Source organism: Myotis myotis, unplaced genomic scaffold (genome assembly GCF_014108235.1).
Source record: "Myotis myotis isolate mMyoMyo1 unplaced genomic scaffold, mMyoMyo1.p scaffold_m19_p_32, whole genome shotgun sequence".
NCBI lineage: Eukaryota > Metazoa > Chordata > Mammalia > Chiroptera > Vespertilionidae > Myotis > Myotis myotis.
Genome location: NW_023416338.1, coordinates 253889 through 525279, shown reverse-complemented (window position 1 = coordinate 525279; position 271391 = coordinate 253889). Strand labels below are relative to the sequence as shown.

At 51.0% G+C, this 271391-nt stretch overlaps 22 protein-coding genes, 1 non-coding gene and 1 pseudogene across 54 annotated transcripts; 10 read left to right on the top strand and 14 right to left on the bottom strand.

The window, feature by feature from the left end:
* Positions 1–3864: 3864 nt before the first annotated feature.
* Positions 3865–12383, bottom strand: LOC118652546 (olfactory receptor-like protein OLF4). Its single transcript, XM_036302444.1, has 3 exons — positions 12302–12383; positions 6309–7301; positions 3865–3913 (listed from the first exon to the last, which is right to left on the bottom strand). The coding sequence occupies exons 2-3, from the start codon at positions 7283–7285 to the stop codon at positions 3865–3867; spliced, it is 1026 nt and encodes a 341-aa protein (XP_036158337.1). The 5' UTR covers positions 7286–7301; positions 12302–12383.
* A 25418-nt stretch (positions 12384–37801) lies between these two features.
* On the top strand, positions 37802–41667 carry LOC118652545 (zinc finger protein 14-like). Its single transcript, XM_036302443.1, has 5 exons — positions 37802–37834; positions 39365–39491; positions 39691–39751; positions 40263–40561; positions 40643–41667. The coding sequence occupies exons 1-5, from the start codon at positions 37802–37804 to the stop codon at positions 41665–41667; spliced, it is 1545 nt and encodes a 514-aa protein (XP_036158336.1).
* A 17555-nt stretch (positions 41668–59222) lies between these two features.
* LOC118652649 (zinc finger protein 791-like) lies at positions 59223–82118 on the top strand. Its single transcript, XM_036302685.1, has 4 exons — positions 59223–59364; positions 77344–77470; positions 77661–77721; positions 79725–82118. The coding sequence occupies exons 1-4, from the start codon at positions 59362–59364 to the stop codon at positions 81367–81369; spliced, it is 1836 nt and encodes a 611-aa protein (XP_036158578.1). The 5' UTR covers positions 59223–59361; the 3' UTR covers positions 81370–82118.
* A 10827-nt stretch (positions 82119–92945) lies between these two features.
* Positions 92946–108497, bottom strand: MAN2B1 (mannosidase alpha class 2B member 1). Of its 3 annotated transcripts, none has more exons than XM_036302613.1 (24): positions 108476–108497; positions 106905–107007; positions 106558–106731; positions 106003–106196; positions 105230–105362; positions 104863–105008; positions 104333–104449; positions 101784–101869; positions 101580–101700; positions 101422–101500; positions 101116–101225; positions 100646–100753; positions 100232–100348; positions 98930–99139; positions 98005–98102; positions 97805–97922; positions 96430–96548; positions 96238–96339; positions 95945–96032; positions 95684–95764; positions 94733–94963; positions 93893–94048; positions 93684–93786; positions 92946–93183 (listed from the first exon to the last, which is right to left on the bottom strand). In XM_036302613.1, the coding sequence occupies exons 2-24, from the start codon at positions 106981–106983 to the stop codon at positions 93074–93076; spliced, it is 2880 nt and encodes a 959-aa protein (XP_036158506.1). In that variant the 5' UTR covers positions 106984–107007; positions 108476–108497; the 3' UTR covers positions 92946–93073. The 3 variants fall into 3 exon arrangements, with proteins under 3 accessions (XP_036158506.1, XP_036158504.1, XP_036158505.1); XM_036302611.1 differs by lacking the exon at positions 108476–108497 and adding an exon at positions 107720–107937; XM_036302612.1 differs by lacking the exon at positions 108476–108497 and adding an exon at positions 107720–107937 and having other exon boundaries at positions 101784–101866.
* Positions 108498–112577: 4080 nt separating this feature from the next.
* WDR83OS (WD repeat domain 83 opposite strand) lies at positions 112578–113995 on the bottom strand. The gene is made up of 4 exons (XM_036302720.1): positions 113854–113995; positions 113634–113739; positions 113063–113160; positions 112578–112967 (listed from the first exon to the last, which is right to left on the bottom strand). Exons 1-4 carry the CDS (start codon positions 113901–113903, stop codon positions 112901–112903), a joined length of 321 nt encoding a protein of 106 aa, XP_036158613.1. The 5' UTR covers positions 113904–113995; the 3' UTR covers positions 112578–112900.
* A 199-nt stretch (positions 113996–114194) lies between these two features.
* Positions 114195–118449, top strand: WDR83 (WD repeat domain 83). Its single transcript, XM_036302719.1, has 9 exons — positions 114195–114331; positions 114414–114534; positions 114615–114720; positions 114976–115024; positions 115106–115232; positions 116587–116654; positions 116749–116857; positions 116946–117060; positions 118161–118449. The coding sequence occupies exons 1-9, from the start codon at positions 114229–114231 to the stop codon at positions 118308–118310; spliced, it is 948 nt and encodes a 315-aa protein (XP_036158612.1). The 5' UTR covers positions 114195–114228; the 3' UTR covers positions 118311–118449.
* On the top strand, positions 115161–127415 carry GNG14 (G protein subunit gamma 14). Of its 3 annotated transcripts, XM_036302722.1 has the most exons (4): positions 115161–115232; positions 125936–126005; positions 127075–127167; positions 127249–127415. In XM_036302722.1, the coding sequence occupies exons 3-4, from the start codon at positions 127075–127077 to the stop codon at positions 127372–127374; spliced, it is 219 nt and encodes a 72-aa protein (XP_036158615.1). In that variant the 5' UTR covers positions 115161–115232; positions 125936–126005; the 3' UTR covers positions 127375–127415. The 3 variants fall into 3 exon arrangements, with proteins under 3 accessions (XP_036158615.1, XP_036158617.1, XP_036158614.1); XM_036302724.1 differs by lacking the exons at positions 115161–115232; positions 125936–126005 and adding an exon at positions 126885–126927; XM_036302721.1 differs by lacking the exons at positions 115161–115232; positions 125936–126005 and having other exon boundaries at positions 126941–127167.
* On the bottom strand, positions 118356–122358 carry DHPS (deoxyhypusine synthase). Of its 2 annotated transcripts, XM_036302717.1 has the most exons (9): positions 122033–122358; positions 121282–121446; positions 120917–121038; positions 120739–120835; positions 120572–120658; positions 119983–120088; positions 119803–119906; positions 118630–118755; positions 118356–118546 (listed from the first exon to the last, which is right to left on the bottom strand). In XM_036302717.1, the coding sequence occupies exons 1-9, from the start codon at positions 122237–122239 to the stop codon at positions 118451–118453; spliced, it is 1110 nt and encodes a 369-aa protein (XP_036158610.1). In that variant the 5' UTR covers positions 122240–122358; the 3' UTR covers positions 118356–118450. The 2 variants fall into 2 exon arrangements, with proteins under 2 accessions (XP_036158610.1, XP_036158611.1); XM_036302718.1 differs by lacking the exon at positions 120572–120658 and having other exon boundaries at positions 122033–122274.
* Positions 122415–135088, bottom strand: FBXW9 (F-box and WD repeat domain containing 9). Of its 2 annotated transcripts, none has more exons than XM_036302716.1 (10): positions 132939–135088; positions 131613–131752; positions 131409–131534; positions 130133–130245; positions 129953–130044; positions 128968–129116; positions 128772–128885; positions 128553–128642; positions 128401–128466; positions 122415–122553 (listed from the first exon to the last, which is right to left on the bottom strand). In XM_036302716.1, the coding sequence occupies exons 1-10, from the start codon at positions 133345–133347 to the stop codon at positions 122503–122505; spliced, it is 1350 nt and encodes a 449-aa protein (XP_036158609.1). In that variant the 5' UTR covers positions 133348–135088; the 3' UTR covers positions 122415–122502. The 2 variants fall into 2 exon arrangements, with proteins under 2 accessions (XP_036158609.1, XP_036158608.1); XM_036302715.1 differs by lacking the exon at positions 122415–122553 and adding an exon at positions 127996–128318.
* A 151-nt stretch (positions 135089–135239) lies between these two features.
* Positions 135240–151733, bottom strand: TNPO2 (transportin 2). 7 transcript variants are annotated; one of them, XM_036302709.1, is made up of 25 exons: positions 151710–151733; positions 149846–149957; positions 148511–148586; positions 148276–148425; positions 145910–146016; positions 145682–145815; positions 145520–145601; positions 145323–145445; positions 145097–145215; positions 144032–144092; positions 143768–143933; positions 143429–143581; positions 141329–141554; positions 140964–141135; positions 140418–140504; positions 140233–140340; positions 139991–140149; positions 139410–139497; positions 139129–139227; positions 138483–138578; positions 138074–138179; positions 137708–137807; positions 137554–137628; positions 137306–137432; positions 135240–137226 (listed from the first exon to the last, which is right to left on the bottom strand). In XM_036302709.1, exons 2-24 carry the CDS (start codon positions 149942–149944, stop codon positions 137325–137327), a joined length of 2694 nt encoding a protein of 897 aa, XP_036158602.1. In that variant the 5' UTR covers positions 149945–149957; positions 151710–151733; the 3' UTR covers positions 135240–137226; positions 137306–137324. The 7 variants fall into 7 exon arrangements, with proteins under 7 accessions (XP_036158602.1, XP_036158600.1, XP_036158603.1 ...); XM_036302707.1 differs by lacking the exon at positions 151710–151733 and adding an exon at positions 151578–151688; XM_036302710.1 differs by lacking the exon at positions 151710–151733 and adding an exon at positions 151578–151688 and having other exon boundaries at positions 138074–138149.
* LOC118652671 lies at positions 141204–141272 on the bottom strand. Its single transcript, XR_004966678.1, has one exon. It is a non-coding gene; the product is annotated as a small nucleolar RNA SNORD41 (small nucleolar RNA).
* A 4599-nt stretch (positions 151734–156332) lies between the features above and the next one.
* TRIR (telomerase RNA component interacting RNase) lies at positions 156333–159639 on the bottom strand. The gene is made up of 3 exons (XM_036302562.1): positions 159233–159639; positions 157076–157153; positions 156333–156770 (listed from the first exon to the last, which is right to left on the bottom strand). Exons 1-3 carry the CDS (start codon positions 159569–159571, stop codon positions 156663–156665), a joined length of 525 nt encoding a protein of 174 aa, XP_036158455.1. The 5' UTR covers positions 159572–159639; the 3' UTR covers positions 156333–156662.
* A 2100-nt stretch (positions 159640–161739) lies between these two features.
* On the top strand, positions 161740–168509 carry GET3 (guided entry of tail-anchored proteins factor 3, ATPase). The gene is made up of 7 exons (XM_036302561.1): positions 161740–161900; positions 162721–162868; positions 166286–166434; positions 166515–166665; positions 167376–167483; positions 167561–167758; positions 168169–168509. The coding sequence occupies exons 1-7, from the start codon at positions 161740–161742 to the stop codon at positions 168298–168300; spliced, it is 1047 nt and encodes a 348-aa protein (XP_036158454.1). The 3' UTR covers positions 168301–168509.
* A 120-nt stretch (positions 168510–168629) lies between these two features.
* On the top strand, positions 168630–176296 carry BEST2 (bestrophin 2). 6 transcript variants are annotated; one of them, XM_036302559.1, is made up of 10 exons: positions 168630–171026; positions 171128–171208; positions 171969–172174; positions 172282–172376; positions 173107–173340; positions 173465–173619; positions 173906–173983; positions 174149–174466; positions 174649–174803; positions 175256–176296. In XM_036302559.1, the coding sequence occupies exons 3-10, from the start codon at positions 172023–172025 to the stop codon at positions 175677–175679; spliced, it is 1611 nt and encodes a 536-aa protein (XP_036158452.1). In that variant the 5' UTR covers positions 168630–171026; positions 171128–171208; positions 171969–172022; the 3' UTR covers positions 175680–176296. The 6 variants fall into 6 exon arrangements, with proteins under 6 accessions (XP_036158452.1, XP_036158450.1, XP_036158451.1 ...); XM_036302557.1 differs by having other exon boundaries at positions 168630–171208; XM_036302558.1 differs by having other exon boundaries at positions 171128–172174; positions 175256–176295.
* Positions 176297–178242: 1946 nt separating this feature from the next.
* HOOK2 (hook microtubule tethering protein 2) lies at positions 178243–189784 on the bottom strand. 11 transcript variants are annotated; one of them, XM_036302642.1, is made up of 23 exons: positions 189615–189784; positions 189006–189091; positions 188864–188936; positions 187745–187795; positions 187505–187637; positions 187355–187422; positions 186938–187000; positions 186564–186644; positions 186311–186471; positions 186086–186226; positions 184737–184938; positions 183824–183934; positions 183632–183719; positions 182936–183005; positions 182135–182272; positions 181972–182059; positions 181874–181879; positions 181741–181775; positions 179431–179513; positions 179249–179352; positions 178919–179029; positions 178779–178850; positions 178243–178693 (listed from the first exon to the last, which is right to left on the bottom strand). In XM_036302642.1, the coding sequence occupies exons 1-23, from the start codon at positions 189657–189659 to the stop codon at positions 178544–178546; spliced, it is 2160 nt and encodes a 719-aa protein (XP_036158535.1). In that variant the 5' UTR covers positions 189660–189784; the 3' UTR covers positions 178243–178543. The 11 variants fall into 11 exon arrangements, with proteins under 11 accessions (XP_036158535.1, XP_036158536.1, XP_036158532.1 ...); XM_036302643.1 differs by having other exon boundaries at positions 179249–179349; XM_036302639.1 differs by having other exon boundaries at positions 179249–179513.
* A 10865-nt stretch (positions 189785–200649) lies between these two features.
* Positions 200650–202494, top strand: JUNB (JunB proto-oncogene, AP-1 transcription factor subunit). Its single transcript, XM_036302577.1, has one exon. It carries the CDS (start codon positions 200952–200954, stop codon positions 201993–201995), a length of 1044 nt encoding a protein of 347 aa, XP_036158470.1. The 5' UTR covers positions 200650–200951; the 3' UTR covers positions 201996–202494.
* A 2690-nt stretch (positions 202495–205184) lies between these two features.
* On the bottom strand, positions 205185–207985 carry PRDX2 (peroxiredoxin 2). Of its 2 annotated transcripts, XM_036302677.1 has the most exons (6): positions 207858–207985; positions 207276–207387; positions 207033–207186; positions 206308–206430; positions 206030–206160; positions 205185–205496 (listed from the first exon to the last, which is right to left on the bottom strand). In XM_036302677.1, exons 2-6 carry the CDS (start codon positions 207376–207378, stop codon positions 205411–205413), a joined length of 597 nt encoding a protein of 198 aa, XP_036158570.1. In that variant the 5' UTR covers positions 207379–207387; positions 207858–207985; the 3' UTR covers positions 205185–205410. The 2 variants fall into 2 exon arrangements, with proteins under 2 accessions (XP_036158570.1, XP_036158571.1); XM_036302678.1 differs by lacking the exon at positions 207858–207985 and having other exon boundaries at positions 207276–207406.
* Positions 207986–208116: 131 nt separating this feature from the next.
* On the top strand, positions 208117–210841 carry LOC118652645 (thrombospondin type-1 domain-containing protein 8-like). The gene is made up of 2 exons (XM_036302679.1): positions 208117–208321; positions 210642–210841. Exons 1-2 carry the CDS (start codon positions 208171–208173, stop codon positions 210839–210841), a joined length of 351 nt encoding a protein of 116 aa, XP_036158572.1. The 5' UTR covers positions 208117–208170.
* An 832-nt stretch (positions 210842–211673) lies between these two features.
* RNASEH2A (ribonuclease H2 subunit A) lies at positions 211674–216411 on the top strand. The gene is made up of 8 exons (XM_036302493.1): positions 211674–212030; positions 212230–212301; positions 212429–212555; positions 212659–212746; positions 214641–214778; positions 214884–214971; positions 215977–216100; positions 216218–216411. Exons 1-8 carry the CDS (start codon positions 211904–211906, stop codon positions 216351–216353), a joined length of 900 nt encoding a protein of 299 aa, XP_036158386.1. The 5' UTR covers positions 211674–211903; the 3' UTR covers positions 216354–216411.
* A 1796-nt stretch (positions 216412–218207) lies between these two features.
* Positions 218208–222173, bottom strand: RTBDN (retbindin). Its single transcript, XM_036302494.1, has 5 exons — positions 222005–222173; positions 221216–221282; positions 220991–221101; positions 219129–219231; positions 218208–218635 (listed from the first exon to the last, which is right to left on the bottom strand). The coding sequence occupies exons 1-5, from the start codon at positions 222171–222173 to the stop codon at positions 218414–218416; spliced, it is 672 nt and encodes a 223-aa protein (XP_036158387.1). The 3' UTR covers positions 218208–218413.
* Positions 222174–227024: 4851 nt separating this feature from the next.
* MAST1 (microtubule associated serine/threonine kinase 1) lies at positions 227025–262744 on the top strand. Of its 3 annotated transcripts, XM_036302487.1 has the most exons (27): positions 227025–227113; positions 230650–230681; positions 232696–232784; positions 233206–233281; positions 235122–235200; positions 238387–238547; positions 238657–238732; positions 238894–239103; positions 242807–242908; positions 242988–243120; positions 243198–243265; positions 248971–249056; positions 249145–249353; positions 255372–255510; positions 255628–255760; positions 255897–256062; positions 256159–256260; positions 256413–256535; positions 256971–257080; positions 258210–258388; positions 258472–258722; positions 259032–259238; positions 259450–259679; positions 259993–260115; positions 260208–260344; positions 261141–261328; positions 261414–262744. In XM_036302487.1, exons 1-27 carry the CDS (start codon positions 227075–227077, stop codon positions 262673–262675), a joined length of 4710 nt encoding a protein of 1569 aa, XP_036158380.1. In that variant the 5' UTR covers positions 227025–227074; the 3' UTR covers positions 262676–262744. The 3 variants fall into 3 exon arrangements, with proteins under 3 accessions (XP_036158380.1, XP_036158379.1, XP_036158378.1); XM_036302486.1 differs by lacking the exons at positions 227025–227113; positions 230650–230681 and adding an exon at positions 230883–231027 and having other exon boundaries at positions 258475–258722; XM_036302485.1 differs by lacking the exons at positions 227025–227113; positions 230650–230681 and adding an exon at positions 230883–231027.
* Positions 245998–248929, bottom strand: LOC118652622 (annotated as a pseudogene).
* Positions 262745–262990: 246 nt separating the features above from the next.
* DNASE2 (deoxyribonuclease 2, lysosomal) lies at positions 262991–265368 on the bottom strand. Of its 2 annotated transcripts, none has more exons than XM_036302491.1 (6): positions 265113–265368; positions 264847–264994; positions 264670–264721; positions 264210–264365; positions 263922–264119; positions 262991–263522 (listed from the first exon to the last, which is right to left on the bottom strand). In XM_036302491.1, exons 1-6 carry the CDS (start codon positions 265205–265207, stop codon positions 263143–263145), a joined length of 1029 nt encoding a protein of 342 aa, XP_036158384.1. In that variant the 5' UTR covers positions 265208–265368; the 3' UTR covers positions 262991–263142. The 2 variants fall into 2 exon arrangements, with proteins under 2 accessions (XP_036158384.1, XP_036158383.1); XM_036302490.1 differs by having other exon boundaries at positions 264670–264748; positions 265113–265365.
* Positions 265369–266477: 1109 nt separating this feature from the next.
* Positions 266478–270834, bottom strand: KLF1 (Kruppel like factor 1). The gene is made up of 3 exons (XM_036302489.1): positions 270701–270834; positions 269262–270090; positions 266478–267151 (listed from the first exon to the last, which is right to left on the bottom strand). Exons 1-3 carry the CDS (start codon positions 270785–270787, stop codon positions 266976–266978), a joined length of 1092 nt encoding a protein of 363 aa, XP_036158382.1. The 5' UTR covers positions 270788–270834; the 3' UTR covers positions 266478–266975.
* Between the last annotated feature and the right edge of the window lie 557 nt (positions 270835–271391).

Sequence of the window (271391 nt, the reverse complement as noted above, 5' to 3'; positions counted from 1 at the left end):
GGGAATCACCAGGGTGGAGCAAACAGCAATGGCTGCCAGTCAGCCCTGAATTGGAGAGGTCCCCGCGTCTCTGTGATCTGCACTCCTGCACAGAAACAATGATCGCTACCAGCACCTCTGCGAGAAAGCTGCCCTTGTGTTCCGGGCCCGTTGCCAGACAGTCCAGTTTCTCCCCGTATGAGCCTGGGTCCCCAGAGTCTCACCCGGAACTGGAGTTCAGAGCAATCAGGAGCTTGTATGTCCCTCCTGATTGAAAACAACAACAACAGCACACCCAGTTGCCAGCCCGTTTCATGCACAACTCCACACCTCCGCACCTCTACAATTCTGCACCTCTGCACCTCCTACCAGTCTCAATGTGCTTTTTTCTTTTCTTCTAGTTGTGGAACTTCCACTCAGCCAGCTTTCCCGTGGGTTTGGATGATCGATGTTTTGTCTTTTAGTTATAGTTTTGATGTGGTTGTGAGAGGCAGCAAGTACATGTTTTTACCTATGCCTCCATCTTGGTTCCTCCTTTATACCACTTTTCATGGAAAATGTTCTCAAAATAATTTTCTAAACATAGTCTCTCAACCTCCCTCTATTCTCAACATGCTTCAGTCAAGCTTCTGGTGTCCTCCAACTGTTTGAGTTCAAGATGCTCTATCAAGGTTCAAACGCCTCTTATATCAGTTAGCCTTAACTGTGTAACGAACAACCGCCAAATTTAAATAATGAAACAATTATGAACTTAATCTTTCTGGAGTTCAGCTATGTGATCTGGGCTCAGCTGTGCAGTTCTTCTGTAGATCTTCTCTTGCCCAATCATGTGGCTGCCATCAGTCGGTGGATGACCTGAAACTGTAGGGTCTAGCATGGCCTCACTCACAGGTCTGGTTATCCATAAGTTGCTACCTAGGTGCTTTGGTTTTCCTCCACGTGGTCTCTGCAGCAGAACAGCTCAGACTTATTCACGTGGCAGTACAATCTCAAGAAGGCAAAAGTAGAAGTTGCAAGGTCTCTGAAGCTTAGGTTCAGAACTTGTGCAATGTGTCACATTTTGTTCGTAAAACCAAGTCCTAAGGTCAGTCAGAATCAAGAGATATGACACGATTCCGCCTCTTGTTGAAAGGTGGCCCTTTACAATCTATCCCCATACTGTGTGACCGAATTCTCTTCCTCCTTGATCAGTCAGCATGATTTAGCACTATCGACCATTGGGCCCTCTTCTTCTTCCTTTAAAACAGCTTTATTGATATATAAATAAGATATAATAAGTTGTATCTATTGAACATGCACAGTTTCATAAGCTTTGACGCTTGCATTTAACCACAAAACCATCACTACCAACATAATCAATATGTCTTCACATTCATCAAACTTTCCTCATGTCTTTGGAAGTCTCTCCTTCCTGCCTTCCCTGCCTCCTCATCCTGAGGCAGACATTTGTCTAATTTTGTCACTCCAGATGCATTTGTGTTTTTCTAGAATCCTATATAATAAAAGACTAATATGCACATCGACTGAACGGCAAAACGACCAGTTGCTATGACACACACTGACAACCAAGGGGCAGATGCTCAATGCAGGAGCTGCCCCCTGGTGGTAGTGTGCTCCCATAGGGGAGCGCAGCTCAGCCCGTTCATGGCTGGCGAGTGCAGCAGTGGTGGCAGGCGGTAAGGAGTGAGGGGTCCTGAAGTGTGTGAGCCCTGGACATCACCCGAGGGGTCCCGGACTGCAAGAGAGTGCAGGCTGGGCTGAGGGACTCCACCCCCACCCCCCACCCAGTGCACAAATGTCATGCACTGGGCCTCTAGTTTTATATAAATGGAATCATACAATATATAATCATACCCATGTGCATATCATTAACTAGAATTCAGGTTTGTTTACAGATTTTTGAAAATATGTTTTTATTAGAGGCTCAGCATGCATGAGTAGCTCGCTTGCCTCAGCTGGCTGCCCCACCCTCCGTCACTCGTAGCTCACTCCCCACCCCACCCACCATGAGAACCGCTGCTCATTTGGTCGTGATGGTGTTATGGTGTCACAGCCACAGGCCTTTTATTAGTATAGACTGATTTCAGAGAGAGGAAGGGAAAGGGAGAGAGAGATAGAAACATGAATGATGAGAGAGGATCATTGATTGGCTGCCTCCTGCATGCCCCCTACTGGGGACGGAGCCCACAATCCAGCATGTGCTCTGACCAGGAATCGAACCCATGACTTCCTGGTTTATGGGTTGATGCTCAACCATTGAGCCACACTGGCTGGGCTGTTTACAGATTTTTTTGAAATAAAATTTATATGCAGTAAAATGCACAGCCCTTTAAAAAAGAAAGTTATTTCATTGTTGAGAGTATTAAAGATGTCCTCTATTTCCCCCTCTTTGCCCCCTCCACCCATCTCCCACCACCAAATTTTAAGTAATTCAAAAACAATATTTGAGACTGTTTAAATGTTCATCAAAAAAAGAATGCCCAACACATTAATCAACAACTCATCATATAGTCATAAAATTAATATCTGGAGCATTTACATTTCATGTAATCATTTGTGCACTTTAGATTATTTTTTAAAATATTTTTTATTGATTTTTAGAGAGAGGAAGGGAGAGGGAGAGAGAGAAAAACATCGATGTGAGAGTGAAACATTGTCCCACTGCATGCCCTTGACAAGGGATCAAGCCTGCAAACAAGTCACATGCCCTGAATGGGAATCGAACCAGCAACCCTTTGTTGCACGGGGTGACGCCCAAACAACAGAGCCACACCAGCCAGGCTAGATTATTTATTTACAAACAGTTTTTGTTTAAATATAGCTGATATACAATATAATATTAGTCATATTAGTTTCAGGTGTACAATATAGTGATTTAACATATAAGTACATTAAGCCAGAATATATAAAGAATTCTGTCAAAAATATACTGAACACCCATTATACAATGGTGTAAAAAAAATTGAATAGGCACTACACAAAAGAGGGTGAACAAATGGTCTATCAAAATGTGAAAAAAAGTTTGACCTCTGTTAGCTGCAGGGAAATACTAACAATAATCACAAGGCGCTGTTATATACACATCACTTTCTCTAAAATAAAAAAGAGCAATGTCAGGTGGAGCCAAGGCTATGGAGCTATCAGGTTGTTCATGGAGAGCTAGTAGAAGTGTGAGTTAGTAGAACCAGTTTGGTTATTGGTTACTTATTGGTTTAATTTGAAAAAAAAACTCTTTGGCAGCATTTACTAAAGTCATATATGCACTTACCCTGTTCCCTACACAAACAATCCCAATGTAATTGTGTGCCTGTGTCCACCACAGACGTGTCAGCGTGGCCACAGCACTTGGAGATGTAATGGTTGAGCAAATGCCCTTCAGCAGGAGAGTGGACAAATCCTGTGCTCTCGGCACCAGTGAACTCCACACAGCAACCAGAATCCACATGAGCAACCGACACAATATGAAGGAGTCACCCCATAAACCTAGTACTAACCGCTCCCAAGACAGTGAATACTGTGTGTATCCCTTTCATGAATACAAAAACCAAAAACTTGCAAAACACATCTGTGGCCTTGTTACAATGCAGGGTAAGACTTCTCTGTCAGAGACTCCTCCGTTTGACCTGAGACACATGGAGGAAAGCAGGGGGTTGGGATTCCTTGGACAATATTTTGCTGGTTCTGATACTTTATAGAAGAAAATAAAATAATATTTTAATGATATCAGCATGGCTCACGAATCCAGTAGATTTTCAAAGACTTGGAAATAAAAGGATATAATATAGGAGGTTTTTAAACATGGGGTGGAATCAGTCTGTTATAATTTCTCATGTAAAGGTAGATGGATTTAAGTAGTATTCTTGCAGAAGGAAAGGCGATCTATAGTCAAATGTGAATATAATGGTTGGGGATGATGCCAAGTTTAGAAACAGATCTAATCGCAAAGGCCAAAAGGAACAATAAGGGATAACAGATGTAAAAACAAGTTAGACATATGTATAAAAGTTGATGTATTAGCACTAAGTATACAGAAAAACATTCTGACAATTGCTCTCATATTTAAAAACAGCATTCATGGTTACTCTGTCATTTCAGTTTATTTCAGGCAACTTTATCTTTCAATACTCTAGAGCAATTTATTTTTTAATGCTGAAAATAATATTAATTTTTTTATTTCTCTTCTACATTTTCTGGCATATGATTAGTGTACTTTCTTGTTTTAATTTAATTTTTTAATTACAGCCGACATTCAATATTATTTTATATTAGTTCAGGTACAGCATAATGGTTAGACAATCATAATTTATCTACAAAGTGATCGCCCCCAATATTTTAAGCACTCACCTGGCACCATACTTAGTAGTAACTAACTTATTACAATATTATTGGCTATATTCCTTATGCTGCATTTTATGCCTTGTAACAATTTTGTAACTACAAATTTGTACTTCTTAATCCCTTCACCTTTTTAGCCACAGCCCCCAGCTCCTCTCCCCTCTGGCAACCGCCAGTTTGTTTTCTGTATCTATGGCAGACCACTCGTACTTAAAAACTCTCCCTGGGGGTTCATTTTCCTGTAACCAGGACAGGTTTAGAGGACAGGCATATGCAGGAAAACTAGTGACTCTGATTCACATGACTGACAGGAATGCAAGCTCTCTCTTGAGTCATTCTTTGATCATAAAAGATGGGTAGAATCCTGAGTATAATGGAGATATACTCAGTGGTTATGGCAAAATTTAGAAGGGGGATATATTGCCTTTATAGAAATGAAAGGGGCCATATTACGGGCAGCTCTGGAAGTTTTCAAGCAGAAACACAAAGAAATTTCAATAAAATATAAAAAAAAATGCCCATCAGTTCTTCACCGTAAGTATAAACCCCCTTATACATGGGCACCAATCTTTCATACTCCAGTGGCTAGATGTACAGCATGAAGAAGAAATATTGTGCATCGTGATACAATATGTGATTTAAAATTTTGCTTCCTCATATCGATGGTCATCTGTGATTCTAAGGTCATATTAGGTCAACCTATGTATTAAAATTTGCCTTTCAGTGAAGAGTCCTCTTAGAGACATGGATGTCATAATCATTTTGCAAGTGGGTAAGGTAGGGATTGTGAACACTGAGCTGAGAGAGAACAGGACCCTAATGAGGAGAATAAAACCCAGGGACCAGCTATTAAACACACTGGTAGGTCAGAGTCTACAGTCTCAGGAACAGCAGTTGAGGCAGTGATATACAAAGGAATGTCAGCCATAAATGTGAACAGCAGACATCTAGATTTTCCTCTCTTACAAAACTGCATAAATTGCCTTGCCCAGGAAGTGTAGTTTTTCCCCTAGGGGAAGTAGAATTCTGGATGATTCTTTTAGTAAAAACAAAACAAGAACATTTGATACAATATATGTCACTCAGGAAAAAGTTATTCTAAAAAAATCCATGTTGTCTCATTATGTTAATGGGATTTTCCAACTATTTCTGATCCATGATGGAAATAAATTTGGGAAGCTAAAAAAACAACAAAGGGAAAAACTGTGGGATATAAGAGAGAGAAGAAAGTTTGATAAAGGGAGTTGCTGAAATCGAATACAGAAGTTAAGGTCAAAGAAATGGAAATTCTAGGAAATGAATAGAAAGAGAAGGCTCTGCTTCCACAGTCTGAAGATAATCACATAATCTGATTCTGAGCCTTTTTTTCCTGAATCTAAAGACACACTGTACTCCTATCTTTCATGCAATTTGTAACAAGAGTGAATAGCTCAAATTCTCTGATTTGCAAAGCTATATCTATAATCATAAATGGATTTGAGCATTGCTGATAAACTTAAATTATTTTCATGTGGAAAATATCAGTTTAAGAAGACATACTAGTATGCTGGTAATTAAGTCAAAATGCATTAAATCATGGCATTTCCATTAATACAGATCTCACCCTGTTTTTAAACTAATAACAACTTAATAATCTGTGCAATGACATCCACTATCTAGGTGTGCTCATTTTCAACCTGTTTATACATCATTTTTAATCATTGTAAATACAGATTACTGCTCCCTTCTGGACTGGGACTCAGAAACTGCATTTTATTTTTTTAAAAACCTTTTTTGTTGAATGTATTAGATATGTCCCCTCTTTTTCACCCATTGACCCCTTCTAGCCCACCCCCGACCACTGCCCCAGGCCTTTACTACCTTACTGTCTGTGTCCAGAGGTTATGCATAAAAGTTCTTTGGTTGATCTCTTCCCACCCACTCATCCACCCCGGCCTCCCTCTGAGATTCGACAGTCTGTTCCATGCTTCAATGTCTGACTCTGAGACTTTGACCTCTGCCATCGGGGGTAAGTATTCAGTCTTAGGACTGCTGGCCTGTTTGTAGTTTCCTTCACAAAGAATGTCTTCAGAGCCTGTTTGATGTCCTTGTTCCTGAGACTGTAGATGAAGGGGTTCAGCATGGGTGTGACCACAGTGTACATCACTGAGGCTGTTTCAGTTGAGTGTGAGCTCTGGATAGCAGCAGAGCTGAGGTACACGCCGAGAGTTGTACAATAAAATAAGGAGACAACCGAGAGGTGAGATGCACAGGTAGAAAATGCTTTGTACTTCCCCTGAGCTGATGACATCCCACGTATGCAGGACACTATCTTAGAATATGAGTAAAGGATCCCAACGAAAGGACCACCACCCAGCAGGACAGCTGCAAAATACATCACCATGTTATTAAGAAAGGTGTCAGAACAGGCAAGTTGGATCATCTGGTTGAGTTCACAGATAAAGTGGGGGATTTCCAAGTTTGCACAGAAGGACAGCCTCAATGCCATTAAGCATTGCAACAAGGAATTCAGGACACTCATGATCCAGCACACCAGAACCAGCAGTCCACAGAGCCGGGGGTTCATGATGACCATGTAGTGCAGGGGGTGGCAGATGGCCACAAACCGGTCATAGGCCATCACTGTCAGGAGAAAGACATCCAATACTGAAAAGAGTATAAGAAAATAAATCTGTGTGATGCATCCTGCGTAGGTGATGGTTTTTCTCTGTGTCTGGATGTTGACCAGCATCTTTGGGACGGTGGTGGAGGTGAAACAGATGTCTACCAAGGACAGGTTGGCGAGGAAGAAGTACATGGGTGTGTGGAGGTGGGAGTCTGAGCCGACGGCCAGAATGATGAGCAGGTTTCCCAACACAGTGATCAGGTACATGGAGAGGAAAAGCCCAAATATGAGGGGCTGCAGTTCTGGGTCCTCTGAAAATCCCAGGAGAATAAATTCTGAAATTTGTGTACCATTCTCTGGTTGCATATGGTGGAGGTGGCTACTAGGAAAGAGGGGAAAAATATGACTAATTCACAAAAACTTGTATTACATATTTGAAATGCTAACATTTATATTTGTAGAGAAAGAATTAATTTTAATATATTGTGTGTGAATCTGGTCCCCTTTTGTGAAGGCCCCTGTGCCACCTATGATATGAAGCTTTTGTATCAATCATTTTTGTATCAATCATCATTTTTCCTTAAGGTATTATGTATTCTACATAATACATAATACATGGACATTTTTCATGCATTTCAGGAATATAAATTGAATGCTGACCATGTTTTTGGCACTGTCCAGGCTGTAAGTATAGGGTGCTGAAGAACAAAGGTTTCTACAATTCAATGATAAAGATGATCTCTGGCTCTGGGTCAGGGTGGGTGTGGAAGGCAACCAGTTAGTGTGCCTCTCTCACGTGGATGTTTCTGTCTCCCTCCCCCATCTCAAAATCAGTGGAAAAAATATCCACATGTGAGGATTAACTATATATATAACATTTCAGATGGTGACAGGTGTTATGAAGAAAAGGAGAGCAGGTATGAAGGAATGAATAGGGTGTTTTATTTTCATGGGTGTTTAGGCAAGACCTACACACAAGATGTCATTTGTAAAGAGACCTCAAGTAAGAGAGGGAGATGCAAGGTTCTGTGGGAGAGTGTGTGCTGGGCAGAGGGAATGGCCAGGGCAAAGGTCCTGAGGAAGATGTTTGTTTTCATGATCAGCCAAAAAAGGAAACCAGTGTTGAGGTGAGTGAGCATGAGGAAGAGGATGGGAGACGGTGTCAGACAAGTTGGGGCCTCTCTGCTACTGTTGAAACCTCAGGCACAGGGACGTCCTCATTCGCACTGCCTCTTGCAGGTTGGTGCAAACATGCCCCATGGATGGGAACAGATCCCCTCCTCAGTACCTTCTCTTGATCGAGTTCTGGCTCCTGTATTGTTAGAGTTACCTCCAAACATATGATCCCCGAGCAGCCACTATGGAAGACAGTATAGAGTTTCCTCAAAACACTACAAATGGAACTCCCATTTGACCCTGTGATCCCACTTCTAGGAATATATCCCAGGAAACCAGAAACACCAATCAGAAAGGATATATGCACCCCTATGTTCATAGCAGCACAATTCACCATAGCTAAGATCTGGAAACAGCCTGAGTGCCCATCTGTAGATGAATGGATTAGAAAACTGTGGTACATCTACACAATGGAATACTATGCTGCTATAAAAAAGAAGGAACTCTTACCATTTGCAGCAGCATGGATGGAACTGGAGAGCATTATGCTAAGTGAAATAAGCCAGTCAATGAAGGAAAAATACCACATGATGTCACTCATTTCTGGATAATAAAGACCATTATAAACTTATGAACAAAAATAGATACAGAGGCAGAGCTGCCTCAAACAGACTGTCAAACTACAGCAGGAAGGCCGGGGAGGGTGGGAGGGCAGGAGTGGGGTGGGTAAGAGATCAACCAAAGGACTTGTATGCATGCATATAAGCATAACCAATGGACATAAGACACTGGGGGGTAGGGGAGGCCAGGGGATTGTCAAGGGCGGAGGGAAAAAAAAGGAGACACATGTAATACTTTTTGTAATACTTTAAGCAATAAAAAATAAATAAATAAATAAATATTTAAAAAAAAATATGATCCCTAGTTCTCCTGTGTTGAGGACTGAAAACACACACACACACACACACACACACACACACACACACACACACACTATAACATGGTTATATTATTTCCATGCCTTTCTCAGACTGATTTGACAAGGTGTGGCTATAAACCAAGTTGGCCAGATCGTTCACGTGTATACTGTAGAAATGGGTTCTAGCAATTCCAATTCGTATCCCTCCCACAGACAAATAAACATGGCCATTTTTCTGCTGTGCATTTAAACAAATATTTAAAAAATCTGTTTATATCCTGACTATTGTAAATAATGCTGCAATGAACATAGGGTGGCCATATCTTTTTGAATTAGTGTTTTTGGTTTTTTTTTCAGATAAATACCAGAAGTAGCATTGCTGGGAGTCCATTTATAAATGAATGCACACACACACACACACACACACACACACACACACACGGTGGGGTAAAGTAGATTTACAGTTGTTCACATGGAAAATAATACAATAATTAAAAAGTAATAATACAAAAATAAGCTCTGTGTTCTGTGTACTCACAACTGTAAACCCACTTTTGCTCTACCCTGTATGTACACTATAAAATATTACTCAGCAATAAAAAGAATGAAACCTTGCTATTAGCAACAACATGGAACAGGCCTAGGGAGCATTATGCTAAGTGAAATAAGTCAGACAGATAGACAAATACCATATAATTTCACTGACATGTAGAATCTTAAACAAAACAAAATAAACAAACAACCAAAACAGAACAAAAGCAAACTCATAGACACACAGAACAAACAGATGGGGGTAAGGGAATGCGTGAAAAAGGAGGTGAAGGAATGGGTGGGAAAGGTGAAGGGGAATATGAGGTACAAACTTGCAGTTATAAAATAAATAAATCATGTATATGTAGTGTAAAGCACAAGGAATATAGTCAATAGTATTTTAACAACTTTGCACAGTGATAGACGGGTACTAGACTTAGTTGTGGTGACCACATTATAAGTATATAAATGTTGAATCGCTATGTTGTACACCTGAAGTTAATATAATATTGTATGCTAAGCATACTTTAATAAAGAATAATCCATAAACTAATAGTTGTAATTGTATAAAATTCTGTTGAATAAACAGAGTGAGAGAAAAAGGAATGAAAGGAAATGAGGAGTTAAAAATGATCTAATAAGCTCAGGTGTGAGGGAGGAAAATCTTTCTTGATTCCAGCAGGATTTGGACCCTAAACACATTCCCCTGATGCCCAGCAAAATAATAAGAGAACAGAAGAAACTTGTCTAAAAGACAAAAGAGGTGATATCTTTATGGTGTCACTCTACATATTGGACACCCAAAGCAAAGAGATAAACCAACACTTGATATTTTAAATATCAAGCACTGAAGACTTGTTTTTTTCTGGAGCGATTTCATAATAATTTGACCAGTTCATTTTGATATGGTCTGAGGGAGGATGAGCTCCTTTCTTCCTTTTCTGAAGTGGCACCTTTTCTATTATTTCTTGGGCTTTGGGTTTTCATCTCTTTTGTAACAAACCCAGTGGGCACCCTCTGGTCCTGGTTCAGGTCTTCATCCAACATGCAAAACCTCCCCAGACCATGCTTTATACATCCTGCCCACACCATGATAATTTGTACACTGAATAGCTTTCTTCATATGATTCTTCCTGAGGACATTATTTTAAGCACACATTTATTTCATTATTCTCTGCCTTCACTGTTTCACTGCATGATCAAAAGAGAAGCATAACCAATGGACACAGACACTAGGTGGGGTGAGGGCATGTGCTGGGTCAGTGAGGGAGGCCGGGTAGAGGTCAACAGGGGAAAAAGGAGAAATATGTTCTACTAATTGTCATACTTTAAACAATTAAAAAAAAAAAAAAAAAGAGCAGCTGAAACCGGTTTGGCTCAGTGGATAGAGTGTCAGCCTGTGGACTGAAAGGTCCCGGGTTCGATTCCGGTTAAGGGCATGTACCTGGGTTGCGGGCACTTCCCCAGTGGGGAATGTGCAGGAGGCAGCTGATCGATGTTTCTAACTATCTCTCTCCCTTCCTCTCTGTGAAAAATCAATAAAATATATTTAAAAAAAAAAAAAAAAAGAGCAGGGACTTCACCTGCTTTGTTCACATTTTGAGTTTTTCACAAAGGTGTGTGCATGGATACACACTTACATAGAAACAAAACATGGAAAGAAAGAAGGGATAATAAATCAGGTTAAAATGAGTAGTTTCAAAACAAACATAATAAACATAATTGAATGAAGAATCAAATATTAACCGAAAAAAGACATAATTTAATGATAACAACATGGGTTAATAATTAAATTGTAAATTTAGAAGAATATAATACATAATGTTCCTAGAATGTTCTGGCACATAGCAGATGCTCAGTTACTATTCACTGAATGATTCCAGAATTAGGTCTCAATGTATATGAACATTTAACCTATGGCAAAGCTTGTCTTTCAACTTAATATTTAGTATTCCTCTTTGAGTTTTAAATATTTTTCCTCATGTGAATTCCCAGCATGAGAGAAGATGCTGCAATGCACGTCTCACCAACTGCTGTGTCAAGGTACCGTCTCCCTGCACTGATCAGGATCTTTTCAATAAATACAAAACATGCTCAAACACACCTCATCTTGGAAATTTAACACAAACAAACGCTCTCACTTCACAGCACTGTGCTCCACACCTAATCTCTATTTCTTTCTCCCAGAACAGTAGAGCTTCTCAGAGTTCTGTTTTCATTTTACTGCAATCATTTTATGCATCTCACTCATTCTACAATGTCATCGAACTGGACTCCCATTCCCACCACCCAATTGTCAACTATGGGCCATACATTGCAGATTCAAAGAGATACATACATATTAACATATTAAGTAAATTAACAGATCCAGAGACAGAGAAACAGTGATCAGACTATCAATTCCAGAGGGAAGGTAGAGGAGTGTGGGTGTAGGGGGAGAGATCAACAAAGGACTTGTATGCATACATATAAGCCAAACCAATGGACACGGACAACAGGGGGATGAGCAAGGGGTGGGCGGGGGGGAGAGGTTGGGGGTTAATGGGGGGATGAGGACACATTTATAATACCTTAACCAGTAAAGAAATTAAGGATAAAAAAGAACAAAAGCTTCCAGAAAAAAAAATAAATAAATAAATCTTATAATAATATAAAACAATAAAAAAAGAATAAATTAGTTACTTAACCAAGCGTACAAACAGAGATATCGGGTCTCTGGGCTAGGCTGATTAGGGTCACAGTGACTCAGGTAAAAGTTATGAGGTTCCATCCTCTCTGACCCTCTTCTGATGTACCTAGTGGGCTCTCAGACTCACCTGGATGGGGTCTCTGAGAGGAAGCGTCTGTGTGGAAGGCTGAATTGCTCCCTGGATGGTTGATGATGAGACTGAGGTTCTGTCCCCACACGAGTCAGTAGGAAGGATTGAAGCATCAGTTCCCTAACCAGCTTAGGAATTAAAAGCAACAGCCATGTGCTGTCCCCCAGCGTTGTACAAGCTGAGGACTGCACAGGGGAGATATCTACAGCTCTATCTATACCTACTCATCAGGCACATTTCCCTTGTGTTATTCCAACTTCTAAGCACATGATTTCCCTGTGGGCCTGTGGAATAAACAGAAAGGAAATTTTTCCTAATGATTCTCTAATCCTAAGGGACCAGGTTAGAAGTCAAGTACATTTAGTTTTTATTTTCCCTTGTCCTTGATTTTCTTGCTTTCCATGGATCTGACCTCTTACTCTGAGTTACCCCAAAGCTGAGTTAACATTTTCCCCAATGTCTGAGGCCAAGAAACCTGTCAGGACCAAGTCCCATTGATCCTCCAGCACTGATCTGTGGTGGGGACACAGCCCTGATATCTCCAGAGAATTGCTATCTTCCTCTCCAACAAGGGGAGAGCTGTGTTCTTTTGCTAGATAATTGCAATTCTGACTCCACAGTCTTTGGCTTCAGGACACATTTGTCAAAAATGATGAAAGATTTTGTACTTATTTCACAAGTTAAGAGCTGTCATTAAGTCCCTTATTATAAAATATACTAGAGGCCAAGTGCACAGATTCATGCACGCTGGAGGGGCTGGGGGGGGGAGGGGGCGGGGTGCCTATCAGCTTGGACTGGGCTCTCTCACAATCCAGAACCCTTCGGGGGACATCCTACTGCAGGTTTAGGCCTGATCCCCCTGCCCTGCGAGGATCGGGCCTAAACCAGCAGTCGGACATCCCCCAAGGGATGTAGCAGTGTGCCAAGTGGTAGGCAGCCAGGGAGGACCCCTAACCAGCACCATGCCACTCATGCTCATCCTGGTCCATTGTGCCTGCCACTGCCACTAGGAGTTGGGAGAGGCTAGCCAAGCAGCACTCCCCTGTGGGAGCACATTGATCACAATGGGGGAGCTTCTGTGTTGAGCATCTGCCCCTCATGGTCAGTGCGCATCATAGCAACTGGTGGACTGGTCGTAACGGTCACTTAGGCTTTTATTTATATATAGATGTTAATTATGAGATATACGTAGATATTCTGTGCCACATAACCTAGGCTTAGCATCTTATAAGCATCATTTTATTTAATTTTTGAAAAATCCACTCTATAAGATAGTTCTATTATGAACTCTATTCCCCTTTGCAGAAATGGGGCTTGAAGGGGTTTAGTGATCTACTCAAAGTTACAAGATGAGTAAGGGATGGGCCTCGACTGGAATCTGTCACGTTGTTTTCAGTTTTCAAACGCTGGGCCAGTGATTCTCAACCTGAGATGATTTTGCCCGAGGGGATATTTGTCAATGTCTGGAGGGAGGCCACTAAACACCTATAATAGCCAACACAAATGTTATATTGGAAATTCAGTGAGCTGACCAGAAGAGCCCATAATCAGAGAGCCGAATTTGGAGTCTTTATTTCAAAAGCCAGCAGACTGGGGTCTCTTAAATTCTCGTGGCTCCGAATGAACTTAGGGGTTAGCTTATAAAGGCAAAAACCCCATGTTCTGGGAAGGGGGCAATGTGCTTAGCAGATATCTTGCAGAAAGCTTGTAGCCTTGAGCACAGCTCCGATAACCAAAAGGCACCTGGTATGGGAGGAACCAAGGACCAACCAGATTCCCACGCTGGCAGAGCGGCTTGCAGGACCACATAATTAAAAGGCTAACAAGAATGTGCATTAGGTTACTGGCACAGATTCAGATTGCTAGCCCCTTCCCCCAAATGTCTTATTTTCCCCATTATTCGAGCATGCGTGCTTACAGAAGCTGGAAATAGCAGAGTTAATTCTATCAGAGAGGCTATCTGGTTTAGTTACTTCCTGGAGTTAATAGAACAAAGGACAATCTGTGTTTCATGGAAAATTTTAAATGGCAGTTCTTACAAAATGGAGGTTGCAGGAGCAAGATGGAGTGCCTATGGTTCAGATGGAGGACGAGGGACAGGATGGAGTCATTCCTTTCAAGGCCCATTGTTCACAAATACTAGTAGTTATCCTGCCTCAATTGTCAAGTGAAAGGTGAAAACCTAGTGAGTCCAGCACTTCCAAAACTTCAATGTGCATATGAATCACTCAGGATTCTAGTTCCTTTGCAGATCTGAGTGGGCCCAGAGATTCTCAAAATCCATGTCTCCCAGCAGGTGTTGATGCTGCTGGTCCTGGTCTGAGGACCACTCTGTGACCACCAAGGCTGTGGCTCTGTGTCAGAGTCAAGTTCTAGGTCTTCTGAACCAAAATTTTACCTCTGTGCAGTTAAAAAAATGCTTGTATTGATTTTTAAAAAGAGGTGAAGGGAGAAGGATAGAGAGATAGAAACATTGATGAGAGACAAACATCATTGATCGGCTGCCTCCTGCATGCACTCACTGGGGATGGAGCCAATAACCTGAGTATGTGCCCTGACCAGGAATCGAACCATGACCTCTTGGTTCCTGGGTCGATGCTCAACCACTGAGAAACACTGGCTGGGCTACTTCTATGTAATTTGAATGAATAGTATATTTACTTATTCCAGAAGCTGTTGAAAATTCTGTGTTTGGTTCTTTTATATAAAAGTCCTTGAACAACATCAAATAAGCTTCTGAGAAAGGCTTTGTCCATTTTAAAAATAAAGGCCCTAGAGTGACATCAAACAATGTATTTTTGAAAAAGACTGTGTAACAGATAAATAGGAGCCTCCAAAAGATACCTGCACCCAACCCCAGAAACTTTGAATATATTATTTTTATACTAAAGGGGGAAGGGGCATTAAGGTGTAGATGCAATATTTTGCTAATCAGCTGACTTTTACAAAATGTTTATATCTTTAATGTCCACGTTTAATCCCTGCAGAGAGAACAACAATAGTACAATGATCTCCCTTTTAGATTAGAAGTTGGAACATAATTATGCAGATGGGACTAATTTAATCACCACGGTCCTGGAATGCAGAAGAAAAAGGAAAACTGGTTGGAGTCAGAGGAATTTTTGGAGATGGTCTGCACTGCTGTCTGTGGAGATGGAGAAGGGGCCACGAGCCAAGGAATGCTTGTGGCCTTGAGAACCTGGGAAAGGAGAGGAAACACATTCTCTCCTGGAACCTGCAGAGGGAACTGGCCCTGCAGACAACTTGGTTTTAGTCCATTGAGACTAGTTTCAGACTTCTGACCTCCAAAACAATAAGAGCATAAATGTGTTTCTTTTATGCCACCGAGTTCAATATTTTATTACAACAATCATAGGAATGTAACAGACATTTATCCAAACTTTTTATTTTTAATAAATACATATTTTTATAGATTTCAGAAAGGAGAGGGAGAGAGAGATAGAAACATCAATGATGAGAGAGAATCATTGATTGTCTGCCTCATGCATCCCCCACACTGAGGATGGAGCCTGCAACCCGGGCATGTATCCTGATTGGAAATTGAACCTTGACCTCCTGGTTCATAGTGATACGGAATTTTTGGACTGGAACCTGGATTCTTTGTCCACCAGAATCGAAGAATGAATCCACAGACAGAAAGTGGTATAGCAAAGGTGGAAATTTATTGAAGAATAAGTACAGAATCCCACATGGGGAGAGGGAAAGAGTCTCACAGAATGGACTGCCATGTGGGTACAGGAAAAGGGTCCCACTGAGTTCCTTTCCCCAGGCTGCAGAGCCTGGTGCCTTGATATCCCCTCTGATTGGTCATCACTATTCCTTTAGACTGGTTACTATAGTAACTCCTGGTCTCAAAGGTGGAGTCTCACGTGGGACATGTGAGGTTCTCCCCACCTCCTTTCCTATTGTTTTCTTATTCCCTTTGGGCTTTCTTCTTCTGAACAAAATGAAGGGCTTCCTTCTCTTTGTTTTGTAAATATAGACCTTTTGCTGTTCCCAGCTCCTCATTCTGTGGAAATGTACTTGTTGCAGCTTTCCAGCTCCCCCATTCTATAAAAATATACCTTCTGCTTCTCTGCAGCCCTGTGGTGTCTCCATGGTCCTCCTAATTTCCGAAATTTCTAATATTTCCTAAACCTGTCCTATTTTACCCCCAAAATTCCTGTTTCAATAGGTCCACGCTCAACCACTGAGCCACGCCTGCCGGGCCAAACTTTTTTTTTCTGGAGGAAATGGAATATTAGCTTCTCAATTAATTCACTTAGCTTCCCTTGGTTAAGGATATTTTGTGTTAAAATCTAAACTTAAGTAGGAGTAAAATATCTAAAGTCAATTTGGAGATTATGCCCCATTAGCTGGTACAGTGAATTCCCTGTAGTGTCTTTGTGCCTGAATTTCTACATTCCTATATTTCACTTCAATTCAACCATTTATTCTTTTAATTTCTATCCTACCCAGATTTCTCATAAATTTTCTTTCAACATAAAATATGGGATTATTCAGATGTAATAAGACAGCAAGACACAGACTTAGAATACGGAACCAAGAGAGCCAGAACTTAGAACACAGAACTTAGAACACAGAACTTAGATTGAGAGAACATGGCAAAAGATCCTGGACTGAACCTGACTACAGAAATTGGCAAGAGAACCTGACTAGAACCTGGTAACTGAACCTGGCTGGAGAACCTGGACAGAACCTGGCTGGAGAACCTAGCGAGGGAGCATGGCTACAGAACCTGGCTGGAGAACCTGGAGAACCTAGCAAGAGAACATGGACACAGAACCTGGCTGGAGATCCTAACCAGAACTTCGCTGGAGAGCCTGACCAGAACTTGGCTAGAGATCCTGGCTAGGATGCTGATCAACTGAACGCTGTCTCCGTGTCATTCCTTCTTCGCGGACTCCGTCCACACCTTTGGGGACCCCTGGACCAGCTGGGGCAGGACCCCGGCAGATCATGCCCACAATTTGGGCATGTGCCCTGACCAGGAGCCCAACCATAACCTCCTGATTCATAGGTCAATACTCACCACTGAGCCACACCGACTGGGCCAGAGGACACAATTTAAGCAAGAAGTTCCATGCCGAAACCGGTTTGGCTCAGTGGATAGAGCGTCGGCCTGCGGACTGAAGGGTCCCAGGTTCGATTCCGGTCAAGGGCATGTACCTGGGTTGCGGGCACATCCCCAGTGGGAGATGTGCAGGAGGCAGCTGATCAATGTTTCTCGCTCATCGATGTTTCTAACTCTCTATCTTTCTCCCTTCCTCTCTGTAAAAAATCAATAAAATATATTTAAAAAAAAAAAAAAAAAAATATGGGATTATTAATGAGTCTTTGTATATATGTGTGTGAGTGTGCTTATTTTAATCATCTACAAATGCACCCATGTATACACATAGATATAGTTCTTACGTGTAAGAGAGTTCATGGACTTAACAGGTATTTCCAAACATTTCATTTATTTTTAACAACATTCATCTGAATTAGGTTTATTATCCCACTACCATCACAAATAAGGTAAAGAGGCTTCGGGTGATTCATTGTTTACAGTTATATAACAAAGCAATGAAAGCTTTTGTGTATTCTGTTGGAATTATACAGACACAGACCCATGCAGTATGCAAATGCATCCTTAATTTTTGTATGGCTCTTTTAATTCTGCAAATTTCGTACTTTATTTTTAATATTGGTTTGTAATATGCTTTTAAAAATCTTTATTGTTGAAAGTATTACAGATGGCCCCTTTTTTCCCCTTTGAACCCTGTCTAGCCTGCACCTGCCCTCTGCCCCAGGCATTCACCACACTATTGTGTAGGTCCATGTGTTGGAAATAAGGTGAGCCCCCCAAGTCAGGGGTCCTGGTAGAACACAAAACATACATGGGAGCCAGGCAGCAAGGCAAACATCTTTCCTTCTACATAGAAGGGTCGGCACACATGGTCTGGAAGCTCACACACACCAAGCAGGTGGGCTGCTTGGTTTTATAATGCCTGACGCACGTGACCTGTCCCTTGCTCTTGACTGGAGCTCAGGCGCACAGTCTTTCGCGATTGGCTAATTCAATCGCGAAAGGGAGGGGTTAGCCTTTGCTGTTTCAAGATGGCAGCCACAGGGGAGCTGCAAGCCACGTGGCCAACATGGCAGCTGCCAAGTCCCGCTGTCCAAAATGGCGGCTGTCTAAACTGTTCTTTGACAGGAAAGATGATTTGTTTATTCTTACACATGGGTTTTGAATATATGCATAAAACGTCTTTGGTTAATATCATTCCTTTTACCCATCCACCTCTGCCTTCTCTCTGAGATTTGATAGTCTGTTCCATGCTTCTGTGTCTCTGGAAGTTTTTTGATTACTGCTTCAATTTCCTCCATAGTTATCAGCCTATTCAGATTATTTGATTCCTTCTGGTTGAGTTTTGAAAGGTAATATTTTTCTAGGAATATATCCATTTCTTCTAGGTTGACAAGTTTGTTGGAGTAGAGTTGCTCATAGTATATTTTACGAGTCTTCATATATCTGTGGGATCTGTTGTTATTTCACCCCTTTGGTTTCTGATTTTGTTTATTTGATTCTCTCTCTTTGCTTCTTGGTGAGTCTGGCTAGAGGTTTATCAATCTTGTTTATGCTTTCAAATAACCAGCTCTTGGTTTCATTGATCTTTTGCATTGATTTTTTTGGTCTCTATGTCATTTATTTCTGATCTTTATTATTTCCTTCCTTCAGCTAACACTGGGATTTTCTTGTTGCTCTCTTTCTAGTTCTTCAAGTTGCAGAGTTAGGAGGTTTATTATCAGTTTTTCTTGTTTTTTGAGGTAGGCCTGTAATTCTATGAACTTCCCTCTCAGGACTGCTTTCTCTGTGTCCCAAAGATTTTGGATTGTTATGTTTTCATTGTCATTTATTTCCAAGATGTTTTTTATTTCTTCTTTGATCTCTTTAGTAACCCACTCATTGTTTAATAGTATGCTATTCTGTCTCCAAATGTTTGAATTTTTGTGATTGTTTTTACTGTAATTGATTTCTAATTTTATGCCATTGTGATCTAAGAAGATGCTTCATATGATTTCAATCCTCTTGAATTTGGAGAGATTTTGCTTGTGTCCCAATATGTTGTCTATCTTTGAAAATGTCCCATGTGCAGTTGAGAAAAATGAATGTATATTCTGTAGCTTTGGGGTGGAATGTTCTGAAGATGTTGATTAAGTCCATCTGATCTAGTGAGTCATTTAGGATTGAGGTTTCTTTGCTAATTTTTTTGTCTAAAGGATTTATCCAGTGATATTAATGGGGTATTAAAGTCTCCTACTATGATTGTGTTGCTGTCAATCTCTTCCCTGATATCTTCCAGAAGTTTTGTTGGGTTTTTTTTATGTATTTGGGTGGTCCTGCATAGGGTGAATAAATGTTTACCAGAGTTATATACTCTTGTTGTATTGATCCCTTTAGAATTATGAAATGGCCTTCCTTGTCTCTCTTTTTTTTTTAATATATTTTATTGATTTTTTACAGAGAGGAAGGGAGAGAGATAGAAAGTCAGAAACATCGATGAGAGAGAAACATCAATCAGCTGCCTCCTGCACATTCCCCACCGGGGATGTGCCGGCAACCCAGGTACATGCCCTTGACCGGAATCGAACCTGGGACCTTTCAGTCTGCAGGCCGACGCTCTATCCACTGAGCCAAACCGGTTTCGGCCTTCCTTGTCTCTTGTTATGGTCTTCACTTTGAGGTATATTTTGTCGGATATGAGTATTGCTACTCCAGCTTTTTTTTCATTACCATTTGCCAGATAGATGTTTTTCCATTTCTTCACTTTCAGTCTGTGTGAGTCCCTTGTTCTGAGGTGGGTCTCTTATAGATAGCATATATATGGGTCATGTTTTCTTATCCATTCAGTCACACAATGTCTTTTGATTGGAGCATTTAATCCATTTACATTTAATGTTATTATTGAAAGGTACTTGTTTGTAGCCATTTCTGTACTTTATGCCTGTGTTCCTTCCTCCCTTTCTATTTATTCTTTTTTTTGTTGCTATTTTTTTTTAATTCTTTATTAGTTAAGGTATTACAAATGTGTCCTTATCTCCCCCATTAACCCCCACTGCCCCCACTCATGTTCTCATCCCCTTGTTGTCCATGTTCATTGGTTTGGCTTATATGCATGCATACAAGTCCTTTGGTTGATCTCTTCCCCTTACCCCCTCCCTCCCCTACTTTCCCTCTGGGGAGTGATAGTCTGATCGCTGTTTCTCTGTCTTTGGATCTGTCCCTGTTCATCAGTCTATGTTGTTCTCTATAATCCACAAATGTATTATAGAATTGTAGCCCTGGCTGGGTAGCTCAGTTGGTTAATGCAGGTTCAATCCCTGGTCAGGGCACATACAAGAACCAACCAATGAATGCATAAATAAGTGGAATGACAAATCAATGTTTCTCTCTCTCTCTCTCTTTCTCTCTCTCTCTGTCTCTCTCTCTCATCAGTGGTTCTCAACCTTCCTACTGCCACAATCCTTAAATACAGTTCCTCATGTTGTGGTGACCCCCAACCATAAAATTATTTTCGTTGCTACTTCATAACTGTAATTTTGCTACTGTTATGAATCGTAATGTAAATATCTGATATGCAGGATGTATTTTCATTGTTACAAATTGAACATAAATAAAGCATAGTGATTAATCACAAAAACAATATGTAATTATACATGTGTTTTCCAATGGTCTTAGGCGACCCCTGTGAAAGGGTCATTTGACCCCCAAAGGGGTCGCGACCCACAGGTTGAGAACCACTGCTCTAAATCAATAAATTTAAAAAATATATAAAATTGAATACTTGAAACCTACATAATTTTATTAACCAATGTCACCCCCATAAATTCAATGAAAAATTTTTCTGAAGTTTGGCAATGCAGAGTTCTGCAATCCTGCTATCAGCAAGAAGTAGGTTCTGTAAAGGAAGCGGTCAGGTCAAAGAATGCGGCCAGAAGAGGGCCTTCTGCACAAACTGCTAAACCTATTCGTCCTGGGAAAAGTCCAGCAGCTTCTCCAACTCACCCAAGTGCGAACCGTGGAGGAAGTGCATTAACTCAGAAGGGCCAGCCTGTAGTAGCATGAGGCGGAGGCGGCAAACAAGTATAAGCATTACACGTTACCTACATACAGGTGTTGAGAGTAATTGAAGTATGAAGAAGACATAATATCAAGCAGAGTCATTCAGTAACTACAAAATTTACCCCTGGGAATTATAGAATTACAACTATTTTAAAAGTATAAATTGTACCTGGCCTATACATGTGTTTTCTGCTCACATTTCTTATAAACTCTGCTGCTTCCCAGCACAACTTAGAGTGTAATTTTGGCTTCTTTAGGAGGGAAAGATGACAGTTTACAACTGTGGCCCTAGTTATTACACAATTTGTCTTTTGTGCCTTGCATTTAGTCTTCACTGTGCCAATCTAACTGTACCATATAGGGCTATCCTTTTTGTACTTGTTTCTTTATGTGTGGTTTTTAATCTCAAAGTACCTAGTTGCTGTTGCTTTTTTATTTTTTTCTTATTAAAGCGTCCTCCTTACTTTAGGAATTTTAAGAAGAAAAGCCGAAGGAGAAGGAGGAGGAGGAGGAGGAGGAGGAGGAGGAGAGGAGGAGGAGGAGGAAGAGGAGGAGGAGGAGGAGGAGGAGGAGGAGGAGGAGGAGGAGGAGGCGGCCCCAACTGGTTTGGCTCAGTGGATAGAGTGTTGGCCTGCAGACTGAAAGGTCCCAGGTTCAATTCTGGCCAAGGGCATGTACCTTGGTTGCGGGCACATCCCCAGTAGGAGGTGTGCAGGAGGCAGCTGATCAATGTTTCTAACTCTCTATCCCTCTCCCTTCCTCTCTGTAAAAAATCAATAAAACATATTTTTTTAAAAGAGTTTTGCAATCCAATCTCTTAAATGTATTAGAGTTTCCAGGTTTATTAACTCATCCATCACCTCACATCATTACTCTCACCAGGTTGTGCCACCACATTATTAGTCTTTAAACTTCTTCTGACTTTCTTGTATTCTCTACATTATATCCCCGGACAAAAGCAGGCTGAATTTGTAACAAAACCAAACAGTGGCAATTCCAGGGCCAGCCAAGATAAGAAACTCAAGGACCACCACCAAGAGGCCAGTTTGCTCTGGAAAAATCCCAGATGACACCTGACATCCCCCTTCCAAGAGACCTTTTGATGAATTTTCTTCATTAGCATACTAAAGTTCACGCCCAGGGGCGGGGATTTAACATTAAAATGAGATGTGTGACGTGTGGCTAGCCATGTTCCAAGCTTCCGGAAGCCAATTCCAGGAAGCCAATTCCAGCATGTCAGCAGGACTGAGTCATCTGGAGATGGCTGAGGGCATTTCCCCAAACCTGAAAAGGATGCATTAAATGATTGCTTGCTGCCAGACAGCTCAGGGCATCTTAATCTACATGTTATTGCCTCCTACTGGCCAAACACCTGAACAGCTGAAGGCAGTTTCTCCAAAACCTGATAATCTGACAATGGATTGTGTATACAAAACCTGGCCCTTTGATGTGTATATCTACCTCGCCTTAGGACAATTTGTGTTAATAAATAGCAAGGGGTCCTGACACAAGGAAAACTTAGCTCCTTTAGCTAAGTTTTCTCTGACTCCCCATAATGCCTTTCAAAATTATGTTTCGTGTATAGACTCTATTAAATTACGCACTGCCCTTCTCCAGATTTCTGAACCCTTCTAGATGCTGGATCAAGACCACCAGCACAAGCTTGTTTGGAACTGTGCATGCTCCCTTGGAAATCCAAGAATTATCCACCCTCCCTAGGGAATCCCTACCCCTGAACCCCTTTTCTTCCCCCCGCCCTTTAATACTTTCCTAATTCCCCAGAATCCAGGAGAAGGAATCATTAGATCATTCACATGTCCTTCTCTGTTCCTTGGCCAAGGAATAAAGTCTCTGACTTGCTTTATCGAATACTGTCTCATCCTATTGATGTGAACAACTCCAGGCAGAAGGACCACGATTTCAGGTCTCTGACTTGCAGGAGTCCGTGAAGTGTTATGTGTGTGTGATGAGAGTGATTAATCCACTGTTTTAGCAAGTGCAGGATGCATTGTAATATTTAGATATTAGTTACACTCAAGAAAGTTGGGGGACAAAAGTTTCCAGGTTCATCCCATATTCACATTTTTTCTTATATTATTAAAAACAGAAATCAATTGTCTTCGGGATATTACAGCCATTTACACTTCAAAATTCTTTATGGGCTAATAAAAACTGATCTGAATTAGACGTTCTTCTAGTGTAAAATGTACCTCTGAGAATTTAATGAACACACTTCACACCCTGTGATTAGACTGAGAAGAGTCCTAGCATCCAGGCCAGGACGGCCAGGTTCCAACTTCCCTCCAGAGGCCAGCGCTCTAGGATTCTTTTTCTTTTCAAAATAAATTTTTTTAAATTGATGTGAGAGAGCTAAAGAGAGAGAAGAGAGATCAGCCTGTTACTGTTGCTCCCCCTTCCACCCCCTCCTGCATTCATTGTTTGATTTCTGTGACTCCTCTATGTGGCATGGCTGGGGATCAAACCCGGAACCTTGGTGCATCCGGAGGATGCTCTGAACTAACTGAGCTACTGAGCTACCCGGCCAGGCCTGGGATTCTTTTTTTTATGGACCAAATGAGAGAGGGTGGGGAAAGGATGGGGTTTAGGGCTCAAGGGTTGCAAGGATCAAAGACTGAAATGGGGCCAGACTCCTCATTTTACATGGTGCGGCCGCATTTAAGTGAGTTTCTAGGAAAGGGTCAGAGTTCCATGAGTGGTCTTCCACCCTAAGCCAAGCCCTTGACCCCTATTGGACATAAGACCCTCTTGTTCCAGCGTGGCCTGGCCGGACTGCCCTCCTGCTCTGTACTTACTTTGCACCATTTGGAAACTCAATCAGGAATTCCCTGTGCAGGCCTGTGCCCTTGCATCCACCAACAGCTTGGAGAAGACAATAGAGGCTGCCCCCGGCCATGAGAAACTTCTGTTTAAGTGCCACGAAACAGGCGAGGTCAGACCTACGCTGTCCAGTGGAGGCTTGTTTCGCTGAGCCTCGCGTCCTACCGTCGGCTGTCACTCAGGACCAAGGGGGCGCGGCCTTGCGAACTGTCCAGTCGGGGGCGCCGCTGGGGCAGGTGGGCGGGGCAACGCCGGGAGACGCCCTGGGCGCCCCAGCTCCCTCCCGCGGCGCCGGGGATCCGGTGTCGCCTGTCCTTCGGGGTCCCGGGTGGCTCTGCTGCACGGTCTGTCGCGCAGGGATCGGGCTGTAATCCTCTGTGAGAGGCCCGTAGGCAGGACTCGGGGAGACGCAGGAAACCCCGACATGGTACGTGCCGCTGGGGTGCAGAGATGGGGACGAGGGCTGGTTGGAACCGGCTGGAATCGGCTGTGGCGGGACGGCCTCTCCACGGTCCCTCTGGAGTCCTCGGACCCGCGTCCGCCCGGTCCCCTCCGGCTCGCAGTGTAGGGGCGGGGCGCGCAGCCCGACCCAGGCGTCCTGTCCGGTCGCTGCGCGGCGACTGCGGCCCCGCCCGGGAGCCCCCCTGGGCAGCCCCGCGCCTCCCGCAGAATGTGCGGTGACCGCCGGGAGGGTCATCAGGGGACAGTCGGGACTCTGTGTCCCGGGATCGCGCGTGGGAGGTTGTGGTCTGTGTGACCCCCAGGCCCTCCGTTCTCCGTTTTCTCCCGAGTTTTCCAAACATTTCTGTGCCCCAGCCTGTCTCTCCCTGGAACTGGCAACAGGTTCCTACATTTCCGGATCCCTCCTCGAATTCCCAAGCCAACTTCCCCTCTTCGACTCACAGCATCGTTACCAACGATGTGTCCTGCGTGGTGCATTTCAAACAGACTCAATAGTTTAATTGTTTCGTCTTTTTCCGCAGAGTCACGGGTGGCTCTTTTTTAGAGATTTATATTTCGTTGGGATATTTTACAGCAGAGAAAAGGCAGGAATAACCACTTGTGCGGGGCAGGTGTGGCTCAGTGGTCGATTGTGGATCTATGAACCAGGAGGTCATGGTTCGATTCTGGTCAGGGCACGTGCCAGAGTTTGGGACTCCATCCCCAGTAGGGGGGAGCGTGCAGGAGGGAGCCGATCAATGATTCTCATCATTGATGTTTCTATCTCTCTCTCTCTCTCCCTTCCTCTCTGAAATCAATAAAAAATTAATTGATTTCACCTGGACCTCTGTTGCTTGAAATCCTTGCACCTCTCCCCCAGAATGGATCCTGGGTAGGGAACCCTAGGCAGTGGTCGGCAAACTGCAGCTCTCCAGCCACATGCGGCTCTTTGGCCCCTTGAGTGTGGCTCTTCCACAAAATACCGACTTCTGCACATGGGCCATGAAGTTTCAATCGCACTATGCATGCGCGCCCGCACGTGGTATTTTGTGGAAGAGCCACACTCAAGGGGCCACAGAGCCGCATGTGGCTGGAGAGCTGCAGTTTGCTGACCACTGCAGGGGAAGTGCTTTGGGTGAAGGTTCCTGTTTGGAAACTTTCCTGGGTGTTGTGTCCTGTGTGTGTGGCTCCTCCCTAGGCTTGTCACCTTGAAAAGATTTACTTACTTATTTAAGTGTCTGGTTTTCAATAGGGGTAAAATGTACCTAATCAATAGATTCCAAACAGGCAAAAAAAGAAAAGAAAAAACTGTATTTTTTTAAAAAATAAAATGTTCCATGATTACATTTTATTTGTGGATATTCTTCTTTCACACTTTCTTCCTCGGAGCCTGTGTGGTAAATGAGTGAGGTCAGTTTTTTAGTTTGGGGTATTTTCAAATCAAATTGCAGGGTTTAGACTTGCAGAGCAGACATGTTCAAGTGTGATTGATTATTTATCAACCGGTGTCTTTTTCTAGAAGTATAATTAAATGACATCTTTCTCTGAATAGAATAGATATTTGCAGTTTTCTAGTTGAACTGGTAGAAGACCCTTACCGTTTTCTTCCTTTTTCTATAAATGTTGGGTTTTAGTGATTTTGCTTTGTTTAAACACTGAGTTTATATATTTTACAATAGCAGTGGCGTTCCAAAGCAACTCCAGTTTGGAGCAGGAGCCTGTCTGTGGTCAGTGACCCAAGCTAAGACCCCTTGAACCTGCAAGGGAAGTACTTGACAGCTCCCAAGTTGTTCCTGGGGAGCCTCCCCCACAGGTGTCCTACCTGCTCACACCCACCAGGGAAGGAGCATTTATCCAGTGGTTCTCAACCTGTGGGTCGCGACCCCTTTGGCGGTCGAACGACCCTTTCACAGGGGTCGCCTAAGACCATCCTGCATATGAGATATTTACATTACGATTCATAACAGTAGCAACATTACAGTTATGAAGTAGCAGCGAAAATAATTTTATGGTTGGGTCACAACATGAGGAACTGTATTTAAAGGGCCAGAAGGTTGAGAACCACTGCAAGTTGATACTGAGAGAAACTGCAGCCCTGGAGAGCTGGGGATGCGGCTGCACAGGAGGGGAAGGAGGGAAGTTGTGGGTGTAGGCCCAGACCTCTTCAGATCTTATGTTTGAGTTTTCCATCCACAGTGTAGGTGCCCTCAGTAATTTGTGCACATTGAGATCTATGAAATGAGGGGTTCTGTCTCCTGGACAAAGTGTTTATGAACTGGGGAGAGCATTTGGGTCAGAAGTTAAGCTCAATCAGACTTAGAGTTGCCTCACTTGTGAGAATGGAAGCTGGGGGAGGTAGCGCTTCCGTGCTTACAGGAAAGGGGAAGGTGTGCGGAGCTCCCAGAGTTCATTCCTAGGGCTGCTCAGGTGCCCCTCCCATCCTCCCCCAGGGACTGACCCACTCCAGGGGTTCTGTCTCAAGCAGGAGTACCTACACCTTAAGTTTGCCCTTATGTTCAACTTTCTGAATGTGGTGTTTTCCCTAACCATAGGGAAGCAGACTGCTTATTAGATTTGATTCCAGTGTTTGTATTTCATTCCTTTGTATTCCTTTAGCCATTGAGTATTGCAGCCCTTTGAGGCTAGTTTCCATTAGCATTTGGGCTTTCAAAATATAGCTTGATTGAGAGATACCATGTGAATAAGATAACTGTGGAAATAAATAGAATTTTGGTTTCATTTAGGCAAGAGAACCTGAAGATGTCAGATGAGCCCTTTTTCCATTTTTAGGTCATTTTTTTGTGTGCTCAGATCACTATGGAACTTTGACATTGAAAAGGGTAAACCATTCCTAAGGAAAATGAACTCCTATTTTAATGGGTGTGAGGGAAATTTTTTAATTTTTATTTTTATTCATAAGAGAAAAATACCTCTTAGGTACATATTTGGAATTTCTCATATATTTCAGGGCTGAATGGCAAACCCCTCATGCATTATATGTTACTCATGCCTGAAAATATCCACAGTGTGAAATATAGCAGAGAGAAAACTATCATAATAACTTCTTTGTCCTTTTAGTTAGAAAGGGATTTGTACGTTATTTTTTTATATATATATTTTTTATTGATTTTTTTACAGAAAGGAAGGGAGAGAGATAGTTAGAAACATCGATGAGAGAGAAACATCGATCAGCTGCCTCCTGCACATCCCCCACTAGGGATGTGCCCGCAACCAGGTACATGCCCTTGACCGGAATCGAACCTGGGACCTTTCAGTCCGCAGGCCAACGCTCTATCCACCGAGCCAAACCGGTTTCGGCTTGTACGTTATTTTTATGGTTCATACATTCATATCATTTAGTGTTTAAAAGGATTAAATCTTGGAATGGTTTCCTATGTAGAAAAGTTAAAATTTAATTAACTTTAAAAGCAAAGGTTAATCCAATATAAAAAAAAAGGCTAATATGCAAATTGTCCCCTCAACCAGGAGTTCGAGGGGGGGGGCGGGGGGGGCAGGGGGGGCTGGGCTGGCCAGCCAGCTGCTTGCGGCCCCTCCCCCCGGCCAGCCAGCCCCAATTGGGGCAGGTGGGCAGGCGGGCTGGACCCCACCCGTGCATGAATTCATGCACCGAGCCTCTAGTTTAAAATAATTATCAATCATAGGAAAATGTAGTATATATAAATTTCTCTCCTTCTCTGAAATAAATAATGCATTTGGGATGTTTTAAAAATGCCTAAGAAAGGAAACTAACTGAAAAAGGTCACTGCCCGCATAACCTGCTCCACTCCTGTGCTTGTCCTCCAGCCACACTCCAGCAACCAGTTTCGATCACGTCTTGCTTATCCTGTTAGAGTGTCTTTATATGAAAACAAGCCAGGATGACTGCATATTTTCCATACTTGTGTTTGTTCCGGACATAAGTGGTCAGGCCCCATGTGTTTGATATTTGACTCCTGAAAACGTAAGCCTCACCCCTCCCTCTTCCCCTTGTCCTTCTTATCTGTCAGGCTGATAAGAACCTGGAGGCTCCTGCTCTGGGAGCTGCTGCTGGATGGGAGGCCCCTCCTGTGAGCTGTGTTGTAAGGTTGACTCCATTGGGCCTGGGTTTTATATTCAGCAGACTTTGAGTAGCGAGCACAGTGTGACAATGGTCCTGGGTTGCTATCCCTACTGTGTGTTTAGAGTGAAGGTGTGACTGAGGCTGGGTTTGCCCACACATTAGGGGGAGACTTGGGGGGAGGGGGGTATGAGGATGTGTATACCCTGTGAATGAGGTGAGCCCATCAGATGGTCATTCCTTAAAGAGAAGAAACAGGGATGGCAGCCAGTAGGTGGCAAGATTCCAGAGGGCTCACCAGGACCCCTAAGTAACTCTGCTGCTATTGCTGCCCTTGCATCCACTGCAACAAATATCCTGACTGTCTGGGTTATAGCGGACAACATCATAGGTTCAGTTTGGCACAGCAAAGGGATTAGAGCAAAAAAAACCCTACTTAAGCTCAGAGTATTTAACTTTATACAACAGCCTGTTGCCATGGAGGAGGCCTCTAACCCTGTTGGTGGCCTGAGTTTCCCCTGCCTGAATTAGTGTGCAGGAAAATGCCAGCCATGCTTGACCAGGTCAGGAGAATGGCCTGTTCGAGTAGCCAGCATGCGGTGGACACACGGGAGAGGTACTGGTTTATGTCAGAAGGAAAACATCATTAAGATCAGACAGTCTCTGAAGGGCTTTGCGAGAAGCAGTCTCCATTCTGGTCCAGGTCTAGCCCAGCAGTCCAGCAGCAGCCACCTCATGGAACAGTCTCTCCTCCACATCACCCACAGGAGGAATGACCTTTGTGAAAGGGCAAGGACTACGCCCTCCATCTTACCCTGGGTCCTCCATTTTTGGGCAGAGCCATGTGCTCGGCAAGGCTTCTTCCCGGAAGCCCAAGCCTCTGCTAGCCACACCCAGGATTTCTCTGGACTAGCCAATGATAATCAAGGGAAATGCACACCATCAATATGACCACATCCTGTGTAATGAGACACCGACTTGCGCCTGGCCAATCGGCAGGACCCGCAGTCACCTCTCCACTCCTTACTCCACCCCCCTATAAAACTCCTCTTCCCATCGGGCTAGCTCTCTCTCTGCCACCTGCTGCTGTGTCAGTAAGGAGGGTGGGGGAGCCAGACTCGAGTTTGAAATAAAGGACTCTTTGCTTTTGCATCAGACTCTCTGGCTCCCTGGTCGGCTCTTGGGAATCTTGAAATCTGGGCATAATACTTTGTTACTTCAGTCCCTTGAAAGAAGCCATGGTGCCCTGGCCAAGTGACTCAGTTGGTTGGAGCATAGTCCCGTACACGAAAGAGCCTGGCCAGTGTGGCTCCATGGTTGAGCATCAACTTGTGAACCAGGAGGTCACCGTTGATTCCCAGTCAGGGCACATGCCTGGGTTGCAGGCTCAGTCCCCAGTGGGGGCTGTGCAGGAGGCAGCTGATCAATGATTCTCTCTCATCATTGATGTTTCCATCTCTCTCTCCCTCTCTCTTCCTCTCTAAAATCAATAAAAATATATTTTAGCCCTAGCCAGTTTGGCCCAGGGGTTGGAGCATTGTCCCTTGGATTGAAGGGTCCCAGGTTTGATTCCAGTTGAGAGCGCATACCTCAATTGCAGGCTCGATCCCTAGCCCTGGTCGGGCACATGCAGGAGGCAACCAATGGATGTGTCTCTCTCACATTGATGTTTCTCTCTGTCTCTCCCCCTCCCTTCCACTCTCTCTTTAAAAAAAAAAAATCAATGGTAAAATAAATAAATAAAAATATTTTTTAATGATCCAATCTATATATATAAAAGCATAATCAACCGAACAACCAGTCGCTATGACACACACTGACCAAAGTGGGCAGACGCTCAACACAGGAGCTGCCCCCTGGCAGTCAGTGCACTCCCACAGTGGGAATGCCGCTCAGCTGACCGACCCATCCCAGTGGCCCACCAGTCCAGCAGCAGCCACTCACTCCCTCAGTAGTCCTGCAGGTCCAATCTCCAGAGAATGGGCCAGGAACCAACAGGCTGGTACCACCAGCCTCCTGGAAGTTGGCCTCAGGCACCATGGTTGCTTCCCCTCTTAGACGCTCCACAGGGGCAAAACTATATAAAAGCAGCCACAGCCACCAGGTGGCTCCCGCCCAACAACTGATGCAAACGTCAGAAGGATGGATCCCGAGCCAGCAAGGGCTTCCCACTGCCCTCCAGGAGGGCTGATTGCGTCCTGGACCCATCCCCACCCACCTTGGGACAGGTGCCAGATGCAGGGCTCATGGCTGGCAAGCGCAATCCTCTCTCGATCAGGACTGACTGGGCATGAGCCCACAGCAGGCGCAGAAGGCCGGGATGAGCAGGAGCAGCAGGTGGCATTGGACTGCCGGTTTCAGCCCAATCCCTGCAGGCCATGCCAAGGGACCCCACCCCTGCACAAATTCGTGCACCAGGCTTCTAGTAAATAAATACATAAAGAGAAAGAAAGAAATCATGGTGCTGGAGGAGGTCACCCTTCTCCCAGATTCCTTGGTTCCCTGGGCTGTTCCTTGGGATTCACTGAATGCACAGCACTGGGGAGTGCACACACTTTCAGGAGGACAATACACATTCCTACTGATGGAACTCCTTGGAGAGTTGCTCCTCCTATTCATTAATTCTTCCTCCAACCCCTAAATCCTTCAAATGCAAAGATTTTTATTGGCTTATAATTTTGTCTGATCCAGGTTGTCATATACTCAGAACATATAATGTTGGCCTTGTCAGCTTGGCTTCTTTCACTTAGCAATGTACTTTTAAGTTTCCGCCTGTGTTTTCATGGCCTAATTAAGTCCCCATTTCTTTATTATCACTGAAAAATATTTCATTGCATGGATTTACCACTGGTTGTCTGTCTGCTTCTTGAAGGACATCTTGCTTAACTCTAACTCCTGCCAATTATGAATAAAGCACCTACAAATATTCATGTACAGGTTTTTGTATGAGCATAAGGTTTCAATTCATTTAGGTTTATACCAAGGAGTTTGATTGCTGGATCTTACTATACAAAGTAAGAGTACATTTTAGTATTGAAAGTTCCTGTCTCCAATTCCATTCCCACCAGCAATGAATGAGGATTACCTGCAGCTTCACATCCCCACCAATATTTGATGTTCTGAGTGTTTTGAATTCCAGCCATATAATAAATGCATAATGATACCTCATTGTTCTTTTATTTGCATCTAGAATTTCTTATATGTTATCTTGTAGGAGTTTATTACTTTTGCATTTTACATTTCGATCACAATGTGGGGTTTTTTGTTTTGCTTTTTGTTCTTTTTTTAATCCTCACCCTAGGACATGTTCATTGATTTTTAGGGAGGAAGGGAGAGAGAGAGAGAGAGAGAGAGAGAGAGAGAGAGAGAGAGAGAGAGAGAGAGAGAAGGAGAGAGAAACCTCTACTACTATGTGAGAAACGTCAATCAGTTACCTCCCATACCAGGGACCAAACCTGCAACCTAAGTATGTGCTCTGATCAAGATTCAAACACGACCTTTAGTTGTATAGGATGACACTCTAACCACACAAACCAGGGATGTGTTTTGAGTTAGGTTTTGTGTAAAGTGCAATATCTGTGTCTCTATTTGTTTTTGTGATTTCGTGTGTGTTTGTATGTGCATCTTCATGGTTTCCAGCACGATTTATTTAAAATACTTCATATTTCCATTGAATTGTCTTTCTTCCTTTGTTAAAGATCAGTTCAGTATATTTGTGTAGGTCTATAGCAGCGGTTCTCAACCTGTGGGTCATGACCCATTTGGGGGTCGAATGACCCTTTCATCAGATATTTACATTACGATTCATAACAGTAGCAACATTACAGTTATGAAGTAGCAACAAAAATAATTTTATGCTTGGGGGTCACCACAACATGAGGAACTGTATTAAAGGGTCGTGGCATTAGGAAGGTTGAGAACCACTGGTCTATAGGAAAACAGTTAACTTGTGTATCCTTAATCCTTACTATGCTCACATTAATTTCAGGAGTTATCTCTGTTGTTGTGGGCTCTTTCACATACACACTCATGTCATAAAGAGCAAATGTGATGAGTTTAGCTACATGTCTTGAACATGTTCTTCTCAAGAAGTGGAAGTTTCCCTCTATTGCTAGTTTGTTATCATAAGTGGGATGTTCAATTTTATCAAATCCTTTATTTATTATTTCCCCCTCCTTACTTTCTAATATTAGTAATTTCTGTCTTCCCTTTTTTCTTAACTATATTATCTAGATGTTTACCAATATTATTCACCTTGTCAATAAAGCAACTTTTAAATTTTTTTCTTCCATTGATTTTCCACAGTCATATTGACTTCTTTTATAATTTTTATCCTTTCTTTTATTCTGCTTACTTTGGGTTTAATTTACTCTTTTTATTTTTTCCTGAGGTAGATGCTTTCATTATTGATTATAGATCATTCTTTTTTCTAGTATAATTGTTTAATGGCCTAAATTTCCCTGTTGGCACCACTTTTGCTATATCTCACAAAGTTTGATTATGATGTATTTCTATTTTATTTGTTTCAAAATAATTTCTTGTTTCTCCAGAGATTTCTTCCTTGATCCTCCTATATGTTACTTATAAATGTGTGGTTGAATCTCCACATATTTGGAGCATTCCCGATTATCTTTCTGTTACTGATTTCTAGATTAATTCCTGTGTGGCCTAAGAGCATATTTTGTCTGATTTCTGTTCTTCCATATTAAGGTGTGCTTTATGTCCCAGGACCTCTTGTGTCTTGGTTAATGTTCCATGCGAACTTGAGAAGAATGTGTATTCTGCTGTTGTGGCATGAAGTATTCCACAGGTTATAGCTAAATTCAGTTGTTTCGTAGCGCTGCTCAGTTCCACTCTGTTCTTCTTGATTTCCTGCTACTGGAATTTATAATTCATGATAAGGGTATATTGAAGTCTTTAGCCACAGTAGTGGATTCATGTATTTCTCCTGCATTCTATCAACTCTTGCCTTATGAAGTTTGACCCAGGTTCATACACCTAAAGGATGGCTGCGCCTTCTTGGAGGTGGGCCCCTTAGTCGTTACGTAATGTCCCTCTTTATCTCTGAGTTTTCCTTGGTTTGAAATCTTTATTGTCTATAATTCGTATATCTGTCCTTTGATTTCTGTTGGTATGGCCTACTTTGCTTCATTCCTTTACCCTTTTTTAATCTATCTGTGTCTTCATATTTAAAGTGTGTTTCTTTTTTTTTTTTAATTAAATCTTTATTGTTCAGATTATTACATTTGTTCCTCTTTTTTTCCCCCCATAACTCCCCTCCTCCCAGTTCCCGCCCCACCCTCCGCCCTCACTCCCCACCCACTGTCCTCATCCATAGGTGCACGATTTTTGTCCAGTCTCTTCCCGCATCTCCCACACCCCTTTCCCCCCCAGGAATAGTCAGTCCATTCCCTTTCTATGTCCCTGATTCTATTATAATCAACAGTTCATTCTGTTCATCAGATTATTTATTCACTTGATTCTTAGATTCACTTGTTGATAGATGCATATTTGTTGTTCATAATTTGTATCTTTACCTTTTTCTTCCTCTTCCTCTTCTTAAAGGATACCTTTCAGCATTTCATATAATCCTGGTTTGGTGGTGATGAACTCCTTTAGCTTTTCCTTATCTGTGAAGCTCTTTATCTGACCTTCAATTCTGAATGATAGCTTTGCTGGATAAAGTAATCTTGGTTGTAGGTTCTTGGTATTCATCACTTTGAATATTTCTTGCCACTCCCTTCTGGCCTGCAAAGTTTCTGTTGAGAAATCAGCTGACAGTCGTATGGGTATTCCCTTGTAGGTAACTGAGTTTCTTTCTCTTGCTGTTTTTAAGATTCTCTCTTTGTCTTTTGCTCTTGGCATTTTAATTATGATGTGTCTTGGTGTGGTCCTCTTTGGATTCCTTTTGTTTGGGGTTCTCCGCGCTTCTTGGACCTGTAAGTCCATTTCTTTCACCAGGTGGGGGAAGTTTTCTGTCATTATTTCTTCAAATAGGTTTTCAATATCTTGCTCTCTCTCATCTTCTGGCACCCCTATAATTCTGATGTTGGTACGCTTGAAGCTGTCCCAGAGGCTCCTTACACTATCCTCGCATTTTTGGATTCTTTTTTCATTTTGCTTTTCCGGTTGGGTGTTTTTTGCTTCCTCGCATTTCAAATCATTGACTTGATTCTTGCGCTCCTCTGGTCTGCTGTCGGGAGTCTGTATAATATTCGTTATTTCAGTCCGTGTATGCTTAATTTCTAGTTGGTTCCCCAATATAACATCGAGGGTCTCATTAGTTTTCTTGTAGATCTCATTAAGTTTATCGGCGGCTTCTAAACAGTTCTTGAGAGACCTTAAAAGTGTGGTTCTGAACTCTATATCTTCCATTGACAATTTTGTCCTGTTTCTTTGTCTCCGCATTTTGTTATGCTTCCTTGGTGCACCCCCTAGTGGTCTTTGTTCGCAGTCTTATAGTTAAATCTTGATTGTTGTAGCTAATTCCAGGGAGGGTTTGACCTCCAGGCCAAGTGGCTATGAGAATCAGCTGTGTCAGCAGTGAGAGAACTTCTGTCCTCTAGGGAGGTGCTAATCTGGCATTTGCCTGAGGCTATCCGGCAAATGCCTGTGTGCAGGGCTTGGGCGGGGCGGGTCGCACAGGATCAACAGGGTGGGCCAGAGAGAGCAGTTATGGCGGCTCTCAGTCCTGTCCCCAGGGGCTCTGCCTCTCTGAGTCCCAGCACCCGCTGCAAAGCTCAGAGAGAAAGCTACACTCGCTCTGACCGAAGCCAGACAGTCCCGCTTCTCCCGTTTGAGTCTGGGTCCCTAAAGACTCGCCCGGATCTGGAGCTCAGAGTCTGCGACTCCCTCCCGATTGAAAACGCCAACCACGCCCTCCGCTGCCAGCCCGCTCCGTGCACTCCGCACCTCAGAATTTGACTTCAGCACTGCGCCTCCTCTGAGTGTCCGTATGCGTTTCTCTTTCCTCCTAGCTGTAGGACTTCCACTCAGCCAGCGTTCCTGTGGTTCTGGGTGATGTCCCTTCCGTTTTTTGGTTTCACTTTTGAAGTAGTTGTTCAAAGCAGCAAACTCCGGTGTTAACCTATGCCGCCATCTTGGTTCTCCCAAGCCACTGTCTCTTCTTCACTAACACTTTCTGAAAAATATACCCGTCCTTGATGTTCTTCAGATGTGGAAGGCCTCTAAAGTGTGTTTCTTATAGACAACAAATCTGATATTACTCTTTCAATTGTATTGAGAGCATTGATAATTTAAGTGGTTGTTGATGCAATTGGATTAATATTTGCCAAACTTTAACTGCTTTCTATTTGTTGCCCTTGTTTATTGTGACCGTCTTCAATCATTTTCTGCCACCTTTGGCTTTATTTTATTTTTAATGCCTTCTTTGGCTTTAATTGAGGATTTTGCTAATTGTTTTTTCTCCTCTTTCAGAAAAGCAGTCACATTTTTTTAAAAAAAAAAAAAAAGCTTTTTTATTGGTTTCCTTTGAGTTTTGAGTATACATTTACAACCAACCCACATCATCTGTGAAGTCACACAGTACCACTTCACTGTTTATGCAAGTACCTCCTACCACACTATTCCCAATTCCCCATCACTATCCCTTGTCACATTATTGTCATTTATTTCCATTACCCATGAGCTTATAAGACTTAACACATTATTGCTAATATTTTAAGAAGTACAAAAGATTTTTACCTCCATTTATTTCTTTTTATTTTATTTTTAATCCTCCACCTTTTATCATTTATATCTTTGTGATGAATTTTTTTTTTAAATATATTTTATTGATTTTTTACAGAGTGGAAGGGAGAGAGAGATAGAGAGTTAGAAACATCGATGAGAGAGAAACATCGATCAGCTGCCTCCTGCACATCTCCTACTGGGGATATGCCCGCAACCCAGGTACATGCCCTTGACCGGAATCGAACCTGGGACCTTTCAGTCCGCAGGCCGACGCTCTATCCACTGAGCCAAACCGGTTTCGGCTGTGATGAATTTTTGAATGTTTCATTTAAAGTAGGGGTACTAGCGACTAATCCCCTCAATTTTTGTCCTATTTTTGAAAGATTATTGTCCTTGATACCAAATTCTGCAGAGTGTTTTGTCAATTTCAAAATGTTCAATATTTTACTACAGTCTGTTCTTACTTGCATGGTTTCTAAAAATAAGTTGAATTTAATTCATATCTTTGCTTCTGCATACCTAAGATCTGTTTTCACTTCTGGCTTCTTTCAGTATATTCCCTTTGTCTTTGATTTTTGTCTAACTTGAATATGATATACTTGTGTGGATATTTTTAATGTTTTAGAGCTTTCTTGATCCACAGTGTATCATCTATTGTTCATTTTAGGAAATTTCAGTGGTTAATACTCCACTTACCTGCTGTTTCTTTCTGTCTTTCTTTTTTTCAGGTATTCCCATTGTGCGTATTTCAATACTCATGTTAAGGATGGTTGTTTTAGGCTTCATGGATATTGTGTTCCCTTTGTCTTGTTCTTCATTGTCTTTGCATAGACTCTGGTGAAATGGAATTTTTTTAAGTACAGACCTCATTGAAAACAGAATGTTTGGGGCATAGTTCAAAATACCATCTTTTCTCTTTCCTAATTTTGAAAATACCATTTCCCCAGTGAGCTCAAGGATCTGGTGGATCTAAGAAGAGTAGTTTATTTCAAGTTATTTTCTTTTTCTTTTTGTTTTGTTGTTGCTGTTGTTGTTGTTGTTGTTAATCTTCACCCAAGGATATTTTTTCCATTGTTTTTTTAGAGAGAGTGGAAGGAAGGAAGGAAGGAAGGAAGGAAGGAGAGGGAGGGAGGGAGAGGGAGAGAGAAACATCAATGTGAGAGAGAGACATCAATTGGCTGCCTCCCACACCCACCCTGACCAGGGCCCAGGATCGAATCTGCAACCCAGGTATGTGTCCTTGACTGGGAATCAAACGTGAGACCCTTAGGTGCTCTGGCTGGCGTTCTTACCACTGAGCCACACAGGCCAGGACACTTTTTTTTTAATGAGATCGAATATGACAGCTACTAAGTTCCTTAAGTGCCAGATGGTGAGCAGCCTCCAGACTGACTTGTCAGAAAATGTTTTTCTCCTAAAATTGGAGAATGGAAATTTTGTGTGCTTTTAGTAATCCTCACCTGAGGATATTTTTCCATTGATTTTTAGAGAGAGTGGAAGGAAGAGGGAGAGACAGATTGAGAAACATAGATGACACATCAATTGGTTGCCTCTTGCAACTAACCTGACTAGGGCAGGGATTGAGCCTGCAACTGAGGTACATGCCCTTGACCTGAATCGAACCCACAACCCTTCAGTCCATGGACTGGAACTCTATCCACTGAGCCAAACTGGCTAGGGCAATTTTGTGTTCTTTTAGAGGAAAGCACTGTTCCTTTAGGTATTCTAAAATCATAGGCAAATTCATCATCAAATGCTGTGGACTTAAATGAATTCCCATACAAGCTACAGCTTTTAACCTCTTCCTCAAAGGCAGAAAGTCCCAGGGAATACTGTTAGGAGTTGACCAGATAAAGCTCCTATGGCCCATTCTCTCACTATGTGTTCTAAACTTTGGCTGGAAGCAGTCCTGAGCACATGACTATAGGGGTTTTGTGGTCTAACTCTTCACGCCTTCTTCCTTGTATCTGAGCTCTAAATTCCAAATAACTCTCCAGCCCCATTAAACTAAACAGAGACAGAAGGAAGCACTGAGTCTGTGATAAATACTACACAAGTTACAATGCTTCTGCACAAGCATATTTACCCTGAGCCAGCTGCCCCTGACTAGGGTAAAGGCCTGGAGGACTTTAGGACACATGGTCAGCTGGCTTTGTTGGAAGTGATTTTCACAGGCCTCCTGGACTCCCATGTTTGGTGATGGGATGAGAAGGAAAAGCTTCTAGTTCTTCACTATGTTTTATTTACTAAGACCTCATGCAAATTTAAGCCTCTACATCATGGAGTGCTGAAAATGGTGGGTAATAAAGAAGATGAAAGAATTTTTCTCACAAGGAATTCATGGTCTTAAATGATAATATTTGCTGGGGGATGAGGGTGGCCAGGGAGAGGTCAATGGGGGGAAAGGAGAAATATGTAATAATATATGTAATATTTTAAACAATAAAGAATTTTTTTAAATATTTGTTTCATTTGAATAGCATTTTTGTCATTTCCAAACATTCTGTGAATCCTGTCATTAGGGGAAAAAATGTAATGTGATCACAGTAACAATGTGTAAGTCATTTCCATGTGTTCATGATCATGTTAAATTTATGAGAAAGTAAGTATGAACAGAGAGTACATTTCTTTTTTTTAATTTTGTTTTATTGCTTAAAGTATTACAAAGAGTATTACATATGTCTCCTTTTTTTTCCCCCTTGACCTTCCCCCGGCCTCCCCTACCACCCAGTGTCTTGTGTCCATTGGTTATGCTTATATCAGAGAGTACATTTCTGATGATCCAGTTATAAGAATAATATTTAGAGTCAAGAGAATCATATGTAATCTTCCTATAAATCAAGTCTGGATGTCCAGTGCTGTCAGTCTCACACATCAACTCTACACAGTTGGGAGGTTTTAGGACTCAGTAGCCTTTGAGGATGTGGCTGTGAACTTCACTCTGGAGGAGTGGGCCTTACTGCAGCCTTCACAGAAGAAGCTCTACAGAGATGTGATGAGGGAAACCTTCAGGAACCTGGCCTCCATAGGTAAGGATGACATTCTTTCATTTGTCAATTACAGAATAAGTGTTTCTTGCTCATCAGCATTGTTCTAAGATGTGTAATGTGAAAAGGGAAGACATTGGTAAATTAATTTGGCCTGGTCACAGCTTATCATAAATCTAGAAGCTAATTATTTTTCTATAATATGAATTCTTTGGACTCATTTTCTGGGTCTGAATTTTAGGAAAAATATGGGAAGAACATGACATTGAAAATCACTACAAAAACCAGGGGAGAAAACTAAGGTGAGTTGGACAATAGAAAGAAGAATTCTAGTATGTTATGAAATTTTTTAAAGAAGCAAACAAAACTAATAAACTGCTTTAAATGTCTTCTTAGAAAATTTTTACCAAAAATACTTTGTCAAATGTACCATATATGTTCAGTGTTTGCAAAATAATTCACTTGGAAACCGTATTAATAAGCTATATATATGCATATATATCACAGTTTGATAATAGCAAGGGTGAAGTCTTCTTAGAAAACTCTCAGTATTTTTTATTTCAGATAACACAGAATACCTATACTTTTCCTATAAATCATAATAAATATAATTAATATAAAATCATTAATGAAGAATCATTGCCCAGGCCAATGTTGCTTAGTGGTTAGAGTGTGGGCCCATGCACCAAAGAGCCATGGCTTTGATTCCTGATCAAGGCCACATACTTGGGTTTCAGGTTCGCTCCCTGCCCCTAGTGAGGATTAATCAAAAATAATAATAATTATTAATACTGTACTTTTCATTATTTACAGAAGTCAAATGGTAGAGAAAGTCTGTGGAAGTAAAGAGAGTAGTCAATGTGGAGAAAACTTCAGCCTTATTTCAAATCTCAGTCTGAACAACAAAACCACTGGAGTGAAACCATGTGAATGCAGTGTGTGTGGAAAAGTCTTCATGCATCATTTATCCCTTAACAGGCACATCAGATATCACACTAGACACAAAGCATATGAATTTCAAAAATATGGAGAGAAACCTTATAAGTTCAAAAAATGTGGTAAAGCCTTCAGTTATCTCCAGTATTTTGAAAAACATGAAATAAATCACAGTGTAGAGAAAACCTATAAACATAAGGAATGTGGGAAAGCCTTTAGTTGTCCATGTTCACTTCAATTACATGGAATAACGGTCCCTGGAGACAACCCCTATGTGTGTAAACACTGTGGTAAAGCCTACACATCTTACAGTTTCTTACTGAGACACAAAAGGATTCATACAGGAGAGAAGCCCTATGTATGTAAAATATGTGGGCAAACCTTCTATTGCTTTAGTCATGTTCAAGCACATGAAAGAACTCACACTGGAGAGCAACTCTATGAGTGTAAACAATGTGGTAAAGCCCACAGAGATCCCAGTTACTTAAAAATACATGAGAGAATTCATACTGGAGAGAAACCCTATGAGTGTAAACAATGTGGCAAAGCCTACAGAGATCCCAGTTCCTTAAAAACCCACAAAAGAATTCATACCAGAGAGAAACCCTATGAATGTAAAATCTGTAGCAAAGCATTCATGTATCCCAGTTCTCTTCAAACACATAAAACGACACATACTGGAGAGAAGCCCTATGAATGTAAAGTATGTGGTAAAGCCTTTAGTTCTTCCAATCAAGTTCAAGTGCATGGAAGAACTCACACTGGAGAAAAACCCTATGAATGTGAAACATGCGGTAAAGCCTTCAGCTCTTCCAGTTATGTTCAAATACATGAAAGAATTCACACTGGAGTGAAACCCTATAAGTGTAAAATCTGTAGCAAAGCATTCACGTATCCCACTTCTCTTCAAAAGCAAAAAAGGACACATACTGGAGAGAAACCCTATGAATGCAAACAATGTGATAAAGTCTTCAAATTGTATAGTTCCTTGCACATACACAAAAAAACTCACACAGGAGAGAAACTTTGTGAATGTAAGCAATGTGGTAAAGCTTTCAGAGATCACAGTTATCTCCAAAAACATGAGAGAACACATACTGGAGAGAAACCCTATGAGTGCAAACAATGTGATAAAGCCTTCGGAGAGCACAGTTCTCTGCAAAAACATGAGAGAACACATACTGGAGAGAAACCCTATGAATATAAACAGTGTGGGGAAGCCTTCCGTTTTCATGAGGATTTCCAGATGCATAAAGGAACTCACACTGCAGAGACACTATGAATGTAAGATGTGTGGTGACGTTCAGGTGTTCCATTGGTCTTGGAATACATGAGAAAACTCAAGGGCGAGAACCCTATGAATGTTAACAATGAAGTTAAAGCCTAAAGTCCCTTAAAAACACGTGAAAGAACTGGAGAGAAACCTTGTGAGTATGAGGAGCATGGGAAAGTCTGCAGACATAACAGTACCTTTCCGAGAGGTACAAAAGGACTCAGTCTAGAGAAAAAACCCTGTGAATGTAAGTAATTTGGAAAATCATTCAGATATTAACAAGTTTTAAAATCCATGATAGGAACCCTGGAGAGAAATCATATATATTTTTTAAATTTAGTAAAGCATTCAGTTGTCTTAGTTATCTTTGAAAACATGAAAGAAATCTCATTGGAGAGAAACCCTTTGAATGTAAACAATGTGCTAAAGCCTACCGAGATCACAGTTCCTTCAAAACATGCAAAAGAACTCACACTGGAGAGAAACCCCATGAAAGTAAGAGATACAGAAAAGCCTTCATTGATCATAACCTTTAGAAAACCATATGAAAGTGAAGAATATGTGGAAGGCTTCCATTATTCCAGTTCCTATCAAAAGCATAAAATGACTCACTGATTAAAACTCCTTGAATGTAAACACAGTGGGAAACATTTTAATTGATTCACAGTCTTAACATGTGAAAACTCCCATGGAAGACAAATAGAAATGTAAGTAACATAAGAAAGCTTGATAGAAATTAACCTCAGCCATAAAGAAGAATGAAATATTGCCATTTGTGGCAACATTGATGGACCTAGAGCAGGGGTCCTCAAACTACGGCCCGCGGGCCACATGCAAATACAAATATTGTATTTGTTCCCATTTTGTTTTTTTACTTCAAAATAAGATATGTGCAGTGTGCATAGGAATTTATTCATAGTTTTTTTAAACTATAGTCCAGCCCTCCAACGGTCTGAGGGACAGTGATCTGGCCCCCTGTTTAAAAAGTTTGAGGACCCCTGACCTAGAGGGTGCTATGTTAAGTGAAATAAGTTGGAGAAAGACAAATACCATATGATTTCGTTTATATGTGGAACCTAAAACACAAAATAAATGAACAAACAAACTCATAGTTACAGAGAACAAATTCATGGTTGCCAGATGGGAGGGGGTTTGGGAGAATCGGTGGAAAAGGTGAAGAGATTAAGAACAAATTGCCAGCCGAGACGGAAGATGGTGGCGGTATAGGCAGAAACGTCCCAGGTCGTGTCCCGGAGCAAATGGAGTGAGCAGCTGAAACTAGTAACATCCACCCCGAATTGGCGAAATTGCTCAGCTGGTGAACCGGTTTGCAGCCGGGAAGAGCAGAACTCCCCTGAAAAGGTAAAAAAAAACCAGGGATTTGGGCAGGAAAGTTTGCCAGACCTCTGAGCCCAGAGAGTCGGAGGGAGACCGCGTGGCAGACAGCCGCGTCCCTTGGGACAGGCACAGCCCCTGACAAAGGAAAGGAGAACCGCGGGATTCCTGGCGCCGCCAGGGGAATTGAGAGCTGGGTTCTGTGATCACGGAGGACTGAGCCTAAAGGGGGCAGCCTGAAGAGCTGACCAGACCATGCAGTCCCGGTAAGAGAAGAAGCTTACAGAAACCAAGCCTTCCCCATTTCCGCGGCCGGCGTTTGTTTGTTTGTTTTTACTGAATCCTGTTCATGGGACATTTCGGATACAGACACTCACCTGTGCTGAAGAGAGGGAGAGGGTGCGGAGGAGTGGAATCTGGGGAGAGACTGAGGAGAGAAGGAGGGCCGGGAGAGGTGGCAGCGAATTGAGTGCTGAGACACCCCTGAGCCCAGGACTGGGGCAGCCATTCTCTCCGGAGAGTGAGACTTCTCCCCCCAGCCCCCAGGCAAGGAGCACAGCCACACCCAGATTCCACCCTGTATGAGATCAAGGATTAAAATAACCTGATCAGTCCCTGGGAGTTAACAGGGTCTGGCCTATAGAGGGATTTTCAATCCCAGCAACAACACAGCGCCAGTAACTAACTATTACGCAGCCAGCTCTGGGCAGTGAACTTCCACTGGACAGAGAGGCCCTATAGCCTCAGAGGCCAACCCCAGAACACTGCCACCCAGAGGCGGACCCACAAACTGACTCTTTGCTAAACACAAAATAGGCAGTCTGGGAAACAAATTCGGCTTGCTTTAAAATAAGGACTGTGGTTTACACACAGAGGAACAGTGTATCGCAGGGAAACTCAACACTCTCCTGAATACCTGGCAGGTCTAAGGTGAGCCACACTGAAGAATAGAAGAACCGAAGGACCTTCACTACTGCAATTTTTTTTTTCTTTTTTCACCTTTTAACTAAGAAACCAATTTTTTTTCTTTTTTTTTCTTCTTTTGTTTTTCCTCTTTTTCCATCACCTGATTTTACCCTTTTAATTACTACCTTCTTATTTTTAACCAGTATTATTACTGCTACCATTTTACCATTTTTTTTAAAGTGCCATTTTATTTTCTCTTTATTTTATTTTGGGATTAGTGTTCTCCATTCTATTTTCATCGTTATATTATTGGTTGTTTCTAGTTTGCATTCATCTCCAGGGAGCTGTTGCTGGAATTTGTTGGGATTAATGGCTGTTCTATAGGAGTATTCTCCTCATATAAAAAAGTCTCTTCCCCTCTTCCACTTCATTCTCTCTTTTTGCTCTTTTTTTTTTCTTTTCTTTTCTTTTCTCGGTTTTATTTTCCCCCCTCCTTTTTCCCAATTTCATTTTTGCACTCCTTTTTTTGGTCCCTACTTTTCTTTTCTTTTCTCTCTTTTATCTTTTTCTCTTCCTTCTTCCTTATCCCCTAATTCTCTTAATTCAGGTGGTCACCTTTATTTGGGGTTATTAATATCGTGAATATATTTGTGTATAGTGCCTGGTATGTGGTGCCTTGTTGTGTTGTATTTTGTGCCTTTAAATCAACGCAGCAGATCCAAGCAACAGCAACCTCCTGAGCACCACACCCTCTGCTGAGGAACAGCAGCTGTACGTGAAACCTCGCCCCACCAGCCAGAAGAGCCACCACAGCTGTGAACAGCACCCACCAGAGGAGCTGCTGCCAACTGAAGAGCAGCTGCTACCGCAACCGCCCGAAGAGCAACCACAGACCAAGGAGTCACTGCCACCAAGGGAGCAACCACTGAACGACTCAACATCTAGATATGTCAGTGAGATCAAACGTGGGTAGACAAAGAAACCCCCAAAGGAAAGAGAAGGAGGACTCTCTAGAAAAGCAGCTAAGTAATACAGAGGCATGCAACATGACAGAAAAAGAATTCAGAATAAGGGTCCTAGAGTGCATAAACAGGATGGAGGAAAAAATCGACAACCTCTGCAAGAAGCAAGAAGAAACAGATGAAAAAATCGATAACATATGGAAGAAGCTAGAAGAAACAGATGAAAAAATCAACAACTTAAGTAAGACCCAAGAAGAAATGAAGAGTGATATAGCTGCAATGAAAAACTCCATTGAAAGTATCAACAGTAGACTAGGAGAAGCGGAGGACCGAATTAGTGAATTAGAAGACAAGGAAGCAAAACACACCCAAAATGTACTGCAATTGGAGAAAAAAATGAAAAGACAGGAGGAGAGCCTAAGGGAGCTTTGGGACAACATGAAACGAAACAACATACGAATAATAGGGGTACTAGAACAACAGAAGGATGAACAAGGATTAGAAAACCTATTAGAAGAAATAATATCAGAAAACTTCCCTGAGGTGGGGAAGAAAAAAGTCACACAAGCCCAGAGAGTCCCAAACAAGGTGAACCCGAAAAGACCCACACCAAGACACATCATAATTACCATGGCAAATGTTCAGAACAAAGAGAGAATCTCACAGGCTGCAAGAGAGAGACAGAAAGTTACATACAAGGGATCTCCCATTAGATTGTCAAATGATTTCTCAACAGAAACACATCAGGCCAGAAAAGAATGGACAGAAATTTATAAAGTGATGCAAAGCAAAGGACTGAATCCAAGAATACTCTATCCAGCAAGGCTATCATTCAAATTTGAAGGGGAAATAAGAAGCTTCACAGACAAAAAAAGGCTAAGGGAGTTTATCACCACCAAGCCAGCAATGCAAGGAATGCTAAAGGGACTGGTATAAAAATAAGAAATAAAAAGCTCAGAAAGAAAACAGCCACACAAAAACAGAAATGCCTACAAACAAGTACCTTTCAATAATAACTTTAAACGTAAACGGACTAAATGCTCCAAACAAAAGACATCGAGTGGCTGAATGGATAAAAAAACATGACCCATACATCTGCTGTCTACAAGAAACCCACCTCATTAGAAGGGACTCACACAGACTGAAAGTGAAAGGATGGAAAAATATCTTTCAGGCAAATGGAAAGGAAAAGAAAGCTGGGGTAGCAATACTTATATTGGACAAAATAGACCTCAAAGTGAAGGCCATAACAAGAGATAAGGAAGGCCACTTCATAATACTAAAGGGATCAATACAACAAGAAGATATAACCCTGGTAAACATATATGCACCCAATGCAGGAGCACCCAAATTCATAAAAAAACTCCTGGAAGATATCAAAGGAGAGATCAACAACAATACAATCATAGTAGGGGACTTTAATACACCACTGACAACACTGGATAAGCCCTCTAGACAAACAATCAGCAAAGATACAGCAATCCTAAATGACTCACTAGATCAGATGGACTTAATAGACATCTTCAGAACACTTCACCCCAAAGCCAGGGAATATACATTTTACTCAAATGCTCATAAGACATATTCAAAATAGACCATATATTGGGTCACAAGCAAAGTATCCCCAAATTCAAGAAGATTGAAATCATAAAAAGCGTCTTCGCAGACCACGATGGCATAATATTAGAAATAAACTACAATAAGAACAAATTGCCAGTTACAAATATAGTCACAGGATATAAAACACAGCATAAGGAAGTAGTCAATAATATAATAACTATGTATGGTGTCATATGGGTATTAGACCTATCGGGATGCACACTTTGCAAATTATATAAATGTCTTATCACTATGTTGTACACATGAATCTAATATAATATTCTATGTCAACTGTAACTGAAAAATTTATTTTGGTTATTCTTCACCTGAGCATATTTTTATCATTGATTTTTAGAGAGAGTAGAAGGGAGGGGGAGAGACAGAGAGAGAAACATCAATGTGAGAGAGACACATGGGATTGGTAGCCTACCTCATGTACCCCGACCAGGGCCAGGGATTGAGCCTGCAACCGAGGTACATGCCCTTGACCAGAACTGAACCCAGGACCCTTCAGTCCTCAGGCTGAAGCTCTATCCTCTGAGCCAAACTGGCCAGGGCTTGAAAATTTTTTCAAAGATGAATAAAGTTCTTACATCAGTTTCCTAATGTCAGTGTACTGCTCACTACTGCATTGTACACCTAACATGTAAATTTTAGCCCTGGCCAGTGTTTTTCAGTGGTTAGAGCATCGGCCCACACACCAAAGAGTTGAGGGTTCTATTCCCTATCAGGAGCACTTACCTGGGTTGCAGGTTCAATCCCTGGCCTCAGTCAGGACACATGTGGGAGACAAACAATCCATATGAGACACAGTGATATTTCTCTCTCTCTCCCCCTCCTCCTCCCTGCCTTTCTCCTTTCCACTCTCTGAAAAGCAATGGAAAAACATCCTCAGGTGAAAATTAACAAAACAATATTTTTAAGATGTAAATTTTATACTATGTGTATATTACCACAATTAAAAGTAAAATTTTTAAAGCAATAGGGTGAAAACAATTCACTGAGTGGGAGAAAAAAATGAAAATCATATATCTGATAGGGATTTGTATCAAAAATATGTAACAAACTCTTACAACTCAATAATAAAAAATAACCAAATTATAAAACATTAAAGGATGCAAATAGACATTTTCCCAAGGAAGATATATAAATGGCCAAGAGCACAAGAAAAGATGCTGGACACCATTTATTGATGTTCTTTTTGAATGGAGACACGGAGATGAGTCAGACGACAGGATACAGAGAAGCAGAGGGCTACCGCTCGCTCAGGCAAGTAGCAAAGACCCCCTGATGCCTTCTGGCTTTTATTGTAGTGAGTACAGCAAACAACAATGGAGTACAGCAAGTGACAATGATTAACAAACATGCATCAAAGCTAAGTTACACATTACACTATTAATTTCCTATGTTATACAAAGATTATTTCCACCTGCAGCAGTGCACCCTCCCTTGAACTTTCCATGCCCTCATGGACTATTTATCACGTCAAGGAAAGTCCTGCCTCTGAACAATAAGTCTTGCTTGCAAGACTTTGTTCTGACGTGGCCTGCTTGCAGGCTCCCGCCTTTTCCTGGCAGAATATCCTCTTCTAGTTAACTTCATTCCGCTTGACCTCTACACCATTAGTCCTCAAGGACATTTAAATCAAAACCCCAGTGGGATACCATGTCACAACCACTAGGATGGCTAGAATAAAAAAGTGAAATAAGTTTTGTCAAGAACGTGAAAAAGTCAGAACCCTCATCCACTGCTGATGGGAATATAAAATTGTGCAGCTACATTAGAAAACAGTGTGGCAGCTTTATTCCAGGGATGCAAGAGTTGAAGATCCTTATGGACCGCAACTTTGTCTTTTTCATCACTGTATCCCTAGCACCTAGCACATTAAAGATGCTCCAATATTTTTTTTTTTTTAAAGAAAGAGAAAACTAGCAGTTTCTCAAAAATTAAACCTAGAATTGCCATAGCACCCATCATTTCATTCCTAGGTATATGCCTCTGAGAAATGAAAATATACGTCCAAACAAATCTTGTACTTGACAGTTTATTGCAATCTCATAATAGCCAAAAGGTAGAAATAAACCAAATATCTATTAGGGATAAATAGATAAACAAAATATGTTTTATCCATATAAGTCCACATTATTTGGCCATAAAAACAAAGTATCCATACATATTACAACATGAATGTTCCTTGAAAAATTATGCTAAGTGATTGAAATTAGTTGCAAAGATATTCATATGTAAATCTAGAAAAGGAAGTCTATGGACAGTAAACTTAGAGGTTGCCTAGAACTGTGGCTCTGAGTTAGAAGATGGGAAGATAGAGAAATGATAGCTAAAGCACACAGGGGTTTGGTTTTGAGGTGACAAAAAAATTGTTTTCAAAGATTGTGGTGCTTATTGCACTTCTCTGTGAATATATTAAAACCCAACAAATTGTACCTATCAAAGGGATGCATTGTAAAATATGTGTATTCTATCTCAATAAAGCTTTCAAATAAATAAATGTATTCAAAGTTTTGAATCAATGTGTTAAATATATTGAGTTTCCAGGTACCTCCCACATTTCCAGAACCTTTATTGTTTTTTCTTATATTGGTGATAATAGGAATTCAATTGCCGTAGGGATGCCATAGCTGTTTACGTTTCGAAATCTCTGGGCACACACTCAAAAACCATTTAAATTTCCCGGCCTGCAATGCTCAGTAGTTGAGGTATAACTCTGAACCAGGAGGTCATGATTCCATTCCCTGTCAGGGCGATCAATGATTCTCTCTCATCGTTGATGTTTCTATCTCTCCCTCTCTCTTCCTCTCTGAAATCAATTTTAAAAAAGTATGTTTTTTAAAAAAAACATTAAATAAATTTCCCTGTATTGTAAAATGTACACCTGAGAGTTTTATTGAACACATCTTACAATTTATGGTTAGTTGGGGCCTGGGCTTCGAGATTCCAGCTTCCCAGCAGAATCAAGACCTTGGGCGGCGATGAGACTCATTGGCTCAAATATCACATGTGTGGAGGTGAAGAAGGGACTGGTAGAAGCCTCAGACAGCAAGGATCAAAATGGAGCCAGAATCTTTATTGCATACTAGAGGCCCAGTGCACGGATTCGTGCACTGTTGGGGTCCCTCAGCCTGGCCTCCGCCCTCTCGCAATCCAGGAGCCCTCAGGGGATGTAGTAGGGCACGAAGTAGCAGGTGGCCCGTGAGGAGCTTGAGCTCCAGCCAGGCACCACCGCCGCCCACTCACGCTGCCGCTATGGGAGCGCACTGACCACCAGGGGGCAGCTCCTGCATTGAGCGTCTTCCCCCTGGTGGTCAGTGCGCATCATAACAACCTGCCGGGTCATTTCAGTGGCTTAGGCTTTTATATATATATATAGACTAGAGGCCCATTGCACGAAGATTCGAGCAATAGGCCTTCCTTCCCCTGGCTGCTGGCACTGGTTTTCCTCCGGCACCCGGGACCCTGGTCTTTGGTCTGGCCACAGCGGAGAAGGCAAGCCTTGAGGCTAGGCTTCTCAGCTCCAGCCGCAGTAGCGAGGCTTGGCTTCTCTGCTCCAGCCGCAGCAAAGAAGCCAAGCCTCTTCAGTCTTCTTCAGTCTTTGCTCCATGCCTGTGTATGCAAATTAACCCGCCATCTTTGTTGGGTTAATTTGCATGTTCATCCTGATTGGCTGGTGGGTGTGGTGGAGTGATGACCAATTTACATATTTCTCTTTTATTAGTGTAGATGGTGAGGTCATTTTTACATGGGTTTGTAAACAAGGATCACCCTTGCATGGATGGCCTCCCAGCCTAGGTCAACTGACCTAGGGAGGCCTTCTGACACTCTGGTCCCAGGGGCTTGGTCTCGCCTGGATGCCCCTCTTGCTCGGGACATGGGCATCGCTCCCTCTGGAAACGGCAATCCCCTGCGCACACCTGTGTCCCACGTTCAGGAAGACAGCACAGCCCCTCTAGGGCCAGGAACAGGTTTTATTTAAAAGCAAACGTTTCTAAAAAATAAAATAAAAACGCAACCTCCTCTCGAGAGGACGGGTCCCGCCCACCCGCAAAAGCTACTCCCACTCATGACCTCCTCCCGGTCGGCACTCAGGAAAACGGGGGGCGGGTCCTTGCGAGCTGTCCAATCAGGGCGCAGCGGCAGGCACGCTCCTGAAACCGCGTGGACGCTCCCGACGGTGCGGTGCTCGGGGTCACGCTGGGGGCACGTCCCACCTGCGGGTAACGGTCCGGTGTCTCCGCCGCAGCATCAGCCCGCCCACCTGGACCTGCACGGAGCCTCAGGGATGGCCCCCGGGGCCCCCGACGCCGGGAGGTGGTGAGCGTGGGACCCGCGGCCCGGGACAGGGACAGGGGCTGCTTGGGACTGGCTGTTACCAGACCTGGCCTCCGCGGTCAAGTCCAGAGTCTGCGGACCCGAGTTCCCGGGTTCGGCTGGGACCGCGGTCCTCCCGGGCTCGCAGCGCGGGGCTGGGCGGGCAGCCGGGGCCCCGGTGTCCTGTCCGGTCCCGTCACAGGCGCGGCGAGTGCGGCCCGGAGACTCTCGGCAGCTCTGCGCCCGCAGCCCCGCGTCTCCCCAGATGGCGCGGGGACCACGGGGAGGGGGAGGGTCGCCGGGGGAAACCGTGACTCGGCTGCGGGGTTTGTGCAGAGGAGGCGCTGAGGTCTGTAGGGTCTCCAGTCCCTCCTTTCTCCTCAGGGGGACCCGCTTTCTCCTCCGTTTTCCCGATGCCTGCGAAGCAGGGTCTCCAATCCAGGACCCGGTCTCTCCCCGCCCCCTACCCCTCACCTCTCACCCCCTATCCGCTACCCCTTACCCGACCCATGCGTTTCTGAATTTCCGGTTCCTTCCTCGCGGTCCTGAAGGCCAACTTGGTCTGACCGGTTCACAGCATCATTACCAACTATTTATCGTTTTTCCACAGGGCCATGGATTGCTCTTTTTAAAGATGTATTTTTTTTTTTTTTTCTCTGTGGGTATTTTACTTGAGAGGAAGACCGAGAATGGCCACCTGGAGTCTTTGAATGAAATCCCCGCTCCCCTCCCCCAGGATGTCCCCTGGGCACAGACGCGCAGGGCAAGTCCTGTGGGTGGAGGTTTCTTTTCGGAAACTTTCCTGGGTGACTTGTCCCGTGAGCACAGCCACTCCCTGTGTCTGTCACCTGAAAAGACCGACTTAGGTATGTTTTTGCTTTCCAATGAGGGTAAAATACATTCCATCAGTAGAGCTTGAAAGACAACATTTAATAGTTCCAATCAGGCAAGAAAGAGGTGGATTTCGGGAAAATTTTTTCAGTATTGCTTTACATTTGTATAGAATTCTTCTTTGACTCTTTCTTCCCCTGTAGTAAGTTTCTGAAGTCTGTTTTTTATTTTGGGGTGTTTTCAAATACAATTCCAGGTTCAGACTTGCAGAGCAGAAGTGTTCAAGTGTGAGAAATTATTAAAAAACCAATTACTTTTCATCTAAATAGAAATAATTGACACCTTTTTTTTAATATATTTTATTGATTTTTTACAGAGAGGAAGGGAGAGAGATAGAGAGTTAGAAACATCGATGAGAGAGAAACATCGATCAGCCGCCTTCTGCACATCTCCCACTGGGGATGTGCCCGCAACCCAGGTACATGCCCTTGACCGGAATCGAACCTAGGACCTTTCAGTCCGCAGGCCGATGCTCTATCCACTGAGCCAAACCGGTTTCAGCAATTGACACCTTTTTTTGAACAGAATACATTTTAGGGGTTTTCTAATTGAACTAGTAAAAGACACTTAACTCTTCCTTCCTTTCCCCATAAATGCTGGGATTATGTGATTTTGGTGGATTGTTCAAAAAACGGGATTTATGTCATTCAAAATATCAAAGTGTGTTGCAGAGCAACTCCAGTGGTGTGTGGAGACCTGAGGGCAGTGTATCTAAGGCCTCCTGAGCCTGCAAGGGGAAGTACCTGAAGGCCCAGTTGGTTCTTCCTGGAGAGCCTCCCCTGCAGGTGTCCTACCTGCTCACACCCACCAGGGAAGGAGCCTTTACAGTGAGAAGCTACAGCCCTGAAAGCTGGGGGTGCAGGTGCACATGGGGGAGGAGGTGAAGACCCTTCTGAGGTTTCGTTGTGGTTCCCCTGGGCCTGTTTCTAGACGTAGATTGGAGTTTTGCATCCACAGTGTAGGTGCACTCGGAGTGTAATTCATGTGCGTTGAGAACGTCTGGAGTTCTGTGTCCTGAATTAGGGTTCATGAATTTGGAGTTAATTTGGGTCAGAACCTTAAACTGAATCTAGCTGAGCATTTCCTCACTGTGGGATGAGGGTGTTGGAGCTCCCAGACTTCATTCCTGGGGCTGCTCAAGTGTCCCTCCCCTCCTTCCCCAGGGACTGGCCCACTCCAGGGGTTATATCTTAACCGGGAGAGTCAAGACTGTGGAACCTTCTGAAAGTGGCTCTCCTGTCCTGTGGCAAGCAGGTTGCTCACCTCGAGCTGATCCCAGTGCTTGTGTTTCTTTACTTTGGATCCTTTATCCACTGAATACTGCAATCCTTTGGCCCTAGTTTCCCTGAGCACCTTATAAGAACTAAATAGAATTTTTGTTCCTTTTTAGGCAAGAGAATTTCAAGATTAGATGAATGTACTTAAGTGCTCAGGTTAATTTTTCGTTTTTACATCCGTGTTTGTATGTGCATTGAAATTTAAAAAGCTAAAGCAATTGAATTTCTGTTTTAAGTGATGTGAGGTAAAGTAATCAAAGTTTATATAAGTCTCTGAAAATCCTACATTTAAAAAAGCTACACCCAAATGCTACTTATTCCTGAAACTACCCCTGTGTGAGATATAGGGGAAGGATAAACTGGGATGCAACTTGTCCTTTTAGTTAGCAAGGTATTTGAAATTTTCATTTTGTATGGTTACACTTTTGTAAACCTTAGTGTGTGTGTGTGTGTGTGTGTGTGTGTGTGTGTGTGTGTGTGTGATTGTAACCCTTAGTGTTTAAAGGAACTAAATCTTAGAAGGGGTTCCTAGGTACAAAAGTTATAGTTAAAGAAAGACTAGTAAAATAGTAGCACATAGTTGTATAACTTTCTCTGTTTATTTTAAATAAATCAGTAAGATAGAAAAAGTCTAACTTAAGAAGACTCACTGAGCAACCCCTTCAAAGTTGGACACCTGGTTCTGCTCATTTTACAGTCAGCTGAAAGACTCACTGTCCACAAATCCTGGTCCCGCCAGTGCTGTTACTCTAGCCACCTCCAAATACACAGTATTGATCATTTCTTGAGCTCCTGTTAGTATTTCGTTATATAAAAACGAGTCACCGCAAATGCATATTGTTCTTACCCATGTTTGTCCTCATAATGAGCAGTCAGTCTGAACTGTCTGGTATTTGCTAACAGCTTAAGCCTCCTTCCTCCCTCTTTCCTTGTGTCCACACCTGGGCAGGCTGATGAGAAAGTCCAGGGCTCGCTCCTCTGGCACTGGCTTCAGGTTCCAACCACACAAGCCCCAGTCTGTGTGTAGAATTCTTACGTTGGTCCCACCCCTGATAAGGAATCTTTGCTTGAACAACTTCAGTGTGGCTCCTGAACTTTTTCCTAGGCCTATCTTTGCACTTCTTTGTAAAATCCAGTTTCAGCAGGAACCTTGCTAAGTTGGGTGAACCAGAATCCCCCACCCTCCTATCTGACCACCCTCCATATCTGATCACTTTCCTCCTCTTCCACCATCAGCTGATGCCTGATCACCCTGGCCTATCTGCAGTAGGAATCCTGTTTGGTCGGTTTAGCCAGAACACCCTCACCGCAATTCCTTTTTTAGTAATTTTCTATCCACTGAACCCCACCCTATTCTCTGGCAGTGGATTCCCACTTGTACTCAAAATCGAGCCCAATCTCATTTCTCACCTGTGAAATCCGTTACAGTGGTTCTGAACCTTTTGCAATGGTTCTGAATTAACCCTGCTTTACCATCTTTGACAGATGTCATTGAATATTTTTTCTTTAATACCCCCAGCTACAATAAAATCTCAGGCCAGGCTCCTTTCCTTGCTCTCTCAAGCCGTTTCCGAGCTCCTAAGAGGCCCACTCTATCCTACCCTGAGACCTCAATTATGAGAGTTATAGGCCTTTTCCTGTGCAGGTGACCCAGAACTATTGGCACTGTGAGCAGCATGTCCCAATATGACCACCCTCATGGGTCTGTCTTCTCTTGCTCTGACTTGCTCACCTGCTCTACTGCCTGAAGGTGACCTACACTGAGGGCTGCTGAGTGCTGGGGAGCTGGTGCTATGAACTGTGCTAACCCATGTGACAGTGTTGAACCTACCAAGCCTCAGTTCTAGATGCAGTAGACCAGAGCTGGCTGTTTTAAGAATTACTAGGCGTGTTAAGGATTTTTGCATCTTTGTTCATCGGGGATATTGGCCTGTAATTTTCTTTTCTTGTGTCTTTCCTAGCTTTGGTTATCAGGGTAATAGTGGCCTTGTAAAATGAGTTTGGAATTTGTTCGCTCCTATCCAAGTTGTTGGAAGAGTTTGAGAAGGATTGGTATTCATTCTTTTTTAAATATTTGGTAGAATTAACCAGGGAAGCCATCTGTTCCTGGACTTCTCTTTGTTGGGAGGTTTTTTATTACTGATTCAATCTCCTTATTATTTGGCTGTTCAGATTTTATATTTTTATAACTCAGTCTTAGTAGGTAGTGTGTTCATTTTAAAAATGTATCGAATACTTCTAGGTTATCACATTTGTTAACATATAATTTTCATAATATTGTCTTATTATTCTTTGTATTTCTGTGGTATCCATTATAAAGTCTCCTTTTTAGTTTTTATTTTATTAATTTGAATCTTTTCTTTCTTTTTCTTAGCCTAACTAAAGTTTTGTCTATTTTGGTTTATATTTTTAAGCAACCAATTCTTATTTAGTTTATTTGACCAGTTAGTTTTATACTTTCATATATGTTCATGTTATTAATTAGCAATCTTTCATTTTAGTTTGAAAATCCTTGTAGCATTTCTTATAAAGCAGGTGTAGTGGTGATGAACTCCCGCAGGTTTTATTTGCAAAAGTGTTTCTCTTCCTTCATTTCTGAAGGGCAGCTTTGTTGAGTAAAACATTCTTGATTAGTAATTTAATTCTCTCGATACTTTGGGTATATTATGTCCCTCTCGCATGTCCTCAAGATTTCTGCTGAGAAATTTGTTAATAGTCTAATTGGGGCTTTCTTGTAAGTGACCAGTCATTTCCTTCTGCTACTTTCAAAATTATTTTTTATTTTTGATATTTTGATTAAAAATTTTTCTTTATGAAGTATTTTTCTAATATCAACCTATTTCAGGATCTTTGAGTTTCGTGTAGCTGGATGTCCATATCTATCCCAAGAGTTGGGAAGTTTCCAGCCATTATTTCTTTAAATAAAATTTCTATCCTTCTCTATTCTCCTCTAGGATTTCCATAATATATTTATTCTCTCTTTTGCTGGTATCCTTGAAATCAAATAAGCTTTCTTTGTTGCTTTTCATTAATTTTTTCTTTTTCTCCTCTGAGTAATTTCATGCCCTAACCAGTTTGGCTCAGTGGATAGAGCGTTGGCCTGCGGACTGAAAGGTCCCAGGTTCAATTCCGGTCAAGGGCATGTACCTTGGTTGCAGGCACATCCCCAGTAGGAGGTGTGCAGGAGGCAGCTGATCGATGTTTGTCTCTCATCGATGTTTCTAGCTCTCTATCCCTCTCCCTTCCTCTCTGTAAAAAATCAATAAAATATATTTTTTAAAAAAAATTCATTCGAGCGACAAAAACACAGTATATGATGATGAAAAATACATTTATTTTTTTAATGTATACATGTACACTGATAGTCCTACAGAAAACTCTATGACTCCGTTTGATATTATCAGTGGGACTTTTGCTGCTGCATCACTGATGACAGAGATTTTACATCAGGTTTATATTTCGTGACCTTCAGAGATATGCACGAGCTACTACTTTCATCCGTCAGGCTACTCCTATTACGAGACTTACCAAATTCATCACTGAGAACAAAGATTCACAATTGTAAATGGAAGATTATAAAAGAGGGTTTCGCATGCCAGCAAAAGTTACTGGTGTGCCATGTTTGGCATGCGTACCAGGGGTTGCCCACCCCTGCCCTAGGCCATACCTAACCTCAATACATTAAAAAAAAAAAAAAAAAACACAGTCCAGCCCAGCCGACATGGTTCAGTGGTTGAGCATGGACCTATGAGCCTGGAGGTCACAGTTCAATTCCCAGTTAGAGCACTGCCCAGGTTGCAGACTCAATCCCCAGTAGGGGACATGCCAATCAATGATTCTCTCTCATCATTAATGTTCTCTCTCATTCTCTACCTCTATCTCTGAAATCCATAAAAAAAAATTTTTTTTTTTAAATCCAGTCCAGGCTTCATTCCTTGCTCTTTCAAGCCATCTCCCACTTGCTTGAGAGGGCCTGCCCAGCTCTCCCTAGAGACCTCAGTTACAAAAGTCATAAACCCTTTCATACATTCCTGTTAAGTGTAGAGAAAACCCACTTCTTTCCTCCACTGGGCTTGGCGGCAATCAGACCCGCTGGTGTTTTCTCCGGTCACCGGCTGTGTCTCCCCGATAATGTTCAGTGGTCACAGGGAGGACCATCAGGAGACAATCGGGACTCATCTCGGGGGTTCCTACATGGGAGGAACATGTAGTCTGTGTGGTCCCCAGGCCATCCTTTCTCCCCAGGAGGACCTGTTTTCTCTTGAGTTTTACAGATGTTTGGGGAGCAGGGCCTCAAATCCACGATTCTGTCACCCCGGAGTTTGGGGATGTATATTGGTCTCAACTATTCATCCAGACTTTGGGTGGGGATGGGGGTCCACCTTTCAATGCAGGTTATAGGAAACATAACATAGTGTATATACATATTACAACACACTTTCCTTTTTTTTCTATCAATAAATCCTCCAGATCTTTTCATAGCAATACCCTTTGTTTTTTAAAAGTACATATAGTGATAAATTTATGTAACTCATTCTTTCTAAATAGACACTTGGCTTGTTACCAATTTTTGCTGCCAAAACCATGAATGAAAACTCAGATTACAACTTTACAGGGCAAACAAACCTATACAAATTATATTCTTTTCCAATCTTAATTACTTCTTAATTTTATCATCAAATATATTCAGAAAAGATTGTACAAACTGAGTTATGGTAAGACTTATTAATAACAGAACAAACACCCTTGGAATCATCATCAAGATTCATAAATGGCCTGTGGGCAGTGGTGAGGGTCTCCTGATGTTCCCATCCCTGACTCATCGCGTCCTACCCCTAGATGACCACTGTCCTGATTTATTCTTCGTACCTTTGTCGTCTATTATTTTTCACTAAGCAGTGTTCTTTCAGTTTTGCCTCCTTTTTGACCTTCCAAAGAATGAGTATTAATGGAGTTCTTTGAAAAGTTTTCCCTTGGATACTTAGCCTTCTGTGGACAAAAAGGGGACACATGCTAACCTGACAAGCGCTCAGGAAATGCCTGCATGACAGCCTTGCAAACTCAGAGACCTAAAATAACCACGCACAAAATGGTCTGGAATTAAAACTTCTTAACTAGCCTTAGCTGGTTTGGCTCAGTGGATAGAGCATTGGCCTGCAGACTGAAGGGTCCCGGGTTTGATTCTGGTCCAGGGCACATGCCTGGATTGCAGGTTTGATCCCCAGTGGGGGGGGGGGGGGTGCAGGAGGCAACCGATCAATGATTCTCTCTCATCATTGATGTTTTTATCTCTCTGTCCCTCTCCCTTCCTCTCTGAAATCAACAAAAATATGTTTTTAAAAAACTTTTTAACTAAAAGCAGTTTATGGCAGGTAGTCATGTCCTAGGCTAGAATCTTCCCTAACAAAAGTCAATCTTTACCTTAATTCTTTTGCATCTAAGATAACGGGATGTCAGAGTAACTTCTCTTTTTCCGGACCCCTCAGGGCACCAGAGCAGAGACTACAAATCCTCTCATTGTTATTTTTGTCATATTAATTGTTTACTATTAACTGTCCTGTACCCACCTATGTAAAAGATGTATATGCCTGTCATTTTATCTTTTGTCCAATCCCAGAGGCCCTCCCACCATGTCTTTGCTTTCTCCCACTTCCCTAATCTATCACCAACGAATTTCTTTTCTTTTTTAATATATATTTTTATTGATTTCAGAAAGGAAAGGTGAGAGAGATAGAGACTTCAGTGATGAGAATTATTGATCAGCTGCCTACTGCACGCCCCCCACTGGGAATCCAGGGCAAACCCGGACCTGGACCCTGACTGGGAATCCTGTGGGACCTCCTGGTTCATAGGTTGATGCTGGCATCTGGGGCTTGGGGGTCTGGTCTAGCACTATGGGCTTTAAACTTCCCACCGGAGCCAAGTGCCCCCAAGACCACAGGGTTCTTTAAAGTACCAGGTAAGTGGGGGTGGGGGGCAGAAGGGCGGACATCTCCTTGCTGGAAATGGTCAACCTTCAAAATGGAACCAGAGTCATCATTACATATGAAGAGGTCTTTTTTAAGTGTGTCTGTTTTTGAAGAAGGGCCATGAGTGGCCTGACAGCCTTATAGTTAAAGGTCAGATTCAGACCCAGTACTAAGACAAGGTCGGCTCAAAGACGTAACCTCCAGCTTGCTGTCACTCAGGCATGAGGGGGCGGGATCTCGCAAACTGTCCAATCAGGGGAGTCGCCGAGAACTACGTGAGGGCGGCGCTCTGGCGCGGACTGTGGTTTCATCGCTTCTCTCGCCATCCGCCGGCCTTTCCAGGCGTCAGGTAGCTTCTCCACGCCCTCGCCCTCTGCTGCTGAGACCTGCGCCTCTGCGGGGGGCAGTGTGGACCACAGGGGGCCCTGAGGCCGAGAAATGGTGAGTGTGGCCGGGAAGTCAGGGAAGGAGGTTGGTGGAACCAAACCACCGTGGCCGGGCCTGCCTCCCAGAGGACACTCCGGAGTTTGGAGATGTGAGGCCGCCGGGAGTGGGGGGCGGGGGGGTTGGGGATGTGAGGCCGCGGGGGGGGGGGGGGGGGGGGGGCGGCACGCAGCTTAGGGCTCGGCAGCAATCAGACCCGCCGGCGTCTTCTCCGGTCACCGGTCACCGGCTGTGTCCCGAGAATGTTCAGAGGACACAGGGAGGACCTTCAGGAGACAATCGTGGCTCCTCTCGGGGGTTCCTACGTGGGGAGAACTGTGGTCTGTGTGGTCCCGGGCCGTTCTTTTTCCCCAGGGGGACCCGTTTTCTCTTGAGTTTTACAGATGTTTGGGGAGCGGGGCCTCAAATCCACGAGTCTGTCCCCCCAACCTAGGTCTTTCTGGGACTGGTCGTAAATCCCTAAATTTCCAAATCTTTCCCCGCATTCCCAAACGCCATCTTCCCCTCCCCAGTCCACAGCATCATTAACTGTTTGACCGCCCTGGTGCATTTCACACTACACAGTATTTCAGCCATGGATGTTTCTCTTTTTAAGGATTTTTTTTTGCCTATGGATGTTTTATGGAGGAGGAAGCGTGGAATGACCACCTGGAATTGTGTTGTGTAAAAAGCCTTGTGTGTCTCCCCCAGGATCTTTCGTGGGCGCAGACACGCTATGGGTGTCCCTTTTGGAAACTTCCCTGGGTGATCTGCCCTTTTCATCACAGTTCCAGGTCTCTTGAGTTTGTGGTTTTATTCACTTTAATTTTCCATTTTTTTCAATAAATATAAATGTATTTAATCACTAGATCTTGAAAGACTATAAAATATTTCCAAGGAAAAGGTGAATTTCAGGAAAAAATTCCACTATTACATCCATTTGTTAAAAATTTTTTTTCCTTTTCCATGGGCAGGTGTAGAAACATTGTGAGATCTGTTATTTTGGTTGATTTTAAATGCAATATCAGGGCTTAGACTCGCAACATCTAACAGTGTGTTTAATCGTTTTCCAAATAGTTACTTGTCATGGAAATAATAATTAACTAACATTTATTATCTAAAGGAATAGTTATTTGCAGAATTTCTTGTTGAATCAGAAAAATGCTTTACAATATTCTCCCATCCTTTACACATAAACTCTGGATTTGAGTCATTTTACTGGGTTGGTCAAACAACAAGTTTGTGTATTTAAAATATCGGTGTCCAAAATAAATAAATATCGGTGTCCAGAGCAACTGGGAGGGAAGCAGAAGCCTGAGGTCAGTGTCTCCAAGCTTAAGCCGGCTTGAGCCTGAAAGGGAAGTACTTGAAGGCCCCGTTGGTTCTTCCTGCGGAGCCCCCCCTTATAGGTGTCCCACCTGCTCACACCCACCAGGGAAGGGCCTTTATTCTGAGACAAGCTACAGCCCTGAAGGCTGGGGATAGGGAAAGAGGGGGAGAGGGCCGGAGGCTATCCTCTCTAAGGTGTAGCTGATTTCCTCGGTCCTGTGTCTAGATACAGGCTTGAGGATTGCATCCGCTGTGTAGGTGCACTCAGTAGTTTGTGTACATTGAGAAAGTCTGTGAAGGTCAGTTCTGTCTTGGTTTATGAATTTGGGAGTTACTTGAGGGGGTGAGACCTTAAATTGAATCTGGCTAAGAGTTTCCTCGCTTGTGAGAATTAAAGCCTGAGAGAGGAAGCCATTCCATTACCTCAGGAAAGGGGTGTGTAGAGCTCCCGGAGTCCCCCACCCTTCCATCATCAGGGACTGACCCACTTGAAGAGTTGTATCCCGCCCTGCGTCAACCTATGAACCAGGAGGTCACTGTTCCATCGATTCCCAGTCAGGGCACACCGTCCCGGGTTGCAGGCTCAATTCCCAGTAGAGGGCATGCAGGAGGTGGCAGATGGATGATTCTCTCTCATCATTGATGTTTCTATCTCTCTCCACCTCTGAATAAAAATATATATATATTTTTTAAAAGAGTTGTATCCCAACACGGGTATATGGACTGCAAGTTTCCAAATGTGGGTTTTCTTCTGAACTGTGGGGAAGAAGGCAGTTTATCTTACCTGATTTGAAGATTTACATTTCTTTCTTTGGATACTCATAATATTGCATATTGAAGCTCTGTACTCTAGTGTTCCTGAGCAGTCTGTAATATTATTTTCTGGGTGAGTGTGTAAGATTTTTAGTTCTTGGGCTTTCAAAATGTAAGTTGATTGAGGGAGACATGGGAGTAAGGTAAGAAAATCTGAAACCAAACAAAATACGTTTCTTTTGGGCAAGAGAACCTCAAGATAGGAGATGAGTGTCTTTGAGCTCTCAGGTCAATTTTACATTTTAAGTCAGTTTTCGTATTTGCATGTCCCTGGAGAGCTCTAAATTTTAAATGCTGTAATATTGCTTAGGCAAAAGGAAAATGAAATCCTATTTTAATTAATAGAAGAAAAACAACTCAAAACTTACATAAATCTTTGAAAATCCTGATACATCTAATGGATTAGGCCCAAATAAAATTATGATATGCTTTGCCCTGGCCAGGCAGCTCACTTGGTTAGAGCATTGTCCAATAGCCAAGGTGGCAGATTCCATCCTAGTCAGGGCACATACAAGAATCAGTCAACCAATGCATGCAAACTAAATGGAACAAATCGATGTTTCTCTCTCTCTTTCTCTCTCCTTTCCTCTCTGCTTTCCTCTCTCTATAATCAATAAATAAAAATTGTTTAAAAGTATAATGTTTGCCCAGCCTATGTGGCTCAGTGGTTGAGAGTCGACCTATGAACCAGGAGGTCACAGTTCGATTCCCAGTGTGGGGTGTGCAGGAGGCAGCCAATCAGTGATTCTCTCTCATCATTTACATTTCTTATCTCTCCTACTTCCTCTTTAAATCAATAAAAACATTGTTTAAGTATAACATGGCCCTAGCGGGTGTGGCTTAGTGGATAGAGCATCAGCCCGTGGACTGAAGGGTCCTGGGTTCGATTCCAGTCAAGGGCACGTATCTTGGTTGCAGGTTCCCCAGCCTTGGTCTGGGTGCATGCAGGAGCCAACCAATCAATGTGTCTGTCTCACATTGATGTTTCTGTCTCTCCCTCTCCCACTCTCTCTAAAAGTCAATAGAAAATATCCTTGGATGAGGATTAACAACAACAAAAAGTCTAATATGCTTTTATACCTGAAATAATACCCCAGTGTGATATGTAAGGAGAAGCTATAATGCCTCTTGTTATTTTGGTTAGAAGAAGAGTTGAGATTTCTTGTGTTTTTTTTTGTGGTTTAAACTTTTATAAACATTAGTGTTTAAAGGATTATATCTTAGAACTAGAGGCTCAGTGCATGAAATTCGTGCACTGGCAGGGAGGAGGCCTCAGCCCAACCTGAGCCCTCTGGCAGTCCAGGAGCCCTCGGGGGTTGTCCAACTGTGGGGAGTGGGCCTAAGCCAGCAGTTGGACATCCTTAGCACTGCCGCAGAGGCAGAAGAAACTCCCACCACTGCTACTGCGCTCACCAGCCATGAGCCCTGCTTCTGGCTGAGCAGTGCTCCCCCTGTGGGAGCTCGCTGACCAACAGGGGGCAACTCCTGCATTGACTGTCTGCCCCCCTGGTGGTCAGTGTGCATCATAGCAACCAGTCGTTCTGCCGTTCAGTCAATTTGCATATTATCCTTTTATTAGTACAGATAGTTTTCTATATTGAAAAGAAAAAATGGAATAAATTTTAAATTAAATTTTAAAAAGCAAAAGTAGTTTAAAATAAAGACTATTAACACATTGTATGCGAGAAACGTGTTTACACGTTTTATGTATTTATACGTTCTACCAGTGTAGTAGAGCGCGGGACACGTATAAATACATAAACTAAAGTTATCGTAATTTTACTGAACGTTGCCATTTGCACAAAAATGGCCCGCGCCACCTGTTAGCGCGCGATAAAAACTACCTGCAAACAATGTGTTAAATAGGAAAATATTGTGTGTGTGTATATATAACTCAGCTTATTTTAAAAAATAATGCATGCAATGGCTAGCAAAAGTCTATGTAAGATAAGGTTTAAAGTCAACTCACTGCTCGAACATCCTGGTCCCCTCAGGCTCTTGTTTCAGCCATCCGCAGTAACCAATGTTGAATTTCTTAAGCATCCTGTTAGTGTTTCTTTATAACGAGCAGTTGAACCCCATACTTTTTAATATTTGATTGCTCATGACTGATTCCCCCTCCCTCTGCCCTGCAGGCTCCCACCTGGACAAACTGATGAAAAGATCTGAGTGGTCTTTCCTCTAGAGATGGCAGGAAATTCAGATGACACAGGCTCCTGCCCTTGGACAAGGATTCTTGCCCTGGCCCCAACCCCAACCCCAATGAACACCCAGACCAGGCTCCTTTCCTTGCTTCCATCTCAGAGCTGCTTGAGAGGCCACCTTACCTGCCTAAGACCTCAATTATGTGATCATAGGGTTCTTCCTACCACGCAGGGAATGTATGTGTATATGAGCCCACACACCAATATCATCAGTCCCAAGGGAGCCATCCCTCTGCAGGTGACTATAGCAGTGGGTGCCACGAGCCACCCAGTGCATCTGTCTTCTCTTGCTCTGACCTGCTCTGCTGCCTGATGGCAGCCCTCACTGTGTGCAGCTGGAGAGAGTGCTGTGAGCTGTGCTAACCCCTGTAGCATTGCTGAACCTACCAAGCTTTAATTTGATGTTCAGCCTACCAGAATTGGCAGTTTCGAGAACTCCGAGCCTTGGTCAGTGTGCCCCAGTTGGTTGGGCGTCGTCCCAGGCACAGAAGGTGCCTGATCTATTCCCAGTCAGGGCACATGTGCAGATTTCGGGCTCAGTCCCAGGTAGGGGGCATCCAGGAAGCAGCGGATGGATGATATTTCTCTCTCATCGACGTTTCTATCTCTCCAGCCCTCCCTTCCTCTCTCTCTGAAAATCAATACTTAAAAAAAAAAAAATCCAAGGCATTTGGAAACAGGAATATGGGATCAGGGCACTCCTTAACTTAATCCTGGGTCTTTGTTGGGATTTATCTATTAGAGTGAATCTGTGACAGAGTCTGGGTTGGCCCCAATGTGTAGGGCACAGGTGGGAGAGGGGGTCTATACCCTGTGCAGAAGGTGGACCCATCGGGTAGTTGCTCCTAGAAGAGCAGTTATTTAAAGAGAGAAAAGGGCCGAAACCGGTTTGGTTCAGTGGATAGAGCGTCGGCCTGCAGACTGAAGGGTCCCAGGTTCGATTTGGTCAAGGGCATGTACCTGGGTTGCGGGCACATCCCCAGTGGGAGGTGTGCAGGAGGCAGCTGATCGGTGTTTCTCTCTCATCGATGTTTCTAACTATCTCTCTCCCTTCCTCTCTGTAAAAAATCAATAAAATATATTTTAAAAAAAATAAAGAGAGAAAAGGGAAAAATAAATAAATAAAGAGAGAAAAGCAGGGAAAGGGTAGGTTGTCATGTGTTTCCTTCCACGTTCTGCGTGGTTCAGGGTTCGGGTCTCGAAGAGGAGCCGCACACAAATGAGAGAGAAATGACACGAAATAATTTGAAATATTGGGGGACCAGGCGGGCAAGGCCAGAAGGACTTCTCCTGATGCTCAGGCCGCTCCAATCTTTTATTGATCTGGAGTAGCCCTTAGAGTAAGGATGTTTCAATGATACACAGATTAGCTCATCAGCAGACAATTTCCAGAAATAGGCAGAATATCTAATCAACAATAATCAACAAAGATTTACGTAAGTATCTAAGGAATTAAGTGAACTAAGGTGGGGATGATGCTTCAGCTACCATTATCTAGATTAACTGGGTGGTTCCTAGATTAACTGGGTGGTACACAGCCCTGACCTTTGCTAGGACTTCAAAGGTTACTAGCTTTTGGGGGTCTCTGTCTATACTCAGCTAGTGAAGACAATAAATGGTAGGTGGCAGACTGATCCACACTCATTCCAGAGGGATCCCACTAAATTTAATAAGCAAATACCCCAGTAAGGGAGTTACTGAATATAATATAGAATACAAATAGAGATTTCACCTTAACCATGAGAACTATGGTCTTACCTAATTTCTCCATGGTCATAGCACCCATTTTCTTAAAGTATACCACAACCAGCAGGGAAGGTTTAAACCAATGAGTTATAAGTTAAATTGTAATTTAGTCTTTGGCACTTTCAAATTATATTAACAAAGTGGGACTCCACTGTCCTTAATGCCAGTTGAAGTCATATGGCCTAATGTAAACTTAACAGGGCCTTGAAGGATTGAAAACCACTGTACACCTTTTTAGTGAAGGAGTGGTTATCCCCTCTGCTTTACCTTTGAACAGCTGAATTTGTCCCTTTTTTTTTAAGGTAGTTTGAATTTAACTTGATAGAATAAATTCCTAAATGAGCTTAACATGCTTGAAGATCCTTTGTTGACTGATGGAAGAGCAGTCTTTAATTGCATTGATTATAATAACTGGATAGCTTATAACTTTCTTTTAAAATCATAACTAGTTATATGATTTGACTATAGTTGGCAAAGGTGAGTTTTTACTTGGCTTGTTCTTCAAGAATGAATGACACCTCACAGTGGATTACTGCAACCTTGAGGCTGTGGTCGAACCAAAGAAGCCCTTATTCTCCATCCCCAACATTATAAAAATTACTGCCTCTATCCACTCAGCAACTGGTAAATATCCTGTCATCACAGATATGACTCTGTTTGTTCTGCTCAGTACCTATGTCAGCAACCTCTCAGCTGCAGTTGCCCTTCACCTCTGAAGGGACATGGGACACCTTTACCTGGTTACCCTCAGGGAACCTCAGCACCCTTGTCAGCACCCACAGTCTCCTCAGCAGGATCTGAACTGTTTTCACTGCTCCAGGAGCACAGGTATGACACTACACTAATGACCTCCTCTTCTGAGAGTATTCAGGACATAAAAATAGTGATAAAAAGGCGAGAGGCCATTGCCACATAAATGAGGTGAGTGCCTTGTTTAAATTCCCAAAAAGTATTTGGTAATCTGGACACAGTGAAAAAATCGCTATTATCTCTCTTAGCACCCACAACATTGTCTAGATTCTTTTGGTGCTCTGGAGGCAACATAGTCTTTGTTTATACATTTTACTTGAATCTATTTATGTTATTACTTGCAAGCCGGCCCACCTTGAGTAGGTACCCCTAAAAAAGGGGGGGGCCTTAGATTGAGTCCAATTGCCATACAACAGGCACTCCCTTAGCACCATCAGACACGGTTTCCCAGTAGAGGCTTCAGTGACTTCCTGTCGTGCCTCCTAGAGTTACCCATGATGGCTCCAAACTGTATGCCACTAGAACTGCAGTTGTCACTGCTTTTATAGAGCTATCCTAAAAATAGCCCTGAAAATGTCACCTCTTCGAAAGCTACCCATTATGCCCGGGGACCTGTAAACATCACCCCACGAACTCAGTTCCTCTATAGACTCCTTCAGACAAGATATGGCTAAACCTGTGCCCTCTGGCCCAGCTGGCATGCCTCAGTAGTTGAGCATCAACCTGTGAACCAGGAGGTCACTGTTTGATTCCCAGTCAGGGCATAGTCTCCAGGTTGCAGGCTCCATCCCAGTGTGGGGTATGCAGAAGGCAGCTGATCAATGATTCTGTCATTGGTGTTTATATCTCTCCCTCTCCCTTCCTCTCTGAAATCAATAAGAAAATATAAAAAATAATAATAATAAAACCGTGCCCTCTGGCATATCCTACCGTCAGGAGGGGGTGGCCTTCCCTCTTCTCAGTTCCTTGCCAGGTGCCATGGAGCTGAAGGAGGTCACCCCTTTCTAAGACCTCCAGACTTACTGGGGAGCTTCTCAGGATTCCCTGAGTTAAAAAACAATGGGAGTTGCCGAAACTGGTTTGGCTCGGTGGATAGAGCGTCGGCCTGCGGACTGAGGGGTCCCAGGTTCGATTCCGGTCAAGGGCATGTGCCTGGGTTGCGGGCACATCCCCAGTGGGAGATGTGCAGGAGGCAGTGATCGATGTTTCTCTCTCATTGATGTTTCTAACTATCTCTCTCCCTTCCTCTCTGTAAAAAATCAATAAAATATATTAAAAAACAACAATGGGAGTTTACAGACTTCTGGGATGACATCGCCTCATTCCTACATGATGGAGCTCAGGCAGACTTACTACTACTATCCCTTAATTCAGTGGTTCTCAACCTTCCTAATGCCGCGACCCTTTATTACAGTTCCTCATGTTGTGGTGACCCCCAACTATAAAATTATTTTCTTTTTTTTTTCTTTTTTTTTTTAATATATTTTATTGATTTTTTACAGAGAGGAAGGGAGAGAGATAGAGAGTTAGAAACATCGATGAGAGAGAAACATCGATCAGCTGCCTCCTGCAATTCTCCCACTGGGGATATGCCCGCAACCCAGGTACATGCCCTTGACCGGAATCGAACCTGGGACCTTTCAGTCCACAGGCCGACGCTCTATCCACTGAGCCAAACCGGCTTCGGCTATAAAATTATTTTCGTTGCTACTTCATAACTGTAATTTTGCTACTGTTATGAATCGTAATGTAAATATCTGATATGCAGGACCGTTACAAATTGAACATAATTAAAGCATAGTGATTAATCACAAAAACAATATGTAATTATATATGTGTTTTCTTTTTATATACATACTAGAGGCCCGGTGCACAAAAATTTGTGCACTCGTGGGGGGGGGGGGGTCCCTCAGCACGGCCTGTGCCCTCTCGCAGTCTGGGACCCCTCGGGAGATAACGACCTGCTGGCTTAGGCCTGCTCCCGGGTGACAGAGGGCAGGCCTAATCCCTAGGTGCAGTCCCTGGTCGGGCTCAGAGCAGGGCCAATTGGGGAGTTGGGGCGCCGCACCCTGTCATGCACAGAGCAGGGCGGATTGGGAGGTTGCGATGCCACCCTCAGTCACGCTCAGGGTAGGGCCGATTGGGGTGTAGGTGCACCGCCCCCTGTCACATTCAAGGCAGGGTCGATGGGGAGGTTGCGGCGCCACCCCCTGTCACGCACAGAGCAGGGCCAATCGAGGTTGGGGTGCTGCCCCCTGTCACACACAGAGCAGGGCCGATCAGGGGGTTGGGGAGCTCCCCCCTGTCACGCACAGAGCAGGGCCCATCACGGGGTTGAGGAGCTCCCCCCTGTCACTCACAGAGTAGGGTGGATAGGGGAGTTGGGGCACCGCCCCCTGTCACAGAGCAGGGCGGATCGGGGGTTGGGGCACCGCCACTCTCACACTCAGGGCAGGGCCGATGGGGAGGTTATGGCTCTACCCCATCAAACACAGAGCAGGGCCTGTGGGGTGGGGGAGTTGAGGCGCCTCACCCTGTCACACACAGAGCCGCAGGGTGATCAGGGGGTTGGGGAGCTCTCCCCTATCAGGCACAGAGCAGGACCTATCGGGGGGTTGGGGCGCCTTCCCCTGTCAGGAACAGAGCAGGGCCGATAGGGAGGTTGTGGCCACGCCCCCTGTCACACACAGAGCCGCAAGGCGATCAGGGGGTTTGGGCGCTGCCCCCTGTCACGCTGATCCTGGTGCTGAGAGGCCTTGCGGCTCCACTGATCCCGGTGCTGGGAGGCATATTACCCTTTTACTATAAAGAATAGAGGCCTGGTGCATGGGTGGGGGCTGGCTGGTTTGCCCTGAAGGGTGTCCTGGTTTGCCCTGCTCCCAGGTGACAGAGGGCAGGCCTAATCCCTAGGTGCAGCCGCTGGTTGGGCTCAGAGCTGCTCCCGGGTGACAGAGGGCAGGCCTAATCCCTAGGTGCAGCCCCGGTCAGGCTCAGAGCAGGGCCGATTGGGGAGTTGGGGCGCCGCACCCTGTCATGCACCGAGCAGGGCGGATTGGGAGGTTGTGATGCCACCCTCAGTCACGCTCAGGGTAGGGCCGATTGGGGTGTAGGTGCCGCACCCTGTCATGCACAGAGCAGGGCGGATTGGGAGGTTGCGATGCCACCCTCAGTCATGCTCAGGGTAGGGCCGATTGGGGTGTAGGTGCACCGAAATCAGGGTGGGGGTCCCCACTGGGGTGCCTGGCCAGCCTGGATGAGAGGCTGATGGCTGTTTGCAGCTGGTCACACACCCTTCAGGGTGGGGGTCCCCACTGGGGTGCCTGGCCAGTCTGGGTGAGGGGCTGAGGGCTGTTTTCAGGCTGGGACTGAAGCTCCCAACCGCTCCTTTTTTTCTTTTTTCTTTTTTTATTCTGGGCCAGCTTTAGCTCTGGCTCCAGCTCTGAGGCCTCAGCTGCTGAAAGCAGGTATCTGGTTTGTTTAGGTTCTATAATTGAAACTCTGTATCAACTCCAGCTCTGAGATCCCAGCCAGCTGAAAGCTGGTTTCTGGGGTTTTGTTTAGCTTCTATATTTGTTACAATGTTTCAAACTGCAGGCTCAGAGGCCGGCAAGGCAGGCGGGGAACGTTGCAGTCCTCCGTCACTGAAGCAAGCAAGCCTCATGTTCAGTTTAAGCTGCCTGGCTGCCGGCTGCCATCTTGGCTGGCAGTTAATTTGCATATCACCCTGATTAGCCAATGGGAAGGGTAGCGGTCGTATGCTAATTACCATGTTTCTCTTTTATTAGATAGGATATATTTTATTGATTTTTTTTTTCAGAGAGGAAGGGAGAGGTATAGAGAGAAACATTGATGAGAGAGAAACATAGATCAGCTGCCTCCTGCACACCTCCCACTGGGAATGTGCCCACAACCAAGGTACATGCCCTTGACCAGAATCAAACCTGGGACCCTTCAGTCCACAGGCCGACACTCTATCCACTGAGCCAAACCAGTCAGGGGTATATATGTTTTCCGATGGTCTTAGACGACCCCTGTGAAAGGGTTGTTCGACCCCCAAAGGGGTCACGACCCACAGGTTGAGTACCGCTGCCTTAATTGTAACATCCTTTTAAAGGATGGACTCAAGGGTCAACATGACTGACCAAACATCAGGCAATCATCTTAGCACTGACCAGCAACTGGCTTCACTGGCCATGTTTACAGACTCTTGGGTGATTGCCTACAAGTTCCCCTTTTGTGGTAAACAAATTCTATAACTTTTCTTGCTTCACTGTTACCCACAGTATAAATCAAGGTAACACCTGTCTCCACATTCACTAAGGCCATAATGTGAGATCTTGCCAAGACGCTCCTCCAGGTGGGAGTTCTAGACACTAGGACTAGTAACAAAGGAACTCATTTCACTTCTCAGAATATACGGTAGTAGGCTCTTGAAAATGGCTTCAGTGGAAGTTTCTCTTCTCTTCCAAATCTCAGGGTGCAGTCCTCATAGAACACTGTAATGGCTTATTGAAATAACTTCAAATCAGTTGAATGAAAGATGGCTTCTTTCAGCCATCAGTCATTAGCAATCATTATTAATGTACTAGAGGTTCAGTGCACAAAAATTTGTGCACTCGGAGGGGGTCCCTCAGCCCGGCCTGTGCCCATGTGCAGTCCAGGACCCCTTGGGGGATGTCCACCTGTCAACTTAGGCCCACTCCCCCGAGGATCAGGCCTAAGCTTGCAGTCAGACATCCTTCTGGCAGCCAGGCATCCTTCTGGCAGCCAGGGAGCCCTCAGGGGAAGTCCGACTAAAGGCTTAGGCCCCCAAGGGAGCTGTGATGAAGAAGCTGGGGTGACAGAGGAGCCACGCTGTCCCGCTCCACCGCCCCGGGTCGGGTCGCACACAGGATGCCCTGGTGGGCCAGCGGATCACTGCTGCCCCACCCAGCCACCCTGGGTCGGGTCGCACACAGGACCGTCCGGATGGTGGCCGGGTGGGCCAGCCGATCGCTGCTGCACCACCCGGCCACCCCGGGTCGGGTCGCACACGGGACACCCGCCACCCTGGGTCGCAGATAGCAGGCCCAGATGGAGGCAGGGCAGGCGGGATGGCGCTGTCCCGCCCCACCACCCCGGATGACAAATAGCAGGCCCGGATGGCAGTAGGGCAAGCGGGATGGCGCTGCCCCAACCTGCCTACAGTATGCAAATTAGCCGCCATCTTTGTTGGCAGTTAATTTGCATATTGCGCTGATTAGCCAATGGGAGGTGTAGCGAAGGTACGGTTAATTACCATGTTTGTCTATTATTAGATAGGATGCCTTACCTTTTTTTTTTTTCCTTAATGGACTTACCTTTTCTTTACAGCAATTTTTGGTTTGCAGAAAACTTGATCAGAAAGTAGAGTTCCCACATAACCCCTCTGCCTCCACATAGTTTGCCTTATTTTTTATATCTTACTAGAGGCCCGGTGCATAACATTTGTGCACTGTGGGAGCGGGGAGGTCTCTCAGCCCGGCCTGTACCCTCTCACAGTCCAGTCCAGGACCTCTTGGGGGATGTCCACCTGCTGGCGGGCAGCCGCCCTAAGCCAGCAGGCAGACATCCCCCAAGGGGTTCTTAGCGCTGCCGTGGAGGCGGGAAAGGCTCGCCAGCCTTGAGCCTGGCTTCTGGCTGAGCAGCATTCCCCCTGAGTGCACTGACCACCAGGGCACAGCTCCTGCATTGAACGTCTGCCCCCTGGTGGTCAGTGTGCATCATAGCAACTGGTCATTTCCCCGTTTGGTCGATTTGCATATTAGGGTTTTATTATATAGGATATTGCTGTGGTACATTTGCTATCAGTGCATTAAAGTCCACAGTTTATATTAGTGTTGAGTGTTGTACAGTCTCTGGGCTTTGGCTAATGTGAAATGATGTGTCCATCTTTTCTGCATCACCTAGAAAATTTTCACTGCCTCTAAAATCCCGTGCTCCACTTATTCATTCATTTCTCCCTCCCACCCCCAAATCCCTGGCAACCAAAGATCTTCCATTGTCTCATAGTTTTGTCCTTTCCAGAAGTATGTTTGGAATCATAAGTGTGTAGCCATGTCATATTGGCTGCTTTCACTTAGTAATATGGTTTTAAGGTTTCTCCATGTCTTAGCTGGTTTGGCTGAGTGGATAGAGTGTCAGTCAGCCTGCGGACTAAAGGGTCCCAGGTTCAACTCCAGTCAAGGTCACATGCCTGGATTGCAGGCTCAGTCCCTAGTAGGGGGCATGCAGGAGGTGGCCAATCAATGATTCTCGCTCATCATTGATGTTTCTCTCTCTCTCTCCCTTCCTCTCTGAAATCAATAAAAAGATATTTAAAAAAAGAATGAGGAAGGGGCTGTGGAAATGTAAAAAAGAGCATTTGACAAAATTCAAATCAATTTATGGTAACAAACTAGGAAATACCCTTTTAAGAAACACCCTCTATAAGAAACTTGCATTTAACCTACTTAATGGTGAGAAACTGGATGCTTTCCTGGTAAGATCAAAAAGGCAATGATGTCCCTTCACATCAGTACTAGTCGACACTGTAAAGTCTAAGCTAATACAGCAAAACAAGAAAAGGAAATAAAAGGTATACAGACTGATAAGTAAGAAATTAAAGTTGTCTTTGTCACATGACATGATTATTTATGGAGAAAATGTCAAAGAAAATAACAACAAAGAAAACCCCTTGAACTAATAAGAGAATAGAGTAAGACTGAAAAATAAATGGTTAATATACAGAAGTCATTTTTTTCCTGTAGATCTAAACAAATATAATCAACTGATCTTTAAAAAATATTTTTTATGTCTTTTTTTGTTTTGTTTTGTTTTATTGCTTAAAGTATTACAAAGGGTATTACATATGTCTCCCTTTTTCTCCCACCCTTGACAATCCCCTGGCCTCCCCTACCCTCCTAAAAAATATTCTTAACTGAGGATATGTTCTAAGGCTTTGAGCATTTTGCCTGATTTTATTTTTTCTTCTTTCTTGGCATATTTATACTTTTTAACTTTCTTATTAGTTGCCCTTAAATTTACAGTATATAGTTACAATTAACCCAAGTCCTCTTTCAAGCAATGTTAAACCATTTCACTGTTTGTATACATTTCTCATAACAGAGTATTCCCAATTCCTCTCTCTCTGCACCTTATAACACTGTTACTGTTCATTTCGCTTATCCATAAGATATTGTTGCTAGTATTATTTGAACAGTGTTATCTTACAAATTGAGAATTTTTAAGGTATTGTTATTTTACCTTCATTTATTCCTTCTCAGATGCTCTCCCTTTCTTCATCATTTTCCTTCCTTTTTTTTTTATATCAGAGAGGAAGGAGAGGGAGAGAGAGATGGAAACATCAATGATGACATTCATTGAGCAGCTGCCTCCTATACGCCCCACACTGGGGCTCGAGCCACAACCCGGGCATGTGCCCTAACTGGGAATCAGTGCTCAACCACTGAGCCACACAGGCTGGGCTCATTTTCTTTCCTTTTGAATAATTTCCTTTAACACTTTTTGCAAGGCGAAGCAGATGTACTGGTGAAAAATTCTCTCAATATTTGTCTTAGGAATTTCTCTCTCACTTTTGAAGGATAATTTCACTCAACACAGTTTTAGTTAGGTTGTTTGTTTTTCTATCAACACTTTAAATATTTCATTCCAGTCTCTTCTTGCTTGCATTATTTGAGACCAAAAAAAAAGTCTGATTTAATTCTTATTGTTGTTTATCCATAGCTAAGGTGTGTTTTCCCCCCGGCTTCTTTCAAGATTAAGTCTTTTAGTGTGCTGTGTGATTTTGGTGTTGTTGGAAGCCAAATATGATGTACTGTGAAGAAGGAATTTTGGTAAATAGGCCTTTAGTGTGAGGTTTTTAAGTGTATCTAACAAGGGTTTAACCTGTGTTTACTATTTTTATACCTGTAGGTATGAGGCTACATCTGTTGTCCTTCTTTTTCTCTCTCCTGTCATCTTTGGGATTCTCTAGAACAGGGGTGGGCAAACTTTTTGACTCGAGGGCCACAATGGGTTCTTAAACTGGACCGGAGGGCCGGAACAAAAGCATGGATGGAGTGTTTGTGTGAACTAATATAAATTCAAAGTAAACATCATTACATAAAAGGGTATGGTCTTTTTTTTTTTAGTTTTATTCATTTCAAACGGGCCGTAGTTTGCCCACGGCTGCTCTAGAAGCTTCTTAAATAAGGTCTGAAGTGTGGTTCTTTCTGTGAATTCCACTAGAACTGAACCTAAATACTGGTCTCTGTGTACCCACCAAGAAGTGGGGATTTCCTATTCTGTTCTTTAACCAAATAGGTAAATTATGCCATCGTAATTACTGTGGGAAGCATCTTCTCTAACCCCTACATGTAGATGTCAGTGGATTAATGATCTTTTTCAGAGACCAGTGTTTAGAGAAATTATGTGCCTGAAAGATTGAAGATGCTATTAAATTTACAAGGAAGTGGTTATGTATAGAGAATATGAATTTTGGTGACCAAGTCATAGAATATTTTTTTCTAGAAAAGTGATCTTAAGTATAATAATGTTACATGCAATAAACAATATCTCAAGAAAAACTATTTTTTTTAAATACATTTTATTGATTTTTTTTTTACAGACAGGAATGGAGAGGGATAGAGAGTTAGAAACATCAGTGAGAAACATCGATCAGTTGCCTCCTGCACACTCCCCACTGGGTATGTGCCCACAACCAAGGTACATGCTCTTGACCCGAATCAAACCTGGGACCCTTGAGCCCACAGACCAGCACTCTATCCACTGAGCCAAGCCAGTCAGGGCAAGAAAAACGATTTTAAATATGGTAATGTTACATGCAATAAACATTATTACAAGAATAAAAGAATTTTAAGTATAATAAATTACCAAAACTGTACTAACATAGTATGATATCACAAAAGTTGCAGGAAATATTAAAAATCTACAAGTAACAGGATTACTTCTATTATATTCTAGAATATCCCCCCTCCCCCGGCTCTATTTTTATCAGTTTATGTTATTCATTATATTCCACAAATGAGTGAGATCATGTGATATTTATCTTTCTCCAACTGGCTTCTTTTGCTTATCATGATGCTTTTAAAGTCTATTTTGTCGGATATGAGTATTACTACTTCAGCTTTTTTTTCTTTTCCATACCTTCATTTTCATCCTGTGTGTTTTGTTTTGAGGTGGGTCTCTTATAGACAGCATATAGTTGGGTCATGTTTTTTTTTTTTTTTTAATCCATTCAGCTACCCTATACCTTTTGATTGGAGCATTTAATCCATTTACATTTAGGGTTATTATTGAGAGGTACTTATTTATTGCCATTTTAATTCTGTATGGCTAGGTTTCTCTCTCTGTTTCTTCTTATTGCAGCAACCCCTTTAGCATTTCTTGTAATGCTGGCTTGGTGGTGATGAACTCCTTTAGCCTCTTTTTGTCTGGGAAGCTCTTTATTTGACCATCTATTTTGAATGATAGCCTTGCTGGATATAGTAATCTTGGTCTCAGATCCTTGCTTTCCATTACCTTGAGTACTTCATGACATTCCCTTCTGACCTGTAGAGTTTCTGATGAGAAATCAGGTGTCAGCCTTATGTGAACTCCTTTGTAGTTAACAGTTTGCTATTCTCTTGCTGCCTTTTAAGATTCTCTCTTTGTCTTTAATTTTTGGCATTTTAATTATGATGTGTCTGGGAGTGGGTCTGTTTGGGTTCTTTTTTTTTTTTTTTTTTTTTTTGTGAAGGGCAGCTGCCTGGGGTGTGGGCTCCATCCCCAGTGGGTGGGCGTGGAGGAGGCAGCCGCAGTTTTGGCTCCAGTGACTTCGCAGTGGCCATTTTTTTTTCAATATATTTTATTGATTTTTTTACAGAGAGGAAGGAAGAGGGATAGAGAGTTAGAAACATCGATGAGAGAAAAACATGGATCAGCTGCCTCCTGCACACCCCCTACTGGGGATGTACCCACAACCAAGGTACATGCCCTTGACCAGAATCGAACCTGGGACCCTTGAGTCCGCAGGCTGATGCTCTATCCACTGAGCCAAACCAGTTACGGCCTGTTGAGCATTTTTAACATCATTACTCTGAACCCTGTTTCAGATAAATTTCTTATCTCTGCTTCACTTATCTCTTCTCCTGGAGAATTTGCTAGTTCTTTCATTTGGAGGTTGTTTCTTTGTTTCCTCATTTTGGTTGTCTGTTTGTATTTATGACTATGTTTTACATAGATCCTCTATACCTCTCAATCTCTATTGCAGGAAAGTGTTAAAGACTGTTTCTGACTAATTGGATCAGGCAAAGACTCAAAGCCTCCAGAGACCGCCCTCAGGTGTGATAAATTTTTTTTTTCAACAGGGTGGGGCAGTTGCTATTGCCTGGAGGCTAATTGTTACTTTTAATTTCTTAAGTGGCCTCAGGGCCAGGTGTTTTCCAATAGGGTGTGTCGACTGTCTTCCCATCTGGCAAGGCAGATGTCTACTAGTATGTGGGAAAGATGTCCTCCGCTGTGTGAGGGAATGACTCAGCCCAGGAAACTTGGGCTGTCTTCCTTCTGAGCTCTATCCCCCAAGTCCCCAATCCTGGGTTCTGCTCTCACCGCTCCAGTCCATTTCTCCCTCCCTCTGCCAGAGCACAAGGTGGATGGCTCCACAAGGAATTTTTGTGCATTGGTCCTTTAAGAGGGTGCCCGAACTTTCAGCTGCCACTCCCTGGCAGACAGCACCCCACTGCTTTTCACAGCTAGATGTTATGTGGGTGCCCTCCTCAGTTTGGTGTTCTCTGCTGGGGAGCCCAGCTTCAGGATTACATCCCAGAGTTCTCAGTGGCACCCCTCCCCCCCACAGCTGAGATATCTCTCTGGAACTTCAGTTGCTGTCTGTGGGTGCCCAGCCAGCCCTTTCGCACCTCCACTCCTCCTACCAGTCTCTGTGCGGTCTCCACCTTTGATCCTTGGGTATCAACTTCTCTCCTGTGAGTTTTCCATTGATTATTCAGGAAGCCTTTCCATATTTCAGTTGTAATTCCAGCTTGTTCCTGGGAACATGTTCATGCAGCATCCTCCTACTCTGCCGCCATTTTTCTAGAATATTTTGATACCACAATATACGTGAACTTCTTATGAATACATATGTGGGATGCTTTAGGATTCAGTGGCCTTTGAGGATGTGGCTGTAAACTTTACCCTGGAAGAGTGGGCTCTGCTGGATCCTTCACAGAAGAAACTCTACAGAGATGTGATGCGGGAAACCTTGAAGAACCTGGCCTCAATAGGTAAGGGTGTCAACATTCCTTCATTTAGCAACTTAGAAAACAGATGTTTCTTGTCTATCAGCATTATTCTCTGATTTGGAATGGGGAAAGAGAACACTTTTGTAAACAAACCAGGCATAGTCAGAGCTCATCACAGACCTGCAATGTAATAATTCTTAAACTTTTTTATTTTTCTGGGCCTGCATTTCAGGAAGAAAATTGGAAGACCATAACATTGGCGATCAGTACAAAAATCAGGGAAGAAATCTAAGGTAAGTTATATTCACAACAGAAATCAGTGTCCCCACAAGGGGATCTTCATATGTGATGAAAATTTAAAAACAAGCAGACCCTCCTCAAAAAATTAAAAATGGAATTGCCTTATGACCCAGTGACTCCACTTCTGAGTATATATCTTAGGAAACCCAAAACATTAATTCAAAATACTATATGCACTCCCATGCTCATTGCAGCACTCTCTACAATAGCCAAGATATGGAAGCAACCCAAGTGCCCATCAGTGGACAAGTGGATAAAAATATTGTACATATATACAGTGCAATACTACTCAGACATAAAAAAAAAGAATGAAATCTTATCACTAGCAACAGCATGGATGGCCCTAGAGCAGGGGGGGGCAACCCCTGGCATGCGTGCCAAACATGGCACGCCAGTAACTTTTGCTGGCACGCGAAACCCTCTCTTATAATCTTCCATTTACAATATTTTTCTTAATATCGACTTTTTTATTTTTCAGATAAATTCAGTGTAGGTGCATCTTAGATAAATAATTTTACATAATAAGTTATCTTAAAGACCATAGACATGGATTGATGAGAGAGGGGAAGAGCAATTTCTATGCCTCTGCCTTAACTCTCCCTGCCTTCCTAGATCTGACCAGTGTTTTGGTTTCATCCACATACGCTTGTGAATCTTTGTTCTCAGTGATGAATTTTGTTAAGTCTCGTAATAGGAGTAGCCTGACAGGTGAAAGTAGTACCTCGTGCATATCTCTGAAGGTCATGAAATATAAACCTGATGTAAAATCTCTGTCATCAGTGATGCAGCAGCAAAAGTCCCACTGATAATATCAAACGGAGTCATAAAGTTTTTTGTCGGACTATCAGTGTACGTGTATACATTAAAAAGTAAATGTATTTTTCATCAACATATACTGTGTTTTTTGTCGCTCGAATGAATTTTATTATTTCTTCAAGGTTCTTCACATACATACACCTTAAGAGATATCAAGTAGGTGTAACATGTTCTCAAAAAATTAGGGTTGGTACGCAGAAGAATTTTGAGTCAGAGATTTTGCCGGTTTTGGCACGCACTCACAAAAAGGTTGCCCACCCCTGCCCTAGAGGGTATTATGCTAATGGAAATAAGTCACACAGAGAAAGACAAATACAATATGATTTCACTTATATTTGGAATCTAAAGAACAAAATAAACAAAATAGAAACACTCATAGATACAGAGAACAGACTGGTGGTTGTCAAATCAGAGTGGGGTTGGTGGCTGGGTGAAAAAGGTGAAGGGATTAAGAAGTACTAATTGGTGGTTACAAAATAGTCATAAGGATGTAAGATATAATATAGGAAATGTGGCCAATAATTTTGTAATAGCTATGTATGAAATATCAAGGGGACAACCACTATGCTGTACACATGAAACTAATACAAAATAATATTATATGTAAACTGTAATTGAAATAGTAAATAATAAAAACAGACACAGCTTCAAATTTATTTTTTTTTTTTAATATATTTTATTGATTTTTTACAGAGAGGAAGGGAGAGGGATAGGGAGTTAGAAACATCGATGAGAGAGAAACATCGATCAGCTGCCTCCTGCACACTCCCCACTGGGGATGTGCCCGCAACCCAGGTACATGCCCTTGACTGGAATCGAACCTGGGACCTTTCAGTCCGCAGGCCGACGCTCTATCCACTGAGCCAAACCGGTTTCGGCAATTTATTTAATTTTAGAAAAATTTTACCAAAAATGTTTTCTAAATTGTGACATAAGATGTTCAGTGTTTCCAAAATAGTTTACTTGGAAACAGTATTCAGAAACTCCATATATGAATAGCACTACTTTAATAAAGAAGGTCAAACCTTCCTTAAGAGCATTCATTATATTCAGTTTCAAACAATTCAGACAGGGCAGAAAACCTACTCTTTCCCTATAAATTGTAAAAAAATAATTCTAATGTTTGTGACTAAATGTAAATTAGTAAGTCACTAATCATGTACTCCTGGTTTTTTTATAGACATATGGTAGAGAGAGACTGTGAAAGTAAAGATAGTCAATGTGGAGAAAACTTCAACCTTATTTCAAATCTTAATCTGAACAAGAAAACTTCTAAAGTAAAACCATGGGAGTGCAGTGTGTGTGGAAAAGTCTTCATGAGTCGTTCATCCCTTAATAGGCACATGAGATCTCACACTGCACCCAAACCATGCAAGTATCAGGAATATGGAAAGAAACCTTACAAATGCAAGATATGTGGGAAAGCCTTCAGTTATCTTCAACCTTTTCAAAAACATGAAAGAAATCACAGTGTAGAGAAATCATATAAATGTAAGGAATGTGGGAAATCCTTTAGATATCGTCAATCTGTTCGAAAACATGAACGAACTCACACGGGAGAGAAACCCTATCAATGTAAACAATGTGGGAAAGCCTTTAGATATCATCAAACCTTCCAAACACATGAAAGAACTCACACAGGAGAGAAACCCTATGAATGTAAGCAATGTGGTAAAGCCCTCAGTTGTCCCAGTTCCTATCGAAGCCATGAAAGGACTCATACTGGAGAAAAACCCTATGAATGTAAAAAGTGTAATAAAGCCTTCAGTTGTCCAAGTTCTCTTCGAAAACATGAAAGAACTCATACTGGAGAGAAACCCTATGACTGTAAGGAATGTGGGAAAGCCTTTATTTCTCTCGGAAGCTTTCAAAGACACATGATAACACATACTGGAGATGGACGTTATAAATGTAAGGACTGTGGGAAAGCATTCAATTGTCCCAGTTCATATCGAATACATGAAAGATCTCACACTGGAGAAAAACCCTACGAATGTAAACAATGTGGTAGAGCCTTCAGTTGTTCCAGTTCCTTTCGAACACATGAAAGAACTCACACTGGAGAGAAACCCTATCAATGTAAGGAGTGTGGAAAAGCTTTCCATTGGCTCACGACTTTTCAAGTCCATGTGAGAACTCACACTGGAGAGAAACCCTATATATGTAAGCTATGTGGTAAAGCCCTTAGTTGTCCCACTTCCTTTCGAAGACATGAAAGAACTCACAGTGCCGAGAAACCCTATGAATGTAAACAGTGTAGGAAAACCTTCAGTTCTGCTCTAGGTTTGCAAATACATGAAAGAACTCACACTGGAGAGAAACCCTATAAATGTGAGGAATGTGGGAAAGCATTTGTATCTCTCACAAGCTTTCGAAGACACATGATGACTCACACTGGAGATGGCCCTTATAAATGTAAGGAATGTGGGAAAGCATTCAACTGTCCCAGTTCATTTCGAATACATGAAAGAACTCACACTGGAGAGAAACCTTATGAATGTAAAATATGTGGTAAAGCCTTCAGTTGCTCGAGTTATGTTCAAGTACATGAAAGAACTCACACTGGAGAGAAACCCTATGAATGTAAAGAATGTGGGAAAGCTTTCATTTATCGTACAACCTTTCGAGGTCACATGAGAGTGCACACTGGAGAAAAACCGTATAAATGTGAAGAATGTGGGAAAGCCTTTAGTCGACCCAGTTCATTTAGAAGCCATGAAAGAATTCACACTGGAGAGAAACTTCTTCACTGTAAGCATTGTGGGAAAGCCTTCAATTGGCCCACATCCTTACATAAACATGTTATAAGAATGCACACTGGATAAATTATAACTGATAAATACAGGAAGGTTTTCACTCTTTATAAATACACTCAAAGTTATGTGATAACTCCACTGGAGAGAAATAGCTATAAATGTAAGTTATATGGGAAAGCCAATGCAAATTAATTTAGATGTAATACTCCAGAAAATTAGTGACATAAAAGAAATGTTTCAAAGCTAAAAATATATTTTCTTTATCAGAGACTCATCCTGAAATTCAGTCTCTGGACTATGAAACTGTCTCTGGGCCTATTACTTTTGCCAATGAGCAATTAGTTCAGGCAATATTGTAAGTACTCTTTAAGCAACAGAATACACTTTTAGTAGGTAGTTTTTCTTAAATAAGCTTATAAAATTTTTGTTTTCCCATTTTAAAGTCTGTTGGATCCATGGGTGAGTTGGAATATAATTGTACTACATACTAGTAGGATTAATTTTTATACAAAAACCTAACCCTGTAAATTAAGGGAAATAGTGACACATTGGAATTTGTTAGGGTTTTCCTATTGGCTTATGTGGCAAGTACTGGATATTTCTTACCCATGATAAATATTCCTTCTCTTAGGAGAAAAGCTTTCTTTGTCTTTCATCAAAAGAGCCTTACTAATTTTTCTTACTAAAGGATATTTGGCATAAACTTGTAAATATGCAAAGTTTATTATCTACACTAATAAAAGAGAAACATGCATATTGGTGTCACTCTGCTACATCCACCAGCCAATCAGATGACTATGCAAATTAGCCCAACAAAGATGGCGGTTAATTTGCATATGCAGGCACGAAGACTGAAGACTTAAGTGGCTTGGCTTCTCCGCTGAAGCTGGACCAAAGGCCTGGGTCCCGGGTGCCGGATGAAAACCGGTGCCAGCAGCCAGGGGAAGGAAGGTCTATTGCGCAAATCTTCATGCAACAGGCTTCTAGTAGAGTATAATATCACTTGAATTGCTATTTACATCTTTCCCTTTACTCTGTCATTCCCTCTGGCTGTGACTTGGAAAACAGACTTCACATTAAGAAGAGCTACCCTGGCCGTAGTCAGTTTGGCTCAGTGAATAGAGCGTTGGCCTGTGGACCAAAGGGTCCCAGGTTCGATTCCAGTCAAGGGCATGTACCTTGGTTGCAGGCTCGGCCCAGGCCCTGGTTCGCTTGTACAAGAGGCAACCAATCAATGTGTTTCTCTCACATCAATGTTTTCCTCTGTCTTTCCCTCTCCCACTCTCCCTAAAAATCAATGGAAAAATATCCTCGGGTGAGGATTAACAAAAAAAAAAAGAGCTATCTGTATTAACATCAGCCTCAAACTTACAGAATAATCTTAAAATGTTTACAAGTATAATTATTTTATATTTAAATTCACAGCTACAATATATTTGCACCACAGCTACATTTTTCCCTCAATCCAATAAATCCTACGATACTCCGATGTCACTATTTAAGGTATTGTTTACCTATAATACAATTAGAATGATTATTTGCTATCATTCAAGTCAACCAGTGGCATCACCATCCCTCTATTCATATTGAGTACCTACTATGTGCCTGAGCTGGACACCAGAAATACAACAGTGAACATAACTAAAGTGGTTACTGCTCACAGTGTTTCAAGTTTGTGAGATTAAAAGCACGTTTCTAACTACTTTCTTATGTGTTTTTAACACTTAAACTCTGATTAATTTTTAATTATAACATTATCTTAGGTAGACCAATAAGCTTTTCTATTTCACACACACACACAAAAAAAAGATACCTGTGACAGGACAACAAAATGTAGAATTGGAGATGGCTTTCCTGAAATATGTTATGTCAACATTAGTAAGGTTGTGCCCTACATTTTCCAGAACATTTCCTGTTCTTTTATGCTTTCATGTTTAAAATTCACTAATAACCTCATTTGCATGAGATTCAGAAGGCCTCAGTTTTTGAACCATAGGGCACAGAGAGACAGATGCATAGACGTTTTATATATACCTGCTTCCAACCCATTGTCATTATTTGTCCTGCCAGTCAAGAGTGTCCTAAATGCCACTAGCAGCTACATGACTTCCAGTTTCTCAGAACTGTAGGTTTCCACAGATGCCTCCACAAGATCCACAGCAAAGATCTGTCCTTTTGGCGTTTTCTAAAAGCCCTCAAGTGTCCACCAAACAACAAATTCAGACTGTTGTGTTTAAGAATGTTCTCTGAAACGCTGACTTCTCTAGACTGTACTTGTATAAGGTCTAAGTCGCAAAGTAAACAACTCATTCTGTTACTATTGCTAGTGACTATGTGTTCCTAGACACACAGACAGCTACAGAGGTGCTGTCAAGAAGTACATGGAGTCTGGTGCAGTGACTGCTCTGACTCAGTCCTTCCTCACATCAGGCAGACTGGATATTTTCAGTTACAGCTGAACATAAGTCCTTAGGACATTGTCAGTTATGTTTGTATGTGATTTAAAACAGTGTTCACTGTCGGTTTTTTGGTGTGTTTTTTTTTTTGGTTTATTTTGGTCAAAAGCTTCTATAGATGTTTCTTAGAAATTTTTTCAACTGTTTCAAACAGCTTATGTTCTAACAAATATATGTTACACTTACTGACAGGATGTATTAATAAAACATCCCATTGCAATTGTGGATTTTAGGTCAATTTGTGATTGTCAAGTTAATCATACATTTTAAATCAGTGTTATGTATTTTTTCCTCAGGCAAGTTTTTATTTTTATTTTCCTATAGTTAAAAATGTTTGTGATTAAACTAACCTCTCATTCATTCTTTAATAAAACCTTATATCATGGCTTTGTTGGTGCCTTCTTGCCAAAAACTGTAGGATCACATCTGTACTAAAGAAAGCGGTGTAATGAATTGTGATAAGGATGACCACATACCATACATGATAATGGGTTGCATCAGTAAGAGATCTTATGCAGTTTGGGCTTGTGGTAAGTGATGGGATAGGTATTCCAGGAAGGGAAATGTTCCTGTGTATTGGATACTCTGAGGAGGAAAACTAAATTCTGTCTTTGGTAATCATATTAGTTCTTACCTAAACATGGGAATATTCCCTATAGTATATGGGACACTTTCATATAGAGTACCTCAGTTAAAATGTATAGTCGCTTGCTCTTTAGCAAACTTTATAATATCAACTGACCTTTTGGATTCAGATAAATCAGTGGTTCTCAACCTGTGGGTCCCGACCCCTTTGGGGGTCGAACGACCCTTTCACAGGGGTTGCCTAAGACCATCGGAAAACACATATATAATTACATATTGTTTTTCTGATTAATCACTATGCTTTAATTATGTTCAATTTGTAACAAATTGAAAACACATCCTGCATATCAGATATTTACATTACCATTCATAACAGTAGCAAAATTACAGTTAAGAAGTAGGAACAAGCCGAAACCGGTTTGGCTCAGTGGATAGAGCGTTGGCCTGCGGACTGAGAGGTCCCAGGTTCGATTCCGGTCAAGGGCATGTACCTGGGTTGCGGGCATATCCCCAGTAAGGAGATGTGCAGGAGGCAGCTGATCCATGATTCTCTCTCATCGATGTTTCTGGCTCTCTGTCTCTCTCCCTTCCTCTCTGTAAAAAATCAATAAAATATATTAAAAAAAAAAAAAAAGAAGTAGGAACAAAAATAATTTTGTGGCCGAAACCGGTTTGGCTCAGTGGATAGAGCGTCAGCCTGCGGACTGAAAGGTCCCAGGTTCGATTCCGGTCAAGGGCGTGTACCTTGATTGCGGGCACATCCCCAGTAGGAGATGTGCAGGAGGCGGCTGATCGATGTTTCTCTCCCATCGATGTTTCTAACTATCTCTCTCCCTTCTTCCCTGTAAAAAATCAATAAAATATATTTTTAAAAAAATTATTTTAAAAAAAAATAATTTTGTGGTTGGGGCTCACCACGACATGAGGAATGTATTAAAGGGTCACAGCAACACAAACCTAGCAAGAAAGAAAGATAAGGTCCCTATTCCATTTGAGCCTTTTTTGTTCAGAAACTATGGATGGTCTTGATGCAGTTTTTTAACATTCCTCTCCTGTCAGGCACTAGACTTAAAATACCCACCATTTTTTGTACAGCCACTATGGAAAACAGTATAAAGATTCCTCCAAAAACTAAAATGGAACTATCATATGATCCAGCAATCCCATTTCTGGATATATGAAGAAAATAAAAACAAAAAATATATACATGGACCCTATGTTCATTGCAGCATTATCCTATATAATAAAAGGGTAATATGCAAATAGACCAAATGGCAGGACCAATCAAAACATAATATGCTAGCCCTAACCAGTTTGGCTCAGTGGATAGAGCGTCGGCCTGTGGACTGAAGGGTCCCAGGTTCGATTCTGTTCAAGGGCATGTACCTTGGTTGCGGACACGTCCCCAGTCGGGAGCGTGCAGGAGGCAGCTGAATCGATGTTTCTCATCAATGTTTCTAACTATCCCTCTCCCTTCCTCTCTGTAAAAAAATCAATAAAATATATTTTAAAAAAAATATGCTAAGGCTGCTCAACCACTCGCTATGATGTGCCCTGACCACCAGGGGACAGTCAACCAGTCGCTATGATGTGCACTGACCACTGGGGGGTACATGCTCCGACCAGTAGGTTAGCTTGCTGCTGGGGTCCAGCTGATTGGGACTGAGCAAGATGGGCCAGACACACCCTGGAGCCCCCCCCACAGTCCCTCCCTGGCCTGATCGTGCACCGGTGGGGTCCCTCAGCCTGGCCTGCGCCTTCTCCCAATCTGGGACCCCTCAGGGGATGTCAGAGAGCCAGTTTCAGCCCAATCCCGCAGGCCACTCCCCTTGGGAGGGCGCCAGATGCAGGGCTCATGGCTGGTGAGAGATGCGAGCCTCTCTTGATCGGGACTAATTGGGCGTGAACCCATGGCAGTCACAGTGGGGCCAGGATGAGCAGGAGCAGCAGGTAGGAGCTGCAGGCAGCGTTGGACTGCAGGTTTCGGCCTGATCCCTGCAGGCCACCCAGAGGGACCCCACCCATGCACAAATTCATGCACCGGGCCTCTACTTTATAGTCAAGACATGGAAACAACCCAAGTGTCCATTTGATAGATGAGTGGATAAAGAAGTGGTGCATATATACAATGGAATATTACCAATGAAAATGAATGAAATCTTGCCATTTGCAACAACAATGGACCTAGAGAGTATTATGCTAAGTGATATAAGTCAGACAAAGAAAGATAAATATATGGTTTCACTTACATGTTGAATCTAAAAACAATGAGATTAAACTGATGTTTGATAGAAGAGGAGTGGGGGAATGGGTGAAAAGAAGGTGAAGGGAAATATAGTTAATATGATAAATTTGCATGGTGATAAATGATTACTAGGCTTAGTGTGGTGATCACATTGTAAGCTATATAAATATTGTACACCTAAAACTAATACAACATTGTATGCCAACACTTTGGGTATATAAGGAAATAATGCTTTGAAGAAAACAGTAACGTGAGGTAATAGACGGCTGGATATGTGTGTGTCTCTCTTCTCTATAAAGGGTCAGGGCCTCAGTGAGTGAGAATGTCCTTATTGATCATTTTTACTTCCACCATCTAATTCATTTTAAACACTGAGGAGAAATTACTCCAGTGCAGATGTCAACAGTGGGGAGCAATATAGGCAGTTGATGGCTGTGGTTAACAGTAATGGTTTCAATAAAGGTATAGATGTGGTTAAAAGTTTTATTGCATGCCCAGCCAGAGTGGCTCAGTGGTTCAGCGTCAACCTATGAACCAGATCATGGTTCGATTCCCAGTCAGGGCACATGCCCAGGTTGCAGGCTCAATCCCCAGTGTGGGGTGTGCAGGAGGCAGCCGATCAATGATTCTCTCTCATCATTGATGTTCCTATGCCTCTCCCTTGCCCTTCCTCTCTGAAATCAATTTTTTTAAAAATTAATAAAAGTTTCATTGCACGTAATAGTAATCACAAGTTTAGACATGGGTGATCTGAGACAAGACTTCCTATTGCTTTGGGCCACAAGTATTTGCCCTTTTTTCCCATTATCATTTTGCTGCTACACAGACTGCACGAGGGGAGGGTTCTGGTCATCCACACAGCTGTAGCCCATCATGGGTTTTCCTGTGTAGAGTGATACTCAAGTCCAATGTAATTTTCTGGTTAAAACGCCAAAAAGGTCAATAGGACTTTAAAGGGCAGTAATCAAAGGAATGGTTGAGGTAAGCTGCAGACAGTGAGTGCATAATCTTGAGTAACACCTTATTTAATGGAAAAGGGGTGTTTGACCACCTCAAAATGAGACTTTTCTCATGTCTTTCATAAGAGGAGACCTGGAAGCTTTTTGTTTCAATGGCCCACAAAGTTATAAAGTCCATTTTGCTGTTCACAGGACTCCTTTCCATATTCTTAGACTTCCAGCACCCCTTATGGAAGGGGGGTGGTGGATATTGCCAGCTTTGTGTTTTATTGAAGAGCAAAGGAAATCCAAACTTTCCCCATTTTTCCAGTGATGTTTTCTTTGCATGGTATAGCTTATGTGATTTCATAATTATTTGTCTCAGTTGTTTTGCCTCCTTCCAATCATTCGTCTCGTCTTACAAATGAAAGGTAAAAGCAGGGAGAACTAGGCCGTACCAAACTCATGTCGCTCAGAATAATGGCATCTCTTTTATTTTTTTTTAATATATTTTATTGATTTCCACAGAGAGGAAGGGAGATAGAGAGTCAGAAACATCGATGAGAGAGAAACATCGATCAGCCGCCTCCTGCACACTCCCCACTGGGGATGTGCCCGCAACCCAGGTACATGCCTTTGACCGGAATCGAACCTGGGACCTTTCAGTCTGCAGGCCGACGCTCTATCCACTGAGCCAAACCGGTTTCGGCGCATCTGTGTTTTAAAGGCCTGCACTACCTCTGCTGGGCACTGTCAAAAATTTTAGGGATTCCAAGATGGTGGTGGAACAGGTGGAAGCTACACTGGCCTTCTCCCAAAGCCCAACTGGAATCTCAACTAAAATACAGAAAAACCATCCTGAATAACCAATAGAAGAATCTGGAAAGAAGCCTTATAACCAAGTACTTAAAGAGAAGGCCACATTGAGACTGGCAGGATCGGCGGAAGTAAGAGAGGGCTGGCCAGGCCCCCACAGGCAGCCGCTGAAGTTCCAGAGGGACATCTCAGCTGTGGAGGGGTCCCCCTGAGAAGTCTGGGGTCTAGACTCTAAGCTGGGCACCCCCACTCAGAGCACCAGAACAGGGAGTTAGCCACATGACATCTGGCTGTAAACAGCAGAGGGGCTTCTGCCTGCCAGTGAGAGATGGCGAGAAACGCATGCACCCTCTTAAAGGGCCCACACACAAAATTTCGTTTGCAGTCACTCAGCTTGGGTTCTGGTAGAGTGAGGGCAGAGTGGACCACAGCTGCGTGAGGAGAGTCTGGGGTTGGTGGCTCTGGGGGGAGAGCTGAGGGACAGCCAAATCCCTGTGCTGTCATTCCCCCATTCTACCAAAGCCATCTTTCTCAGACAGCTTTCCCATCTGCAGTATTAGCCTGGGGGACGCAACAGTCCCACCCATTGGAAACTCTCTTGCCCCACCCTATCGGGCTTTTGCCCAGCTGAGGACTACAGCCAGACTCAATAAGTGACTGAGACTAACAGAAGGCGAGGATCAATAGTCACTTTAAATGTAAATGGCTAAGAAAACAAAACCCATGTATACACTGTCTTCAAGAGACCCACCTCAGAAGGAAAGATACCGACTAAAAGTAAAGGGATGGAAATGATATTTCATGCAAATAGAAAGAAAAAAAAGCTGGGGTAGCAATATTTATATCTGAAAAAAAATAGACTTTAAAACCAAGGCTATAGTGTATTTATAATAATAAAAGCGTAATATGCTAACTAGACCAGACAACCTTCCGGATAAAGCTGGGACTGCCCAGGTCCCAGGTGCCTGCCGGCAGAGAGAGGGAAGCCGAGGTCCCCGGTGCCAGAAGGAAGCCGGAGGAAGGCAGGCCTACTCTTGCACAAGTTTCGTGCATCAGGCCTCTAGTCAGTACATAATGATAAAGGGATCAATCCAACAAGAAGAGATGACCCTTGTAAACATTTATGCACCCAACATAGGAGCACCTAAATATGTAAAGCAAATCTTGATGAACATAAAGGGAGAGACTAACAGTAATACAGTTCTAGTAGGAGATTTTAACACCCATTGACATCAATGTATATATCTTCCAGACAGAAAAACCAACAAAGAGATGGTGGCCTTAAATGACACACTGGATCAAATGGATTTAATTGATAATCTTCAGAGCATTCCACCCCAAAGCAGATGACTATGCATTCTTTTCAAATGCACATGGAATGTTTTCTAGGATAGACCACATGTTAGGACACAAAACAAATCTCAGTAAATTTAAGATTGAAATCATATTGCCCTAACCGGTTTGGCTCAGTGGATAGAGCATCGGCCTACGGACTGAAAGGTCCCAGGTTCGATTCCGGTCAAGGGCACATACCTTGGTTGCGGGCACATTCCCAGTAGGGGGTGTGCAGGAGGCAGCTGGTCGATGTTTCTCTCTCATTGATGTTTCTAACTCTCTATCCATCTCCCTTCCTCTCTGTAAAAAATCAAAATATGTTTTAAAAAAAAAGATTGAAATCATATCAAGCATCTTCCTCTGACGATAATGCTACCAAACTTGAAATCAATCACAAGAAAACTGAAAAGCACAAAAACATGGACGCTGAACAATATGTTACTAAACAATGAATTGGGTTAACAATGAGATCGAGGAAGAGAAAAAAATACCTTGAAACCAATGAACACAACAACCCAAAATCTGCCGGACAGAGGGAAAGCAGTCGTAAGAGGAAACTCCATAGTCTGACAGGCCTACCTCAAGAAACAAGAAAAAGCTCAAAGAAACAATGTAGTTTTATACTTAAAGGAACTTGAAAAAACAATAAACAAAGCCCACAGTGAGTAGAAGGAAGGAAATAATAAAGATCAGAACAGAAATAAATGAAATACAGTCTCAAAAGCAATACTGTACAAAAGATCAATGAAACCAAGAGCTGGTTCTTTGAAAAGATAAACAAGATTGGCAAACCTTTAACCACAGTCATCAAGAAAAAAGAGAGGCCCCAAATAAATAAAATCAGATATTTAAAAAAAAAAAAAAAAAAAAAGCCGAAACCGGTTTGGCTCAGTGGATAGAGCGTCGGCCTGCGGACTGAAAGGTCCCAGGTTCGATTCCGGTCAAGGGCATGTACCTGGGTTGCGGGCATATCCCCAGTAGGAGATGTGCAGGAGGCAGCTGATTGATGTTTCTCTCTCATCGATGTTTCTAACTATCTCTCTCCCTTCCTCTCTGTAAAAAATCAATAAAATATATTTAAAAAAAAAAAATCAGATATGAAAGAGAAGTAACAACTGACACCAAAGAAATACAAAGGACTGTAAGAAAATATTGTGAACAACCAAATGCCAACAAATTGGGCAGTCTGGAAGAGATGGATAAATTCCGCCCTAGCCAGTTTGGCTCAGTGGATAGAGTGTCGACCTGCAGAACAAAGGGTCCCAGATTCAGTTCCAGTCAAGGGCATGTGCTTCAGTTGCAGGCTCCTCCTCAGCCCAGAGCCCTGGTCAGGACGAGTGCAGGAGGCAACCAATCGATGTGTTTCTCTCATATCAATGTTTCTGTCTTTCCTTCTCTCTTCCACTCTCTCTAAAACTCAATGGAAAAATATCCTCAGTGGTTGAACATAGGCCTATGAACCAGGAGTTCACCGTTCAATTCCTGGTCAGGGCACATGCCCAGTTGCAGGCTCCATCCCCAGTGTGGGGCGTGTAGGAGGTAGCGGATTAATGATTCTTTCTCATCATTGATGTTTCTGTCTCTCTCTCCCTTCATCTCTGAAATCAATAAAAATATATTTTTTAATAAAAGATCATATACCATGATCAAGTGGGATTTATTATGGGGGTGCAAGGTTAGCACAATATCCGCAAAACATAAATGTGATATACCACATATACAAATTAAAGGATAGAAACCACATGATCTTAATTGCTGTAATTTCATCATAAATTCTGATATATGAAAGGACATGTCTCCTCTCCTAGCTTCTTTAGATATATCCTGATTATTGTTGGCCCTTCACATATTATGTAAGAGATCAACCAAAGGACTTGTATGCATGCATATGAGCATAACCAATGGACACAGAAAGCAGTGGGGTGAGGGCATGTGCTGGAGGGTGGGGGCAGCCGGTAAGAGGTCAATGGGGGGAAAAGGAGACTTATGTAATACTTTAAACAATAAAGAATTTAAATTAAAAAAAAAATGATCATATCAACAGATGCAGAACAAGCATTTGATAAAGTCCAGCAGCTATTTATGATTAAAAACTCTCAGCAAAGTGGGAATAGACGCAGTGGCCCTTTAAATACAGTTCCTCATGTTGTGACCCAATCATAAAATTATTTTCATGGCTACTTCATAACTGTAATGTTGCTATTGTTATGAATCGTAAATAACTGATATGCAGGATGGTCTTAGGCGACCCCTGTGAAAGGGTCGTTCGACGGCCAAAGGGGTCGCGACCCACAGGTTGAGAACCGCTGGAATAGAAGGAACACACCCCAGAGGTTCCTAGCTGGCCTAGGCCCATGCCTATCCTCTGCAACCCCCCAATCCTGCCCCAAAGAGGCCTCAGAAATATTTTCTGGAGGCACATCCAACTTGGGGAGAGGGTGCAATGCTGGTCACCTGACACCGCCTTTTCCCGGGCTCCAGCCCCACCTCCTTATTGGTTCAGCACTCCCCTTCCCAGCTGAGCTTAGACCTTCCCGAATTAAACTCTGCCCTCTTGACCAGAGTGAAGCCACACCCCTCTGTGGCCTCAATGAGCCTTCAAGGGGCCTGCACACCAAAGTCACTTCGTTTTTACTCTCAACCTCCTACCTATTTCATCAAAAGGTCTCCTTCCAAAATTGACCCAGAGCTCACCAGAACGAGGGCAGGCCAGACTCTGCCTCTGCCTCCTGGGAGGTCTGCAACTCCAATATCCACCTGTTCCAGTCCCCACTGTGGGACCTACTTCTTGAATCCACTTCCTCCCCCAGGACCTCCCAGATTCCTCGCCTCAGGGCCAGGTCTAGGAGGCCCCAGGTGTGTATGGTTCACTGAGCGTGTGGTGGATGATGAGGCAGGTGTGAACAGTATAGACCAGTGGTTCTCAACCTTGGCTGCACATTAGAATCACCTGGGAATCTTTTTAAAATCCTGATTTCTGGGCCTCATCCTCCAGAAATTCTGTTTCTTTGTTACTAATGTTGTAGCCCCACCCCATAACAAAGAGACAGAATTTCCAGAGGATGAGGCCCAGAAATCAGGATTTTAAAAAGATTCCTAGGTGATTCTAATGTGCAGCCAAGGTTGAGAACCACTGGTATAGAGTCTGGTGTAAGGATCCAGGCAGTGACCTCTCTGCAAGGCCTCGGGTCAAGGGTCAGCTCAAGTTTGGAGACCTTTCTGGATCATAAATTCTATCACCCTCAAAAAAAAATTCAGTCACACCTTGACCCAAGGCTTGGTAGTGGCATTTTAATGGCTTTCACTGGTGTAACAGCAGCAAGAAGAGAAGGGGAAGTTGGCCTGACCCCTGCAGGAGGGGGCTCAGCTGGAAAGGGGGCAGCCTGCCTCCAGCAGGTCTAGCCTTCCTCTTCCCATTGGACGGAGGCCAGGAAGGTGCGGATTTCCATGGGCTGCAGTGTGATGCTGGCAGGGTCCAGCCGGGAGGGAGAGGGCTTGAGTGTGGGGCCTGGGGAGGTGCAGGGGAAGAATGAGGGACGCAGACTTACTCTGCCTCACTCCCCCCACCCCTGTGCTCTCTCCCCTGGGCCTGGACACAGCCACACACCCTCAAATCTGTCGCCAAGGCCTCACTACCAGACTCTTCAATTGCTTCCCAGGGCCTGGATCCCACCCCCAGATCCCCAAGTCCCTCCCAATGCCTGGCCACTGCCCTCACACCCTCAAGTCCCACCTCAAGGATTGTCAAGCAAACCCCAAGGCTGATGAACAGCCCCACCCCACTCCCAAACTAGACACTGACAGAGACTCAGATCTTGTACTTGGGACTGCACTCCAACCTCAAAAACCCAAGATCCACCACTAGTTTGCTGTACTTATTTAAGACCCTGATACCCCCAGCCTGGATCTGAACACCACCGCAGACCCTGGAGCTGCACTGGGTCCTGGCCAACACTCCCACACCTTCCACACAGCCCCCAGCTCCCAACCCCAGGGGCAAGCCCTCACCCGTGTTTGGTGTCCACTGGAGCCTGGAGGCCTTGGCCCGGAGCTGGTTGGCAGCCAGCGTGGTCTCCTTAAGGTCGGTGATGGTGAAGGCAGAGAACAGGTCCTGCAGGTAGCGGATGGCGGGGTTGAGCAAGGGAGGGTCAACGCGAGGTTTCCCCTCTCCCTCCGCTGGCTTCTCTCCTGTTTCCTTCCCACTCCGCCCTCCTCACCCTCAAGTCCAAGGTCACCGGAGAGCTCAGGTTGCCGACCATGTCCTCCCCTAGAGCGAACTGGTGCTCCAGGCGCAGCAGCAGCATTTCCGGGCCCCAGCGGGCTAGTGTGAGCAGGTGCACATTGGGCGGCAGCTCCCGCCGCAATCCCGAGAACTGAGGGGAGGAGGGGGAGGGGGCGGGGCTGAGCCGGAGGGGCGGGGCTGAGCGGAGAGGCGGGGCTGATCTGGGGGCGGAGCTGAGCGGAGGGGCGGGGCTGAGTCAGAGGGGCGGGGCTGATCTGGGGGCGGGGCTGAGTCGGAGGGGAGGGGCTGAGTCGGAGGGGAGGGGCTGAGTCGGAGGGGAGGGGCTGAGCGGAGGGGCGGGGCTGAGCCGAGCCAGAGGTGAGGACCCGAAGGGGAGGGGTTTGGTGAAGGGCGGGGTTTGGCCGTGGTCATCGGAGCAGGATTTAACATGGGAAGGACCGGGCCCAGCCAGGAACGGAAAGGCTGCGCTAATGAGCGGGTGGGGCAGGGCTGTGCTGGGGGCGTCCAAATGATCTGGCCTGAGACCCCAGAGAGGGCGGGGCTGAAGACGGAGAGGCGGGGCCGGCCGAGGGGCGGGGCGGGGCCTGGGGGAGGTAAGAAGGGCGAGCAGAGGTGCGGGAAGGGGCAGGAGCAGAGGGTGTGAACCCAGTCCTCGAGGGATGGGGCTGAGCTGCGACTGGGCGCTGGCTAGGCCATGGCCTCCCCGGGAAGAGTTGGGGGCCGGCGACGTGGGTTCTGGCTGAGCCTAGAGAGATCCGCCCCCACCTCAGGCTTCCTCCAGCTCCTCTCTTTCTGCCGGCCCGCCACCCCTCACCTGCTTGCGCGGGGCGACCTCCAAGTGGTAGGGGGTGCCGCTGCCCCTGGCCAGCACAAGCTGCGGGGCCAAGAGCTCCTTCTCCGCCTGCAACCGGTGCCCAACGGCCGCGGTCCGGGCCTTGTCCAGCAGCACAAGGTGCCGCCCTCGTACCCACAACCCCGACTCCGATGTCTCTAGCAGTGGCTCCCCAACTCCGCGATCGTCGTCTCTCAGCAGCCTTCGGTGCACCTGCGGGGAAAGTGGCCAAAATAAGTGAAGGCCCCTCTGGCCAATTTCAGGGCCAGAAATTGTGGGGACTTACAGATAAATTGAACATTGGGGTGATCAGATGAAAATGAAGGTATGCTATAGGGGACCCCAGCAGATGTGGGGATCCTACCCACCAGAAGAGAGGGAGGTAGAGACCTACAGGAAGCCTGGGTAGAGCAGGTCAGAAATTGGAGGGGACGCCTGAGTAAGGACTGAATAAAAAGTATGGAGCAGCTCACCCTAACCCTCCCCCTCAATCTCACCCTCAAAAAAAAAACCATGGCCGAAGCCGGTTTTGCTCAGTGGATAGAGCGTCGGCCTGCAGACTGAAGGGTCCCAGGTTCGATTCTGGTCAAGGGCATATACCTGGGTTGCGGGCACACCCCCAATGGGAGATGTGCAGGAGGCAGCTGATCTATGTTTCTCTCTCATCGATGTTTCTGACTATCTCTCTCCCTTCCTCTCTGTAAAAAATCAATAAAATATATTTAAAAAAAAAAAAAAAAAGCATGGAGTAAACATCTTACATAGGAATGGAGGTCACAGCTTGGGGGACCCCAAACAGAAGGGTGCAACTAGCAGAGAACTGGAAGAGAACCTGGCTTCCTGGTCCAGCAGGGGGCGGCGGGGGGGGGGGGGGGGGGAGGCGTTGGGGGGGGGGGGGGAGAAGCCTAGCTTAGATGGGCTCAGACCACTCACCATGAGCTCTATGGAGCCATCGCTCAGGCTGCTGCCCCCCTGGGAGCGGTCGGTCAGCACTGTCAGCTGCATGTTCCCATCCTGCGGGCAAGGGATGAGAGTGAGGGAGGACACTGCCAGCCAGGCCGGGCCCCCAGGCAGGCAGCACAGGGCATGGTGGGCACAGCCAACGACAGCTGGGAGATGCTAAGAATGAGGGGTGACACCACTGTGTAGAAGAGGGTCTGAAAAAGGTGGGGAGCAGGATAGGGGAGGGGGTACCGTAATGTAAATGCGGGTGTTGACTGGATAGTAGTTTCCTGCCACTGGCTCCGTCTGGTTCAGCTTCCAGGTGGGACGATAATCCCGCCTGGGGGGGGGGGGGGGGGGGGGAGGAGGGTTTGGTCGGTCAGACCTGGGTTCTGGCTCCCTTTCCCCAACTCCCTTTCCCAGGCTCACCCACTCCTCACTCCCCCTTCATACTCTCCCACCCACACTCATAGGATTGGCAAATGCCACTATCACCCATGGGCCCCACACACCACAGTCCTCCTGGGTGTCCCCAGTCACCCCACCTCCTCTCCAGGATCTCCCGGCCATTGCTGTCGGTATAGAAGAGTCCCTTTGTCTCCAGCGCAGTGTCAAAACGACTGATGACTTCCTTCCCCCAGTCATCACTAGACCCAATGGAATAGGAAAACTGTGAGCCAGGCCTACCATCACTCTGCCCTGGCCCCGACCCCAGAAGCCCAGTCTATGCCACTCACCCCACGGGTATTGGTCCCACCGTCCACTCCAGCTCCAGGTGCCGCTGTCCCGGGTACAGGCGAACCACCTGGGAACACCAGGCTGAGAAGTTCTGGTGCACCTCCTGCACCAAGGCCGTCTGCAGGCACATTGGGCAAGTGTGAGCTTGCACCTGAGCGGAGGTGAACCCCACAAATGCCCACCCCTGCCATGAACCTCACAAAGGCCTACATCAGGGTCAATCCCACTAACAGCATGAGAACACAACCTACCTGCCTCATCTGCCTAGGTGTGAGGCCCATACTTCCCACCACAGTCAATGCCACATAATTCCTGCTTGCTACCCCATCCTCCTCCTTAGAACAGGATTCTAGCTGGGCATGTGGCTACCTACAATAAAGACTGTATGGTCCAGCCTTCCCTGAGGCTATCAGTAGCTGTGGTCTGCCCAATGCAAAGTGATTAAAGTGGTGTGAACAACATTTCTTGCCCCTCCCACTAGCTCAAATGCAAATGTAATGGCTGGAGCTTGAGCAGCCATCTTGGGTTATGAGGTAGAAGCTGAATGCTGAAGAAGGCAGAGCAATGAAATAGGAGGGGCCTGGAGGACTGTGGAACCACCCCACCCACCCTGGATGGTCCAGCCAGACTTTCTGTTCCATGGAAAGACCCTGCCTTGTTTTAGGCAGTTAATTTGGGTCATTCTGTTACAGCAGTAAAACTATATCCTAACCCAGGTATGCAGACCTTCCCGTCAAAGGTGAGTCTTACCATTACCTGCCCAATTCCCATCCTAACAGGAAGTGTCCACAAGAAGCCCCGGGAAACCCCACAAGCAGGAGCCCCTGTTCCCGATCAGATGCATGCTCAGCTACCCACCTGGTGAGAACCACCCAAGCCCTATCCAAGTGTGAACTCGCCAATATCCACCCCAAATATAATCCTGTCCTAGCACAGATCCTTGGTGAACTCTTCAAGATACTCTACCTATTTCTTCCCATTCACTCCACACCCAGCTTCAAAAGCTAAGTCTCCTACTGACCCCGCAGCAGATGTGAATGCCTTGGTATGCCACAACATAAAAGCTGATGAGAGCATGAGGGGGGGGGGGGTGTTGGGGGCTAATGGGGGGATGAGGACACATTTGTAATACCTTAACCAATAAAGAAATTAAAGATAAAAAAAGCTGATGAATACCAGCCCTGTGGAAGGATTTCCCATCTTCCCCTCGGTCTTAGCCCTCTGATCTGATGGAGACACACATCCGTCCCCCTTCCCCACTCCCACCCAACACATTGCATACCACCCTCCCAGGCTGCACGCACGCACACACACGAGCACGTGCACACACACACACACAACCCAAATGCCCACTCATCATTCCTGGCCCCGGACCTTCACCAGGCGGGTTTGAGCCCAACGGCTGATGAACAGAGGTGTCTGTCGGCTGGGTCTGAAGATGTAGGCACCTGAGGCCTGGGAGCTTAGAGTGTTTCCTGTACTGGCGTTGTACCTGGGGCCGGGAAAGGTAAGTGTCAGGTAAGAGACCCCAGCTCTCCTCCCAGCCCCTCCCTGGCCTGGTGGTCATCCCTCACCAGTAGAAGGCTTGGCGAACAGGCAGCAGGAGGTCCTGCTCCAGGTTCTTCATCTCCACCAAGAGCCCCGTGTCAGGGTCAAAGCTGGCCGAGATGTACTGGGCAGAAGAGGGTGGACAGATGTTAATGACCATCCCTTCAGCCAAGGGCAATTTCCTCCTTCCTGGGACTCAGGAGAAAACCCTAGAGTCACTCTCCCCTCCTCTCTCTTGCTCACTCTTCACTCCTGACCCTACTGGCAAATCCTAATAGCTCCACCTTCTGCCTTATCATCAGTCTGCCCTCTTCTGACCATCTCCAAGGCCTTCCCGGACTAGTGAGTGCTGCTGACCAATTCCTAGTCTCCCGGGTCTTGTTTCAGACCAAAGGGTCACAGGTTTGATTCCGGTCAAGGGCACATGCATCAGTTGCAAGCTGGATGCCTGGGTCTGGGCACATGGGGGAGGCAACAATCAATGTGTCTCTCTCACGTCAATGATTCTCTCTCTCTCTGTCTCTCCCCCTCCCTTCCACTCTCTCTAAAATCAATCGGAGAAAAAATATCTTCAGGTGAGGATTAACACAAAAAAAGGAAATTTATAAATTTTAATTTATTTTAGCGCTTTTGGCTGCTGCTCCCTGCCTGCCTGGGTTCCTCTTCCCCCAAAATGTCCTCCAAGTGGGCTTCACTTAATTTGCAGGCCCCTACCACCATCAGCTCTGACTGTCATCTGTCAAGTGCCACCATAATCACACCAGTCCCTCAAAACAGCCCCGGGAGAGAACGTTGAAACTCAAAGGAAGGCAGTCACTCACTCAAGGACACACAATGGGGGGGTGGTGACATTAGACCATGAACCCAAGACCTGCTGACCCAGAGGTCAGCTCACTATGACATCTCAAACTTGTCGCTGGGGCAGAGAAGGGGATCTGAATGGGTTCTCACCTCATTTTGGATGGTCAAGACACGGGACGAGGGCCTGACCCGAGATGAGGACTTGATCCAAGATAAGGACTTCTGGAATCTGGGCTCAGGGCGGTCAGCCCGTGGGCTCCTGCCAGGTACCTGGGTTACTGAGTAGATGCTGAAGCCGAGGGCAGGCACTGAGGCTGAGAAAAGCAGCTCCTGTATATCTGAGCTGGGCATTGTCACCACCTCAGGACAGGGAGAAGGGAATCTGAGTCAAGAGGCTGTGGGTACACATATGGAGGCGTATATACAGGGAGGGGTCACACTCCAGAAGGGGAAGGAGTCCCAGGACAGGGAGAAGAAATGTAGGTGTTGGGGGGAGGGGATAATAAGGGGGGGAGGGAATTCTGGGTTCAAGATTGCGGAGAAGTCCTAGCCGGTTTGGCTCAGTGGATAGAGCCTGCGAACTGAAAGGTCCCAGGTTTGATTCTGGTCAAGGGCACATGCCCGAGTTGTGAGCTCGATCCCAGTGAGGGACTTGCATGAGGCAGCCGATCCATGATTCTCTCTCATCATGGATGTTTCTATCTCTCTCCCTCTTCCTTCCTCTCTGAAATCAACAAAAATTAAAAATAAAAAGATTGCAGAGAAGATTCAGTAGATAGAAAACAACCCATAGGGAGGGTAGAGAGACTGTAGGAAGGGGGAGAAGTGAGGGAGTAAGTGGGGGAAGAGATCTTTGAGGCAGAGGAGTGAGAGAAAAACAAGATTCCTGGGGGAGGAAGAGGCCTTTCAGGATGAGAGGAATATCCATAAATAGAAAAATATTTCAGCCCCAGCCAGTTTGGCTCAGTGGATAGAGCGCTGGCCTGCAGACTGAAGGATCCAGGGTTCCATTCCAGACAAGAGCACAGGCCTGGGTTGTAGGCTAGATCCCCAGTAGGAGGCGTGCAGGAGGCAGCCAATCAATGATTCTCTCTCATCATTGATGTTTCTATCTCTCCCTCTCTCTCCCTTCCTGTCTGAAATCAATAGAAACATATTTTTTTTAAAAAAGAAAAATATTTCATGGAGACATATTACAAAGAGGGAGATGCAGGGGAGGAATGTTCCCAGGAGATTTGATATTACGGGGCAGAAGGGGCAGATTCAGAGGAGGAAGGGAAATTACTGGGCCGGAGGTACTCATGGACGGGCAGGTATCCATGAAGACAAGTATCCAAGGAAGCACGGGATCCAAGCATGGGAGGGGTCCATGGGGGGAGGGAGAAATGCCATGAGGGAGGGAGTCACTGGAGGAGGGGGTCCATGGGAGGAATATTCATTAAATGAGCTCACATCACTGGGCACAACTGCACCACTGGGATCCTTCACAAGGAACATGTGCTTGCTGACTGGGAGCCGCACCATCCAGTTTACTTTCCGCCCCAAAGGGTTATAAACGGTCACCTGGAACTGGGGAGGGAGATCAGGGTGCGCATGAGTCACAACAGGCCTTCTCCAAACCCAGCCACGATGCACTGCCACGACCCTGGGTGATCCAAGCCCCTGTGTGATCTCCATCCAGCCCCGCTACACTGTGGCCCAGGGGATCTGGCCCAGAGGGACCCCTCAAAATAATCTGGCCACCAGTCCCACCTCATCTTCTCCCAGTCCGGGATTTGTAGCTCTCATCCCACCCATTAGACCTGCCTTCCCGCCCCGCCCCCCACCCCACCCCACCCTAGCCCACCCATCCCAAGCGTGGCTCACGCTCTTTGAAGTCTGGCTGAGCGGACACTGGCTGGTGTTGAGATTGCGGCAGAAGGTGAACTCCTCCTTGGAGCCGCTGAGCCGCGCCAGCGCATTGCTCAGGAGAACCTGGGGAGGAACATAAAGGCAGGGGTCCACTCTGCAAGCCCGCGGAGAGCTCCCTCGCCCCACCCAGGCCCCGCCCTACAAGCCCTTCTGGGCCCTGCCCCATTTCTGTCTCCGCACTCCCACCCCCACCCCCACCCCCGACCCCAGCAGCCCTTCCAGGCCTCGCCCATTCAAGACCCCTCATCCCAGGCCCCGCCCCACTAGCTCTTATAGGCTCCGCCCTGCTGCCTGGTCCTGCCCCGTTCTTATCTATGCCCCTCCTGCCGCAAGCCCCGCCCCACAAGCGCTTCTAGACTCCACCCCACTGCTTTGACCACGCCCTTCCTGTCTCCGCCCTTATGCCCCAGACCCCGCCCATGCACCTCACAGGGTTCCCAGCCTGCTGCCAGCTGGCGAGCGTAGTCATTGGCCACATGTTGCTTGGAGGTCCCACTGACGGCATCGTGGTGCTGGAGCACAGCCATGGCCTCATCTGCAGGCAGATGGTGAGCGAGTGGTGAGCTGGGTGGGTCGGTGCAGGACCCTGAGCACTGATCTCAGAGAGATGCGAATGGTCACATGCAGGGCGCCAGGGTTCTCAGGGGCTTTCAGAAAGGACTCCAGGATGAGGCCATGGTCTGATGTCCAGCTTGGGCCCCGCCCCACCCCCTCACCAACCAAACACCTACTGAGGGGTGCACTGTCTCCAGAGCCATAGGGTCCCATGTTGGCCGATGGACCTGCCAGTGCCTCCAGCTGGTTGCACACCTAGGAGGCAGGGAGTGTGTTGAGGCACGGGGCCGGCTGGGACCGCTAAGCTGCCCCCTTGCGTCTAGCACCCACCCACCTGCAGGAAGTTATAGCTGAGGCGCTCGTAGCGTTTGAGGGCCGGCCGGCTGGTGAAGTAGCCAGTCCAGAACATGTGGGGGCCATCGGCATAGGGGAAGAAGTCATCCCGTTTCACCGACCTGCAGCGGCAGAGGCATTGCCGGAGAGTCACTACCCACAGGGCATGCACACCCCCCTCAAGCTCCCCAGGTCCCCCAAATACCAGGTGAGGTTGGCCTTGTTCAGCTCCCAGAGGTAACAGGCCGGAGTGGAGTAGAGAACATTGACACGGCTCCCATTGGCCTGCTGCTGGGGGAAGGTGTTGCATGTGTGAGCCCTCTGGAGTCTGCCACTTCCTGAGGGGGTGGGCCCACAGGTGGGCAACACATACACACATTTATGCATCCAGTGGGTTCAGATTCTCTTCATACACATTTTGAATGCAAACCAATAACCAAGTCTGAAAATGTATTTTGGCCAAACCTAAATATTACCAGCCTGGAAAGAATTTCAGTGATGCAAGAATAAATCTGAAATATTACTAAACTTTTAAAATAATTTCGATTGTATTATTAAAAACTTTCATGGGAAAATTAAGTCTGACATATAGGGCAGGAATAATCATTTCTCAGCACTGTCAGGTTATTGCTAAATCACACAACTGTCATAATGAATAGAGGCTCACTTTCAACTGAGGGAGGTAGAGGAACAGGCTCAGTTGGTTAGTGTGTCGTCCCAATATGCCAAGGTTGTGGGTTTGATCCCCGGTCAGGGCACATACAGGAATAAACCAATGAATGCATCAATAAGTGGAACAACAAATCAATGTTTCTCTCTCTCTCTCTTCCTCTCAAATCAATCAATAAAAACATTTTTTTTTATAAAAAGGTGACATCTTCCATGAGGAAAGGATGTTTGTATCAGTACCTGGTACAAGTAGATGCTCATTCACTCACTTGAAGGGAAGTGCATGAGACCACAGGCCTTTATGTGCGGACACACATCTACACGTCTTCAGCATAGTCATATACACCGTTACATACACAGACCCACATACACACTGTATTCACTCAGCAATCACTCGATTCTTCAACATGCTCAGGATGGCTGACGCAAACTAGAACCACAGGCCAGCCCCGCTCTCATGGGATTCACAGTCAAGTGCAGGAGAGAGACTGGACAGTCCGTGGTTACAATCAGCCTGGATGTGACAGGTATTTGTGAAGACTGGTGTGAATACAGAGGAAGAGCAAGAGCTCTGCCTGGGGTTTGTGAAGGCTTCCTGGAGTAAGAGACATTGGTATCTTAAAGGAGAAGCAGAATGTTTTCAGCCTCAAATTATAAAAATAAACAAAAACCATAATACTTATTATTTATCCAGCACTGTTCTAACTGATCTGTGTAAATGAACTCATTAAACTCTCATCCACAGCCTTATCAGGTGAGAACCACTATTATGCCCTTTTTCTAGATAAGAATACGGGGAGGTACTGAGTACTAAACATTTCTGAAGGTCACAGAGCCAGCAAGTAGCAGAGCCAGGATTAGAACTGAGAGATTCCCACTTCTAGTAGAATGGAGGGGTCAAAGAAGCCATCAGTGGCGGGAGAAAAACCAAGCAAGTGTGATGTCCTGACAGCCCAGGAACATGGTATCTGCAGAAGGAAGTGATCAGGTTTTTCAAGGCTCCTCAGGGACCTGGGGAAGACTGAGAAATGTCTTTCGGAAGATCCTTGGTGATGTTCCTGAGAGCTGTTTTGGTGAAACAGCAGTGCAGGGAGCAAGCAGACGTTGAGGACATGGAGATTGTGCTGATAGACTACTCTGAGGATGGAAATGATGGGGAGGGACATCTCAGATGGAAGAGGGGAGACAGGTTCTGTGCTGATGGGAGAGTGACTGCCTGCCCACACAGCCACAAGCCACAGGCCAATTACAAGAGCCACACCAATACATCTGAATAATGGCCACCCAAAAAGTCCATGTCCTAATACCTGTGACATGGCAAACAGGAATTAAGTTTGCAGGTGGAATTAAGTTGCTAATCAGATGAACTTAAAACAGATATTATCCTGCCCTAGCTGGTTTGGCTCAGTGGATAGAGCGTCGGCCTGTGGACTGAAGGGTCCCAGGTTCAATTCCGGTCAAGAGCATGTACCTTGGTTGTGGGCACATCCCCAGTAGGGAGTGTGCAGGAGGCAGCTGATCAGTGTTTCTCTCTCATCGATGTTACTAACTCTCTATCCCTCTCCCTTCCTCTCTGTAAAAAATCAATAAAATATATTTTAAAAAAAAATAAAAGAAGGAACGCAGCCCTGCTGACATGTTGATTTTAGCTCTATGAGACCAGTGTTGAACTTCTGACCTGTAGAACAATAAAATAATATATTTCTGCCCTAACCGGTTTGGCTCAGTGGATAGAGCTTCGGCCTGCGGACTGAAGGGTCCCGGGTTCGATTCCGGTCAAGGGTATGTACCTTGGTTTCGGGCACATCCCCAGTAAAAGGTGTGCAGGAGGCAGCTGATCGATGTTTCTCTCTCATCGATGTTTCTAACTCTCTATTCCTCTCCTTTCCTCTCTGTGAAAAACCAATAAAATATATTTTTTTTAAAAAAAAGATAATATATTTCTGTTGTTTGGAGCTGCTACGTTTCTGGTTATCAGCTCGTTATAGGAGCAAAAGAAAACTAAGAGAGCACCCATCGCTACTCCTCTTGACCCAAGGCCTGGGGATCTAAGCACACATGTGCGCACAGGGTAGACACACTCACCTGGGCGTTGACCAGCTGGATGAGCTTGTCAAGGTTCTTGAACCACATGTTGGCATTCTCATATTGGAAGTCCGAACCCATGGTCATCACAGTGTGGTTGGTGCGGTAGAACTCGCCCTGCAGACAGAGTGGGGGTGTCCTCAGGCCAGAGTGTCCTGGCCACCCCTGTGCACAGCTGTGTCTTGGTATATATGTGGTCAATTGTGAATGCACAGTAGCATGGGGAGAGGGGTGTGCAGAAGTATGTCACATGGGAACATAGGGACATGAATAAAAATAGCCACAAGTTGTTGAGTTAATTCTCTTGGGCCTGCCATGCTGGTTCATGAGCATGGTGAGTGTGTGGGGAGGGGAAGGGCTCCACAGGCTTCTAATCAGGAGCAAATCCAGAAGGAGGACATGGTGAGGTGAAGAGACTATCACCTTCCTCTGAGGGTATGAGGAGGTATTAGGGAATCAATCCCTGGGCTGTGAGAAGGACCTGGTGCAGTATGTACCCCTGTTTTCTGGGTTCTGGACACTGGGGTTACCTGGTCTTTGGCTAACTTTAGGAAGTAATCAACCAGATCTTCGGCGTTGTACTCAGGGCTGCGGCGGTCATCCACGATGGGTTTGTCAGCACACACGACGTCCCAGCACAGGTTCTCCGGTGGGTTGTAATTGTTGGGGAGCACACCTGTGGCCACACTAGACTCAGGGGGTAGCCCAGCGCCCTGGACCTGCCCTGGAGTCAGAGCCTGCAATGCCCCACCCAAGTCGGACTTCAGAATTTGCAGGGGGCCAGCGCAAAGTGCTGAGCTCTTGGTAGTAAATTATTAAAGACTTCAAGATGATGACAGCAGAGTGTAAAGCCACGCCTTTGGAGGCGACCCTGCCCCCACCTATCCACCCCCTTACTGGTGAAGAGGTCGGCGGTGGGGGGCTTCAGGCTGGCACTGCCCCGCCACACCTGCTCCATCTCAAGCTTCATCTTCCGCACCAATTTATCTTGGTAATCCAGGCGCCCGAAGAAGAAGCCGTCAAAGCCCATCTGGGAGTGGTGGGGGATGAGGACAGGAAAGGAGGGCAGGATGACTAAGTGCGAGGCCTTCTCACCACCACCCTCCAGGCCCCCTCTGCATAAAAGGGGTGGGTCAGAGCACAGAAAAAAGCAGGTCTATCCCTCTCTCCCTCTCCCTTCCTCTCTCTGACATCAATACATATATATATACATATACATATATAGATAGATATAGATATAGATATAGATAGATATATAGATATAGATATGTAGATATATATATATATATATATATATATATAAAATTTTTTTTTTTTTTAAGTGTATATATTCCCACTTCTGCAGGCTGAGAATGGAAGGGGTCATGGCACTGGTCAAGAAGCCTCTAGCAAAACAGGGCAGGCCTCCACCTGCCACCTGGCTTGGGGAGGAGCCAGGATCCTAGAAAATGGGGCGGGGCCAGGAGAAGGGGAGAGGGGCAGCTAGAGGGGGGTGGTCAGCGTGGGCTGGGGCAGAGAGAGGCCGAGGCCAGAGAGGAAAAGGAGTGGGACTCCAGGGGCAGGGTCTCAAGAAGTTAGAGGGACAGGTCCCAAGGACGGGCGGGGATTGAGTGGCCGAAGGAGGAGTCAAAGCAATGAAGGGGAAGGTCCAAGGGAGGCAGGGAAAGTACCTGCGCAAACAGTGAGGCCTGCTCCCGAGAATGGCCAAAGGGGTCGATGTGCCAGGCCACACGGGGGCGCCCATCGTTGCCAAACGTGTCCTCAAGGAAGCGGAGCCCTAGTGTCATCTGGTCTATGATGGCTCCGTAGTGAGTGGCCGCCTCGTCATTCATCACCCAGCCACCGTTGGCAAACTCCAGGCGCCCTGTACCAGAAGGGGCAAAATCCAGGTAGGCTGTCAGGGCCAGGAGTAGGGCTGGGGTTGGCAATGCAGGGGATGAGAAGACCTGCCTGCATGCCCAGGCCTGGAAGGAGAGAGGTCTCTCCCAGGCCAGGATAGCCAGATCTGGAACAGAGGGCTTCCTGCATGGCAGGCTTCCCAGAGGATCTATTGGAGATGGGGCCTTGCAGGATGCATAAGAGTTCTACAAAGAAAGGGAAATTCCAGGCAGGCAGATCACATGCACAGTCAGTCTGCACATAACGTGATAAAATCTCAGAAGGCAGGATGGCAAAAACAGAAGCTAGGCTGAGCTTCCTTTTTTCACTTCCTTGGGGCAGCTCACCCTGGCGCACCAGGTCCCGCACAACATCCTGTGTTGCATTTGTCTGTTGATGCCACCAACGGGAGAAGAAGGCCATCTCCACGTAGACGAAGCGACGGGTGGGGTCCGCCAGCAGGGAAGAGATGACAGAGTCCAGGATGTACTGAACACCTGCATGTTGGATTCTATTGTGGACTGTGGACACAGGGGTCAAGCAATCAGGGACCAGCAAGCCAAAGGGGACATTCCTAGACACAGGACCCCAAGCTGGGCATTGCCCCCACCCTAATATCCAGGACCCAGAGAGGATTTGAAGAGCTCAGAGGGATCAGGGGAGACCCACGCGTCAGTCCCCACCCTCTACTCACTGCCATAAAAGTACTGGTCCACGGTCTTGAGCCAGCCCACGTCATCGTGTGTGTGGGCCAGCAGGTGCACATTGAGCATGTTCGGCTTCACCGTGGGGCATGTCTGCACAGGGACCCCAAATGCACACTCACACACCTTGTCTCCCCAAAGTTAAGAGGCAGGTTGGGGTGGGAGTAGGGGTGGGGAGCACAAGGTAAGTCTTGATCTAGAGGTGAGTAACTCAGAGAGGTCGGGACAGGCACTCCCAGGGAGGACACACACACAGTTGCGCTGACAGACACAACTCCCTAGTGGCACACTCCTCAGGGCAGCTCTCATTCACACCCTGGGAAAATAATAGTAGTAGCTAGTATTTATTAAGCATTTACAAATACCAAGCAGCCACCTTGCGGGACAGGGACACTATTATCTCCAGTTTGCAGATGAGAGCACTGAGGTCAGAGAAGTGTAGTGATGACAGTCCCGCAGCCAGGAAGTGCAAGAGCCAGGCTGGAACTCTAGGCCGGCCGCCGCGAGCTCCAGTTCTTAACCAGCATCCGCCCCCCAACCTCCACACGCACACGCCCAATCACACGGTTCAATGCATGCAAAGTCCAGGCAAAGTGACCCACAGAAGCAGGAAAGGAGGAACCGGCAGCCCCATTCGCAGACGCGCGGAGCCAGACCTCCCGCTGACACAAAGCACGCCCTCGACCACACAGTCATATTAGCAACCGTAAACCAGCAACCACAGAACAGACCCACCCACACCTCCAGACCCTCCTCGGGGCTTCCCTCTGGCTTGTGGACATTTCCGCTCGCGACTCCCGCTCACCTCGTATCCCGCGGCCCGAACGCTGGGCGCAGCCAAAAGCAAAAAAAGGAAGGAAAGAGGTGGGAGCGGTGGGCACAGTGCACGCGAGCTCGTGCAGGGCCACGCTGCGCCCGGGCCGCCACCGGCGCGCACCCCCAAAGGCCGCGCGCGGGCTCCCATGGCTGCTCCGCCGCCGCCGCCGCCTCGCCGCCACCACCGCCTATACTACAGGCAGTTCCCGGCCTCGCAAAGGCCCAGCAAAGGCCCCACCCCCTTTTGCGGCCTAGCCAATGGGAACTTGTGGAGGCGGGGCTAGGGCGCAACTCGGCCTGTTATTGGATTGAGGCCGTAGTTCCGGATACTCCTAGAGGCCCTGGCCCGCCCACCCTCGGTTTGACAGAAGAGCCTTGAACGTCTCGCCGCCTTCGCGTGGACTGGGAGACCCCTTTGTCCCTGGGAGCGCGGAGGTCTCAGATTTTCCTACCCGAGCCGGGGTGCCTAGGCGGTGGCAGGTGTGCCCGGGGTCCTCCGGCGTTCCACTAGCCTCAGGGCTAGGAGCAGGGAGGGTTTCATGGGGGTCCTGTTCTGTCCAATGGGAATTGAGCGCTGGGAATGGCAGACATGCAGCCTCCGTGAGAGATGTTAGTACACGCAGATCCAGGAAAAAGCCCCAAGGCTGAAAATCTATCTCCAAGAGCAGAGGGCAGGGAAAACCAAAGAACGAGTCTTCCCTCCCACAAGTCTAAAAATTAGTGGAGCTTGTTAAGGGAAACTTACCTAAGTGGCACCTCTTGCGTGACTACAGGAGGAAATGGGTCCCTGTGCCGCTTGACAGGCGCCAAAGAATTATATAGGAGAAGGGGAGAGGGGCGGACAGTCATAGGTACTAGTACACGAATGCTACCAGGTATGGAAATTATTTCACGTGCTTGAACGGGCCAGGACAAGAACCTGTTCCCGGAACCAGCGCAGAGCAGGGGGCAAGGGGAGGTACTGGTTTATGTCAGAGTGAACATCAAATACAGTCAGACAGTGATTGCAGTACGCAATCTCCCCCTTCTGGCCCAGGCCCAGCTCTCGGGTCCAGCAGTGGCAACTTCACGGAAGTCTCTCCTCCACACTCTACCCCTCATGACCAGCTCTTACAATCTCACGTGACCCCCTGTTCCCCATGATGTCCTGAGTGGTCAGCAAGGGGCTTCAGTAGCAGGGAAGTAGCTCTCTTAGTGCCAATTGACCTCATTGGAGACAGAGTCGGCAGCAACAGTACCGACACATACAAGAAAAGAGAACAGTTAAAAGAAGCAGTCCAGCCAAAACCGGTTTGGCTCAGTGGATAGAGCGTCGGCCTGCGGACTGGAAGGTCCCAGGTTCGATTCCGGTCAGGGGCATGTACCTGGGTTGCGGGCATATCCCCAGCGGGGGATGTGCAGGAGGCAGCTGATCGATGTTTCTCTCTCATCGATGTTTCTAACTCTCTGTCTCTCTCCCTTCCTCTCTGTGAAAAATCAATAAAATATATTTAAAAAAAAAAAAAAGAAGAAGCAGTCCAAGTATTAGTAACTTTTTCCATCTTGCTTCCCCTCTGCCAGGACCTAAACCGGTGGGTAAGTCACCTAGGTTTGGGCTGGGTCATTTAAGGCATTTACATGAGTTTTCATACGTACTAACAAAGAAGAAATATTAGCAGATTCACCTGGTATAAGAACACAACATTCAGTTTGAATAATGGCACAGGCCCCCCCCACCCCCCCCTCCCATCCCCCACCACACACATACACAGGCCTGTAACGGATTGCTACAGGAACAGCAGGAAATCTAAGGTCAGAAAGACGAATATTTAGCTTTGGCTGGTTTGGCTCAGTGGATAGAGCATCGGCATGCAGACTGAAGGTTCCCAGGTTTGATTCCAGTCAAGGGCACTTATCTCAGTTGCAGGCTCCTCCCCAGCCTGGGCCCTGGTCAGGCTCATGCAGGGGGCAACCAATCGATGTGTTTCTCTCACATCCACATCAATATTTCTCTCTGTCTTTCCCTCTCTCTTCCACTCTCTCAAAAAAAAAAAAAAAAAATCAATGGAAAAATAGCCTCAAGTGAAAATTTAAAAAAAAGAAAAAAAAGACAAATATTTATTTATTTATTTATTTTAATATATTTCTTTATTGATTTCAGAGGAAGGAAGAGGGAGAGAGATAGAAACATCAATGATGAGAGAGAATCATTGATTGACTGCCTCCTGCACGCCCCCTACTGGGGACCGAACCCGCAACCCAGGTATGTGCCCTTGGCTGGAATCGAACCCGGGACCCTTCAGTCCGAAGGCTGACACTCTATCCACTGAGCCAAACTGGCTAGGGTAAAGACAAATATTTAGTAGGGACTTGAATTGGGAGATCTATGAGAATTATACTTGCAGTCTGATCTTTAGATGTTAGTGTAGCCACAGTGTTTGGAACCTGGCCAGGCTGTGTAAACCATACTTGTTGGTCAGGAAGAAATGGTGCTCTTCCTGACCAACAAGTAAGGCGGTGAATAGGGCGAGGACTATATTAGATCAGGACCCCTACCTTCTCCCCTTTTAATGGTGCATGTACCAGTCTGAGTATAGCCTGTCTCCATGGCTCCTGACTGCATTAGTATAACAGGATCCTACGGGAGACTGAGCAGTTCCTCTCCCCCAGGTGCATGAAGTAACCAACCCATCACAGGGCAGTATCTCACTGCAGACTCCAGTGAATGTTCCAGGGACGATAAGGCCTGGTGCCTTCAATATCATGGCCCACTGGTCCATGGCAAGCATCCAGACTATTACTGTGTCCTTTGTTTCTCACACCTTAACCATATTGGGTGCCTCGTTTGAGCTCCCAGCCTGGCATACAGAGCAATAGGCCCCACTGTTGATCATTTAAGAGTATTTACACTTGGGAAAACACCTTTGTATACTGGCCAAAGCTGGTTTTCTAGTTAGTAACTTAATCTGTTAAGGACTCCATTTTTTAAAAAATATATTTTTATTGACTTCAGAGAAAAAGGGAGGAGAGAGAGACAGAAACATTAATGATGAGAGAGAATCATTGATCAGCTGCCTCCTGCATGCCCCACACTGGCGATCAAGCTCGAAACCCGGGTATGTGCCCTGACTGGGAATCAAACCGTGACCACCTAGTTCATAGGTCGATGCTCAACCACTGAGCCACACCGGCCGGGCAAGACATATCTGTTTTAATTAAACCAACACACTTAAACTAGCTTTAATGACAAATCATGTGATCTCCCCAGATCATGTGATTCTGAGAAAGCATTTGGGTTAATTTCTGAGAATTTTAGAATACCCAATCCTTAATTTATAGAAGCACTTCATTCCATTAAACCAACTAAACATAGCTCTTTTACAAGTTAGCAACACCATTTCGAGGTAAAAACTACTACACCAAAACAACACATATATAGACACACATGAACATATGGCTTCTAAAAAAGAGGTGGGATCTGTTCAAAGGAGCTTCCCCGCCACCCACCCCGCCTTTATCTGCCAGTCCCTATGCTAACAGAGTTGTAGACATTCTAACATCTTTTTCTAGTTTCAGTTTTTCCTTTCTAACCCTGTCTTTTGCTTCTAGTGGGCATCTGTGACCAGCCTACAGTTGTAGCCATAGATTTCCTGCCTTGCCACAGTGCAGTTCCTTAAACAAGTAGGAGACCAGCCAGCATTTTCAGAGTCCCCTGTACTCATGCGGCAGTCCACTGTGTCTAGCGTACAGCTCACCCCTCCCCACATAGAGGTCAATGGCCAGGTCGACCCCCTTTACCAAAGCCCATTTCTTTGGTCTCCTGGCGGGCTTGCCAATTGTTAGTACATGCACACCCAGGGGAAAGCCCCAAGACTAAAAATCTACCTCCAAAAGCAGAGGGTGGGGAAAGACCAAAGAAAGCTGCCACTCCTCTCTAATAATAGTTTTCAAAGGGAAACTGACATGCAGGTGTGTCTTGAGTGGCTGCAAGCTGAAATTGATCCCCATGCTGCTTGGCAGGTGCCAAAGAATTGTCCAGGGTAAAAGGAGGAATAGTCATATACACTGACATGTGAATGCTATCAGGTAGGGGAAATTACTTCACATGCTTGAACATATCAGGACAACCTGTTCCAGGAACTGGCACATAGCCTGAGGCAAAAGAGGGGCGATCTGTGTCAGAATGAACATCAAGTACAATCAGAAAGTTGTCTTTTTCTTGGGGGGGGGGGGGGGGGGGCGGGGTTTACTAAGCAATCTCCCCGTTCTAGTCCAGGCCGGCTCTCAGGTCCTACAGCAGTCAAGTCATGGAACAGTCTCTTCCCCTCTGGGGGAAGACAGTCTTTCATGTCTTTCCAATTCCCTATCGGTCCATCTAGTTCAATGACGTTATTTCACTCCTTTGATAAGAAAATCAAAGCCCTGCCCTAGCCGGTTTGGCTCAGTGGATGGAGCATCAGCCTGTGGACTTAGGGGGCCCAGTTTGATTCCAATCAAGGGCACATACCTTGGTTGCAGTCTTGCCCCGCCGTCTCACATTGATGTTTCTCTCTCTCTGTCTCTCCTTCTCCCTTCCACTCTCGCAAAAGATCAATGGAAACATATCCTGGGGTGAGGATTAACAACAAACAACAACAAAAAGAAAACCAAAGCCCAGATTCCTCAGGTCAGCAGGGCCACCTGCTGAGTTGCCAGAGGTGAGGGTCACTGTCCTGTCTCCGGCAGCTGACTTAAGGCCTGAAGGCTTCGAATAAGCAAGTGAAGCAGAAGGCTCCAGACGGGCCTCACCCCAGGCCTGAGGAAGTGGAGGAACTGGAGCCCTTCCAGGAGAGCACCCGCATTGCACAGGAGAGGTCTCAGAGAACAGCCAGAGTGCAAATCTTTATTACGATCTGTTTTCAACAAGAAAATGAGTGTTTATACCTAGAAACATGGACAGCTCTCCCCCAGCAGCATCCAGGGTGGGGAAGGAGGGCAGGAGTCTATCTAGGGTTTTCCCCTCCCTGCCCCAGTAGAAGTGGGACCCCAGGGAAAGGTCCAAGTTCCTTCCATCCAGCTGGGGGCCCTGCGACTACCTCACCCAGGACAGCCAGCAGCTGAGGGCAGGGCAGGAGGCTGAGCCGCTAAGGCCCAGCCCTGGAGGGAGGTGTATAGAGAGGTCCAGGATGTGACCCCTCTAGGCTGACATCAGTCACCAAGGGGGTGTCATGGGCTGAGGGTTCTGAAGATACGACATCACCACGGCAGAGATGGACAGCCTGGGTGAGACGGGAGAAAGGTGTCAGTCAAGATGGGAAGGCTTGGGCCCTCCCCCCCTTACTTAGAGTCCCTCCTTCTCCAGGCCCAGCCTCACATGAAGCTACTCATCATCTGCTTAGTGTCTTCAGAGCTCCGGGAGTTGGCGAAGCTGATGAAGGAGCAGTAGACAGCAACCCAAGCGCACCACTTCAGCTGGGGAAAGGCAGGTAGATGGGTGGGTTAGGTCAGCGGAAGACAAGGGGCATTCCCCGGCACCGGTTCCCACCCCCTGGTTTCAACTGGGGCAGCGTAAACCTTTCCCCCTGACCCCAGGAGCCCCTCAGTCTCATCCACCCAGAGCCTCCTCCAGGTACGGAGTTGCTGGCCCTACCCCCTGGCCAGGGCCTCTGACCCCACCCTCAGACCTAAAAAGACTAGACTTCGACATGGCCCATCCTGCTCATGACCTCGCTTTCTCCACCATCCCCTCCAAGTGGCTGTGCAGTCTGGCCCCACCCTCACACCAACCTCCCACACACCCACCCTGACCCGGATTCCTGAATCCCCGATGGCTTTGGCTTCCTCCGTCCAACGTCACCCCAGCCCCGCCCCTCAGCGCCGGCCCCGCTTCATTCCCAACCCGCCCCTGGCCTGGCAGCCCAGCAGAGACACGCAGCCCTGCCCACCTTCAGCATGAGGCCGCACATGCTGAAGATCATGCCGAGCAGGTTCATGTAGTCCGGCGTCGGGTCGTCCAAGGCCGGGTTACACTCGCTCGGCGGAGGCTTGTACCTGCGGCGGGATTGAGGGTCAGGGGCACTCACGTCCCGCCCCCGGATGGACAAGTGCTTCCCTATGGCCCCGACCCACAGTCCGAGCCTCGTTCCCACGACGCCGGGTCCCTACCTCAGCACTTTGTTCGGCCTCCGCGGGTCCGACATGTTGTTCGTGGACATAGCGAGTCGGGGACGTCCCTCTTCCGCCGCCGGAGTGGCCCCTTCCGGCGTGGAAACGGACTGTGCTTTTTACAGTCACACCCGCAGCCCTCGCCCTTCCGTACCTAGCGGCGGGGCCCAGGTAGTGGAAGGAGAAACCTGGAACCTAGAGGCAGCCAGCAGCAATTGTATTTTCCAACATTACCTCCAAAAAGCCGAAACAGTGAGCCCGGAAATGGGGAACCGGAAATAGACCGCAGGGACAATAATAAGGTTGCACCAAGCGAGAGACGCTCGGAAACTGGTACAGACAGATGGAAGGTGGCGAGGAAGGCATCCCGGGGCCATGTCTTTCCCTGAGCCCAAGCCGCGTGGCCCGGTGCTGCCGCAGAAACGGTTGAAGACGCTGGACTGCGGGCAGGGAGCGGTGCGAGCCGTGCGATTTAATGGTGAGCGCCCTCGTCTTCATTCCGGGTCGGCCTGTGGCCTCTCGAGGGCGGCAGCCCGGTAACCCCGCCTGGTCTTCCCAAGTGGACGGCAACTACTGCCTGACGTGCGGCAGCGACAAGACCCTGAAGCTGTGGAACCCGCTGCGAGGGACGCTGCTGCGGACGTACAGCGGCCACGGCTACGAGGTGCTGGACGCGGCCGGGTGAGCCGGGGCCAGGCCGGGAGGGGGCGTTGAGGCGCGGACCCCAGGTCGATGCTGACCTTCCCGCCCCTGCCCCCCAGTTCCTTTGACAACAGCAGTCTCTGCTCCGGCGGCGGGGACAAGGCGGTGGTGCTGTGGGATGTGGCCTCCGGGCAGGTCGTGCGGAAATTCCGGGGTCACGCAGGGGTGAGCACAAGCAGAAAGAAGCCTCATTAGGGCGTGGGTAGCGGAGGGGTCCCGCATTAGTGTGCAGGGGTGACAGGTACCCTCCCCCACACACATTACAGCGCATTCACAGGCCCCTCGCTTGCAGCACCCTCAAAACCTCTCACCTCCCCTACCCCTAGCTTTTGTCCTCACTTTAATCTGCACTGAGAACCCGGTCTTTATCCCAATCCTTCAAAGTCCCGCCACCTCTGAGTGGTAGTTCCTGTTTCTCAGAAGGTGAATACGGTGCAGTTTAATGAAGAGGCCACGGTCATCCTGTCAGGTGAGTGCGTGGCCGAGGCAGGGGCGCCCAGGGGAGCCCCTGCCCCCAAAACCTGACCTCACCTTCCTGCCGGCCTCACAGGCTCTATCGATTCCACCATCCGCTGCTGGGACTGCCGCTCTCGGAGGCCGGACCCAGTGCAGAAGCTGGACGAAGCCAAGGATGGTGTATCCAGTGTGAAGGTGTCAGACCATGAGGTCCTGGCAGGGTGAGTGGAGCTGGAGCTACACCATTGCCCCTCCCCCGGTTCCCCTGCCTATCACAGCTGCCTCTGTGCTTAAGTCTACCCGCCTCACTGCCTCCCAAGCCCCCGCACAGTCTGGTCCTTGCTGACCTCTCAGCTTCTCTGATTCCCAGCCTCGTTTCAGGGAGATATGCCAAGCGTGCTTTGCCGCTGCTCTTCCTCTGCCTGGACTGCCTTTCTACTATTTACTGCAAGTGTTTTTGAGCCCCTCCCACGGGCCACGTTTTTAGGCAACGAGCATGTAGCAGTGAATAAGACGGGGAAATAAGGAAGAAATTCCTGCCCACAAACTTGATATTTAAAAAAGAAAAAATTCTTGCCGAAGCCGGTTTGGCTCAGTGGATGGAGCGTCGGCCTGCGGACTGGGGGGTCCCGGGTTCGATTCCGGTCAGGGGCACGTGCCTGGGTTGCGGGCACATCCCCGGTGGGAGATGTGCAGGAGGCAGCTGATCGATGTTTCTCTCTCATCGATGTTTCTGGCTCTCTGTCTCTCTCCCTTCCTCTCTGTAAAAAATTAATAAAATATATTTAAAAAAAGAAAAAGAAAAAAATTCCCATGCAGAGCTGCTCACGTGTTGCCACAGCCCAGGAGAGTGCCATTCCCACCATGGGGGGAGTTTGGACTGTCCAGCCTGTTGACTGGCCATTCCCACACATCGTCCCATCTCGTCCTTCAAGTCCCGGTTCAGATGTCACCTTGGGAAGGACTTCCTATATTACCCTCAGTCAGTGAGGCTCCAGAAATGTCTCCTGGCTCGGTCGAAGCTGTGTCCCAAGCCATCCCTTCCTGCTGTAGAATCTGGCCCAGAGGGGATGCTCGGTGCCTATCAGAAACGAATTGAATTGTTCCTAATGGTCCCTGGGTCTGGGTCTCAAAGGCAGTGCCTCAGATTTCCCCTCATGAATTCACTTCAGTGCATGCTTCCTTTTTTTCCTTTTGTTAATCCTCACCCAAGGGCATTTTCCCCATTGATTTTTAGAGAGGGTGGGAGGGAGGAGAGACAGAGAAAAACATCGATGTGAGAGACATTGATTGGTTGCCTTCTGAACTCACCCCTACCAGGGCTGGGGAACTACAGCTGAGGTATGAGCCTTGATCCAGAATTGAACCCTCGACCCTGAAGTCCACAGATCAACACTGAGAAAACTGGCTAGCCCTGAGAAGGGAGTATGACAGTGAGGGGTGCACAGAAAGGATGGGCTCAGCCTTGTCCTGAGGGCCCTGGCCAGGTGCAAGTGTAGAGGGACACAGGTTACCTAGAGCCATGGAGCCACTGGCCCCAGTGGAAACTTTAATCGGATCCACCCTCTCTTGCAGCTCTGTGGACGGCCGGGTCAGGCGGTATGACCTGAGGATGGGACAACTCTTCTCAGACTACGTGGGCAGTGAGTGTGGCCAGGCCGTGGGGCAGGCAGGGGAGGCAGAGGCAGCAAAAGGGGCCCCAGCCCACGTGCCTATCCACCTCTCCCCTCCCCCCAGGCCCCATCACTTGCACCTGCTTCAGCCGGGATGGCCAGTGCACCCTGGTGTCCAGCCTGGACTCCACATTGAGGCTTCTAGACAAGGACACAGGGGAGCTGCTAGGAGAGTGAGTCCTTGGGGTTGTAGGGCCCCTCCCCCTCCCCCACCTTTGCCCCTGGTAAGGCCCGAGCCCCACTGTTCCCATCCACCCCCAGGTACACAGGCCATAAGAACCAGGAGTACAAGCTGGACTGCTGCCTGAGTGAGCGTGACACGCATGTAGTCAGCTGCTCCGAGGATGGGAAGGTGTTCTTTTGGGACCTGGTGGAGGTGAGCCTCTCCACCCCCACACTGCACTGTCCCCACTTTGCCTTTACCTCAGTCATTCCCAGACCGGGAAAAGGGAGTGCTATTAGAACAGTGGCTAGAAGGAGAGGGCAGGAAAGGCATTCCAGCAAAGGGAACAGTATGTGCTAAGACTTCTAAGGGTGGCACGTGATGGTCAGGAAACAGCAGCACTTCAGGATGGCAGTGGCGGCAGCAGGAGCCACGTCAGGCAGGGCCACCAATGCCAGGCTGAGCCACTGGGCCTGACCTTGAGGGTGGGGGAACCAATGGCGACATCTAACCCTGGGGGAGATGAGGCCGTAGTTGTTCAGGAAACCTGAGCTACTTCTGAGCATCCCTGTGGTTTCTAGCCCCAAGCCCTGTGAGCCGTATCCTGATGTGTCCCAGCCTGGTGGTGGCATCAGGCTGAGAACAGATAGGCTGGGCTTAGGGGATTCAGGGCTAGAGAGTCTCATGGAAGAAGATGTGGGTGCTGGAGCTTGGCCAGGGGAAGTCAGTCCCTTAGAAGGATAGAGGGAACTGGGGGACCTTGGGAACTTGAGGGGGACTAAGAAAGAGCCAATATTCTGCCTAATTCTTGAGGATCTGATAGAGCAGAGGTCACACTGAAGGAAGGGGACATTTCAGGGAAAAGAGGAACCGGGGCCTCCTGGAGAAACCATATGTGTGGAGCTGCTGTGTCTGGGTTGATGAAGGAAGTGCAAACACTGATGCTGCCAAGTAGACCTGTAGAGCCCCTATGGCGGCCGGGGGAAGGCAGCTGAAAGCCGGACATAACGGCTCAGAGCGGGGTGGTGGCCTCTGAGTACAGTCTAAAGCAGTGGTCGCCAACCTTTCGGGCCTCATGGACCACTGCTGGTCTAAAGGCAGAACCAAGAGGATTTACAGATAAAGGGATGTGAGGTGTGAAAAAGACTCCCAAGGTTTTGGCTTGAACACCTGGAAGGACAGAGCCACTGAGAGGCTCATTTTTGGGCAGACTAGTTTTGCAGTGACTGGAAAGCCATTAGAAGCAGATGGCTGAAGGTCAGGATGGGAGGCTCACTGATAACTGCTCCCCCCCCTCCCTCCTTGTTCCACAGGGTGTCCTGGCCCTGGCCCTGCAGGTGGGTCCTGGTGTGGTGCAGTCACTGGCCTACCACCCCACAGAGCCCTGCCTGCTGACTGCCATGGGAGGCAGCATCCACTGCTGGCAGGAAGAGGCCTACGAGACTGAGGGTGGCACAGGTTGAGGCCAGGGGACCCACCACCACTAAGGACACAGATGCAGACTTTGGACCACTGAGACCATTTATTCCAGACGTGCTACTGACCAAGGAGTGGGGGAGGGGCCGGGTCTGAAAACAAATAAATAGGGGGAGGGCCACCGCTGTCAGTCTTTGTTCTTCTCAGGCATGAAGGCATCTACCTTCTGGGCAAAGGTTTCAGCCACAAGCAAGGGGAAGACCAGGGAGGCATCAGCATAGACCTGTGGAGGGGACCCAGGTAACCACAGGACCCAGAGCTATAGCTTGGGAGATCCTACACCCCAGCAGGCTGACTGGCCCTCACCTTGACAGGCTCTGCATCCATCTTGATCTTGCCCCAAGAGACAGCTTCGTCCGGCCGGGCACCAGAGTCAGAGCCATCAAACTCCTGGGCCGTGTTGATGTAGACAGCATAGTCAGCCCCATTCCGCTGCGGGCGGGGAGACAGACAGACAGACACATATAGAGGCAGGGCACTGCAGCTAGAGAAGCTGAGCCTGTGTCCTAGATAAAGGAGGGCCCCTTGGTGGCCACTCTGCAAGGGACGGGTCCTATATCAGTGCTGGGCAGTTAGGGGTTGGAGAGTTACTGGGCAAATGATAGGTAGTCTTGCCCCAGACCAACCTAGAGAGCAATAACCCTCTCACATCTGCCACCAACTCTATCTTTATTTATTTTTTAATATACTTTATTGATTTTTCACAGAGAGGAAGGGAGAGGGATAGAGAGTTAGAAACATCGATGAGGGAGAAACATCGATCAGCTGCCTCCTGCACACCCCCCACTGGGGATGTGCCCGCAACCAAGGTACATGCCCTTGACCGGAATCGAACCTGGGACCCTTCAGTCCGCAGGGGCCGACACTCTATCCACTGAGCCAAACCGGTCAGGTCTCACCAGCTCTACCTTTAGAAGACCTCTGAACCCAAACACTTCTTCCCTGCCTTGGTCCCTACCCTGGTCCTGGCCCTAGTTGTTCCCCCTGCAGCAGCCAGAGGGCACCTGTGAGCACCTGAGTCACAGCCCTCAAGGCCCTGCAAGTCTGGCCTCACACCTCCCACTCTCCCTCCTTCACAGGCCTCCTAGCTGTTCCTAACTTACTTCAACCTCAGAGCCTTTACACTGGCTGTTCCCTCTGCTGGGACCTCTTCCTCAAGGCAACCACATGGCTCAGCGGAGACATCTACTGAATTTGCTCTATTCACAGGTCACATTTCCCAGAAAGGCTTCCCTTTTTGGAAGAGTATACCTTTTTATTACCATCTTGTCATCCCTCGTTTTTCTCCATGGCAGTGACTGCCACCTACCTTACTGTCTGTCTCCCCCGACTAAAACCTCAGTCGCAGGAAGGCAGGGGTCCTGGCCTGTCCATGGCTGTGTCTCCAGCATGGGGCCTAGGCCTAACACACAGACATCGCTACATGCAGACTCAAGTGCCACCCCCACACTAGGGACCAGGTGCTCCATCCCCACTCACCATGAGGTTGGCATTTGCGATGTGGTGCTTGATCAAACCCCCACCCAGGATGATCATGCCAGAGCGCTTCGCAAAGATGGCCTGTGTGTTGATGAGCCTCAGATCTGGGGAAGAGAACTGTGATCAGGCCCCGGGGCCAGCCAGCCCTCCTCCCCGACTCCTCTGGCCCCCGCACCTCACCCTCCACGATGTCCAAGACCAGGCCCGGGTTCTTGTAGGAATGGAAAAAGATCATGTCGCCCAGCGAGCCATCTGTGAGTGCCGGGCTCAATACGGGGATGTGGTTCTGGGGGAGTGCAGGACAGGACAGCAGCAGGAGTCAGATCCTGGTGGGGATAGGCTGGTCCCCATTCTGGCAGCATCCCCTCTCTGCCTGATTCTGGGCATGGTGTTTAACTTTTCTGGGCCTCAGTTTCCTTGACTGTAAAATGACAGTAACAACAGTACCTCCCTCACAGATGAGGAAGCATTTATAAGAAAACTCACCCAAAACACTGAGGACCATGCCCAGCACATAAAGAATGGCAGGCTGTTACTGTTCCCATTGCTGGACGTCATAGCCTCTGAGGAGCAGTGGGCCCTAGCACTGCCCCAACTGCTCCCAGGTGGTGTAGGAGCAGAGCCAGGATGTGAGGACCACAGTCAATAGCTGCGTGACCTCAGAAAAGCTGCCGAGCCTGTGTCTGAAATTCCTCATCGAAGAGTGAGGGTGATGAGAACAGCACTGACTCCCTAGGTGACTGTGAAAATGAAACGAGTCCACCCTCACCTTCTGGGCCCAGTAATACACTGACTCTGGGTGGTTGATCTCCTTGCCGAGGCGGGCAATCATCTTGGAAGGCGTCCACTTCACACCCTGGGAGGGGACATGAGCTTCAGCCAGTGGTGCCTTCCCTTACTGCCACCATGCCAGCCCCCCAGTTGTCCCAGCCCCACCTCTGTGTTCTGCTCCAGCACCATCTGGTCCAGAATGGGCATTAGCCAGTCCTCAAACTTGCAGTAATTGTCATTGGGCACCAGCAGGTTCCCAATCCTGGAGACAGGAGGCAGATAGGCATCAGGCCCCAGGACCCTCAGTCCAGCTCCCCTGCCCAACACCACTTAGGCCCCCCACCTGTTAATCCCGTTCTCACGTAGCTCCTTCCCCCTGAGGCTGAACTCGCCCAGGTATGTGGGTGCCAGGCACTTGATGAGATCCTCCTCCACGCCCCCAGCCGTAGTAACCAAGACATCCACCTGCAGCCACATGCAATGAGGTTGGCCCAGGTAGGCGGACCCTGCCCTCATTCTGGGCAGGGCTCCTAACTCCCAACCCCCATCTAGTAACTTTACAGGAATGTCTGCTGCGAAACAAAACTCAATCCTGTCCCTCTGCTTAGAATTGGCCCATATCTCTCTATCTTACTAAAATACCAGTGATCTTACTGCCCACTGACCCCAGAGAGGTCAAGGCCACAGCCCACCCCATCAGCTCCTCACCATGTTGTGCTGCACGAGATAGCGGATGGTCTCACGGATGCCTGAACTGATGAGGTTGGACGTGTAGCCCAGGAAAATGGTGCAGCCGGTGAGTGGGCGGCGGCTCTGGGTCAGGTCTTCGTGCTGGTCTTCATCCTGCGGCAGAGGCTCCAGCTTCTTCTCTATCTGTGCGAGAGAGGAGCCAAATTAACCTCTGAACCCAAACTCCAGCCCAGGGACCCCCGTGGTTTTCAGGATTACACTCCGCTCCCAAGCCCTGCCCACTCGGAAAGAGGACCACTTATACCAGGAACCAGCGGAGGGAGTGCAACTCCGCCCCTTTCACAGGCTGGCTCTGCGGCACACCCTCGCTTTGCCTCACTCGGGAATCAGAGCATCTTTGCAGGATTCAACCGCCTTTCCGCTGGAAGGAGCAAATCCAAGGCCTTGCCCTGACTTAGGCTCTTCCAATTCCTCCTTCCAGGCCACGGTCTGGCCCTGGGCTCCTTCCACTTCAGAACATAGACAAAGACTATAAACCGCCCCCTGCCTAGCTAGAGTCAGTCCCCGCCCCTTATTGATGCTAGGCTATCGCTGCTGGGCGGTGGGGGGGCAACTTCCTCTCTTAAACACAGAAACTCCACCCCCGGCATGGCCCACCTCTCCAACTATTGGGCCGCCCCTACGAAGGGCGCGCCTCTTTCTCAGGTAAGCCCCGCCCCCCAGGGACTGCACCGCGTTGGTTCCACTAGAGGCCACGCCCCCGCCTCACCATGGCATTGATTTGATGCACCGCGCGGCCGAAGTTGGTGGCCTGGAAACCAGTGGTGCCGAAGGCTTCCAGCATCGCGCGGTAGTCCACGCCACGGTTGAAGTCGTAGCCCCGGACCTGGGCGCTCTCGGACGGCAGCGCCGAGCTGTGCTGAAGCACCGCGGCCCGCGCCGCCGCCGGCGCCTCCCCTTCCGGGGGGCCCTCCATGCTCCGCCGCCGCGCGCGGATCAGAGCAGTCCCAAGCCAGCCTTCAGGGGCCGCAAACGCTGTACCTGGCACGCGCTTCTCCACAAGAGCACAGCAAACAGGGCTCGGAGAAAAACGGGAGAGGGAGACCGGAAGTTGTTTAGTCACATGGCCTTCTTCGAGGCCTCTAGTCGGGGGCGTGGCCTGTTGCGAACTACGGAAGCCGCTTAGAGCCGTTATTCCTGTTCGCGACGCGCCTCACAGGAAGGAGGATTCATTGCCGCCTAGTGGAGGCCCACCGCGTTGCGGGGCGCCTGTCCTTTCGTTTCTGTCCCCTGGAGTGAGAGAATGGCTTCTTAAACGTCCCTTGGACAGAATTCAGTCATCGGGAACTGTCAGTTTCTGCCACTGAGCATCTCTTATCAAATAGGCTATTGATCCCTGTCCGTACCTCGCGAGTCTCCAGGGCCTCCACATGCTGCATCACCCTCTGGTCCTCCCAGGCAGCCCCAGCGCTCACCTCTGGGAGGCCTGCCCTGCCCTTGCTCTGGGTAAGGGATCTCCTCTGAGATCCTGGGCGGACATCTCTCCCTCCAGCAAGACTCTGAGACCCTAAGGGTGGGGACTGTATCTCATGGCTCCTTCTAACTGCACAGGGTCTGGTCCAGAGGGGACCCCTTTAATCACTCACACTGCATTTATGGAGTCTGTGTCGGGTGCAGATTAAGCAGTAAGATGCAGACCCTGCCCTTCTAGAGCCCACAGTTTGTTTGGTGAGATAGAAAGTTATCAATAGTTCCAAGTGCTACTCAGGATTTCAACAGGATGATGCAAGAGCCTTCAGCATAGGGGTGGATGAAGGGGGTTTGGTGGCCTTGGAGGGACAGGTGGTTGAGGAAGGACACCAAGGAGGTGACTTTTTTTTTTAATTGATTTCAGAGAGGAAGGGAGAGAGAGAAACATCAATGATAGAGAATCATTGATCCATTGATCGGGTGCCTCCTGCATGCCCCCTACTGGGGATTGAGCCCACAACCCAGGCATGTGCCCTTGACTGGAATCAAACCTGGGACCCTTCAGTCCACAGGCCAACTCTCTATCCACTGAGCCAAACTGGTTAGGACAGGAGGTAACATTTGAGCCAAAGGCAAAGGCCAAGAAAGGCCCCATATGTGAACTTATGGGGGGAGGCCATTGCCCCACTGCCCCCCTTTGGGAGAGAACAGCCAGTGTAAAGGCCCTGGGGCTGGAAATGAGCCTACTCATTTGGAAGAACAAACATCCTCCTGGACAGTCTTGAAGTTCCCTGCTTGGATCTCACTTTCACCACCTCGGCTTTTTCTCCACCTAACCCTGGTCATGCTGCGGTCTTCCACATCTCAGCAAACGACCCTCACCTACCAGGCTACAAACTGGGGAGCTGAGCTTGATTGCTCCCCTTGTCTCACACCCCCACCTATCCCCCAGCACATGCACCAAATTCTACCTATAAAATAGGTCCCAAATCCAAGTGCTTTCTTGTTGCTCTTTTAGAACTGAGGTATAATTGTTATACAGCATTACATTAGTTACAGGTGTACAACGTGAGTCGGTATTTGTATCCGACTCATCATCCCCAAAGCCTCCACGACCTCCACACTGCACTCACTCCCCTCCAGTCCCTCTCCAAGCTGTGGCCAGAGAGCTCCTTACACAGAAATCAGGCGCATCGTTCCTTCTAACAGCAGTGGCTTCCCCCTGGGAGTAGAATCTGGGCTTTCACCCACCCCCAAGCAAAAGGCTCTTGCATCATCCTGTTGTTGACTTCCCTCCTGCATCTCCCACCGCTTGCCCTCACTCACTCCTCTCTAGCTACACTGAGCCCCTCACTGAGCCCCAACCAGCTCTTTCCTGCCCAAGGGACAATGCACCCGCTGCGCTCTCTCTGCTGGAACATGCCTACCCCAGCTCCTTTTCTGCTGGGCCTCAGTTCAAAATGTCACTTCCACCCTGGCCAGGTGGCTCAGTTGATTAGAGCATATTCCCAATACACAAGGTTGCGGGTTTGATCCCCAGTCAAGGCCCATAGAAGAAGCAATCAATAAATGCATAAGTAAGTGGAACAACAACTCTCTCCTTTCTCTCTCCCTCCTTCCCTCCCTCCCTCCCTCTTTTTTAAAATAAATAAATTTTTTTGAAAATGTCGCTTCCAGCCCTAGCTGGGTAGCTCAAGTGGTTAGAGGGTTGTCCCTATGAGCCATGGTTGTGGGTTTGATCCCCAGTCAGGGCACATACGAGAATCAAATGAATGCATCAATTAATGGACCAACAAATCAATGTTTCTCTCTCTCTCTCTCCCTCTCCCTTTTCTCTCTCTAAAATAAATCAATAAAGTCCTAGCTGGTTTGGCTCAATGGATAGAGTGTTGGCCTGCAGACTGAAAGGTCTCAGGTTCGATTCCAGCCAAGGGCACATGCCTGGGTTGCAGGCTCGATCCCCAGTGCGGGGCGTGCAGGAGGCAGCCAATCAATGATTCTCTCTCATCATTGATGTTTCTATCTCTCTCCCTCTCCCTTCCTCTCTAAAATCAATAAAATAGATTTTTAAAAATCAATCAATAAATAAAAACTATTTTTTAAAAAGTCACTTCCTCCAGGAGGCCTGCCCTAATTACCCAGTCTTGCCCTTGTCTTACTTGTGTTGTCTTTCATAGCATTTAATACATTGTGTTTGCTGTTGCCTGTCTCTGACTAGAACAACAGCTCTATGAATGCAGGATTTTGTCTGGTTTCACTGCTGAGCCCCTTACCCTAAGCCAGTGGTTCTCAACCTTGGCTGCACATTAGAATCATCTGGGAATCTTTTTAAAATCCTGATCTCTGGGCCTCATCCTCCAGAAATTCTGTTTCTTTGTTACTAATGTTGTGTCCCCACCCCATAACAAAGAAACAGAATTTCCGGAGGATGAGGCTCAGAAATCAGGATTTTAAAAAGATTCCCAGGTGATTCTAATGTGCAGCCAAGGCTGAGAACCACTGCCCTAAGCAGTGTTGGACTCATATTGGGATCTCAGCAAAGATACTGAATGAATGAATTGATGAATGAACGAACAAACACATACAAGGGCATCAGCATGATCCATGAGGAATGAAGGAGGAAGAAGTTGGTAAATGAATTCAGAGTGGGCAGGAGGTGCCGAACCAGGCAGGACCCTATGGGCTGTAGTAAGGAAGGTGGGTTTTATTCTTAGAGGCTGAGAAACCACTGGAGAGTTTTAAAAAGGAAGTGAGGGCCCTGGCCATTGTGGCCAGTTGGTTGCATGTCATCCCATTCACAAGGTTGCCAGTTCAATTCCTGGTCAAGGCACATGCCCAGGTTTCCAGGCTCCATCCCCAGTAGGGGGCATGCAGGAGGCAGCCAATTGATGTTTCACACTTACATCACTGTTTCCTTCTCCCTTTCCTTTCCTCTCTTTCTCAAAATCAATTTAAAATCTTTTTTTTAAAAGGGAGTGAGATACTAAAAATAAGACTCACCATCTTAACCATTTTTAGTGTATAGGTCAGCAGCATTAAGCACATCACATGGTTATGCAAACAGTTGCAAGCACTATCCATCTCCAGAATGTTTTTATCTTCCCAAGCTCTGTCCATATTAAACACCAGCTCCACATCCCCCTACCCCAGCCCCTAGTACCTACTGTCTTACGTTCTGTCTCTACAAATTTGATTTCTCTAGGGACCTCATATGCTTGGAATCGTGTGTCCATTTGTGACTGGCTTATTTCACTCAGCATAATGCCCTCAAGGTTGGTTTATCCATGTTACTCTGATTTGTTTTTTAACATTTCCTACTGGCTGCCTTGAGAATAGTGGCGGGGGTGGGGGTGGACCAGGGTGGACTGGTCCAAGTGAGCAAGGGTGGATGGAGATGGGACCCATGTGGTGGTGGAGAGAAGTGACCAGATTCAGGACCTAATTTGAAGGTTAATTGGCTGGGACTTGAGAAGGGATTAGAGGTGGGGATACCAGAAAGAGAGGAATAAAGGAGTTTGAGATTTGGGCCAGGGCAGTCTGGTGGATGGTGGTGAATCTGGGGGCAGAAGGTCTGGGGAGAAGGCAATCCAGAATCCGGCCTTGGCCTAGTTAGGTGAGAGACACCGGAGTGATGGGCGGGATGGACCAAGGAGGCTAGATGGAGGCTAGATCCACCTCAGGTGGATCGAGGTCAGGGAAAGGCTGGGTTGGGGCCAAGGAAGCCATCAGCATAAGCCGTGGACTGAGTCATCCATGTTGTGGATCCTGGGACAGTGAGTGTAGATGGAGAGGAGAGGCAGGGATGCATCCAAGCCTGGGGACACTGCACACTGGGGTACAGAGGCTGGTAAAGGAGGGGTTTGGGGGCTAGTTAGCAGGGGATTAAGCAGATCAGGGACAGGCCAAGGCCACACACTCCCTCTGCCAAGGTAACACAAGACCACAGGGTGCCCACCAGGCCTCCTGGGGCAGGGAGCCCCTTGGCTGAAGCAGCTGCTGCTGCTGTCACTGGTGACATTTTACTCCATGAGTGTCCTGGCTTCAAAGTCTCTGCAGGGGTCAGGGAGGAGGGGACTGGAGAGGCCGGGGCGGGGGGGGGGGGGGGGGGCCGCGGGCGGGCCCACAAGGGAGAGAGGCAGAGCAGGGCCACAGGAGAACTGAGCAGCCAGGAGTCGGCCAGAGTCCTCAGCTGAGGTATGTGGTTCTGATGGGTGGGGAGCATCCACCCCTACCCCACAGTTCTCAGGGGACACCAGAAGAGGTGCAGGGACCCTCGCGTGGCCCTAGGACTCCAGGTCTGGGTTCAGCCTGCTTCCTATGGCCCTTCTCACCCTCCCCCAGATGTCCAGCAAGGAGGCCATTGGCTGCGACATTGGGCAGGCCCGCCAGGCAGTGGAGCAGCTGAGGATGGAGGCTGGCATCGATCGCATAAAGGTGAGGCTGAGGCCAGATGGGCACGTCTGGGCGAGGGGACAGAGGGACAGCCAAGGTCTGGCTGACTGAGCTGGCCTGCAGGTGTCCAAGGCAGCCGCTGACCTGCTGCAGTTCTGCATGGAGCAGGCCAAGAGCGACCCGTTCCTGGTGGGCATCCCAGCTGCCACCAACCCCTTCAAGGAGAAGAAGCCTTGCGCCATCCTATGATACTGGCCCCGAGGCCCCTCAATAAACATGAAGTAAATGCTCCTCAGGGCTTGGTGAGCGGCAATGGGGGGCAGTGGGGAGCTGCAGGCCTGCAGGGGCACCTGGCCCAGGCCCCTCCCCGGCCCACTCCGGGGTCACTGCCACAGGGGCACACCCCCTGGACTCTGGACGGAAGAGCACACACCCATGGGCTAGCCCTAGCAGGCCCCCCCCCCCCCCGCACACACACATTCAGGGACAGTCCCTTTCTACACGCCATTGCACACTGCATACATGCACGTCTCACACACACACACACACACACACACACACACACACACACACACAGGTGTCATCACACACACAGGTGCCCACATCCTCCAGAATCTCCCTCTTCCTCTCACACGTGCACACTCACGGGCATGCAGACAGTCACAGACGGGGTTACAGTGACATCACACACAGCCAGCTAACTCGCCCCCCTGGGGATGCACAGACACACACGATCCCAGGAATGCACTTGGGTGGACACAGGCCACCCAGACATACACAGCAGAGGCCAGGGCAGCTGGGTGGATGGTGATGACTTTGAGGGCCTCCCCAGCATCCCAGCCCCAAGCAGGCACCACTCCAGGCCACAGCACCAGTACATCAGGTTTATTTCCCCTTCGCTCTCAAGGGAAAGCAGGCGTCCAATTGTAAACAGGACCTGAGGGTGGCCTGGAACATGGAGCACAGACCAGGGACCCTGCCCAACAGTGGCCTGGAGTCCTTGTGCCCCAGGCCTGAGCCCAGGGCAGCACCAGAAAAGGGGAGGGCCCCCCCGAGAACAGAGGCCTTGATCCAGCCTGCCAGCCAGCAGATCCACATCCATATCCATGTCTGCCTGCTCAGGCCTGGAGCCTCCAGACTTCCAGTGACAGGCCCCCAGAGGCGGCCACCACCAGGTTGCCCTCAGCACAGATCTGGGCAGGGAGATGAAGACTCAGGGGTGCTCTCAGCAACCAGCAAGGCATGTGGGGCAGGGCACGTGGCGTAGGGCCTTACCCCATTCAGCACGTTGTCGTGGCTTCGGGTGCAGATGGTCCGTGGTGGGTCTGTGGGCACGTGTACCTGGTGACGGGCAACAGACGAAGGTCAGGAGGTGTGCCCCCTGCCAGTGAGGGTGGCATGGGAGGGGGCTTGTCATGGGGCCTCACCCGGATGGTCTTGTCAGTGGACGTGGTGTACAAGGCCCCCAGCGAGTGTTTGATCCCTGTGATCTGAGACCTGTGGCCCACATCAAAGGACTGCAGGAAGGAGGGACAGGTGACACTCAGGCGAGGCTCTCCTCAGGCTAGCCACCCATCGCCACGGGGGGTCTAGGGGTAGGGAGGAGGCCCAGGAAGGAGGGGGCAGGGGCAAAGGCCCTGGCAGACCCGGACAAGTTGGAAGCAGCCGTCCCGGTTGGCGAAGACGTGCAGCAGACCCTGGTTGTCACCAGCCCAGAGCTGGGGCTCTTGGTAGGACATGCAGAGCAGATAGGAGTCCAGCTGTGGGAGGGACACGGGACGGAGCCGCTCAGGCTGGGCCAGGCCGCAGCCCCGCTCCCTCGGGACGCTGGGGAGGGCCCACCTGAAGCCGCTGCAGGACACTGTTGGCCCGGCGGTCGAACACAACGAGCGTGTGGTCCTCACTGCCTGAGATGATGTGCCGGTCATCCGCCAGCAACGCCAGCACCGCGCTGGAGTGCAGCCGCCGGCTCTTCAGCAGGGCTGGGCCGACTTTGTGGGTGACGGGCCAGGGAGGAAGGTGACATCAGAGCCCCTCAGAGGCACCCCCAAGCCAACCCCAGGATCCAGGGCCTCTGTGGTCTATGGCAAAACCCTTGGTCAGCTTCCCGCCCCCACTCCCTATCCTACAAATGACCCGTCTTTCCTCTCCTGCTCCAGCTGAATCCAGGCCTCCCAGGACCCCAGGCCTGTGCCACCCCCATCTCCTGTCCCATCTCTCCTCCTGTCCCATCTGCTCCCAGTACAGAGTAGACAGGCAAGTCCCAGCATAAAATGCCAACCCATGCCAGCAGAGTCACCGCCACCTCTACCCCCACTCAGCTCTGCCGGGATGAGGTGCACTGGCCCTTCAATTAAACAACATAAGAATTAAAAACTAACAGAAAAGGCTTATGTGGCGGGCAACGTTTGTTCTAGGGATTTTATGTAAACTAACAACCCACCAAGTGTTCTTATTATCATCTCCTCCCATTAACCCGAAAGGGCTGGAGTTGTTATCTGATTTTACAAGATAGGAAAACCGAGGTTCAAGTCTGACTGGTGTCGTACAGCCAGGCAGTGGGAGAGCCTGGATTCTCGGTGCTGCCTGCCTCCCACGGGATTCCGGCTCAGAGGCCTTCCTCTGGGTACCCTCTATGTCCTTTACTCCACCCCCACCCAAAGGCCCCCTGTGCTGCCCCCAGCACAGCACAGGCCATTCTGAGGGGTTAGCATTGGCGTATGTGACTGTCACCAGCCAGGCTGTGAGGCCCGAGTGCCTCCTTCCCCAGCATGACCCTGGGACCCCCAGGCGGCCCTGTTCGCCCCAGTCCAGGCCCCTGGCCCACCTCTGGGGTCGTAGACTGTCACCTTCTTGTCGTAGGTGCCGGTCACCAGGATGTCAGGCTGGTAGGAAAGGCACAGCACAGCTGCCTTGCCCCTGGGGACACACAGAGCACGAGGCTGGGCTGTGGCCAGGCAGGGCCCTGCCCGCCCGCCCCCCCGCCCCTCCTCAAAACCCCTCACACTTTATCTCGCCAAACTGCTGCCCGTCAGCTGCCATGTCCCAGAGCTTCACCGTGCTGTCCCAGGAACCGGAGCACACTCGGTGGTCCAGCGCTGCCAGCGACCACACCCAACCCTGTAGGACCAGAGCCATGTGACAGGCCTCACTTCACAGATAACTAGATGGAGGGCCCGAGGAGGAAGATAACCAACCCAAGAAGCCAGAGCCACAGCAGAGATTAGAGCTGACGTCTGCAGGTCTGTCCGACTGCAGAGCTCAGGACACGCACACCCCCTCACCCAACAATATTCCTACATCAACTTCTGCGGAGACCCCGAACCTGCGATGGTTTGAGGCCACGTGACAATGAGATTAAATATAAAGCCTCTGTTCCGTGGCGTGGGTAAATTACCTCCCCTCCTTCAGTTTCCTCATTGGGAAAACGGGCATAAAAGCCGTCCCTGTCTCAGGAGGTAATTTACAGAGTGCTGGCTGATGGCGGGCTTATTCCTCTCCAGACCCTCTGAGAATACTGTCAAGTGTCCCATTCTACAAATGAGAAAACTGAGGGCACAGAAAGGTCAAGTTCCTCGCTCAAGGTCACACAGCCAGGAAACAGCAGAATGAGCAATGGAACCCAGCAGCCTGGCTCAGAGACCAAGCTCTTGGCCACCAGCCTAGATCACCCCACTGACTGGTAAAGGTGCCTCTCCATGACCACTTCACACAAGACGACAGTCATGCTCAGAGCTATCAGATCCCTCAGGGCAGCCTCCTCACACCTTGCCCTGGGCCTCTCCAGGCACACCTGACATCGATTAATCACCTACTGTGTATCCAAGTCTGAGTGAAGCTCCTTTTTTTTTTTTTTTTTTTTTTAAATATATTTTATTGAGTTTTTACAGAGAGGAAAGGAGAGAGATAGAGAGTTAGAAACATCGATGAGAGAGAAACATCGACCAGCTGCCTCCTGCACACTCCCCACTGGGGATGTGCCCGCAACCCAGGTACATGCCCTTGACCGGAATCAAACCTGGGACCCTTCAGTCCGCAGGCCGACGCTCCATCCACTGAGCCAAACCGGTTTCGGCTGAGTGAAGCTCTTAATGCCTGTTCATTTCATTCATCCTGACTGACCCTGGACAGAAATAGAAACTGAGGCCCAGAGAAGTCATACATCACACCCAAAATCACACTAATAATAGCAGAGTAAGACTGTCATCTGTCAGGTCTGGTGCCAAAACCCGAGCCCTTAGTCACAGCACCCTACCTAGGCCTCGAGCTTCCTATAGCCTTACCTTGTGGGTGCTGCTCTGGGTGCCAAGGGCCTTGACCAGAACCCGGCTGGGTTCTACCCCAAGCTGCCGCAGGTCCCACAGGTTGACATTGCGGTCTCGGGAGCCGGACAGACAGAGTGTCCCACCCTGGGAGGGGAGTAAGGAGATATTGTTGGGGTCACCCTGGCCCACCCCTGCCTGGCCTCTCACCAAACCCCATCTCACCTGGAACAGCAGCACTGAGTCAATGGAAGCAAAGTGCCCATCAGCCAGGCAGAAGTACTCGGCCCAGCGCCCATCCTCCGCCCAGCGTGACAGGTGCTGCTCCAGCTCAATGCAGGCCGCCGGCCAGTCAAAGTCCTCCTCTGTGGGGTACCACAAGTGGGGTCTCTGGTGGGCAGGAACTCTGCTACCCACACCAGTTATCCAAGCCTGCGCCTGGTTCCCAGGGAGCCCAACCAGCACCAGACTTGGAGAAACCCCCCATCTGGATCCCTCACCCCACTCCAAGGAGGCCCAGGCTCTCGCTTTGGGACCACTGCCTCACCCACCTTCGAAGCAGGTCTGGGACTACCCCTCACCCCTGTTTCCAGAAGCTGGGGGAGTGGAGTCTCAAGACCACCGCCTCAGGCCTCAGCCCCCAACCCTGTCTGGGAGACAGCAGCCTCAGGACATTAAGATCCTTCCTCGCCCCCGACATAGGTCTGACCTTAATCCTTCGGTCTGGGCACAGGAGCGAGGACTTTCTGCCTCGGCCATCCAAACCAGACCCAGGAGAGTTCCTTCTCAAACTATAAACCTGGCAGAGTTGTCAAGGTGCAGAACCCAAGCCCTAGGTGTAGAGATTCAGTGATATGGATGGAGCCCGGGCATCCATGTTTATCAAGCTACTCAGGAGAGTCCCATCTCTTCAAGGCCACCAAGCTGTCTTATCCCCGAGGGACCGAAGACCTCGGGGGCAGGGGTGATGACCACCAGCCCCTACCTAAGATCCCAGGCTAGACCCTGGGCTGGAGGATCTGTGATTTTGGCATCAGAGATTCCCAACCCCAAACCCTACCTTGGGCTCAAGAGTTGCAGGTTCAAGAGTCCCTGCCTCGCCACCACCTAGGTCAGGGCCCTAGGGGTAAGGGATCGCTAGTTGCTGCCTCAGCATCTTGACCCAGAACCTGAGGATTCTTGGGTTTACCCTGAGCCCCAAGCGGATTCCTACAATCTGAGACTTTCAAGTCCCTGTGTCAACCTCCAGCCAGGGATCAGGGCCTTTGTACCACCACCAGAACCCAAGTCATCATGATGATGGCTGGATCCGGAGTTCACAGGACCCCACACCCCCAGACAGGTTTCTAGAGCGTCAGGACCCCAAATGTCTGCCTCATGGTCCACTCAGAATTCAGGGACTCCGGCACCACCAGTAACCACCTCAGCCTCCACGGGAGCTAGGACAGCCAGGAAGTCAGCTCTAGGGGCTGTGATCGCAGCATCCCAGATACTCCCTCCCGGGCCCTAAAGCTGACCTGGGCGGGCGACCCTGGCCCCCCGCGTGCGCACCTTCCACCACTGGATAGGGTGCGCGTACGCGGCGCTGCGCGCGGATCCTCCAGGTGACATGGTCACGCACAAGGTCGCGCAGCGCGTGGCACACGCGCGGCAGGACGTGGAGCACGAGGCGCGCGTCCAGGTAGGCGCAAATCTCGAGCAGCAGCTCCGGGGGCAGGCTCAGCAGGCCCGGGACCCCCACGGCGCGGCTCTTGGACGCGGCCCGCGGCTCCAGGGCGCCCGGGGACCGGGCGGACGCGGACAGCGGAGGTGCGCGCGGGGGCGCCAGTCCGAGTTTCGGTGGGCTGAGCACGCGGGCCACGTAAGCCTCGGCCTGCGCGTCTGGGTCAGGCTCCGGCTCCGGGTCCGAGTCATCGTCCCAGGCGTTGGGATGGTCGCGCGGCCCTGGGGGCAGCTCCATGGCGACCGAGTGGGCGCGGCCGGTTGTGCCCTGTCAGCCGCAGGCCCCCGCGTCCTGTCTCCTAGGCAGCGCGAGGGCACTTTCGGCTCTGCCTGATGACGTCAAGGCGCAGGCCGGAAGTGAGCGGCACTCGTGAAACTGGCTGGATGCTGACACGCTCCTCGCCCCCTCCTGCCCGGGGGTCTCGCTCTGGAGCTGCGTAGGCCTGGAACATGCAGACTTCTGGTTCCTGCGTTTTTTATTTTTATTTTTATTTTTAAAATATATTCTATTGATTTTTTTACAGAGGAAGGGAGAGGAATAGAAACATCGATGGGAGAGAAACATCAATCAGCTGCCTCCTGCACACCCCCTACTGGGGATGTGCCCGCAACCAAGGTACATGCCCTTGATCAGAATCGAACCTGGGACCCTTCAGTCCGCAGGCCGACGCTCCATCCACTGAACCAAACCGGTCAGGGCGGTTCCTGCACCTCGGTGGTGTCGACGCAGGCCAGCCGGCTCTGGTTTGAAAACCGCGCCCCGGGGTGACACCGCACCGATTAGAAAAGCAAAGCCCTTTTCCGGGTTGTCTGGGGCGGCGACTCGAACGCCTCTCTCCTTCCGCAGCTAGAAACATGCGGTTACACTGCAGGGGCTTCGTGGAACGGAAGTGAATCATACCGATAAAAACAGCACCTGGGAGCCTTTGAGCCAGGCAGTGACAGCACAACACTCGTACCTTCCTCCGCCAGGCTCCTCGTATCCACGCTTTGTTCAAGCATTATCTTCCCAGGGCACCTACTGTGAGATCGCGACCATCTCCCCGTGTCCTCTCCCCTCCCGCTGTCTCTCTACGGGACATGTCACTGCTTCCTTGTTTATACTGTTTCCCCTCACTGAAGTGCACACATTTGAGTTCGTGTCGGATGTGTCTGCATTTCCCCAGGTTGGTGCAGGTGATCCTGGGCCATACTGAGGTTGCCACATTTTATTCTGAGGTTTGCCCCTCTCCAGAGCCCAGCAGTTTCTCACTTGCCTTAGTAATTGAGGCTATCTTACCGATCTCCCTCAGGCCTGGTGCTGGGCCAAACTTTCTACAAAAATGTCTAACTTGCCATATGGCAAATGGGAATATGGGCCCCTCCCCATGTTCCAACTCCCCCTGCCACCCTGGGAAATATAGTGAAGGCCATCTGTAAGCGGACTGTGAGACCTTGGGAACCTGGCCAGCAACTCAGGCTAAGAACAGCCCAAGAGAAGCTTTTTTAGATGTGAGCCTGAATTGTAAACAGCTAGTGTTTTGATCTCAGATAGGCACATCCCCCTCCATTTTTCTGTACTCTATAAAGCACCAGCCAGCCGCCCCTGGTGCTACCCGTGCACAGGCTGATGGAACTTAGCAATCATCTTCACTGGTTGACCACCACAGGTGCGCATGTAAGTCCTAATAAACCCATGTCTTTCACAGCCAGTCCTCCAGGTTATTTCTTTGGAATCTATGAACAATAACACTGAAGTTTTCTGGGACCTCAGCACTTTGTATAACACATGCCCAGCTATCCAGTGTGGAAGTCAGTTTAGTCTAAGGCAGGTGGGGATCTTGAACCTAGGCTATATTAATGGTTCCCCTTTAGTGAGCTCAGGACATTCAGTGTGCTGTAATTATGGCCGAGAGAATGCACTCCATGTATTTATTACATTTAATCTTTACCTTTCACATTTAACCTAACCATTCTACGGGGAGGAAAACTGAGGCTCCCAAGTAATATGCCTTGTTATTGCTTAGTTCCTTTCCCACTCCCCCAATTATTTCCTGAATCTTGTGCACCCCCATTCTTAAAGCTTCCCAGTTCCTTTCAACATCTCTACTGCCAAAGACAAGGACACAGGAGGCCGGGTGGAGACCGAGGTTTCACAAGAAACTGATCTTTACTCAACAAAGTTCTACACAAGTGGAATCTCACGCCACCTCGGCGCCAATCCCCAGCACAGCACAGTAACAAATGGACAGACCCTGGAGCCCGCAGGAGGAAGAGTGAAGGGGAAGGAGGAACATGGGAGCAAGTGGGACTGTGGATCGAGGCCAGTCAGGGTCCACAGCCCAGGGCAGGGGAGGTTGAGAAGCTACAACTTCGTTGTGCAAAAATAAATTAAAATTAAATAGTTAAAAAAAAAAAAATAAGACAATGAACCAGACTCCCACTTCCCTGAAGGCAATTGGAGACCCTCATCCTGGGTGGAGGAGTTCCCAACCCATCAGCCAGCCAATCCAATCCACACACCCCAAGACCCAGCAGAGGATGCTCCAAAGAATTGGAATTACCAGGAAATTAAATGGTATTAAAATTTTTTTTTTCTTTTTTCTTTTTTACAAATGGCTTCCAGAGACCTGCTGGAGTTTCAAGGGGGAGGGGGAACCAGCTGAGTTTATGGAATGTGCACCAAGTGCCCCTTGGAATAGAGGCAGGGCCTGACCCTGTCTGAGAAGACACAGGACTATGATGGGGGTAGGGTCCAAGAACCCAGTGGGATGGAGCAGGCCCCAAGATGCAGGAATCATCAGACCCCCCCAAAACCCCTAAAGGGACCCCTAAAGTAAAAAGCAGGGGAGGAGAAAAAAGAAAACATTAGGGGGGCTGCAGGGCCCAGCTTCATTTCTAGGCCAACTCAGAATCACATTCCCTCTAGTTCTAGGGGATCCTCTCTCACGGTGACCACATCCCTGGCCAATCCCAGAAGGACCCCTAGAATCACTGCCCCAATCTGGCAGGCTCTTGGGGCCACTGGGAGCAGTGACGAACAGGAAGACTCAGGGCCTCACCACTCCTCCTCTAAGCCCTTGCTTTCCTTCTTGCTGGCAAAGCATAAGCTTTTGTCTCATCAACATCAATTAAATGCCCCGGCCCTTATTATAAAAACTTGGGCCTGGAACTTGAGGAGGGCTCTCTGGAGCACAGAGAAATAGACTGCCCTTTAAATGGACACGCTTATGGAGAGAGGCAGGGGTAGATGTCAGCCGCTCTGGCCACTGCAGCTCTCTTCCAGAAAAAGGCCCCGGCCCAGTGTCTTCATGTCACTGGAGCACAAGGGAGGGAGGAAGGGAGACCTCTGGCCAGCCCTAGCCACTCCTCTGGTCCCCACTCTTCTGGCCGGGATGAGACAAGGAGAGGGACATGGTGGCTGCGGCTGCCATAGAGCTGGCAGAAGTGTGCTGAGCAGGTCAAAGTGTGTGTGTGTGCTGACAGGGCAGCCCCAAGGTGGCCATCCTCTTATCCCACCCTGGGTTCCCAGCAAAGGACCCCAACCCACCCAGCCCTCCCCAATCATCATCAATTCTGGTAAAACGGCTGAAGCGTCTTAAACTCTAGATGCAGGTTACACGGAAGGCCTCATGGGTTAACTCAGGGGTTCACTAATTCTACTGTCTCCATGCAGTCAGGGAAATGGTGGGGCAGCTGACCCAGCCTAGCTGGCTGCAGCGCCCACACATGCGTGTAGCCACGTGTGTACGTGTGTGTACACACCTCTACAGGGACCCCCCCCTCCCCGCCTGCTTTCCCCCTGCCTCACCCTAAGCTGGATTCGGTCGGCGGTGTTGATTCTTCCCCCCCACATGGCTGGCCCATGTGGGCTGCCTGTGGTGACCCTACTTAGAGAAAGGGGCCCTTGCTGCCAAGAAGTCCCACCCCCCTCCCATTTGTAGGATGAGTGTGGTGGCCCCACCCACCTGCCCACCACTGCCGGCCACCCAGGCCAGGCATGGCAGGTAGATGGGCAGGAAAGGCATCTGGATTTGGGTCCCACTCACTCCTCCCTAACCCCCTCGACCAGGGCACGGCAACTTCTGGACGCGGTGTGCTCCCCAGCCACCCCTCCGATGACGACGCAGACAGAAACCTGCAGGGAGAGGAAGAATCAGGGCCTGTGCTCCCTCAGCCTGGATGACAGCACCTGCCCCTACATGCAGCCTCCTCACCGGCAGTCTCAATGCTCCTCTAGACCCCGTAGAAGGCAGCCAACCTCTCCTTGAGCAACGGCGGGAACTGCTCTGAGAACTGCTGCCAGTTTTCCTCTCCAACTTGGTCTTTGAAGCCATGGAGAATCTGCGGGCCGGGGAGGTGGGAGACGGACACCAGAACAGAGCAGATGAACTCAGCCTCTCCCCTCAGAGAGCCTTCCCCTGCCACCTCCTGGGACTACATCAGGGCAAAGCAGGAGCCTCACCTTATAAAACATGTCCCGAAGGTCATCCTTAGGGCTCACCCAGGAGGCTACAGCATCGCAGAAGAAAATAAAGTCCTGAAATGTGACGGATCCCATGTGAGGGGCCGCCCGAGCCCAGCCCCAGTGCCTTCCCTCAGAGCCCAGCCGCCCCAACCTGCACGACGCCCCCGGGGTTGACGCCTATCATCATGCAGATGCCTCGGAAGGCTGAGTCCTTCTCCTCATTGTCCCTGATGTTCCTGAGGGATGTGCACCTGTGGGGAAGGTGAGCAGGGGGGAATCAGCCGGCAGGGGTGGGGCAGGAGGGGCATCCATAGGAACAGTGGGTAGAGGGGCTGGGGTGGGCTTTGTGTCTATGGGGCATGGAGGAAGCAGGGGGTCAGAGGGTGATGGGGCTGGGACGTGCATCTGACGGTGAGCAGGGCTGGGTGGGCACAGGCAAGGGAACGGATTGGGCCTGTCCCACCCACTCTGCCGCCCGGCCCACCATACGGTAGGCCCCACACAGATGAGCACACACCAAGGCCGGATGAACTGCTGCAGCATGGGTGCCACCTCCTGTGGGCACACGTAGCCCAGGCGGCCGATGGTAATGGCTGGAATGGCAGAGGGACTCGTCAGGCGACCTGCAACCCCGAGTGGCCCCGGGACAGTACATGGGGGGGCCTCTGGCACCAGGCACCAAGCCCCGTCCCACGGGCCACAGGGGAATAGCTCCTGCCAGCCACCAGGGCCTGGAGCTCGGCCCCGCTTGGGTCTTCCCTGGAAGCCAGCATTAGCTTTCTTGCTTCACCTCCCAGAACCCCTTCCAGGTCCTTCCAGATACCTTCCCTGTTTCTTTCCCAAGGCCACTTAACTACACTCCCAGCCAAGAAGCCCACCTCCAGGAGGTGAGCAAGGGGGCGGCAGCAGCGAGACCTGGCACCCACCTGTATTTTCCAGCAGGGTCTTGGGTGTGTTGGGCCGGTTAATGATCTCCACCAGGTTGTTGAGGACCATCTGCACGTAGGGCTGCATCTCTGCCCCTGGGGGACCAGACAGTCAGAGCCACACACAGCCAACGCCACCCATGCCACCCACCGCAGTTGCATCTAGATACTGGCCAGGCACATCTAGTGACGGAGCAAAAAAACTTTAGCTGGTTCCTGGGCCAGGACCCATAGCCAACCAGAGGTAGATCCACACCCTCTAAACACCAGAAGCTTCCCTGGAGTCACTGATGAACACCAAGGTGAGGCCAGATGGCCAGCTCCTTTGCGGGGAGAGGGGAAGCTGCCAAAGTCTCCCTACCAATCCCTGTGGAACTGCATTTGGTGTGGGGAGGTGGCAAATTGTCCAATTAGAACAAGGCTCCTGTCCTGCCTCTTTACAGAAGCCAATCACAGATGGCCTTTCAGCCATTCGGCCCATCTCTGATGAAAATGCTCAGAGGTACCCACTTGCCCCTGGTCCATGGGAGCCTTCCTCAAGGAGCACCAGCACCCTCTCAAGGGGACCTGTCACTCAGAGCCAGGCTCTAGGCCAGGAACAGGTCAATGGGGAGGGGCAGAGCCTGCCCACCTGCAGGGCACTCACCCATCTGCATGCAGATCTCGCCAATGGCCCAGGTGGCATTGTTGCAGACAGAGATGAACTCAGGGTTCAGGTTGGTGCCCAGGATGGGCATGAACTCAGCTGGTGGGGAAAAGAGGGGTGTTGAGCAGGAGGACCCACAGGGTGAGCTCCCGGACCGGGCTGGGCGGGCCCCATCAGACAGTACGAACACATCCTAGTTCGGTCACAGTCCTCCCTGGTCATTGTTCCATCACTTGAGGCCAGGGCAGGGTTGTGAGGTGAAGATGAGATGGGTGTCGTACCAATACAGGGCTTGACATGGATGAAGCAGGCTTTGGTGAGGTCTCCCAGGAGGGCAAAGGAGCTCTGCCGAACTTCAGGCATCGAGTCCTGGGGGTCAGAGCAGGGTCAGCATGGCACGGCTCCCCTCCCCCCAACCAGCTGGGGTGCCAACTAATCCCTCAGCTCAGGGCAGCTAGGGGAGCAGTCCCAGGAACACAGCCTAACCCTTCCACTTCCCAGCACCAAGGCTGCGGGCCCCCACATACACCAGGGCTCAGGGGCCGTGTGAGCCAGTGCCTTGCTCAGGGCACTGCTGCAGAAGAAAGGGGCACATGTAACTGCTGATACATGGGCTGGGGGTGATGGGGAAGGGGCTGTGCTTTCACGTTTTCTATTTTATACTTCTAAGTTTTCTACATTGTTGCCTTGAAAATGAGTTTTTACTCATGTCTTAATCAAATGCCTTTTTAAAAGAATTATAAGTTTTTGTAATAGGCCCCCTTTCCCTGATGTCCTTGGGGACCCTGACCCCCCCCAGGGTGGCCCACACAGGCTGCTCGGTGTCATCACTGTGAGAGGTCTGCGAAGGGTGCCCACCCACCTGCATGCACTGGAACAGCAGTGTCATGATGTTGCTTCGGGCCACCAGTTGCTCCACGTGGCCACCCAGGCCCTCGGCCAGGCCGCTGAGCAGGTCTAGTGCCACGATCATAAAGTCCTTATCGGGAGCCTCGTACTGCTCAGGGTGCTGGGTATACATCTGGGCAGAGGGGTAGGCAGGAAGGTGAGGGCGGTAGGCCAGGGCTGGAGCAGCAGCAGAGGAGCGGGCAGATGGGTGCTCACCATGGCCTGGGCCAGTGTCTTCTGCACTAGGGTGACGCAGCGCTGGTAGACGGGCTCGCAGTAGGGCAGGAAGCCGCTCTGCAGGGCAGTGGCCACGGATGACAGACACTGGTGGGAGGAAGGCAGGAGAGGTGAACTTGGGTGGGTGGGGCAGGACTGTGGGAGGGAGCCTGAAGCCCACCCACCTCCAGCAGAGGAAAGAGGTCCTTGTCTTCATCCTTGAGCTCGTTCCACTTCTGGATGAGCGGAGGCATCAGCTTCTGGATGTATTCCTGGAGGGGGAGCAGGAAGTTGGGGCTCTCTGGGCAAAGATGGCAGTCTGGGAACCAACAGGGCTCCCTGTGACCCATAAGCATCTATTGCCTGAGCAATGAGGCCTGGCTCCCCACTGTGTCTCATGGGATCCTGCAAGCCCTGGCCATCCAGCCAGACCACCAGTTCTTCTCACCCATCCCAAGCCCCGCCCTATCCACCACTGCCCCTTCAGGAGCCTGGGTCAGCCTCCTGCTACCCGCAGGCCCCTGAGCTCCCAGCACAGCACTTACCATGCTGTTTCATAACTGTGTGTCTCCCCCACTAGACTGGGAAAGGGCGAGGGCAGGGGCCAGGGCTCTGTCTACCTGTCGAGGTCATGGCCATGTCCCTGGTGTGCAACACGGGGTCGCCGCCAGGTCCCTGGATGCCAGAGGTAAGCAGGGAATCGGGAAGAGGGAGGTGCTGTGGGGTCTCACCGGCTGGTTGAGATGGTGGCCCACAGAGTCAGCCAGGGTGCCGATGGCATCATAGAGGATGAGCAGGTTCTTATGCTGGTACTTGCCAAAGGCAAAGACAAGAGTGTCCAGGATATAGCTGAGGTAGGGCACCAGCTCTGTGCAGGCCTCCTCCTCCAGGGTGGCAAAGGCACTAGAAGGGGAGAAAGGGCTCAGTGGGCATCTACAGGTGGCGGCTGGGCCAGAAGCAGATAGAGCACCCGGGATCAGCCAGTACGAATACGTTAGAAATCAGCGAATATCAGAGGTAATGAGTGTCATCACTTCCCGGATGGCAGCCAGCGGCGCAGGGGGTAAGGACTGGGGGGCCAGGGGCCAGGGGTCACCTGCAGGCTGCCTCCTGTACCCTCTTGTTGCCATCTAGGATGCGCTTGAGCAGTTCTGTCATCAGAGGCTTGAGGTGCATGTCTGGCGGCTGGCTGACCACCCAGTGGGCGTAGCGACTCAGCGTCCAGCAGGCAATGGAACGAACCAGGGCCTTCTTGTCCGACAGGCACTGGATGAGGTGTGGGATCAGCTCGGGAAGATAGGGTACCATGCCCTGCATACAGCCTGTAAGGACAGCACAGGGACAATCCTGAGTCCAGTTGAGCCCAGCCACACCCACTCTTTAGGGGAGAGGATCATCCGAACCTGTCAGATGGGGAAACTGAGGCTCAGAGTTTAAATTAGCTCAGAGCCCTGAGCTAGTAGGTCAGTTGGTTAGAGCAGCGTCCTAATATGCCAAGGTTATGTGAGCCATCTCTCATCAGGGCACATACAAGAATCAACCAATTGCCCTAACCGGTTTGGCTCAGTGGATAGAGCGTCGGCCTGCAGACTGAAGGGTCCCAGGTTCGATTCTGGTCAAGGGCATGTACCTTAGTTGTGGGCACATCCCCAGTAGGCAGTGTGCAGGAGGCAGCTGATCAATGTTTCTAACTCTCTATCCCTCTCCCTTCCTCTCTGTAAAAAATCAAAATATATATTTTTTAAAAAAGAATCAACCAATGGCCCTGGGCTGTGACTCAGTGGTTAGAGTCAGTCAGTGCCCCAAAGATCATGGGTTCGATTCCTGATAAAGGACACATACCTGGATTGTAGGTTGAATTTCCAGCCCCAGTTGGGGCAGGTGCAGGAGGCAACCAATTGATGTGTCTCTCACATGGATGTTTCTTTCTCTCTCTCCACACCCTCTTTTCCTCCTTTCCTTCCTTCCACCCTTTCTAAAAATCAATGGAAAAATATCCTCAGATGAGGATTAACAACAAAAAAAATCAACCAATGAATGCATAAATCAGTGAGACAACAAAATCAATGTCTCTCTCTTCCTCTCTAAAGTCAGTGATGAAAAAAGTTTGAGTCAGTGAAAAGTAGGGTCAGGAGGGGAAGCCACAACAGGGCAAACCTTTCTTTGCCATCAGCTCCACCTCAACATGGTCACTCATTAATTCACAGATGACCGGGTTGCACTCACTCAGGCTTTGTGGGCAGTGACCACACAGGTTTCTTTTGAAACTTTTCCTGGATGTTTGTGATATTTCTTTCTCTATTTTCCATCTTCCTTTTTAAAAAAAACCATGAGTATGTCTTACATCAACATGAGACACACATCAATTGGTTGCCTTCCTCGCAAGCCCCTACCGACCACCAGGGATGGGAATAAAACCGAAACTCCTTGGTCCCCGAGCTGATGCTCTACCACTGAGGCAAACTGGCCAGGGCTATCTTTTTCTCTGAAGTTTTGTGGGTTTTTTTTATTGATTTCAGAGAGAGGAAGGGAGAGGGAGATAGAAACATCAATAATGAGAGATAATCATCGATCAGCTGCCTCCGGCACGACCCCTACTAGGGCTCGAGCCTATAACCTGGACATGTATGTACCTTGACCTCCTGGTTCATAGGTCGACACTCTTTTAATTTAGAGAACACAGATAATGGGGCACCCCCTAATAACCTAAGACAAGAGGCCCTTTCTTACTGGCTTAACGTTAGCTCCTCCAGTTCTTCTCCATGAATATGTAGAATACCTAATGTGAGGGAACCTCTCCCTAGATAAATTCTGAAAGCTCTCCAGGGTGAGGGCTCCTGAGCTTATCTTAATTTTTTAAAATTTTTATTAATTTCAGAGAGGAAGGGAGAGGGAGATATAGATAGAAATATCAATGATAAGAGAATCATTGATCAGCTGCCTCCTACGTGCGCCCACTGGGGATCCAGTGCGCAACCTGGGCACGTGCCCTTGACTGGAACCGAACCCAGGCCCTTCAGTCCGCAGGCTGATGCACTATCCACTCTGTCTGGAGAGGCTGAGCAGGCCTCGGGAGGGAACTCAGGGATGAGGTCCATCACCACTCTCTGCCCCCAGGCAGCTCCGCCTAGGCCAGCCCGTCTCATGCTAGCACAAGGGTCAGAGTTCAGGCAGTCAGGACAGCCAGGGCACTCACCTTCAGCGATAGCGCCCAGCACTAGGATGCCCGACTCCTTGACGACCCATTCAGGGTGAAAGAGGAGGCCCTTGAGCAGGGGAAGGAGGTGGGGCAATAGTTCCTCCCGGAAGACATTGGCCAAGACATCCAGTGCAGCCGCCGAGCACTTTCCTGAGACAGAAGGGAATTGTGGGGGGGGGGGAGGCAGGCTCAGGGAAGCCCATCAGGCAGGGCCTCCTCCACCATACCCCCAGGTCAGAGATCACGATTAGGATGATCTTCACGATCTGCTCCAAGTAAGTTTCTCCTCACCTTCCAGCCCCACCACCCCGCCACCCCTCCTGCCGGGCCACGCACTCAGATTCCAGTCCGATAAAGCATCGTCGTCATCGTCGTCCTCAGCATCCTCAGAGCCGTCAGGCCTCTCGGCCTCGTGGGGCAGTGTCACAGTGCGCGACTTGTGGAAGCGGGGCTTAATGTCCTGCTCGCTGTCGGGGACTGCCTCGTCCTCTTCCACATCTCCCTGTGGGCCAGACAAACCACTAAGCACCACCAGAGCCCCAGCCCCAACCCCCACCGCCCTCACCCACCTGCCTGTGCCCGGTGGTCAGCCCAGCTGACCTTGAGCAGGATAATGTCGATTTCCGAGTACTTCATCCCATTCACCAGGATAGGGATCAACCTGTTGGGAGAGAGGCTATTCACTGGGAGGCAGGGTGCCCTGGGGGGATTGAAAGCCTGGGCAAGAGGAAAGCAGAGGTACAGACGGGAGTGTCAAAGGCAGACTGTAGAGCGCACAGTGATTCTGCTGGCCCCACATCCCTTCATTTCCCTTAATGGGAGCTACCCACTGTGACAGGCACAGAGCTGACACCACTCCTGGCTCCACAGGAAGGCTCTTGACCCAGACCTGGACACCGCTGAATACACTGAGCTTAGAACAGTGCCTGACCCCTAGTTCTCCTAAGGCAGGGACATGTGGCCCAGTCACCAGGAACTTCCCTGGGATGGGGCCAGGTGAGGGGAGCAAACAGGCAAGGCAGCCAGCCCATCCACTGGCGCCCATGTACCTTGGGATTGGAAACTGTGATTAGTCTTCGCTGACTTGGGGATAGGTGAGTGATCCAAGCTGACCCTAGGAGTTTTGCTGGAGATACTGGTCAAGAGGGAATTCTTTTTCAGAGGTTCCTAAGCTGTAAAGCTGTAGAAGGCCACAGCCAGGAGGGAAGGTCATGCCTGAGAACAAAGCCAATGGAGAGGAAGTAGATCTCAGACTAGACAGATGCCTTTCACATCCTTTGAGCACCTGGACCCAACTATGCCTAAAGCTCTCTTGACTTCTCATTTATTCCATCTATAACTTAACTAACTTTTAAGTCACTAAAGCTACATTCGTATCCTCCAAAATATATGCAGGCACCCAGCGAGTGTTGCCCAGTGGTTAAGTATCGACCTATAATTCCTGATCAGGGCACATGCCTGGGTTGTGGGCTGGATCCCAAGTAGGGGACAAGCAGGAGGCAGCCAATCAGTGATTCGCTTTCATCATTGATACTTCTCTCTCTCCCGCTTCCTTCCCCTCTGAAATCAATAAAAACTGAACAAAAGTGTGTGCAGGTATAGAAAGTAAGCTGAAACAGGAAAGGTGGAGGCTGGGGTGGGACAGCACACAGGAGAGACACTCACTGGACCAGGTGGGAGGCCAGGACGTCCTTGCAGATGGGCTGTTCGGCCAGCGTCAGCCAGAACTCACAGGCCTCAAGGGCCACATTCTCGTCATGGTCCTGGGTCCTCTGCAGCATATACTAGGGGAGTGGAGTGAGAAAAGCTGAAGGCCCTGCCCAGCTGGGGGTGATACCTGCTGTGCCCCCAGCCCCACAGCACCCACCCAGGCTGGCCTGGGTGTGCACACCTGGATGATGCTATGCATGTGGGGGATAAGCCTGTCGATTCGCACTTCCAGCAGCATCACCAGGGCACGGCACACATTCTTCCGCACCTCAGGGTCATCGTCCACAGCCAGGGCAAACAGGTGCTGCAGGGAGGGGAGGGTCAGCCACAGCAGGGACCCTGGCCCTCACCCTGCTCACCCCCAGCCTGGTAGCCCACCTCAATGAAAGTGTCAATATTGTCCATCAGTGCCTGGGCCCGGTCCATGATGAACTGGTTCACACAGGCGATGGCATGGGACCTGGCAGGGAGTGGGCATGTGGGTCACCCCCGCCCTGCCTACTCCAGGCCCCCTGCAGACCCCTGGGGAGCTGCACCCACCGGATCTTGGGGCTGCAGTGCTTGAAGAACTGCAGGAACTTGGGGATCATGATGTTGAGGGGCCTGTTGAGGGCATCGCTATCCAGGAGCTCAGACGAGTCTTCACAGATCTTCTGCAGGGCGCCAAAGGCTCCCTGAATAGTGAGGAACATACATGGATGCGGGTCTAGGTCCAGTCCTGGTTCCCACTTGGGGGCAGGGGGTGGGGGGCCATGGCCCATGGCCTACCTCACATGTGTTGTAATCCTCCGAGTTGAGCAGGTTGCACAGCTGGGGCAGCAGCTCAGGCCACATCTGCAGCTCACCCTTGGAAGCGATGGTGGTGATGAGAATGCCTGGGCAGCCAGGAAAGGACGCTGCCTCAGGCTGGGTGCAGGTGGGCTTGCTCGGCACCCCAGTTCTCCCTGCCACTCTTAGGATGCTCTCCCTGTGAGCCCCACACACCTTTTGAGATCCTCTGAGCCTTACTGTAAATCAGCTCAGTTCCAGGTCTCGGGATGCAGCACAGTACTAAATACAAAGTCCCTGCCCACAGGAGCTGTCTGTCTAGTGAGGGAAGCTGCTAGGTCAACATAAACCTGCAAAAAACTGGGAGGCTATATGCCAAGAGCTAAAGGGGGAAATAAAGTAGAGAAGATGGCTAGCAAGGGCTGAGGACGAGGGTAGCAACTTAAAACTGGGTGTCCAGAGCCTCCTCCAAGTGACATCTTGATATCTGAGCAAAGGCCTGAAGGAAATGAGGGAGCAGCATCCGGGTCCCTGGGTAAAGAGCATCCCAGGCAGAGAATGGCAGGTGCAAAGGCCTGAGGGCAGGGACATGCCTGGAGAGATTACAGATGGATAAGGAACCACAGGGCCTGAGCAGAAGGAGGTGAGGGCTGGGAGGGGCAGGGCCAAGAGGGCCACATGGCCTCTTGAGACCTTGTACTGCTTACTGGAAACCCAAGTACAACCTGCAGTAGGCATCTGAATGAAGGATGAAGGCAGTACAGGGGTTTGGCAGCTGGGCTGAACGTGAGTGATGTCAGTGCAGAGATAATATTTAAAGCCAGGAGGTGGCAGTCTTTCCTAGGGGAAGCTGCTGCCAGTGCCAACACTCCAGATGACCCTGGCTTACAGCTCTGCTAGTAAAGGAGCTCCCTGAGGTAGACTGTGAATGCAGTCGCAGTCCCATCCCTGTCTGTGTGACGTTGGCCACATCACCTAACCTTTCTGTGCCTCAATGGGAACAAAGTCCATCAGCCTACCAGGGCTACTGGGAAACTTCAGTGACGTAAATCAAGTATCCAGAGCAGAGCCTGACACCCAGAATGCACTTGGTGAATTCAGATCCTTCTGCTGGCATGTGGGGAGTGAGGGTGCATTGCTGGCGCTATGAGTCTCTTAACAAAAGCCAGGGCTGATCTTGTGGTAGGCCCCAGCATCTATCTCCAATTTTACACTATTTTTCTGTCTTTATTTCATTTTAAGACTACCTTCCCTTAGGGCAGTGGTTCTCAACCTTCCTAATGCCGCGACCCTTTAATACAGTTCCTCATGTTGTGGTGACCCCCAATTTCACTGTTACAAACTGAACATAATTAAAGCATAGTGATTAATCACAAAAACAATATGTAATTATACATGTGTTTTCCGGTGGTCTTAGGCGACCCCTGTGAAAGTCGTTTGACCTTGGGGGTCGCGACCCACAGGTTGAGAACTGCTGCCTTAGGGTAAGCGCATCTGTCTTTTCACTTAAAATAGTTACATACAACACCTTTTTAAAAGCAAGTTTTAAGAGTTGACAAAGATTTTAAAGAAACAAAAATGTAAGTCATTATATGTCAACTAACCTCAATAAACTGAGGGGGGGGGGTGTAAGTCAGTAACAAATAGTAGGGATGTATTTATCAATAGTAAAAAGGCTTAAGATAGCCAAAGCCGGTTTGGCTCAGTGGATAGAGCATCGGCCTGCGGACTGAAGGGTCCCAGGTTCAATTCCGGTCAAGGGTATGTACCTGGGTTGCGGGCACATCCCCAGTGGGAGATGTGCAGGAGGCAGCTGATCGATGTTTCTCTCTCATCGATGTTTCTAACTCTCTATCTCTCTCCCTTCCTCTCTGTAAAAAATCAATAAAATATATATTAAAAAAAAAAAAAAAGGCTTAAGATAAACTGCTCGAAAATTGTGGTCATCCTTCTGTTAACTCCCTCAGGCAGCCTTCCAGGAATCAGGAAGTCTCCAAGGCAAAGCTAACTCATTAATGACAGGAAGCTCCACAAGGGTAGGGAGCTCTGATTTTAATCTGCTGAGCCCTCAGGACCTAACACAAAATTCTGGGCATTGGGTGACTGCCTCCGAAGCAAGAATGGCTATTTCAGGAAGGAGTGGTTCAGAGCATGGACCTGCACTGGTCACTCCTGAGCTCTGCTACTTACCAGACAAGTCCCTCAACCTCTCTGTGCCTCAGTTTCCTTATCTGCAAAATAGCAGTAGTAATAACTCTACCACCCATGGTGAATCAATAGCCTTAACATTTTGAGATGCTTCCTGGCTGAGAGGAAGGGCTCAGGGCGCCATCACAGGCTGGCTCCTGCTGCCCCCACCCCCTTACCTATGGTGGCTCGGATGAGGGACGAGGCATCGCCGATGTTGTTCAGACACTCCTGCTTGATGAAGTCCGCCACGGGCGGCGGGAAGCTCTGGTAATGCGCCTTCACATTGTTCTTGAGGATGAGGCCACTGAGAGAGCGAGTAGGCTCATCTGGGGATGAGAGCTGCGGCTCAGGGGACCACAGGGGAGCGAGTGGGGGTCTAGCCTGCAGGGCGGGGCATCGAGGGCCTCATACCTTCTGACTTGAGTCTGGTCAGGACGAAGATCAGGTAGTTGTTGAAGTCGGGAAACTGGTTCAGTTGTTTGAGTTTCTGTCAGGTTGTTAAGGGACTTGGGAGACAAGGGCCTTCCCCCTACCATGTAGCTGACAGTACCTCTGACCTCTGGGACCAGGCAGCCACCTGTCAATCCCCATGCCTACAACAATGCAGTATTTCAGGCATGTCAAACTCACCCAGGAGGTGAGGGAGCATCCCTGAGCTCCCCAGCACTCTCGAAGACCTGGCCAGAGCAGGTAAGGACTAGCAGACCTGGCTCTGTGTGAAGATGGCAGCTGCTACTCAGCTCTGCTTACCAGCAATCCAATGTTGTCTGCTTTAAAAAAAAAAAAAAAAAAAAAAAGGAATCCGAGCCCTGGCCAGTGTGGCTCGGAAGTGAGAGCGTTGCCCTAGCTGGTTTGGCTCAGTGGATAGAGCATCAGCCTGTAGACTGAAGGGTCCCGGGTTCGATTCCTGTCAAGAGCACATGCCTGGGTTCCAGGCTCGAACCACACTAGGAGGCGTGCAGGAGGCAGCCGATCAATGATGCTCTCTCATCGCTGATGTTTCTCTCTCTCTCTCTCAAATCAGTAAAAATATATGGGGAAAAAAAAAGAAGTGAGAGCATGTTTGCCAGCACACAGACGGGTTTGATTCCCAGTCAAGGGCATATACATGGATTGTAAGGTTTGATCCCCACCCTGGTGAGGGAGGCAACCAATCACTCTCTCTCTCAACTTCCTCCCTCCCCCCCTTTCACTCTCTCCAAAAATCAATGGAAAAATATCCTTAGGTGAGTATAACAACAACAAAAAAGGAAACTTGCGAATGGTTTAAGTATTTTAAGTTTAAGTATGTATAGGCCCGGTTGGCATGGCTCAGTGGTTGAGTGTCGACCTATAAACCAGGTCATGGTTCGATTCCTAGTCAGGACATGGAGGAGGCAGGCTCTCTCCAGTGGGGGACATGCAGGAGGCAGGCATTCAATGGTTCTCTCTCATCATTGATGTTTCTCTCTCTCCCCCTCCCTCTCTGAAATCAATAAAAATATATTTTTTTAAGTTTAATTATTTTAAAAAGTATTTTGAACAACCAATCGAAAAAATTTTTTAACCATGAACCTAAACAAAAGTTGAATCCCAACTAGAGGTGTCATTCCCCCAGCCCCAGAGTCACATTTCTTCTGGAAATGGGACCCAAAAATTCTAACCCTTAATTCTCTGCCAAGGGATTAGGGGATGGGCCCCATCCTCTGTGGCCTTCAGGGGATGCAGATGTCTGCCCAGTTCCCCCAGGCCCAGAAGGAAGGATACATCCTGCACGATTCGCTGAGTGGCTGTATTGGGTGACTGCGAGTCTTTAAGCAGCTGTAGGACCTGCTGCAGACCCTGCTCGTCTGGCTGCCAGTCCATGGTGCAAGGCAAGCTGCAGGGATAGGAGCTAGGGTCAGGGCTCGGTCACCGGGGCTCTGTGTGAGATGGGACTGAGACCCAGAGAGTTGGCAGCGGAAGTGTAATCAGAGGAGTGCTGCTGCCAATTCAGCCTGGACCAATTCAGAGCATGGACCTGCACTGGTCACTCCTGAGCTCTGCTACTTACCAGACAAGTCCCTCAACCTCTCTGTACCTCAGTTTCCTTATCTGCAAAATGGCAGTAGTAATAGTTCTACCACCCATGGTGAATCAATAGCCTTAACATTTTGAGATGCTTCCAGGCTGAGAGGAAGGGCTCAGGGCGCCATCACAGGCTGGCTCCTGCTGCCCCCACCCCCTTACCTATGGTGGCTCGGTTGAGGGATGAGGCATCGCCCTAAGTGGGGGGGGGGGGGGGGGGGGATGTCCCAGCAATCTGCACCATTCACGGTGGCACAGTAGCCAGCATGGGAGAACAGGCAGGGAGAGGTGGAAATGGGCCATGGGAGGCAGTGGCTGGGCCCGGTGGAGGTGGATCATCATCTGGCGGCAGAGCCTGGGGGGGTGGGAGGGGGGCGTTCTGCAGCCCCTGGCTGCAGGCCCTAAGGTTTCGAGGGCCCAGCCACTTCTCCAACCAGGTACCCTGCCCCAGACCTCGATAACCTCTGGCCCCCGTGGTCTCCCCAGTGCAAGCAGATCCCCCTTCTCCCGAAATTGAGACCTCAAGCTCCGCCACATCCTCTGCCGAGGCCTGGGGGTCTGGTCCCTGAGCCTCCCTAGGTGCACCATCCCAAGGCGTTCCGATATTCATGATCCCTGCCGCCTCCCCTAATCCAGCTCAGCCGGATACAGACTCCCGTTTCAGGCCTAGCTGGACCAGCGATTCCCCTTAATCAGGCCGCTTGCCTCTCCGAGAGAGAGAGCCAGTCAAGGATGCCCACCCTGCGACAGAAGCAGATAGGTCCCTGTCCCTTTCCCCCAAGTAGGTCTGGCCAAGCCTGTCCCCCATTCCCGCCCTCCGCCCCGGTCAGCAGCATCTCCTGCTGACGGATCTCCGCTGCTTCCCCCCATCAAGTTTGGACAAGCCCCCACACCATCTCCAGCCGGAAACCCCCTTCGTCGATCCCTGCGGATTCCCCCCAATTAGGCCGAACCACCCCTGGGGCACTCCCCCCAACGGATCCAGAAAAGCCCTCTAGGCCGAAGTCTGACGACCCTCCTCATCAGAACCCAAAAGAGCCCCCAACTTTTCAATGCGGCCTCTCCCAAGGAGACCCAACCAAGCCCCACCGAAGAGCACCCCCACCCGGCACACACCCGATCCAAGCGACGTCCCCCAATCAGATGATCTCCAGCCCGACCCTAGGCGCCCCACTGGCCGGATTCTCTCGGCACCAAGAGCGGACCGGGCTCCGAGGCCCCACCCCCTAAGCCCGGCTCGGTTTCCCCCTCCCCCCCCACCCGTTCCTGCTGCCTCGAGAATCGGGCCCAACCCGAGAACCCAAGGTTCGCGGCCTTTACGGGTCAGGCACGGCCCTGACGCCCGGGCAGCACGCGGCACAGGCACAGACCCTGACGGGGGTCAACGCCAGGTGGAGCCGAGCAGGTCCGGTTCCGGGTGAGGCCCACTTACCCGGCCCGAGGCAGCAGCGGCGGCGCCTTGTGCTGCGGCTTCTCGTGAGACTCGCGCGGAAGGAGGGAGCCAAAGCGAGGGAATTAAAAAAAAAAAAAAAAAAAAAAAAAAGAACCACACACTCATACATACACAAACGCGGCCCCACATGAGCCGCGGCGGCTCCCGTACGCCGTTCAAATTGGCCCAACCACGCCAATCGGAAGCAGCAGCGGTCGCACGTGGCCATACACCCGGGAGACCCAGGCCCCGCCGAGATGGGTCACGTGACCGAAGAGTGAGCGCCTCTCTTGGCCTCTCTGGCCGGCCGGTCCTCCCATCGTCTCGTCTTCCTCAGCGGCTCTCACGTGGAAGCTCCAGCTAAGTTTGGCGGAACCTGGGACTTGGGCCGTGCAGTGGACACCGGGACCGCTCCGCCAGAGCCAGCTGCGGTGCCGGTCACCCCCTCTGAGAATTTAACTGCCTCCCTCCCCCCATCCAGAGGGTACTTGGTAGGAGTACAGTCTGTGTGCTCCAGTTGAGAGTCGAGGGAACAGCCGCGTGTGGACTTTATACCCCAGAGACCAAAAAAAAAAAAAAGCCAGACAAAGGGAGTGCCGGAGACAGGCTCATCTACCGAAGCCTCTGCTACATTTTACGTTATATACTTCCCAGATTAAATTCCAGTTTAACAATTTTTACAGGGATATGAAAAAAACAAGGATGTAAAATTTTTAATGAAATGACCTAATAAAATAAACACTGGAGCAAAAACGCCCTAATCCCTTTCCCCACTTGAAGCTGAATGAAGTGGAACGGCCCAGGAAATTTAGGCGAGAGCAGGGTCATAAAGAAAGCATTTTTGTGATCTTTGCGCCGCCGTAGGACAAAGTGGGGCCCGCTTCCTCTTACGAGCAGGAAAGAGCTGGAGACCCAGTGCTCTGAGGACAACCCAGCCCTGCCCTGAGAGACTTCTTGGCCTCAGGAGAGGCACAAGGTCAATTTTTGCCCCAGCCTGGAGGAAGGGGATCGGTTTCTCAGCCCACTTTCCGTTGACAAAGTCAGTCTTGGTTCCGTTCATTCATGAAAAACAGGTGTTTAAGACCCCTCTTGCTGAGCACCGGCTTGAGAAAAGTGGGCAGGCGCCGAGCTCCACCCGACAGTCGAGTTCCCTGAAGCAGCCTGGATGCCCACCATAGCGGGCAGAATTGGACAGACATCCGACCGGAGAGACACGTGCGAGAAGCCGCTGCCTACGCATGCGCAGTGGCCTTTCGCGCCCGCACTTATCTGGACTACAATTCCCTCCTGGCACCCGCGGCTATGGCTCTAGCTGAGACTCAGAGCCTGGGGATTTGTAGAGCCCTGGAGGTGGGCGTTAAACAGAAGAAAGGGTGAGGTTGAATTTGAAGGGCTGGCACTATGTATATAGGTTTCCGGAAAGTTTATGAACGGTGGGAATTTTTTGCTCAGGGTTGGGGATTGCCCCAGATAAGGGTCAGGTGGGGAGCGAGTTAGAGATGCAGGAGAGAATTTGTTAGGGTTCACCTCCCTTTTAACTCGTAAAGTTTCCAGCGACTCTGCACAAGCCTCGGGAGAGTGGGGATGGGGCAGAATAAAGTGGCCCCTGCTACCTGTATGGCCCACAGTCCTGGTAAGTTTCCTCCCCCCAGCTGGTGGATTTGAGTACTGAATTGGGACTCCTCACCCCATTTCTTAAGCACCTACTACTGCCTGTAAGGCAGTTTCTAAATGTAATTCTCACAACAGCCATGTGCATGGCAAACTTACTTCATCTAGAAGCTCTAGGGCAAAAAGACACTCAAGGAGCTGATGCCCAACTGTGAATCTGAGATGGCAGACAAATGCCTATCGCTTTACAATAGCCTCTCTGCCTGTGCATCTCATCACACTGAACCAGCTTTAATGGTCAGTATTTCTCAAACATGACCACCAAACACAAGCCAGTTGCTTCACCCTGGAAAGCAATGACAGCTGTTCAAAATGTCAGGGTTACCACTGACTATATGAACATTAGAACCTGACTCTAGAGATGGTTCTGCATTTTACACCTATTTTATAGATGAAGAACCTGAGCCACAGAAAGGCTAAGTGACTTACCCAAGATCAAACTGCTAACAGACATCAGAATAGTCTGAAGCCAAACTATTTGACTCACCAAAACCTGAAATTTTCTTTTCCTCCCCCTTCAGACTTTCCCCAGGTCAGAGCTGGTGAGCACCATGAAGGGAGGTGCCAGGACTCCATCAGCTCCTCCTGCCGCTTGACACTTCAGAATAGAAGCTAAGCTGCTGCAGGGGCGACCTACTTCTCCCACGTGTTTCTTTTTAAAGATCCAACCACTGCTGATGGCTTCCAGGGAGTAGGAAGTAGAAGTGGCTCCATGGGCTATGTCCCCTCCCCCCACTAGTCACACTTGGGTCAGCTCAGCTTCCCCAAAGTAGGAAGGAAAGCACTTTGGTGCCGGAAGCCAGTCCATCCTTGCTGCTTGACACAGTTGCTGTGGGGAAGAAACATCTGCACAGCATGTTTCAAGGGACCTGGCATATATGGCATGTTTGCTCCCCTTCTTAGCGCTATGTGTTTTAACCAAGGTCACCTCTCCCAGAAAGGTTGTTTCCCCAGGTAGGGATTTTTCCCTGAAGTTAGGGAGGGAATAAAACCCCTTAACTAAATGCCAGGCGGGTAATCACTTTAACTACGAACAATCACCCTTAAGCTACATCATCTTTACTCCCTGGAATGGAGAAAAGAAACGCCCTAACCTTTGGAATAGAAATTGACAGATGTAACAAGACAATAAAAGACAGAACTTGGCTGGAGATCCTCACTAGGCTGCTGATCAACTGAATGCTGTCTCCGTGTCATTTCTTCTTCACCGACTCCGTCCACACCTTTGGTGGCCCCTGGACCTGCTGGGGTTGGACCCCAACACTTTGGGCCAATGTAAAAAAATAAACCAGCCCTAGCCGGTTTGGCTCAGGGGTTATAGCCAAGGGATAGAGCATTGGCCTGTGGACTGAAGGGTCCGGGTTCGATTTCGGTCAAGGGAATGTACCTCAGTTGCAGGCTCCTCCCCAGCCCAGGTCCTGATAAGGTATCTGCAGGAAGCAATCAGTTGATGTCCCGCTCTCACATAGATGTTTGTTTCTCCCACTCCCACTCTCTAAAAGTCAATGGGAAAATATCCTTGGGTGAGGATTATAAACAAAATTTTAAAAACCAGACTTTATTGTGTATTAGCAGGAAATGAGAGAGGGTATGTCTCCTGTTCCAAAGTCTGCTTGCTTCCTCAAGTCAGGGATGGTTTCAGCTTGAGGTTTTTGTACCTGCAGTTCTTTCCACCTGAAATACTTCCAAAGACTCTTCACTGCCAATCCCACCTTCTTCAGAACTTGGGACAAATACCACCTTCTCAGGGAGGCAGGCCATCCATGACCTACTTAAAATCGCCATCTCTTCCACTCTGATATCAGTCCCCCTTTCATACCCTACCCCAAATGTATAACCATCTGATGTGTCCTGTTTGTTTCTTGTCCGTTTTCCCCAACTAGAATGTTAGCTCCACTAGGACAGGGAGTTTTGTCTGTTCTGGTGCTCCACCCCAACTCCCACAGGCTGGAACCTGGCAACAGGCTGCCCTCTCCCAGGAAGGACCACAGCTATCTGCCCTTCCTCCCTCTGCCTCCACAGGTCCCAGTGACCACCATGATCCTCCAGGCCCTGCTCTTCCCCTGATGGAAGGGGTACAGGAACCTGATCATGGGATAGACTGGAGTGCTGAGCTGCTCAGCATTTGGGCCACGTTGGGGATCCCAGGTCTATGAGGTTTGAGAAGAGGTTGGAAGGCCAGGGCATCGTAAAACATTCCAGCTCCACCAGGATTAACAAAGGGGCCAGGAGGGCATTAGAGGGGCACTAGGGAAATAAGACTTCCTTTAGGACACCCTGTCCCCTAACATGTCAATAGTCATGCCTGCAAGATGGGACAAACAAGCCCATGTGCTCCTTCTCCTATGTATTCCTCTTCCTGATCATATATACAGCCGGCGGGGTCAACCCCAGCCTCTCCTGTTGATATAAAACAGTGTGTTGCTCCTTAGCTCAAAACCCCCAAAGGCTTCTTCTCACCAAGAATAAAGTCCCAAGTTTCCACCCTAACACACAAGGCGCTATATGTAATCCACTCACGCTTCCCACTCACCTGGCTTGTCATAGGGGCCTCCTCAAAGCTCCCCTTAAGGGCCAGGCACTCTCTGGCCTGTCTTTACACCCGCTGTTCCCTCCACCTAGAACTCATTTCCTCACCTCGCTCAGGTCCCTGATCGTATGTCAATGAAAATAGACACCCTTCCCCAGCCTCTACCCTGTACTTCTTCACAGGCACCTCCCAAAATGGCTTCCCCTTTGTTTGTTTCCTTCCACAAGGGCAGGGAGCAAGCATGATCAGTTCTGTTCATAGCTGTGGCCCCAGCCCAGGCACAGAATAGGTACTCAGTGTCTGTTGAATAAAAGCTTTGGCCCAGCCAAATGGGACTGTGAAGAGAACCTGAACATCAGGAGCAACAGTGGGGGGTACAGTCAGGGGTGGGGGGAAAAGGGTCCTAGGGAAGAGTCCAGGCCTACTGACGGGGCCATACTCCCATCCTCCCCAGACCCTGAAACCCCCCTCACCAGGCAGATCCAGACTTTGGAAAGTGTAGCAGGGGAGGCTTTAGGTTGGAAGGAGCAAAGAAGGCAAACCAAGCACACAGCTCCGGCACTAAGTCAAGTTCTTTACTTCCCAGAAGTGATGGCTAAGGGAAGGAGGAAGGGGAGGGCGAGAAAAGGAAGACAGAAAGAGCCAGAGAGAGCAAGGAGGTGGGAAGAGAGGGGACAGTAAACCACTGTTCTATGAAGTCTCAGGAGGCAAGTGCTCAAGGTAAAAAAGAGTCCTGGAGGATCGTCCGCGGCTGCGGGAAGCATCTTGGTTTCCTTCTGTGTTTAAGTCCTTGGGGGGAAGGGCTGCTGCCGCCGCCGCTGCCGCATTAAATAGTTATGTACATCGCAGAGAGTCCCAGGCCGTGGGCAGACGGGGGAAGGGGGTCATTTCACCAGGGGCCGAGTTTTATCATCATCGCCGCACTGGTGGGCTTTGTACTTTTTCACTTCTGCCATGTACTTGGCCCATGCATCACCTTTACTTGTTAATACCTGTGGGGAGGGGGGCAGGGGCACACAGGAGGTTGGGAAGGGGATACCAGGGAGGCTAGGAACTGGGGTCAGGACTGTCCTGAGACAGCTGACCCACCCCCAGTACCACCACCCAGAGGTCCTGGATTTGAGGTAAAGATATTCAGAGTCAAGTTATCTGGGGACCTTGTTGAAAGCCCTCCTCCCTCACCCAGTACCCCCACATCCAAGGTCCAGATGGACAGGAAGGGACAGGGCTGGTTAGCCAGGTGCTGAGGCTGTTAAGGAAAGGCCGCACGGGTAGCCCCCAAACCTGGCCTGCTCACCTCATCCTCCGTCTTCTGCTTCTTGGCTACTATTCCCGTCTTGAGGGCTAGTTTGTTTCCGCCTCTGCGCTTGCCCACCTGGGTGAAGGGACAGAAGACTGCAACGGTTACAGGAGTCGGGCCCGCCCTTGGCGGCGCTGAGGCCCACTACACCTTCCTAGCCCGGCCCGGTGGCCCGTCCTGACGCCGCGCCCAGCTCCGCCAGCCGGCCAACCTGCGCAGCAATCAGAGAGGAGCACACGCGACTCTTAGCGCCTGCCCTGGGCCCGTGATACCCAGGCAGTCTTGGGCCCCCATGATGCCCTCCCAGGGAGCGAGAAGAACCCCCACACCAGTGGGGACAGGCTCCATCCTCACTCTCCATGCTGAAGCCTCACCCTCCCCTAGCAGTGACCACGCAGGCAACAACAGCTCCTTTTATTAAGCACTTACTGTATGCCAAGCCCTGTGCCAGTGCTTTGCATGTATCACCTCCTTTCACTTTCATAGTTACAACCATACCGATTTTATACATGAGGAAACATTTTTGAGAAGGAGGGGCCTGCACCCTCGGTCATGTTGGCAGCAAACAATGGGACTGAATTCGGGTCGAGTGGGTCCATCCACCGAGCAGCATCCTTAACCACCAAGCCACACTGTGTCCCTGAACCTAATCTGGCCTGGCCTCTTGGAGGGTGCTCCCGAAACAGCCCCTCGGTGAATAGATGAGAAGGCAGGGACTACTACTCCCACTCAGCTCCTGGCATTTCCCTTCCTCAAACAGAAGCCTCCCTCCGGACTCTTGTCCTGGTCCTCCATCTGCTCCCACTGACTGAGGCTTCCCGTGCCCCACAGGCAGCAACGAGCCTGAAAGGCATCATCCTATCTCTCCACCCATCAACCAGGCATTCAGGGACCTGCAGAGCTGGGACTAGTCGTCTCACACCCATTTTTGGTGGATGAAGAAACCTGACCCCCAGTCTGTTATTCTCTCAAATTTTGGTATTTTTTCCCCACACCACAGGGCCTTGATCTCAACACCTGAGACAAAGCAAGCTCAGAATGGAAAACCAATATAGATGCCATTTATTTAAACCAGTCTCTCAATCTCGCACTAACGACTTGTAAAGCTGGATCACTCCTTGCTGGGGAATCTGGAGTGGGGGTTCGAGGAGGGCTGCCCTGTGCCTTTGAACAACGTTGAGCAACATCCCTGTCCTGGTCTCCCCGCAGATGTCAGCAGCACCCTCTGCCCCAGTTCTGACACCGAAAATGTCTCCAGGCTTCCCTAAATAGGAAGAGCATCTCCAATTGAGAAGGACTGACCGCCGCTGGGTCACTCGTTGGTCAGAGCATGGACCCAACACGCCAAGGTTTCGGGTTTGATCTTGGGTCAGGGCACGTACAAGAACCAACCAATGGATGCATCAGTAAGTGGAACAACAAATCACTGTTCGACTGTCTCTCTCTTTCTCTCTCTCTTCCCTTTCCTAATTTAAAAAAAAAAAAAAAATCTGGTTTTTTAATTTAATTTAAAAAAGTAAAAAGAGGACAACTGGTCTAGCCCTTTCTATCAGACAAGCCCCGTGATCCTTTTCCAGGATGGCCTCACTGAATTCTCATCACATCAGAAGAGGAGATGTCCGTTTTTCCAAATACAAAAAATAAAGGCAGGCCATCACAGACGCTCCAGGAAAGCAGCGATCGTGCCCGCCTGGTTCACCCGGGCACAGCCAACGCCTAGCACAATGCCCAGCACCAGGTAAGGGACTCAACAAACGGACACTGGGCGAATGAGGCTCAGGGAAGCTAAGCAAATCTCCTAAGGCCACACAGCAGGCGGTCCGAGTGTCTAATCCACACATCTGAGACTCCAGACTTGCATTCGCTCCCCTCCGAAAAGGGGGAGACGGTGCCAGCATCCACAGTTATGGCACCAAACAGGCATCCTGGTTTCCCCATTCCCGGCTCCCGGTCCTCACGGGCAGTCTACGGGAAAGCCTACCCTCGCCCCCAAACCTCTCTCGTGGGGAACCCAGGTTCCGCATCTTCGGAGAGACCTGGATGTAGCCCTCCTCGGGCCGGAGCGTGGCCCTGGCTCCCGATTCCCTTTCTCGGGCCCGATTCCCGCTGCCAAGGGAGGCCCTGGCGCCCTCCCCCACCCCCGCGGCTCCTTACGAAGCTGAGCGTGGGGCCCGGGCCGCCTTTCCTCTTCGGATCCCCGGGACCCCCGGCGGCGGCGGTCGCTGGCTGGTCGGGTCGCGGCGGGCCCGGAGGCGGCTCCTCCTGCCGCTGCCGCTGCTCCTCCTCCATCTTCCGCTTGAACAGTTCGAGGAAGCTGCCGTCGTTGGCGAACAAGTTCACGCCGCCCGACACCGGGCTCGACATCTCCTCGTCCCCGCTCTCGGGCGATGTCCCCGGCCCCGACTCAGCCCATCGGCTCCCGCCGCCGCTGCCCGCCGCGGGGCCCGGCGCCTCCCGGCCCGGAGGCTCCGCCCGTCTCCCTCGGGCAGCCATTTTGTCACCAGGTGCGGCGCAAAGGACTCCGGGAAGGCCACTCCGGCCCGCGCTTGGCGCCCGACTAGTCGGGTCCCGGGCAATGCATGCCGGGAAGAGCCGTCTGGTCCTCCAGGCGTCGCAGTGGAGGCGGAACCTGAGGGCGGAGCGAAGGAGGGTAAAAACCGGCCGGCGGAGCCGCGGGCTTTTCCGTTCAGCTAGGCTTGGGCGGGCATCACGGAGATGTGGTGTAGCGGGCTCTCAGGAGTGAGGTTTCCGCTTGAGACGGGGTGGGGGGAAGTGGGAGGGGGGGTTGGGGGGGCATAGCTTTCTGTGGCTAGGACCCCCTTCTTGGCACCGGAGATAATCTCGGTGGGGAGAGGGATCCCTTTTGAGGCCGTGTACTCAACTGACACCTTGGAACAGTGGTTCTCAACCTTCCTAATGCCGCGACCCTTTAATACAGTTCCTCGTGTTGTGGTGACACCCAACCATAAAATTATTTTCGTGGCTACTTCATAACTGTAATGTTGCTGTTATGAATCGTCATGTAAATATCTGATATGCAGGATGTGTTTTCATGGTTACAAATTGAACAGAATGAAAGCATAGTGGTTAATCACAAAAACAATATGGAATTATATATGTGTTTTCCGATGGTCTTAGGCGACCCCTGTGAAAGGGTCGTTCGACCCCCCCCCCCCAAAGGGGTGGCGACCCACAGGTTGAGAACCGCTGCCTTGGAACATGGGTCCCTAACTGAGTCTAGAGAGCGTCTCTAGCCTGGAGGAGGTTGTTCTGGGTTGATGACATGTCCCTGGGATGGAGCTCCGTGGAGCTGAGGGTCCCATCTCAGAACCAGGGTATTATTTGGGCTTTCTAAACCGGAGTCCCCCCGCTTATTATCAAGAGTGTCCGCCAAGCCCTGGCCAGCGTGGCTGAGTTGGTTGAGCGTCGTCCGGTGCCAGGAAAGGTGGTTGGTTCCATTCGCGTCAGGGCACACTCCGGATTGCGCGCTGCAGCTCCGGTAGGGGGCGTGCAGGAGGCAGCCCATCAATGTTTCTCCCTCTCCCTTCCTCTCTCTCAAAACCAATAAAAATATTTTTAAATGTTTTAAATTTGATTTTAGAGAGAAAGGGAGAAAGAGAGAAAACATCGATATGATCAGCTGCCTCCAGCCACCACCACCCCCAACCAGGGATAGAGCCCGCTACCTGGGCATGTGCCCTGACTGGGAATGGAACCGGCGACCTTTTGGTACATGGAAGGAGTCTCAACCAACTGAACCACACCGGCCAGAGCAATAAAATAGCTTAAAAACAAACACATACACACACAAAAGTGTCCGCCAAGGGCCTGGTACCCAGCTTGTATTCCTGTCCATTGCTGAGGTCCAACAGGGGGAATTCGCTAACCTGGAGTCTCCCCTTCTATGGGGAGCAAACTGCAAGGTTTTCGGGAACAGGAAACACAAGGAGCGCGGTTGCAAGTGTGATCCCTGCCCTGATCTTCCCAGCATGGGCGTTCTGGGAGCACTGGACAAGGGTCTGTGGGCCTTGCACACAATTGGAGGCGGTCTCCCTCTAGGGCTAGGCCATTCGCCGCCTCAGGAGACGTCTTCGGTCAACTAATCAATCTGTCTGATTGGTTTGCGTGAGGAGCCCGGGTGGCTCACAAAGGAGACGGACATGAGACGACTTGGGGACCCAGTTTAGAGAACTGGGGGGAAATGATCGACCTGAGGTTGAGCCCATAGCGTCAGGCCGGGGCGAGTCTGGGATCCAACTTCAGGGAAAGGGTATGGACCGGGTGCTTGGTGGGTTGCTAAGGAGAGGTGGGAGACTGCCGGCACAGGCGAGTGATTGGAGAAAGTAAAAAAAAAAAAAAAGTAGCCAATGAAAAGAGTGCTGCAAGACTTGGGGTCCAATCAGTGAAGGGGAGTATTTTGGAACGTACCAATATGTTAATTAATCGGGGGGCGTCTGAGAAAACATAATCGAGAGATCAACAAGGTAAACAAACCTCGGGAATGGAGAACATTGGAACTACAGCCTCTTCTATGGCGCCTAAAAGCCAGGGGGTGGGGAACGTCCCTCGGGCTGCTGGTCCCGCTGGAGATGTGACCGAGAACTCCCCCCGCAGGTGCCTGGCGTGGTGCGCTCCGAGTGGTCACGTGAGCCGGTTCCAAGATGGCGGCAGGGGTGGCCGGGTGGGGGGTTGAAGCGGAGGAGTTCGAGGATGCGCCCGATGTGGAGCCGCTGGAACCCACGCTTGGCAACATCATCGAGCAGCGCAGCCTTAAGTGGATCTTCGTCGGGGGCAAAGGTGGCGTTGGCAAGACCACGTGCAGGTAAGGAGGCCGCGGCGGGAGCCGGGGAGACCGGTGGGTGGACCACTAGGCGAAGAGGGCGGCCCGGGACCGGCTTCTCCACGCCGAGCCGGGCACGGGAGGGAGGGGCGCCGGGGCCTTCCGGGGTGTGCTCTCCAGAAGCTACCTGGAGGGCGTGGACGGGGCCTCCCGGATTCAGGCCCGGCACCCTCTGAGTTGGACCATTTCCGTTAGGGCTCAAGGGCCGAATCACGCTGAACCCAGCGCACGGCGGCCGGGAGAGCCCTTAGGGGTCCCCGTCTGCGGGGCCACACCGGAGGGAGCTCAGAGTCGGGGCCGGGGCACCGGAACAAACGATCCTCGTCTGGTGAAACGTGCTACTCTGTGCCCACGTGGGGGTGGGGGATGGGGGACGAAGCGAGAGAGGGTAGGTGATCAGACTATTCCAGTCAACCGGTAGGAGCGGGAGGGGTTCCTGGAGCAAATTACCCTGAACAAATGGGACTGAACCATCCTGAGTGCAGTAGGAGGTTCCAGGGACCCCTTAGCTTAGCGTTGAGGGGGCGCAAGGGACCCCGTAGTTGTGCTGGCTGGACAGCTGGACCATGCCATGCTGTGCCCGCAAACAAGAAGCAGGCATCAGGCCAGACTGAACCGGGCCACTCGCCAGCTGGAGTGGTCTTAGCAAAGGTCTGAGAGGGCCCTGCACAGAGACTGGGGACTGATCCCGCAATCACTCCTGTTCTCAGGGCCCCGGCCTCTGAGCCTCACATCTCCCCATGCAGACGGGGAGCAGGCCCTGACCCCGTGCTCCCTACCTTTTGACCTTTTCCTTGCCCAGCTGCAGCCTAGCAGTCCAGCTATCCAAGGGGCGGGAGAGTGTTCTTATCATTTCTACGGACCCAGCCCACAACATCTCCGATGCATTTGACCAGAAGTTCTCCAAGGTGCCCACCAAGGTCAAAGGCTATGACAACCTCTTTGCCATGGTGAGTAGAGCAAGGCTCAGCTCCCCAGTCTGGCCACGGCCCATTCAGGTCTTTCCTGTGCACACCTACCATCGGCCCATCTACATCCTTTGTCATTCCTGTCTCGCCCCTTCTTCAGCGTACCCACAGGGAAACAACTGAGGAATGCTTGTGGAGCAAAAAGGAAGCCAGAGCCCTGACCGGTTTGGCTCAGTGGATAGAGCGTTGGCCTGCGGACTCAAGGGTCCCAGGTTCGATTCCAGTCGGGACATGTGCCTGGGTTGCGGGCACATCCCCAGTGGGGGGTGTGCAGGATGCAGCTGATCGATGTTTCTCTCTCATCGATGTTTCTAAGTCTCTATCCCTCTCCCTTCCTCTCTATAAAAAAATCAATAAAATCTATTTTTAAAAAAAAAGGAAGCCAGAGCGAATGGAGCTTAGTGAGCAAGGGGAGGGAGACATCAGCGAGGTCAGTCAGAGCCATGTGGGGTAGGACTTTGTAGGTCACTGGGAGCAGTTTGGCTTTGATTCCAAGTTTAATAGGAAGCTGTTCATTTTGAGCAGGGCAATGTCATAGCCTTGACAAGTTCCCTGTGGCTGCCGTGCGGAGAATGGATTATAAGTTGAAGCTGGAAGTAAGGGCAGTGACCAGGCAAGAGATAAGGGCAGCCAATACTAAGATGGAGGCAGAGTGTTGGGGGACAAAGGTTGGATTTGTGATGTCTCTTGGAAATAAAGCAGTACAGCTGCTTGGTTGTAATGGGTGAGAGAAAGAAATGAATTTTTACTTTAAGAGAGGGTGGGAGGAAGGGGGAGAGACAGAGAGAGAAACATCAATGTGTCTCTCTCACATCGATTGGTTGCCTCCCACACGCTCCCTGATTGGGGCCGAGGATCAAGCCCGAAACTGAGGTGGGTGCCTTTGACCGGAAACGAACCTGGCACCCTTCAGTCCGCAGGCTGACACTCTATCCACTGAGCCAAACCGTCTAGGGCTAAATACATCTCTTGGTTGGCCCCTAGCAGCTGGGATGAGGAAGACTAGCAGAGAAGCAGGTTTAGAAGGGACAAGTCAAGAATTCTATTTTGACCACAGTGGATCCACGGTGCCCACTGGACATCCAAGTGGGGACACAGGACAGTGGCTTAGCTGTGTGAGCCTGGAGCTCAGAGGAAGTTGATACTGATTTGGGGGTCACTGTCCCGAGGGTGGTATTGAAAGCTGTGTGATAAAGGAGAATATGAGAAAACAGGGAGCCCAGAGACAACCTGAGGGCATGTCAGCATTTAGGGTCCAGAAGTGAAGGAGGCTAAGAAGGAGCCATCGGGGAGGTGGGAGGCGAGACAGAGGTTATAGCCTCCTGAGCTCCAGGACAAAGGAACTTGGGCAGAAAGAGGTTGTCTGCTCCAGCAGGTGCATCCGTTTTAGAGACCACTGGTGAGTGGGGGCAAAAGGCTGTCGGGAATGGGTGAGCTGTGGAAATGGAGACGGTGATCGCCATGATGGGGGCTGAGAAATGGGGCATCACTGGAGGGAGACGGAAGGGGGGTTGAGGAGGGCTTTTTTGAGAAAGGAGACGCTGGAGCATGTTTGTTTGCCAGTGCAAATACTTTACCAGGGAGGGACAAGTAGTGTTGCAGGAAGGAGTGAGGGTGCTGACAGAGGACTGTCCTCGTGTGGGAGGGAGCTACATACAGCGCACAGACCTCTTACAGGGACTCTCCAGGGCAGGGATGCGGAGGCAGGGTGGAGGGCCTGGGGCATTTCCTGGGGGGAAGGGATAAGGTGTTGACGGCCAGTGGCTTTTCTTTGTCTCTCAGGCCCAGGTGAGGCACAAGTCTCAGCAGAGAGCACGGGGTGACTGGGATGGAAGGGGGTTGAGGAGGCATAAGATGGGACATAAACACTCGCCAGAGTGGATGGTCTGGCTGTTGGGTGCCGTTGGAGTTTGTGATTGGGAATGGGGAGCAGGTGGGAGTTATTTGTCAGGTGTGCTCCCCTCGTGTTCACCTCAGTGTGGCCACACCAGGGACCCAGGAATAACCAGGATGGGGATTTTGGCAACCACAGAGGGAAGGGGGCGTGTTTGTAGAGGCAACCTTTGGAGCCTGGGCTGGGTAAGGATGCCGGCCAAGAGGGGCACTGACAGTGAACTGGGGTCAGGGGAGAGGGAATGAGGTGACCCAAAGAGGTTTAAATAACTGCAGCAGGCCCAGCTGGCGTGGCTCAGTGCTGGAGCATTGACCCATGAACCAGGAGGTCACAGTTTGATTCCCAGGCAGGGCCTGATTTCGGGCCTGATTCCTAGTAGGGGGCTTGCAGGAGATAGCCAATAGATGATTCTCTCATCAGTAATGTTTCTGTCTCTCTCTCTCTCTTCCTCTCTGAAATCAATAGAAACATATTTAAAAAATAACAGCCGGACCAGTGTGGTTCCATGGTTGAGCATCGACCTATGAACTGGGAGGTCACAGTTCAATTTCCGGTCAGGGCACATGCATGGTTTGTGGACTCCCTTCCCAGTGTGGGGCCTGCAGGAGGCAGCCGATCAATGATTCTCTCTCATCTTTGATGTTTCTATCTCTCTCCCTTTCCCTTCCTCTCTGAAATAAATAAAAATATATTTTAAAATAGTAATAACTGAAGCGGGAGGCAAGGAGGCCCAGGTCAGAGAATGGGGTATGTGAGTTCAGAGGTGACCCGGTGACTAGGAATAACCATCAAGGGTGTGACTGGGTGTGATGGGTCGGGCAATGGATACACAAGCTCTATGCAGGGGAGTGGACCTCTGAGGCCAGTGAGGGGGACTTCATCGCAGGACCTGTGCAGTCACCAAGGAGAGGTGACATAGGAGGATAGAGAAGGAGGCATCAAGTCAGGACTGGCCAGAGTCCCCAAGGATGGTCATATCTTTGTGGATTCCACATCTATGTTGAGGACTTCCTGTGTGCAGACAGTTCCTGGTGTCCTCAGGAGGCTGACATTCTGGGTGGGGAGACAGATGGGAAATGTGATGAGTGTGTCATGTGAAGGAAGGCTGGATGTTAAGGAGAAAGGCAGGTGGGACAGTGAGGACTGTGTCTGCCCTGTTAGATGAGATGGTGAGGGAAGACTCACATTAGAGAATAATCTGGAAGCAATCAGGGGCCGGGTGGGGGAACAGCCAGTGCAAGCCCTGCAGAGGGCTTTGGCTTCCCTCTGTGGACACTGATCACAAAAATTTTGCAATTTTCCATCTGTTTTTAAAATTGTTTGACCCTTTGAGCAGTCGGAAGACCTTAATGCCTGAGGGAGGGCTATGGCACCTTGGGGGCCTCCCCAGCCTCTTCCCTGATGGGGCCCTCTTCGGGCTCCCCTGGCCCTGGTGCCCCCCAGGTGAGAAGGCCCTGGGAGTAGCAGAAGCAGCCTGAGTCTCGATCCCTTGTGTCCCCCCCCAGGAGATTGACCCCAGCCTGGGCGTGGCAGAGCTGCCTGACGAGTTCTTCGAGGAGGACAACATGTTGAGCATGGGCAAGAAGATGATGCAGGAGGCCATGAGCGCCTTCCCAGGCATTGACGAGGCCATGAGCTATGCAGAGGTCATGAGGTCAGGCCTGGCAGGCTAGTGCGGCCTGGGACTGGGGTGGAAGAGGGAGCAGAGCGGGCCTGACCTTCATCTCCCCGCAGGCTGGTGAAGGGCATGAACTTCTCAGTGGTGGTGTTTGACACGGCGCCCACAGGCCACACGCTGAGGCTGCTCAACTTCCCCACCATCGTGGAGCGGGGCCTAGGCCGCCTCATGCAGATCAAGAACCAGATCAGCCCCTTCATCTCACAGGCAGGCAGGGCCCCAGGGCATCCAGGTGTCCCCTGAGTGGGAGCCAGTCCCCAGGCCCCCAGATGTGCAGTGACAAAAGCCTTTCTCTCACACAACTCTGGATCCACGATTCCTAATGGGGGGGAGGGGAATCTTCATTATGGGGGTCTTGGTGTCCCTGCCCCTACCTGCTGAGTGCCCCAGACAGCTTGAAAGCACATATTCCAGAGCCAGACAGCCCAGGTTCAAATGTTTTGCATTCTAATGTGACCTAAGGCAAGTCACTTCATCTCTCTGGGCCTCACCTTCCTTGTCTGTCAAATGGAGAGCATGCGAGTGTCCCTGTTGTTAGCATGATGACATGACAGCCCCACTTCTACACACATCCCACCTCCAAGGTGGTGCGTGTGATCCCCCTTTGGTACCTGTGTCCCAGATCAGTCACATTTGTGGAGCGCTTACTTTGTGCCAGACGTTGTTCTGAGCACATGACATGTTTCAGTTCATCTAGCATACCAGCCCTTGGAGGTAAGGTCTACACATGGGGAAACTCAGCATTCCGGTCAAGCCACCTGGCTGTAGTCCCCCAAAGAGGCGGAGCTGGGATTTGCCCCCTGTGGTCTGTTCAAGGGCCCAGGCTTTTAACCACTGGGAGGTGGTTAGCAGGCCCCCGACCTAGGAGGTATAATGGCCCCAGGTAAGCCTCAAGCCCTCCCATGTCCTCCCCCCAGATGTGCAACATGCTGGGCCTAGGGGATATGAACGCAGACCAGCTGGCCTCCAAGCTGGAAGAGACGCTGCCTGTCATCCGCTCTGTCAGCGAGCAGTTCAAGGATCCTGTGAGTCATGGTGCACATAGACAGTGAGAGGCTCCGGGACCAGCACCTGGCCCTCACTGTCCTCTCACATCCTGCAGGAGCAGACGACTTTCATCTGTGTGTGCATCGCCGAGTTCCTGTCTCTGTACGAGACAGAGCGGCTGATCCAAGAGCTGGCCAAATGCAAGATCGACACACACAACATCATTGTCAACCAACTCGTCTTCCCAGACCCCGAGAAGCCCTGCAAGATGTGTGAGGCCCGCCATAAGATCCAGGCCAAGTACCTGGACCAGGTGTGCATGCCCAGCCATACACCCAGCCCTCAAACCTCTGGTCTTGGCAGTGGGGACCCGGCCCATCCTAACCATGGCACCCCCAGCCATTTACTCTGCACTCTGAGTCTTTGCTCCATCTTCTCTCTGACCTCTGCCCCAGCCTCCTGCTCTTCACCCCTACTTCAGTCCCTTCCCCCTAATTCTGGCCATGAAGGAATCTGGCTGGCCTGGCCTGGATACCTCTGACCCTGGGGAGCCAGAGGTCCAGCCCTGGAAACTCTGACCCCACTGGCACCACTCCTGCCTGTGACCCTATGAAGACTGACCCTGGGAGGCCCCCATCTCAACCCCTTCGATCTGCCCACATTCTGCCCCTGCCTGCAGCCAGGCCCCTGACCAATGTCCTCTGCCCCCTGCCCCGGCCACAGATGGAGGACCTGTATGAAGACTTCCACATTGTGAAGCTGCCTCTGCTTCCCCATGAGGTGCGGGGGGCGGACAAGGTCAACACCTTCTCTGCCCTCCTCCTGGAGCCCTACAAGCCGCCCAGCACCCAGTAGCACTGCTGCCAGCCCCAGCCGCTACCATTTCCACCCACTCTCCACCCCACCGGGGCAGAGTTTGCACAAAGTCCCCCCAGAGTACAGGGGGAGCCACTTGAGGTGGGAGGCGGGGAGGGGGTCTGTTCCCCCTGGTGGGGCTGGGGTGGCTGTAGCTACCCCTCACCTCTCCCCGCCTCTCGCTTCTCAATAAAATGATCTTAAACTACTGTGGGTATTGATACAAGGATTTTGGAGTCAGCGCCTCCATGAACAGTTGCACAGGTTGTACTCTGCACAACAGTGTCACAGCTAGAGGGATGCAGTCACAACAGACTAACAAAGATGTGTTTGTTATGGCAATAGCAAAGATATATGTTTGTTTTGGAAGGTGGATGTCTTCAGTAAGGGGGTGCTTTTTCTAGCTCTGTATGGGTAGGGGTGCCCCTGCCATAACGCCTGAATTGGCATATACCCCCTTCCTTTGAGGCTCAAGGGGTGTGGGAACCAGGAGGCCCATTGGTGTACCTCAGGCGGGTGGGGAGCGGATTAGGCAGGCAGCGGCCCAGTACCTGCTGTTTGGTTTGGAAATTAGTGGGCACCCTGGGCAGAGGCTGGGCTGGCCAGACTAGGGATTAACAGTCTCCACCCCCCAATTCCTGCCCCCTGGGATGGAATTCGCTCCACCCAGCACAGTTACAACCAGGAACAGATTAGGTGACATGATGGTAGAGGACTCAGGCCAAAGGTATCCCTGAAGTCCTAACTGTAGAGCCATCTCACTGAGTGGCCTCATGTTTTCCTAGTTTGAGCTTCATCTCTAAAATGGAGGCAAGTGTGGCCATTCACAGAGCCATGGGACAACTTCACCTGGCCCTGGAAGGCATCCAGGGGGCCCCCTTATCCCCTTCACTCCTCTTTCTGCAACTGCCTGGACAGCCACATTCGTCCCCACCTGGGGGACCCAGCACTGGCATGACCTCATGTTTGCAGGTTCCAAGCCCGAGCTGGATGGGGGTGGGGGAAATGCGTACCTGAGGACACGCATGAGTCAGGAAGTGTTCAAATTGTGCACACCCAGGGTCTGGGTGTGTGAGGGTGTGCGTGCATGTAAGGGGAGCCCAGCCACAAGCCCAAACGTGTCCTGGACTCGGTTGTACTGGGTGTGCACAAGCGGGTGTGGGCATGTTGGGGTGGCATTTGTAAACAGTGGCAAAGACCCCTGGCTCCCAGCTGAACCACCTGGGTTCAAATCCCAGCTGTGCCGTCAAAGGACTGTGTCATTTGAGCCTCAGTTTCCCTATCAGATAGTGGGAATGACGAACACCAACTTCATAAGCCTGCTTGTAAGGACTCGGTGAGATGAAATAAGTAACGTCTTTACAAATGTTATTATTCATTGTTACAATGAAGCCTGTGAGCTAGCTTGGGCAGCCTGCCCCTAGCCCAGCTGGTGTCCAGCTGTCAGAAGTGTGTGGGGACCCTGTAGACTGGAGGAGGGAGGTGAGTGGGGAGGGGAGAAGCTGGCTGCAGTGTGTATAAATATACATCCTAGGGAGTGGGGGCCCCTGGTCAGGAATGGAGCTGCATCAACTTGAAGCCTGTCCCCTGCCCCCGGCCCCCGCCCTGGGGCCAACAGCTAGCAGTGCCAACCTGCATCCACTTTTATGGGCTGTCCGGCAGCTGGACAGCGAGGAGCAGGTTTGAGGGTAGCCAGCCTGGGCCAGTTCCTAATTACCCCAGGCGGGGCAGACATATGCCAGGCTTGGAACAAGGTGTCCTGGCTGACAGGGCTTCCGGGTGGAGCCTCGTAAAGCTATCCACATTCCTAGTGTACAAGGTGGACTGGAGGGGCCCAGGGTCTGGACCTCAGAGCTATCACCCCTCCCACACCAGGCTGTGTGTTTGGGGAATGGGATAGGGAGGCTGAGTGTTTGTGCCGGGCTAGGAGTGTCCACTTTGTAGGTGTCTGTGAAGGGGGAACATCTCTCCTGCCTCCATGCAAATGTGGGGATACATTCTTGTGTCCCCAAGCTTGTGTGTTCACGACAATGCTGAGAGGGTCTGAGATCTGAGGTGTGTCTATGGGGGACGGGGGTGCCTGCACACCCACTAAGGGGGCATTAGAGAGGGGGGTCTCATCAATGTGCAAATGCAGGCGAGTTTCATGAGTTAAGGGATGACCCTGTCTGGATGGGACTGTTGAGGGTCTGTGGCTGTGGAGGACGGGTCTCTGTTGTATGCGTGTGTCCTCGCAACACTGACGGATCTGAGGCCCCCAGGAGCATGTGCAGCCGTGTAGAGGGCAGGCGTCCCCTCATCTGTTGTGTGACCACGGGTGCATCTTTGTGCAGGGAAACCAGGAATAAATGTGCGCCACCACCCTCTGTGGGATGGTATGTGGCTGTGTGTGAAGACTCTCTGGGCTCTGGGTGGGGTCTGCGCTTAGCTGGTGTGTGTCCATGTTGAGGGAAGCTGAACTTGTGCCTGGGTCTCTGATGTATGTTTCTAAGTACAGTACATCTTTGTGGCAGTATGATTACAGGTGACTATGGAGTGAACCAGCCCCACTGAGCTGTGTGTGTGTGTGTGTGTGTGTGTGTGTGTGTGTGTGAGACTGGGAAGGACACAGTCCCCGCCCTCTCCCCCAGCTCTGGGTCCAAGATCCCTTTGACCTGCCAGTGACTGCCAGGGAGAGAGACAGGGAGGAGCGAGGGAGGCTGGTTGGATTTCTCCCCCTGCTCCAGGTAACAAACTGGCCAGACTTCTACACATTTCTGAGGCTGCAGTCCAGGGGTGCGGGCCAGGGAGGGACTATCCACGCCCACTCAGCCCCCTCCCACTCCAGGGTCTGGCTTAAGCTACACCCAACGTTGAAGCCACCTGCCCATCTAGTCCCTGTGCCTGTGTGTCCTGCGCCTGCCATCAGGTGAGTAGGGCCCCGGGCCCAGGGGAATAGAGGACCTTGAGGACAGGTGGGCTTGTGGGCAGGAATCAGGCAGGAATCCTTCAGAACCCTCAAAGCATGGAGTGAAGAGCTTGGAAGGCTAGAGAATGAAAAGAGGACAGATCCAGGAGACCCAGAAGAAGGGGAAGGATAGCTAAGTGGAGGGTGGGAGGCCGGGGTAGCTGTGCAGGGCAAGGGGCCAGCTTGAGGCCGGTGGGTGCAGGAGGGAACCTGGGGGCCTGGAGGCTTGAGGATGGCTTCCTAGAGCTTCAAACGGGAGTGCAGGGGTGGAGGAAGGGCAGAGACTGGGAGCTAGGGGAGGGGGGACAGGTGGGATCTGAGAAAGGAATGGGGTGGGGCAGCCTGAGAACCCAGAAACGGAGGCACTGGGGACTCCGGGAGTAGGGGAAGCTGCAGATGCAGCCCAGGTAAGGGGATGGGATGGGATGGGGTAGAAGGCAACTCGGTTGACTCAAGAGTTTGAGAGGTGGAGGCTGGTGAGGGCCTGAGGAGGTAGGCGCAAGATGTGGGGTGCAGGAGTCCAGAAAGAGGGTGGCCTGCGGGGGAAGGCTTGGGGAGGGCGGCAGCGGGAGAAGGGGCTGAGCAAGGCTGGGAGAAGGCTGGACCGGGGAGGTGGCTGGGCCGGGGCGGGCACGCTGAGCTGAGTCAGACGTCCACCTTCACCCCCGCCCGTGGCCCCCAGCCCTCCCTCCGGTCCCCCCACCCCGTTCCTCCGCCACAGGTGGGCGGTCGGTCCGATCCCTCCTCCTCCGGCCGGACCGGCCGGCGCGCGGCGATGACCGTCACCTACACGGCCCGCGTGGCCAACGCGCGCTTCGGCGGCTTCTCGAAGCTGCTGCTGCTGTGGCGCGGCAGCATCTACAAGCTCCTGTGGCGGGAGCTGCTCTGCTTCCTCGGACTCTACATGGCGCTGAGCGCGGCCTATCGGTGAGGCCCCGGCGGCGCGGCGTGCGGGCCCGGGGTGCGGGACGGAGCGGGAGGAGAGCGCGCGCCGGGGAGGGAGCTCGCCCCTGACCCCGCACCCCTGCCCGCAGCTTCGTGCTGACCGAAGGCCACAAGCGCTACTTCGAGAAGCTGGTCATCTACTGCGACCAGTACGCCAGCCTCATCCCCCTCTCTTTCGTTCTCGGTGTGTTCGCGCTCGAGTTCCCTGTGCCCCATCCCCCGCCCCCAGAAACCATTCATGCCTTTTGGGGACCCCCCACTCCTGCCTCTCTGGGACGCCCCTCAAATCCAGCCCCACAGACCCCCATTTCTGCGTCCTCTAGACAGATGTAGCCCCTTGGACATCACCTGGTCACCTGCCCCTTGAGAATTCCATGTCACCCGAGGGTTTGCCCCTGGCCACCTCGGGGACTGCGCCTGTGTCTGCATAGATTACTAGTGCCCGCCCCCCTCCTGGCCCAGGAGCCTCCTCCAGGGACCTCACATGACTCTGTCCCCCCAAGTCCAGCCTACGAAGTATTTCTCTGACAAGTCCTGGCCCCAGCCTCCTTCCCATATGCTCTGCCCACACACACGGGTGGGGTTACCAGCCTACGCCCCGACATGGATCCTGTGCCCAACCCCTTCGTATGTCTCTGGCCCAGGGGCTACCTGTTGCCTCTGCCTCCGCACTGAGACCCCAGGCTCCATCTCAGGTGACTCCCAGGTAACCAGAGTGACCCAGGCTGCTCGATCCACTCTGACCTCAGGGCTAGACCCCCGAGTTCCCAGCCCAGGTGGCCCCGCGGGGTCAGGGTGGCCAGCCTGCCGGGTGTTGCGGACGCGGGCTCCATGTCACTCCTCTTCCCACAACCTGGGCCCACAAGCCCCTGCCCCGTGTCGCCACCGAGCGCCCCTTCCCGGCTCTGCCGCAGGCTTCTACGTGAACCTGGTGGTGCACCGCTGGTGGAACCAGTACCTCTGCATGCCGCTGCCCGACGCGCTCATGTGCATCGTGTCGGGCACGGTGCACGGACGCGACGAGCGCGGCCGCCTCTACCGGCGCACGCTCATGCGCTACGCGGGGCTCTCGGCCGTGCTCATCCTGCGCTCGGTCAGCACCGCGGTCTTCAAGCGCTTCCCCACCATCGACCACGTGGTGGAGGCTGGTGAGCCCCCGGCTGGACGCGGGAGCCGGGCAGGGCGGAGGGCGGAGGGCGGGGCGAGTGACCCGGGTAAGGACGAGAAGGCGGGGCGAGTGACCCGCCCCCCTCCGCCGTCTCACCCCTCCAGGGTTTATGACCCGCGAGGAGCGCAAGAAGTTTGAGAACTTGAACTCATCCTACAACAAGTATTGGGTGCCCTGCGTCTGGTTCTCTAACCTGGCGGCACAGGCCCGGCGGGAGGGCCGCATCCGGGACAACAGCGCCCTTAAACTGCTGCTGGAGGTGGGCTCGCCAGCTGGCCATTCATACAAAACACCAGAGGCATTATACCGTCAGACGACGAGCCACGCGCCTCCCACGAGGCCGATTCCAAACACCTTTCCCTAGCAGCCCCCAGGTGCACAGCTATACATCCCCCCCCCCCCCGGGGTACACTCACCACTAAATACTCTCCCTGGAGCCCCCAGAAGCACACGGTGACCACTCACCTCCATCCCAAGTACCCACACTTAGTCCCCACGTGTGAGCTCACCAGCCAGGCCCGCTCAGTACTTGCATCTGCCCGCAGGAGCTCACTGTGTTTCGGGGCAAGTGTTCGATGCTCTTTCACTACGACTGGATCAGCATACCCCTCGTCTACACCCAGGTAATCCCGCAGTGCCTCCTCGGAGACCCATCCTCAGACGCACTGGTCTCAAGGGAACATGGAGGACCAGCTAAGACCCGGTCACAGTGACTCCTGACCCCTAGCCCTGGTCTCTCCGAGAACCCGAGGCCAGGAGAGCCCTGACCTGGCCACTGCTGCCCCCAGGTGGTGACCATCGCCGTGTACAGTTACTTCCTGGCCTGCGTCATCGGTCGCCAGTTCCTAGACCCTGCGCAGGGCTACAAAGACCACAACCTTGACCTGTTTGTGCCCGTCTTCACTCTGCTGCAGTTCTTCTTCTATGTCGGCTGGCTCAAGGTGGCTGGGGCCCTGAGCCTGGGCTCCGGGAGTGGGGAGGGCGGGGTTCTCAGGTCTCTGCTTACCTCCCTTCTCCCCACTCAGGTGGCAGAGCAGCTCATCAACCCCTTTGGAGAGGACGACGACGATTTTGAGACCAACTTTCTGATCGACCGCAACTTCCAGGTGAGACTCCCTTGAGCCCAGGCCCAGGCTCCCCAGGTGGCCCTGGCCTCACTCACCCCTGCCACGACTTGCTCAGGCCTCTCCTCTGCACCATCCTTCTCTCCTTGGCATCACACGCCTGAGGGCCCAGGCCTCGGTGCCTGTGCTCTGCTACCCCGCCTAGCACGTGTCCACGGCTGCAGGTGTCAATGCTGGCCGTGGACGAGATGTACGATGACCTGGCTATGCTGGAGAAGGACCTGTACTGGGACACAGTGGAGGCTAGGGCCCCCTACACCACGGCCACCGCCTTCCTGAGGCTGCAGCCCTCCTTCCAAGGCTCCACCTTCGACATCACGTGAGCCAGCGGGCGGGGGGGGGGGGGGGGGCCTGCTGGATGCTAGGCTTATGGCACTGTGGGGACTAACTGAGGGGGGTCTCTGGGACCCCACAACAGAGCTCACGGCTAAACTGGAACTTTGGGGCTAAGAGCTAAATAAAGTCTATGAGTAGAGTGATTGCGGTCAAGGTCTGGGATCAGGCCACTAATTGGGGTCAGAGCTAAGGGCTAAGGTGTGTGAGGGCTGGATGGGTGGCCATAGGCGATACAATGCCACAACTAAGGCTTTGAGGCCTAAGTTTGAGCAGAGCCAGAGGACAAGGCCTGGCTCTTGGGTGAGCGGCCACAATCTTTTGGGATGAGCGAGACAAATGGGTGAGTGCAGCCAGGAAAAGCAGTGGGCCTCGGTCCCACCTGCCAACCAAGGAGAGAGGCGAGGTAGCAGGGCTGACCCCCTGTCCATCCCACAGGCTGGCCAAGGAGGACATGCAGTTTGAGCGGCCCGACGGCACGGACTTGCCGCTGGGCGAGGCGCATGGCGATTTCTGGCAGCGCCTCCCGCTGGTGGGCCCGGGCATGGCTGCAGGAAGCCAGCTGGGCCGGCGCCTGTCCGTGTTGCGCCGCAAAAACAGCGGTGTGTCCGAGGCGTCCACAGCTGCCAGCTGCGCGGGCACCAGCACCCTCGATGGCGTAGCCCCGGAGGGTGACTGTGGGGACCTACTGTTGGACTCGGGACTTCGAGAGCCGGAACCCGAGCCCCACACTGGGCCAGAGCCGCCAGCCCCTGGGCTGGACGCTGAGCCCTTCACCAGAGTGTCCATGCCCGCACCCAGAGGGCCGGCTCCACCCTGGCTGCCCAGCCCCATTGGCGAGGAAGAGGAGAATCTAGCTTGAGGCCCTTGGGCCCAAGATCCCCAAGAACAAGGAATCAAGACCCACACCAGACCCACACTGCACCCACGCAGACATCTGGGTCCACATAAGGCCCTCGAGAATTTCATCTGCCGGCTTTAGACCAGTTCCTGCCACCCGTGCTCCTGTCTTCATGTCTGGCCTGTGTCTCCTGTGGGCCGGCCCTGGGCTAAGGGCAAAGGGATTTTTCCAGCTTAGAGCAGCTCATTCTCCTACCAGCTCTACTCCCCCCGCCCCCCTCCCGCGCCCCCCCCCCCAAGGGCCCTATGTGTGTGCTGCCTTTATTGTTTCCTTAAAATGGAGATACGAGCGCCTACCTCTTTGAGCTGTGAGGATGGGAATGAAATAACAGCTTTAAGGCGTTTGTACATAATAGGTGCTCAATAAAATGTTAGTGGTTTCTACTCAAATGCTGTTAGTCTGACTTCTCCTGCCACGCATTATGCTAAGTCTGATTTTAGTAAATTTCCAGGTTATTTCATGACGCCCTGCCCACTTCTTTCCAAAGTCTGCTCTCTGAAATGGCCGCATCAGTGCACACTTTACTCATTCATTCATGTACCAGCCACAGTCCCAGGACTACAGCTTCCTGCTGCCAGCCTTGATTTATGATTCTACAAGCAATCTTTCTACACCAAGTCCCTGAATTCTCACATACCCTTTTAGTGCTCCTGGTCTTAATTCAATCATCTGCGGATGACCTCTGTATTTAGATGTCCACACAGGATCCCTCCCGTCTCTAGACCCATAGATCCAACTGTCTTCTCAATGTCTCCATGTAGGGATCTCTCAGGCACCTCGGACATAACAGGTCCCAGAACCAGTCCCCTTTGGCTCCCCAACCTCTCTCTGTTGGCTCTGTCCGTCCAGATAATGAGGCTAAAAGCTGGAGTCATCTTCAACTCTTTTCTCTTACCCTCCACACGAACCCAGCAGCAAATCTCATCGGCTTGGTCTTCAAACTGTATCCAGATTCCAACCATTTCTCCTTCCTCTAGGGCCCCCACCACTGTTATGCACCCACCCAGCTGGACTAGTGACCTCCACCCTAGTCTCCCAGCTCTGGCCTTAACCCCCCCATCAGTTCCTCCCACAGCAGCCAAGGGGAGCCTATGAACACCCAAATTAGATAACACGCTTCCGTGACTCCCACCGCACTTAGGATAAAAGCTCAAGTCTTCTCTGCAGCTCACAAGGCCCTGAGCAACCTCCCTTCCCCTCACTCACTCCACACTCCCTCTAACCCACCCAGCAAGGTCTCATCTCAGGGCCTTTGACATGGTGTTCCCTCTGGCTGGATTGCTCTTCCCCAGATACCTACATGGCCCTTTCCTTACTCACCTTCAGGTCTCTGCTTAAATTATATCAATTCCTTGGCTAGACTTCTTTTGCTGGCCTTTTATTAAAAATCCCCACTTCCTGGAGCATTTGAGATCTTGCTCCCCATCATGCTGTCAATTTGGCTCCAATAAATTATTATTACTTTTGCTATTGTTGTTAATCCTCACCCAAGGATATTTTTCCATTGATTTTTACAGAGTGGAAGGGAGAGGGAGAGATAGAGAGAAACATTGATGTGAGAGACACATCGATTGGTTGCCTCCTGCAGGCATCCCAACCAGGACCGGGGAACCTGCCACCAAGGTATGTGCCCTAGACTGGAATGGAACCCTGGATCCTTCCATGTGCAGGCTGACACTCTATCCACTGAGCCAAACCTGCGAGGGCTCAAATAAATACTTATAAAAAAAATTTTAATCACAGTCTACCTCCTGCATCCCCATCACTTCTGTCTGCTTTATTTTTCTCTATTGCACTTCTCACATAAAATTTTATCTATTTCCGCCGTAACCGGTTTGGCCTAATGGATAGAGCGTCGGCCTGCAGACTGAAAGGTCCCAGGTTCGATTCCGGTCAAGGGCATGTACCTTGGTTGCGGGCACATCTCTAGTGGGAGGTGTGCAGGAGGCAGCTGATCGATGTTTCTCTCTCATCGATGTTTCTAGCTATCTCTCTCCCTTCCTCTCTGTAAAAAATCAATAAAATATATATTAAAAAATTTTTTTTTTATCTATTTCCTTTATTGTCTGTCTCCCTTCATTGGAAATAATGGCTTCATAAGGCAGGGATTTTTGTCTGAAGCTTCTTTAAAACCCACCACACATGCACAGTTACACAAACGCAAATATGACTCTCACCTCTCACTGGGTACTATCAGTCATTCACACTTTAGTAAGACCACAAGCCAGGCCTTTCTTAAAAAGCAGTGGTCTGCCGAAACCGGTTTGGCTCAGTGGATAGAGCGTCGGCCTGCGGACTGAGGGGTCCCGGGTTCGATTCCGGTCAAGGGCATGTACCTGGGTTGTGGGCACATCCCCAGTAGGAGATGTGCAGGAGGCAGCTAATCGATGTTTCTAACTCTCTATCCCTCTCCCTTCCTCTCTGTAAAAAAATCAATAAAATATATTAAAAAAAAAAAAAAGCAGTGGTCTGAGTCCTGGACCCATATTTTCTCCCCCACCTCAGTGCCCAGAGTCCAGCCAGGGAAGATTGAAAATCTTTATTATTTTTCTTCTCAAATATAAAATCACTCTCTCTATCCTGGCAGCTCATTAGCCTCAGGAAGAATATTAAGGGTAAGAATCACATTGCTAAAAAGAACAGACCCGTACCTGCCTCCAGCCCTGTCCTGTAGCTTGTCTCACCAGGGAGAACAAAAGGCACAGGTTATGACCTCAAGGCTCTCAAGCAGCTGACCCAGGCATGACGCTGAGCCCTGGGGGAGTTGGGGGGATCTAGGATTAAGCCCTGACTGGCTGGGCAGGTGGGCAGGATCCTGAGGTCCATCAATGCTTGTCAGCAGGGCGCATGTTCAAGTACGCTAGGCGTCCCAGGGGTCCACGGCGAGCATTGGTAGCCAGCCGCTGCTGTGCCAGGAATGACTGAGCATGTGCAGGCGCCCGCTCTTCCCCTGCTCGCTGCTGTAAGGCCATGCCCTGGAGAGAGGGGTGTGGCTGGCATTAGATGAGCCCAGGGGATGCCCCGACACTCCAGCGCTGGCGCTGGTGCTGGTGCACTCACCATATTATACCAGGCACTGATGAGCAACTTTTCTTCCTGCTCCCGCTGACTTCGATTCTTCTCAAAGTCCATCTGCCAAGGATGCAAGAGTCAAGGGCCTGGACATGCTGGGGGCAGTGAGGAGGGATGCGGGCACCCACCTCCAGGTGTCGGATTCGGACTTCCCGCTCCCGGAGCTGTGTCCTCAAGGTGTGGAGCTCCGGAAGCACCCCCCCAGGTGGCCGCTGCTTTGGTTCCAGGGTCTGTATGACCTAGGGGTTGGGAAAGATACAGCCAAGGTGACCCTGGCTTCACAGGTTGTTGGACACAGTGGAGTGTGTTGAGTGTGACAACTCATGGCTATGGTGTAAAAGTCTGTGACATAACGGGGTATGACAGGCCTGGGCATGGGGGCAGAGCTGTGCAAACTGTGAGAGGCGTGACCCAGCGGGAGGCAGCAGGCTGGACAGGAGGTCACTCAACATCCTCACCGTGCGTGCCTTGTCTACATAGCGGCGGTACCGCTCCTCCATGGCCCGCAAGTCTGCGTCCTTCTTCTGCAGGCTGTCCTGAAGCTCCTCGATTCGCCGATCTGCTGGGGGAACAAAGTGGCCCCTCAGGTGCACGCCAAGCTCAGGTCCCCCCCACCCACCGGCTGTGGAGCACGGCTCACTGCTGCCCTCGCTGGGTGGCTCCAGCTCCTCGATGTACTCGCGCTTCCGCTGCAGCTCCAGATCCGCTTCATGCAGCTTCTGCCTGTGGGCAGGGGACAAGCAGCGGTGGTGGCAACCGAGGCATTCCCAGCGGAAGTGTCCCTGCCCAGCTACAGAGGCCTCTCCGCCTGCCTCCCAAGCACAGCGGCTGTGTGCTCTGGCCCCACTGCCTCCTCTGCCACCAGAACCACAACCCTCCAGACCCCTAGTCAGGTGGCCCTTAGACCAGCCCCCCATCTGTCCACTTCTATTTCACACCTCACATTCTGATCCAGCCACCACTACCCACCACTACCCTCTAGAGCAGGGGTGGGCAAACTTTTTGACTCGAGGGCCACAATGGGTTCTTAAACTGGACCGGAGGGCCGGAACAAAAGCATGGATGGAGTGTTTGTGTGAACTAATATAAATTCAAAGTAAACATCATTACATAAAAGGGTACGGTCTTTTTTTTTTTTTTAGTTTTATTCATTTCAAATGGGCCGGATCCGGCCCGCGGGCCGTAGTTTGCCCACGGCTGCTCTAGAGGGATTGTTCTACTCTCAACCCCTCAATTCCAAGCTCCACCCAACAGCCAGTGATCTTTCTAGAATGCAAATCTCTTGTAACAAAAGGAAATGCAAACTACAAGTTGTACCTAGGTTTAGTGCCCTTTGCCACCAGTGGCAAAACACAAAAGATTTAATAACACTCCCTGGAGGTGACACTGTTATTGTGCATTGAACGTGAAACATAGTATAACACCTAATAGCTACATCTACTAAAATTACAAAGGCATGTGCCCTCTGAGTCACCAGTTCCACTTCTGTGACATATTTGCACACAGGTGAAACAATGCATATGCAAGGTTTTACACTCGGTTGCCTTGTTTGAAATTGTAAATACCTAGAAAGAACAAGTTAAATACACTGTGATCGTCACAGAAAATGCTACAGACCAGCCCTTCTGGCCCAGAATTTTAAGGAGCATTAAGCTCCAACGCCTCCAAGTATCCGGCCTCTGTAAGGAAATGACTTGTTCTGTGCTCGGCATGAGCCGCAGCTACATTCCATCCTTGGTCAGAACGGAGAAAGCCACCACCCAAATCGTTGTCAGTAAGGCCTAGGTTCCCCAAGGAAACCCAGCTGACGCAGGCCGCTGCGTATATATATATTTATCCTCATCCAAGGGTATGTTTGTTGAGTTTAGAGAGAGGAAGGGGAGAGAGAAGAGAGAAATATTGATTGGTTGCCTCCCATACATGCCCTGACCAGGAATTGAACCCAAAACCTTTTGGTGCACAGGATGACACTCCAACCAACTTAGCCACCTGGCCAGGACCAGGCTGCTATATTTATAAAAAATAATGATGATTTATTTGGAGAAATTTCTCTGTCATCTTAAATAGGAAAAGCAAGTACAGACTAGCACATATTATACCACCTTTGTGTAAATAAGGACTGAAAATTAAAATCAATATTCATATTTGTTTGTATTTGCTTTAAAAAGTCTTGAGGGGAAACACTTTATAAAATAAATGATTGTCTAACCCCTATGCTGTACACCTGAAACGAATACAAAATAATACTGAATGCAAAACTGTAACTGAAAAAAGAAAAGGAAAAATCCTCTGGAGGGATTGCCATAATAAACTAATAGGAATGGGGGTAGAATAGGGTGGAAAATGAGTCGGGGTGGGGGTTGTGGGGGGAGGAGGGGACACTGGAGGTATACATTTTGGTTTTTAAACTATAAATGTGATCACTATTTAAAATAGTTTTTTTAATAATGTAAAAAGTAAAAGATGGCCCTAACTGGTTTGGCTCAGTGGATAGAGCGTCAGCCTGCAGACTCAAGGGTCCCAGGTTCGATTCCGGTCAAGGGCATGTACCTTGGTTGCGGGCACATCCCCACCCCAGTGGGGAGGTGTGCAGGAGGCGGCTGATCGATATTTCTCTCTCATTGATGTTTCTGACTCTCTGTCCCTCTCCCTTCCACTCTGTAAAAAATCAGTGGAATATATTTAAAAAAAAAAAAAGTAAAAGATGACTATCGCTTTCAGCAAAGTGAGACTACTTTGATGAAATTCTCTCTGTGGTTTCTCCGCTGCTCCCCCAAAAGAGTCTTTACTGCTTCCCGTGGCCTTTAAGGCCCCACTAGATCCGAACTTTCAGTCTGCATTTTTGCAATCTGGTTCACCTCACCGAGGACTCTCCATGACACCTCCCCATCCACCACACCTTTGCCCCAGCCGCCCCCACCACTAGGAGAGCCATCCCTCTGGGACTCACAGATGCTCCTCCAGCTTCCTCTTCAGTAGGGCGGGCTAGGGAAGAGAAGACGGTGGGGTCAGTGGGGTCCAGAGGTCCCAGCCCTTTTCTGGGGAGAGCATAGAGGTGTCACCCGGGGGCCCATGGTACTTACAATGGACTGCATGGGGCATCGGGCAGCAGGTGGGGAAAGAAAAGAGGGTTATTAGGGGACAGGAGGGAGGGCCAGGCAGGAAGGAGGTGGGCACTCACGTCCTCGCTCTTGCCCCCCTGCTCCTTCAGTGCCTTCTGTAGGTCCTCCACCTGGACCCGCAGATCCAATAGCTGCTGCTGGTTCAGCCTGCGGGGTAGGTGGCCGCTCAGTGCCTGGCCGCAGGTCTCCACCGCTTCCTCCCCCACCCTCCACCGCGCTCACCGGTGCTGCGTCTCCAGCTGGTGGCGCGCACGGTTGGCCTCCTCCAGGTGGCGCTGCAGCTCCTCCTGCCGCTCCCGGTCGGCCGCCTCCTGCTGGCACAGGCGCCTGTTCTCTCCCTGAAGCTGCAGGAGCGTCTCCCTGCGGAGCAGACCCCAGGGAGTGAACGCTGCTGGGACCAGTCACCCCGCAGCTGGCGGAGGGGACCAGGAAAGGGACAGGGCCCTGGGAGGAGCCCGGCCAGACCCTAGAGCACCTCTAGAGTCCTGGGGACCGGGCCTAGGTATTCTGAGTGGAGCTCTGGGGACCAAAGTGGGCCGGCCTAGGAGCTGGCCTAGAGGCGATGCTGGGCGAGGGAGGGGATACAGGAACTGGTTTGAACACGTAGGGAAGGGGCTGTGGGGAAGGAAGACGCAGGAATGGGAAGAGCTGCGATGGGAGAGCCCATCTGGGCAGGGCACAGGGCACTGAATTAGCAGAAGCGACACTGAGTTCAGGGCTGTGCCCTGGGAGCAGAACCCAATATGGGCAGGGCTGGGGCAGGGGTTTTTGTGTGGCCAGTGGAGCCAGATGGGTTGGACCTGCTTTGTGCACTGAGGATGGATCCTGGAGAGGCAAGCTGCCAATAGGGCTAGAGCCCCCGAAAGGGAAGAGCAGAATGAGGAGTGGGTGGGCCTAGGAGTCCAGGTAGGACTTGGGAACTGAGCTGGCTGGGTTATGGCAGGTGCTTGCACTGGGGACGGGGCTGAGGGTGGGCACTGGCAGGCTAGGGTGTGGCCAAAGTTCTGAGTGACCCCAGGATACCTGAGCTCTGCAGGTAGGATCTCTGCTGCCAGGTTTTCCACAGCCGGTGAGGTAGGATCCAGCGAGGGGTCTGGAGAATGTGAGAAACGTTTCAGGTAGCTGCACAGCCTCCACTCCCATCCTTAAGATCCTCAGTCCAAGAATCATCTTTTTTTGTTTGTTTTTTTAATCCTCACTCGAGGATATTTTCCCATTAGTTTTTAGAGAGTGAAAGAGAGAGTGAAAGACAGAGAAATATTGATGTGAGAAAATACGTCGATTGGATTGGTTGCCTCCTGCATGAGCCCCAACCAGGGGCCGGGGCCGGGGAGGAGCCTGCAACCGAGGTACGTGCCCTTGACCAGAATCGAACCTGGGACCTTTCGGTCCACAGGCCAATGCTCTATCCACTGACCCAAACCAGCTGGGGCCAAGAACCATCTTTGAGGGCTCAAGTGCAGACAAAAGCCTGGCCTGACATAAGCCCCCACCATTACCTCCAGCCTGGCAAGGAGCCGTGATGCTTGGCCCACCCTGAGCTCAAGAGGACAGCTCCCGCCTTCTGTCGGCCTATCACCTGCCCCCCTAGTGTCTCTCCAGCAGGACCCAGTTCTGCTCCCAGCCTAGACAGGCCCCGAGGCACTGCCTTTTCTGCCTGCCTAACAGCACCCCAGGCCACACATACTCCCAGGATCCCGGGATGGGCCCCAGACTCACCAGCCTGGCTCGGTCCCCGAGGCTGCAGCTGGGCACAGCGCAGCTCCTCATTGGCCTCCCGCAGTGAGTCCCGCTCGGCCAACAGCCGCTGGAGGGAAGGGGTGCAAGACTCCACTTGAGGCCCACTCGAGCAGGCTACCCCATGATGGACGGGGGGGGGGGGGGGCAGGTGTGGTAGGACCTCAGCCTCACCTCTTTCTCCTTTGTTACCGACTCATACTTTTCCTCCAGATTGCGACACTCAAATAGCCATTTTTCAGCCTTCATGGCCTCCTCCTGCTGCTGGCTCTGCAATTCCTGAACCTGAACAGGGGGAGGTGTAAGGCTGGCAGAGTGGAAGAGGGGCAGGGACTGAGTTCAAGGTAAAGGGCAGGGCCCTGGCTGGTGGCTCAGTGGTTAGAGCATCGGCCCCAGCACTAAAGGGGCTCAGGTTTGACTCCCGGTCAAGGGCACATAACTGGGTTGCAAGATGCTCCCTGCCTCCCGTTGGGGCATGTGCAGGAGGCAATCGGCCGATGTGTCTCTCTTACATCGATGTTTCTCTCCCGTCTTCCCTTCCTCCCTCCCACTATCTCTGAAAAGCAATGGCAAAAATGTCCTCAGGTGAGGATTAAAAAAAAAAAAAAAAAAGGGTGCCCGGCGTGGCTCAGTGGTTGAGTGTCGACCTCTGAACCAGGAGGCCCCAGTTCGATTCCCAGTCAGGGCACATGCCTGGGTTGCGAGCTCAATCCCCCCCAGTGGGGACATGCAGGAGGCAGCCAATCAATGATTCTCTTTCATCATTGATGTTTCTATCTCTCCCTCTCCCTTCCTCTCTGAATTTTTTTTTTTTAATTTTTTTTAAGGTGTTAAGGTGAAGGGGCAGGGCCAGAGGACCCAGCCTCAAAGAACTGGAGGGGCTGAGCTTCAGATAAGGAGCAAGGCCCAAAACCTAGAGAGCAGCTGGCCTGCCTAAAGGGCGTGACCATATATATAAACAATAGAGACCACTCATCTCTAAGGGGCTGAGCACCACGTGAGGGTGAGGGTCCCCAAAGTGAAGGGAGTGAGCCGTGAGGGCCCAGATACAGGTACAGGCCCCCAGGCACCCCAGCCCCTGCTGCACCTGCAGCCGCTGCGTCTCCAGCTGGGCGCGCAGCGAGCCAGCCCTGCGCAACTCCTCCTCCAGCTGCCGCGTGCGCTCTGCGTGGCCAGCGTTGCGCTCCTCCAGCTGCCGCACCTGCCTCCGCAGCTCCCTGAGCTCTCCCAGGCGGCTCCGGCAGCTGCTCAGCGTGGCCTCTAGCTGCCCAGCACGCTCCGAGGACTGTCTGGGGGAGGGGGCAAGTGGGAGAGGTGGCTGGGATCTGAAGTCAGGGTTTAGCTTGGACACAACACCCTCAAGGCAGAAGGGATCATGTCGGCCTGGGGGCATTTGAGTTAGAGATGGTGGGTCTTGAAGATCATGGTCCTGGTACTGTTGGGAGTTTTTAGGGGGCATAAAGGGAGCCTAAGTGTCAATGCTAGCCAGGGTCATAATCAGGGATGCTCAGTGGTGGCACCGTGGTGGGGACACAGAATGGTTGTGGGGTTACAGGGAAAATGATGGGGGCCCAGAGGGATGGAGGAGCCCCAAGGACACTTTGGAGTCATGAGGTGACTGAGGGGCTGATGTGAGCACTGTGGGTGCAGGGGCGATGGTGGGCCACGGGAGAGCTTTGGGGCCAGAGCACTGAGATCCTTGAACTTACTTTAACATTACAGAAGTGGGGCCCCGGGGGAGCCCTTTGAGGTTACAGAAGGCACAGTGAGGTCGAGGGAGGGGGTGAGTGCTGTGGGGGCCCACTAAGCACAAAGGGGTTGCCAGGGTACTGTGGAGTCACGTAGAGTCCTGTCATGGGGGGCACAATGGGAATTACAAGGGATGGCAAGATTGCTGCACTGCGGGGTCCTGGAGGGCACCATGGATCCTGAGGCATGGGCTGGGGGACCCTGGCCAGATCGCTCAGTTAGAGCATCGTCCTGACGCACCAAGGTTTCAGGTTTGATCCCCGGTCAGGACAACCAGTGAAAGCATGAATGAGCAGAAGAACAAACATTGATGTTTTGATGTTCTTTCTCTCTCTTTCTAAAAAAATGAGGTAAGACCCAGAATGAGGTAGTGGGAAATGGGGTGCATTGTGGGGGGCCCTGGGCTTGCTGTGATCACAGGGATGCTATGAGGTCTGGGTGATACGACATGGGATAACAGGGGGACACTGGGTGGGTCCTGGGAGACACCATGGATCCAGGGGGCTTGGTGATATCCAGAGAACGTGGCAGAGTCCAGAACAGGGCAGTGGGGTTTAGGATGGCATGGAGTCTAGAGGGCATTATGGGGGTCTACTGGGCATTTCAGGGTTACAGAGATACTGTGGCATCAGAGGGACACTCTGGCAATGGGGGTGTGTGGTGGGGACCCAGAGACCCACCACTCACCGCAGTTCATCCATCTCATCCTTCAGGGCCTGTGCCTCCTGGGCCAGGCTGGTCAGGGCCTGGTTCCGCTGCTGTAGCTCAGTGACCTCCCGCTCCAGCTCCACACACCGCAGATGATCATCCTCCCTGCTGCTCTCCAGCCTGGGGGGTGGGGGTGGGCATGTGAGGGAGCCACACCCACCCCAACCCCCTGACCTGCCTGGCCCCAACCCCAGCAGCCCACACCTGAAGTTCTCTTCCTGCAGCTGCTCCAGCTGGGACTGTAGCAGCAGCAGCTTCTTGGCAGTGAGGCCCATGGCGACCTCGCCCTCTGGCTGGCCCACCCGCTGCCGCAGCACTGCGTTCTCCTGCGCCAGGCTCTGCTTCTCCTCTGACAGGAGCACCAGCTGTGGGCAGGGGGTGCAGTGAGCTAGAGCTGAGAAGGGGGCTATGCAAGATAACCCTGCCCTAGAAGCACCTGTCCCCACCTCAGCCCCACCTGCCGCTCCAGGTCCAGACAGCGCTGCCGCAGCTCGTCCCCCTCATCAGCCTCCTCGCTCAGGAAGTAGTACCTGCGGGACTGACAGGGGGGCGGCAAGGAACTCAGGAATGGAGGGGAGGAGACTGGGGAAGGAGGCTGGGATCTCTAGGGGCAGAGAGGAGGGATTCAAGAAACCCTCAGGATCTAGGAGAAAGCTGGGACCTCAGGATCCTGGAGGAAGGTCGTTTGGGAATCCTGGGTACCCAGGAAAAGAGGCTAGGCCCCTGAGGGATGGGGGTGGTTTTCAGGCTCAAACACAAGCCCCTCCTACTCAGGCAGCTCAGAGAATCAGTAATGGGGTTGGTACCCTAACCAGGTGCCCCACCCCTTACCTGGCTGTCAAAGTTCCCATAGGTCTCCTGTGACAAGGCATCAGGGGTGTCTTTGACCATGAGCTGGAGGGAAATGGGGTGGCGCTGAGATGAGCTGGGCCCTCTGAGGGCAGCCTCCAAGGCCTCCATGATCCATCCTGAGAACCTCTCCATCCTCCTGTCCCCAAAGCCATTTCTCCCTATAATCCCGCCCTACAGGCTGCCCCCTGCCATGAGTCCAACACAGAGAGAAGACTGGCCCTTTGACTGTGACTTAGAGCTGGGAGGGGCTGGCAGATATGAGACAGGGAAATCCGGCCAGCTGAGTTCCAGGCAAAGGCCCGACCTCTCCAGGGCAGAGCCTGTGGCCACTTGCCTCTGCCCCAGAGACGTGCCCTCCCCTGCAGCTCCTTGCCATGTTGGGCACCCCCCTCCTACCTCCTGGATGGCTGCCATCACCTCATGCTGAACCGATTCCTCCAGCGTCATAATCCTCTGGATGTGCTCTGGGGGTCAAGGTTGAGGAGACTGAGATTGGGGAGGAGGATTTCCTCGGGTTTTCCCCTAGGGACCCCCTAACCCCCATACCCTGCTTTTTCTCGCAACTGATGGCACAGCCCAGCACCAGCTGAAGCAGCTTGCCGAGCTCTCCAAGGTCTGAGAACTGGCCAATGAGGCTCACATCTGGGAGGTGCTGCTCCAAAATGGGATGTCCTAGGACCTGAGGACAGGTGGGAGGGGGAGTGGGTGGGTGGGTGAGTGTCAGGGGCTCACAGACTCTTCTCCGCCTCCCAATACAACCCCCTAAATCCCTTTATAGTTACTCACATCCTGGGAGTACTCCACCAGGCTCTGTAAGATTATCTTCAGATTGCTGACCTGAGGAGAGACAAGGAATTTGATCATGAGCTGGAGGGAAATGGGGTGGCGCTGAGATGAGCCGGGCCCTCTGAGGGCAGCCTTCAAGGCCTCCATGATCCACCCTGACACCCTCTCCATCCTCCTGTCCCCAAAGCCATTTCTCCTATAATCCCACCCTACAGGCTGCCCCCCTCCAGAGTCCCAGAGCCCCCCCAGAAGGGGCCAGGCAACCCTCACCCTGAATCTATCTACCCCATCCTTTTTTTTTTCCACCTCCCCTGCCAATCCCTGGTCATCTCATCCTGTTTGGCCTCATTCTCCGTCTGAATGTCCCTTCTCCTAGGCCTGGCCTGCCTGCCTGCCTGCCTTTTTTATCCACCTGCTCATCTTGTTCCCATGTCCCCAGAATCCAATCACTTATCACCATCTGTTCCACCACCCTTTGGCCCCAGCCACTGTTATCTCTTCCCTGAATTACTGCATCAGCCCTACCCCAGCTTCCACTTTCCATTCCTCTGGAAACAGTCAGGGGGAGCTTTTTCAAGCCCAAGCCAGGTTGGTCTTTCCTTTTCTAAAACCTTTCCTTGGCTTTGCACGGCACTTAGAATCCACCTCCCTGCCCCAGCCCACCGGGCCCCTGATGCTCTCACATACCATCCTTTGCTTCCTGTTCAGACTCCTCTACCATTCCTCAGTCACACCAAGCTCACTCCCAACTCAGAGCCTTTGCACTTGCTGTTCCCTAGCCTGGAATACCATTCCCCCAAATGTTACACGGAGATCAGCCAATCTGGAGTGACTGTCCACCAACCCTCAGCTGTTCTCACTCCTGGCCTGCTTTATTGTCTTCACACAACATATTGCCACTGGAAGTCAACATTTATGTTTGTGCGTGCAGGTTTTTGTTATTCCTTGTTGCATGCCCAGGCCTGCTCCATAGACGAATGGAATAAAGTTGGCTGACCACCAGACATCTATCCCTCTTCCTAACCAGGTCTGTCTGTCCACCGCCCAGGAAATATGTCTATCTGACCCTTCTCTGATCATCTCTTCACCAGTCTGAACCCAGGAGAGTCCACCTATCACCTTCAGCCTCCCGTTGGGACCTGGGTCTTCTGAGATGCGCTGGAGCCAGGCCTCGTTGAACCAGGAAGGTTCTCTGGAGGTGAGAAGGTGGAATGAGCTGCTGGGAGACCTTTCTGGGGCCTTCCCCCTCAGCCTCACTCACATCTGGTTCAGCACATAGGCTATGGCCAGGCCACTGCTCAGGTCCTGGGGGCTGGCACAGGGGGATGGGACGGGGAACGTCTGCAACTGTGGGGAAGAGCAGAGCACAAGGCAGCGTCAGGGCCTGGGTCACTGAGCCACTCCCCTTTGCAGACTTTGTCGGTCAGCGTGAACTTCACACAGCTGAGCTTGCACGGTTGAACAGGAGCTGGCCTGTTGCTCCACAAGCCAGGTCCTTGGGGGAGTGACCTCTGCTCACCTGGGACCGAAGGGGGCGTGGCCTCACTTCACCTCCGTCCCACCAACCTCCCGCGACCAAGCGAAGGCGGAACCAAATCACCTGCTCCCACAGGCGACGGGTCACGAGGCCAGCTCACCTGTGCCCCAGCCCCACGTGACCCAGTAACGAAGGGGCGGGACCTCACCTGTCCTGTCCACGCAGCCCTTCTACGTGACAGGGGCGGGTGCTCAGGCCAGAGTCCAACGGCCCAGCAAGCCGACGACCCCCTTCCTCCTCCCAGCCCCAGGACGAAAGGTGAGCCGAGCCAAGGCCGGGCCCCCGGGCGGCAAGAACGGGCGCTCACCTGCCCCGGCCCCACCCCCGACCTACCCAGGTGAACAGAGACACACATAGCTCGGCCTTGTCCACGCTCATGGCTCCCGATCGGATTCGACCCCGGCCGCGGAGCCCGGCCACCGCAGCCTCCTCCAGGTCCGCCACCAGCGAGCGCCCGCAACCTCGACCTCCCGCTCGGCCTAGAGCGCCGCCCCGCCCCGCCCCCTAGGCGTCAGGCCCCGCCCCAGACACGTGATCGCCTCGCGGCGCCCTCTCAGGCCTCCAAGGCTGCCATCTTGGTTCCGGGCAGCGTTCGGGCGCCCGCCCTGCCGCTAGGGGTCAGTCTGCGCCAACCTTGCGCTTCCGGTGTCACCCTGCTCTTTAGAGGGGGGACTGAGGGGGAATAGCGGGGACCTCAGGATCGTGCCTCAGCTTCCCTTCGGCCGGGAGAAATCCTGCTGTCTGCGCGGGGAAGGGGCAGCCATTACACATCCTTTGGACCTGGAGCGGGGGGTCTCAGAGGGGTCTGTCTGTCTTCCTGATGGAGGTGCCTCGGGAGTCTTGCCCGGGGTGGTTAAGGGGACATGGATGTGGTCCTAGGTCGAGGACAGGGTGATTTAGCCAGACACAACGTCCTGGTGGTGATGGACAAACACACTTGCGCAGCCTGGATCCGTCCTCCACGGGGCTTCCCCGCACCTTCACCTTCCCGAGCTCCGGGCAGGGGTCCTCGGGTCTCAAAGCCCAGGCCAGGCCGCCCGGGTCCCCGCGCCCACCAGGGGGCGCTCAGGCCGCAGGAAGGCGGCCTAGGGCGGGGGCTCAAAGGAAAGAACCAGAGCAGTTAACAATACAATCGCAGCCACCATCTATTGAGTGCCTACAGTATACAGTCCCTGCGCTCCGCGATTTTCGTATGTAAGCGGCTGGAATCTCCCCGGGACTCTAGATGGCAAGTGGTGTTTTAATTCTCGGTTCACCGGCGGGGAAACAGGCGCTGGGTGGAGCGGCTTCGGGAGGAGCGGTAGAGCCGGCGCCCGCCGACGCCCGAGTTCTCCGAAAGCCCCTCCCCCCGGGGCGGGCGGCATAACGAGCAGTAATTAGAGGTTATTAGCTGTACCCGGAGGGGAGGGCGGGCTCTGCTTCGGGGCTGGGTCTAGGTCTGAGGGGAGGGGCGCTGATCCCGGCAACGCAGAGTCCGGCTCCGCCAGCCCTGCCGCGGAGCGGGTTCGGCAGGATGACCGCAGCCCCCACGCCGCTTCGCACAAACACGCACTCTGCCGCCAGACACGCGGTCCCGGCCCACTGAGATGCGCAGCCGCGCGCACCCACTCGGAGGCTCGTCCACACCCCCACGTCCCCTTCCTGTGTTGTTTTCAGCCTCCAGCCCCTGGGAGCTGGGGGAGGGGGGGGGGTTAGGGTGGGAGGGGGAGCTGGGGGAAGGGGACCGGGGCCCGCAGGCTGTGCTGGCTTCCGGACCGGGCGGCCTTCCGGCGGGCGTGGGAACCGCTGAGGCTGGCTCCGGCATCCCGCACCCACCGGGGGGAAGGGTGCCGCCAATAGGGGGAAATGGGCCATCCTGGCCCCGGGTAGAAGTGGAAGATGAGCCAGGAACTAGGGCTGTTGCTGAACGAGGATGGGGGCTGGAGGGTGGGAGTGTTGGTGAGAGGACCTGGTTGCCTAATGTTTGGGGACATACTGGAATCACCATATATTTAGGTTGGGGTCCCCAATGTTCACAAAAGCCGCAGAGATCTTGATGTTTAAGAGGAATCCGAGAATCCAAATATTTGGAGCATGGTCTTGAATTGTTCTAATGCTGATGTGATAGGATGGGCATTCTAGACAACAAGTGACCTGGATCCCCATATTTAAAGAAAGGTCCGTGTGCCATCAATTTGGGTGAGGAGCCACAACCCTCCATTTGGGGCAGCAGGAATCTCATGTTTGGGGTGCAAGGGAGCTCCAACGTTGGCAGAGAAGAGCAGTGATTGCTATAATGGGATGCAGGGAGTCATACTGTTGGGGATCAATGAAAGAGGTCAAAAGCCCTCATTTTGTGGCAGGGGCTCTGTATTTGGGGGAAGGATGCAACACCCCACTTTTGGTGGGGGAAGTCCCCCAAATGTGGGGATGGTCTGGAGACCCCCATTTCATAGGGACAGAGTGTACAGGTCTGGGCCAGCAGCCCCCAGCTAGTTTGGGGACCCCACCCCCTTCTGTTTCCAGGAACAGCTGGGCCCAGCCTGTGAAGTATTGCTGGGAAGCTGGTGACTCAACCCCTCCCTGTGGCCACAGCTGGACCCCCGCCCGCACCCTCCAGCCTTCACATCTGGGCAGAGACCCAGTCATGAGGGCTGGGATGGGGACCCTGGGATCGTATAATTGGAGGATGGTGCCCTTCCCCCAGGGCTGACTACAGCTATAAGGTGGACACCATGCCACATACCATGGGGGACTCTGACAGGCGCTCTGCACTCCAGACACATCGCTCCAGAAACTTCCATCTTGTCCCCCTCCTCACGTCTGTATGTCTGAGTCCATGTAAAGCGTGCTCACATTTTGTAGGTATGAGATGGTGGGTTTGTGATTGTATGCACATGTAGGTGTGTGTCTTGGTATGTCTTGGAGCCCTGGGAATTTTATGCAACAGGCTATCTCTGTGTGGGATGGGGGGGAGGGGGCTGTCAGGGGCTGGGGTACATGCTCTCTATTGAGACCTTGCTTTGTGTCTATATACCTATGTCTTTCTTTGTGTGAGAAGTATGTGACAACCAGTACCTCAATGTGGTTTTAGGTTGTGTTTCTGTGTGAATGTGTCCTACTTTCTATCATATATCTTTCTGTGACAGTGTGATCCTCTCATGTGTCCTTGGCTTGTCCATGTCCCCACAATAATATGGATGTCACTGGATGTGGCCGTTGGGTTTGTCCCTACTTGACTTCATGAGCCCTGTCTGTAATGACCCTATGACAGCATGACCCTCATGGGTCTCCATGTCCAAGACTTAGTGTCTTACTTTGTCTTTTTAAAAAATATATATAATATATATTTTTATTGATCTCAGAGAGAAAGGAAGGAGAGAGATAGAAACATCAATGATGAGAGAGAATCATTGATCGGCTGCCTCATGCAAGCCCCCACCGGGGATCAAGCCGGCAACCCAGGCATGTGCCCTGATCAGGAATGGAACCCGGGACCCTCCAGTCCGCAGGCTGACGCTCTGGCCACTGAACCAAACCAGCCAGGGCGTGCCTTACTTTGTCTTGATGGTGATGGTGTGGCTTTGTCAGAGTGCCCGTCTGTGTCCCCACCACAAACGGTGGGTGCCAGGTGTGTCTGTGTCTCTGTGACCCCATCCCGTCCGCTGCAGGGCTGCCTGGGCTCTGACGGCGTTGCCACCGCGTGGCCGTGTCTCCCGTCCCGGGGAGCGGGGGGCGGGGGGCCGTGGACGGGCTATGACCTTGCTGGGGGGCGCGCTCAAGTCACGGGACACGGCGCTCCGTGGGGACGCGATGTGCGCACACGGGGCCGGGCGCGCTGCGTCCTGCCCGGCTCTGCTGGGAAGGCTCCCGCCCCGGCTGCGGGGGCGCGTGCGTCGTGCGTGACGTGAGACACGACGGGGATCGCTGCGTGCGTGGAGCCCGACGCGGTCGTGCGTGCGAGCGAGCGCGGGGAACAGGGATGGGCTGGCTGAGTGTGCGCGTGCGGGGGCGACTGCTGGGCGCGCGGGGCAGAGCCCGGCCCCACCCGGGCCTCGGGGCTCCGGGCGCGGGTGAAGCCCGGGAGGGGGGCGCCGTTAACCCCTTCCTGCCCGACCCGAAACTCGAGGCCCCTCGACGGAGCGCAGGGGCTCCCCCCGCGCCTGGGGGCCGTCCCTGCCGCGGGAGGAACCCCTGTCGAACCGAGACCCCCCCCCTCCGGTTACCATGGGAACTGGAGCTTTCCTCCAGACGGGCGCTCGCCCTGTGTCCTCCGCTCCTGCGCTTCCTCCGGCTCCCTGGTCGGCAGATCACGCGCTTCCCGCTCCCGGTCTCCAGGGAAGGGGGTTGGGGTCGGCGAGGCCCGGCCTGTGACTCAGGCCGGGCTGGTGGTCCCCTGGCCGCAGCGGACCTTGCTACCCCTTTCCTGCCCCCATGACTCACCCCTCTTGGCTTTCCCCTGGTGTGACTCAGGCCCCTGGGGAGGGGGGCTGCGGACTCTGAGACCCCCTCAAAGGGAAGGGGGCTGAGAACCAAAACCTGGGGACCTCCTGCTCTGGGGAAGGGGGTTCCCCTCTAACGGAGGGGGGGGTGGAGAGGGGATGTCATCCCCTATCGGCCCTAGCCAAGGTCACTAGGGGTTCCCCTCCCCTCTTGAATTGGCAGCCTCCCCCCACCAGGCCTCCGGGAACCCAGCCTCGGCCCTTCCCCCACAGCCCACAGGAAGTTTTGGCAGAGCCTCTCATGGCGATGAAACGGTTAAAGCCGTTTTCTTATTCATTTCATCCAGGGGCCCCTTTTGACTCAGAGCAAGCTGGGCGCATGCCCCCTTGAGTCGAGCCTCCTGGGGGCCCAGGTTCATACTTCACCCGACATGTACCATTTTTAGAGAGAAAAAGGAAGGCGGTTGGTGTGCTGGCTGGCAGTCTTGGCTGGCATACCGAGACCTGGGTTCAGATCCTGCCTCTGCTCTCCTTGCTGTCTAGGTCTGTTTTCCCACCTGAAAATGGGGGAGAGTTATGTCCAGCTCATAGTGGCATTATGGAGATTAGGTGAATAATGGATGAGATTTTGCATCCAGAGCTGGGCACAGAAGCAGGAAGGGGTCTTGGCCCACAGAAGGACCCAGGCTCCTCTTGTCTCTCAGGCCTGAGTGTCAGGGTGTCTAGCAGGAGCAAGTCCTTGCCAGGCAGGCCTTGCCCCACCCAGGCACTCTGAGGCCTTGGGGTTCATCTTGTCCACCCCTGCCCTGGGCAGGCACCCAGGAAGTGAGAGGCGGGACAGGAATGAAGCAGAACCTGTTGGGCCTGTCGCCTCCCTACCCCCACCCTCATTCTGGGGCCTTAACAAGGCCCCCACGCTGCAGCCCCACCCCCCCGCTGCCCTGGACGCCTGGGTCCTGACCCAAGGGTGGCCCGAGGGAAGGGATGTTGGCGGAGGCAGCAGCGTCTAGGGAACATCCTGTGGACTGCTGGCTGGACAGACCAGACGGGAGGGTCAGCCCCTCCCAGGGCAGGGCAGAAGTCAGCTAGGGGCAGAGTAAACATGGCCCAGGGAGGCCAGACTGGTGGGGGGTGGCAAGGAGTGTACACATACGGTCACTCAGAGAGCCAGTCCAGACACACATACCCCTGGCCACAGGGAGACTGCCAACCTGGGACACAGTGACAGGGTCAGACACACATCTGGGCAAGATGACCCAGCAACGGCTGTCTCACAGACACAGTGGCAGGGCAGACTCAGGAGCAAGACTGAAATGCTGCCAAACATACAAAGCCATCCACAGGCCAGAAGCACGCAGGCAGGGTGTTTGTGACAAGGATAAATCAACTTGGCGTACAGGCAAGATGGACATACTAGCCATAAGCACAGAGAGACATTCAGGTGAGCACCAAGCCTGGCTGATCCAGTGGCATGGTCACACACACGCTGAGACAAATGTGACAGGCCAGAAACACACAGGACACACACACAGAGGGCTGGGCATCAGACATAAGCAGACAATGCATGCATGTTGACAGACTCGGAGAGAGAGACAGTCACTTTCAGCACCAGCTGTATAAGGGGTGTTCAGACACTGTCAGACCTAACACACAAGACAAAGCAACATGTGCACATGCACTCACATACTAGCAAGATCATTAAAAAGATACTCAGAAGCAAAAGGGAAAAACATAAACCTATGTTGAGATGGATGGAGAGGACACACACATACAATGACAGAGAGCCCCTCCCCAAGTTGTACACACACTCAGAAGGCTCCAAAGGACACCAAGACTTACAGATACACACTACTTCACTGGTAACATTCACATGTCAGGCCCACTGACAGATGGGACAAATAGGAGAGGACAAACTGACATATTTACACATATGATCTGGACAGATACATCAAGCAGAGGGAGGCAGACAGGCCACAGTCAGACATTCATAAACATGCTGGCACAGAAACACCCTGACAGAACCTCTTGGCTAGCACTCATGCACACACACCAGCCACAGAGTTCACATAGAAACACACACAGACCAGCCACAGAATTCACACACACACACACACACACACACACACACACACACACCAGCAGACAGGCCACAGTGAGACATTCATAAACACAATGGCACAGAGACACCCTGACAAAAACACACACACACTAGCCACAGACCTCACACACACACACAGACCTCACACAGGTAAGCCATGGACCTCACACACACAAACACACATTAACACCAGATAGGAATAAGTTAGCCATATGAACTCCAAACAGCACATGCATATAGGCCAGCCACATACAACTGATACCACAGACCAGCGGTTGCCAACTAGTGGTCCACTGGTGGTCCGTGAGGTCCGAACGGTTGGCGACCGCTGCCGTAGACCATACACACATACCCACCATCCTCCCCACCCCCAAAGCAGACAGGCCCTACACAGCCCTGCAGGGTTGGGCCAACACACAGACACATGCACTGGGGAGACAGGCCTCACACACACTCTCACACACCCTGACAAGCCAGTCATATGCAGACCCACAGCCCCACAGCCAACCAGCCAGGCACACATGCTCTTGGACCATCTGAGGTACTCTGGAGCTCTGGGCTCCCCAGTCTGTCTCTGTCCCTCCTCCCCCACAGATATCCCTGAACTTCCTCTCTCCAGACATTACCCCCAACTTCCCTCCCTCCCTGCTATTTGTCACTTCCTGGGAGGCCTGGCTCAGCTGCCTCAGTCCCTGGTGGGCTGTAGGCCTTTTTTCTTAGCACATCCCCTGTAAAGGGGGCACCCAGAATCTCAGCAAGGCCCAGGCCCCTCAAGACCTCACCAGGAGTGTGTGTGGGGGGAGACAGACTTAGTTTTATGGGAAACTCCCCTCGTGCCCAGCTGAGTCAGCCTGAGGAGACAGCCTCTCCTTCCTGCTTCCAAGAAAACCCAGCAGCTTCCTCTCCAGCAGAGGGGGTGAGGGACCCCCAAACCACAGAGGTGGGGGAGGGAGGTAGCTGGCAGGGCAGGGGTTCCTGAGGGAGGACTTCGTGATTCTCAGCCTCTTCCTGCACGGCTGCCTGTCCACACCCAGGGGCAGGGACTCCGGAGGTTGGGTGCTGTGACTTGTGGGTTCTCGCCCTGGTTTGCCCAGGGCTGACTCACTTGCAGCCCCCAGCCCAGTTTCCTGGTGAGGGCCCCACTGGTCAGTGGGGTCAAGGGAGGAGGGGGTCACCAGACTATTTATAAGAAGGAGAAGTCCCTCATGTCAAAGCCGAAAGCCCCAGAGAGACTCGTGGGTGGGGGTACGTGAACTTCCCCCTATCCTGTCCTCACCCCAGGCCCTGGGCCCCTGGGTGTGGGGAAAACTTGGGCACAGAGTCCTCCTCCAGATGCTGGTCTGGAGCCCAAGGGCTGGGCAGTCCCCTGCTGCATCTGGGCACCCAGGCCAGGAGGGGGAGGGGGCTATCCTCCTCCTGGGGGCCTTGGCGCCAGTGGGGCGGCTTGAGGGGGTGGTGCCCAGGCCACAAGGGTGAGACTGGCAGGGGCCTGGAACCGGCTGTACCAGCTGGGCTGGGCCCCCGCCCTCCCTGGCTGGCCCATTCCCCACCCCCTGCTCAAACACCCTTGCAGAGTGCATGGAGCCACTCAACCCCACTCCACATGCTGGCCTGTCTCCCCTCCCACCAGCATCCCTCCACCACGTGCCCAACTCCATTTCTCGCCGGGTTAAAGAAGACCCTAAGTGAAAGGGCCTGAAAAGCTTGGCATACAGTTGGTCTGATTATCCACAGTAGAGTGGCTAATGCTCTGGAGCCAGACAGCTCAGGTTATATCTCGTCGCCAGCACTTATAGCTGTGGGATAGCAGGCAAGTTCTTTTCCTTCCCATACCTCAGTCTTCTCATCTGTTAAATGGAGATACATAGCATGCATTTTGCTAGGTGGCTGGAAGCAGACAATTAGTTACTCTACTTAAACCACTTAGAAGAGTGTCTGGCCCATGGTAAGAGCCATATAAGTGTTAGCTATTAAAATGATGATTATTATTTCTCTGTCTGCCTATTTTAAGTGTCATTGCTGTCTGTCTGCATGACGCTAACCCTGCCCCCAGTTTGTCTCTCTGACCATCTCTCCCTACCCTGACCCTCACCCCCATTCACCCATTTTTCTTTGCTGTGCCTTTCCTTTCATCTCGACCCCATCTGGGCCAGTAGCATGGCTCTCCAATACTCCCCTAGCCTGGCCAGCCTCAGCACTGGCCAGGGATGACTCACTGTGGCCTCCTGGCCCCTGGGACCTGCAGGTTGGCTTCCTGAGATATACCCTCTGGCCAGACCTGCCCAGCCCCCTAACCCTGCCCACTGCGCCGCCCCCACAGGGCCCCGGCCAGATGTCAGCTGCAGTTATTAGCATGGGCGGGAGACACAGGCCTTGGCAGCATGCCTGCCAGACTCAGCGGCCACTGGAATCTCCCTTGAGCCTGGGGCGGGGGAGGGGAGCAGTTCAAGCTAGGGAAGGAGGGTGGGGGCACCCAGGGGTCACAAGTACCTCCAAAGACCAAAGACAGGGATGCCCCCAGCTTCTAGGGGACCTTCCTCTCCACAGCCACTGCTCTGTTGGACTTCCCCTTGCCCCCACATAGCTCAGTTTCTCTTTAACCTCTTTCATTTTCCTTCTCTCATCCACCCGTGGTGAGCTCTGTACCTGCCCCACAAAGGCTGGCTAGCCCCATCCCTCAGCAACTCTCTAAAGAAATTGCCATCATCCAAGAAGATAGAGGCCTCTCCCAGAGAGACTCAGCATCTCACCTTGCTCCAGTGGCTCATGTCTTAACTGTTTTGAAGTCCCACCTTAAGTCTGACTAGAAGCCTCACTATAAACCTTCACCCTGTCCTTACTGGGGAAGGGCCTCTGGGTTCACCAAGATTCTTCCCTTGGGTTTTCAGGTCCTTTCAGATAAAGGAGGTACCCTGGGGAGAGAGGGACCGCACAAGGAATTCTGGATAGTTGACCGAACCCCCAGACTTAAACAGGAGGAGTCCTTGCCCACATGAGTGTGAGAGAGGGCACCCCAGACCCTGGGAGTGCTTGTGGGAAGGGGCCCCAGATCTCCGGGCAGAAAGGATGGGTACCCCGCCCAAGGGAGGGGTCAGCCTCCCCAGCCCGCCCAGGCGCCAGGGACGCCTGGAGGCATTGCCCGCCCCCTCCGAGCCCCGTCGGGCTAAGGGCGAAGTCCGATCCAGGCCCGCGGGCAGGCGGGGACCTGCCAGGCTAGGTCGGGCCGGGCCTGGCAACACACAGCCCCATAGTGACTAGGTGGGGCCAGGCCAGGCGGCCGTGGCTGGGGCCCGGGGGTGGAGGCTGGGGCTGGTCGGGACTAGCCGTCGGGGGCCCGGGCGCGCCCTGGGACCTGGCAGATGCCCGGGCTCCCATCTCCAAGCTTGGGGCCCAGGGACAGCGCTGGCCCCACCCCTTCCTGTGCCCTTATATGGGCGTCGAGGGGGAGACTCCGGGGACCGCCCCGCCCCCCAGCCGAGTGCGGACTCCAGCGTGTTGCCACGGCGACCAAGACCCGCTCCCCTCTGCTGGGCTAATGGAATCGTTCCCAAACTGCCTGCCTCCAAGATCGCCCGTGGGCACCGCGGGCTGAACCATTGCTGGCGGGGGTCGGTAACGGGAGGCCTCTGAGGTTGGGCATGTTGAGCGCACCCCGACCTCCGCGGGGTCCCGCGCCCAGGTTCCTCTTCCGAGGCGCAGAGCCGGGCCCGACCCAGGGCGGGGTGCAAGGTCCCGTAGGAACCGAGTGACGGAGGCTGGGCCGGGCTCCTTCCCCCAGGGCTGTTGCCACACTTCCTGCCGCGGAGCTCTTCCCCGGCCTGTTTCTAAGGAAGGAGTGGGGTAGGGCGACCGCGCCCCGGCCTCCGGGCTGGGTCCAGGCACAAGGAGCTGACGCGGGGTCGGTCCAGCCCAAGGTTCCCGGGGATGGACTTCGGGTGGGGACAGAGCACGGAGGCGCCCGGAGGTCACCCACACGACGGGCGTCAATCAGGGAAGACCCAGTGGTCCAACACCTCTGGGTCCTCAACGGCCCTCCCTTCCCTCCTGACCCAGTGGGACCTCTGTCATTGTCATCTCAGCTCTGAGGGTGGCCCGACCCTCATGCTCCTTCATCAGGGCATCGCCAACGACCCCAGGGACCCTGACCTGTGACCGTGTCTCCCTGTGCCCCACATGTCCCCTCAGTGGACCCCAGGACCCTCATTCACTGCCTGCATATCTAGAGCCTCCTTCCCAGTTACGGGAGGCCTCAGCCCTTCCCATGGACTCCATCTCCCCCTCCCCACACTCATCCCTTTTCCTGGGTCCACCGCCTCCCATGAAAATACCAGTCCCTCAGTCCCTCTGTCTCAGGACCCCCCTTCATTCCTGAGCCAGGCGTCTCCTCTCCTTACCCCTCTCCCATTTTCCCTGCTTAACTCTTCCTTCTCTCTTCTATGGGGTCTCCCAGAGTATCCACAGCCCTCCACCCCCTCTCGGATACTACCGGGCCCTTCAGACCTTCTGTGCACCACTGGGGGACCCCCCCAACACACACACACTTGCTCTGTATCAGTTCCTCGTGTCCCTCACCGCGTACTCCAGGGGTATCATCGCCCTCCCTGGAGCCCCTCCCCGCAACCCCTTCCTCGGGCTCCCAGGGGTCCCCCTGAACCCCTCCCCCTACAGCCTCGCCAAACCACCCAGCCCGTGGCCGCTGTTTACAAGGACACGCGCTTCCTGACAGTGACGCGAGCCGCCTCCTCCCCTTCCCCACGCTCCCGGAGGGGGGTGCGGGCCCGGCTCGCGCGGCGGCCAATCAGCGCGCGCTTCCGCAGCTGACAATCGCCGTATAAAGGCGCGTGGCTCGGGCGGAGCGGCCTGGACCTTGAGCGCGGCAGGCCAGCGTCGGAGCCGGCGGACAGGGGGCAGCCGGGGGAAGCGACACCGAGAAGGCGAGCGCACCGGAGCGGGGCCGAGGGGCTCGCGAAGCCGCACCGAGCTCCCGCGCACGGCAGCCGGCGGGCCTCTCCCGATCGGCGCCAGCCCCGGAACGTGCTTCCCGGCGCCCAGTGCTTCCAGCCACCGCCGAGGACAGCGCACCGCTCGCTCGCAGCAGCGAGGCCCGGGGCGGCCCCGCAGGGACCTCCCCAAACCGCCCGGGCCGCCCGGATGTGCACTAAAATGGAACAGCCCTTCTACCACGACGACTCATACGCAGCGGCGGGATACGGCCGGGCCCCGGGCGGCCTCTCTCTACACGACTACAAACTCCTGAAGCCCAGCCTGGCGCTCAACCTGACCGACCCTTACCGAGGTCTGAAAGCACCCGGGGCGCGGGGCCCGGGCCCGGAGGGCAGCGGGGGTGGCAGCTACTTTTCCGGCCAGGGCTCGGACACGGGCGCGTCGCTCAAGCTCGCCTCCTCCGAGCTGGAGCGCCTGATCGTCCCCAACAGCAACGGCGTGATCACGACGACGCCCACGCCCCCGGGACAGTACTTTTACCCTCGCGGGGGCGGCAGCAGCGGAGGCGCGGGGGGCGCAGGGGGCGGCGTCACCGAGGAGCAGGAGGGTTTCGCCGACGGCTTTGTCAAAGCCTTGGACGACCTGCACAAGATGAACCACGTGACGCCCCCCAACGTGTCCCTGGGCGCCAGCGGGGGGGCCCCGGCGGGGCCTGCGGGTGTCTATGCCGGCCCGGAGCCGCCTCCCGTCTACACCAACCTCAGCAGCTACTCCCCAGCCTCTGCGCCCTCCGGAGGCGCCGGGGCCGCCGTTGGGACCAGCAGTTCGTACCCGACGGCCACCATCAGCTACCTCCCCCACGCGCCGCCCTTCGCCGGCGGCCACCCGGCGCAGCTGGGCCTGGGCCGCGGCGCCTCCGCCTTCAAGGAAGAACCGCAGACCGTGCCCGAGGCGCGCAGCCGCGACGCCACGCCGCCGGTGTCTCCCATCAACATGGAAGACCAGGAGCGCATCAAAGTGGAGCGCAAGCGGCTGCGGAACCGGCTGGCGGCCACCAAGTGCCGGAAGCGGAAGCTGGAGCGCATCGCGCGCCTGGAGGACAAGGTGAAGACGCTCAAGGCCGAGAACCTGGGGCTCTCGAACACTGCCGGCGTCCTCCGGGAGCAGGTGGCCCAGCTCAAACAGAAGGTCATGACCCATGTCAGCAACGGCTGCCAGCTGCTGCTAGGGGTCAAGGGACACGCCTTCTGAGCACCCCTGCCCCGTACGGACATCCCACCCCCCAGCCTGGACGGCTGGGCGCGCGCCTACCACCGGGTGAGGGTGCAGGCGGTGGGCACCCGCCCCGGGGCATGGGGACGCCGAAAACCACACTGGACTCCTGCCCGCCCGCTCTGCGCCCAGCCCTTCCACTTCAACGTTTACAAGCCCCCCTTCCACTTTTTTTTTGTATTTTTTTTTTCTGCTGAAAACGAACTCGATTCATATTGAATATAATATATTTGTGTATTTAACAGGGAGGGGAGGAGGGGGCGATCGCGGCGGAGCTGGCCCCGCCGCCCGGTACTCAAGCCCGCGGGGACACTGGGGAGGGGACCCCTGCCCCCTAACCTCCCCCTCTGCACCGTACTGTGGAGAAGAAACACGCACTTAGTCTCTAAAGAGTTTATTTTAAGATGTGTTTGTGTGTGTGTGTGTTTGTTGTTCTGACTTTTTATTGAATCTATTTAAGTAAAAAAAAAAAAAGGTTCTTTATTAATTTCTGTTGTCTTTTTTTCCAAGCCGGGCGGGCGGAGGGGGGGGGAGAGGACGGGGATGCCCCCACCCCGCCGCTGTTTGTGGTTCGCTTCGGTATCTGTCCCCTCGCCCGCGCCGCCCCAGCACCTCGCGACCCCAGCCCCTCCAGGGTGTCCGCCCCGCTCGCGGTCCCGGATCCCGGGGCCGGAAAGTCCAGGGCGAGGACGCGGTCCAGCCTCCCCACACCTGGGGCAGGATGCCTGCGGCGAGGCGCGCAGTGCGCAGGCGCGGCCCCACCCAGTCGCGCGCGCCGGGGCTTTCCCTGTTGACGCCACGGAAGCGCTGCCCATATATGGCCGGATTCTGTCCAGTGACGCGACCGCGGTCTCCGGGCAGATTCCGGGAATCCCCTCCCCCGCTCTGCCCGGCAAGGGCCGCGGCGCCCGGAAGGAGGCCGGGATTTTCCCAGGCGGGCGGCTGCCTGGGCCCGGAAAGCCCCAGGCCTGGGTCCAGGGCGTCCGTGGTGGGTGGGCCGCGCTCCCGAGTCCAGGGAGCCGCCCCAGAGCCTCCCGCCTCCGGCTGGCGCCCGGGCCCCGCCGCGCCCACGCTGTCTGACCTGACCCGGGTGGGGGTTTGCTGCTGCCCGCGCGTTTGCCGCCGCGGTCCCCCTCACCTCCGCCAGGAAGGGCGGCGCCCGCCTGCCAGTTTCCCCTCCCGGTGCCAGGCCAGCATCGGGGCGACTGCCAAGTCTGGTCCTGCCGGGGTGGCTGGCCAGGCCGCCGCGCCTCCGTCGCTCTGGCGCGGGGCGCCTTTCCCCGCAGCTGTGACTGGTCTGTGGGCAGCTAGTGGACGCAGCCTCGGAGCTGGCAGCACTCGGAACAGCAGAGACACCAGCCCACAGGGGCTGGATGGACAGAACAGACACTTCATTCATTTCTAAAGTCCTGAACCACCCAGCCCTGGAGACACAGCCTAGACCACAGCAGGCAGATAGACAATAAACACGGAAAGAATGATCCCGAGATGGTGGCAAGTGCTAGGAAAAGAAGACACAGGTGAAAGCGGGGCAGGGTAGATGAGCTGCTTTGGAGAACAGATGGGGGACATAGGCCTTTAATGAGACCAGATTTGAAGCCCAGCCCCGGCAGAACCTGGGTAACAGCATTCTGGGCAGAGGGAACACGTGCAGTTCCTGTGGCCAGAACAAGCTCAGCCTGTTAAGGAACAATAAGAAGCCAGTGTGCCTGGAATAGAATAAACCAGGAGGGTGGAGCTGAGGTCAGGGAAGACCACACAGGGCCTTGGGGAGACGTGCAGATAAAATCCCAAGGCTGAGATTAGTGACTTCGGTGGGTATTGGGCTGGGCGGCAATATTAATAATGGGTCTGGATTAAATGAGCTTGTCGGTCCTGTTCTGTGGAAGTAAATATGGGCTCAGGGTGGCAAAGGCACTTGCCTGGACACATACAGAATCAAACTGCACTCCTGGGAAAATTGCCTTGCTCCTGACACTGCCTCCTGCCTCCCAGCCTAACCCTCACCCTTCCATCCTAGGGGCTGACAGGCAGTTCTTTCAAACTTCAGAGGGGGCGGGGGGCAGAGCTTGCTCACCAAGCACGTAGCTCAAGTTCCCACTTAAAAAAAAAAAACTTTTAGAGAGGAAGGGAAACACCGATTTGCTGTTCCACTTATGTATTCAGTGGTTGCTTCTGACTAGGGATCAAATCCCCAACTTTGGTGTATTTGGTCTAACCCAGTGGTCGGCAAACTGCGGCTCGAGAGCCACATGTGGCTCTTCCACAAAATACCACGTGCGGGCGTGCACGTACAGTGCAATTGAAACTTCGTGGCCCATACGCAGAAGTCAGTATTTTGTGGAAGAGTCACACTCAAGGGGCCAAAGACCCGCATGTGGCTCGCGAGCCGCAGTTTGCCGACCACTGATCTAACCAACTGAGCTACCTGGCCAGGGCCTGGAGCTCCCACTCTTGGCTATGGTCTCAAGACTGGGTCCCCATCCTCTTTCCCATAAAACTGGACTCTTCTTCCAGGCCCAGGAACCCTCCCTAGTAACCAGTCACTGGGCCCTGAGCTTTATATACTTTATCTCTTATTTTTATTTTTGTTAATCCTCATTCGAGGATATTTTTCCATTGATTTTTAGGGAGAGTGGAAAAGAGGGAAAGATAGAGACACATCATTTGGTTGCCTCCTGCATGAGCCCTGACCAGGGGAGGAGCCTGCAACCAAGGCATGTGCCCTTGACCGGAATTGAACCCGGGACTCTGGCCTGCAGGCTGAGGCTCTAGCCACTGAGCCAAATCGGCTAGGGCCATACTTTTATCTCTTTTAACATGCATGGTGATCTGGCTTGGTTGTCTTTATTTTCATTTTCCTGATGAAGAAAACCAGGAAAGATCACATCTCTTAAAATAACATTTGAACCAGGCTGGCTGATGGCAAGATGTGAGGACTGCCCTGCAAGGCCATGTTCAGGGACTGGCTCTTGGCGATGGGCAAACAGCATCCCCCCCAACTGCCCTTAGGCCAAAGGTGAGAGAGAACAGTGTACATGAGATAACACTGCCACCCTGTGGTGCAGATAAGTAACTACAGTGTCAGTTTCTCAGGCCAGAGCTTAGGGGAAGGGGGTGCGGAATATGGACTGACAAGACAGCAGAACAGACCACACCAACACAGACTCACACTGTCCCTAATACTTTATTGGTCACCGCTAGGCCTGTGCCCGGTTGGGGAGTTCCAGCAATGGGTCACCATTCACCACTCAGCTAGGAATATAAGAAGGCCTTGGCCTAGCCCTTCAGGGTCAGGACTGAGGAATTTGAAGGGGCAGGCCTGGCCTTTCCTGGGCCAGCACAGGCACACAGGTGGGGGCCGAGAGCCGAAGCTTGGCATCTGTCGGCCAGCCTAACTGTGTTTGGAGAAGTATTCCTTGCTATCATCCACGTTGGGCTTGATCGTGTCACTACCTGGCTTCCAGTTGGCGGGACAGACTGTGGGAAGACACAAGGATGCACATGTGAGGCTACAGACCCATATTCAAGGTAGGGCAGCAGTGAGAGGCAAGGTGAGATCCCGAGTTGCAGAAGAAAAAGCCCAGAGCCAAGTGGTCCAGGCCTAAGACCACATGTTGACAGAAGCCCCCAAGTCCAAGTGCAGGGCTTGTAGCTGATATTTTTATTTCTTTTTTGGCCCCTCTAGCCCCATCTTTTTCCCTCAGCTCCACCCCTAGTAGACTTTGAGAGGCTACGGTCAAGCTGTGTCCTCCACCCACGAAGGTAGTCTGATCCCAACTAATTTTATTCAAGCCTGCTGTGGCACACATCTTCTCAAATACCTTTTCTATATTACCTCCCAGCTACCCACCCTCGTACTGGGGTATCTCCCCAATCAGACTAGAAACTTCCTGCAGATGAGGCCCTGAGCCAAACCTTCTATGGGGCCTGCACATCCATGTTACATAGGTGATAAAGCAGGCAGTGAATGTCTACATGAGTGACAGAGAGGGGCATGTGTGTGTACTCACCTTCCCCGTGCTCATCCGTGTACTGGAAGGCCTGGACCAGCCGCAGAGCCTCATCCACAGAGCGTCCCACAGGCAAATCGTTGACAGTGATCTGGCGAAGGACACCCTTGCCATCGATGATAAACAGGCCCCTGAAGATATGAGGGTTCACAGTGAAAAGCTGGTAGCTCCCAATGGCCGGGCGGGGGGAGGGAACACCATCTCCCTTCCAGCCACAGGGCTAATGGCAGGGAGGGCATTGCCCAAGAGTGGTCGCCTCACCCTGAGGACCCCATTACCTGTAGGCGATGCCATCCTCTTCCTTCAGCACGCCGTAATCATGGGATAAACTTCTGGTTACATCAGCCAGCAGGGGGATGTTCAGGGGGCCCAAGCCGCCCTCCTTCCGGGGGGTGTTAATCCTGGGAGTAGGGGAGACAGGGCTGGGACCTCAGGATGCCTGCCACAGCAGGGCACTCACCCTGTGGACCTGGGTGTGATAAGGGCTGGAGACGGGGTGCTGGAGGAGAGAGATAAGGGGCTTTGGAGCAAGGCCCTGGAGGCCCCACCCACTCCACCCTGATGCAGGTGCAGGGACTGTTTCCCACAGCTGGGAAGACTAAGCTAACGCTCTCATTCCAACCAAGTGGCTTCATATGTGCTGGTGGTCACCAGCCTCCTGGGGCAAAGCGCCCATCCTCCTCTCCAGCTTGGCTCTGGAGCCCAGCCCTCCACTCCCTTGAACTGGAGTTGCCACCTTCTTGAAATAGTTCCTGGGAGGGAGGCTGCTTTGCCCTAAGTGAGATAAAGCGTTTGCAACTTCACACCAAGCAACTAGATTCCAAAAGCTAATTACTGCTGTCATCATCGTTAAGGACTTGGGCGTCATTATTTCCATTATTTTCAAGATGTGGGAAGGGAGGTGCAGAGGTTGAGCAAGGCCACACTAGAACACACAGCTGGGACCCGGTAGAGGTAGAGGTCTGGCTGCACCCCCCCCCTCCCTGCGGGCCCCCACTCCTACCAAGCCAGGTGGGTGAACTGCGAGTCCACGGAGACCCCCAGCACCTCGCAGCCCAGCTTGCGGAAGTCCGCGGCGTGCTCGCTGAAGGCGATGATCTCGGTGGGGCACACGAAGGTGAAGTCCAGCGGGTAGAAGAAGAGGACCACGTACTTCCCTGGAGGGGGAGGGAATGGCGAGTGAGGGCCCTGCGCCGCCGGCGCGCGCGCCCCGCCCCCACCCGGGCCCCCTCCAGGCCGGCCTCACCTCTGTAGTCGGAGAGTTTCACCTCCTGGAAGGCGCCGTCCACCACGGCGGTGGCCTGGAAGTCCGGGGCGGGCTTGCCAATGTGCGCGTTGCCGGAGGCCATGACTGAAAGCTGAGACCCCCCGCCCCCTCCTGCCTGGTCAGTGCGCCCGGGAAGACCCTTGTCCTCCTTCCCAAGGTCACGCTGCGTGCTGGGCCCGGGGGCCGAGTCAGAGGGCGAAGGCAGGGGCCCTGTCCGGAACCCTCCTCGGTACCGACTGTCCGCGGCTTCTGGACCCCGGGGGACCCCTCCCTCCCGGCCAACAAGAGCGGCCCAGCCGCTGCCGCCCGGCCTCCCATGAGCAAAGTGACCTCAATGCGGTGGCGCGGGCTCGCCGCCCCGGGAGCAACCCCGGGAGGAGCCCCCGGGAGCAGGGGGCGGGGAGCACGCCGAACTCCGGCCTCGATTCCCCAGCCCACCCCAAGGACAAAGGCGGCCACCAAGGCGGGTGGGAAACAAAGGCGGCCAGGCCGAGGCCTGGAGAGGGCCGGAGAGGCTCCCAGGGGGCTCCCCCCAGCCCCGTGCGCTCCAGGCGTCCCTACCTGCGTGGGGGAGGATGGGACGCGCACACCAGCAGACCCGCGTGGACTCGCGTTCTCAGCGCCAAGTGAGCGCGGGGCCGCGGAGCCTTATATGCGCGGCCGGAACCGTGACGCTCAGGGAGGGGCGTGGTGACGGGAGGAGCGGTCGGGTCCACCGCCGCCCTAGGGGAGGGGGACCGGCGGCCGGGTCTGGGGGAGCCGCGCAGCCGCGGGCCGCGCCCACTGTGCCCACCCGTGAGGGCAGTGAGGGCCCCGCAGATCCCGCGCGGGGCTCGGCCCCCCCGGAGCGCGCCGGGAGCGGTTGGAGTCCCGCATGGCCCGGAGCTCAACTGCGCTACTGCTGTCGCCTCTGATGCTCCTGCTGCTGGCGACCCCGGCGCAGGTCTCCCCCGACTACCATTACTTCGGCGAGCGGGGCAAAGGCGACACTTGGGAGCAGCTGCGGCTGCAGCTTCTGGGGAAAGGTAACTGCGGGCGGGAAAGGTGCCCCATGGCCCCACTCTGCCAGCTGGCTGCAAACGGACCCTCCTCGGTGGATTTCAGATCTCCGCCCAGCCTCGCACTTGACGGCGTCCCTTGGGCTGGTCGCTTTTCCCCGAGGCTCAGTTTTCTCATCTGTAAACGGAAATAGAGACTGCCTTTCAGCCTCTTACACGTGGAGCGGGGGCGTGAGCTGGACCCAAGCAGACACATCCGTAAGCACACGGGTACGTGGTAGGAAGCGCAGAGACAGAGAAAGAAGGTAGCAGGTCAATTTCTGAAGCCTGAGCAGGCCTGGCTGAAGAAGATAGGTAACCAATGTAGCTGACGTGACAAGAAAAGCAAAAATTGCAAAGATCTAGGGGGAAGAGTGTTGCCCCGGACCGGGGAAAGCATGTGCCAAGGCCAGAAGGCCTGATGGAATGTAACCGGAACCCAGATTCTGCTGCCTGCTGCCACAAAAGTCAAATTTGTGAGATAGATGCTGGTGAAAAAAGAAAGAGGTTTATTCAAGTGTTGACCACCTGAGAAGATAGGGGACTCTTGTTGAAAAGCCCATCTGCACATCTCAGAGCGGGCCGAGGTTTTTAGAAGTATTTTTTAAAATATATTTTATTGATTTTTCACAGAGAGGAAGGGAGAGAGAGAGTCAGAAACATCGATGAGAGAGAAACATTGATCAGCCGCCTCCTGCACATCTCCCACTGGAGATGTGCCCACAACCCAGATACATGCCCCTGACCGGAATCGAACCTGGGACCTTTCAGTCCGCAGGCCGACGCTCTATCCACTGAGCCAAACCGGTTTTGGCGATTTTATTGATGTTTTTACAGAGAGGAAGAGAGGGATAGAGAGTTAGAAACATCGATCAGCTGCCTCTTGCACACCTCCCACTGGGGATGTGCCCGCAACCAAGGTACATGCCCTTGGCCGGAATCGAACCTGGGACCCTTCAGTCTGCAGGCTGACACTCTATCCACTGAGCCAAACCGGTCAGGGCTGGCCGAGGTTTTTATAAGGAGGGAGAGGGAAAGCAGGACAAAGAGCTCAAGGGGCGGGGGTTGAAAAGTTCTCTCCTGGAAGACCAGCAGAGTCCATTCTGATAAGAACCTCAAAACTGGTCAAGTGATGGTCTGGTGAGCATGATCCTGGTTTTACCACTGAAGGTCGACAATTCTCCTAGAGCTGGGATGACTGTAGGCCAGAGTCTGTATCTTCTGAGGTTAGTCCCTCTGATTCTTTTTGTTGTTGTTATTGTTAATCCTCACCTGAAGATATGTTCTTCCATTGCTTTTCAGAGAGAGTGGAAGGGAGGGGGGGGGGAGGGAGAGAGAGAGAGAGAGAGAGAGAGAGAGAGAGAGAGAGTATTCAATGTGAGAGAGTTCCTAGGATTATTTTACAAACATGCTGTTTACCTACAAGTTACATATTCGTCCAGTCACCATCTGCAGAAACAATGTCAAAGGAATGGCGGGGTGGGTTACAGTTTATCACTGTTGCAAGAAGAATGAAAGAGGCCAGTGTTCTGTGATGGAGGTTTGGTGAGTTAAGGCCTGTCGCATAGAGGCTAGGGAGAAGTCAGTCAAAGCACCCTGTCAGTTAAAGAACCCTGTAAAGGGGGGAGTGTAAGCGCTCTCCGTAAATTGTAGTTGTTTTAAAAGTGATCGCGCTCATTGTTTTTATTCCTCCAGCTAGCCCAGTGCCAGGGGCTTTAAGTATTGTTATTATGCTAATCATGTCATTTAATTTACCAACTGATAGACCTGCTGGTCAGGTGTCACATGTCCCTGAAGATGAATCAGCGTCTGAGGGTGGGCACAAAGGGTGTCGTGCCACAGTTTTAACTGGCACAGGTGGGAGGTGCCAGTGTGCAGTCTCTCTGGGTCACTCACCAGCTGTGTGAGCTGGGAAGGGTGGCTTGCTCTTTCTAGGTCTGTGTCCCCACCTGGGGCTAATGGGATCATCCATGGGAGGCACCTGGCACAGAAGCACAACACTGCAAACATGAACTGTTGCTCCTCCCGTGCAACCCAGGGATGTTATCGGTTTGATTTCCTCATGGCACAGACAGGTTGTGGGCTCCATCCCCAGTAGGGGGCATGCAGGAGGCAGCTGATGAATGTTTCTCTCTCATTGATGTTTCTATCCCTCTCCCTCCCTCTGTCTCTAAAATCAATTTAAAAACATTAAAAACAACAACAACGAACTGTTGCTGTCAGTGTTTTTAGCCTCCTCCCTCCCTAGAGGAGGGTCTAGGGGTACATAGGTTCCCCCAAACACATACACCTGACCCTCCATCCCTAGACGCAGAGGACTCCATCCTTGGCCCGTGGGGAAAGTGGCGCTGTCTGTGCGACCTGGGCCAGCAGGAGCGCAGCCGCGAGGTGCTGGGCACAGCGCCAGATCCAGTGTTCATGGACCGCGAGGACCTGGTGCAGGTGCTGCCCTGCCGGTTACGCGATTGTTCATCCTGCAAGCCAATGGACTGCGACTGGAGGCCCTGAGTCTGGGTTAGAGGTGGGCTCGGAGGAGGCGGACCGGGTGGGCGGGGAAGTCCCCAGGGTGGGTGGGAAGAAAGGAGGAACGGGGGTGGGGTGGGTGGGGGTGGGCGCAGAGGAGGTGGGCATCGGGAAGGGAGACCTGGGGCCCTAGGTCTAGGGCTTGAGGCTGGGGGGGGGGGGGGGGGTAGGAGAAAGCTGAGTCCGGAGATGTGAGCAGAAAAGACGTTATCCGGGCAGAAAGGAAGATAGTGGAGGAAAACAGAGACGGAGGAGCCGTGACCCCGAGGAAGGGCCATGAGCCTGGTGAGAGCTGGGGACCCCCAGGCAGAGGAATGAGCCCTGCTGAGACCAGAAAATAAGATGGGGGAGAGGAGAAGGGCGGGGTGGGGGACAACTGACTCCTGATATACAAGAGTCTCTGAGGTCTTGGGGTCTCAGACCTCGGTTCGGAGGAAGGGGAAGCTTCGTCCGAATGAGACAGAGGCTAGTGGGGGGCGGGCGGAGATCCTGATGAGGTGCCGAGAGGCAGGTAGATGAGAGAGGCAGTCCAAGGCCTGAGCCCAATGGGGTGGGGACACCTACTCCAGGGCGCCTAGACTTTGTGGAGGGACAGGGATCGCGGTGGCAAATGGCCTGAGTCCACGTGGGGGACTGGAGTTCTGGGAGTGTAATGCTATTTCATCTTACAGGCCTGATCGGGGCCGTTCCCTTCCAGTTCCGCTCAGTTTCCCGTTTAATTCCCGCTTCTCCCATCAGCCCCGGCGGGCGAGGTTCGGGATACCTCTGAGCCGGGCTTGGAAAGCGACCCCTCCTACCCGGTTTCTGAAAGTCAGAGCGCTGGACTGGGCCTCGGGAACTACAATTCCCAGCGCGGCCTACGGCAGCGGCGTCGGCGTCGGCTGCGCCAACGTCACGGCGGCGGGAGGTTTGGGGGCGTGTCCTGCGCGCTGATTGGTCAGGTCCAGCCACTGAGGAACCTGCGGAAAACGCGCGCCGAGACCTGCGCCTGCAGACCGGGTTCCTGCCGACCGACTTCCTGCGGCTCTTAGTGGCAGCCTCGGCGGCATGGATCTCAGAGAGCTGGAGAGAGACAATACGGGCCGCTGTCGCCTGAACTCGCCTGTGCCCGCAGTGTGCCGCAAGGAGCCGTGCGTCCTGGGCGTCGATGAAGCAGGCCGGGGCCCGGTGCTGGGTGTGTCCCCCGGGCTGGGGTGGAGGAGGGACGTGATCAGGGGGGTGCACATTGCTCTGGAATGGGAGCCGGGATTGCACCGGTTTCGTTGTGTGTGAGGTGATAGCCATGGCGTTGGTGATGGCACCGGAAAAAGTGGTGATAATGGAACAAGGATGGCGGCTTTCATGGGCTCACTGGTTGGACCCCATTTTTCCAGGCCCCATGGTTTACGCCATTTGTTATTGTCCCATGTCGCGCCTAGCAGATCTGGAGGCCTTGAAAGTGGCAGGTGAGCCCTTGGTGTATGTCTGGGGAAGGGGGTTCCTGGGCATGTGCAGGGGCGGATGTAAACTGGAGGGAAAGAGCCAGAATTGGGAGAACCAGCTGCTCCCCTTCTCTCCCAACCCTTTTCCCAGACTCAAAGACCCTGTCGGAGAGCGAGCGGGACAGGCTATTTGCGAAAATGGAGGAGGATGGGGACTTTGTGGGCTGGGCACTGGACGTGCTGTCTCCAAACCTCATCTCTACCAGCATGCTTGGGCGGTGAGGGGTCCCCAGGAGGGGCCTGGGTAGGGGGGCAGCCAACTTGGACTGGAAGGGATTGGTGGCTAGAATGGGTTTGACTGGGCTCTGTTCCCCACTGCAGGGTCAAGTATAATCTGAACTCTCTGTCCCATGATACAGCCGCTGGGCTGGTGCAGTATGCATTGGACCAGGGCGTCAACATTGCTCAGGTGAGCTAACTGTTGGGTTGCTCCATTTGATCACCTCGGGAGAAAATGGGAGTATGAGTGCAGTGGGCAATTCAGCATCAGACATATGTCATACCTCAAAAATATGTATTGCTGCTGTTGACTTCCTACTGCTTTTCCTACCCTAAATATGTGACCCACTAAGGACCATGGTGGGCCCCAGCCCCACCCCCTCTATCTCTACCTTAAAAGCTCAGTGTCCAGAACAAATCCCACATCTGTCCACCTGTCCTAGCCCAGGGCACTCTCCAGTCCTGGATGCCTGCCCCATTCTCTTCCCTGGTTCCCCCACTTCCAGCCTCCTCTCCTACAACCTGCTCCTGAACAGCAGCAGCTGACAGTCATTTTTTTTTTTTTTAATGTAAATGTCAACATTTAATTTTCTGAGCACAGTGGAAATTAAATCAGGAACATTCACAGCCAAGAGGAGGCAAATGAGATTAAATTACCAGAGAGAAATGTAAGTTGGCATGGTATCGAGTGCTCTGAGGCAAAGAACCAGCTGTTTTGAGAGAATGACATGGGCAAATACACTTGAGGGAGGGAATGGAACCAGGGAGGCCTTGCTGACGAGGTGGCTGAGATCCAGAAATGGAATGTGGAGCTGATGATGCCATACTGGAGCAGACAGACAAGGGCCCTGCCCTTGGGTTCATGCCCAAGTCAGGGAGATGGATGTTCAGCTAGTAAACAAATAATAAAGGTGATTTCTGAGAACAAAAACTGCTACGGAGATCACTTTCCCTCTTACCTCTCTGCTCCGGCCATGGGGCCTCCCCACTTCAGGGCCTTTGCACTGGCTGTTTCCTCTGCCTAGAACAATTTCCCAGATCTCCACCCACAAGGCTCATTCATTCCTTCATCTCTTCCAGGCCTTTATTCAAATGTCATCACTTCAGAGTGACCTTCCCTGAATTGCCCACCTCCATTTAAAATGACAGCCTCTTCACCCAGCTGGTATTGCTCAGTGGTTAAGTGTCAACCCATGAACCAAGAGGTTACCGGTTTGATTCCCAGTCAGGGCACATCCTCGGGCTGTGGGCTCAATCCCTAGTAGGGAGCATGCAAGAGGCAGCCGATCAATGTTTCCCTCTCATCGATGTTTCTACCTCTCTATCCGTCTCCCTTCCTCTCTCTGTAAAATCAATAAAAATTGTAAAAAAAAAAATGACAGCCTCTTCCAATTCTCCCCTTTATTATTTACCCTGTTTCTTTTTTAAAAAGATTGTATCAATTTATTTTTTAAAAAAATATATTTTTATTGATTTCAGAGAGGAAGGGAGAGGGAGAGAGAAATAGAAACATCAATGATGAGAATCATTGGTTGGCTGCCTCCTGCACACCCCCTGCTAGCAATCAAGCCCACAACCTGGGCATGTGCCCTTGACCAGAATAAACCTGGGACCCTTCAGTCCACAGGCTGACACTCTATCCACTGAGCCAAACCAGCTAGGGTTTACCCTGTTCCTTGTCTGTGGCCCTCACCAGGGTGTCCCCTCCATGAGAACATGGATTTTTGTCTGGTGTGTTCATTGCCTTGTTCCCACTATGAAGTGCAGCCCATGGTATGCAGTAGGTGCTCAGTAAATGTAGACTGAGTACAGCTTGATCAGAAAAAGACTCTTTGGTTCAACAATAAAGATATAAAAATAAACAAATAAAGTTTAATTTGTAGAACTGCAAAAAAAAAAAAAAAGACTCCTTGGGAGGTGATGCTTGAGCTGAGACCCCTGAGAAAAATGCAGCCTGGGACAAGCCAAGAGAAGAATATTCCTGGCAGTGGGAACAGCAAGCGCAAAGGTTATGAGGCTGGCTCATTTGCACAGTTGTTTGTCTCGGTGTTTGTTGAATGAATACATTTCTGCCACCACTGCAGGTATTTGTGGACACTGTGGGAATGCCAGAGACATACCAAGAGCGGCTGCAGCAGCGCTTTCCCGGCATTGAGGTGACAGTCAAGGCCAAGGCAGATGCTCTGTATCCTGTGGTCAGTGCTGCCAGCATCTGTGCCAAGGTTAGCCCCTCGCTGTCCATGACCGGCTCCCAGCATCCCTTTAGTCAAGGGGCAGGTGTGGATGCCCTGAGGGAGGGACATCTCAAGTGCCTGTCTTACCCACAGGTGGCCCGAGACCAGGCCGTGAAGAACTGGCAGTTTGTGGAAAAACTACAGGACCTGGACACTGATTATGGCTCAGGCTACCCCAATGGTGAGCGGATGGTGGTAGGGGCTGCTTTGGGGCTGTCCTGAGATAGTGATGCTGGTGTAACTCTGACAAGGCAGTCCTGAGAGTGGTTCTGCTTACCCTGCTCCGCAGTGGGTGAGGCTGAGGCCCAGACTGGGGGCCACTTGCTCACAGCCATCATGTGGCAAAGCTGGTTTCCAGCTGGCAGGCTCCTTCCTCCCTGCTCCCTTCCTCTCTCTGCTCTCTGGAGCCCCAGTGAGAGACTGAGGCCCATGGTGGGTGTCTGTCTGTTTGTTAAGGGGAAGGGGGCAGGATGAGGGGCCCTGGCTTTTGTCCTATGGCCCCAGCTTAAATCCATAGTTTTCTCCCAGTATGAGACTCAGTTTCCTTGTTTGACTTGGAAGTGATTGTGCTCCCCCAACACACACACATAGAAGGGCAGAGTTGAAGATTCAAGGTGGTTGAGTTCAAGGAACCCCTTGACCCTTCTGAGGCCCAGGAAGAGACTGGCAGGTGGGTGGGGCAACACAGTCTGTGATTGGAACTTAGGTGAGGCCAAAGTGAAGAAACCAGGTCCAGGCCAAAAACAGTTTGGCCAGCATTCGGTGCTTACTGAGTACCTGATGCATGCTGTGTAGGGTCCAGCCTTGGGGATATAGCTGTGAGCAAGACAAACAAGGATTTCCCTGTCCTCACTGAGCTCATGGTTACGTGGGGGGAGACGGGCATTAACCTGATGACCCACAAATGCTGGTTTAATGACTGTTGTCCTATGGGGTAAAGGAGAGGTCTCAGAGGCAGTCTTCTTAAATTGTACCTGAGCAACTGTTGGCCAGGTAGAGAGTCCAAGAAGACCTGCCTGTGCAAAGGTCCTTGAGGCAGGAAGATGTCTCAGGTAGTGCAAGGTGCCTTAGATACTCAAGAGGAGGCCTGAGATGAGATCATGGGGCCTCAGATGGAGTCTAGGGAGCTGGGGCTGTATGACAGGGCTCAGGGGCTGTCACCATTGCCACTCCACCCCTTCCCTAGATCCCAAGACGAAAGCATGGTTAAGGAAGAACGTGGAGCCCGTGTTTGGCTTTCCCCAGTTTGTCCGGTTCAGTTGGCGCACGGCCCAGAGCATCCTGGAGAAGGAGGCGGAAGATGTTACGTGGTGGGTGTCCCAGAGGTGCTGTGAGGAGGGAGGGAGGCTAGGGCTCATCCCAGCCTGGGAGGGTGCACCCCCAACCCCCAACAGCAGGTGGTCAGTGTCACCACCTCTCGCCTACAGGGAGGACTTGCCAACAGGGGATCAGGAAGGACAAGGGAGGATTACATCCTATTTCAACGAAAAGCCAGGAAACCGCCCCCATCTCCCCCACCGGTACTTCCAGGAACGTGGCCTAGAGTCAGCGACCACCCTCTAAGAGCCAGCCTGTACCCCTTTACCTTCAGTTTGTGATTAAAATTGCTTAAGGAAAGCCAGGCATGGGGGTTGTACTTTGGGGTGGAGGTGGCTGGACCCAGTCGCTGACTTTTGTAACCTAAACAAGGTAGTGGGCACTGGGTGATTGACTTTATTTTTAAAAAATTTATAAGAGTTTATTTGAGCCAAAATGAGGACATATGCCTGGGAACAAGATCGCAAATGCTCCCTGGTTCTACTTAAAAATATATACTTGTGTGATGCAGAATTAGGAAGGAGCACATTGGGAAGCACCCTGCCCCAGCTCACAGGTGGGCTACCTGGTGTCTCAGTCTGTTGGGGCTGCAATAACAATATACCAGACTGGGTGGCTTATTAACATCAGACATTTATAACAGTCCTGAGGATGGAAGTCCAATGTCAGGGTGTCAGCATTGTCGTGTTCTGGCGAGGGCTCTCTTCCGTGTTGAATGCTGCCACCTTCTCACCATGTCCTCACATAGGGAAGAGGGGGAGGGATCTCTGTGGGATCCCTTTTATATGGGCACTAATTCCATTCCTGACAGTCCCACACTCATGACCTAGTTGCCTCCCAAATGTATCACCTCTTTAATACCGTCATCTTTGGGGGTCAGGATTTCAACATAGGCATTTCAGAGGGGACACATTCAGACCATAGCAGGTGCCTCCTAGGTCCCTCCAGAGATAACCCATGTTACAAACATGGGTACAGGTATATTCTTTCCCAAAGTTTTTGTTTTTTACACAAATGGGAGGAAACTATACCCTACATAGCGCACATTCCTCTTTGTGCCACGTATGTCTTGGAGGTAATTCCAAGTGGGTATCTAAAGACCGGCCTCATTGCTTTACAACTGAAGAGCCCTCCGTGGCATGACTATCCTGTAGTTTAATGCCTCTTAATAGACACTGAGTTATCGCTCAGCTTGCTGTGAAACCTGTATAGTAGGGAATTACGGGGATGGGCCATCATTTCTTGTGCACAGCTTTGTAGGATGAATTCCCGGAGGTGGGGCTGCTGGGTTAGAAAATGTATGTGTTTATCACTTGGAGAAGATACATTTTCCGATTGCCCTCCGTGGAGGCTTGTACCTAATGGCACTCCCACCAGTAACGGAAGTGAGCACTGAGGGCAGGGAATGAACCTGAGCTATTTCAGCAGTGCCTAGCGCTAGACACAGGAGGCGTCCATCAATCTTGCTCTATTGAATTAAAGAGACCTTGCCCCTGTTTGCCAGGTGAGGATAAAGAGGAGGAGGATTAGTAGTGGTGCTTACAATCCAAATCCCGAACCTGAGTCCGGTCCTTTGCCTTAGGGCAGTGGTTCTCAACCTTGGCTGCACGTTAGGATCACCTGGGAATCTTTTTAAAAATCCTGATTTCTGGGCCTCGTCCTCCGGAAATTGTTTCTTTGTTATGGGGTGGGGCCACAACATTAGTAACAAACAGAATTTCCGGAGGACGAGGCCCAGAAATCAGGATTTTAAAAAGATTCCCAGGTGATCCTAACGTGCAGCCAAGGTTGAGAACCACTGCCTTAGGGATTTGGAAGAATGGGGAGGAAGGAAGGCGGCTTCTTGTGTGTCAGGGAGCTTCTTGCTGGTTGCACACAGTGGGAGAACACACCTCCTGCCCCGGTCGGTCAGCCCTTCTCTAACCCCGTCTCTCCCCCCTCCCCCATTTCTAGCACCTGAGTATTCCAAATGACACACCACTGTGAATGAGCCCCGAACTCGGGCCTGAGGGTTAGCCGTGGGACACATCAGTCTGGCAACCATCTTTCCCACCTGTTTCCCCAAGAGGCTGCCACATCAAGTGCTCTAGTTGGCGACTTTATTCGGGGGAGAGGGGGAAATGAGCTAGAGTTGAGTTTCTCCAGGAATCGGAGAGGAGCGAATCTCTGGGGTTCTAGCGAGGCGGGGACAGGGCTCCGGAAACTAGAAGGCAGAGAGGGAGAGGGGTGGAGCTCTGAGTGACTATGGGGGCCGGGCAGGGGGTGGGGATGGAGGGACGCCTCTTCCCTCTAGGGCCGGGCGCCCCCTAGGGGCCGCTGCCGCTTCCACTGCCACTCCCGCTGCCTGCCGCGTCCCGGATCCAGGTGCGAGGGTGGCGGGGGCGTGGGAAGGTGGCCTCCCGGGCCCTGCGTCCCTGTCTGCGAGTCGGAAGCACCGAGATGGAAATGTTGAGGCAGTCGCCACCGCCAGGAACTACCGCCGGCAGCGTGTAGCCCGGAACCGAGCGGCAAAGGTCCACCCCGTCGGTCTGGGAGGAGAAGTGGCCTTAGGGCCGAGTGGGCGTTTTCAGGACTGGGGGGGGGGGGGTGCCTTACGGAGGGAAAGACTGGGAGTTCCTTAGAGAGTCCGGGCCAGGGGAGCGGTCTTGGGGAGGACGGTTCCGCCTCTTGGTCTTTGTGGGAGTCTGGGGGAGGACCCGTGGGGGAGGGGGGCGGGGACTTGAGGAGGGCGAGTAAGTAGTTCTTATTGGGTGCCCAGGGGCTGGGGCCTAGGGAAAGGTGAATGGGCATCTGGACCTTCAGACTGTGGATGGGCCTAGAGCAGAGACAGGCCCTCGGGAAGAACAAAATAGGTCTCTGTGGGCCTTAGGGAGGCTACAGGCTTACATATGCATTCCACTGTGGAGGTTGGGCTGGAGAGGGGGGAAGGGTGGGAGCAGGGTCTTGGGGTGCTGGAACAGACTCGGACCGAGGCCATAGTACCGGGAGGTTTCAGCCTCTTCCTCGAGCCCGCTGTCCCACGCTCACCTGCCCGTAGGTCCTGCAGCCAGGGTCGCAGTCCCTCTTTTCTAGAGGTGGGAGCCAGGTCGGGCCGCAGGTGATAGCACTTTTGCAGATGGCAACCCTGGGGGTTGGTGTGTGGAGAGAAGGTGGGTAAAGGCGCTGCGGTTTCGTTCCAATGGGATTCCTGCTCTCCAAGGATCTGTGTCTGTCCCCCACCCCCTTCCAGGTCCTGCCTCTTAGTACCACGCCCCTACAAACACCACCCTCCAGATTATATATATATATATATATATATATATATATATATATATATATATATATTTTAGCCCTATAGTCAGTTTGGTTCAGTAGATAGAGCGTCGGCCTGCAGAGCAAAGGATCTTGGGTTCGATTCTGGTCAAGGGCAGGTACCTTGGTTGCAGGCTTCTCCCCTGCCCAGGCCCTGGTCCAGGCAGGTGCAGGAGGCAACCAATCGATGTGCTTGTTTCTTTTCTTTTTTAAAAAATATATAGCCGAAACCGGTTTGGCTCAGTGGATAGAGCGTCGGGCCTGCAGACTGAAAGGTACCAGGTTCGATTCTGGTCAAGGGCATGTACCTGGGTTGCGGGCACATCCCCAGTGGGAGATGTGCAGGAGGCAGCTGATCGATGTTTCTCTCTCATCAATGTTTCTAACTCTCTATCTCTCTCCCTTTCTCTCTGTAAAAAATCAATAAAATATATTAAAAAAATATATATATATGTATTTTTATTGATCTCAGAGAGGAAGGGAGGGGAGAGAGATAGAAACATCAATGATAAGAGAGAATCATTGATCGGCTGCCTCCTGCACGCCCCACACTGGGTGGGGATCGAGCCTGCAACCCAGGCACGTGCCCTGACTGGGAATCGAACCGTGACTTCCTGGTTCATAGGTTGATGCTCAACCACTGAGCTATGCTGGCCGGGCTCGATGTGTTTCTCTCACATCAATGTTTCTATCTTTCTCTCTCTCTTCCACTCTCCCTAAAAATAAATGGAAAAATATCCTCTGGTGAGGATTAACAAAAAAACAAACAAAAAAATTTTTAAATTGATTTCAGAGAGGATGGGAGGTGGGGAGAGAGATGGAAACATCAATGATGAGATAGAATCACTGATCAGCTGCCTCCTGCACACCCCACACCAGGAATTGAGCCCACAACCTGGACATGTGCCCTGACCGGGCATGTGACCTCCTGGTTCATAGGTCACAGCTCAACCACTGAGCCACACCAGCCGGGCCACCCCATATTCTCTACACATACCCAGAGCTTTGTCATCACTGGCCGAGTCCCTGCCCATCACAGACCATCTGCTATAAGCGAACCCTTTTGTTTGTTTGTTTGTTTGTTTGTTTATCCAGATTTTCCCTTTTAGCTTCTGTTTTCAATCAAGAGGCCCCACCCCTTTATGTAAAAACCGGTTCCTGGGAGGCCACGCCTCCCTACTGCCCATCTTAAAAGCCAGGGGCACCCTAATCAGTTTGGCTCAGTGGATAGAGCCTTGGCCTGCGGACTGAAGGGTCCCAGGTTTGGTTCCGGTCAAGGGCATGTACCTTGGCTGCGGGCATATCCCCAGTGGGGGGTGTGCAGGAGGCAGCTGAGCGATGTTTCTAACTCTCTATCCCTCTCCCTTCCTCTCTGTAAAAAAAATCAATAAAATATATTAAAAAAAAAAAAAAAAAGCCAGGGGCTATACAGGCCCCTCCCCTTCCTGTCTGGCTTCAAAACACCAGGCCTCATGCTTTAGAACCTGGCCATGTTGGAGGTAGGCCATGTCCCTTCAAACTCGAGGACCTGTAAGCTGCAGATCCTGCCTTCGGCCGCACCCACAACACAGGCCATTCTTCCCACCTCCTACCAGGCATGGCAGAGCTCCGGGCAGAGCAGCTGTGTCTGGTGTACCCCCAGTAGCAGGAGGCGGAAGCGACTACGGAGAGCAACTTGGAGGTGTCCCAGAAAGGATTCGCACCTGGACATCGGGAGAGACAGGACTGGATGGGTCAAGATGCCAGGGGGCTCTGGCCCCTGGGTGGGGCAACTGGAGCAAAAAGCGTAAGGAAACACTGGGTGACGCTGTACTCACCTGGGGCTAGGTTTCCTGCAGCCCTCCGAGAGGATTCCAGGTTCCAGTGCCTCTGGCGTGTCCATCTCTGAGGGACAGCAAACAGGGCAATAGAGAAGGGAACTTCTTTCAGTTGAGGCTTTGGATCCTCATGTAGGGTTGACCTCAATAATATAATTCCTCTCAAACATAAAACAAGATACTTTGAGGTGCAAGTAATAATCATTTATCATAATCAGCTAATTATTTTCATGTCCCTAGTAGCGGTATTAGTGCTCAAATGCTTGCATACACCCTTTTACAACACCCCTACGATTTCTATTATTTCTCCCACTTTAAAAAAATTTTTTTTTATTGATTTCAGAGAGGAAGGGAGAGGGAAAGATAGAAACGTCAATGATGAAAAAGAATCATTTATTGGCTGCCTCCTGCACACCCCACACTGGGAATCGAGTCTACAACCCGGACATGTGCCCTGACTGGGAATCGAATCCTGACATCCTGGTCCATAGATGGATGCTCAACCACTGAGCCATGCTGTCCAGGCTCTCCCACTTATTAATGGCCCACATAAGGCCCAGAGAGGTTAAGTGACTTGCCTAGGGTCACACAGCTACAAAGTGGCAGAGTTTGTATTTTAACCCAGACAATCTGACTCCAAAGCCTGTTATCTTTAACCAACATTCTTAAGCACTGGCCCAGGCTGCCCACCCTGGTCACTCTAAGTTCCTGTTATAAGGAAATTGTCATTGCTGTGTTGGACTGTGCATTCTTGGGAGTTGGGGGTTAGGCAGGGTCTGGAGTGCTCACCTGCTAGGTGCAGCTGGCCTGTACCCAGATCAGCTGCCAGCCTATGGTGTCTCTGGGACCTAATGGGGAGTGCACGGCTCCCTCCACATGCCCCTAGCAGGATCCATGCCAGGGTCAGTTGCAGGACCCAGGCCAGGCCCCTTGGTCGTGTACAGCCCCTGCAGGCCATGTCCACCTGAGATAAGAGTCAGCTCAGTTATGGGTGAGGTTTGGCTGCCCTTTTCTGGGAGCTCAGGATGATACGCTTGATGTACACTCAAGGATGGTACCAGGCAGAGCAGAGAATGGGCAGTTGGGAGGCATTGACCAAAGACCTTAAAATCCCAGGGGGCCACCAAGGCCTGGGTCTGACCCAGGAGTCCTGTCCCCTCCCCATCCCAAGTGTTACCCAGTTTGACCATGTTGCCCCGCCCCCTCACATCCACCAGGACCTCCCACCCTTTCAGCTCTTAGACAACCCCCTCCATTTTCAGAACTAAGGGGACATCTCCAGCTCTTTCAATGTCCTGCCCAGTAAGTCCTGTCTTCTCTCCAGTCTCCGCCCTCCCTCTCAATCCCCGCTGGCCCCTCTCATGGTCACCTTCTCAGTCTACAATCGGCTTAGGGGCTGCTACTCAGGGCTGGGCCTTTGGAGCCAAGCTTGGCTGTGGCAGAAGTCAGGTTCTGCGGCTGGGGTCCAAAAATCCCAGGTCAGAAGACTGAGTCTGTGGAGACAAGACGATTCCCCCCTCACCCCCATGTCCCCTTGGGGCCCCTCTCACCTGTTAGCAGGACTGGGGTCTAGGGTGCTGCTGAGACACCTCAGGGTTAAGTCCAGGAAACGGACTAAAGGGGCGTGGTTTGATGCAGGGGAGGTGTTTTCCAGCACCACGCCCCCTGCCCCAGCTGACCAAAGGCTGAGGACCTGGGACTGGTGTATGTACATACATCCTTGTCTTTATTGTTGAGTTGTGGCATAAACTATGGATCTGTATGTGTGGGGAGTATGTGTCATGTCGAATGAGGGTGTGTTTGTGTGGCTGTGTGTGTTTTGTGTTGAATGTATGTTGTGTGCAGTTTTTTAAAAAATATTTTTATTGATTTCAGAGAAGAAGGGAGAGGGATAGAGAGATAGAAACATTAATGACGAGAGAGAATCATTGATTGGCTGCCTCCTGCACACCCCCTACTGGGGATCGAGCCCACAACCCAGGCATTTGCCCTTGGCTGGAATCAAACCTGGGACCCTTCAGTATGCAGGCTAATGCTCTATCCACTGAGCAAACTGGCTAGGGCTGTTGTGTGCGGTTTATATGTGCCTATTGCTTGTGTGGCTGTGTATGTGTTCAAATTCTGAATGAGGAGAACTGTATGTGTTCCAAGCCAAGTATGTCCAGTTGAGTAAGAATCAGGTAATAGCCGAAACCGGTTTGGCTCAGTGGATAGAGCGTCGGCCTGGGGACTGAAAGGTCCCAGGTTCGATTCCGGTCAAGGGCATGTACCTGGGTTGCGGGCACATCCCCGGTGGGGGATGTGCAGGAGGCGGCTGATCGATGTTTCTCTCCCATCGATGTTTCTGACTCTCTGTCTCTCTCCCTTCCTCTCTGTAAAAAATCAATAAAATATTTAAAAAAAAAAAAAAAGAATCAGGTAATAAATGTAGGGAAGCGGAGTATAGAATCAGGTTAGAATGGGTGTCCTGTGAAAACGTTGGATCAGTGAGTAGATAAAGTCAGTGGGTAAAGATTGTTTTGTTTTTTTAATTTTAGGGTTTTTTAAATCCTCACCCAGGGATATTTTTCCATTGATTTTTAGAGAGAGTGGAGGAGAGAGGGTAAGACAGAGAAAAATATGTGAGAGAAACACATTGATTGGTTGCCTCCTGCACAAGCCCCAACCAGGGACTGGGCCAGGGAGGAGCCTGCAACCAAGGTACAGGCACTTGGCCGGAATCGAACTCGGGACCCTTCAGTCTGCAGGCCAACACTCTATCCACTGAGCCAAGCCAGCTAGGGCTAATGGTTGTGTGTGTGTGTGTGTGTGTGTGTGTGTGTGTGTGTGTGTGTATGTGTTTTAAGTTTTTAAAAATAAATATTTTTATTGATTTCAGAGAGGAAGGGAGAGGTAGAGATAGAAACATCCATGATGAGAGAGAATCATTGGTCAGCTGCCTCCTGCATGCCCCACACTGGGGACTGAACCCACAACCTGGGCATGGGCCCTGACCAGGAATTGAACTGTGACCTTCTGGTTCGTAGGTTGATGCTCAACCACTGAGCCATGCTGGCCGGGCAATGGGTAAGGTAGTTGATCATAAATGTTAAATATGAATGAACAAGAGGATGTTGTCTGTGTAGAAAGGGTGTGTCTGCATCTGAAATATATATGTGTGTCCCAGTTTGTGTAAATGTGTGTCCCTTGAAAACATTTCTTCAATTGGTTCAACGAACATTTATTGAGCACCTGCTCTCCCTCAGATTCTGGGGATGCAATAGTGCCCAAGACATGCAAATCTCAATCCTCATTGACCTGACATTTTAATAGGAGAGTATGATAAGAAAAGCAGCCCTGCCGTAACCGGTTTGGCTCAGTGGATAGAGCATCGGCCTGTGGACTGAAGGGTCCCAGGTTCGATTCCGGTCAAGGGCATGTACCTGGGTTGCGGGCACATCCCCAGTAGATGTGCTGGAGGCAGCTGATCGATATTTCTCTCTCGTCGATGTTTCTAACTATCTCCCTTCCTTTCTGTACAAAAATCAATAAAATATATTTTAAAAAAAGAAAAAAGAAAAGCAGCCCTGCCCTAGCCAGTTTTTCTCAGTGGATAGAACGTCGTGCTGTGGACCAAAGGGTCCCGGGTTAGATTCCTGTCTAGGGCATATATCTTGGTTGCAGGCTTCTCCCTGGCCCTGGTCCTGGTTGGGGCTCGTGCACGAGGCAACCAATTGATGTGTTTCTCTCACATCCATGTTTCTGTCTTTTCCTCTCTCTTCCATTCTTCCTCAAAATCAATGGAAAAATATCCTCGTGTGAGGATTAACAAAGAGAGAGAGAGAGATAGAGGGAGAGAGAGAGAGAAGAAAAACAGACCTGCAGTTGGTATGTGAATGTGTGTGTGTGTCCATGTGTTGTTTTGGGATGATAGTGTGTCTGCATGTTCGATGAGAGTTTGTGTGTAGCTGAGCTTCCTTTGGTTTTTGGAACTGTGTATGCATGCTTGTGTTTGTATGTGTTGTTTGTGTGTGTTTGCACTTGCTGAATGTGTGTGTTTGCATTTTCTAAGTATTTGCAGAGTGTGAATATATGTGTGTGTTTGCTGAGTATGTGTGTGTGTTTGCAAAGTGTGTGTATGTCCGTGGAGTATTTGCAGAGTGTGTGTATATATGAGTATGTGAGGCTGAGCATGTGTTGGTATGTTCAGGTTTGTGTGTTTGCAGAATGTATGTGTACGTGTGTATGTGCCTGTGCTTGTAGAGTGTGCATATATGTGTTTTTGTGAGTGATTACCACAAATCTCCATTTCTTCTCAGGATAGTGCAGAGTTTTTGTCTATTTTACTGACTGTTGTACTTCTAGATCCCAAAGCATTAATTTGCACACACTAGGTGCTCAATACAAGTTGAGTAAACGAACCAATTAGGAGGCACTGTCTTTGGGCCCTTTTGTGGCATCCATTGGTATCCTGGAGGCGTCAGCACCAAGACCTGGTGAACCTAACTTTCCCTGGCCCATTTTGGTGCAGTCCAGGGTGCTTGTAGGTCTATGCCTCCCGCCAGCCATTCCTCTCCCCTGACCTCAGCCCCCAACCCTGCGGGCAGATTTCAGCACCGCGGACAGGAGCGCCCGACAAATCAGCACCACGGAGAGCACCCACACCGACACAAAAATGCGGACCAACAGAAACGAAACAGATTACTTAGGCAAAGGCGCAGAGATGAGATGAGACAAGCGCCCAAGGGACACCCAGACTAGCCCTCTCCATCGCCTTGTTTGAGAAGCTCGTGTCGCTCCTGTCTAGTGACCACGACCTCCAGAGCGCCCAGGCCAGTGATGGGCCGGACTCTTGGGAAGACCCCAGTTTCCAATTCCTAGACTTGGCGTGGGAAGCTCTCTGATGCTTTCCACTCTCTGGGAAGCATGGTCAGTATGGCTTCAACTATGGGAACACTGTGGAGGGGTGGGGGTCGAAAATCGCTCCAGCTGCCCACCTTCCCAAAGACCCGCTAATCATCCCTATAAATACAGCCTGGCTTGGCCTGACCTGGCTCTTTAATCCTGACAGGGAAGGAGGGGGTCACTAGCGAGGCTGAAGAATCTCTGTTTGGGAAAGGAGGGGAGGTATGTGGATGTAAATGTTTTTCTGAAGGGGCATCTCCCGTGAAGACGGGTCTTCTTGGTGAAAATGTCACTTTAAAATCTCTCTCCTTGGGATATGGGGAGTCTCATGGGTGGGGATAGTTCCCCACAGAGAATATGGCATTTAGGGGGTCGCTCATTCACCAGGCTCCCCACATGAGCCTGTCTGTCACCCGTGGGAACTTTGCAGAAATGTCTCTTCCTGGGGGAGGGCAGCTTGTGAGAGGAGGACTCGCCTCTCAGTGACCATCTGTCTCGGGAATGATTTTCTGGGTGAGGGGAGAGTTTGATTGGCGAGGGCCTCCCTGCGGAGACGATGTCCCCATGGGAATGTTCCCTGTTGGGTCGCGGGGGCACTCCCATAGGAAACCTATCTGTGAGGCTATCGTTCTAGGTATTTCTTGGGCTGGGCTCTACCCATGAGCATGTCTCTCTCCTGGGGCGCCTCCTCATAGGGTCCCTCGGTAGCTCGGCTGTCTCTCCGGTTATCTGGAGGCTCCTCCCCCGCCTCCCCCACCCCCAGCGCAGGGGACCTTGGCCGAGGCCGGGCTCCAGCGCCCAGACGCAGTGACGGTGCCAGACCCGCCCCACTTCGCTCCGCCCCCGTGCCCCCGCCCCCCCCCCCAGCCGCCGACGCCGCGGTCCCCGCGGCTTCTCACTCCCTCCCTCCTCCCGCCGCTGCCACCACCGTCGCCTCCCTCCTCCCTCCCCCGGGCTGCAGCCGCCTCTGCCGCCATGGACGACTCGGGCCTGATCCGCCGCCGGAGGCTGCAGGTAGGTGGTTGCCCCGGCTGGGCGGAGAGGAGGGGGTCGGCGCCCTGGGGCGGGGCCGGGCTGGGGGCCGAAGAACTTGCGCCGGGGTTCGCCTCGGCGCCCCCTCACCTGGCCTCGGGTTGCTACCCGCACGGAACGCGGTGGCCGAGCGTCCTGCCGCGCTGGGAGCCCCGCCCCTCAGGCGCCGCCCGGGGATCCAGGGCTCTGAAGGAGGGGGTGCAGCTCCACTTTGAGGAGAGCCTGCGGGGCGCCCGGCCCGCCGGAGGGGAAGGGGCCGGGGCCGAAGTCATCACCCTGGAACTCCGCCGGGCTGGGGTGAGGGGGTCCAGAGCAAAGTTACTGCCCCAGGGCTCCCGCCCCTCGGGGCCGCCAGCACCACCGCAGCGGTAAACATGTTTGTGCGGCAGCCTCGCCCCTCGCCACCTCCAGCGCCTTTGGAGGTGCGGGGACCCTCCGAGACGTCCATGCACCTGCCCAGCCACCAGGCTGCTTCCTACTGACCTAATTGGACAGGCACCGAGACAGCCTCGCTCTTTATTGCCCTCCCCTCCACGACACCTCCCCCATCCTCAAGTCCAGCGCAGCTTGTGGGTGGGCGGGAGCGATTTTTAGCTCCTTGCAGCCTTAGAAGATGCTGGTCTCCAGGCTGCGCAGTCGCGGGAGGCGTGGGCCCACTGCTCGGAGTCAGACACTGAGGACTGTTGTGGAGTGTAGGGAGGCGGGGACACATCGGGAACTCCCACTTCCAGGACGGTGGGGATTGTGACGCTGAGAAGGGTCTTCTCCCGTCTTTGGTGTGTCCTTCTAAGGGTTAATAGAGCGGTTTGGTGTTGCTCCCAAACAGACCTCAAAGGGAAAACTGATCAAAGCTTCACCCCAAGGCCTGCCTGGGGTCTGGTCCTTCTGAGCCTTTTTGGAGCTCAGGTCTGTGCTAGATGATCCGGAGGGGTTTAGATAAAGCCTGACGGGGTCCCAGACCCAGGCTCCATCTCTTGCCTGGAGCTTGGGAAAAGAAGGGGGGGGGGGGGTGTTTCCAACCCTCATTCAGGGCCTTGTCCTTTCTGGACTTCTCTAATCCACCATCCCTGAGGTTGGAGGCCAAGGTGAGCTGATCAGTCACTGCAGCAGGAGAAATCGGGGTCAGACAGCAGGAAGGACTTTCCAGGTGTCTGGATGATGCTGGAGCCAGACCTATGTTGCAAAGCTATTTTGCTTTCACACACAGCTCAGATGGCCTCATCTGGGAGCCTTGGACTCTGTTAGTCTTCCCTCTCCGTTCCAGGCCTGACTTAGGAGAAAGGGTTCTGAGGAAAGGGAGGGAGCTGCGGCAAAGCCAGAGCAAGCGCTGAAGGAGCCAGGCCGGGTACGCGCTGTCGGATCTCCAGGAAAAGGGAGGGGAGGGGCGGGGCCTGCCTGAGCTGTGCCTCCGCCCTCCAGGCCGGCGCCGATTCCCATTGGCTCAGCGCCACGCGGGATTTCTGTCTCCCGCAAGACCACACCTCCAGCCCAGGATCCTCCCACTCGCCCTCCAGTCCACCCGGAGGCAGCCACTAGTTTTTGCCACCGGCGCGAGTCTTGCTCCTACCTCTTTCCTCTGGCAGGGTCGGGTTAACCAGTTCGTTGCCTGATACACCCTCACGCTGGTGCAACCCCTTAAGAACTGTCCCACAACCTCTGAGCGCCCGAGGGTTCCCTGTGAGCACCTAGGGTCGTTTGGACAGCATCCGGGTTCCCATGCCCTGTTCGCAGCGCCGTCCATTAATCCCAGGGAGATGGAGCATCTGCTTGGCAGAGCCATTCTGCAGCTGGGGATGGATGTGACGTCTGTTACACTGACGCCAAGGATCCAAATCCTCTCCGGCTCCAGTTTGCCCCTTTGTTCGACCTTAGAATGTTTAGGACCGCGAGCCGGTGGAGCTAGGTTTGAGGACTTCTCCGGGAGGGGCTTAAAGATTCCTCAGGAGCTCACCTTCAAAAGCCAAGTGTCCCCAGGTCTGGAGTCCGGGGCTCCGTGGCCAGAAAATCCAGGTCTTGATTTCACTTGGGCCATTGCAGTCTTGCAGCCGGCCAGGCTGGTCCAACATGCAGCTCATTCAAGCTGATCCTGCTAAGAAAGGGGGAAAACCCGGTATGGATTTCAAGTCACCCAGTGGGTCTGTGGGGCAAGACTGCTGCTGTAGACATTGTGCCCTTTGACCCCAACCATACCTGTGTCCTCTGTACATGGGAGTGGGAAGTCCCTCTGGCCCATCTCCTGTCACGCAGGGTGTCCATCCACAATAGTTCCTGTGACCTAAAATTGAGCATTAACTATGTGCTGAGGTATCATGCTGAGGTGTTAGGCACCTGCACCATCTCACAGAATTCTCTTTGAGGCACAGCTATTAGAAGGTCATTTGCCAAGAGGCAAAGCTGGGATTTGGACCCAGGGCTTTCTGCTTTCAGGAATCCCAAAGATGATGAGTTTCCTCCTGGTTGGAATCCCCAAAAAATAAATTTTTGAAACCGCCACCCAAATTTTGCAGCCCTACCCAACCCCCTTTATTCACATCAGCCTGTGGACTCAGGACTGGCTGGAAGGTGGCACCCCTCTCCCCATTGCTCTCGGAAGAGTTCAGACCTATGCAATTTCTGGTCCCTGTAGTGACTTCCTGTGTGCTTAGCAAACAGAATATGACCATTTTCTGATGTGTACACATAAAATTAATGGCTACTAATTATTATCACTGCCGTTATAAAAAAAAAAAAACCACCTAGCCATCATTTAATCCCCAATTCAAATCTCGGTTTTGAGCCACTCTAACTATCCCCATCCCCAACCCTGTGGATCTGCCTGGGAGTGGGGTAAAACCCTTGGAATGTGGAGGATTCATTCATTCATTCATTCAACCTTTCATACCTGAGCATGCCAAGTTCATTCCTGCCTCCATGCCTTTACAGTTCCTCACCTTGAATGCTTTCTCCACAGATGCTCCCATCTTAAAAGTCACCTCCCCAGAGTAGCTCTCTCAGACCTTCGTGACCCCTCCTAGCCATTTCTCATCATATCTCCTCGCTTAATTTTTTAAATTCATGACATTCATTACTGATTGAAACGATGTAATTCACTTCTATATTGATATATTTTTGTCTGCGTTCCTCTTCTAAATGCTGGTCCCAAAAGGGCAAGAATTTTTGTTTCGTTCAGTGCTGTGTCCCCGGTGCCTAGCACAGTGCCTGGCATACATACAGCAGGTGCTCAAGAAATATTTTTTAAATAAAGACTCCTATTTCATTTGCACATACATACATTGAGATGCCAACTCAGGAGTCCTCTATGGGGCTCTGTGCTGGTCTCTGATGGTCAGGGGAAGAATCAACCTGATAACCCCCGCCCCTGCAGTTCTCAGCGCATGGCCAAGGGTGCCAGCGATGATGCTGATGAGGGGCCTGTGCCACCCAAATTCTGCTCCTCCAGTCCAGGGGGCTGAGAAGACTCGCCGGCTGTGGCTGCTGGCCCATGCTGACCTCTATCTTTTTGCTCCTTTGCCTTCCAGAAGGATTTGCCCCTGCCCCGGAAAAGCAGCAGGTGAGCCTTGGGGAGACATGCGCTGGGCTGGACGCCCCTTCTCCAGCCAGGGTTGGGGTGCAAGGCAGGCGCGGGCGGGCCCTGGCGCATTGGTGTCCAGCAGCGCCCCCTGCTGGCAGGCGGCAGCCACACGGCCCTTCCCGCCCCTCCCCTCCCCTCCCCCGCCCTCCTCTGCCCGCTGCGGCTTCAGCCTCCGCCCAGCGCACTCGCTCCCCGCGCCGCCGCTGCTGCCGCACCTGCCACCATGTCGCCACCGCCGGGTCATGTCTGACTCTCTCTGGACCGCGCTTTCTAATTTCTCGATGCCCTCCTTCCCTGGTGGCAGTATGTTCCGCCGCACCAAGAGGTAGACCCCCGATCCCTCCCCCAAACCCTGACCCGGCCCTCCCCCACCCAAGCCGCCCCTCCAGACGCTACTGCAGGGCGGGGCCCGGGACCCTGCACCCGGTCCAGCTGCGCCAGAGGTGCCCGCGCTGCGCCTTCCTACCAGGGATGGGGCTGAATGGGGAGCATGGTGGGGTCGAGGCTGGGGGTACTCTGGAAAGGATCGCGGGCGCGGGGGGGGGGGGGGGCCTGCTCCGGGTCGGGGGATGCAGTGCCTTTGTCTGCTGGTGCTGTGGGCTCTGGCAGCTCAGAGGGGGTAAGGGAAGAAGGGGAGGGTGGGGGCTTGGCACCTTCAGAACAATAGCCGAAGCCTGGCCTCTCCCCCACCCCCACCCCCCACGCCGCGTGCTCAGGCCTGGCTCACATGCTCAGTCACTGCGGTGGCGGCGGCGGGGCAGGGTGGGGGGATTGAGGGGAATTTAGGGGCTGGGGGCTCCCTCCTCGGAAGCTTGAATCCTGAAGGGCAGAAAGGAGGGGGGTATTTTTACCATAGCACACACTTCCCCCCCAACACAGCCTCATACAGAAAATAGTGACACGCAGCGTCACGTAGGACATGAAGTCACACACACATATACACACAACAGCCCTAGTGGCCCAGATACATCCGGGAAGCGCCACACATACCCAGCCAGACAGTGGCCATAGGTCAGAGACCTGTACAGGCACACAGGGTCACCCCCAATGTCACACAATAACAAATAAATCCACAGGTACACTATTTTGTACACCAAATAAGATGTTACCTGTATGGTTACCTGTAACACACATGATTTTGCTACCAGAGATGCACACAGACACACGTGGCAATGACATCCATGCATCCAGTGTTACAACACATGATACCATCTAAGCATGTCGCATGCTATGTCACACGGATGCCAGAATAAATAGACACAGGTTCTCTTGCAGAACATGAAATACATAATATTGCACATTATCGTGTGCAAGACTCATACAGGGATTGTCACACACAATCGCATGCTCAGACATGCGCAGCGTCACAGGGTGTTAAACCTACACACAGTAAATACCACTCGTGGGCACTCACGGTGAATGTCACATGCAGACACAAGGACAGCATCTCATACACACTTTGCTGCATAAAGACGTAGACACAGCTGGAGCAGAAATCATGCATCACACAGATTTACAGCACACACTGGCATTTCCATCATGCACCAGTGACATCACACATCGTGTCATATAGATACACAAAAGTACAGGTTGTGTCACACAAGTCAAACACAAGGACTGTCACACATGATGTCACACTAGTGTGGATGTGCCCAGTGCTGAACTCACACACTGGGTGCCTGCCACACATGGATACAGCATGTCTCGCACAGACCTAGACATGCAGACACTCGGTGTCTCCAACAGTGTCACACAGACAACATGACTGTCACTCCATGACGGAAACTATACCCCACATGGTCACACATGGCTCCCACGGGATGTCTTTCACATACACGTCCCACCTGCATCCCCTCCATTCAATCTTGTATCCTTGACTGTCTCCTCCTCTGAGCAGTTTTCTGGGGGCCCTTCCCAGAATGGGAGGGCGGCTGGTTGGGCTCACAAACTCCCTGGGCTGCGGCCTGGCACCTTTGCCTCCCCTTCCCTGCAGCTGCCGTACCAGTAACCGGAAAAGCCTCATCCTGACCAGCACGTCGCCCACGCTGCCGCGACCCCACTCCCCACTGCCTGGACACTTGGGTGAGACAGGTGGTGGGTGTGGACCAGACTAGAGGAGGCGTGGCCACAGGAGAGGGGTGTGTCCCTGCCGCAGGAGGGGGGGCGGAGTCTGGACAGAGGATAGCGTGGTCAGTCCGCAATGGGGCTGGTTATTAGTTTGCGGGGCTGGATTGTTAAGGGGCCGGGGGCAGAAGGAAGGGTCCATACCTGAGGGGCGTGGCTATGGCAGGGGAAGGCAGTATCGACCTGAAGGGGCTGGGCTAGCTCCGTATCCAAAACACCTTCGGAAGGCGGGGCCACAGCGAAGGGGGCGTGGCCCACTCTCTGGGACTCGGCTAAAGAGGGAATAGCAATAGCTGCTGCTTGCAGCCGCTTTGGGGATCAGGAAGTCTGATGGGGTTGCCACCAGCCCAGCCTGAAGATCCCCCTCTTTCCGACACAGGGAGCAGTCCCCTGGATAGCCCCCGCAACTTCTCCCCCAACACCCCCGCCCACTTCTCGTTTGCCTCTTCCCGAAGGTGAGTCCCTGTCCGCTGGGCCCCAGAACCCTGTCGGACCCTCCCCACCCACCGTCTGGGCTGCCATCTGTTCGCTTTCTAATTGGGCCTGAGTCAGGACCGGAGGGCTCCGCTGAGTGCCCCCAGGTCCCCGCGGGAACCTGCGCCCAGCCTGGGGGGCGGGGCCTACAGGGGGTGGGGCCAACCGCCTGTGCGAAATCCGGGGCGGGAGCGGGTTTCCTTCGCTGAGCGGCGGAAGCCCTGGGTCCGCCTCGCGCCCAGCGCTCCCGGCCAGGTGTTTCCATAGCAACAGGACGGGGGACTTCAGAGATGAAGTGCGCAAGCGCAGATCCGCGGTGCCCTTCTAGGAACTCTGGCTGCCCGTTGTGGGGGAGGGCGCCTGGGGCCATTTCTTGAGCGCCCAAGAGGAGGAATCTCAGGTTTCCCTCTGGGGAGGGGGTGTCTGCGTATTTCTGGAGTGTCTCTAAATGCATTTTCTGGGGCCTCTGGCAAAATTGGTGGAGGCCGAGAGATTCCTGGAATATTTGGGAGAGAAACTTCTGGGAGTCGCCAGTGTGTTTGGAGGGGTCTCTTTTTCTTTGAACTTGACTCATTCTAAAAGCGTTGTCCTTTCACATGCTGTGTTCTGGGAGGTGAGCATAAGGGAACGACACCCCCTCTGTCCGCAGAGTTGAGTTGGGGTGGCCGGCCAGAGAACCAGGATTACTGCAAAGGCTAGTGAAGACTGTGGTGGGGGTCACAGGAGACTGTGAGGACAGAGCGCCTTTCCCTGGGGAGCGTGGAGGAATGAAAACCAGAAAATGGCTCCAAGATTGGGCCTAATGTGGTCACCTGCACGGAGGGTGGGCTGAGCAGGGCAGTGCCTGGAAGGAGGAAGGAGGGAGGAGTCCAGTGTGAAGGAGTGTGTCCTTGTGACTGTGCCCTCGATGTATGCCAATGTGTGGGAGTGTAAGTTTGTGAGGTTGTGAATATGTGACGCAGCCTGTGCCTACACATGTGTCCATGGAGAGTGTGTATCGGCATGTGAGCGTGAATGTGTGTGTGTACCTGTAGGGTTGTCAATGTTTGTGAATGTGTGAGGGAATACGCACCTCCCTGTGTGTCTCCATGTGAGTGCGTAATCTATGTGGGAGTGTGAATGAGTGTGTGGCTGTGTGAGAGTTTGAATGTGTGACAGTGCGTGAGGGTATCTTGAATGTATGTGTGAATGGGAGAGTAGAGAGAGCGTGTGTGAGGGAGTGTGTAGCTGTGTGTGTATTAAAATGCAAGTATTGGGGTTTTTGTAAGTGTCTGTGTGTATATGTGGTTGGATGTTGGATGCCTGATTTTGCAAGTGCAATTGTGTTAGGGTGGAAAAGTGTGGTATTTGGGTCCAGGTATGGTTCACCTATGAATGTGTGTGACTCAGTCCATGAGCACTAGTCGCACTAACACTAGTGGGTGTGGCCAGGAGAGTGTGTCTGATGGGAGAGCCTGTCTCAGTGTGTGCGTGTCTGAGAAGACCCAAGGGGTCTGCTTCTGTGAGCTTTCTCATGGGGGGGGGTCCTCTGGGGTAACTTTTTTGAGTGGGTTGTTCTGGTCCTCCTTGGGATCCTTGCTGGGGGCCAGTGTGGCCTGAGTATGGCAGGAGAGGATTATGGGAAGGAGCAGAGGAGACTGGTGCCTGACTAGACGACTTCCCCTTTACCTTCTTGACTTGGAGGGCCTCCGGGAATCTCAGAGCACAGATATACTACCCCATCCCCTGCCCTGGCCCTAGCCGGTGGCTTCTCTCACAACCTGAGAAGTGGAGGGGACTGGTGGGACCTGGTAGCCTCTGAGCACCTTGGCTGGATTCCAGGGCGGACGGACGCCGTTGGTCTCTGGCTTCGCTCCCTTCGTCTGGCTATGGCACCAACACACCCAGCTCCACTGTCTCGGTGAGTGTCGTCTGGGTGGGCAGGGGATCCTCTAACCCAAAGGCCCATGCCCAGGCCAGCAGCTGGGCTGGCCTTATTGGGTGTTTTGGGTTTTTCTGTCCTCGGAGAGTCACCTGTCCATCTATTAGTGAGTTGCAGGTCCCACCCTTCCACCCCCAGCCCTGTTCTCTACCCTCACTATAGCTTCTTGGAGATCCTATTCATCACCAACTTATTTTACAGATAATGACATGAAGCCATTTGCCAAGTGTCCAAAGCTAGCCAAGGCCAGTGTCTGCCCTTTATCCAGAGCCCATTTGCTCACCCACTGCAATACCCAAAGTTCCTCTGTCCATATGCTCCCTTTTCTACCTGTGTGCCTGGTTTGCTCATCCATCCGCTGGAATGCTGTGGAGCAGATATTTAGCATGTGACTGTCATGTGGTGGGTGAGCTCTACAAGCTGATCAGGGTCCAAGAATTCACAAAGCCCTCATGGAGGGAGATAGACCAGTAAGAAGGCATTTACAATGGGGGATGGGAGCTGTGATGGGAGTAGTGTAAGGGGAAGTGGTAGCAGAGAGGAGGCAACTGACTTAGCTAGGGGAGAGTCAAGTAGGCTTCCTGGAAGAGTTGGCATTGAAGCCAAGAGGAAGGATCAGCAGGAATTTGGCAGGTGGAAGAAGGGAGGGAATGGTGTTCAAGGAATGAGGAACAACAGAGAACTGGCCACATTGGGAAAGTTGAAAATAACCTTGTGCAGTTCGACTTTGGGTTGGAAGTAGAGGAGTCAAGGTGAGGCAGGCCAAACACCCTGATTATGCAAGGGCCTGTTGGCCCGGGCAGGGAGGTGGATTTTATTCTAATGTAGGGGGAAGTCATAGAAAGGCTTTTTTTTTTCTTCTGTATCCTATTAAAATTTCAGTCTGAACTATTTGAAATTGTGCTTTTGTAGGTCATAGATTATGTGCTTTTAAAAATGATTTTAGTAGATACTGATGGGGTAGAGAGTTTTAGGCAGGGGAGTGAGTGATGTGATGTTTAAAAAGAGCATTGTGGCCCTAGCTTAGCCGGTTTGGCTCACTGAATAGAGCATTGGCCTGTGGACTGAAGGGTCCCAGGTTCGAATCCAGTCAGGGGCACAGGCCTGGGTTGCAGGCTCGATCCCCAGTAGGGGGTGTGCAGGAAGCAGCCGATCAATGATTCTGTCTCATCATTGATATTTCTAGCTCCCTCTCCCTCTCCCTTCCTCTCTGAAATCAATTTAAAAAATATTTTTTAAAAAGAGAATTCTGCCTACAGAATCAAGTGGATGTCCTTGTGTCTCTCCACTGATATCTGTGGGTCTGTGTTTGCCCTGACTGCATGCCAAGCCCTGACCAAGGACCAAGCAGAGCCAATCATTGTCCTCAAGCAGAGCAGCCAGTAATCCGATATAATAAAAGGGTAATATACAAATAGACTGGATGCAGAATACCCAAACAACCAATCAAAGTGTAATATGCTAATGATATGCTAAGGCTGCTCAACCGCTTGCTATGACATGCACTGACCACCAGAGGGCAGTCAACTGGTCAACCAGTCGCTATGATGTGCACTGACCACCAGGGGGCAGATACTCCCACCAGTAGGTTAGCTTGCTGCTGGGGTCTGGCCAAAGGGGACTGAGCAAGATGGGAAGGACACACCCTGGAGCCCTCCCTAGTCCAATCGTGCACTGGTGGGGTCCCTCAGCCTGTCATGCGCCCTCTCCAATCCGGGACCCCTCGGGGGATGTTGGAGAGCTAGTTTCAGCTGATCCCGCAGGCCACTCCCCTTGGGAGGGTGCCAGATACTGGGGCGAGCCCTCCCAATTGGGACTTATTGGGTGCAAGCCCACAGCAGGTACAGTAGGACCGGGATGAGCGGGAGTGGCAGGTAGGAGCTGCAGGCGGCATTGGACTGCAGGTTTCAGCCTGCTCCCTGCAGGCCACCCAGAGGGACCCATGTACGAATTTGTGCACCGGGCCTCTAGTAACAAATAAGTAGAGGAGTCAAGGTAATGCAGGTTGAGACCCTGATTTTGCTGGGGCCTGTTGCCCAGGGCAGGGAGGTGAATTTTATTCTAAATGTAAGGGAAACTCATAGAAAGGCTTTTTACATAAAGATGTAATAAGTCAGGAGATAAATACAGCAAGAAGAAACAAGAGAGGGTTACTCTTTAGCTTTCTCATCTCCTCCCCCTCTCTTCCCCCTCTCCTCCCCCTCTCCTCCCCCTCTCTTCCCCCTCTCCTCCCCTCTCCTCCCCTCTCCTCCCCCTCTCCTCCCCCTCTCCTCCCCCTCTCCTCCCCCTCTCCTTCCCCTCTCTTCCCCCTCTCCTCCCTCTCTCCTCCCCCTCTCCTCCCAGAAAAAAAAAAAAAAAAAGAAGAAGAAACAGGAGAGGGTAAGCATAGGAAGAGATAGGTGTGTGTTCAGAGGAGGCCTCTCTGAGAGGTGACATTTAATCCATAGTAGATGTGCTCCAGGCAGAGGGAACAGTCAGTGCAAAGGCCCGGAGGCAAGAGTGTGTCTGCCTTGTTCAAGGTTTATCAAGAAAGCCATAGCCCAGCTGGCACGGCTCAGTGGTTGAGCCAGTCGACCTATGAACCAGGAGGTTACGGTTAGATTCCCAGTCAGGGCACATGCCTGGGTTACAGGCTCAATCCCAATGTGAGGCGTGCAGGAGGCAGCTGATCAATGATTCTCTCTCATCATTGATGTCTCTCTCTCTCTCTCCCTTCCTCTCTGAAAAAAAGTAGAGAAAAAGAAAGCCATAGCTCTGTGGCTGGAATAGAGCAAGTGAGGGGAGAGTGGGCAGAGGTGACGACAGAGGGCCAGGGCCAGGTGTTAGTGCAGAACCTTGTGGGGTGTGGGCGGGACTTAGTATTCATTCTGAGTAAAGTGGGAGCCATGGCGGGTTCTGAACAGAGAAGGGATGTGACTTGACTCTCCGGTGTTTACAGGTTCTCTCTAGTCACATCTATGTCTGTGTTACTGTTATCCATGTCTGTCCTCATCCCTCTGTTGCCTGGAGTCCCATCCTGGGCCCTGGGACATCCAGGATCCTGGTCCTAATCAGGCCCTAATACCAACCTTGCCAGTAGTCCATCCACCCCAGGAACCCCAGGCCAGGGTCCCAGGATGTGAGGGGCCGGCAGTAGCTCTGACCCTCGTTCTGCCCCTCCCCCAGTCTTCCTGCTCCTCCCAGGAGCGCCTCCACCAGCTGCCCTACCAGCCCACCGTGGACGAGCTCCACTTCCTCTCCAAACACTTCGGCAGCACCGAGAGCATCACGGATGAGGATGGCGGCCGCCGCTCCCCAGCCGTGCGGCCCCGCTCGAGGAGCCTCAGGTGAGCCGGCATCCCCCAACTCCAAGCGAGTCTGGGGGCTTGTGCACCGCGAGACCCCGGTCCCCGCGAACAGGCGGGGGACTGGACAGGATGGGCTTCTCTCCTACAGCCCCGGGCGCTCCCCCTCCTCTTATGACAACGAGATCGTGATGATGAACCACGTCTACAAGGAGAGGTTCCCGAAGGTGAGGCGGGGTCTGGGGCGGCCGGGCGGTCGGAGCTCTGCTCGCCTTAGCTCCGCGCGCCCCCTGGTGGCCGGCGCGCTCAGCGCAGGCTCCTGCGGCCACAGCCCTTGGGCTCAGCCCAGCCCGGAGCGCTCACGCCGCCTGGCCTCCCTCCTCCGCAGGCCACGGCGCAGATGGAAGAGAAGCTGCGGGACTTCACCCGCGCCTATGAGCCTGACAGCGTGCTGCCGCTGGCCGACGGCGTGCTCAGCTTTATCCACCACCAGATCATCGAGCTGGCCCGGGACTGCCTGACCAAGTCCCGCGATGGCCTCATCACCACCGTCTACTTCTACGAATTGCAGGAGAACCTAGAGAAGCTACTGCAGGATGTGAGTGCTCGGGGAGGCCAGCCCCATCCCAGACTCTGCACCCCCAAATCAGGCCAATGCCATCCTTCACCCCACACCCACTCGCGGGGTTCCTAACACGTTCTAGGCGCTGGTGGGGAGCTGAGGATTCAGGGGTGGAAAAGAAGGACGTGGTTCTGATGGGGAAGTAGGTATTTAACCTCCTTCAGGTCTTTACTGTCACCTTCTCATGTCCGCTTTTTATTTTTATTTTTTAAAATATATTTTTATTGATTTCAGAGAGGAAGGGAGAGAGAGAGAGGGATGGAACCATCAATGATGAGAGAGAATCATTGATCGGCTGCCTCCGGCACACCCCACATTGGGGATGGAGCCAGCAACCCAGGCATGTGCCAGGAATCAAACCATGACCTCCTGGTTCATAGGTCAACGCTCACCACTGAGCCAAGCTGGCTGGGCTCAGGTTGGCTTTTCAGACCCATCTATTTAAAATGTCAAACTCTGGCCCTAGCCAGTTTGGCTCAGTGGATAGAGGGCTGGCCTGCAGGATGAAGTCCCAGGTTCGATTCAGCAGGAGGCAGCCGATCAATGATTCTTATCATTGATGTTTCTATCTCTCTCTCCCTCTACCCTCCTCTCTGAAACCAGTAAAAAAATAATAAAATAGTAAAATTAAATAAAATGTCAAACTCTGTTCACACTCACCACCCACTGTCTCTTTAAGATTTTACCTTAGCACTTAGCACCATCCATCATAATGTCTGTTTTTTCTTATCTTATTTCTTGTCTCACCTACTCCAATGTCAGTCCCACAGGTGGGTGATGAGATTGCCTGTTTGTTCACTGTTGTATCCTGACTGTCCTGCACATAGTAGGCGGTCAATAAATGTTGATTAAATGAATGGATGAATAAATGAAAGTAAACAAGGTAATGTCCCTATTCAATGATAATGCATAGCATTTTTTGAACTCCTACTATGTGCTGAACACTGTGCTAGGGCACTGGGAACACAACAGTGAACGAACCAGAGAAAGATTTCTGCTTTGCTGGGGTTGCTATTCTAGTATGGGAGATGGGCAGGAATATGAAAACAGACAAATCAAGGGAGTCAATGATTTCAGCTGATGTTTAAGGCTATGGAGCAAATAGAATAGGGCAACCAGATGGAGTGTTAGGGCTTTCCTTGTAAGGTCCAGGAGGCCGCCCTGGAGGAGGTGGCTTTGAAATTGGAAGAAGAAGAATGAGGAAGTGGCAGCTATAAAAAAAAAAGCTGGGAGGAATGTGTGTTGAGCAAGGTGAGCAGCACATACAAAGGCCCTGAGATGAGGAGGCAGTCTGGAAAATTCCAGGAGCGCAGAAGCCAAGTAACTGTACTATTTTGAGAAGATGAGGTTGGATAAGGGTATAAGCACCAGAATATAGTGCTCTGGGCTCCTGGCCCTCTGCCCTGAAGGACAGCATATTGGTATAATTACATACTTTGGCATCAAATCTGTTTTGAGTTTGGATTTTGCCACTAGGTCCATAGGAGTCAAGAGCACAGACTTCAAACAGTATATATTCCCACTCAGGTCATCGCTTATGTACTGTGCAGCCTTTGCGAAGTCGCTTAACCTCTCTGTGCCTTTTACTATAAAAAGGGGATTCACTCATTCTTTTTTATTTTTTAATCTATTTTTATTGATTTCAGAGAGGAAGGGAGAGAGAGATAGAAACATCAATGATGAGAGAGACTCATTGATTGGCTGCCTCTTACATGACCCCCTACTGGGGATCGAACCCACAACCTGGCCATGTGCCCTTAGCCAGAATCGAACCTGGGACCCTTCAGTCTGCAGGCCGACGCTCTATCTACTGAGCCAAACCGGCTAGGGCCTCACTCATTCTTTAATGCTACAAATATTTATTAAGAATCTAGTCTGAGGCCAGCACTGACATAGAAGCTGAAGAGTCCCTGCCCTAAGGGAGCTGATATTCTAGCCGGAAGAAACAGAAGACAAACAATAGGCATCAGGGCTGGGACTAGGATGCTGCACGTGATTGATTCCCCCAGCCCCCAGAACATCGAAGTAATTACTGAAGAAGTTGTAAAGTAGGTATATTAAAACTTAACATTTTTTTTAAAAACAATTTAGTAGGTATTTATTTACTTATTTATTTTTAATCTATTTTTATTTATTTCAGAGAGGAAGGGAGAGGGAGAGAGAGAGAGAGAAACTCAATGATGATTTGCCCTAGCTGGTTTGGCTCAGTGGATAGACCTGCAGACTGAAGGGTCCCAGGTTCGATTCCAGTCAAGGGCACAGGCCCTGGTTGTGGGTTCGATCCCCAGTGGGGGGCATGCAAGAGGCAGCCGATCAGTGATTCTCCTCATTGATGTTTCTATCTCTCCTTCTCCCTTCCTCTCTGAAATAAATATAAATATATTAAGGAAAAAAAAAAAAAAGAGCCCTAGCCGGTTTGGCTCAGTGGATAGGGCGTCAGCCCGCGGACTGAAGGGTCCCAGGTTCAATTCCGGTCAAGGGCATATACCTTGGTTGCAGGCATATCCCCAGTGGGAGGTGTGCAGGAGACAGCTGATCGATGTTTCTCTCTCATAGATATTTCTAACTCTCTATCCCTCTCCCTTCCTCTCTGTAAAAAAATCAATAAAATATTAAAAAAAAAAAAAAAAAAGAGAAACATCAATGATGAGAGAGAATCACTGATCGGCTGTCTCCTACACCTCCGCACCCCTTCACATGATTTTAAGTTGAATATTTTATTTATATTTAAACCAGAATTTGTTATACTTTTACTTTCCTGGTTTTAGTGGAAACAAACTTATCAATAATAACATTTTTGTAAAAACCATTAAAGATTTTGAAAGCAGGCATAGATTGTCACGTACCTTCCCTTTTGCTTCAAGCTCCAACATGCAGTGCACCGCACTTGTTGCGTCCTGTCCTTATTTAAATTTTGCTCTTTTGCTTGTCACGCATTCTATGCATTCATTTTGATTTTTCCGCATTACAGTGTTAGGGATCTCAAAGAGTAAGGTTTTTGGTGCCAAGGTGCGTGCCTCTTCCCCTCACCCTGATGGGCATGATAGAAAAGTTCATATGTGAGCTGTTTGAAGGGTATTCATGTGATAGAACAAGGAATAGGGTAATGGTGATTGAAGTGCTGCCAGGGAGTGGGGTGCAATTTTAGATTGGGGTGGGGAGATGAACTCCATCCGGTTGCCCTGTTCCATTTGCTTCATAGCCTTAAGCATCAGCTGAAATCATTGACTTCCTTGGTTTGCTTGTTTTCATGTTCCTGTCCATCTCCCATCCTAGGGTCTGAACCGCAGGAAGGCAGGAATCTTTCTCTGTGTTCCCAGTACCACTCAGTCGCATGGAGGTGACCACCAAGTGGCAACCTGAAGGAGAAGTAGAGAGCCACTCCGAGATCTGAGGGGAGAGCCTGTCAGTCAGAGGGATTCTGACTCACCTCACATTATAGGGCTGTTTTGAACATGAATGGAATGAGTGAGGGTTTTTGGACAGTGTCTGCTATAACAACAGTGATTGTTATTTTTACTGTGAGGCCTGTGCCTCAGTGTTCTCACCTATAAAATGGGACAACAGTAGCAGTGTGTAGCCAGTAGGATTGGGCGAGGGGCCTGGCTGAGGCAGGGCTTGTGTAAAATTTGCCATAATCCCGCCCCAGGCCAACCACATTTTGCGCTCCCCTTCCCAGGCTTATGAACGTTCTGAGAGCTTGGAGGTGGCCTTCGTCACCCAGTTGGTGAAGAGACTGCTCATTATCATCTCTCGCCCTGCGAGGCTGCTGGAATGCCTGGTGAGGGGGCTGGGAGAGGGGAGGGGGCTGGCGGGGGCCCCTCCGAGCCCACCGCGAGCCCGCCCCTGCCCTGCCTCAGGAATTCAACCCCGAGGAGTTCTACCACTTGCTAGAAGCAGCGGAGGGCCACGCCAAGGAGGGGCACCTGGTCAAGACAGATATCCCTCGTTACATCATCCGCCAGCTGGGCCTCACCCGGGACCCTTTTCCAGGTGACAGCTGGGGGCACAGGGGCCGGAGGTGAATCCACTGGGACCCTGGCCTCCACTCACTCTCGGTCCCTTCCTAGACGTGGTGCATCTGGAGGAACAGGACAGTGGCGGCTCCAACACGCCCGAGCAGGACGACCTGTCTGAGGTAAGGCCGGGCGGCGGCAGTCAGCACTCTGGTTCTGGCTGGATAGGCAAGGTTCGCCTCCTGGCTCCCTGCCCGCAGGCTGGGTAGATCTGGTCTCTGCTCCGAGCCTCAGTTTCCCCATTTGTCCAATGGGTTAATAATAGGTCTTCCTCCATGGGCCTTTTTCTTTTTATGGTAAATTACACATAACATAAAACTTTTAAATGAACAATTCCGTGTATTTAGTCCATTTACAACTTGTGCAGCCATCACCTCTGTCTAGTCCCGGAGGGTTTCCATCGCGCCAAAAGGAAACTGTACCCATTAGGCAGTAATTCCCCATCTCCCCGCCCCTGGCCCATGGCAGTCACTGACCTGCTTTCTGTCTTTATGGATACGCTTGTTCTGAACACCTCACATACACGGAATTATTCACTCTGTGGGCTTTTGTGTCTGGCAACGTGTTTTCAAATTTCATTCATGGTGTAGCATGAATCAGTGCTTCATTCCTTTTTGTGACTGAACAATATTTCATTGAATGGATAGACCATATTTGTTTATCCATTGTCCACTGGTGGACACTTGGGTTGCTCCCGTTTTTTGGCTGTTGTGTAGATAGAACATTTGTGTACAAGTATTTGTCTTGAACAACTGTTTCAATTCTGTTGGTATATACCCAGCAGTGGAATTGCTGGGCGATGTGTAATTCTAGGCCTCATTTAGTGAGGAGCCACGCATGGGGTTTTGAGTGAGTTGAGTGTCTCTGTGTTAAGAGCTCAGCGTAGTAAAATATGCCACAGCCCCGCTGCCAGGCCAGCCACCATCTGTCATAGCGGCCATGTGTGCACTTCATCTAAACTGTCCAATGGTTTTCAAAACTTTGAAGCAAAATATAGAAATCGGAAGATTTTGGACTCAAATCTGGGGTTGGACCTTCTTTTGAAAAAAAATCAGCAGTTCTAACAACACTATGGTGGGACCAGGTGGCACTGAGTGGGGGCTGCCCTATGATATGGGGTACCTGCCCCCAGTCACCCATGGCCCCCACCTGGCCTGCCTCACTGATGAAGGTATTTGAGTTTCTAACCTTTGTTTCAGATTGTATCTATTAACACACACACACACACACACACACACACACACACACACACACACCTTTCCTATATATATGTAAGTATATATACATTTAAAAGAATCTCACTGTACATGCATTTGTTTAATTTTTTGAATAGGTAATGGAATGACATCACTCAAAAGTCTAAAACTCTATAAAGGTATTTATCTTTGATTGTTGTTTGTAGGATTCTACGTAATTCCATTTAATCAAACTTGTTAATTGAGTGATTCAAATCTTCCATCTCCCTATTCCTTTTTTTCCTTTTTCCTGATTGAGCTCATAGTTTCTGAGATATGTGTTAAATCCTTGTTTTGAGCTATTTCTCCCTATAATTCTGTCAGTTTTCGTGTCAGATATTTTCAGGCTACCTTGTGTTTTTTCATTCATGTATTTATTCCACAACCAAAATCATAAATTAAAAGTCATAACATTTTTAAAAGGTAAAGGAGACTTTGTATCACAGCTGCATTAATAAAATAGACATTAGTCTAACATGCAACATGAAACAGGTGTTCTGTTCCCATGTGGAATAAATACATAATAACTACACATAAAATTTCACTAAAGATCTGAGATGAAGCAATATCCCTTTAAAACAAACTATCCAATGAATAGAGGCATGCTGCCAGTAATTTCTCTGAACATTTTACTGCAAGATGGAAAACTCCCCAAGGTAACTACAAACTCAAACCCCTTGTCTCATGCACCTGGCCTTGGCTTTCGTCTTCCTTCCTCAGACACATCCAAATCCAGAAAGGCTTCTGCACCCCATGCTCAAAAACGCCACCATGAGTCCCTAAGGACCTCAGCACAAACTGCTATCAATAAGCCCACATGCAGCCCTAGCCAGTTTGGCGCAGTGGATAGAGCGTTGGCCTGTGGACTGAAGGGTCCCAGGTTCGATTCTGGTCAAGGGCACGTACCTTCGTTGCAGGTTTGATCCCCGCCCCGGGTCGGGATGCATGCAGGTGGCAACCAGTCGCTATTTCTCTCTCTCTCTCTCTGTCTCTCCCCCTTCCTTCCACTCTCTCTAAGAATCAATGGGAAAAAACCCTCAGCTGAGGATTAACAAAAAAATAAATAAAATAAATAGATAAGCCTATATGCAGCCTCCAGGGAAATCAGCTGCATGAACTCGAAGAACCGCAACGTTTCTTTGAACATTAGTTTTAACTGTCCAATGAGCTCTTTCAGGCCAGGTGCTTGTCATAAACAAACCAAAATATTGTCCTATTAACTTTATTTTTTCTTGCAAAATGTTAAGTAAGCCATTCAAGTAAAAAAGTTTTTTTACAGGAACCATAAAAATTCAAAGGTTTTGCCCTGACCGGTTTGGCTCAGTGGATAGAGAGTCGGCCTGCAGACTCAAGGGTCCCAGGTTCGATTCCGGTCAAGGGCATGTACCTTAGTTGCGGACACATACCCAGTAGGGGGTGTGCAGGAGGCAGCTGATCGATGTTTCTCTCTCATCGATGTTTCTAATTCTCTATCCCTCTCCCTTCCTCTCTGTAAAAAAAAAATCAATAAAAAAAAAAAAAAAATTCAAAGGTTTTGTGCCCAAAAGGAAACCAGTTCTTTGCAGCCTAACTCATTTGTTTCTGGGCTGTGAAGAGGGAGATGAGGCCTCCCACTGTCATGCCATGGTGATCTGGTGAACATTTGGTCAGGCAGGCATTGTTCTAGGTGGATGGGCACACCGTAGGTTTCTGGAAAGTTTTCTGCAGTTCTGGAAGTTTGTTTTTCCAGGCATAATCATATGCAGTAAAATCAGAAGTTGGTGTGGCGGTGCTTCTGTGGAAACCACAGGCTTTAATCCCTTAGGGTTCTAGGCCTCAGAAGCCCATGCTCCCACCAATTTCTGCGTGAAGCCACTAAACTTATAGTACACTAGAGGCCTGGTGCACGAATTCGTGCACGGTGGGGTCTGGCCGGCCCACACCAATGGGGGCCCATTGGGCCAGGCCAGCGGGGAGGAGGGGCTGTGGGAGGTTGGCTGGCTGGCCCCACCCCCGATCAGGGTGTTGGGGGCCCATCCAGGGCCAGGCCAGCAGGGGGGCGATCGAGGTCCAGATCAGGCCAGTTGGCTTCCACAGTACGCATCATAGCCACCAATTGTTCTGGTTGTTCTGGTCGTTCCGCCATTCCGATCGCTGGGCTTTTATACATATAGATGATGCCCTGTGTTTGGCTATTCACAGCTGTTGCCTGTGAGACTGCCCCAAGGAAGGTTTAGGCTACATTCTTAGGAGCATATCGGTTCAATATTTTTTAAAAATATGTTTTTATTGATTGAGAGAGAGAGAAAAGGGGGGAGAGAGAGAGAGAGAAACATTGATGTGAGAGAGAAACATCAATCAGTTGCCTCGAGCATGCACCTTGACCAGGATCAAACCCACACTGGGAATTTGCTCTGACCAGGAATTGAACTGTTGACCTGTCAGTGCACAGGACTACACTAACCAACTGAGCCACACTGGCCAGGGCTCATTATTTTTTTAATCTCATAGATCTTTTTGTGTAATATTTATGTTCATAATCTCTTTGTCCCTAAGAAAAATAAAAATAATTTTCTAAAAAGGTATACAGTGAAAAATCTTAGATCCACCCTTGTCCTTTACTGCTTATGTGCCCCCCAAATATTATTAGTATATGTGTTGCTGAGTACCTCCCAAATATGATTACACTAGAGGCCCAGTGCACGAAATTTGTACACTCAGGGAGGGTCCCTCAGCCTGGCCTGTGCCCTCTCACAGTCCAGGGGGATGTCTGACTGAAGGCTTAAGGCCCACTCCCTTTTTTTTTTCTTTTTTTAATATGTTTTTATTGATTTCAGAATGGACGGGAGAGGGAGAGATTAGAAACATCCATGATGAGAGAGAATCATGGACCATCTGCCTCCTGCACACCCCTCACTGGGGTTGGAGCCCGCAATCTGGGCATGTGCCCTGACCGGGAATCGAACCCTGACCTCCTGGTTCACAGGTCGATGCTCAACCACTGAGCCACGCTGGCCAGGCAAGGCCTGCTCCCTTAAGCTATCAGTCAGACATCCTTAGCGCTACTGCGGAGGTGGGAGAGGCTCCCGCCACTGCCACTGCACTCGTCAGCCGTGAGCCCGGCTGCTGGCTGAGTGGCACTCCCCCAGTGGGAGCACACTGACCATTAGGGGGCAGCTCCTGCATCGAGTACCTGCCCCCCTGGTGGTCAGTACACATCATAGCAACCGGTCATTCCACTGTTTGGTCAATTTGCATATTAGCCTTTTATTATATAGGATAGTTCTATTTTACCACTTTTTTTATACAAAAGTATATAGTACATATTATTACTTGCTTCCCTTACCCCCAATAAAATACTTGGGAGAAGTTTCTGAATCTATATACTGATAGATTTCTAAGTTTTTTAAAAAAAATATTTTTATTAATTTCAGAGAGGAAAGGAAGAGGGAGAGAGAGAGATAAAAACATCAATGATGGCCGAAACTGGTTTGGCTCAGTGGATAGAGTGTCGGCCTGCAGACTGAAAGGTCCCAGGTTCGATTCTGGTCAAGGGCATGTACCTTGGTTGCGGGCACATCCCCAGTAGGAGATGTGCAGGAGGCAGCTGATCGATGTTTCTCTCTCATCGATGTTTCTAACCCTCTATCTCTCTCCCTTCCTCTCTGTAAAAAATCAGTAAAATATATTTGTTTAAAAATCAATGATGAGAGAGAATTATTGATCATCTGCCTCCTGCACACCCCCTACTGGGAATTGAGCCCTCAATCCCAAGCTTTGACCGGTAATCAAACCTTGACCTCCTAGTTCATAGGTCAATAATGCTCAACCACTGAGCCGTGCTGGCTGGGCAATTTCTCATTCTTTTTAACAGGGGCATAATATTCCTTCATTCAAATGCCCATTATGTGTTTATTGAACCAATTTCCTATCAATGAACATGTCAATTGTTTCTAATATTTGCAATGAGCAAGATAGTACATATGTCATTTTCACATATGCAAGCCTATCTGTAGAATTATTTCAAAGGTGAAACTGGTGGATCAAAGGGAATGTACATTTATAATTCTATATACACCAAAGTACCTTCTGTGGGGGTTATACCAATTTATTCTCCCAAAAGCAAGGTATAAAAGTACGTTTCCCCACAACTTTACCCACAGAGTGTCAGCCTTTTGGATTTTTTTCCTTTTTTCTTTTTCGTTTTGCCAATCTGTTAGGTGAAAAATGATATCTTGGATCGTTTTAATTTGCCCTCTGACATTATATGTGAGGTTGAGCATCTTTTCATATGCTAAGAGCTCTAAATTCTAGTTCACAGATCTTGCCTATTTTTTGTCTCCAATTGCTAGGCTTCTAGTTATGGATTTCTGGGAGTTCTTTCTACATTAGGGTGATTATTTTGTAGGCCTCTTCCCTAATGGAAAATAGTTGGGAATATAGCTTCAAAGTCAGACCGTCTTGGGTTCAAGGCCTGATTTTGTTGCTTCCTCGCTGTGGCACTCGGATGAAGGATGCATCCCCACCGTGCCTCGGTTTCCCCGTGGATAAGGGGGTAACAAGAGTCCCCATCTTACCATGATGATGGTGGTGGTCTCACCTTCCCCCTTCAGGGCTGCAGCAGCTCCACCAAGGCTAAGAAACCGCCTGGCGAGAATGACTTCGACACCATCAAACTCATTAGCAATGGTGCTTACGGGTGAGCCACCTGGGGCTCTGGCGGGGGGAGGGTAGCGGAGGCCGGGTGTCTCGAGGTGATGGCCGGTCCTCGCTCTCTCCCCCTGCAGCGCTGTCTACCTGGTGCGGCACCGGGACACGAGGCAGCGCTTCGCCATGAAAAAGATCAACAAGCAGAACCTGATCCTGCGCAACCAGATCCAGCAGGCGTTCGTGGAGCGCGACATCCTCACCTTTGCCGAGAACCCCTTTGTGGTCGGCATGTTCTGCTCCTTTGAGACCCGGCGCCACCTCTGCATGGTCATGGAGTACGTGGAAGGTGTGGCTGCCTGCAGAGCTGTAGGGAAAAGGGCGATTCACGCTGGTCAGGCTGCTGAGTGGCCTGCCTGAGCCCCAGGCACCATATTGACGGTCCACCTATTCATCCACCCAGTCACTGACCATCCGTTCCATCTGTTCATTTCTATCCAGCCATCTCTTGAGTTGATCTGTTTTCATTTTATTCAATATAGAAACATCCATCCAATTATCCATTTCACCATCCATCCTTCCATCTCTTCATTTGCTAACCCATCTGTTTTTCCACCCATACATCTGTTTATACATTATACATCTATTTTATTTTTAATCCTCACCGGTGGATATTTTTCCATTGTTTTTTTTATTATTCTTTTAAAATTAAATCTTTTTAAAAAAATATATTTTATTGATTTATTACAGAGAGGAAGGGAGAGGGATAGAGAGTTAGAAACATCGATGAAAGAGAAACGTTGATCAGCTGCCTCCTGTACACTCCCCACTGGGGATGTGCCCGCAACCAAGGTACATGCCCTTGACCGGAATCGAACCTGGGACCCTTGAGTCCACAGGCCAATGCTCTATCCACTGAGCCAAACCGGTTAGGGCTTAAATTAAATCTTTATTGTTCAGATTACAGTTGTTCCTCTCCTCCCCCTCCGTACCCCCATGGCTCCCCTCCATCCAGTTCCCACCCCACCATCTGCCCTCACCACCCCCACTGTCCTCATCCATAGGTGCATGATTTTTGTCCAGTCTCTTCCCGCATCTCCCACACCCCTTTTCCCCCCAAGAACAGTCAGTCCATTCCCTTTCTATGTCCCTGATTCTATTATAATCACCAGTATTCTGTTCATCAGATTATTTATTCACTTGAGTTTTAGATTCACTTGTTGATAGATGCGTATTTGTTGTTCATAATTTGTATCTTTACCTTTTTCTTCTTCTTCCTCTTCTTAAAGGATACCTTTCAGCATTTCATATAATACTGGTTTGGGGGTGATGAACTCCTTTAGCTTTTCCTTATCTGTGAAGCTCTTTATCTGACCTTCAATTCTGAATGATAGCTTTGCTGGATAAAGTAATCTTGGCTGTAGGTTCTTGGCATTCATCACTTTGAATATTTCTTGCCACTCCCTTCTGGCCTGCAAAGTTTCTGTTGAGAAATCAGCTGACAGTTGTATGGGTACTCCCTTGTAGGTAAATGACTGTCTTTCTCTTGCTGCTTTTAAGATTCTCTCTTAGTCTTTTGCTCTTGGCATTTTAATTATGATGTGTCTTGGTGTGGTCCTCTTTGAATTCATTTTGTTTGGGGTTCTCTGCGCTTCCTAGACTTGTAAGTCTATTTCTTTCACCAGGTAGGGGAAGTTTTCTATCATTATTTCTTCAAATAGGTTTTCAATATCTTGCTCTCTCTCTTCTTCTGGTACCCCTATAATTCGGATGTTGATACGCTTGAAGCTGTCCCAGAGGCTCCTTACACTATCTTCGTATTTTTGGATTCTTTTTTCATTTTGCTTTTCCAGTTGGGTGTTTTTGCTCCTTCATATTTCAAATCTTTGACTTGATTCTTGCGATCCACTAGTCTGCTGTTGGAACTCTGCATAATATCCTTTATTTCAGTTAGTGTATGCTTAATTTCTAGTTGGTCCTTTTTCATAACCTCGAGGGTCTCACTATATTTCTTGAGGGTCTTACTACATTTATCGGCGGTCTCACCAGATTTTTTGAGGGTCTTACTAAATTTATCAGAGGTTTCTAGAAAGTTCTTGAAAAATCTTAAAAGTGTGGTTTTGAACTCTATATCCAGTAGTTTGCTTTCCTCCATTTCTGTCATTTGTGACTTGTTTCTTTGGCTCCACATTTTTTATGCTTCCCTGTGTTGGTAGAGTGGCTTTGTGTGCTAGGTGTCCTATAGGGCCCAGTGGCTCAGCCTCCCCAATTACCTGAGGTGGACACTCTTGGTGCACCCCTTTGTGGGCTTTGTGCACAGTCTTGTTGTAGTTAAGCCTTGATTGTTGTAGGTATCACTGGGAGGAATTGACCTCCAGGCCAATTGGCTGTGAGAGTCAGCTGTGTCTACAGTGGAAGAACTTCTAAGGTGGAGACACCCTTCTGGGCAAGACTTGCTTCAGTGGGGCTTTGGTGCTCACTGAATCTGCCCCTTGATTGTGTCCCTTATGGATCTGAGGAGTTGTAATTGAATGGTCCCGCTCTAACCACTGGGTACACTGGCTCTTGGATCTAAGGAGGTGCTAATTTAGCCTCTGCCTGAGGCTACCCAGCAGGAGCTACGAAGAGATCTGCAGATTCCCCTTCCTTGTTTGGGGTTTGGAGGTGCCCAAATGAGGCCCAGCTGTGAATCAATGCAAGCTGCTGTGGGGCCTTGGGCCTTCTCTTGGAAGTTCTGGGTCTGTCTGGCCCAGCTGCAGTTTGTTAGGTAATTTTCAGATTGCAAAGGGCCAGGGCACTCATATGCAAAAGCCTCTGCAGCAGCTTGGGTGGGGCGGGGTCTCAGGGAATCAACAGCGTGTAGCAAGCAGCTATGGCTGATCCTCAGCCCTGCCCTAAGAGGCCCCGTGTCTCAGTGTCCCGGTAATTGCTGCAAGCACCTTGGAGAGAAAGCCGCCCTCGAGTTCTGAGTTCTGCCTGCTGCCAGACAGTCCAGTTTCTCCCTGTATGAGCCTGGGTCCCCAGAGACTCACCCGGAACTGGAGTTTAGAGCAGTCGGGAGCTTGTGACTCCCTCCCGATTAAAAAAGACAGCTGTGTCCTCAGTTGCCAGCCCTTGCCGCATGCACTCGAGCCTCCATACCTCTGCACTTCACTTCCGCACCTCCTCTGAGTCTCAGTGTGCTTTTCTCTTTCCTTCTAGTTGTAGAATTTCCACTCAGCCAGCCTTCCTGTGGTTCTGGATGATGTCCGTTTTGTCTTTTAGTTGTATTTTTGAATTTGTTGTGGGAGGCAGCAATTTCCGGTGTTTACCTATGTCGCCATCTTGGTGTCTCCCTTCCATTGTTTTTTTAGAGAGAGTGGAAGAGAGAGGGGAAGACAGAGAGATACTGACGTGAGAGAAACACATCGGTTGGTTGCCTCCTGCACGTGAACTGACCAGGTCCTAGGCCAGGGAGGAGCCTACAACCGAGATATGAGACATGTGCCCTTAACCCGAATCAAACCCTGGACCCTTCGGTCCTCAGGCTGATGCTCTACCCACTGAACCAAACTGGCTAGGGCCATTATACATCTATTTTTTTAAAAAATTAATAGACTTCATTTTTTAGAGCAGTTTTAGGCTTCCAGACTAAGTAATTAGAAAGCACATTGAGTTCCCACATACCCCTTTCCTCCAGTCTCCCTATATTGACATCTTGCATTCGTGTAGTACATTTGTTATAATTTATGAACCAATATTGATACATTATTAATTGAAGTCCATAGTTATATATTTGATCCACTCTGTGTTGCACATCTATTTTTCATTCATCCATCTTTTTTAAAAAAATATATTTTATTGATTATTTACAGAGAAGAAGGGAGAGGGATAGAGAATTAGAAACATCAATGAGAGAAATTGATCAGCTGCCTCCTGCACGCCCCCCACAGGGATGTGCCCACAACCCAGGTACATGCCCCTGACCGGAATCGAACCTGGGACCTTTCAGTCCGCAGGCCGACGCTCCATCCACTGAGCCAAACCGGTTTCGGCTACTATCTGTATTTTTATTATTCACCCAAATCTCCATTTTAGCAGCCATCTCATCTAGCTATCTCTATCCACACATTCATCTACAATTCATCCATCAGTTTATCCAGCCATCTAGCCATCTAGCCATTCATCCAACCACCAATGTATATATTTTTCATGTTTATCCAACCACTCATACTTATAGTTATCCAAATACTATTATATCATTGCCCAAACCCACACATACTATGCTTATTAGGATACACACATGATCTTCTGGGGCTGCAGTTATGCCACTCCTAAACCTCAGTCAGCCATCCATTCATTCAGCAGATGTCCCCTCATTGTCTCCCTTATGTCTCGTGCTGTGCTAGGTGCTGGTGGCACAGTGGGGGCCAGACAGGCACACTCCCCTCTCATGGAGATTATATTCTGGGTAGACAGATAATAAACAAAACAAGCAAAGGCAATAAGGTCATTTCATATAGTGAGGACAGTCATGAGGACCTTAAGGCTTAAGGAGGCCATAGGGACATAGGTGGGCAGGGGCCTCTCTGAGGCCTGCACTATACCTGGAAGAGCACAAAGTCTGTAAGGTGAGAAGGCATCTGGATTTTGAGGTAGCAGTGTGCCACAAGAATTTTTAAAACATGCAGTACCTGACTTAGTCAGTGGCACTGACCTTTTTTTTTTTCTGTTAGATTGTCAAATAAAAAAATGACTACAGCCAGAACAACAATGGCTATTTGGTGTGGATGAATCAAAATTATACCTATTTGTATTTGTCAGATTGGCAAAAATAGACATTTTTTGGTGTGCCGAAGAATTTTAGTTATTAGTTTATGTGTGCCATGAGATGAAAAAGGTTGGAAATCGCTGCAGTGGAGCTGGAGTAAAGTGAGCAAGTGAGAGGGAGGGTGGGGTAGGTGAGGATGGGGAGGTAAGGGGTTAAGCATGCAGGGCCTGGACTGCATTGGGTTTCATGCCAAACGCAACAGGCGGCCATTGGAGGGTTTTAAGCAAAGTCGACATGGTCTGACATGTTTTAATGCTATTTATTTAGCTGCTGTGTGGAGGAGAGAAGAGGGAGACCAAGATGGAGGGAACTGCATGGGTCTGACTGAGGTCATGCAGAGAAGAGAAGGGGGTGGCATCGGGATCTCTGATGGGGTGAGCACACAGTAAGTGTGCATTCTCGGGCCTCCGGAACAAGGCCCAGCCTCAAAGTCTCATTTGCAAGTCAACCCAGCTTTGTTCTCAGTGTAAGTGTGTGTTAGTATTACCTGGGGTTGTGGCCAGATGCAGATTCCTAGGCTCCATTTTTAGGTCTGATCATCAGTTTCCTGGCTAAAAAGAAAAAAGAAAGACATGTAGTGATTTGTGAGCAAAACATCCATGTTGCCTTCAGAAATGTCTGTATCCAGATGCTCAAACCATGTCATCAGGAATCTCTCCATTTCTTGGCTCTGCTCTCCCATGTGTGGGCTTCCCTTTAGACAGGCCTTGATATAGTGAGGTGCCATCCAGCAGATCCCACTTATACCCTGCTAGTTTAGCAATCTTTGGGGAGAGTGGAAAGTTGGAGGGCTGAGCACCTTGGGTTTGCTGCTGCACTGGGAAAGAAATCTGGTCCTTGTGAGAAAAAGGAGGAACGCCTATTGGGGGAGCCTAACATATGAATGCCGATCACGGTAAACCTGGTGGGAACCAGGACTCTACATTTTAAGGCACAAGACATTCAAGATTCAAACTCCAGGAGATCAAGGGCGGTGTTCCCAGACTCAGCTGATACCCAGGCAGCAGTTGGTACCCACCCAACCTCATTTCCACCAACTCCCTCCGTGATCCAACCTCTGAGTCTCAGATCAAGCCAACTTTGGAAGATGGTTAAGGGACAAGAGGAGCCCTGGCTGGTGTGGCTTCGGTTGGTTGGAGCCTTGTCCCGTGCACTGAAAGGTTGCGGATCTGATTCCCAGTCAGGGCACATAATCTGCATTACAGGCTCATTCCCCAGCCAGGGAGCCAACCCATCCATGTTTCCCTCCCTCCCTCCCTCCTTCTCTCCCTTCCTCCCTCCTTCCTTCCCTATCTCTCGCTCTGAAAAGGTCAATGAACCTGTCCTCAGGTGAAGATTTAAAAATATATTAAACATTTATAAAGAAGACAGGAGGAGCCTGGTAGAGGGCACTCCCTGTGGGGCCCGGGAGAATGAGGCCCCTCTCTGTACGTCAGTTTTCCTTCGCTGCAAAATAGGGGCAATGTGAGGTGGGGACTTGGTGCTGTCGTGCATGTGGAGCGCACAGCCCTGGGGCAGGGGTGCTCCCCTCTTTACACGGGCCTCCTTCGCACACAGGGGGGGACTGTGCCACCCTGCTGAAGAACATCGGGGCGCTGCCCGTGGAGATGGCCCGCATGTACTTTGCCGAGACGGTGCTGGCCCTTGAGTATTTACACAACTACGGCATTGTGCACCGTGACCTCAAGCCTGACAAGTGAGCCTTGACTTTTCCCGTGACCCCCGCCCCCTGCCCCTCTGTAGGCGCTGGCATGGAAGGGCCAGGAGGGGGGTGGGCAAGCCTCACCTCTGAGACCCCTGATTGTGTTTGCAGCCTCCTCATCACCTCCATGGGCCACATCAAACTCACGGATTTTGGCCTCTCCAAAATGGGGCTCATGAGCCTCACCACCAACCTGTATGAAGGCCATATCGAGAAGGATGCCCGGGAGTTTCTGGACAAACAGGTGTGTGTGTGGCTGCGGGGATCACTGTGGCGGGAAGGAGCCAGCAGGGCTTCGGGGCTCAGGGTGGGGTGGGGAGTGCGGCTCCCCTTCGAGGCCCCTCCTGTGGCCAGAGTGCAGGCTGACCGCCTGCCCCTAGGTGTGCGGAACCCCAGAGTACATCGCGCCCGAGGTCATCCTGCGCCAGGGCTATGGCAAACCGGTGGACTGGTGGGCCATGGGCATCATCCTCTACGAGTTCCTGGTGGGCTGTGTGCCCTTCTTCGGAGACACGCCCGAAGAGCTATTTGGACAGGTCATCAGCGGTGCGTGCCTCCTTGGTGGCAGGTGGGGGGCATGGGGACATGGGCAGACCCAGGGCCTTTTGGACCCGAAAGTGACCCCCCCCCCTTGCTCTGCAGATGACATCCTGTGGCCCGAGGGAGATGAAGCCCTGCCGACCGACGCCCAGCTCCTGATATCCAGCCTCCTGCAGACCAACCCCCTGGTCCGGCTTGGGGCAGGTAAGGGGTCTGCTGTACCGAGAAGCTAAGGGCTGGGCTCCAAGTGCTGTGGCCCTGGGGTAGAAGACGGGGGTGGGTGGCTGGGCTCTGGAGCTGGCCCTAAACTGTCGCAGGGATTCTCTCCCGGACCCCATCCACTCCTTCCTTTCCAGGGGGTGCCTTTGAGGTGAAGCAGCACAGTTTCTTTCGAGACCTGGACTGGACAGGACTGCTGAGGCAGAAGGCAGAGTTCATCCCCCACCTGGAGTCTGAGGATGACACCAGCTACTTCGACAGTGAGCTGGGAGAGGGGGTGGAAGCTGGTGAGAGGGACCATTGGGCAAGGCCTGGGCTGGAGCCCAGCTGGGTAGGAGACCAGCCGCCCAGACAGAGGAGAGGGACGGCCTGGCATAGGGGTGAGGCTCAGCCTGAGCAGTTGGTAGGAAAGGAGGGTGGGGCCTGGACGGCAGTGAGTTCTGGAGTTGGGCCTGGGCTACTGGGCAGTGCTAGGACCTAGAAGGAGGCAGGGCAGGGGCTGGCTGGAGGGGAGGGGGGCTGGGCCATAGATGGGGTCTGCGCGTGTGGCCTCTGGACGCTGGGCTAATGGAGCCGCTGCGAGTTGGGCAGAAACCCAGCCTGGAAGCAGGGCCAGAACCAGATTCTAGATTGGGACGGGGCCACGGCGGCGCTGCAGCCCTGAGGAGTGGTCACGGTCCACCCCCCATTCCCAGCCCGCTCGGATAGGTATCACCACGTCAACTCCTACGATGAGGATGACACGACGGAGGAGGAGCCTGTGGAAATCCGCCAGTTTTCCTCCTGCTCCCCGCGCTTCAGCAAGGTGAGCCAGCTGGGTTAGGGGTGGGGCCAGACCCGCGAGCGTGGGGCGAGGTCGCGAGGCGGGGCTTGGGCGGGGGGAGGGGGGTGTATCTTTTTCTCCTAGCTGCAGGATGAGGACGGAATTGGAGGTGGGCCTGAGTGGGCGGGGTTGCGGAAGTTGGGGGAATCCTGGTAGGCCCGAGGTCGAGGTCCCCCGGCTGGGGAAGTTACTGAGGGGGCGGGATTCTGAGAGTGACAGGGCCTGGGGTGCATGGGAGGGCCTTTGGCATTGGGTGGAATCTAACAGGAATCTGGACAGCGGTGGTACTGAGGACTCACAGTGCGGCGGAGCTAGGTCTAGATGAGGCGGGGTCAGGACCTTGGGGTGGAGAGGATGAGCAGTGGGGGCGGGGCAAAGGTGCACGAGGTCTCGCCTTGAGGAGCAGCGTGTAGTGGTGTGTAGAGCCCAGCTTGGGGTACATATGATTGGCTGGGAACTGGGAAGGTGGGGCAGGAAGGAGGGCAAATTCGTTTAGATATGGGTAGGGTTGCCCTAGCCGGTTTGGCTCGGTGGATAGAGCGTCAGCCTGCGGACTAAAAGTTCCCAGGTTCGATTCCGGCCAAGGGCACATGCCTGGGTTGTGGGTTCGATCCCCCGCATCGGGGAGCATACAGGAGGTGGCCAATAGGTGATTTTCTCTCATCATTGATGTTTCTATCTCTCTATTACTTTCCCTTCCTCTCTGAAATCAATAAAAACATATATTTTTTAAAAAGATTATGGGCAGGGTCTAAGGCAGCGGTTCTCAACCTGTGGGTCGTGACCATCGGAAAACACATATAGCATATCAGATATTTGCATTACGATTCATAACTAGCAAATTTACAGTTATGAAGTAGCAACCAAAATAATTTTATGGTTGGGGGTCACCACAACATGAGGAACTGTATTAAAGGGTCGCGGCATTAGGAAGGTTGAGAAGCACTGGCTAAGTCTTACTAAGGGCTTAAATATCTGTGGTGGGGTCTGAGCTGCAGATTTGTATGTGGTTGGGGGACAATCCAGCCTTGGGAGGGCGGAGCGTGTCCTGTAGCAGGAAGCCCATTGGTTCGGGAGCGTGCCCCTCACCACCGCTCGCCCTCCCTTGCAGGTGTATAGCAGTATGGAGCAGCTGTCGCAGCATGAGCCCAAGACCCCGGTGGCGGCAGCGGGGGCCAGCAAGCGGGAGCCGAGTGCCAAGGGTCTAGAGGAGAAGGTGGCCGGCAAGCGGGAGGGCCTGGGTAGCCTGACCCTGCGCGAGAAGACCTGGAGAGGGGGCTCCCCAGAGATGTGAGCAGGGGCAGGGCTAGGTTTGGGGAGCGGGAATGAAGAGGCCTGTCGCCTCTGACGACGCCCACCCACCCCCCCTTCAGCAGCAAGCGCTTCTCGGCATCCGAGGCCAGCTTCCTGGAGGGGGAGGCCAGTCCACCCTTGGGTGCGCGCCGCCGGTTCTCGGCGCTGCTGGAGCCCAGCCGCTTCAGCGCCCCCCAAGAGGATGAGGATGAGACCCAGCTGCGCAGGTCTGCCAGGCCCACCTCTGACCCCCCAGGCTCACTGGACGCACGGGTCCCCAAGGAGGCAGCTCAAGGGGATGGCCCTGCCAGTGGCGGGGAATCCGAAGCTAGTGAGTGCCCCCTCCTGCCGCCTTCCCCAGCTCCCCCGCGGCCATATATTGAGCATTCACTAAGCCTGGTACTGTTTCCGGTCTGGGTTCTCATCAGCCTGAGGAACACCCCGCATTCCATGTTCTCTCAGTCAACAACGCATTTGGGCACTTCTGTTTACCAGGGGTTGTGCCGGGTGCATGTCACCTGCTCCCAGGAAACTGACATTCCAACAAGGGTGAGACGTGGGAAGAGCATTCCAGGCAGAGTGAACACATGCCAGAGGCCCTGACCTCGGACTGCCTCCTCACCCACCTGCTCTGTTGCAGCGGACCAACCACGCCCAGGTGACCTCTGTCCACCTTCAAAGGATGGGGACCCATCAGGCCCGAGAGCCACCAATGACCTGGTTCTGCGCCGGGCTCGGCATCAGCAGCTGTCAGGGGACCCAGCAGTAGAGAAGCGGCCTTCTCGAACCGGGGGCAAAGTCATCAAGTCAGCCTCTGCCACTGCATTGTCTGTCATGATTCCTGCAGGTGATGCTGGGCCCCACCTGGAAGGGAGGGCCTGCCCCCATTTGTACCAGGACAGACCAATGAAGACGCTGCATTTTTCCTGTGCACAGTGATTGGCACTGGGGTGGGCCAATGAGAGCTCTGGGACTTTGACTAAGGAGGTGGGAGGAGCAGATACTGGGAGAGCTGTGATCGCTGGCCTTGAACTCTGACCATGGTTCTGTGTCTGCAGTGGACCCTCATGGAAGCTCACCCCTGGCCAGCCCCATGTCTCCACGATCTCTCTCCTCCAACCCGTCCTCGAGGGACTCCTCACCCAGCCGGGACTACTCACCGGCTGTCAGTGGCCTCCGCTCCCCTATCACCATCCAACGCTCTGGCAAGAAGTACGGCTTCACACTGCGAGCCATCCGCGTCTACATGGGTGACTCAGACGTCTACAGTGTCCATCACATTGTCTGGGTGAGCACTCATGGGTGGGGTCTGTGTTCCAAGATGGGGGGTGGGGGAGAGAAGCTCCCCTTTAACCCCCAGAAATGAGGGACAGTTCAATCTCCGGATCCAGGCCGCCTGGCTGAGACTCCTATGACCGTCAGTGCCCTTCCCCCTCTGAGCTCCAGTTTCTTCGGTTGTAAACTGGGAAGAGTAATTACTATTTCATAAGGTGTTACAAGGATTCAAGTAAATGCAGAGCTAGGCGTGGGGCACATCAGCTTAGGGAGCTTCCTGGTCACTGATCCTGTTAACCCTGCACCGTGTGGCGCCCTGTCCCCAGCACGTGGAAGAGGGGGGCCCGGCCCAGGAGGCAGGGCTCTGTGCGGGGGACCTCATCACCCACGTGAACGGGGAGCCTGTGCATGGCATGGTGCATCCTGAGGTCGTGGAGCTGATCCTTAAGGTGAGTGCCAGGGCGGTAGCGCGCTGGGGAGAGGGGAGCGGGGGTCCCGGGAGCTGGAGCTGCCTGAACATTTGCCTCCCTTCTTCCCCCAGAGTGGCAACAAGGTGGCAGTGACCACAACACCCTTCGAGAATACCTCCATTCGCATCGGCCCTGCCAGGCGCACCAGCTACAAGGCCAAAATGGCTCGGAGGAACCGGAGACCCTCGGCTAAGGAGGGCCAGGAGAGGTGGGTGGGGCCGAGTGCGGAGGCGGGGCTATACCAGCAGGCACAGGGGAGCACTCCAGGGTTTGAACAGTGGGCAGGGCTAAGATGGGAGGGCCGGGCCACAGCTGTGGACAGGAGAAAGAAGTGTGGGGGCCACCGAGTAAAGAGCAGAAACCAGAGGACGGGGGGAAGCACGGGCGGGACAGTGCCAGGTGCCTGGGCTGGAAGAGCGTTGGGTAGTGTCTTGGGCAGGTGGGCGGGGCCAGTAGACATGGATTAGCGAGGGCACAGTCCAGGAGGTGGCCTTGTCCTTTTGAGTGTGTGTAGTCCACTGGGAGGGCTAGGAGAAGGGGTTTCTGTCCGGAATGAGCAAGCCAGGCAAGGCTGGGCCAACTGAAATAATTCTTCCCTTACAGGTAGGAGGAGCTGGGAGAGGGAGGTGGGGCCAGGAGAGTGTTCTATTTCGATTAGTGGGTTTGGCCTGGACAAGTCGGGAGTGGGGATTTACTAGTGAGGAGCCAGACTGAACTGAGTCAGGTGAACTTCTTCCCTCCCTGATTGGTGAGTGGTAGCAGGAGAGGGCGGGACTACAGAGGTGGGAGGAGCCAGAAGAGGTTGGTCCTGCTTTGATAGGTGACGCCAGCAAAAAATAGGTGTGAGGAGCCAAGCGGACCGATGTGGGAGGTTCTTTTGGTTTTGATAGGTGGGTTGTAGCTGGAGAAGGCGGGGCCAGAGGAGTGGGCGGTCCCAGGGGCTGAGGCGGAGCCGGGGCTTGTGAATTTGGTCTAAGGTAGACGGCCCTCTCCTTACTCCCCAGCAAGAAGCGCAGCTCCCTCTTCCGCAAGATCACGAAGCAGTCGAACTTGCTTCACACTAGCCGCTCGCTGTCGTCGCTAAACCGCTCGCTGTCGTCCAGCGACAGCCTCCCGGGCTCGCCCACCCACGGGCTCCCAGCTCGCTCACCCACCCACAGCTTCCGCTCCACACCCGACTCAGCCTACCTAGGTAAGCTCTGGGCGGGCGCCGGGTGGCGGAGGCGGGTCCCCCGGCGGTGCCGGCCAGCGGAACACCCCCTCTTGCCCACCCTCAGGTGCCTCGTCCCAAAGCAGCTCCCCCGCCTCGAGCACGCCCAACTCCCCGGCGTCCTCGGCGTCGCACCACATCCGGCCCAGCACGCTGCACGGCCTGTCGCCGAAGCTGCACCGCCAGTACCGCTCCGCGCGCTGCAAGTCGGCCGGCAACATCCCGCTGTCCCCGCTGGCGCACACGCCGTCCCCCACGCAGGCCTCGCCGCCACCGCTTCCCGGCCACACGGTGGGCAGCTCCCACACGACCCAGAGCTTCCCGGCCAAGCTGCACTCCTCGCCGCCGGTGGTGCGCCCCCGTCCCAAGAGCGCGGAGCCCCCGCGCTCGCCGCTTCTCAAACGCGTGCAGTCGGCGGAGAAGCTGGGCGCCTCGCTCGGCGCGGACAAGAAGGGAGCGCTGCGCAAGCACAGCCTCGAGGTGGGCCACCCGGATTTCCGCAAGGACTTCCACGGGGAGCTGGCGCTGCACAGCCTGGCTGAGTCTGATGGGGAGACGCCCCCTGTCGAGGGGCCTGGTGTGCCCCTGCAGGTTGCTGTCCGCCGCCTGGGCCGCCAGGAGTCGCCCCTCAGTCTGGGAGTGGACCCGCTGCAGCCCCAGGGCACCCCCAGGCCCACGGGGGCCGCGAGTAAAGAGGAGTCCCCCGGCGGTGCGGAGGCCTGCACCCAGCCCCGCGCGACGACTCCCGCAGGCCGGACCCTGGAGCGGGATGCCAGCGGCACGCGGCACCAGAGTGTGCAGACCGTGCAGACCGAGGATGGCTTGGGTGGGGCGGCTAGGGCGGTCGCCAAGGCTGCACTGAGCCCGGTACAAGAACATGAGACAGGCCGGCGCAGCAGCTCCGGTGAGGTGGGCACGGCCCTAGTGCCCATTGTGGTAGAGCCCGAGCGGCCTGGGGCCAAGGTCGAGGTGCCCCGGTCTCTGGGCTCGGACTCTAAGGGGTTGCCGGGATCCGTACCCCTGGTGCCTCCCGCACCAGAGGTCCTCCGAGGCCCCGAACGCTGGGGGCTGGAGATGGTGGAGGAGCGGACCACGCAGAGCGGGCCTCGCTCCAAGCCCACCTCCCCCAAGCTCTCCCCAGAGGCCCAGACCCCTTCTGTAGCCCCTACGAAAAATGCAACAAGTAGCACAGGGCCCCCCGCCCCACCCACTCCCCTGCTCCAGGCCACCAAGCCTGAGGTGGGGCTGACTTCCAGGTACCCCGCTGAAGCTGTGCCTCCATCAGGCCTGACCAAAAGGGCCCCCTGCCCCATGCCCCCTGGCCCATAGCTGAGGGGGCCGCTGGCCCTGCACTGTACAGCCGCCTGTATACATATGTACACATATAAATAAAGTGTGTCTGTGCTTCGTGAGCTTTCTGAGGCTTGCCCCACCTCTCTGGTGAGGCAAGGTTTTGGCCCTCCTGCCTGTGTTCTTGTTAAGGGGAGGAACGCCAGTCCTGGTAACTATAGAGAGGGGAGGTGAGTCTTATGTGAATCTTTCCTTGTGGTCTCACCTATGAGCCAACTGCCCCCGGACCCCAGGGAGCTGCAATGCTGTTCTGAGTCCCAGCGCCCACCTGAAGAAAGAGTTAACAGCCCCATCTACCACTTTCCTTTTATTCCTCATAAATTTTGAGTCAAGTGTTATGGTTCCCATTTTGCAGATGAGTAAACTGAGTCACAGGTTAAGGCACACAGTTAAGGTCACACAATAAGGGACTGAAATGGGATTTAAACTGAAGTCCAAACAGCCTCCTATATGCTCTGCTGGGCTTTCTGCAGATGAGGTGCTGCTCTTCTCTTACAACGTTCCCAGGCCTTCACCAGAGGCTGGAAGGCTTTCCAGAAGGCAGGCAGCTTGGTACACAGTGTGCCCCCACCTCGGTGCTCCTCTGCACAGTTCCGATTCATGTCACCCACACAGGCCCAGGGCCCTTCTGGGGCTACACACCACTTAGAGTGGTCCTTTGAGGTACTGAACGTGGGCCCAGCTGGTCCAGGGAAGGCTACCTGAGTCACATCCAGCACTTGCTGGGCCCCGGAGCAGTTGGAGGGCAGGATGCCAGGAGAGTGTTGCCAGAACTGGACCTGCAGATTGCTTCCAAGGGCTTCTGCTAACCAGCCGGAGTATAGGTCTGCAGAGGATGGAAAGCGGGCATGGGCAGTGGCAGGGGCAGTGCTAGGGAATCCCTAGGCTACTGGCCCTCTCTGAGCTCAGTTCCTTGGTTGTCAATTCCTGACTAACAGCTCTTACTAAACACTACATTCATTACTTTATTCACAACAACCCTGTACAGTAGCTGTTAGTGCCCCCATTTTCCCAGATGGGTAACATGAGAGTCCAGGTAAATGATGTACCTATCACACCATCAGAAACCAATGGCTGAGCCCAGGCCTGTGGGTTGTGTACCTCTCATGTGTTTATGGCTCCCAAAGAGTTCTAGTTCCTACCTCCAACTTGCTCTCAGCCATGGACATACCTGACACCACCTCTGCAGAGAAAGAGTTCTTCAACCCACACCCTCAGGACTCACCATCTCCAAATTTCCCAAATTTGGCAAAGCTCTGGAAGGTGGCCCCGGCTTTTGATGTGAGTGTCACGCTGCTGTTCCAGGGTCTGTTGAGAACATGGTGGCCCTGGACCACCTCCTCCAGGACAAGTAACTTCTTGAGGAAGACTCCTTCCAGCTGGTAGGCATACACATTGGGGTAGGTGTAGCTCAGCTGTTTGCCTGGAAGGCAAGGGGAGGAGAAAACTAGGGACTGTTCCACATCCTGGTCTGGGAACCAGGGAATCACCCTGCTTCCTTGTCCCCACTCACCAATGTTTGAGAACTGGTCGAACGGAAAAGACACACAGAGGAGGGTCTGCCCATATCTGTAGGCTTTAGGAGGCCAGCTGTATGCAGCGGGTGGAGGGAACCCTGGAACGCTGTGGATCAGCCAGAAGCCCTCGTCTTTGTCCAGAAGCAGCACACCTGAACCAAAAGACAGGCTCAGGGGAACTGCTCAAGGTATCCCAACAAGCACATGTGCAGCCAGGACCGTCCTGGGTTTGCAGGGAGCGCGGAGAGGGTGTGGGCAGTCTCTGGACCGCTGCTGAACTCCTTCCGTAGCCCACTGTTGTAACAGGCCAGAGAGAGAGAGAGCATTTACCCGAGATAACCTGTTACCCTGCCCGTGTCCTAAAGGAGCCCCCTCCCGCCCCTGCAGGTCAGGAGTCAGCTGGGGGAAATGCATAAGGAAGCCAGAGCCCTTCTCCAGCCCCCAATCTGGCCTCACCCTTCGTGTGCCCGCGGCTGGAAGAGTTCTGAGTCCCGTAGTTATCAGGTGGCTGGTCATTGTAAAGTAAGAAGGCAAGCTGGGGGAGATGGATGGGGCGACATGAAGTTTTCCCCCAGGCCGGGCCCCCCTAGAGGCCCACCTGGGTTCTGCCGGCACCCCCCTCTCCCCCTTCACCTGGCTGGTGTTCCGGTACAGCGGCAGCAAGCTGCGGCCTACGGCGCCCTTCAGGTTGTCCATGGACCCCGTACCGTCGCGCCAGCCCCCTGAGCCCGCATCCAAGTACTTGTACCTGTTACTCTCCGGCAGCTTGTAGACGACGAACCTGGAGGTTGGGAAATGGACAGAAACGGAGGAAGGGGACGAGAACAAGCCCCAGGCTTCACCCGGGTGCAGCCATCCGCAGTCCGGCCCGGGGGGCACGGTCGGGGCCCCGCACTCACCAGTCCACAGGCTGCCCCGAGTCCCCGTAGCAGGTCAGGGTCCCTGCTGGGACCCAGAGCAGCGCGCCCAGGAGCAGCAGGCTCAGCGTGGCCATGGGGCTGGAGTCGGGGAGTCTGTGTTGGGACCCCGAGGCGCCGGATCACGAGTTGGACCAGGCCGGGTCCTTGGTGACTTTCATTTCCCCAAACCCTCCAGAGAACCCAAGGCGGAACCTCTCGGGATGAAACCCCGCCCCTGAGATGAGAAGCAGAGATTTGAAGAGGCAGGCCCTGTCCCTGGGGGCGGGGCTTCCTTTTGGGCCGTCACTCCCCTAAGATCCGGTCCTCATTCATCCAGCCTACGGTCGCCTCCTATTTCCATTGGATGCGACCCTTGGTAGGCTCCACCCCCTGGCGGCTCAGACCACGCCTTTTGACGGCCCAGTGTCCCGGCCCGACTCTACTCCTGGCCAATCACCGCTCACGTTCTTCCGCTAGGCCTCGCCTCTGTCTCTTTTGATTCATGTTTATCCCAATCTCCCGTCAGACCCTGTTCCTCCCTCGGTTTATGGGTGAGACACAATTTTTTTTTTTTCCTTTCCAGCTTTACAGCCTGAGGTCCAACTCTTGGGACTTTTGCTCTCTTAAGGAGAGTTTGTGCCCGGCCGGTGTGGCTCAGTGGTTGAGCATCGACCTATGAACCAGGGGGGTCACAGGTTCGATTCCTGGTCAGGGCACATGCCCGGGTTGCGGGCTCAATCCCCAGTAAGGGGGCATGCAGGAGGCAACCGATCCATGGTTCTCTCTTATCATGGATGTTTCTACCTCTCCCTCTCCTTTCCTCTCTGAAATCAATAAAAAAAATATTTTTATTTAAAAAAGGGGGACAAAAATCGTGCACCTATGGATGAGGACAGTGGGTGTGGAGTGAGGGCGGAGGGTGGGGTGGGAACTGGGAGGAGGGAAGTTATGGGGGGAAAAAAGAGGAACAAATGTAATAATCTGAACAATAAAGATTTAATTTAAAAAATAAAAAAATAAAAAAGGGGAGTTTGTGCTCCTTGTCCTCTCCCCTTTCGTTCTGCATATTTTCTTGAGCTAGCCAAGGGGTCACTGGATCATGGCATGGTGAAAGGTGCTGTGTTCTGGGGCCGGACTGGGGCCTCTTAAAGGGAGACAGTCCCTGTAAATGTCCCTGGGGTTCAAGACAGGAGGCAAGGAGGATGTAGTGTAGCCTGATCTTGGGGTGGGGCAAAAGGGGAGGCAAGGCCTGCAGGACCCTGAGGGGTATGGCTGAGGTTAGGAGGTGAGTGTGAGAGTATGCTTCCCAAAATCACCGCTGGAGTTACAGCTTCCTCCCATCTTCCAGCACCCAAAACTCACAAATCCAGGCCACAGCTGAAGCTTTATCTAGGAAGAGCATTGGTACAGGACCCATAACCATTCACAAGAGGTGCCAGCCACCACGGGGAAGCTGGGATGTTACAGTGTGAAGACCCCTTCTAGAACCAGAGTCTCTGAGAAGCCTCACCCCATAACCCCTTTTGCTGTCCAAGGCTGCCTGTGAGCCGGTCTGAGGGTCCAGCTCTTCGAGGGTCTGTCTGTCCCAAGTGTGTGAGTGTCCATCTGAGTCCATTTATTTGGAAGTCTGTCTCGTTGGGTCTATGTGACCCTAGGAAGTCTCTGTGTGGCTCCCTGTGGCTCAGGACAAGTGGGAGCTCCCCCAGGTCTGCCTATGGGCCAGTCCTTGTTCTTCCTGGGGATCTGTGGGTCGAGAGTCCAGGCAAGTGTCCATCCGAGGGAAAACTCCCTGCGTGGATCCGCTCCTGTTCCATCCCCAGGCCCCAGGAAGGTCCAAGCGCCGGGGGTGGTGGTGGGGTTGGCTCAAATGTGACGCTTCATGTGCAAGGCCAGGTGATCCGAGCGAGAAAAAGCCCGAGGGCAGAGCTGGCAGCGGAAGGGGCGCTGTCCTGTATGTTTCCTGTAGTGGCGGGTCAGCTCGTCTGAGCGCGCGAACCGCCAGCCGCAGCCGTCCCACGTGCAGGCATATGGCTTCTCCCCTGGAAGGCGAGGAGACCATGAGTGCCATTGTCTGCCCCACTCCTCCCTCAGGTCCGCCACTGCGTCTGGCCACACTCCTTTGCTCAGCCTTGACCAGGACTAGGGTGAGGCAAGCTAGGCGCTTAGGGTGCAAAATTTAAGGAGGCACTCACTCTCTGGCCCTCTGCGAACCCGACCCTTCTTGTTCAGTACCTGCATCTGGCGCCAAGCCGGTTTTCATTTCCTGGGCCCAAGTCATATCTCCTGCACCACTGGCCCATTTCCTGGGCCCTGTTACCCTCCCCGTGTCCTAAAGTCATCCTTTGGCCTGTCCCCTATGGTCCAGGCCCCTACTTGCTTCACGGGACCCTCCAGCTGCTGCCCAACCCTGCCCCTGGCCTTGAGCCTTAGAATCCCCTGGTGTTCCAGGCCCTGCCTGCAGTGATTTCGCTCCCCCCTCCCACTCCCCCCTGCCCTCACTACACCTGGCCCCACCATCTATGCGGACCCCTAAAGCAGCGGTTTTCAACCAGTGTGAAATACCTATTTAGTCAGGGACACTGACTCCTTTACCCTTAGGTTGTTAAATAAAATGATAACAGCTAACAAAACAATAGTCACCCATTGTGAGTGCCCTGTCTTGAACCATAAATATTTAGGTCATATAATAGAGTTGTATCTTATTGGTCAAGTCGCATAAGAAGGTTACATCTGGCCGAAACCGGTTTGGCTCAGTGGATAGGGCGTCAGCCTGCGGACTGAAAGGTCCCAGGTTCGATTCCGGTCAAGGGCATGTACCTGGGTTGCGGGCACATCCCCAGTAGGAGATGTGCAGGAGGCGGCTGGTCGATGTTTCTCTCTCATCGATGTTTCTAACTCTCTATCTCTCTCCCTTCCTCTCTGTAAAAAATCAATAAAATATATTTTTAAAAAAGGTTACATCTGATTGGTTAATTCTTGGTACCAGAAATCCTTATATGCAAGCATAGGCATCTGATTTTTTTTAAAAAGTCACTTTGGAGCAAAAAGAGTAGGTACTTTTTTTTTTTTTTTTTTTTGTAAATCAGTCATTTTACCTATCTTTTGTCAGATCGGCAAAAAAATATAACTTTTTTTTTTTTTTTTTTTTTGGTGTGCCGCAGAATTTTAGTAATTAGTTTATGTGTGCCAGGAGATGAAAAAGTTTGAAAATCGCTGCCCTAAAACATAGGTCTCACTCTTCCTCCCCCCGACCTTTATTCCACAGCCTCGCTCGGTCTTCGGCTCCCGGAGACCCGCTTCTCTTGGGCCCACCCTCCTCTGTTGTCCAGCTATTTCTCCGTATCTTCCTGGAACCACCCTGCATCTGAGCACATGAAGCGGACTCTGCCCTGTATCTCCCCCTGAGCTCCTACCAGGGACCCTACAGTCTGGGCCGCCGCCATGCAAACAACCTACTCTCTATACTCCTGGCTCCCTCTCCTGAGCCCCTGAACCCTGACTCGGCTCACTGCTTGCTACAAACCTGAACCCTGCGTCTTTGGCCCCTCCCCGCAGTCCCTCCTCCAGCCCCGCCCCCTACTCCACTTGCTAGGCTTTCTGCTCCTCAACCGGGGCCCAGATCTTTAAAATACATTATTTATATATATATATATATGGACTTCAGAGAGGAAGGGAGAGGGAGAGAGAGATAGAAACATCAATGATGAGAGAGAATCATTGATCGGCTGCCTCCTGCACGCCCCCTACCGGGGATCGAGCCCGAAGCCCGGGCATGTGCCCTTGACCGGAATCGAACCCGGGATTCTTCAGTCCGCAGGCCGACGCTCTATCCGCTGAGCCAAAACGGTCAGGCCGGGGCCCAGATCGTACCCGTCAGTTCCCTGAAACGTAGCTCAGATTTTCCAGGTGCTCGCTCCGCCCCCACCCGCCTCCCACCGCCGCTACCTGTCCCCTAGCCCTGCTGCCGAGGGTCCCGGTGCGCTTCCAGCTGCCTCTGTCGCGTTCCTCGCCCGGAGACCCCGCTGAGCCGCTCCTGTCATTACGGACCCGCGCCCTGGCCCGGCCTCTAGCCCCGCCCCTTGCTCCTCGCCTCACGCCCCGGCCCCTCTGCCCCGAGGTGCCGCCTCCAGCCCCGCCTCCGAGCCTCACCCGTGTGGGTCCGCAGGTGCGCCTTCAGGTGCGAGCTCTTGGTGTAGCTCTTGCCGCAGCCCGGGTACGTGCACGTGTGCGCCGCCTGCCGCTTGCGCGCCCACGAGCGCCGGCTGCGCTTGGCTGGCACGGTCTCCGCGGTCCCTCTCGGGTCCCCTGCGGTTCCCCCAAGTCCCGCACCCGCCGTTCCCGGTCCCAGACAATTCAAGAAGGAGGGTGGCGCGGCGGAGCCGGGGGCGGGCGCCGGGAGCCCGCGGAAGAGCTGGAAGTGCCCTTGGTACTGCGGAGCCGGGTACAGTGCTGGGTACCCGGACAGCAACCCATAGGGGGCGCCGGGCGCCGCAGGCACCGAAATCCCGGTCCGCGGAAAATAGCTGCCAGAGGAGCCCGCACCCGGCCCCGGGTACACTGGCTGCAGCGGCAGTGCCTTGGGCTCGGGAGCCGGGACCAGGGCTGGGCTCACGAAGGCGTCGGGGGCTGGAGCTTGTGGGACCGGGCGCGCCCAGCCCGGGTGCTCCTCGGGACCCAAGGGCCCAGCCACCAACCCCAGGCCGCCCGCGTACGCTTCCAGGGTCTCGGGCTGCGGTGGGAAGTGCGTTCCTGGACCTTCGCCCGGCGCCAGAGCGCAGGTCTGAGGCAGGCCGCTGGGCTCTGGGCCCGACAGGTTGGTGAAGAAGAGATCCAGGTCCCAGGCAGTGGCCGGATCCCTCTCGTCGTCGTCTTCTCTCTCCCCAAGCGTGTCCTCCAACTTGGGCCTCACGTGGAGGAGCGGCCGAGTCTGGTCCGGGGGACCTGGGCCCAAGTCCTGCACGTCCTCAAAGCGCCACCACTGCGGAGGGAGCCGATAGCGTGAGACTTCTGCGGTCCCCAGGGTACCCATCCCGGAGGCGGAGGGGCCTGGTGCCCTGATGGGGCAGGCTGGCCTGAGGCTCCAGAAGGGGTCTTGTTTGCTTGTCTGTGTTGTCTGTCCCCGTCCCCCCCAGCTTCAGGGACAGAGGTCTATAGGGTCTGGCTGGCGACTGGAGATAAGACTTACATTATCTGGAGTTGCACTTCGGCATGGGGGAAGGGGTGGCAGGGCCAAGAATGGGAGGGGGGCAGCCTTGCCTCAATTTCCCCCCAGAAACTCCCACTCCTTTCCAATCCCCCTATGAGATTAATTCCCAAGATTAATTCTTGGATGTCCCCTGGTCACCTTTGTTCTTCCTCCTGTTACCTGGCATCTCAAGGAGCCTAGACCACCACGGGGTTCAGCTCTGAGCCTTCCTTTTCCAAGACAGAAATAGGCCCTTAGACCACATTCAGATCCCTGGACGGGACTGAGAACCCCCAGCCTGGCCAGGTCTCTGGAGCCCAGGGCTAGATGTAGACCTGATCCCCAAGCTCTGTGACTGCAGACCCGGACCCCAGCCAGCCACCTAGACCCTGCCTGGCCTCACCTTGAGGACGTCCTCCTGTGTGTCTGGAAAGGGGCCAAGGGCAGTCAGCGTACTGATGGAAGGCAAGGTGGTGTCAGCTGTGGCCATGGCTGGCTGGTGCCCATCCAAGGGCCTCAGGTCTCCTCTCCCTTTGTGGCCTCGTGGGCTCTGAGGCTCTGATGGCCCCTTGGAAGGCTCCTCTGTGCTCTCAGCTGATTGGCTGCAACCCCTGATAAGGGTCAGGCAAGGCGGGGGGTGTCACCATTTCTGGGGAACAGAACTTGCCTTGGCCTCTTTGGCACAGCGCCTTAAAGACTGACCCTGTAGCCAAAGCTCAGTCAGATGTTCAGGGGCTAGGGGTCCAGAGGTTTGGGGGTTTGGGTGTTACATAAAGTGAAGTACTGGCTCCCCCAAAGAAGGAAAGACTTGGAGGCCTCTCATTTACCTGCCTGGAGAGGGGGTGACAGGCGGAATGGGGGTTCTGGGAAGGGGCTTTCAGATCCCCCTCTCCCTCAACTGGGGCCCTGCACACCCCTCCCTCTCCCCCTCCCCCAAAACAGAAACAGCCGTGCTGATGGCGGGACTTGGCACAAGCTCCCTGCCAGGCCAAGCATTATCAGACACCCCAGACGGTGGAGGCTGCTATCAGGTGGGGGCCCAGCACAGCCAAAGCTCTGTCCCTGGTGAGTGGCAGGGCTAGACGCTGGGGCTT

What these genes read in the sequence shown, in the direction of transcription:
- LOC118652546 (XM_036302444.1), bottom strand. Translation starts at nt 7,285, where the DNA reads ATGCAACCAGAGAATGGTACACAAATTTCAGAATTTATTCTCCTGGGA. An exon ending in ACTTACCCCCGATGGCAGAG is followed by an intron (nt 3,914 to 6,308) that starts GTCAAAGTCTCA and finishes CTTTGCGATTAG; the next exon opens with ATCTGTTTCTAAACTTGGCA.
- LOC118652545 (XM_036302443.1), top strand. Translation starts at nt 37,802, where the DNA reads ATGACAGCTACTAAGTTCCTTAAGTGCCAGATG. An exon ending in AGTTCCTTAAGTGCCAGATG is followed by an intron (nt 37,835 to 39,364) that starts GTGAGCAGCCTC and finishes GGGAGGTTTTAG; the next exon opens with GACTCAGTAGCCTTTGAGGA. An exon ending in ACATGAAATAAATCACAGTG is followed by an intron (nt 40,562 to 40,642) that starts TAGAGAAAACCT and finishes GAATAACGGTCC; the next exon opens with CTGGAGACAACCCCTATGTG.
- LOC118652649 (XM_036302685.1), top strand. An exon ending in GAAGAACCTGGCCTCAATAG is followed by an intron (nt 77,471 to 77,660) that starts GTAAGGGTGTCA and finishes CCTGCATTTCAG; the next exon opens with GAAGAAAATTGGAAGACCAT. An exon ending in AATCAGGGAAGAAATCTAAG is followed by an intron (nt 77,722 to 79,724) that starts GTAAGTTATATT and finishes GTTTTTTTATAG; the next exon opens with ACATATGGTAGAGAGAGACT.
- MAN2B1 (XM_036302611.1), bottom strand. Translation starts at nt 107,878, where the DNA reads ATGGGAGCCCGCGCGCGGCCTTTGGGGGTGCGCGCCGGTGGCGGCCCG. An exon ending in TCAGCTATAACTTCCTGCAG is followed by an intron (nt 101,501 to 101,579) that starts GTGGGTGGGTGC and finishes CCTGCCTCCTAG; the next exon opens with GTGTGCAACCAGCTGGAGGC. An exon ending in ATGGCTCCATAGAGCTCATG is followed by an intron (nt 94,964 to 95,683) that starts GTGAGTGGTCTG and finishes CTTTCCCCGCAG; the next exon opens with GTGCACCGAAGGCTGCTGAG.
- WDR83OS (XM_036302720.1), bottom strand. Translation starts at nt 113,903, where the DNA reads ATGTCCACGAACAACATGTCGGACCCGCGGAGGCCGAACAAAGTGCTG. An exon ending in AGGCCGAACAAAGTGCTGAG is followed by an intron (nt 113,740 to 113,853) that starts GTAGGGACCCGG and finishes ATCCCGCCGCAG; the next exon opens with GTACAAGCCTCCGCCGAGCG. An exon ending in CAGATGATGAGTAGCTTCAT is followed by an intron (nt 112,968 to 113,062) that starts GTGAGGCTGGGC and finishes CGTCTCACCCAG; the next exon opens with GCTGTCCATCTCTGCCGTGG.
- WDR83 (XM_036302719.1), top strand. Translation starts at nt 114,229, where the DNA reads ATGTCTTTCCCTGAGCCCAAGCCGCGTGGCCCGGTGCTGCCGCAGAAA. An exon ending in GCGAGCCGTGCGATTTAATG is followed by an intron (nt 114,332 to 114,413) that starts GTGAGCGCCCTC and finishes GGTCTTCCCAAG; the next exon opens with TGGACGGCAACTACTGCCTG. An exon ending in TCTTTTGGGACCTGGTGGAG is followed by an intron (nt 117,061 to 118,160) that starts GTGAGCCTCTCC and finishes CTTGTTCCACAG; the next exon opens with GGTGTCCTGGCCCTGGCCCT.
- DHPS (XM_036302717.1), bottom strand. Translation starts at nt 122,239, where the DNA reads ATGGAGGGCCCCCCGGAAGGGGAGGCGCCGGCGGCGGCGCGGGCCGCG. An exon ending in CGTGAGAACGGGATTAACAG is followed by an intron (nt 120,836 to 120,916) that starts GTGGGGGGCCTA and finishes TCCTGTCTCCAG; the next exon opens with GATTGGGAACCTGCTGGTGC. An exon ending in TGGATGCAGAGCCTGTCAAG is followed by an intron (nt 118,547 to 118,629) that starts GTGAGGGCCAGT and finishes TCCCCTCCACAG; the next exon opens with GTCTATGCTGATGCCTCCCT.
- GNG14 (XM_036302721.1), top strand. Translation starts at nt 127,051, where the DNA reads ATGGCCCTTCTCACCCTCCCCCAGATGTCCAGCAAGGAGGCCATTGGC. An exon ending in CTGGCATCGATCGCATAAAG is followed by an intron (nt 127,168 to 127,248) that starts GTGAGGCTGAGG and finishes GCTGGCCTGCAG; the next exon opens with GTGTCCAAGGCAGCCGCTGA.
- FBXW9 (XM_036302715.1), bottom strand. Translation starts at nt 133,347, where the DNA reads ATGGAGCTGCCCCCAGGGCCGCGCGACCATCCCAACGCCTGGGACGAT. An exon ending in ACCCTATCCAGTGGTGGAAG is followed by an intron (nt 131,753 to 132,938) that starts GTGCGCACGCGG and finishes GGTACCCCACAG; the next exon opens with AGGAGGACTTTGACTGGCCG. An exon ending in GACAGTCTACGACCCCAGAG is followed by an intron (nt 129,117 to 129,952) that starts GTGGGCCAGGGG and finishes TCACCCACAAAG; the next exon opens with TCGGCCCAGCCCTGCTGAAG.
- TNPO2 (XM_036302713.1), bottom strand. Translation starts at nt 149,944, where the DNA reads ATGGACTGGCAGCCAGACGAGCAGGGTCTGCAGCAGGTCCTACAGCTG. An exon ending in CCTCATCCGAGCCACCATAG is followed by an intron (nt 146,017 to 148,275) that starts GTAAGGGGGTGG and finishes CTGGCTGCCCAG; the next exon opens with GCATTCTCATCACCACCATC. An exon ending in ACATGCATAGCATCATCCAG is followed by an intron (nt 145,216 to 145,322) that starts GTGTGCACACCC and finishes CCACTCCCCTAG; the next exon opens with TATATGCTGCAGAGGACCCA.
- TRIR (XM_036302562.1), bottom strand. Translation starts at nt 159,571, where the DNA reads ATGGCTGCCCGAGGGAGACGGGCGGAGCCTCCGGGCCGGGAGGCGCCG. An exon ending in CGGGCCCCACGCTCAGCTTC is followed by an intron (nt 157,154 to 159,232) that starts GTAAGGAGCCGC and finishes CCCTTCACCCAG; the next exon opens with GTGGGCAAGCGCAGAGGCGG. An exon ending in AGCAGAAGACGGAGGATGAG is followed by an intron (nt 156,771 to 157,075) that starts GTGAGCAGGCCA and finishes CCCTCCCCACAG; the next exon opens with GTATTAACAAGTAAAGGTGA.
- GET3 (XM_036302561.1), top strand. Translation starts at nt 161,740, where the DNA reads ATGGCGGCAGGGGTGGCCGGGTGGGGGGTTGAAGCGGAGGAGTTCGAG. An exon ending in TCAGCCCCTTCATCTCACAG is followed by an intron (nt 166,666 to 167,375) that starts GCAGGCAGGGCC and finishes TCCTCCCCCCAG; the next exon opens with ATGTGCAACATGCTGGGCCT. An exon ending in GCGAGCAGTTCAAGGATCCT is followed by an intron (nt 167,484 to 167,560) that starts GTGAGTCATGGT and finishes CACATCCTGCAG; the next exon opens with GAGCAGACGACTTTCATCTG.
- BEST2 (XM_036302555.1), top strand. Translation starts at nt 172,677, where the DNA reads ATGACTCTGTCCCCCCAAGTCCAGCCTACGAAGTATTTCTCTGACAAG. An exon ending in CGACCACGTGGTGGAGGCTG is followed by an intron (nt 173,341 to 173,464) that starts GTGAGCCCCCGG and finishes TCACCCCTCCAG; the next exon opens with GGTTTATGACCCGCGAGGAG. An exon ending in TGATCGACCGCAACTTCCAG is followed by an intron (nt 174,467 to 174,648) that starts GTGAGACTCCCT and finishes CCACGGCTGCAG; the next exon opens with GTGTCAATGCTGGCCGTGGA.
- HOOK2 (XM_036302639.1), bottom strand. Translation starts at nt 189,659, where the DNA reads ATGAGCGTGGACAAGGCCGAGCTATGTGTGTCTCTGTTCACCTGG. An exon ending in ATCCTACCTGCAGAGCTCAG is followed by an intron (nt 182,273 to 182,935) that starts GTATCCTGGGGT and finishes TCTGCTCCGCAG; the next exon opens with GGAGACGCTCCTGCAGCTTC. An exon ending in AGGAAGCTGGAGGAGCATCT is followed by an intron (nt 179,514 to 181,740) that starts GTGAGTCCCAGA and finishes CCCTGCCCACAG; the next exon opens with GCAGAAGCTGCATGAAGCGG.
- JUNB (XM_036302577.1), top strand. Translation starts at nt 200,952, where the DNA reads ATGTGCACTAAAATGGAACAGCCCTTCTACCACGACGACTCATACGCA.
- PRDX2 (XM_036302677.1), bottom strand. Translation starts at nt 207,378, where the DNA reads ATGGCCTCCGGCAACGCGCACATTGGCAAGCCCGCCCCGGACTTCCAG. An exon ending in GAAACTCTCCGACTACAGAG is followed by an intron (nt 207,187 to 207,275) that starts GTGAGGCCGGCC and finishes CTCCCCCTCCAG; the next exon opens with GGAAGTACGTGGTCCTCTTC. An exon ending in GAGGATGGCATCGCCTACAG is followed by an intron (nt 206,161 to 206,307) that starts GTAATGGGGTCC and finishes TCATATCTTCAG; the next exon opens with GGGCCTGTTTATCATCGATG.
- LOC118652645 (XM_036302679.1), top strand. Translation starts at nt 208,171, where the DNA reads ATGGCCCGGAGCTCAACTGCGCTACTGCTGTCGCCTCTGATGCTCCTG. An exon ending in GCTGCAGCTTCTGGGGAAAG is followed by an intron (nt 208,322 to 210,641) that starts GTAACTGCGGGC and finishes CTCCATCCCTAG; the next exon opens with ACGCAGAGGACTCCATCCTT.
- RNASEH2A (XM_036302493.1), top strand. Translation starts at nt 211,904, where the DNA reads ATGGATCTCAGAGAGCTGGAGAGAGACAATACGGGCCGCTGTCGCCTG. An exon ending in TCTACCAGCATGCTTGGGCG is followed by an intron (nt 212,556 to 212,658) that starts GTGAGGGGTCCC and finishes TCCCCACTGCAG; the next exon opens with GGTCAAGTATAATCTGAACT. An exon ending in GAGGCGGAAGATGTTACGTG is followed by an intron (nt 216,101 to 216,217) that starts GTGGGTGTCCCA and finishes TCTCGCCTACAG; the next exon opens with GGAGGACTTGCCAACAGGGG.
- RTBDN (XM_036302494.1), bottom strand. Translation starts at nt 222,173, where the DNA reads ATGGCCTGCAGGGGCTGTACACGACCAAGGGGCCTGGCCTGGGTCCTG. An exon ending in AGGCCAGCTGCACCTAGCAG is followed by an intron (nt 221,283 to 222,004) that starts GTGAGCACTCCA and finishes GCTGTCCCTCAG; the next exon opens with AGATGGACACGCCAGAGGCA. An exon ending in TGCAGGAAACCTAGCCCCAG is followed by an intron (nt 221,102 to 221,215) that starts GTGAGTACAGCG and finishes CCCGATGTCCAG; the next exon opens with GTGCGAATCCTTTCTGGGAC.
- MAST1 (XM_036302485.1), top strand. Translation starts at nt 230,945, where the DNA reads ATGTCTGACTCTCTCTGGACCGCGCTTTCTAATTTCTCGATGCCCTCC. An exon ending in TGGCGGGGAATCCGAAGCTA is followed by an intron (nt 258,723 to 259,031) that starts GTGAGTGCCCCC and finishes GCTCTGTTGCAG; the next exon opens with CGGACCAACCACGCCCAGGT. An exon ending in GCTAAGGAGGGCCAGGAGAG is followed by an intron (nt 260,345 to 261,140) that starts GTGGGTGGGGCC and finishes CTTACTCCCCAG; the next exon opens with CAAGAAGCGCAGCTCCCTCT.
- DNASE2 (XM_036302490.1), bottom strand. Translation starts at nt 265,207, where the DNA reads ATGGCCACGCTGAGCCTGCTGCTCCTGGGCGCGCTGCTCTGGGTCCCA. An exon ending in TCGGGGCAGCCTGTGGACTG is followed by an intron (nt 264,995 to 265,112) that starts GTGAGTGCGGGG and finishes CCCAACCTCCAG; the next exon opens with GTTCGTCGTCTACAAGCTGC. An exon ending in CGACCAGTTCTCAAACATTG is followed by an intron (nt 264,120 to 264,209) that starts GTGAGTGGGGAC and finishes CTTGCCTTCCAG; the next exon opens with GCAAACAGCTGAGCTACACC.
- KLF1 (XM_036302489.1), bottom strand. Translation starts at nt 270,787, where the DNA reads ATGGCCACAGCTGACACCACCTTGCCTTCCATCAGTACGCTGACTGCC. An exon ending in CACAGGAGGACGTCCTCAAG is followed by an intron (nt 270,091 to 270,700) that starts GTGAGGCCAGGC and finishes CTCCCTCCGCAG; the next exon opens with TGGTGGCGCTTTGAGGACGT. An exon ending in GCACCTGCGGACCCACACGG is followed by an intron (nt 267,152 to 269,261) that starts GTGAGGCTCGGA and finishes CTCGCCTTCCAG; the next exon opens with GGGAGAAGCCATATGCCTGC.